Below are 266,289 nucleotides of genomic sequence, written 5' to 3'. Positions count from 1 at the left end.
TCTCTTGAACTGCTCTCTCTAGTATTCAGCAGCCGGGGATTTAAAATCCCTGCGTGCTGAATGAGCTGCCTCTGATTGGTCACAGCCTGACCAATCAGAGGCAGCTCTCACTCACACCCATTCGTGGAATTCATGAATGGGTGTGAGTGAGAGCTGCCCCTGATTGGTCCCTGCGTTGAGCCAATCAGAGGCAGCATTCACTCATCCATTCATGAATTCATGAATGGGTGTGAGTGAGAGCTGCCTCTGATTGGTCAGGCTGTGACCAATCAGAGGCAGCTCATTCAGCAGGCGGGGATTTTAAATCCCCGGCTGCTGAATACTAGAGAGAGCAGTTCAGGAGAACTGCCGCCGGCCGCGGCTGAACTCCGTCTGCCGGGACCAGGTGAGTATATATATTTTTTTATTTTTACACATTTCTGGATGAATTGCAGGGAAGGGCTTATATATTTAAGCCCTTCCCGACAATTCATCCCGCGATCGCCCGCAGCGCATTGCTTTCAATGGAACCTGCTGTATTGCCGGCTCCATTGAATTCAATGGGCAAACATCGTTCTTCTCTGCCACAGCTGTTACAGCTGTGGCAGAGAAGAATGATTTGTCTACTATATGTTCTCAATGGGGTCGGCGCTGCTTCCGCCGGCCCCATTGAGCGCATATAGAGAAGAGAACAGGAATCGCAGATAGGTGCGATCTGCGATTTCTGTTCTATAATTTATCGGACAAGCGCATAAAAAGTGCTCATGTGTCCGATACCATTGCAAAGCAATGGTTTTATAAAATCGGACGACGCATGCGCATGCGCAAATCGCGGCAAAAAACGCCCGTGTGACTAAGGCCTACGGAGTCATCAGACACAGCCCCTTTTAAAATACTTTTCCTATGGGGAACAGTTGATCAGTCCTGGTGCTTGCAAACATCTGAGGAAAGCGTTGTCCAGACAGGAAATGTAGTACTACAGGATGGGCATTCAGTTGGATGGCCATCCTATAAGACAGGGATAGCTCAAAGGCCAGCACAATGGCAAATCTTTGTTCTGCATCATATGGGGAGTCTTCAGCAGGGGAACCTGACTCTATCACATTCATATGCTCTAATAGGGCATATGAACAGTGGTTGCCCTCTCGCCACAAACCCATTAACCCCTTCCTGTTGCTGTCTTTTTTAAAAATGATTTTAATTTTTTCCTTTTCACTTTCAAAAAATCATACCTTTTTTCTTTTTCTAGTGATATAACCAGATAAGGGCTGCTTTTTTGTGCTTTTCAATGGTACTATTTAAGATACCATATAATGTATTAGAAAACTTCTAAGAATTTCTAAGTGGGGCAAAATGAAAAAAAAAATGTGAATCTGCCTTTTGAGGGTGTGTGTGGGGTGTTTTTACATAATTCACAGTGCCATCAAAATGCCATGGTATGTGTATTATGTGTGTCAGTATGACTGGGGCGATACCAAATATATATATATACACTAGTAATTATTAGGAAATTGTATAGTACCAGTGTTTCTGGTGGCACAATGACATGGCTCTGCTTCATGCTTGTCACACACATGGCTCTGCTACATGTACATCACATACATCTCTGCTACATACATTCTTCATACAACAGAGATCAAAAGCAGCACAGCTGAGTCCTGAACACACTGCACACCCCCTGGTCATGTGCCCCCGGAATCCTCCCACACAGGCGACTGATCACATGATGGTGACATCATAAGAGGTTCTGTAAGCACATGGCTGCTGTAGGTGTTCGTTAGTATTCCATCCCCTACAAACCCCAGTGGCCTCAGATGTTATGGAATGATAACGAACACCTAGCCAGACAGCAGCCGTGTGCTTACAGGACCTGTGATAGTAACATAATATGTTAGGCTGAATGAAGACAATGTCCAGCCTGTTTATCCTCCTAAGTTGTTGATCCAGAGGAAGGCAGAAAACCTCAAGGGGCAGAAGCCAATTAGCCTATTCAGGGAAATAAATTCCTTCCCGACTCCATAATGGCAGTCAGAATAATCCCTTTCCTACCTAAATGTAAGACCCGGATCAACAACCCCACTGGTCACCTAATGTCTATATCCTGTAATATCCCAGCACTCTAGAAAGCTGTCTAGTCCCCTCTTAACCCCTTGAGTGGCGGGTTTCCTACCACCCTGTCGTGCCCACCAGGGCAGGTTTTTTAAAATGGTCTAATCATTGAATTTCAACTAATTTTGCAGTTGCGTCTCAAGAGCCATAACTTTTTCATTTTTCCATTGACATGGCCATATAAGGGCTTGTTTTTTGCGGGACAAGTTGTGATTTTTTTAAACAGGGGGGAGGAAAAAAAGAAATGGGGAAAAAAGAAAAAAAGGGGCCATGTCATTAAGGGGTTAAATAATGTATTAACTTCCTTCTCTGGGTCATTACGACGCATGGATACCACATGCGTGATTGTATTTTTGATTTTTTACAAAGTAAAGGGAGACAAGTGTTTTTATAATTTTTTAAAATAATTTTTTAACCTTTTTTTTTTTTTTTTTTAATTTTTTTTTTTCCCTTTAGGGGACTTCCACAGGGACCCATCAGGACCCCTGATCACATTCCAGGGGTCCGATGGAGACAGCCCTTTACATGCTGCAGTGACAGCCCTTTACATGCTGCAGTCACATAGACTGCAGCATGTAAAGGGTTAACACAGCAGAGATCGGAGGTTTTCTCTGATCTCTGCTGTAAGAGCTGGTACCTAGCTGTCCTCTGACAGCCAAGCACCAAGCTCTCCCTGCCACAGAGACCATCGGCTTGCTTCTGACAAGCCGATGGTCTCTATGGCAACCTGTAAACAAAGCAGGAGGTTGCCGACATATCGGCAATATCTTCTGCTGGTTTCTCAAAGCCCTTGCACTGTTCTGTGTGGGTCTGTGCAGGCAGAGCACACTGCCACAGCTTGGGGCAGTGTGCTCTGCAGCTCCCATAGTGATACATAGCCCGGAAATCTTCCGGGCTATGTCACTATGAGCAGTGGAGCTCGTCCCGGAAAATTTCCGGGCGTGCCACTCAAGGGGTTAAACCCCTCAATGGATTTTACCATCAGCACGTCCTCAGGCAGAGAGTTCCACAGTCTCACTGCTCTTACAGTAAACAACCCTTCTCTGTGTTGGTGATGAAACCTGCTTTCTTCTAGACATAGAGGATGTCCTCTTGTTACCGTCACAGTCCTGTGTATAAACAAAACATGGGAGAGCTCCTTGTATCGTCCCCTCATGTATTTATACATAGTTATTTGATCGACCCTTAGCCGTCTTTTTTCCAGGGTAAATAATCCCAATTTTGTTATCCTCTCTGGGTATTCCAGTCCTCTCATTCTGTTTATTAATTTAGTCACCCTTCTTTGAACCCCCTCAAGCACTGCAACATCCTTCCTGAGCACCAGTGTGCAGAACTGTGCACAGTATTCCATGTGGGGCCTGACAAGTGCCTTATATAATGTAAGAATAATGTTCTCGTCCCTCACTCCTTACCTCTTTTAATGCACCCCAAGACTTTATTTGCTTTTGCAGCAGCTGACTGGCATTGGTTACTCCAGTTTAGTCTACAATCCACTAGTACCCCCAGGTTTCCATATCACTTTTCCCTAGCAGTACCCCATTTAGTGTATATTGGTGACATCTGTTTCTCCTGCCCATGTGCATAACCTTACATTTATCAACATTGAACTTCATTTGCCATTTGCCAATCAGAGTACGAACCATTTATTACAACCCCCTGCTTTCTACTTCTGAGCCAGTTCTTTACCCAGATACACACGTTTTCACCCTATTATGCGGCACGGTGTCAAATGCTTTAGAGAAGTCCAGATATACAAGATCAATAGACTCTCCCAGGTCTAGCTTACAACATACTTCATCGTAGAAGCTGATCAGATTGGTCTGACATGATCGACCCTTCATGAACCCGTGCTGGTGAGTAGTTATTCCATTGTTCTCCTTGAGGTATTCTAGGATGGAGTCTCTCAGAAACCGCTCGAATATTTTTCCATGCGATTAGGGGCGGAGCATGTAACTCACTCACGTACGCATTTATTAGGACATTATAGTAGCAGTGTTTCTGGTGGGACATCACACTCACAGTAGCTTGATTACCACAAAAGACAAACACAGCTTGGCTCCTTCCACAGCAGTGACATCACCGCAGGTCCTTCAGCCCACCAGATCTCTGTGGTGGAGGTAGGTCAGTGTGTTCTGTCAGGACTGCTGAGTTGTGTAGGAAATTATAATACCAGTGTTTCTGGTGGCGCAATGCGCCACACAGCTCTGCTACATAGTACATTAACACACAGCTCTACTACACCCCACACATCACTCACACAGCTTGGCTCCTCCCACAGCAGTGGCATCATCACAGGTCCTTTAGCCCACCAGATCTCTGTGGTGGTAGGTTGTTGTTTTCTGTCAGGACTGCTGAGTTGTGTCTTCTTAAATAATAATGGCTTACTTGTATTCTCAGTGTGTTATTTTTGTCCTCCCCTTCCAAGAGCCCTAACTGTGTTGTTCTTCTGTCGGTCAGACTCTGTGTTTTATATATGTTGTAGGACCTTTGATGGTGTCACCAGGGGGTGGAGCAATGACATCAGCAGGGGCGGAGCATGAGAAGCACTCACACACATACATTAAGACAAGTGGTCGTCAGTAGTTTGATATATATATTGCCTTAAGTTGTACTACTTAAAAAAATTACTGGTATCATTTTGGGATACATGTGGCTTTTTGATAGTTTTTTACTCAATTTTTGCCAAAAAAGTGCAATTTTGGCATTGCACATTTTTTCTAATGGAATTCCACTGTGCAGATTTAATATTGTTGTATTTTAACAAATTTATGGTGCTTGGTCCTTAATGGGTTAATTACAGCCACACTAAGCTCATATGTTTCAATGTCTAATTACCTATGTCCATAGGAAAGAGACCTTGGTGAATGATTTATTGGATTCATCATCTTCCCATATACCATTAATAGTTATAATGTAGCTATTCCAGAAGGTCAATAGTTTTGCATGAGGAGAAGTTTATTTTCTGAAATGATATTTGAGAAACAATCGGAGGACTTTAAAAAGATCCTGCTTTTCAATAAGGTGGTGTAGGATAGTTAAATGTAGGTATCTAAGGGCAGGTAGGTTTAATGTGATCTTCAATACCCAGTGGGATTTGAGGAAAAAAACTCCATGAAGAACATTGGGGCATTTTAATTGCAGAACCCACATGGGCTACAATTTTTTTTCAACAAACCCACCTGTGACAGCCAGGGTAAGAAGGAATCTTGAAGGGACTCTGTCATGAGGGTCGTGCTACCTGAATCACGGGCAACATGAACCCGGGAGAGATATGCCTACTGTCCACATGCATACTTTATTCAGAAATGTTTCAGTGTTCCAGAAATAAACATACACTGACGTTTGACTCGGAGCTGAGATCTGAGTTACAGAAGTGAGCTGCACCGACCTCTCCTTGGCTGCAGTATGTAGACTGACAGATCTCTTCCCATACACAAAAGGAGAGAGGGTTGTCAGTTTACATGCTGCAGGTGGGAAGAGGCTGACGCGGTCGCCTCCATGACTCAGATCTTAGTTTGAAGTCAAACTTCAGAGTATATTTTTTCTAAAATGCTACAGGAGTTTAATAATAAAACTTACACACTAGCCATATAGTACTTGTCCTAGGTTCATGCTATCCATTGTTTGAGTAACATGAACCTGATGACAGAATCCCTTTACGGATATTCTACAGTGTCTTATTGTTGATATTGTCTCTGATTGAAGTCCGTCCATTTTCCTTTTCTTCGCCATCCATCCCAGACCACAATCATGACTTCTACTGACAACTGCAGAGTTTACTGCCAGGACATCTTTGGCCCCTGACCTCTATAGCCATTTTGCAGCCTCCACATCAGCACAAATAACTCCAGACTTCTAAGCAGATGCTCTGTGACCACTAGGTCCCTTATATATCCTTATAGACTATTACCAGCTTGTGTCCTTTTATACCTCACATAACTATAACCCCTATACTTTTCAAAGCCAAGTGCCAGCCTGCACCCTCATAAACCCTTTATATTTCTGTGTTATAGGCCCATCTTCCAGTTACCTACCATGTTGTAGCCCCAGAGACTTATAGTGTCTTCTGCTTTTAAGGATACATAGAAGACAGGGTATAACATGATGGCTTAGATAGAGCAGCTCAGCTCTATTACAGTTTTAAATATTGCAGTCACCATACTAAAGTAAGAAACTAGCTTTTCACAGTGATAGTGATATCAGTGCCATCACCTCCATGAATCGCAAGTGATATCTCGGATCGTTGATGTCGAATTTAAGTTTCCTTCTCTAACCGGGTCCAGAGAATCATAACAGCTTCTTCCAGCCACAACCTGTCTCTACATACTGTTCCAATCCTACCAACTGCTCTCAATGCGCCTAAACATTAATAGTGCCCCACACACAAGGTAATAATGATCACATTCTGAAAAATAATAATGCCCCTCTGCACCATGACACTGTTAATGTGGCCCCTCTGAGATCCCACACTGTTATTGTTATAGCGGCTCCTCCACACCCCCACATTGATATAGTGGCCCTTTGTCATTCCCAAACTGTTATAGTGACCCCTCGGCGCTCCCACAATGTAATAGTGGCTCGTACATGTACCCACACTATTAAAGCCGTGCCAAAGTAATTCTGCCCCCACAAATGGTCATATTGGCTCTAAAGTAATTGTGCCTCCACCCACACTTACAGCTCAACTCCAGCCAGTATCTTTATTCCCAGTAACACTCCTTTCCCAACCTCCTGTTCTCTGTGGAGGATGCATCGGGAGAAGAGTTGGGTCATTCAGGCAGCAACAGTGTGAGAAAAGATACTAGTCAGAGTTGTGGCACAGGTGGGGGGAGCAGTGATGACAGCACAACAGCAGCAAGGGGAGCCTCTGGGCCCCCTGGCTTAGGGATAAGGTTGTAATTACTGACTGGTGCAACATTTGGATATTTGTTCTATACTGGCTGCTATATTGTAATAGTGTAGTAGGTATTACAATACAGCAATTATGGTTGAATTACTGGTGCATGTGCCTGTAATACAGGTGTGTGCTTCAGCTCCACTGACCTGAGCTCACAGCATCATAGGTCTATAACGCATAAATGTGCCCATAATACCTTTGTGTGAATCTGGAGCTTCGTATCACTGTATTTGTGATCGCATATGCCAGTGCTGTCATGCACTGGCTGTTACAGTACTAGTGGGGTGCATAAATACGCACGGAGCCGGGCTCCCTGACTCTCATCCATGCCAATGTCCTTTCCTGGAGATAGCCCCGAAGGTGGACACCTCCAGGCCACCAACTCTGACCCTACGCTGCCTAGTGGCAGGACTGGAAGAAACCGCCATACCTATGCAGATGACTACTCACTAGTACTGACAGGCTAGGCAGATGGAATAACCAACAGGAAAGAAAACCACAGGCAGAGCTGGATCGGGACAGGGTAACTTCCACTGGAGCATGATCGAGGTCAAACACACAGAGGACAGAACCAATAACTGGCAACTGCTATGCAGTAGCTGCCAGACTATACTCAAGAATCTCCGCCCCTTGGGTGGAGACCAATCAGGCCGGCTGACAGGAGCTCCCAGCCAGCCACTATAACTCACAGGGATAGAGCGTGCACGCCTCTTACAGCATGCACAAGTGCATGGCCGCGTGTGCCACATGCCGTGCACGCACACCGGAGCACGGTGCCGCCGCTAGCCGACCAAAACGAAGGCGCAACATCATCCCAGGATGCCGCAACGACCCACGCTACTGCCACCCAGGGTTCCGGACCAGCCTCATGGTAACACTGGCTTCTTGGTTTCTTCTTTTTTTCAACTTTCTTCTATTGTCTCTTGCATATAAATGCCAGAGAGATGCAATGTAATTGCATATGTGCAATATTTTAGTACGCACCCATAGAGAACAATAGGGCTCTATCGTGCTTAATACGCAGTAAAAGACAACATGCTGCATTCTTTTTTACACGTATATTATAAGCAATGTATATACACAAATGTAAATAGATCAATGATAATTAGAGATGAGCGAACGTACTCGTCCGAGCTTGATGCTTGTTCGAGTATTAGCGTGTTCGGGATGCTCGTTACTCGTAACGAGTACCACGCGATGTTCGAGTTACTTTCACTTTCATCTCTGAGACGTTAGCGCGCTTTTCTGGCCAATAGAAAGACAGGGAAGGCATTACAACTTCCCCCTGCGACGTTCAAGCCCTATACCACCCCCCTGCAGTGAGTGGCTGGCGAGATCAGGTGTCACCCGAGTATATAAATCGCCCCCTCCCGCGGCTCGCCACAGATGCGTTCTGACAGAGATCAGGGAAAGTGCTGTCTTGCTGGAGTTGCTATAGGGAGAGTGTTAGGAGTATTTTAGGCTTCAAGAACCCCAACGGTACTTCTTAGGGCCACATCTAACCGTGTGCAGTAGTGTGGAGGCTGCTTTTTGCAGTGTTGCACTTTTTTTTTTTTGTATATCGGCCGTGCAGAGCATTGCGCCCTGCAGTAATTATACATAGTCCAGGGCCAGTAGTGGTGGTGAGGCAGGGACAGAAGACATATTTATAGAATATAGGCAGTGGGCCTTTCCAAAAACATTTGGGAAAAAACATCTATTTGGGCTGCCTGTGACCGTCCTCTGTGTACTGGGTCTCTGCTGGGGGTAGTTGTCTTCCTAATTCATACGCAGCCAGCTAAGTGTTACAGCAGGCTTGCGCAAAATTATTTCCTGGCTCTGTGTTGGCTGTTACATCACCGCTGTATTGCAGTCCACAGTGCAACAGTCTGCAGTTATTTTACATACTCCAGGGCCAGTAGTGGTGAGGCAGGGACAGAAGACATATTTATAGAATATAGGCAGTGGGCCTTTCCAAAAACATTTGGGAAAAAACATCTATTTGGGCTGCCTGTGACCATCCTCAGTGTACTGGGTCTCTGCTGGGGGTAGTTGTCCTCCTAATTCATACGCAGCCAGCTAAGTGTTACAGCAGGCTTGCGCAAAATTATTTCCTGGCTCTGTGTTGGCTGTTACATCACCGCTGTATTGCAGTCCACAGTGCAACAGTTTGCAGTTATTTTACATACTCCAGGGCCAGAAGTGGTGACGCAGAGAGAGAAGACATATTTATAGAATATAGGCAGTGGGCCTTTCCAAAAACATTTGGGAAAAAACATCTATTTGGGCTGCCTGTGACCGTCCTCAGTGTACTGGGTCTGTACTGGGGGTAGTTGTCCTCCTAATTCATACGCAGCCAGCTAAGTGTTACAGCAGGCTTGTGCAAAATTATTTCCTGGCTCTGCTGTGCGTTCCGTAAGCGAAGTCAGCCTCCAACCACAGGCCAATAAGTGGCACATTTAATTACAGCGTTCTGTTTCTGCACTACTGGTAATACAGCATGCTGAGGGGTAGGGGTAGGCCTAGAGGACGTGGACGCGGGTGAGGATGCGGAGGCCCAAGTCAGGGTGTGGGCACAGGCCGAGCCAGTGCGGTGGCCAGGGGTAGAGGCAGGGCCAGACCGAATAATCCACCAACTGTTTCCCAAAGCGCCCCCTCGCGCCATGCCACCCTGCAGAGGCCAAGGTGCTCTACGGTGTGGCAGTTTTTCACAGAGACGCCTGACGACCGACGAACAGTGGTGTGCAACCTTTGTCGCGCCAAGATCAGCTGGGGAGCCACCACCACTAGCATGCGCAGGCATATGATAGCCAAGCACCCCACAAGGTGGGACGAAGGCCGCTCACCGCCTCCGGTTTGCACCACTGCCTCTCCCCCTGTGCCCACACCTGCCACTGAGATCCAACCCCCCTCTGAGGACACAGGCACTACCGTCTCCTGGCCTGCACCCACACCCTCACCTCCGCTGTCCTCGGCCCCATCCAGCAATGTCTCTCAGCGCAGCGTCCAGACGTCGCTAGCGCCACTGTTTGAGCGCAAGCGCAAATACGCCGCCACACACCCGCACGCTCAAGTGTTAAACGTGCACATTGCCAAATTGATCAGCCTGGAGATGCTGCCGTATAGGCTTGTGGAAACGGAGGCTTTCAAAAGCATGATGGCGGCGGCGGCCCCGCGCTACTCGGTTCCCAGTTGCCACTACTTTTCCCGATGTGCCGTCCCAGCCCTGCACGACCACGTCTCCCGCAACATTGTACGCGCCCTCACCAACGCGGTTACTGCCAAGGTCCACTTAACAACGGACACGTGGACAAGCACAGGCGGGCAGGGCCACTATATCTCCCTGACGGCAATTTGGGTGAATTTAGTGGAGGCTGGGACCGAGTCAGAGCCTGGGACCGATCCCGTCCTACCCACCCCCAGAATTGCGGGCCCCAGCTCGGTGCTGGTATCTGTGGCGGTGTATGCTTCCTCCACTAAACCACCCTCCTCCTCCAACGCAACCTCTGTCTCGCAATCAAGATGTGTCAGCAGCAGCACATCGCCAGCAGTCGCTGTCGCGCGGCGTGGCAGCACAGCGGTGGGCAAGCGTCAGCAGGCCGTGCTGAAACTACTCAGCTTAGGAGAGAAGAGGCACACGGCCCACGAACTGCTGCAGGGTCTGACAGAGCAGACCGACCGCTGGCTTTCGCCGCTGAGCCTCCAACCGGGCATGGTCGTGTGTGACAACGGCCGTAACCTGGTGGTGGCTCTGCAGCTCGGCAGCCTCACGCACGTGCCATGCCTGGCCCACGTCTTTAATTTGGTGGTTCAGCGCTTTCTGAAAAGCTACCCACACTTGTCATACCTGCACATTTCCGCAACTCCAAGACGGACGCTGCCACCCTGCGGACCCTGCAACATCGGTTTAATCTGCCAGTGCACCGACTGCTGTGCGACGTGCCCACACGGTGGAACTCTACGCTCCACATGTTGGCCAGACTCTATGAGCAGCGTAGAGCTATAGTGGAATACCAACTCCAACATGGGCGGCATAGTGGGAGTCAGCCTCCTCAATTCTTTACAGAAGAGTGGGCCTGGTTGGCAGCCATCTGCCAGGTCCTTGGAAACTTTGAGGAGTCTACCCAGATGGTGAGCGGGGATGCTGCAATCATTAGCGTCACCATTCCTCTGCTATGCCTTTTGAGAAGTTCCCTGCAAAACATAAAGGCAGACGCTTTGCACTCGGAAACGGAGGTGGGGGAAGACAGTATGTCGCTGGATAGTCAGAGCACCCTCATGTCTATATCTCAGCGCGTTGAGGAGGAGGAGGAGGAGGGGGGGAGCATGAGGAGGAGGGGGAAGAGACAGCTTGGCCCACTGCTGTGGGTACCCATGCTGCTTGCCTGTCATCCTTTCAGCGTGTATGGCCGGAGGAGGAGGAGGAGGAGGATCGTGAAAGTGATCTTCCTAGTGAGGACAGCCATGTGTTGCGTACAGGTACCCTGGCACACATGGCTGACTTCATGTTAGGATGCCTTTCTCGTGACCCTCGCGTTACACGCATTCTGACCACTACAGATTACTGGGTGTACACACTGCTCGACCCACGGTATAAGGAGAACCTTTCCACTCTCATACCCGAAGAGGAAAGGGGTTCGAGAGTGATGCTATACCACAGGACCCTGGCGGACAAACTGATGGTAACATTCCCATCCGACAGCGCTAGTGGCAGAAGGCGCAGTTCCGAGGGCCAGGTAGCAGGGGAGGCGCAGAGATCAGGCAGCATGTACAGCGCAGGCAGGGGAACATTCTCCAAGGCCTTTGCCAGCTTTATGGCTCCCCAGTAAGACTGTGTCACCGCTCCCCAGTCAAGGCTGAGTTGGCGGGAGCACTGTAAAAGGATGGTGAGGGAGTACGTAGCCGATCGCACGACCGTCCTCCGTGATGCCTCTGCCCCCTACAACTACTGGGTGTCGAAGCTGGACACGTGGCCTGAACTCGCGCTGTATGCCCTGGAGGTGCTTGCTTGTCCTGCGGCTAGCGTCTTGTCAGAGAGGGTGTTTAGTGTGGCTGGGGGAATCATCACGGATAAGCGTACCTGCCTGTCAACCGACAGTGCCGACAGGCTTACACTCATCAAGATGAACAAAGCCTGGATTTCCCCAGACTTCTCTTCTCCACCAGCGGACAGCAGCGATACCTAAGCAATACGTAGGCTGCACCTGCGGATGGAAGCATCGTTCTCTATCACCATCAAAACCGGGGACCTTTTTGCTTCATCAATCTGTGTATAATATTCATCCTCCTCCTCCTGCTCCTCCTCCTGAAACCTCACGTAATCACGCCGAACGGGCAATTTTTCTTAGGCCCACAAGGCTCAGTCATATAATTTTTCTAAACAATTTTTATACGTTTCAATGCTCATTAAAGCGTTGAAACTTTCACCTCCACCAATTTTTATTTTAACTGGGCTGCCTCCAGGCCTAGTTACCAATTAAGCCACATTAACCAAAGCGATTAATGGGTTTCACCTGCCCTCTTGGTTGGGCATGGGCAATTTTTCAGAGGTACATTAGTACTGTTGGTACACCAATTTTTTGGGGCCCTCGGCTACAGTGTAATCCAATTAATTTTTTGCCCACCTGCATTACAGCTGACGTTACATCAGCTGTGCTGGGCACTGCAATGGGATATATTTATGTACCTCCGGTGGCTTCCTGGCACCCACCCATGCTGTCGGTCCACACAGAGTTGTAACTACATGTGTCAACTTCTAAAGAACCCCAGTCTGACTGGGGCATGCATTGTGGGCCGAAGCCCACCTGCATTAAACATGACATTACCTCAGCTGTGATGGGCAATGCAATGGGATATATTTATGTACCGCCGGTGGGTTCCAGGGAGCCACCCATGCTGTCGGTCCACACGGAGTTGTAACTACATGTGTCCACTTCTAAAGAACCCCAGTCTGACTGGGGCATGCAGTGTGGGCCAAAGCCCACCTGCATTAAAGATGACATTACCTCAGCTGTGAGGGGCAATGCAATGGGATATATTTATGTACCGCCGGTGGGTTCCAGGGAGCCACCCATGCTGTCGGTCCACAGGGACTTCACAATAGGGAGTTGTACCTGCCTGTGTCTATGAATTAAAAAGCTCGGTAAGGTTGGGGCATGCAGTGTGGGCCGAAGCCCACCTGCATTTAATCTGACGTTAGCTCTGCTGTCCAGGGCACTGCAATGCGATACATTTATGTACAGCCGGTGGGTTCCAGGGAGCCACCCATGCTGTGGGTGCACACGGAATTCCCATTGCGGAGTTGGGGATTCCCAGTTGTTCCTGCCTGTGAATATTTATAAAAAACCGCGGTCTGACTGGGGCATGCAGACACCTTGACAGAATGAATAGTGTGTGGCACATAGGTTCCCCATTGCTATGCCTATGTGTGCAGCTCCTGATGGCGGTGGCACAGGATTGTATTTCTCATTGCTTCTGTACAGCATTGTGGGCTATCGCCCCGCCCCTTTTGAAGAGGGTCGCTGCCTAGCCGTGCCAACCCTCTGCAGTGTGTGCCTGCAGTTCCTCTTCATGGCAGACGCACTTATAAATAGACATGAGGGTGGTGTGGCATGAGGGCAGCTGAAGGCTGCGCAGGGACAATTTGGTGTGCGCTGTGGACACTGGGTCCTGCGGGGGGGGGGGGGGGTTGGGCAGCATGTAACCCAGGAGAAGTGGCAGCGGAGTGTCATGCCGGCAGTGATTGTGCTTTGTTGGAGGTAGTGTGGTGCTTAGCTAAGGTATGCATTGCTAATGAGGGCTTTTCAGAAGTAAAAATTGTTGGGAGGGGGGGCCACTCTTGCCGCTATTGTGGCTTAATAGTGGGACCTGGGAACTTGAGATGCAGCCCAACATGTAGCCCCTCACCTGCTCTATCCATTGCTGTGTCGTTCCCATCACTTTCTTGAATTGCCCAGATTTTCACAAATGGAAACCTTAGCGAGCATCGGCGATATACAAAAATGCTCGGGTCGCCCATTGACTTCAATAGGGTTCGTTACTCGAAACGAACCCTCGAGCATCGCGAAATTTTCGTCCCGAGTAATGAGCACCCGAGCATTTTGGTGCTCGCTCATCTCTAATGATAATCAATGTACTTTCATTGACTCCATTCACCATGTATTATGAGCGCATAATATGCAATTAAATTACACTCAGCCTAATGTAGTAAAAAGAAATTCCAGGGCCTATTTTTTTCCTTTAAATGAGGAAAATTGGCTTATTTTTCTGCAGCATGTGCATGGATTTCTTCAAACCTCATTCAGATGAATGGAACAAATATGCAGGTGAATTTAGGCTAAATGTCATAAGCGAGATATTCATCACAACTTCATGCCATATCAATAGTGCCCTCTAGTGTACAGTGGTGTCCTTAGCAGAATTGGAGCAGCATATGGGGTGCAAATCCAAAGAAAATTCTCCAGAAATTCTTATCTTATTAATAGCATATCTCTTTATTTTCTTCCATAAAAGATAGACAATGTTTCGACTGCTGTCCAGGTCTCTGTCAAGTCACCAACACATACAGACACTGAACATCTTAAATAATAATCAAGAACATTACTCCTCACCAATAGCAAACCTTCAATAAAAACACGCCCTCTCACCGCCCAATCCCGTTACAGCATTGGAGATGTTTCCGGTTCGGTTGGTCTTCAGCAGGTTCGGATTCAGCGGATGAACTTTTGGGAAGTGCTTCAGTTAATGATCCTGTTTTTTTAGAGCAGTGCCTCCCGAGAGGTATAGGGAAGAAGTATCCACACGCAGAAGGAGGGACAGAAAGAAGCAACAAAGAGATCGTGGAAGAGGAAGTCAGGGAGTGATGACACAAGCAGGAGTGAGACAAACGAGACTGTAGAATCTCTGGTGATTAACATCTCCTCCCAGGTACTTACTGAGGCCCAAATTAATGTTCTTGCTAAGGGTTTGTCCTTCAGTCCCATTCCGGAAACGGATTGGTTTGAATTAGATGTGGATTGTCGGGCTTTCTTCAGGAAGCTGAGATTAAAGATGCACTTTTTCCAGACAAGGTGATGGGGGGATGCTGGTGTTGCACAGTCCAGCCCCCGTGATGGTTTTTCATCGGCGGGTGTTGGGCTGCCCAACACTAGCAAATTTCAACCTCCTGATTCAGATCATGCCATCAATACTTTTGCAAAAATGGTAACAAATGATCTGGTCCATCTTAGATCACAATGATACAGGTTTAAAAGTAAGAGCAATTTGAGCAAAAGTGAGTTAAAAATTGTGAGAGATTTGGGTAAAGATAAGAATTCGAGCATTAGTATGGTGGATAAAGGGGGAGCCATCGTTATTATGGACACAGTATACTACCATGAAGAGATTCTCTTACAGTTATCCAACTCTGAGGTATACGAGGTACTACTACAGAATCCTACCCCACAGTATTTGAGTGAGCTTAGAGAGGTATTGGAGGAAGCACTCCACAAGGGAAATATTGATAAACATTTGCATGATTTTCTGTTGCTCACGGCTCCGATTATACCGATCTTGTACAACCTGCCCAAGGTACACAAAAATTTGAGATCTCCCCCAGGACGTCCCATCATTTCTGGGAAGGGCTCACTGTACAACAACATATCTAGATTCTTGGATAGGGTGCTAAGGCATTTTGCCGTACAAGCGAGATCCTACATTCGGGATACGTCTGAGTTTCTGAGTAAGGTGCGTGAGTTGAACATAACTGAAGATGTGATTCTGGGATCTCTGGATGTTACCTCGCTGTACACCATTATTGACCATCAAAATGGATTGGAGGCGGAGGGGGGCGTGGCCTGACGGAGCCGTTGGTAGTCATGTTCTGAGGAGCTCCGTAATCAAGCCCAGAGAAAAAGCGATTAAAGCCTGCCCAGGGTACAAAAGAATCTGTTCTACAGAAAGCTAAACTCACCCCCAGCTGATGGCGTCCCGCAGGAGGACCGGGAAGACCGGACCGAAGCGCCTGACCGATTTCTACCCGGCGCGCGGCTCAGAGGAAGGGAAAATGGCGGAGCCAGCTCCTGACAGCGCCGGAGGAGAAGAGAGAAACAGAGCGGAGGGACCGCAAGACAAAGCGGTAAGCAGAAGCAGCTTGCTGCCAGCCCCATTGCATCCAGCTCCTTCACACAGCCCCACACAAGCTGACACTGCCGATTCAGCCACCTCAGAGGAGAGAGAGAGCTCGGAGCTTCAGAGAGATGCAGAGGGGGGGGAGGAGGGGGGAGAGCAGGTGTCATCTTCTCCTCCTGAAGCGTCTAAAATAAGTAAAGAAAAGAGAGCCATTAGCTCCCCCAGCAAGAGTCCAGAAAAAAGACGTCCCAGGAAAGACCCACCACACAAATGTCTAAATACCTAAACAGCAGACAATCAGGAGAGGGAGGATGCCATAGACCCACTACTTAATATAGAGTGCTCTGATCAAATGGCATCACAGAGCTTCATAAAAGATTTGGTGATTGCCTTAAAGAGTTCAATCAAAAGTGACCTTGCAGACATCAACAATAAAATAGATAGAAATCTCAACGTACTGGAAGAGAGAGTTGACCATTTAGAGAGTAAAACAGGAGAAATAACCAACTCGCATAATGAGCTCATCGACGCTCATTACAAGCTAGAAGAGGAAGTAATGCACTTAAAAAACAAAATGGCCGACCTCGAAGATCGAAGTCGGCGTAACAACATAAAAATTAGAGGCATAACAGAAACGGTGAAACCTGAGGAATTAAACGGTTTCGTGCAAGAACTAATTAAAACTATCCTCCCTGAATCCAAAAAAGAAGAACGCATTCTTGATAGAATACACAGGCTCCCGAAGCCAAAAAACATTCCGGAAAATTTGCCAAGGGATGTTATCGCGAGAGTGCACTTCTTCCATATAAAAGAAAACTTAATGAGGGCAACGAGAAGCATAAAAGACCTGCCCTCCCCCTATAACAACATAAAAATCTTTGCGGATTTCTCCCAGATCACAATGTTGGCCAGGAAAAAATTCACAGGCATAACAAGAGTGCTGAGAGAGAATAACCTGACATACAGATGGGGGTTCCCCACCAAAATACACATCAATAGAGATGGAAAGGTCTACACAGCCTTAACCTATGAAGAAGGTCTGCACCTCTTGAAAGACTGGAACCTCCCGGAGCCCCAAGATCGCCAAGAACGGCAACAACCACATTTAGCCAGAGAGTGGTCACAAAAAGAGAACAGACCAAACAAAAGCAAATCATCATATCGCTGAAATATCGAAACAATGAAGACTAAAACCTACCTTAACCCTGGGCACCATAAGCAAGTTTAAGCTTGGGCACAGGCAGAACTTTACACCCCCAAACAAGACCTCCCTAGGGTCTCAGAACCCAATGAAGGATAGGTCCTTATATGTTAAATTCTACAAGCAAGTTAAGTTTCACTTTACTCGCAAAGTTTTCTTACCCCCTGACTTAATTTTCCTGCAAGACTTTCACACGTTTCCAGAAGGAATTTCCGTACAGACCCCTTATGTCGTCTATCCACAACTACGTAACAATCGTATCCCAGGAACTCCTGGGCCTTTCCAAGAGTCCCAACTCCAATTTACAGCATCAAATCAAATCTCAGGATGGGAATAAAAATAATATCTCTAAATTCAAGAGGACTTAATTCACCCTGCAAGAGGTCCTGCCTATGGAGAGAGGCCACCACATCTCAAGCGGACATTCTCTGTGTTCAGGAAACACACCTAAAGGCTTCAAATCACCCAAAGGTGGCCCACCCCAAGTTTTCCAGATGCTTTTTGGCCAATGCATCCAAGAAAAAAGCTGGAGTCATGATTGCCATCAAGGACTCGGTGGAGTTTCAACTACTCGAAGAATTCGGAGACCCGGAAGGAAGATATTTAATTCTAATTTGTAAAATTGAAGGATTCCTCGTCACCCTGGCCAACATCTATGCTCCAAATTCACAACAAATTAGATTCTTGAACAGAGTGACGAGGAAAATTAGGAAGGTCCAGAAGGGCTCTTTGTTGCTATGTGGTGACTTTAATGCAATTAATGATAAATATCTTGACACTAGTCACCCGCGTAGAAATAGAGGTACATGTTTAACGTCCTGGATTCAAGATAATGAGTTGTTCGACGCCTTCAGAGTGCTGAATGTCAACTCCAAAGAGTTCACGTTTCACTCTTTCAGACACAGCTCATCATCAAGAATCGATATGTTTCTAGTAGATTTCCACACCCTAAATAAAACCCTAGAAGCTAAAATAGGAGTAACAACCTGGTCCGACCACGCTCCGATTTCAATCAAATTGAAACTGGGCCCCATAGTTAACGTGTCTAACACATGGAGAAACAACACCTTCTTAATGAGGATCCCAAAATTTCAACACAAAATTAAGGAAGCTATAGAAGAATACTTCCTCCACAACGACAGCCCCGATGTATGTCGCTTCACATTGTGGAACGCACATAAATCTGTAATTAGAGGAGTTATGATCCAGCAGGGGTCCGTTTATAAAAAAGAAAAAAATCTTCTCTTAAAAAAAGCTATGGAAGATCTAAAAAACCTAGAAAGCATGGCCAGGGCGAATTCCTCCCCTATTAACAGCAAACTCATAAGAGAAGCTAGAATTAGAGTTCGCAATATTCTGATAGATGAACACGAAAAGAACATAAAAATACTGAAAACCACTTACTATACGGAGGCCAATAAAAATACGAAATGGATGGCTAACAAAATCAAACAAAAAAGGATCAAAACTAGAATCCCCTTCGTGATAAATCAGGAGTCCAAAAATAAGATACTCCACCCCAAGGACATAGCAGAGGAGTTTAGAGGATTTTATGAGGAATTATACAACCTCAACCAGAACCCGAAAGTACATCCGCCCTCAGAAAAATCTATAGAGTCATTCCTTTCAGCCTTACAACTGCCAAAATTAAATGAAGATCAACTCAAAAAATTAAATGCCAACATCACCCAACAAGAAATACGCCAGGTCATAGACAAAACCAAAAAAGATAAGGCCCCTGGCCCTGACGGGTTCTCAAATGAATATTTCAAAATATACAAAGAGCTACTAATCCCCCACATGGCAGACATATATAATAAAGCAATGCAAACAGGCTCCCTCCCAGCGGAAATGTTACAGGCCACTATAGTAACTATCCCTAAACCTGGTAAAGACCCAACAACTCCCGCTAACTTTCGGCCCATATCACTACTTAACAATGACACCAAGATTTATGCAAAAATCCTATCCCTAAGAATGCTAGAGGTTACGCCTGTTCTAATTCATAGTGACCAGGCGGGGTTTGTCAGGGGAAGGCAGGCGTCGGACGCCACACGCTGTTTGATCGACATAGTGGGCGAGGCGGAGGGCTTGCGATTGCCTTCTCTGCTCCTAACTCTGGACGCGGAGAAGGCTTTCGACAGGCTGCATTGGGGGTATGCCTTCTCGACTCTGAGCAAATTTGGGTTTAAAGGAAACATTTTATCAGCCATTCAAGCACTGTATAAGTCCCCATCAGCGAGAGTTCTTGCCAATGGAGTCCTGTCGGATCAATTCTCGATAACGAATGGGACCAGGCAGGGTTGCCCCCTGTCGCCCACGTTGTTCATACTGACAATCGAACCGCTTGCGGAGACTATTAGAATGAACAACAAAATAAGAGGGATACCGCTGGCGGGCAGAGACCAAAAAATAGGTCTGTTCGCCGATGATATCGTGCTGATGCTTTCCTCCCCGCTGAGCTCACTTAGAGAGGCGTACAACACATTGGAGCTCTTTGGAACAATATCGTATTATAAAGTTAACCCATCTAAGTATAAAATCCTCCCTATCAACATACACCCTCAGCTAAAAAAAATAATTAAGGATGAATTTCCATTCGAGTGGGACCCAGGGGGTATCCAGTATCTAGGAACAACAATCAATCTTCCCATTATAGACACCTTAGACAACAATATAGCACAACTCATACAGAAAATCCACCAAGAACTGAGCAACTATAGCAAAATAGAGTTGACCTGGATGGGTAGAATAGGGGTCTACAAAATGATGATACTTCCCAAAATACTATATACTTTTAGGACAATTCCACTAAGATGCAATCCCAAACTACTAAAAGATTTACAAAAACAACTATTGTCCTTTATTTGGGGAAACAAAAAATCTAGAGTAGCAGCAACCATACTATACACCCCTAAAAGGAAAGGAGGTTTGGGAGTCCCCAACATTGCGGCATACTATGAAGCAAACATCATTCTACAAACAAGGCCTTGGGGAACTTCCCAAGTAGGAACCAGTTGGTTATCCATAGAACAAAATAGCCTGGGAGGGGGTACTTTAAGAGACCTACTATTAATTACATCTCTTGGTTGGAAAACTAACCCAATAAAAAATCCAATAATAAAAAACACATTGGAAGTGTGGAAACACTTACTTCAAATCACGAAGGACTTCCTCCCCAAAACACATATCCCTCTCCCGCTGAACAGTGTGGAATCAATACAAAAACCTGGAGGGGAAAAGGGATCAAAATGATCTCAGATCTAGCGGAAGGGAAAGACATAAAACCCTTCCACCAACTACAAAGGGAGTACTGCCTCCAAGGCGGAGATTTCCTACTCTATTCACAAATCAAAAGCAGATGGCCCGCCTTGGTACTCGAGGGGACCTCCCTGCCAAAGATCTTGAGTAACCTTATCTTTAACCCATCCCCACATAAGGTCCCTCTAAGAGATATTTATGAAATATTCTGCGGAGAGTCTAATTCCCAACCAAACCAGAAGAAAAGAGCACACACCCTAAATTGGGAAAAAGAAATAGGAAAAAAATATTCAATAGAACAATGGATCCACTCATATAAGTGGGCAAACAAAGCCACCGTATGCGCTACATTAATAGAAGTACATTATAAGCTTACAACCCGCTGGTACAGATCCCCAGTAAGATTATCAGACTTCTTCCCTACCTCTTCAGACCAATGCTGGAGAAATTGCGGACAAAGGGGTTCCTTACTGCATGTATTTTGGGGCTGCCCAAAAATCAATGAGGTGTGGAGAGAAATCCTACAACTAATAAAAACATTGACGGGGATCAGGATTGCCCCGGAGCCGGACCTAAGCTTACTATTGCTAGGAATAGAGAATATACCCATAAAGTCAAGAATCCTCATTGTCCATTGCTTAATGGCCTATAAGCTCCTAATAGTAAGAAATTGGAAATCCCATAATGTACCCTCCCTAGCCAACTTTACACAACTAATGTCAGAACACATGACTATGGAAAAAATCCATGCTATAAGAGGAAACAAAATCTCTAACTTCACAGAGACATGGGACACTTGGATAAAATATTTTCATCCACAACAACCCCTACTTAACTTACACCCATGAACTCCCTCAACCTACTGAAAATCAGGTACAGGCCAAATTACCTCCCTAAGAATACACAGGAATTATAAATACAACAAAATTAAGAAACGTGTGGAAAGAAACAATGCATAAAGAAGATAAGCGTGGAAACTCTCCCCCCCCTTCCGCCCCCCCCCTACCGCCCCCCCACTCCCCTCCCCCTTCCTCCCTCCCTCCCCCCCCCACTCTCCCCTCCTATTTTCCCAATTATTTTATTACCAATGTTATGTATAAGATTTATAATAGTTTTTGTTTTATAAAGAAGATGGGCATAGCTATATACGAGAATTGTAACATTTCTCCTAAAGCATCATTGCTGTACAAGTGTAAACAACTGTAAGATCACAACTGTTTTGCCTTACATTCTATAATAAAAATAATTGAACATTAAAATGGATTGGAGGCCATGAGGTACCATCTAGTACGCTCTGATTTAACTAACAGTTGTCTGGAATTTGTTATGAAGTTGGTATCTTTGGTGCTACATCATAATGTCTTCCTATATGACAACAAGTTGTGCCTCCAAAAACAGGGGATGGTGATGGGGTCTAATATAGCCCCTACTAACACCAACCTGTTTATGAGCTTTATTGAAGAGACTCATCTGTATACCTCCCCATCCTCTACCAAGGTCCAGGTATGGTAGAGGTATATAGATGACATTTTCTTTATCTGGAAGGCCACAGGGGATGAATTGAGATCATTTCATAATGAATTGAATTGTTTGTTACCTGCATTAAAATTCACATTGACTAGTAAGTCAATTCAATTTTTGGATGTACTGGTTATTAAAGACGGTAGGAGTTTGAAGACGGATCTATATACAAAAGTGACAGATCGAAATCATATACTCCATTACGATAGTCATCGTCCACCTGGCATGATGCGATCGTTACCCTGGAGCCAGCTGCTCAGGGTGTGACACATTGTGGATGATGACATCGTTGACTAACGTTTAACCCTGATGTGCGAGAAGTTTTACAAAAGGGGATACCCTAGAGAAGTTGTCAACCGATATAGGGCTAAAACCTGTGAAACTAACCGCGATGATCTGCTTTATGGTAAAAAGGCATGATGTCAAAACATCGAGGATGCCATTTGTATCTACTTATGGGCTTCTGAGCCATAGGATTAACAACATCATTGGCAGACATTGGCAATTATTGTCCAGTTGCCACCCTGAGATAAGGGAATTTTTACAACTACCAATAATGGCATATCGACGTGCTCGAAATTTGAAAGATCAGTTGGTGCACAACATGTCACAGCAGAGTAGTCAGTCCAAACAACAAGCATTGACAACTGTGAGAAAAGGGAATTACCCGTGCTTGAATTGTATTTGCTGCAGTAACTTGATCAAAGGAGACAGCTTTACACATCCTCGCATGGGCAAACGGTATTTTGTTAACCCTTTCCAATCCACTGTCTGACTTCTTCCTACATTCTGATTGAAGCTTCTACAGCTCTAATGTGAGAAGAAGTCCGAGAGGGTAATCTTACCATCTATTGCCACCCACTCCGCTGTCGGAGCCTCTCTGTCACACACACACTGGCTTTAGCCAGCAGATGGCACTGTTGTATAACAGCAAAAAGAGAAAGCCTTTTAGGAAACCCTGAATCCAAAATTAGATTGGAAAGGGTTCAAGATTGCTACACATGCCTTTCTACATTTGTGGTAGATGTGGTAAAAATTTTGTTTGCCAAGAGCTTTGTCAGTTTTATTAATCTTGCGCTTTTATTTGTTTTTGTTATAGCCCTGGAGCCCAAGGAGTATGTTGGTGGCATGATGCACTGATTCAAGTAATTTATGGATGATGACATACACAGTTTGATCAATATGGAACAAAGCTGCTTGATGTACATGTGTTATTCTTTATTAGTGAAATGGGTCATGTGGTATACTTCAACATATATGAAGAGCATAGCAGATGTTGTTTTACATGATACCTTACAATAAAAACTAAGTTATGCATACCTATGGAGTTGTTTATCTGTGGTGGATCTACAGGGAGTATGATTGTCACCATATTGGGAGGCGACATATGCTAAGTATTGATGTAGTTGACATAATATAATCTAGGCGCGATGATTTGGATGACAGCTTGCGCCGGCGATGGAGATAGTGCATGTACGGGAATTCGGCTCTCGCGGGAGTACGCGTGGAGCAGTATACATGGTTCTGGAGGCTGCTCTCTGATGACACGAGAAGACTGGGCGCACACACAATGACCTATTTAGACTTTACATAGGTAATCAGTGCTCACAGCTGCCAAACATGTTTAATGCCGTAACGGAATTGGACGGTGAGAGGGCGTATTTTTATTGAAGGTTTGCTATTGGTGAAGGGTAATGTTCAGGCTTATTATTTAAGATGTTCAGTGTCTGTATGTGTTGGTGATTTGATAAAGACCCCGGACAGCGGTCGAAACGTTGTCTTTCTTTTATGGAAGAAAATAAAGAGATATGCTTTTAATAAGATAAATATCTCTGGAGAATTCCCTTTGGATTTGCACCCCATATGCTGCCCTAATTCTTCTAAAGACTTAGATGGTGAATATCTGGATGGTGGGTCCACATCCTGTGGTGAGTGGTGGTGAGTTCCCCCCCAGCTACATTGGCTGGGTTATTTGGAGTTCTGCTGTCTTTGCTTGTCTTCTTTGGATATGCAGTCTACGGTGGTGGAACTGCAAAATCTTCAAAGGATGCAGAATTCTCTGTGATCCGATTTCAGAATGGAAGTGTATGTGTGAGTGCAAAATTATGGCTTCACTTCATTTAGGGCTTCTTCAGAAGAGCGTATGCACAAATACGCTCACCTCAGCACAATGTATTTGCGCAATGAACAAGGATGATTTGCATGCATATCAGCACATAGCACTGTACTGTTTAGCCAAATATGGTCCAGATGTGTTCTATTTCTCACAGAATTTTGAAGCCTTTTTGTTCATTTGTGCATGTGTGTACACAGGGTCTCAGAAATTTATGGAAGGTGCGCAAAAGACAAAGAAGGCCCTATTTCTAATGTGAATGAACCCACTGATATCAATGGGTTGTTTTCTGCGTATTATGCGCATATATTTGATACAAGCAAAAAGGCACGCAACTACATCCATATGAAGAGGCCCTTATAGATGACGCCAAAAGGTTAAAAATATTAAAGGTGAGCATTTATTGGTGGCTGTGGACAACACGGTCTGTTTTAATTTTGAACAGTTTCAATTACTTTTCAGTACTTAGGCCGCTGTCACACGAAGGCGCATTTGTGCTGCTTATTTAATTATGCAAAGGGCATTGCGTTTTGTGCGCACCTCTGCTTGTTTTACCGTGTTTTTTTTAATCCAAGCTACAGGCAGTACAACAGGGTACTAGAGCGTCCATGCCTGCAGTATTACATATTGCATCAAGGCTAGAGGCGGTACAAGTGGGTACTAGAGCCTCCATACCCACCTTTATGACATCTTGTGTCCAAGCTAGAGGCGGTACAACAGGGTGCTAGTGCCTCCATGCCTGCCCATATCACATCTTGTATCCAAGCTAGAGGCGGTACAACAGGGTACTAGAGCCTCCATGCCTGCCTGTATCACATCTTGTATCCAAGCTAGAGGCAGTACAGCAGGGTACTAGAGCCTCCATGCCCGCCTGCATCACATCTTGTATCCAAGCTAGAGGCGTTACAACAGGGTAGTAGAGCCTCCATGCCCCCCGTATTGCATCTTGCATGCAAGCTAGAGGCAGTACAACAGTGTGCTAAAGTCTCTATGCCCACCCATATCACATCTTGTATCCCAGCTAGAAGCAGTACAACATGGTACTAGAGCCTCCATGCCTGCCAGTATCACATCTTGTATCCAAGCTAGAGGCGGTAAAACAGGGTATTAGAGCCTCCATGCCTGCCTGTATCACATCTTGTATCCAAGCTATTGGCAGTACAAAAGGGTACTAGAGAGCCGATGCCCGCCCATATCACATCTTCTATCCAGGCTAGGGGTGGTAGAACAGGTTACTAGAGCCTCCATGCCCTCTTGTATCACACCTTGTATTAAAATTAGAGGCAGTACCACAGGGTACAAGAGCCTCCATGCCCGACCGTATCTCATCTTGCATCTAAGCTAGAGGCAGTACAACAGGGTAAAGAGATTTCATGCTCGCCCATATTAGATCTTGTATCCAAGTTAAGGGCGGTACAACAAGGTACTACAGTCTCCATGCCCACCCATATCACGTCTTGTATCCAAGCTAGAGGTGGTACAGCAGGGTACTAGAGCCTCCATGCCTGCCTGTATCACATATTGCATCCAAGCCAGAGGCAGTACAACAGGGTACTAAGCCTCCTTGTCTGCCATATTAAATCTTGTATCCAAGCTAGAGGCGGTACAACAGCGTAGTAGAGCCTCCATGCCCCCCGTATCACATCTTGTATGCAAGCTAGAGGCAGTGCAATATGGTACTAGAGCTTCCATGCCCGCCAGTATCACATCTTGTATCCGAGTTAGAGGCAGTACAACAGGGTACTAGAGCCTCCATTCCTGGCTGTATCACATCTTATATCCAAGCACAAGGCAGTACAACAGGAGAGAGTCTATGCGAGACGGCCAGTAAAGGGAGGGGGAGGGAGTTTAGCAGTGGGGAGCACTGCTAAGCAATCACATGTGCCTCTAGTGAGACATTTCATGTCATTTTACATTACTCTGTCGGACAAGCAATTTCGGGTTTGCAGCATCAGTGCACTGCAAGGCGCCGCAGTCAGTCATGGAAAATCGTGGAAAATAGCTGCGACTTGATCACGGCTCTTCTTCGTTCGTGCGATTTTAAGCTCTGAATGCTGCGATGGCACTCGATGAGCCATTGTCATTCATTGAATGGCTGTTAATGATTGAGCGCTAGCTCTGATTGGCTGAGCCAGTGGCACTCATGATCCAATCACAGCACTCGCTTGCTAGAGGCAGGGGTATTCAAAGCCCCGCCACCAGGAATAGAATGCTGTCAGCGGGGAAGACATGGCAGCCTGCCGCAGCGCCACAGACCAGCGCAAGGCACAGGGATGCTGTCGGCTGTGTGAGTATTGCTATTTTTTTTTAATCTAGTGTAGCTAGGGCTTATTTTCGGGAGAAAATCAGGGTAGAGCTTCCTATCGGGGAAACACAGTAGTAACATAGTATGTAAGGCTAAAAAAAGACTTATGTACATTGAGTTCAGCCTATTGCCCCCGAATGTTGATCCAGTGGAAGGCAAAAAGAAAACACTGAGGTAGAAGCGAATTTCCCCCATTTAAGGGGGAAAATTCCTTCCGGATTCCAATCTCGCAATCGGAATAATCCCCGATTCACCGACCCTTATGAAGTTATTAATGATAATAACATTTAATATTGTAGCACTTAAGAAAATCGTCCAGGCCCCTCTTGAACTCCTTTATCGTATTTGCCATCATCACATTGTCAGGCAGAGAGTTCCATAGTCTCACTGCTCTTACAGTAAAGAACCCCCTTCTGTGTTGGTATAGAAACCTTCTTTTCTCTAGATGTAGAGGGCGCCCCCTTGTTATAGTCATAGCCCTGGGTATAAATAAATGATGGGAAAGATTTCTGTATTGTCCCCTGATATATTTATACATAGTTATTAGGTCGCCCCTCAGCCTTTTTTTTTTTTTTCTAAACGAAATGACTCCAATTTTGAAACCTCTCTGGGTATTGTAGTCCGCCAATTTTATTCATCACTTTAGTTGCCCGCCTTTGTACCTGCTCAAGCTCCAATATGTCCTTCTTGAGGACCAGTGCCCATTAAATTGCCTAAATTACAGAGGATAAAACTGTGACGTCAAACCAGAGTTCTATATTATGTTAACCTGTTAGTGACCAAGGCTGTTTGCGCCCCAGTAATGGAGCTTAATTTTGGAGATCTGACATGTCACTTTAATATGGAATAACTCTATAAAGGTTTGGCATATCCAAGTGATTTTGACATTGTTTTTTGCCACATGTTGTACTTCATTTAGATAGAATCATAGAATGGTAGAGTTGGAAGGGACCTCCAGGGTCATCGGTTCCAACCCCCTGCGCCATGCAGGATTTACTAAATCATCCCAGGCAGATATTTGTTCAGTCTTTGTGTGAACACTTCCATTGAAGGAGAACTCACCACCTCCTGTGGCAACCTGTTTCACTCATTGATCACCCTCACCGTCAGAAAGTTTTTTCTAATATCTTGTTTGTGTCTCCTCCCGTTTAGTTTCATCCTATTGTTTCTAGTCTTTCCTTGTGCAAATGAGAATAGGGCTGATCCCTCTACAGTGTGACAACCCTTCAGATATTTGTAGACCGTTATTAAGTCTCCTCTCAGCCTTCTTTTTCCAGATCCTTTAACCGTTCCTCATAGAACATGATTTGCAGACCATCCTGGTAACTCTTCTCTGAACTTGCTCCAGTTTGTCTATGCCTTTTTAAAGTGGGGTACCCAGAAATGGACACAGTATTCCAGATGAGGTCTGACTAAGGAAGAGTAGAGGGGGATAATGACCTCACGTGATCTAGACCCTGCTTCTCTTAATAGATCCCAGAATTGTGTTTGCCTTTTTGGCTGCTGCATCACATTGTTGACTCATGTTCAGTCTATGATCTATTAGTATACCCAAGTCTTTTTCACATGTGCTGCTGCTTAGCTCAATTCCTCCTATTCTGTATGTGCTTTTTTCATTTTTCTTGCCCAGATGTAGGACTTCTCCTTGTTAAATACCATTCTGTTACTCGTTGCCTACTGTGAAAGCTTTTCTAAAACTTTTTGAATACTCTCTCTCTTCCCTAATGTTAGCAGTTAGAGATGAGCGAGCACGCATGGTAAGGTCTGTTACTCGAGATGAGCGAGGGAGGGCGGTGGGGGTGAGCGGCAAGCGGTGGGGGGTAGCCGAGGGGAGAGAGAGAGATCGCTCTCACTTCCCCCCCCCCCCCCCCCCCCCGCCACCTCCCGCCTCCCGCTGCCCCCCGGAGAAGAAGGCAGTTACTTGAGATGAGCGAGGCTCACTCGAGTAACTGACCTTACCGAGAGTGCTCGCTTATCTCTATTAGCTCTCCCTCCTAGCTTTGTGTCATCAGCAAATTTGATCAATTTCCCATCAATTCCCTCCTGCAGATAATTTATAAACAGTTGAACAACACTGGGCCTAGGACAGAGCCTTCTGGTACCCCACTTGATACATTCTTCCACTTGGATGTGCAGCCATTTATGACCACTCTTTGAGTACGATCCCTCAGCCAGTTCTGAATCCACCTAACAGTTGCCTTGTCAATCCCATATTTGGTCATCTATAGGCTAATAGAATTTGTGTGTATTTATTAAAAACGCCAAAATTGGGAAAACATTTTTTTCACATTTTCAACAGTAATATCTCAAATATGTGCAAACATGCTGTACAAATTTCTGCTAAGATATATATTTCCATCTGTTTACTTTATTCTGTTGAGCGCAGGAACCAATCAGAGGCACCTGCTGAATACTACTCAGAGAAGTGCAGGAGAAGAGCCTGCTGTACGCGGCTGAGCCCCGACAGCTGCAGAGAGGTGAGTATAGATTTTTTTTACACATTTTGGATTGATTTTTATGCACGGGCTTATATTTGAATCCCTTCCTCGAAAATCACTGCAGCGCTTATCGGCAGCCCATTGCTTTCAATAGAGCCAGTTATATTGTTGGCTCCACTGAATTCAATGAGAGAACATCACGCTCCTCTGCCACAGCTGTGACAGCTGTAGCAGAGGATCACGATCTTCACTATATGTGAGGAAAACCCTCGATGCTAAAGCTTACATGCGTTCTGTGAACCGGTGTCCTATAATTTTCACGCCAGGCGTCTTTCCGCATGTAAAATTCACACATGTAACCTCCGCTATTGAAAAACATTAGTTCTATCTAGTGCGAATTTTTTGATGTGCAGAAAAACGGACATTAAAAATGCCTGTGTGACTTAACCCTCAGACCTCATGTCCACGGGGAAAATCAGGCCCGCCGCAGATTCTTCTTGGAGAATCCGTAGCGGGTCCCTCCTGCCCCACGGACATGAGGCCAAAAAATAAGAATAAACTCACCTCTCCGGACGCTGCGGTTCTTCCTTCCTTCCCGGCTTTCTTCGGCCCGGCGGATGTGCTCGGCACGCCGGCAACGTGCCGCACGCATGCGCCGGGCACATCCGCCGGGCCTAAGAAAGAAGATCCGGCCGGGAAGGAAGGGAGACCTGCAGTGTCCAGGACAAGTGAGTTTTAATTATGGTACTGGTGTTCCGCGGATCCGGACGGCTTCCATAGGCTTCAACAAAAGCCTGCGGGAACCATCCCCACGGGAGACCTGCACTAAAATAGAGCATGTCCGGATTTTTTCCCGCACGCGGACCCGCGCCTGAAGGGAAAAATGACATCCGCAGGTATTTAACTACCTGCGGGTGTCCAATGCATCCCTATGGGGCGCGGATCCGCATGCGGGAAAAACGCTGCGGATTTTAACCCCGTGGACATGAGGCCTCAGGGTGCGCAAATACATGTGCAATACACAAGGAAATGTGTGAAACACTGAGCAATTGTGCCACAAAAAGAACACATCTAGAACTCAATAGACTAATTCCTAATTAGCCATTTCTAGTGATGCATCTTTGTTTGCCGCACAACTGAACATGCCTTGAGGGGGAAAAAAGTACAGTAAAAGGCGCCGATGCGCATGTAAAGAAGCATCGCTCATTCTGTAAAAATGCAGCACTCAGGCATGACCAAATACAGGTACGCTCGTATGATGCCGGCCGTAGGGTCAGCTCAGGGTTTCCGCCTCTCTTCCTTGTTTTTGGAGGAGACAAACTGAAATAACACTGAAAAAAAATGCATCAATTTTTTTCTCCTTTGATTTTAATGGGGTTTCAAAAAAATGGGAAAGCAAACAGAAAGCCTCCCGCTCGCTTCCATTCCATCAGGTTTCTGTTCTTTTGAACAGAAAAATAGCGCAGTCTGCGGCGAATCTGCGATGTGTGGACATAACCGTACTTGCGGAATAAGTTGGCGCTATACAAATAAAGATTATTATAAAGATTATTATTACTTAGATTGTTCCAGAAACTATTTTTATTGAAAACCAGACTGCTTTAGTAAATCCTTGTGTTCCCCATAAAGTAACAATTCTGGAGCTTCTGTTCCTAGAGCTCCGCCCACTTGCTGCCTGCAAAGTGCAACATTGTAGCAATAATCTGCTGCAAGTCACAACACAGACAGCTGAACATTCTCAGCCACCTCCAATCCCAAACCTCCTTCACATGTATTAGGCCGCTCTCACACATGCCTTCAGATAAACGCCGCTCAAAACTGCGGCATTTTACTGCAAATTTAATCCGCTTTTTTGAATGCATGGTACAGTCTTTGACAGCTTTTTTTAACGCTCCCCATTATTGTGATGGGTAATGGGGTGCATTAAAAAACACGAAAGCTCTGGAAAATAAAATAGACAGTGCTTGAAAATCAGGGTGTTAGAAACACCGTGATTGAGCGCAAGTTTGCGAGCCCCCATTGAAATCAATGGGAGCGTTGTACCACAATCAGCACAATGCTCGGGACGCTGCGCTAATCACTGTAAAAAGCAGCTGGTTTAAGAGCAGCCTAAGGGCTATTTCAACAAGCATTTTCTGCATGCGTATCTGCCGCTTGGGGGCACGTAGCAAGTACGCATTCAATTACATACTTGTTGCGTGCCAACAACCCCTATGCACTATCTTGGCGTGTATGTGTGCATAATACACGCCAAGTGCATGACGCATTCTTTTCTGTGTGTGCATTTCCCACTCTGTGTATATGGGTCTTGGGGGTGGGCAGCTAATACTACTGAGACTGCTGTGAGAGGGTCACTGTTACTAATGGGGTCTATATAAGGACACTATTAGTAGTAGTGGCCCCTATCTCAGCCCAGTAGTAATAATATTAGTACTGAGTGCCACTATTACTACTGAAGGCCACAGTGGGGGACACTATGACAACAGAGGCCACTGTGGGGGACACTATTACAATAGAGACCCCTGTGGAGGATATTATTACTAATGAGGCCACTGTGTGGGGTCACTCTGGGGGTCAATATTACTACTGAAGTCTCTGTGGGGGGTCACTATTACTACTAGCACCACTGTGGGGGGCATGATTACTACTAGGGCCAGTGTGTGGGTCACTATTACTACTGGGGCCACTGTGGGGGTCACTATTACCACTGAGGTCACTGTGGGGGGTCACTATTACTACCAAGGCTACTGTAAGGGACACTATTACTACTGAGGCCACTGTGGGGTTCAGTATTATTACTTATTACTGGGGCTGATGTAGGTAACACTATTACTACTGGGGCTGATATTAGGGACACTATTACTACTGAGGCTACTGTGAAGGATACTCTTACTATTCAGGCCACTGTGGGACTCAATATTACTACTGGAACAACTGTGCGGGTCACTATTACTACTGAGACCACTGTGGGGTTTATTATTACTGCAGGAGTCACTGTGGGGGTCTCTTTTACTACTAGGGCCACTGTGGTGTTCACTATTACTACTAAGGCTACTTTGAGGAACACTATTACTATTGGGGCCACTGTGGGAGGGTCAGAATTGTTACAGAAGGGAAGCAATGTACGATGGCTCGGCACTAGAGATGAGCGAGCATACTCGCTAAGGGCAAATACTCGAGCGAGTATTGTCCTTAGCGAGTACCTGCCGACTTGTGAGAAAAGATTTGGGTGCCGGCGGGGTTGAGCTGTGTGTTGCGGGAATCTTTTCCAATGAGCGGGCAGGTACTCGCTAAGGACAATACTCACTCGAGTATTTGTCCTTAGCGAGTATGCTCGCTCATCTCCACTCGGCACCATGGAAGGCTTTGTGGGTGAGGGTGAGGAGTTTAAATTTCATTCTACAGTGGATGGGCAGCCAATACAATTACTAGCAAAGTGCAGAGGCATCTGAGAAATGGAAGGATAAAAAAGGAGCCTAGCTGCCATGTTTTATATGGATCGGAGAGAGGAGAGTCTGGTGTGGGAAAGTAGCAGTAGTCGAGTGAGGAGTGGATGAGGGCGACAACGAGTGTCTTTAGCGTGTCTGTGGTGAGAAACGTCTGGATTTTAGCAATTCTTCTGAAGTGCAGGTAGCATGTTCGGGCTAGAGACTGAATGTGGGGGGTAAAGGAGAGGTCAGAATTCAGTGTGACCCAAGATAGTGGGCATGCTGTCTCAGGGTTAGGGTGGTGCTAGATACTGAGATAAAGATGTTGGGGGGAGGGCGGCTGATTGAAAGCGGAAAGATGAGGAGGTCAGTTTTTAAGTGGTTAAGTTTGAGAAAGAGGGAGAACATAATGCTAGAGACAGCAGACAGTCAGTGAGATTTTGGAGGAATGGTGCTGAGATGTCCGAGGAAGAGATGTATAGCTGGGTGTCATCAGCGTAGAGATAGTATTGGAGGCAGAATTTGCAGATGGTTTGTCCAATTGGGGCTTTGTAGATAGAGAAGAGAAGGAGGCCAAGGATCGATCACTGAGGGACCCTGACAGCGAGAGGAATTGGAGAGGAGATAGAGTCAGCAAAGGAGATGCTGAAAGAGCGGTCAGAGCGGTAGGAGGAGAACCAAGAGAGAGCAGTGTCCTTTAGACCAATAGAGCGGAGCATAGTGAGAAAGGGGTCATGGTCAACAGCATCAAATGCAGCGGAGAGGTCAAGGAGAATTAGTAGGGAGTAGTCGCTCTCGAGTTTGCCATCATTGGGTCATTTGATATTTTTTGAGGGTGGTTTTGGTTGAATGTAGGGGACAGAAACCAGATTGGAGGGGGTTGAGAAGAGAGTTGTTAGAGAGAAAGTGTGTGAGACTGGAGTAGACCAGGTGTTCTAGTAATTTGGAGATGAAGTGGAGGTTTGAGATGGGTCGGCAGTCCTCTGTCATTGGTTTTAACATAGAAAGTGAATGGGTGATGGTATAAGAAAGATATGTGGGCAGACTTGTAAATACATGTATGTTAGAAACCTGCATTGTTTTGTATTATATAAATTTATTAAAAAATAAAAAGTGCGCCGTCAATCATTGTATAATCAAAAGTTATATAACTTTCTACTTTGTGCTTTAATTGTCATCATTTTCATGAGCTGTTATGAGTTTGCTCTCAATTTATCATATTATCTCTGTCTGCATACAGAGACTTAAAGAACTCTTCCCAGCTAAGGTATCTGTTGCATTTCTACAGCATATGCCATAAAGACCTGATAGATGGATTAACTACTTAAGATTAAAATAGACAAATTGCTGGGTCCCGATAGCATACACTTCCGGGTTTTAAGGGAATTAAGTAATGTGATACACAGACCCTTCTTTCTCATATTTGAGATCTCTAAATGACAGCGACTGTTCAAGTGGATTGGTGCATCGCCAATGTGGTGCCAATATTCAAAAATGGATGAAAAAGTATACCTGGAAACTACAGGCTGGTAAATCTAACTTGTATTGTAAGTTTCTAAGAGATACTATCCTGGAGTACCTGAAGGAAAATGGCTGTATAACACCAAAGCAGCATGGGTTTGTGAGAGACAGAACCTGTCAAACCAACCTGACCAGCTTCTATTAGGAGGTAAGTTGTAGACTTGACTGGGGAGCATCAGTGGATCTTGTGTATGTGGACTTTTCCAAAGCTCTTGATACTGTGACACATAAAAGGTTGGTATATAAAATGAGAATCCTCCTCGATGTCTCTGCATCATTTGACACTGTTGACCACAATCTCCTCCTCAGTATGCTTCCCTCCAATGGACTAAAGGACACTGCTCTCTCCTGGTTCTCCTCCTACCTAGTCAACCGCTCCTTCAGTATCTGCTTTGCTGGCTCTACCTCCCCTATCTCTTCCCCTTGCTGTTGGGGTCTCCCAGGGCTCGGTCATTGGGCCCCCTACCCTTCTCCATCTACACAGCCCCATTGGACAGACCATTAGGAGATTTGCCTTTCATTACCATCTCTACGTTATACACTATTTCCGTGACACCACAGAAACATTCCTCCAGAACGCCACTGACTGTCTGTCTGCTGTCTCTAACACTATGTCCTCTCTCTACCTAAAACTGAACCTCTCAAAAACTGACCTTTCCTGTTTCCGCCCTCTACTAACCAAGCTCCTCCTGACATCTCCCTCTCAGTGTGTGGCACCACCTTAACTCCCAGACAGCACGCCTGCTGCCTTAGAGTTATATTCAGCTCCGATCTCTCCTTTACACCCTATGTCCAATTTCTCTCCCGAATGTGTCAGCTGCACCTCAAGAACATCATAAGAATATGCCCTTTTCTCACCATGGACATGCTAAAAATTCTCACTGTTGCCCTCATCCCCTCTCGACTCAATTATTGCAACTTGCTGCTGATAGGCCTCCCCTGCGCCAGACTCTCCCCCTTCCAATCCAACCTGAATGCGGCAGCTGCCCATCAAATACAGGATACAATTTAAACTCACTACCATCATCCACAAAGCTCTTCACAGCACTGCGCTGCCCTAATTCGCTTCCTTCATCTCAATTCACCACCCAGCCCGTGCCCTCCGCTCCACTAACAAAATCAGACTAAGTGCCCCTGTAATTCGAACCTCTCATTCCCGCCTCCAAGACTTTACCAGAGCAGCACCTGACCTCTGGAACGTGCTATCAAAAGCTATCCGGGCAATCACTGACACAATAAATTTCAGGCGTACTCTAAAAACGCTCCTCTTTAGGGAGGCATTCCATATTCCCTAAACCAAACCCCTCTGTACTGATAACATGCTCCCTGTCCTAGCGACTGCAATTCTTGCTAGCCGTAATCAACCGGCACCTACAGTCATACCGATTAAGCTACTATATGGCCTGACCATTGTCTATGTGTATAGCCTCCCTCACTCTCCACCTCGCCATACTGTGCACATCTCCAGCCCCTTTACCTTCTGTATCACCCCATTATTTGTAGTATGTAAGCTTGTTGGAGCAGGACCCTCACCACTACTGTCTCCATCAATTGATTACTTCATGTAATCGTGGTCTTGTTTTTACTTTTCCTGTCTTGTAAGCGCTGCAGAACATGTTGGTGCTATATAAATAAAGATTATTATTATCAATGCTTGGTCTGGGCGAGAATGTGTGTAAGTGGGTATGTAACTGGCTGAGTGATAGAAAGCAGAGGGTGGGTATAAATGGTATGTACCCGTTACTAGTTGGGTACCACAGGGGTTGGTTTGGGGCCCTATTCTTTTTAGTATATTCATAAATGACTTGGTAGATGGATTGTGCAGTAAAATAGCAATATTTGCAGATGACACAAAACAATGTAAAGAAATAAACACTAGAAAGGATGCAAGGAGATTGCAAGAGGATCTGGATAAGTTGGGGGTTTGGGCTGAACAGTGTCAAATGATCTTTAACTCTAATAAATGTAAAGTCATGCACATGGGCAGAGGAAATACATGTCACCATTACACACTAAATGGGAAAACACTTGGTAACACGGACATGGAAAAAGACTTGGGGATTTTTTATTACTTTTGGACTTGGGGATTTTAGTTAACTGTAAGCTTAACTGAAGCAACCAGCGTCAGGCAGCTGCTGCCAAGGCAAATGGGATAATGGAGTGCATTAAAAGAAGTCATGGAGCACATGATGAGAACAATGTTCTTCCTTTTTACAAGTCACTGGTCAGACCACACATGGAATATTGTGTGCAGTTTTGGGCACTGATACTTAAGAAGGACATATCAGAGCTTGAGCGGGTAAAAAGGTGGGCAACTAAAGTGATAAATGGAATGGGCAGACTACAATACCCAGAGAGGTTATCAAAATTGGGATTATTTAGTTTAGAAAAAAGGTGGCTGAGGGGTGACCTAATGTATACATTTATCAGAGGACGATACAGAGATCTCTCGCATCATCTATTTATACCCAAGACTGTGACTGTAACAAGGGGGAGCCCCCTACGTCTAGAGGAGAGAAGGTTACTACACCCACATAAAAGGAGGTTCTTTACTGTAAGAGCAGTGGGACTATGGAACTCTTTGATGAGGATGTGGTGTTGACGAATCCGATAAAATAGTACAAGAGGGGCCTGAATGCCTTTCTTGAGTGATATAATATTATATGTTACAAGCATTAATAACTCCAGAAGGGTTGGTGACCTAGGGATTTTTCCAATTGCCAGATTTGGAGTAAGAAAGGAATTTTTTTCACCTAAATGGCCTCTACCTCATTGGGTTTTTTTGCCTTCCTCTAGATCAGTGGTGGCGAACCTATGACATGTGTGCCAGAAGCGGCACGCAAAGCCCTCCCTGCTGGCACGCGTCGCCACTGGCCGCTCACCACATCAGTGAATACCGGCAGGGGCCACGGCTCCCCTGCCGGTATTCACTCACTGCACTCCTAGCAGCTCTGATCCAGGTGCACACTGTGATGTCAGTGTACAGCCGGGATCCTCCTCCCCCAACGTCTCCTCTTAGGTTCTGCAAGAGCAGGGGGAGGAGGTGTCCGGCAGCACACTTACATCACGGTGTGTGCTGGGATCATTGCAGAACAGCAACACTGGGCAAAGGAGGAGCGGAGCTTCCACAAGGAGGAGGGGGTAAGTATGTGGTTCTCAGGGGGGGTCACTATGATAGTGGGGGCCACTCTTGAGTATCAGTATTAGTGGTGGCCACCGTGGCGTGTCACTATCATTCTGGGGGCTGCTGTGGGGTGTCACTATCATGCTGGGGGCTGCTGTGGGGGGAGGCACTATTACTGCTGAGGCCACTAGGGGTGGGGTCACTATTACCGCAGCTGTCGCTGTGTGTGTGGGGTCACTAGTACTGCTAAGGCCGCTAGGGTTGGGGTCACTATTACCGCTGAGGGGTCAGTATTATCACTGGGGCCGCTGGTGGGGGTCACTATTACCCTTGGTGGGGGTGATTTTTACCACTGGGGGGGTCACTGTTATCGCTGAGGGCTGCTGCCGGGGGCAATATTACCACTGGGGCCGCTGTGGGATGTCACTATTACTACTGGGGCCACTCTGTGGGATGTCTCTATTACCACTAGGACAGCTCTGTGGGATGTCAATACTACGCTGGGCCTCTCTGTGGGATGTCACTATTACCACTGGAGCTGCTCTGTGGGATGTCACTATTGCACTGGGGCCGCTCTGTGGGATGTCACTATTACACTGGGGCTGCTGTAGGATGTCACTATTACCGCTGGGGCCGCTGTGGGATGTCACTATTACCACTGGGGCCGCTGTGGGATGTCACTATTACCACTGGGGCCACTCTGTGGGATGTCACTATTAGTCTGAGGTCGGTGTGGGGGATGCCACTATTACCACTGGAGCCACTCTGTGGGATGTCACTATTAGTCTGAGGTCGGTGTGGAGGATGCCACTATTACCACTGGGGCCGCTGTGGGATGTCACTATTACCACTGGGGCCGCTGTGGGATGTCACTATTACCACTGGGGCCACTCTGTGGGATGTCACTATTAGTCTGAGGTCGGTGTGGGGGATGCCACTATTACCACTGGGGCCGCTGTGGGATGTCACTATTACCACTGGGCCACTCTGTGGGATGTCACTATTACTCTGAGGTCGGTGTGGAGGATGCCACTATTACCACTGGGGCCGCTGTGGGATGTCACTATTACCACTGGGCCACTCTGTGGGATGTCACTATTACTCTGAGGTCGGTGTGGAGGATGCCACTATTACCACTGGGGCCGCTGTGGGATGTCACTATTACCACTGGGGCCGCTGTGGGATGTCACTATTACCACTGGGGCCACTCTGTGGGATGTCACTATTACACTGGGGCCACTCTGTGGGATGTCACTATTACACTGGGGCCGCTCTGTGGGATGTCACTATTACTACTGGGGCCGCTCTGTGGGATGTCACTATTACTACTGGGGCCGCTCTGTGGGATGTCACTATTACGACTGGTGCCGCTCTGTGGGATGTCACTATTACCACTTGTGCCACTCTGTAGGATATCACTATTACTCTGAGGTCGGTGTGGGGGATGCCACTATTACCACTGGGGCCGCTGTGGGATGTCACTATTACCACTGAAGATGCTCTGTGGGATGTCACTATTACACTGGGGCCACTCTGTGGGATGCCACTATTACCACTGGGGCCGCTGTGGGATATCACTATTACCACTGAAGATGCTCTGTGGGATGTCACTATTACACTGGGGCCACTCTGTGGGATGTCACTATTACACTGGGGCCGCTCTGTGGGATGTCACTATTACCACTGGGGTATGTTTACATATGGCGGAAATGGGCAGGGCTTTTTCAAAATAGACAGCGTGCAGATTTTGACTGCTTTTTGGATGCCGAAAAGGTGCAGAATTTTCCACAGAAGTTTCTGCTGAGGACATTCTGCAGCATTTCCGCATCCAAAAAGCAGTCAAAATCTGCATGCTGTCTACTTTGAAGCAGCCCTATCCTTTTTAGAACAATGGGGGTAAAACCATACGCCGTGATAAGCGCCACCCCCTGACACGTTGGCACTTTGCGATAAATAAGTGGGATTTGAGTAGCAGTTTGGGCACTCAGTCTCTAAAAGGTTCGCCATCACTGCTCTAGATCAACATGGGGGGGGGCAATAGGCTGAAATGGTTGGACATATGTCTTTTTTCAGCCTTACATACTATATACCCTGTTTCCCTGAAAATAAGACATAGCATGATTTTCCAGAATTTTTGAGGATGCAAAATGATTTTTCAGGCTTTTTGAGGATGCTTGAAATATAAGCCCTACTCCAAAATTAAGCCCTGCTAACAGGTAATCAAAGAAATCAATTTAAATAGTGTCCAGGCAGCTATACATGTAAAAAAGTTAAACCTTTTTGAACAAAAATTAATATACGATACTGTCTTATTTTCGGGGAAACACAGTGATTATGCAGATCACAACTCTGGGGCACCTACCTATAAGACAAATGAGGGTCCAATTACCCTTATTTGTCATTTTCAGCTGATTGTGTGCAGCCCCTTCAATTAAAGACTATGGTTGTTACAGAGTAAGCAAACTAGTTGTGCTGTGGAAATGCCACAAATGCCCAGGATGAGATTATCCCTGTGTAGACCTAATTCTTCTCCTAGCTGATTCCTTCAAAGCAATATACGATTCTTTAAAACAATGATTGTAAATAGGAAAGCAAGCTAGAAAACCACGCAGAGACAGCTGTGTTTGGGTGTTTGTCTAAAGACATGAAAAGTATATTTCTTCCATCTAGTTATTTGACCTGAGGTCAGTGACATACTAAGCAAGGTAGTCATGTATAAGGCCGCCTGCAGATGGTCAGGTCGGATCCAGCTGCGAGAATCCTTGCAGCGGGACCCGACCCGAGCCCCTGCAGAGAGCAGCCCTCGGACTCACCTCTCCCGTGGCCCCGGCACTGAAATAGGGCACAGAAATAGGGCATGCCGCGGTCTGTTTGCCGCGTGAGATTTCGCACAGCCAAACCGCGGCCATCTGCATAGGATTGCGTTTGTTAGCGCAATCCTATGGCAGCTTCCAGAGGCGGAAATCCCGCTGCGGAATTTCCGCCCGTCTGCAGGCGGCCTTAATGAGATTAGGAACTTGTTACATCAGAGACTCTATCTATCTATCTCAGATATATCTATCTATCTATCTATAATCTATATCCTATCCATCTATCTATCTCAGATATATCTATCTAGATCAATTATTCCTTCCTATTAGTAAGTGAGGACTTCACTCCACGAGATCCTGGGATATCACCTTGCTGTAACTCCTGTAGATAAAAGGCGTATTATTACCAAGAAACGGACAATTCCTTGCATCCCGGTTTCTTCTAGATAAATGAGGATTTGGACACAGAAAGCCATTCATACTTACATCCAGGAAGATGGACATGCCTTTAGTCATGTGCAGGAATGAGCTGATCTCTTCTGAAGAGTCAGTCCTGTAAGGAGAACCCATCTCCAGAGCATCCATCCTGGAATCAGTGCAGACTCGCCCCGCTCAGGTCCTGGATAGCAGGTGAACTACTTGTCTACTGAGGGGTGTGAGTCAGAGAATGGGCTCAGCTCCTAACAATCTGCTGTGTGCTCATCACCCCTCTAAGTGTGCTCATCCCCCTGATCAGTAATACTGTACAGACCCCTACTCTTCCCACTGCTGCTACTGTAATCCCTTATTATCGTGCAGTATTGTCTATATCAGGCTGCCACTACTTGTATCCAGTATGTAAAATATGGACATCAGTCAGTAATAAAGAAAGCTCTAAAATTGTAACAATTGTTTCATTTATTTGGAAAGCAAGCAAACAAATCCAGAGAGCTAAAAATTATGTATAGAGTGTGTGCGCCACCTAGTGGTCAGAAATTGGTGATTTCCAATGACTGTTTCTGAAATGCAGAATGTGAATCAGTGTTAAGGCCCATTTACACGGCCCGATGATCGCTCAAAGATCACTCAAACGACAGATTGAGTGACAGCTTTGAGCAATCATTTTGCATGAACTTTTAAGTAGCTACTAGAGATGAGCGGATCTACTCATTTCGAGTATTTACTCGAACAAGCACCGCGATTTGAGAGTACTTCAGTAATCGGGTGAAAAGATTCGGGGGGCACCGGGGGGCGGAGGGAGGCGTGGCGGCTCGGGGGGTAGCAGCGGGGAACAGGGGGGAGCCCTCTCTCTCTCCCTCTCCCCCCCCCCCCACTCCCTGCTGCAACCCCCCACTCACCCACGGTGCCCCCCGAATCTTTTCGCCCGAGTACGGAAGTACTCGAAAATCGCGGTGCTCGGGCGAAAAAGGGGCGTGGCCGAGTAGGTTCGCTCATCTCTAGTAGCTACTCAACCACTTAAGAGCAATTAAGTGTGAAAATGAAGCCTTAGCTGAATGTAGTTAACAGCTGGAGGGCTCTTATCTGCATTCAGATCATTTGTTCCCCAGTAGGAAACAATGTTATCAGCACTACCCTCAAAGAACTGCTGATAAGGCCTCTTTCCCATGTGCACATATTAGCGGGCCGCTTTTACGGCCGGAGGATATTCACTATGATCTGATACATTGGATTCCAATGCATCAGATCACATGGGCGTTTTTGTGAGACGTAAAAATGCCCAGCCAAGCCAATATAGCGCCGAGCATTCTTATGTCAGACCCAAAACATAGTCCTGGAACTATGTTTTGGGCCATAATACGTTGGCTGCTGCATGGGCTCCGATGAGAGCTCATGGAAGCGGCCGCAGGCTCACCTCTCTTCCTCCCCGCTCATTCTGTGCAATCGGGGGGGAAACGTGGGTGGAGCTAAGTGCCGGTCCGCCCCACCTACTCCAATGGATGCTATTGACAAGGGGTGGGGTGGGGTGGAGCTAAGCATCCGCCCTCTCCCCCACCTGTCCTGCCCCCTGCCATTGCACAGAACGAGCAGGAAGGAAGAGAGGTGAGCCTGGGATGGGGAGGGAGGGGAAATGGAAGATGGCCTGGTGAGGTCAGCGCATTTGCGCCATCCTCAGCAGGCCATATGAACGGGCGCATAAACGTTTGATTTGTGCACCCGTTCACCAGATTTTTTACTAACAACGTAGCATACATCGGCCAGCTATGAAAACAGCAGGCCGATATGCGCTTGTATAAAAGAAGCCCAAGGGTGACTACCCACTACAGTTTTTTTTCACTGCGAAATTCGCAGCGTTTTTTTTTTCTGCAGGGGTCTATGGGACTTGTAATGTTAAAATCGTGATCGCGATTTTAACATTACAAGTCCCACAGACCCCTGCAGAAAAAAAAATGCTGCAAATTTTGCAGTGAAAAAAAAAAAAACTGTAGTGGGTAGTCACCCTTGGGCTTCTTTCCACTAGCCTTTTTTTATTGCTGCGTCTTTTTAACGCGATTGTCAATGGGACTTTCTAATGTTAAAAACGCAATGCAATGCACCAAAAACACAAGTTGCATTACGTTGAGTTGTGTTTTTAACATTAGAAAGTCCCATTGACAATCACGTGAAAAAAAACGCAGCGATAAAAAAAGGCTAGTGGAAAGGCACCCTAAGGCTTAATTTTTAGGTTGGACTGAATTTAATGATCAGCTAGCAGTGCACAATGGGCGCATATTTAGATGCAACGATGATCGCCTTTTATCGAGATTTTTTTTTTCTAAGCGATCATCGCTCCTTGTAAATGGGCCTTTAGTCCCTGTTGTGGGAATGTATTTACCAATATGTATAATGAATGGGAGTCTTGCCATAAAATTGTTATTAAATGTATAGTGCAGAACTTGATCCATAATCAGTATTGTCAGACATAGAATAGATAGAGCTCTACAGCAAAGATCAAAATGGGCTGTTATTAAAGTGCTGGATTTTGGCCATCAGGACAGAGGGGTCTGGAGTCTGTTTTTCCCTCCATTCTCTTTTGATGACTCTTAAAGGGAACCTGTCATCAACTATAAGCATCATAAAGTAAGTTATGGTGCTTACAATTTAGGTGATGTGATGTCCCGGGAGCCTCTTGCCCTACTCATCTGGCCCTACATTCCTAAGGTGTCCCCCGGGGAAGTCAGCATGCACATAGCCACCTTGACTCTTTTCAAAAAGCTTTGCATGTATGTGCATTCCCATTCATCTCTATGAGCGTTTGCTGCCATCGCTGCATTCAATGTGATGTCACTGCAGGTGGAAGAAGCATTCCCGCAGTCACAGAAGAGGGGGACCCTAGTTGTCCAGATTGGTGGTGGTCTCAGCCGTTAGACCCCTACAATCAGTCTTTTATCACCTATCCTAAAAGTCTTATCTTATCTTGGCACAACCCCTTTAATCTAACTAGATTCTAAACTTTAATGGTGTAATCTGGGCAGAAAAAAACTCTTCACTATGAGATATGTGTTTAAGCTAAACAATTTACGGATATAGTCGCTGTATTGTGGATTTTCTGTTAGATCTTTATCTCACTCGCCCCTGGCCAAAAGTCCTATAGCTCCTCATTTTTCACAGCGTGTCACTCCAGTATTCCCTCTTCCCTATTGGGACATGGCTTCATATTTCACTGAACCCCGACCCTCCATCTGGGTCTCATCAGAGGTCACTTTCGTATTAATGCATTCCAGATATGCGGCCATCTGATCGAGAACCACAATGACCAAGTGTTGTTATGTTCTGGAGAAATTATGGCAAGACCAAGCTCAATGCAAAAAACCAAAGTGTTCAGACATAAAAGGAAAAGAGGAAGCAGATGATCGGAAGAGAAGCCTGAAGATGTCATGGACAAAGGTGGTCCATCTCAGGGGCAAAGTTGGTGTAACCCCCGGAGCAAGGCTGACATCAGCACCTACTAACCCCGTCCTGCAGAGGCAACAGGAAGATTGATCTCTGAAGAATGTAAATAAAGAAGGAAACACAAAATAATGATGTCAGGCACTGCAATGACTGTAAGAGCATTTATTCAATATTGGTTGATTGCCATGACTGCCCCTTCTCTCAGATGTGATTATCTGATGGGAATGGGTAGGGGGGGAAAGTGGAGGAGATTGGGGAGAGGGTTATGGGGTTGAGGAGAGGAGGGGGATTATGGAAAGGAAAGATTTATAGGGTGGGGAAGGGGAGGGGGGATTGGGGTAAGCAGAGTTTTCATCCGTAATCATCAGATGTCTTGGGGATGCAGCAGAAAAACATCTTTCTGCAGGCTCTAAATAAAGAAGAAAACAAGAATGAGATTTTCATAAGAGAAGGTAAGCCATGAGAAAACATTAATGATGGGATATTGGCTTTATACTGGAGGATGGAGGGTCTAGTGGGTGCAGAAGCGCAGGGTCATATATTACAACTCCTGGTAATACAATAAATTATCCTTCCCTGCAAGGACTAAATGTACTTATCATTGGTCATTATATGTTCATATACCTGCACAACATGTAACTCACAGTATACAGTAATATAGTAGTATACACTGAGCACAATACAGGTGGCCAATGGGGACTTGGGTGCTAGTGAAGTGCTGCTACTGATGGCATTGATGGGTTCCCTGTATTTGATACATGTGAGAGATGTCAGGGGACACAAGCTGTGTATTCTGTGCATTGCTCTCTGTACAGATGACGGGTAACAGTGCTTAATGGCTAGTAATCGTTGGATCACCATCACCTCTAATCTGTACATAGGGGAAATGTAGGGCAGGAAATAAGGCTTTGCTGACACCAGTGGTAGAGGTTCTATTCGGAGCCTCCGGTGCAGATCATGCATGGAATGTTGGACAGAAAAGTCCTCCATGCAGAACCTTTATGTCCAGTAAAATGCTGGATGGGATAACAGAACCAAACAGACTCATTATAGCCAATGGGGTCTGTTTAGCGCCGTACAGCTCCGTTGTAAGATGGAACATTTTGGCCAGAAGATTCGGTCTTACTGCTCTCATAACACAGAAGAAAAGCAGAATCCACAACACAAATGTGAACATAGCCGAAGCCTGTTGTCCATGAACCCCAGAGGAAAAACTGTAGAACATAAAGAATGAATGGATGCGTCTTGTATTCACCTGCAGAATCTTCTCCATCTTCCTCTGTTATTGCTGGTTTGGCTGCTGGCGAAAATATATATGATGAGAAACCCAATGTCCGAAAACCAAACTAAAGCATTATATTGTGTGGCGTCCATGACGGACCGTGAACTAATGATGTCATGTGCTGTAAAGATTACATATATAATATAGTTATAAATATCTGTAATGTAGTGGAATATAAGGTGTATTTATACAATAAGCACATTCTAGATGACCCTGTACTTACACAGGGATGGAGTCACATTCTTCTATGACGGAGGCAGTTGGTAGGCCGGTGGGTTGTTCTTCCACCTCATCCTCGTCTTCCTCTCTATTGAACAACGCATAACATATAGATAAATTTAGTTTGGGCAGCTAATGGAAGCAGAGAATAATATAACTGGAAGTGTAAAAAGCTAAATCTATAGGTGGCATGGTTAACCCCTTAAGGACCGGCCTGTTTTGTGCTTAAAAGATGCAGTAATTCATTTTAGACTTTTTTTTATTTGCAAGTTCATCATAAATATTACATTTTGCCACCAGTGGATCCATATAGGAACTTATGTATTTTGTCTAAATTAATTTATTTTAATGACACCATTTCGGGGTACATGGGGTTTATTGAGGAACCGTCATTCTTTTTTTTAGGAGAATAATGAAGCAAAAAAAATCATCAATAACAGGTATATCAGAGAACATTATCTGTATCAGTGCGAATATATTCCTACTTTTATAGACTTACGGTATCGGCTCCAGCTTTGGATGGTATTTCTTGTAGCCAAATTTTTTGCGTCTGGAAGAGAAACAAAAAAGAACCGGTTATAATGGAAGACACAGGCACCTACCAAATACATCCTCTATATACTGTGCTGGTCCCAGATAACCAGGGGGTGAACTTCTGGGGTCTATAAGTATTCCCATAACTTATAGGGGACTATTGTCCTTTATGAGGACATATTAGTGCTTACCCCAGGAATACTCCAATATAACTCTGTAGGGAAGACCCTGAGATGTAACACTAGAGATAGGGTCATTATGCTATCAGATACTTACCGGTAAAAGACGTAATGGAGCTTAATGGAATTTCTCCATCTGTGTAAGAGATGAAACAGAAAAAATATAAATATGACATCGACAGATTATTCAATGGTCAGGAAAAGGAGAATTTATATAAAAAGATCTAGAACGGACCATAAAAAAGGAATTTTTTGCAACAACCAATCAGATTGCAGCTAAGATTTTCTGGTGGTTGAATAAAGGATTACTTTGTATTATTTGCCCGTCATGGACAGAACTTGCTATCAGCTACTCTCCACTTCTAGGAGAGCAATATCGATGTGATAATAGGGGCTGCTGCGGGTCGGTGATATTTGTATTATATTTCCTTCTTTTATTATTGTGTTATATACGGCCCCTTGTCCCTGAGGTCTGATTTTCTGAGGATTGTGGTGGTCATGTCTGGGAGGATTAGCACCATATATTGGGGTAACAGTCAGTATTGCAGGTGTCCTACAGTGAGATACTTACACCCGCTCCATGAATCTCTCCACTTCTGCCTGCGTCATGCGACCATCAGATGCTTTAACATGCAGAGGTGCAGGAGTCACTGGTTCCTCCGGGATCCTGTAAGACAGTAAAGAAGATGGTGACAATCTAGGACACCGTCTCTCAACTATAAGATGTAGGAACATCAGTGCAGACCATAAATGTGTCCCGTGTTCCAACCCGACACATCATCTATTAACTATCTGTAATGTAGTGTGATATATTGTATCTGCATATAATAAGCACATTATAGATGATTCTGTACTTACACAATGATGTCATCAGATCCGCACTTAATGGTGTTATTGATGAGTTCGGTATGTTGGTCACCTCCGTCCTCATCTTCATCTCTGTTGAACAACATATCATATATAGAATCTTAGTTCTAGCAGATAATGGGACCAGAGGATAATATGATAACTGGAAGTATAAAATGGGAAATCTATAGGTGGTCGGGTTAACACCTTAAGGCCTGGTCTGTTGTGGGCTTCAAGGATGCAGCGAGTCTTGATATTTCTGCATCTCCACGTTCTAATAGCTATAACTTTGTGATTTTGCCACCAGCAGCACTATATGAGGGTTTATTTTTGTGGGATAATTGAATTACTTTTACGGGCACCATTTTGAGGTACAGGGGGGATTTACCAATGAACTGTCCTTTTTTGGGAAGAGAATTAACAAACAAAAAGCAGCAATTTCCAAAGACAGTAGAGAAATAGGGTCATTCTGCTGGAAGATAACTACCTATAATAAACCACCGGGAACCAATCAATGGTCTGGCGCCACCTGTGTAAGAAGGGAAAGAAGAAAGAATTATAAATATGACATTTAAAGGCAGAAATACGATAATTATATACAAAAAACTAGAACAGACAAAACCAAGAATTTTCTCCAATAACCAATCAGATTGTAGATGACATATTCTAGTGATTATATGAAGGATTATTTTGTATTATTTGTCTATCATGGCCAGCAGTTGCTTCTCTCCACATCTAGGAGAGCAATGCGGATGAGTAACCTGATAATAACGGCTGCTGGGGTGTCGGTGATACCCACTATTTTCCCACTTTTAGCATTGCAATATTTTTGGCCCCTTGTCTCTGAGGTCTAGCTTTCTGATGAGTATGGGTGTCATGCTACCAGATAGCCCCAGATATTGGGGTAACAGTCACTATCACGTTGGTCCTGCAGTCAGATACTTACATGCCTTCCAAGAAGTCTTTTAGATCTTGCTGTGGCATCTCATTATACAGATCCAGTTGGACGCCCTCCACATCCTCCTCCTGGGTCCTAGGAGAGAGTAAAGAAGATGGTGACAATCTACGACATCATCTCTCTACTATAAGATGCATATTTCAGGAACACATTGTATATTAGGAGGGATATGTGCAATCTTGAAGATGTTCTGTGGTGACGTCATCATTCGAGATATTCCATAAGGAGCTTTTAATCTTAGATTTAATGTGTATTTTCTAAATGTGGGTTGGAGTGCCTGTGTATACCTTCTTTTATCTTTATTTTGGTAGTTTTTTAGTAATGATTGTAGGATGGCCCCGTAACTATCAGGTATTTTCCCTTCGTCAACCTTTTTTTTTTTAATCATCTTAGATAATTCCACAAGGGGACTTGAAGATCATCCGATCGCTTCCATAATACACTGCACTACCCATGTATTATTATCTCTGTGTAGCTGTACGGTGAGCCCCTAGAATCAATTTCACTAGAGGGCCCGAGGTGCTCCAGTCCGAAATACCTTCTTATGTTAGTTTTGTATGACTAATAACATTTATTATGTTTGTCACATTTAAGTGCGCCGGGATCATCCTTATGGACCTGTTTTTGGCTCCATTATCCTGGTTTTTGTAATAGGTTGGTTGCACCTTATTACATTTTGTTTTTGTGATATCCTTCCATTAATCTAAACATCATCCAGGGGTCATATTAAAGGTTACTTAGATCTCATCTGGATATTCGTACTCAAATTTCTCCACCTGGTAGAGGTTCTATTCGGAGCCTCCGGTGCAGATCATGCATGGAATGTTGGACAGAAAAGTCCTCCATGCAGAACCTTTATGTCCGGTAAAATGCTGGACGGGATAACAGAACCGAACAGACTCATTATAGCCAATGGGGTCTGTTTAGTGCCGTACAGCTCCGTTGTAAGATGGAACTTTTTGGCCAGAAGATTCGGTCTTACTGTTCTTATAACACAGAAGAAAAGCAGAATCCACAACACAAATGTGAACATAGCCGAAGCCTGTCGTCCATGAACCCCAGAGGAAAAACTGTAGAACATAAAGAATGATTGGATGCGTCTTGTATTTACCTGCAGAATCTTCTCCATCTTCCCCTGTTATTGCTGGTTTGGCTGCTGGCGAAAAATATACATGATGAGAAACCCAATGTCCGAAAACCAAACTAAAGCATTATATTGTGTGGCGTCCATGACGGACCGTGAACTAATGATGTCATGTGCTGTACTGATTACATATATAATACAGTTATAAATATCTGTAATGTAGTGGAATATAAGGTGTATTTATACAATAAGCACATTCTAGATGACCCTGTACTTACACAGGGATGGAGTCACATTCTTCTATGACGGAGGCAGTTGAAAGGTCGGTGGGTTGTTGTTCCACCTCATCCTCGTCTTCCTCTCTATTGAACAACGCATAACATATAGATAAATTTAGTTTGGGCAGCTAATAGAAGCAGAGAATAATATAACTGTAAGTGTAAAAAGCTAAATCTATAGGTGGCATGGTTAACCCCTTAAGGACCTGTTTTGTGCTTAAAAGATGCAGTAATTCATTTTAGACTTTTTTTTTATTTGCAAGTTCACCATAAATATTACATTTTGCCACCAGCGGATCCATATAGGAACTTATGTATTTTGTCTAAATTAATTTATTTTAATGACACCATTTCGGGGTACATGGGGTTTATTAAGGAACCTTCATTCTTTTTTTAGGAGAATAATGAAGCAAAAAAAATCATCAATAACAGGTATATCAGAAAAGATTATCAGTATCAGTGCGAATATATTCCTACTTTTATAGACTTACGGTATCGGCTCCAGCCTTGGATGGTATTTCTTGTAGCGAAATTTTTTGCGTCTGGAAGAGAAACAAAAAAGAACCAGTTATAATGGAAGACACAGGCACCTACCAAATACATCCTCTATATACTGTGCTGGTCCCAGATAACCAGGGGGTGAACTTCTGGGGTCTATAAGTATTCCCATAACTTATAGGGGACTATTGTCCTTTATGAGGACATATTAGTGCTTACCCCAGGAATACTCCGATATAACCCTGTAGGGAAGACCCTGAGATGTAACACTAGAGATAGGGACATTATGCTAGCAGATACTTACCGGTAAAAGACGTAATGGAGCTTAATAGAATTTCTCCATCTGTGTAAGAAATGAAAGAGAAAAAATATAAATATGACATCAACAGATTATTCAATGGTCAGGAAAAGGAGAATTTATATAAAAAGATCTAGAACGGACCATAAAAAAGGAATTTTTTGCAACAACCAATCAGATTGCAGCTAAGATTTTCTGGTGGTTGAATAAAGGATTACTTTGTATTATTTGCCCGTCATGGACAGAACTTGCTATCAGCTACTCTCCACTTCTAGGAGAGCAATATCGATGTGATAATAGGGGCTGCTGCGGGTCGGTGATATTTGTATTATATTTCCTTCTTTTATTATTGTGTTATATACGGCCCCTTGTCCCTGAGGTCTGATTTTCTGAGGATTGTGGTGGTCATGTCTGGGAGGATTAGCACCATATATTGGGGTAACAGTCAGTATTGCAGGTGTCCTACAGTGAGATACTTACACCCGCTCCATGAATCTCTCCTCTTCTGCCTGCGTCATGCGACCATCAGATGCTTTAACATGCAGAGGTGCAGGAGTCACTGGTTCCTCCGGGATCCTGTAAGACAGTAAAGAAGATGGTGACAATCTAGGACATCGTCTCTCAACTATAAGATGTAGGAACATCAGTGCAGACCATGAATGTGTCCCGTGTTCCAACCCGACACATCATCTATTAACTATCTGTAATGTAGTGTGATATATTGTATCTGTATATAATAAGCACATTATAGATGATTCTGTACTTACACAATGATGTCATCAGATCCGCACTTAATGGTGTTATTGATGAGTTCGGTATGTTGGTTACCTCCGTCCTCATCTTCATCTCTGTTGAACAACATATCATATATAGAATCTTAGTTCTAGCAGATAATGGGACCAGAGGATTATATGATAACTGGAAGTATAAAATGGGAAATCTATAGGTGGTCGGGTTAACACCTTAAGGCCTGGTCTGTTGTGGGCTTCAAGGATGCAGCGAGTCTTGATATTTCTGCATCTCCACGTTCTAATAGCTATAACTTTGTGATTTTGCCACCAGCAGCACTATATGAGGGTTTATTTTTGTGGGATAATTGAATTACTTTTACGGGCACCATTTTGAGGTACAGGGGGGATTTACCAATGAACTGTCCTTTTTTGGGAAGAGAATTAACAAACAAAAAGCAGCAATTTCCAAAGACAGTAGAGAAATAGGGTCATTCTGCTGGAAGATAACTACCTATAATAAACCACCGGGAACCAATCAATGGTCTGGCGCCACCTGTGTAAGAAGGGAAAGAAGAAAGAATTATAAATATGACATTTAAAGGCAGAAATACGATAATTATATACAAAAAACTAGAACAGACAAAACCAAGAATTTTCTCCAATAACCAATCAGATTGTAGATGACATATTCTAGTGATTATATGAAGGATTATTTTGTATTATTTGTCTATCATGGCCAGCAGTTGCTTCTCTCCACATCTAGGAGAGCAATGCGGATGAGTAACCTGATAATAACGGCTGCTGGGGTGTCGGTGATACCCACTATTTTCCCACTTTTAGCATTGCAATATTTTTGGCCCCTTGTCTCTGAGGTCTAGCTTTCTGATGAGTATGGGTGTCATGCTACCAGATAGCCCCAGATATTGGGGTAACAGTCACTATCACGTTGGTCCTGCAGTCAGATACTTACATGCCTTCCAAGAAGTCTTTTAGATCTTGCTGTGGCATCTCATTATACAGATCCAGTTGGACGCCCTCCACATCCTCCTCCTGGGTCCTAGGAGAGAGTAAAGAAGATGGTGACAATCTTCAACATCATCTCTCTACTATAAGATGCATATTTCAGGAACACATTGTATATTAGGAGGGATATAGATAATCTTGAAGGTGTTCTGTGGTGACGTCATCATTCAGGATATTCCATAAGGAGCTTTTAATCTTAGATTTTTAATGTGTATTTTCTAAATGTGGGTTGGAGTGCCTGTGTATACCTTCTTTTATCTTTATTTTGGTAGTTTTTTAGTAATGATTGTAGGATGGCCCCGTAACTATCAGGTATTTTCCCTTTGTCAACCTTTTCTTTTTAATCATCTTAGATAATTCCACAAGGGGACTTGAAGATCATCCGATCGCTTCCATAATACACTGCACTACCCATGTATTATTATCTCTGTGTAGCTGTACGGTGAGCCCCTAGAATCAATTTCACTAGAGGGCCCGAGGTGCTCCAGTCCGAAATACCTTCTTATGTTAGTTTTGTATGACTAATAACATTTATTATGTTTGTCACATTTAAGTGCGTCGGGATCATCCTTATGGACCTGTTTTTGGCTCCATTATCCTGGTTTTTGTAATAGGTTGGTTGCACCTTATTACATTTTGTTTTTGTGATATCCTTCCATTAATCTAAACATCATCCAGGGGTCATATTAAAGGTTACTTAGATCTCATCTGGATATTCGTACTCAAATTTCTCCACCTGGTAGAGGTTCTATTCGGAGCCTCTGGTGCAGATCATGCATGGAATGTTGGACAGAAAAGTCCTCCATGCAGAACCTTTATGTCCAGTAAAATGCTGGACGGGATAACAGAACCGAACAGACTCATTATAGCCAATGGGATCTGTTTAGCGCTGTACAGCTCCGTTGTAAGATGGAACATTTTGGCCAGAAGATTCGGTCTTACTGTTCTTATAACACAGAAGAAAAGCAGAATCCACAACACAAATGTGAACATAGCCGAAGCCTGTCGTCCATGAACCCCAGAGGAAAAACTGTAGAACATAAAGAATGATTGGATGCGTCTTGTATTCACCTGCTGAATCTTCTCCATCTTCCTCTGTTATTGCTGGTTTGGCTGCTGGCGAAAAATATACATGATGAGAAACCCAATGTCCGAAAACCAAACTAAAGCATTATATTGTGTGGCGTCCATGACGGACCGTGAACTAATGATGTCATGTGCTGTACTGATTACATATATAATACAGTTATAAATATCTGTAATGTAGTGGAATATAAGGTGTATTTATACAATAAGCACATTCTAGATGACCCTGTACTTACACAGGGATGGAGTCACATTCTTCTATGACGGAGGCAGTTGAAAGGTCGGTGGGTTGTTGTTCCACCTCATCCTCGTCTTCCTCTCTATTGAACAACGCATAACATATAGATAAATTTAGTTTGGGCAGCTAATAGAAGCAGAGAATAATATAACTGTAAGTGTAAAAAGCTAAATCTATAGGTGGCATGGTTAACCCCTTAAGGACCTGTTTTGTGCTTAAAAGATGCAGTAATTCATTTTAGACTTTTTTTTTATTTGCAAGTTCACCATAAATATTACATTTTGCCACCAGCGGATCCATATAGGAACTTATGTATTTTGTCTAAATTAATTTATTTTAATGACACCATTTCGGGGTACATGGGGTTTATTAAGGAACCTTCATTCTTTTTTTAGGAGAATAATGAAGCAAAAAAAATCATCAATAACAGGTATATCAGAAAAGATTATCTGTATCAGTGCGAATATATTCCTACTTTTATAGACTTACGGTATCGGCTCCAGCCTTGGATGGTATTTCTTGTAGCGAAATTTTTTGCGTCTGGAAGAGAAACAAAAAAGAACCAGTTATAATGGAAGACACAGGCACCTACCAAATACATCCTCTATATACTGTGCTGGTCCCAGATAACCAGGGGGTGAACTTCTGGGGTCTATAAGTATTCCCATAACTTATAGGGGACTATTGTCCTTTATGAGGACATATTAGTGCTTACCCCAGGAATACTCCGATATAACCCTGTAGGGAAGACCCTGAGATGTAACACTAGAGATAGGGACATTATGCTAGCAGATACTTACCGGTAAAAGACGTAATGGAGCTTAATAGAATTTCTCCATCTGTGTAAGAAATGAAAGAGAAAAAATATAAATATGACATCAACAGATTATTCAATGGTCAGGAAAAGGAGAATTTATATAAAAAGATCTAGAACGGACCATAAAAAAAAAATTTTTTGCAACAACCAATCAGATTGCAGCTAAGATTTTCTGGTGGTTGAATAAAGGATTACTTTGTATTATTTGCCCGTCATGGACAGAACTTGCTATCAGCTACTCTCCACTTCTAGGAGAGCAATATCGATGTGATAATAGGGGCTGCTGCGGGTCGGTGATATTTGTATTATATTTCCTTCTTTTATTATTGTGTTATATACGGCCCCTTGTCCCTGAGGTCTGATTTTCTGAGGATTGTGGTGGTCATGTCTGGGAGGATTAGCACCATATATTGGGGTAACAGTCAGTATTGCAGGTGTCCTACAGTGAGATACTTACACCCGCTCCATGAATCTCTCCTCTTCTGCCTGCGTCATGCGACCATCAGATGCTTTAACATGCAGAGGTGCAGGAGTCACTGGTTCCTCCGGGATCCTGTAAGACAGTAAAGAAGATGGTGACAATCTAGGACATCGTCTCTCAACTATAAGATGTAGGAACATCAGTGCAGACCATAAATGTGTCCCGTGTTCCAACCCGACACATCATCTATTAACTATCTGTAATGTAGTGTGATATATTGTATCTGTATATAATAAGCACATTATAGATGATTCTGTACTTACACAATGATGTCATCAGATCCGCACTTAATGGTGTTATTGATGAGTTCGGTATGTTGGTTACCTCCGTCCTCATCTTCATCTCTGTTGAACAACATATCATATATAGAATCTTAGTTCTAGCAGATAATGGGACCAGAGGATTATATGATAACTGGAAGTATAAAATGGGAAATCTATAGGTGGTCGGGTTAACACCTTAAGGCCTGGTCTGTTGTGGGCTTCAAGGATGCAGCGAGTCTTGATATTTCTGCATCTCCACGTTCTAATAGCTATAACTTTGTGATTTTGCCACCAGCAGCACTATATGAGGGTTTATTTTTGTGGGATAATTGAATTACTTTTACGGGCACCATTTTGAGGTACATGGGGGATTTACCAATGAACTGTCCTTTTTTGGGAAGAGAATTAACAAACAAAAAGCAGCAATTTCCAAAGACAGTAGAGAAATAGGGTCATTCTGCTGGAAGATAACTACCTATAATAAACCACTGGGAACCAATCAATGGTCTGGCGCCACCTGTGTAAGAAGGGAAAGAAGAAAGAATTATAAATATGACATTTAAAGGCAGAAATACGATAATTATATACAAAAAACTAGAACAGACAAAACCAAGAATTTTCTCCAATAACCAATCAGATTGTAGATGACATATTCTAGTGATTATATGAAGGATTATTTTGTATTATTTGTCTATCATGTCCAGCAGTTGCTTCTCTCCACATCTAGGAGAGCAATGCGGATGAGTAACCTGATAATAACGGCTGCTGGGGTGTCGGTGATACCCACTATTTTCCCACTTTTAGCATTGCGGTATTTATGGCCCCTTGTCTCTGAGGTCTAGCTTTCTGATGAGTATGGGTGTCATGCTACCAGATAGCCCCAGATATTGGGGTAACAGTCACTATCACGTTGGTCCTGCAGTCAGATACTTACATGCCTTCCAAGAAGTCTTTTAGATCTTGCTGTGGCATCTCATTATACAGATCCAGTTGGACGCCCTCCACATCCTCCTCCTGGGTCCTAGGAGAGAGTAAAGAAGATGGTGACAATCTTCAACATCATCTCTCTACTATAAGATGCATATTTCAGGAACACATTGTATATTAGGAGGGATATAGATAATCTTGAAGGTGTTCTGTGGTGACGTCATCATTCAGGATATTCCATAAGGAGCTTTTAATCTTAGATTTTTAATGTGTATTTTCTAAATGTGGGTTGGAGTGCCTGTGTATACCTTCTTTTATCTTTATTTTGGTAGTTTTTTAGTAATGATTGTAGGATGGCCCCGTAATCATCAGGTATTTTCCCTTTGTCAACCTTTTTTTTTTAATCATCTTAGATAATTCCACAAGGGGACTTGAAGATCATCCGATCGCTTCCATAATACACTGCACTACCCATGTATTATTATCTCTGTGTAGCTGTACGGTGAGCCCCTAGAATCAATTTCACTAGAGGGCCCGAGGTGCTCCAGTCCGAAATACCTTCTTATGTTAGTTTTGTATGACTAATAACATTTATTATGTTTGTCACATTTAAGTGCGTCGGGATCATCCTTATGGACCTGTTTTTGGCTCCATTATCCTGGTTTTTGTAATAGGTTGGTTGCACCTTATTACATTTTGTTTTTGTGATATCCTTCCATTAATCTAAACATCATCCAGGGGTCATATTAAAGGTTACTTAGATCTCATCTGGATATTCGTACTCAAATTTCTCCACCTGGTAGAGGTTCTATTCGGAGCCTCTGGTGCAGATCATGCATGGAATGTTGGACAGAAAAGTCCTCCATGCAGAACCTTTATGTCCAGTAAAATGCTGGACGGGATAACAGAACCGAACAGACTCATTATAGCCAATGGGATCTGTTTAGCGCTGTACAGCTCCGTTGTAAGATGGAACATTTTGGCCAGAAGATTCGGTCTTACTGTACTTATAACACAGAAGAAAAGCAGAATCCACAACACAAATGTGAACATAGCCGAAGCCTGTCGTCCATGAACCCCCGAGGAAAAACTGTAGAACATAAAGAATGAATGGATGCGTCTTGTATTCACCTGCTGAATCTTCTCCATCTTTCTCTGTGTTTGCTGGTTTTTCTGCTGGCGAAAAATATACATGATGAGAAACCCAATGTCCGAAAACCAAACTAAAGCATTATATTGTGTGGCGTCCATGACGGACCGTGAACTAATGATGTCATGTGCTGTAAAGATTACATATATAATACAGTTATAAATATCTGTAATGTAGTGGAATATAAGGTGTATTTATACAATAAGCACATTCTAGATGACCCTGTACTTACACAGTGATGGAGTCACATTCTTCTATGACGGAGGCAGTTGGTAGGCCGGTGGGTTGTTGTTCCACCTCATCCTCGTCTTCCTCTCTATTGAACAACGCATAACATATAGATAAATTTAGTTTGGGCAGCTAATGGAAGCAGAGAATAATATAACTGTAAGTGTAAAAAGCTAAATCTATAGGTGGCATGGTTAACCCCTTAAGGACCGGCCTGTTTTGTGCTTAAAAGATGCAGTAATTCATTTTAGACTTTTTTTTTATTTGCAAGTTCACCATAAATATTACATTTTGCCACCAGCGGATCCATATAGGAACTTATGTATTTTGTCTAAATTAATTTATTTTAATGACACCATTTCGGGGTACATGGGGTTTATTGAGGAACCTTCATTCTTTTTTTAGGAGAATAATGAAGCAAAAAAAATCATCAATAACAGGTATATCAGAAAAGATTATCTGTATCAGTGCGAATATATTCCTACTTTTATAGACTTACGGTATCGGCTCCAGCTTTGGATGGTATTTCTTGTAGCCAAATTTTTTGCGTCTGGAAGAGAAACAAAAAAGAACCAGTTATAATGGAAGACACAGGCACCTACCAAATACATCCTCTATATACTGTGCTGGTCCCAGATAACCAGGGGGTGAACTTCTGGGGACTATAAGTATTCCCATAACTTATAGGGGATGATTGTCCTTTATGAGGACATATTAGTGCTCACCCCAGGAATACTCCAATATAACTCTGTAGGGAAGACCCTGAGATGTAACACTAGAGATAGGGTCATTATGCTAGCAGATACTTACCGGTAAAAGACGTAATGGAGCTTAATAGAATTTCTCCATCTGTGTAAGAAATGAAAGAGAAAAAATATAAATATGACATCAACAGATTATTCAATGGTCAGGAAAAGGAGAATTTATATAAAAAGATCTAGAACGGACCATAAAAAAGGAATTTTTTGCAACAACCAATCAGATTGCAGCTAAGATTTTCTGGTGGTTGAATAAAGGATTACTTTGTATTATTTGCCCATCATGGACAGAACTTGCTATCAGCTACTCTCCACTTCTAGGAGAGCAATATCGATGTGATAATAGGGGCTGCTGCGGGTCGGTGATATTTGTATTATATTTCCTTCTTTTATTATTGTGTTATATACGGCCCCTTGTCCCTGAGGTCTGATTTTCTGAGGATTGTGGTGGTCATGTCTGGGAGGATTAGCACCATATATTGGGGTAACAGTCAGTATTGCAGGTGTCCTACAGTGAGATACTTACACCCGCTCCATGAATCTCTCCTCTTCTGCCTGCGTCATGCGACCATCAGATGCTTTAACATGCAGAGGTGCAGGAGTCACTGGTTCCTCCGGGATCCTGTAAGACAGTAAAGAAGATGGTGACAATCTAGGACATCGTCTCTCAACTATAAGATGTAGGAACATCAGTGCAGACCATGAATGTGTCCCGTGTTCCAACCCGACACATCATCTATTAACTATCTGTAATGTAGTGTGATATATTGTATCTGCATATAATAAGCACATTATAGATGATTCTGTACTTACACAATGATGTCATCAGATCCGCACTTAATGGTGTTATTGATGAGTTCGGTATGTTGGTCACCTCCGTCCTCATCTTCATCTCTGTTGAACAACATATCATATATAGAATCTTAGTTCTGGCAGATAATGGGACCAGAGGATAATATGATAACTGGAAGTATAAAATGGGAAATCTATAGGTGGTCGGGTTAACACCTTAAGGCCTGGTCTGTTGTGGGCTTCAAGGATGCAGCGAGTTTTGATATTTCTGCATCTCCACGTTCTAATAGCTATAACTTTGTGATTTTGCCACCAGCAGCACTATATGAGGGTTTATTTTTGTGGAATAATTGAATTACTTTTACGGGCACCATTTTGAGGTACATGGGGGATTTACCAATGAACTGTCCTTTTTTGGGAAGAGAATTAACAAACAAAAAGCAGCAATTTCCAAAGACAGTAGAGAAATAGGGTCATTCTGCTGGAAGATAACTACCTATAATAAACCACCGGGAACCAATCAATGGTCTGGCGCCACCTGTGTAAGAAGGGATAGAAGAAAGAATTGTAAATATGACATTTAAAGGCAGAAATATAATATTTATATACAAAAATCTAAGACAACACTAGGTATTTTCTCCAATAACCAATCAGATTGTAGATGACATATTCTAGTGATTATATGAAGGATTATTTTGTATTATTTGTCTATCATGGCCAGCAGTTGCTTCTCTCCACATCTAGGAGAGCAATGCGGATGAGTAACCTGATAATAACGGCTGCTGGGGTGTCGGTGATACCCACTATTTTCCCACTTTTAGCATTGCGGTATTTATGGCCCCTTGTCTCTGAGGTCTAGCTTTCTGATGAGTATGGGTGTCATGCTACCAGATAGCCCCAGATATTGGGGTAACAGTCACTATCACATTGGTCCTGCAGTCAGATACTTACATGCCTTCCAAGAAGTTTTTTAGCTCTTGCTGCGGCATTTCATCCTGAAGATCCACTGAGACACCCTCCACATCCTCCTCCTGGGTCCTAGGAGAGAGTAAAGAAGATGGTGACAATCTACGACATCATCTCTCTACTATAAGATGCATATTTCAGGAACACATTGTATATTAGGAGGGATATGTGCAATCTTGAAGATGTTCTGTGGTGACGTCATCATTCGAGATATTCCATAAGGAGCTTTTAATCTTAGATTTAATGTGTATTTTCTAAATGTGGGTTGGAGTGCCTGTATATACCTTCTTTTATCTTTATTTTGGTAGTTTTTTAGTAATGATTGTAGGATGGCCCCGTAACTATCAGGTATTTTCCCTTCGTCAACCTTTTTTTTTTAATCATCTTAGATAATTCCACAAGGGGACTTGAAGATCATCCGATCGCTTCCATAATACACTGCACTACCCATGTATTATTATCTCTGTGTAGCTGTACGGTGAGCCCCTAGAATCAATTTCACTAGAGGGCCTGAGGTGCTCCAGTCCGAAATACCTTCTTATGTTAGTTTTGTATGACTAATAACATTTATTATGTTTGTCACATTTAAGTGCGCCGGGATCATCCTTATGGACCTGTTTTTGGCTCCATTATCCTGGTTTTTGTAATAGGTTGGTTGCACCTTATTACATTTTGTTTTTGTGATATCCTTCCATTAATCTAAACATCATCCAGGGGTCATATTAAAGGTTACTTACATCTCATCTGGATATTCGTACTCAAATTTCTCCATAATCTCTCGCTCGCTAATGCGTGCCAACTCTCTTGCCATACTATTAAAGAGTAAACAGGTTAGTGAGAATCTAGATGTTTGGCTCAGCCATTATTATATATAGGACTCTACATTATACATAATACCATTATATAATAATACATTATGGGCTCTTATCATTTGTGTGCTGCCCCTCCCAGATATTGAGGACCTTTACAGTCCCCAAACCCCCCCACATGGTAGGTACAGATAGCACAAGCATTAATGTACTTGAGTTAATGCATTAACCCAACGCTCCGACTCAGCAAAGAAAATTACAGCAATGCATTATGGGATTTAAAAAGAATTGATCGGGTGTGATATCCGGCTTCCACCACAATAGCAGATGAAGTCAGATGTTCGTCCTGCGGTCCAACTATAGATTACAGTCAACGAAACTGTAATCAAGGAACAGAAAACATTTGTTTCATTGGTTCCAGCAATACGAGATCAAGTTTATCTGTTCTATAAGGCCCCCCTCTAACAGGCGCTTCATACCAAAATTAGCGCCGTGCTGTAAGCGCAACACAATACTCCCATTGTTTTCAATGAGACCGCTCACACAGCCGCTCAAACGGTGCATGTTTTATTTTTGGGTGTTTCAGCATTTTTAAATGCTGTGCGTCGCCCATTGAAATGAATGCACAGCATTTTTAGCAGCGCTAAACTCCCTAGCTACACTATGTGAGAAAACAAGCAATACTCACCTAGCAGGTGCCGTCCGGGTCCCGGCCGCTGCTAATTGAATGGCTGTGATTAGTTCATTGAGCGCTGGCTCTGATTGCTATGATGAAGCATTGCAAGACTTCTGTCCTGTAATGCCTTACCACTTGTAATAGCGATCATAGGCAATGGCAAGCTGGATGATGGTCAAAAGAATAGCTAATACCTCCGCTGATACCAAACCCAGACCTTACACCTGGCAGACCGGCCACCGACCACTCTACCACCACCAACAGGGTGAGAAACAGCAGAACACATTCTAGTATTGGATGCATATCAGTGAGTATCATACAGTTTATAAGGAACTCGGTGCTGCCAGATGACATGGTGACACTTGCTACATCAGCCCAACAACCTTGTACCACCACCTCATCACATCACATTATACATTTACAATACAGATTTACTGCAGAAGTAAAGAAGTGATCAGAACTGAAGAAGAGGAGACAGGATAGAAGATAGTGAAAGACACAACAGGAGCTCCACATACAGCGGACTTACCTCCAACGGCAACTACAACCCTCAACGGAATGTTGGCGCTGCAGCTCCTTATATAACCTGTGACATGTCATAATCTGATGATGTGAGGGGAGGAGCCAGCAGCTGCAACATTCCGTGACATCACACGCTGCAGCCGTTAGAGACCAGATGAGGATGAGCAGCCAATCACATTTCATATAGATAAAATGGCCTGTAAATTTTCCCACCAGACCCCAAAACTTTGTACAAGGGTCAATAATGTCATTATTTCTATAGGGTGTAATTGTGTCATCATTTCTAGTGATTCTAACACTAATAGATCCGCGACAATCACTCATATATGCCGATAACACAGAAGCCACATACAGCAGAACACGGGATTGTATGTGTATTAGAGGGGGGTAATAGATAATATAAGGAGGGGGGCTGGTAATGGATATATGACCAGTATAAATAATACTATTATATAAACCTTCCGTCATTTATGGAGATGCTGCTATTTCCTGGATGACGTGGGGGTAAATATAAGATATCCCACAGAAAGCCGTATTCAGCAGAGAAGCCTGGAAGCGTCATTGTATCAGGAACGTCCTGATTTCTTTGGTATGACAATCTGTGCCCTCCCAGCTCCTCCCATTATATGACATCATTTCACCTAATACAGTGTGATATAATTTAGGCTATAATCTCCTCCAGTATAAATGGCTGACGGGCAAGAGTTTTATAAAACCTCAGTGGGATCCAGATTGGACTGTTTATAATGATAAAGATCTCCTGCAGCAGCTGCGCCATTTTCACAAGCGCAATCTTTCAGTGCTGATGAGTTCTGAACCCTCCAGGGAACCATCACCCCCAAAAACCTTGTAGGAGAACATTCATGGGGGGTATACCGAGGTCAGGAAAAGACAAAAGAGATTTGGGATCAGGAACAATACTGAAGATTACCGCTAACCGATTTACCCACCATGAAACCACATGGATATTACCTTATTAAGCCTTGTTGACAGGACCATTGCTGGAAATTTAAAGGGTTTTCTGAGACTAAGATGTTAATGACCCATCCACAGGGCAGTAGTAAATAGAATTGTGCAGGGCAGCAAAGTTTGGTGCTAATAAAAAATGACATCCAATGTAGTATTACATGTAGTCTTTGACATGACATAGTTGAAGCATCGCTATTTTATGACTATGGAGTAATAAAGGATGCATCCTGTTGGATGTAATTTTTTATTAGAACCAAACTTTGCAGTCCTGCACAATTCTATTTACTATTGACTGGAGTTTGGGCTTGGATCCTGCCCATAGCAGGGCGCGCAAATTGAATCGCTTCCCTGGAAACAGTGTGAGGTTGGTGTGGAGTGCTGCTGTTAACGAAGCAATTCCATCCACAGGACAGGTCCTTATTATCAGATCAGGGGGGTCTGCGCTCTGGACCCCACCAATCAGCTGTTTGAAGTGACTGCAGCACCGTGCAGTGAGCACGACGGACACTTCAGTAGATTTTTACATCCAGGGTGGCTCGGCTTTATTCTATAGGGCCGTGTAAAAACACGCTCGCCCTGTAGATTGAAGCCCCGGGGTCTCTGCATGTGACAGCTCCCTGCTAACGGCTGTCGGAGGTAGCCAATAGCCCGGAGCTGTCATCGGGGATCACAATGGATAACCACGATCACATAAAAGTAAATAAAAAGTGAAATATAGTTAAAGTTCCATGAGGGGCGGGGAAAGTACTCACCTCCATCCTCCGTGGACCTGTTGCCAACTTCTGCACATGAATGCCAGACATAAAATGTCGGGTGCATTCACAGAAGGCCAGGGAGCATGGGAAATTTAAAATCTAGCAAGAGTAGCCGAGAGCAGGGAGATGTCACCGGGTGATCATGTAAAGTGAAAAAAAATTTGAAAAAAAGGTCATTTCATCTTCCCTCACGGATCGTATCCATGAGGGGAGATGAAATTATGAACCTAAGGCCCCAGTTTTATCCAGGGACCTTACCCCGACTTCTGTGAATGTAGTCATCGGCTAAATGGCAGATCTGTGCAAAAAGGTGAGGATTGCCAGGGAAATTTAAAATCTCCCTGCTCCTGGCTATCAAATATAGCCAAGAGCCTGGAGATTTCACGTGGGGCCGTGGTCCCTGGTCACGTGATCGCCATTATCCAATGGATAACAGCGATCATGTAAAGTAAAAAAAAAAAGTTAAAGTTTCATCTCCCCCAATGGATCGCTTCTGTGGGGGAGATGAAATAATGTACCTAATGCCCCCGGATTTATACCCCGACGGGATCTTTATCTGCGGACCTTTCCCCGGCTTCTGCACATGTGCGGAGAAGCTGGGGAGGGCCCAGGAGATTTAAAATCTCCTTGCTCCTGGCTACTAAAAGTAGCTGAGAGCCTGGAGTAGTGATCGGAGGCCTCAATGAGTGGTTCCCAGTAGCGATCTACCTTAGGCTGATCTTACACGACCAGATAGAGATTACAGATTCCATATGCATCTGATCCGCGGTAATATGCAGATCAATCGAATGCATTGGATTACACAATTCCGCTCACATTAGCGGGTCAGAATTACATAATCCATTATCAGAAAACAGAATGCAGCACGTTCTATTTTACCATGGATATCTGCAACATAGAGCCCATTGTGCTCTATGGTCGTAGATACAGTATACCCACAGCCCATGCGCAATTACATTGTATATGGGCTGCGAGTACTCATGTCATCGGTAAGTGACAGCGAGGGAAATATACACAAACAGAAAAGAGGTGTACTGTACATGGCAGCGTCTGTGAGTGCGCAGTTATAAGCAATACATTATGCGGCTGTACGCAGGGCCACGGCTGGGCTCACAGCTGGGATCCGCTGCGGGCCTCCGCAAGCGGACTCCACATATGGCCATGTGAGCCCAGCGTTATTCAGTTCGCTACCTGTAATACATAATTTACAAGAAGCCCCGGGAACGCTCTCCTTCCTGCAGTTCCAGGAGCAGCTTGTTGAACGCCTTCTGTGTGAGACCGCCGCACCTCATCAAGCTTACGAAGCCTCACAGAGCGCCACTTTTTACACCCCTCCCTGCCGCTGAGGTCAAGAAATACCCCAAAAAAAGTGTCAAGATTGCAGCAAGCATGGGGGGAAGAGAGAAACTAGTTTTATTGCCCCACATGCCCATCCTAAGGAGGCCTCCGTAATTACCTGTTTTCAGACAAAACACAAAGTTTAGTTCAAAATGTATTTTTATTAGAGTCTTTAGGCCTCTTGTCCACTAGGAAATTCGGACCCGTGCAGATTCTCCATGCAGAATCCCGCAGCGGGTCCCTCCTTTCCCGCGGACATGAGGCCTGAAAATTCATTTCTCTCACCTGTCCGGACGCAGCGGATCTTTCCTCCGACGTGGCCGGATCTTCTTTCTTCAGCCGGAAGGATGTGCTCGGCGCGCCGTAAGCCCCCCAAGGGGATTTCAAAATAGGGTCACTTGTGGGGGTTCTCTATTGTTTTAGTACCTTGATGGTTCTACAAGTGAACAATCAGGCCTGGAATTTTTTCAGTTGTGCCCTGAAAGCCAACGGGTGTTCCCTCCATTACAGGCCTAGCCATGTCTCCAGTAAGTAGATTGGGGCTACAATGGGTATGTTTCTGAACACGGGACAAACAGGGGTATCTATTTTGGGGTGCAAGCCTTATTTAATTTGTGTGCTATCGAAAAAAACTGCCAAAAAAATGAAAATCATAATTTTTATTTTTGTTTTACTTAGATTCATTAAAAAAATGTGGGGTCAGAGTTCTCAGTACACTTCTAGATGAATTTGTTAAGGGGTCTAGTTTTGAAAATGGATTTTTTATTTTTTTTTACCTGCCCTTTCACTTCCTTTCCCATAGTGTTCTAGTTTAAAGCTTTCCTGATGAGTGTAGCAAGGTGTCTGCCAAATACATGGTCTCCTGTCTTTGTAAGGTGCAACCCGTCTCTAGCAAGGAGTCCATTGTATAGGGAATTCACTCCATGGTCTAGGAATCCAAATCTTTGCTGATGGCACCATCGACATAGCCCGTTGTTCACCTCTAGAATCCTGTTCCATCTTCTTATTCCATGGCCATCCACTGGGAGGATGGATGAGAAGACCACCTGTGCTCTTAGTTCCTTCACCTTCTTTCTGAGGTCTTCAAAGTCTCTGCAGATAGTTACAAGGTCCTTTTATGCAGTGTAATTTGTCCCTACATGTATTAGTAGGAATGGGTGGTGTTCTGTAGGACTGAAGAGTCTTGACAGCCTATCAGACACATCTTTGATTTGTGCACCTGGAAGACAGCACACCTCTCATGGGGTGTCAGGTCTGCAGACAGCGGCCTCTGTTCCTCTCAGTATGGAATCTCCCACAACCACCACTCTGCTTTTCTTCTTCAAAACACTTCTTTTTCTCCATCCAAGAGGATTTGGAGTGCTTACTAGGCTGTTATTTGTGGGCAAAGTCATATCTTGATGTACCTCTATGTTAACTCCTGATTCTTTGAGTCACATGACTCTATTCCTCTGCTTCTACCGGTAGACTAAAAATATTTTTTCCTTCAACATTCTGAAGTTACTTCTACTCAGTTAATAAAATCCTAATCTTGCTTAGGCTACATTCACACAAGCGTGAATCTTGCGCACGTTTTTTGAATTAAGTCATAAACATGACCGATATATTCCGTCACAGCTATGCTGTGAGGTAAAAAACGAAAATTGCTGCATGTCCTATTTTCTCGCTTAACTTTGAATGCATCGCCCATTGTTTTCAATAGGACAGTCAAACAAATCTCATGCTGTGCAATGTTCCCATTGAAAACAATGGGAAACACTTGCCGATCCTCCGAAGCGCATTAAACAGACGCCGGAGGATCAGAACTTCAGACAAATAATGCAGGGTGATTTTGCATGAAAAGCCCCTTGCATTTTGCGGATAAGACACGTTGACAAGCGTGATATCAGGCCAGGTTTCTCGGCCCAATATAGCACTCGTCCATGTCACTGTAGCCTCAATAAGTTTCAATGTAGCTATTCTCCCCTGAAGACTTTGCACCTTTTCCTCTAATAGAGCCACAAACTTACAATTCTTGAAAGTGAAGTTTGGCTTTTCCTCTGGCAGGTCTGTAAACATATAGCATACATTGCAAATCACCATATGCCTACTCTCCTCCTACATGTTGCACATAGTCAGTTGATGTCCACTTACAAACCTCTTTAAAATCAAGCATACTCTTAATGAAACCTAAGATGTTACTGACGATGTCCTCCGAGCAGCTAAACCTAGCAATCACCCCACTCACAGCGACTCTTCCCACATTGCACCGGAATATGCAAATGATCTTCATGGCACTCCAAGCACTGGTCTAAAAATTACACTAGAACTCATAACAGCCCATTTGGGACTTGAACCCGCAATCCCCAGCTCCAGAGGCCTAGTCCAGTTAGTACTGAAAGCAGTATAGAAGGGATTTGAAGGATGCATGTTTGAGTATTAAAGATAATAATGTACTGTCCCAGGAAAATAATTAGTGGCAAATTACAAAGCTAAGAACTAGTTGTGTCACTTACTTAATAAAAGCCCCTTTAGAAGCTGACTGAGTCCTGTAGATTATGTCTTGTGGGCTCCTGCCTGATGGAGGCATAAAGGCCTCAGGACGTGCGGTCTGCAGCACCGCCAGATAATTGAAAATGGTGTCCACAGTGCAGTAGAGCCATCTCTGGTTCCACTGTGGAGCTTCTACCAGGGACTGAAGACTCAAATGAGGACAACAGACTTTGGTATAGTTGCCCACAAGACCGTAAATGCAGGCACCTTTTTTGCTGGCACTGACAAATTGCAGTCTGCAGAGAGAGCGAGTTTCCAGAACCCAACCGCTAGGAGAGCTCAGAGATGTGACGAGACCACAATGGGACCCAATTGCCATGTACTGCTATACAGCTCCGGCAGCCGCTCAGGTTGCTCTGAGGCACATTGGAACACGAACATAGGTGAGCAAAATGTTGGTGCACCCTGGGTCTCTGCAACATAGCTGATAATATACAGGCGGCGCATACAGCTTCCTCAGAGCGCATCTGCTTGCTTGCTTCAGCTAGCAAGCCATGCCTAGGACACTGACATTGTGCATGTAGATCAATGGCCTATGAGAAAAAACTAATTGTACGTCCTGCACTGCTAGACTTCTCTCGTGTTGGGCCTCTAAACAGATTATACAAATGTGCACTAATTAAAATCGGTCTTGGCCAATTGGGAAGAACTGCGCGTCCTTAATGGAGTAGGCCAAAGGAGGACAAATAAGACACCATGAACTGTGTTACAGGGCATCTTGGTATACACAGTCCGCTATGATCCACACTTAGCACTTGACATAGCCATCGAAGTAGCGTACATCATACCTCCTCAGAAACGCTTGTGAAGTTGGAAGCAGCTTGCAGGGGTTCAGTTATGTGCCAACTTTTAAGTGAATTTTGTGTAATTTTATAAAACACCGTAAATAACTGTATGAAAAGTACATATCGACCGGTAAGTGTAATTGGGCTGTAATGGCAGGCATTGGTCTAGGGATGAATCCACATGGTGAATTTGGAAGGCTTCAGTTAGTCTTTGTGACAGAATGTATGAAATATCAGGGTGTAATGGGATTTACATATAGAAAACCAGCACTAACATCTATAGAAGAAAACAAGACAGCAGGAGGCTACTGCGAAGTAATCATGGGGTGTGGATGATTGGATGAAAGGGATTCAGTCATCAATCACGGCTCTGCTCTGCCAAGGGGACAATGGCGCCTGGTACCAATCTAATCAAAGATTAATGAAGAAAACAAGCACATTTACCAACTCATTTAGGACAAGGAGATGCATATAAGGTAAGGAGCAGCGGAGATGTCAGTCATTACCTGAAGAGTCAATGCACACCTGAAGCTAGAAATTGTGGACGCTTTCCTCATTCCATTAGTAGAAAATAGTTTTGGTGATGATGAAGTCAGCTTTCAGGATGATAATGTATCTTACCACAGAGCAACGAGACTTAGGCCTTTCTTGAAGAAATGCCTTATTAGCTGAACAATTCCTGGCAAGGAATTTATTTCCAATGGGATCTTTAAGAAAAAAATTGCACGCCGCTGCGAACTTGATACGGAATTCCGTAGCAACAAGTTCCTCTGCGTTGCGGTGAAAATATTCTGCTCCTATGAAAGGCCCTGCAGGCATCTACAGTCTATGGATGCTGTTGGTCAACCAATGCACTAGCATTAGACAGAATTCTGTGAAACTGAACTAAGGGTACATTGACATGGGGCAGCAATAGTGGGAGGGAGCTGCACAATTACAGGAAAACAGTTAATATGTTTTCAAGCCACAGTTTTACCTAGCGGGCTTTCCTATATTAAAATGCGGTCATATGCGAGTGCATATCCCTGTTACATAACACTTCTAAACTTAAGGCATTTTTAGATGGAAAAGATAATATTTCAGTCGACTGAAAGATTTAGGCCTCATGTCCACGGGCTTAAAATCCGCAGCGTTTCTCCCGCACGCGGATCCACGCCCCATAGGGATGCATTGAACACCCGCAGGTAGTTAAATACCTGTGGATGTAATTTTTCCCGTCAGGCGCAGAACCGCGTGCGGGAAAAAAAGTGGACATGCTCCATTTTAGTGCGGGTCTCCCGCAGGCTTCTATTGAAGCCTATGGAAGCCGTCCGGATCCGCAGGAGACCCATACCAGAATTAAACTCACCTGCTCCGGACGATGCGGTTCTCCCCTTCTTCGCGGCCGGATCTCCTTTCTTCGGCCCGGTGAATGTGCCCGACGCAGGCATGCGGCACGCCAAGCACATATGCCGGCCCGAAGAAAGAAAATCCGGCCGCGAAGGAAGGAAGATCCGCATCGTCCGGAGCAGGCGAGTTTAGTCTTTTTAGGCCTCATGTCCCCGGGGAAGGAGGGACCCGCTACGGATTCTACATGAAGAATCCGTGGCGGGCCTGATTTTCCCCGTGGACATGAGGCCTTAGCCATCCATTTACATAAAGAGTTAATGGCCACTAATGTCCATTAACACATTTGCATGTAAAAGCACTTCCAGGAGCTGTTTGCAGAGGCCAGTCTGTGTTTAAAAACAATCCCAGCTGTGCAAACAGCTGCCAACACATTCCTTTGTTCTCTCCTGGCTGCCTGCAGATTACATTGTTCTCTCACAGCTAGAGTAAACTTGCAGTAGGGAGGACAGCATGTGGTCTATTTAAAGAGAACTGTGTTTGGTTTATCTCTCAGTGGTTAAAGGATGGATTTTAAGTTAACTTTAAAATCATCATCCAAAGAAAAGTGTATGATGCCTGTGTTTTAATGTAACGATTATCACTCATCTTTAGTCATTTGAAAGAATTTTGACCAATAAATCACTGCATGTAAAAGGACCTTTAGCAAATTAGGCCTAAGGGTATGAAAGGCTTCCCTATGAAATCTTTGGCAGTTTCTAAGCAAAGTTCACTGAATGCAGATTTTTCAGCTGATTGCGCCCCACTCTGTTTTATCCCCTCCGCATGTAGAAGACATATGTTGAAATCTCTTTGCTGCTACTGTAATGCTCGGTGGATTTCCACATGCAAATTAATCATGGAACCTGCAGAATATTGGGCCCGTATAATATGAGAGCGCAGGCAGCCGGAGCAAACTTCTTGTGGATTTCAAAATGCACAATATTAGTCAGTGCCCCGAGAATTTGTACATTTGCATTGTATGTTGCAAACGTCTTTTCAGCTTTAATCCTTTACAGATCGAGAAAAATGTAGTTTCCCTTATAGAATATTTACTACCGAGTGCAAATCACATAAGTAGAAGAAAGTCTTGGCACTGTAAGATCACATTTAAAAAAAAGTTACCGGACCAAAGCTGATCACCTGTTGACAGACACCATTTCTGCACCCGCAACTTTTATCAATCATTCCACAGAAGTCACCGTGTTTATTACACCACATTCATATAGTGACTACTATAAAGTGTATAAATAAGCTCATTACATGTTGATCCGTTTTGCTGAGTCCACTGATCATCCGTAATTACATTGAAGAAGTGTCATATAGTACATATTACAGTTCCAGGAAGAGTCGGCGCCGTTATTTATTGTTCATAACCTTTACTGTCTTTTGTCCATAGCGATAGTAGCTATACCCTGAGGCCACAGTTGTGAGAGCAGTGATACACCTGGAAAGAAACACACATTGATATTAGATACGAAAACTCAGTCATAAAAGCATCTCATGGCTCTCTATACCATCAGTCCAGCTGAGTAGATGGGGAAGGAGGCGCACCCAAAATGCTAGCTTTTCCTTACATTATGACTCCAGACTTAGTGCTACTGTCTAGCTCCAAACTACATGTATCACCCCGATTACAATCAAAGTACTAACGATCACTTGTCCGTGAGTGAGTGAGTTACATGCTCTGCCTCTGATCACATGACTGTGACATCATCGCAGGTCCTAAAGCATAAAACATGCAGAGGCTGACAACAGCACAAGCCCCGGCATTTTTTATAAAGTGGGCGGGGTTATTGGGAGGGGGCATTGCCAGAAATTGGCGTAAATTATATCAGAAATGTATTCCATGTTGAACCTGTCATACATTTCTGTGTAGGCCCACAAAGCAGGCCAGATACATTCGATGCATGAAGAGGTGCGCGCCTCTTCGTGTATTCAGCGCACCGTGCACTCGGGAAGATTGTACTAAACTCAGCGCAGGGAACGCTGGGCTTAGTGAATTTCCCCCAGTACTTTTGATCCGTACCAACACAAGTATTCTCCTCCATATTGTAGATACAAATAGGGATCTGTAATAAGGATTCTGTACAGGAGACACATACTGAATCCGTATGGACCCTCATAATGTTGACTGGTAGGGATCCCATGCATTAGACCCCAACCAATCAAATATTGGTGGCCTATCAAGCAGTACAAATCCTCTGTATTCATATCCTAAAAACCCCTTTAAGCAATGTGACCATCTCTAAATAACTCACCATAACGCTTGAAGATAGACACTATCCACATAGTTAAATACAGGAGCCGCCAAGGATGCTGCCACCAGTATTAATTGGACCGCGGTGTTCATCTGGAAAAAAAAAAATATATATTGGGCATTAAAAAAACAAAATTCATCATTTTTTCACGCCGCATATTATATATAGGTCACTAATCCAATTGATGAACACTGCAGACATGAGATGGTTATCATTGGGCTGTCAGCTATTCCTTCCGATCCACCATATACATGCATGTCCGTAACTGACGTGTTCAGCCAACATCCATCTAATGTGTATGGGCGCCTATAACCTTCGCCAGCCTTCTAAAGTTACTGACCACCTGGCTGATAACTGCAAGAATAGCAGAGGATGTCTGGCCAGCGCTGTTTGCGTAGCTCCGACTGATATATTTGGAAGCTACAGAAGCAGCACAGCGCTGTGCTGAAGCACTCGGCTATTTGTGACAATAGTTAGAAACAGGGAGTCGGGTTTTCACATCTCAATACTGAAAAGCTGTTTAAATGGGTATTCCCATTTCGGCAACATAAAAAATACAACTCTTGAAACAAGCCCATAAATCAGTTACATGGATGGAAAAATAAATAAAAAAAAAAATAAAAATAGATTTTTCGAAGGCAGCAAGGTGAGAAAAAAGAAATGGGATAAAAAGGCCAAGGGGTTAGGGATATCTCATGTTAACAGACATTATGTCACAGATATAGCAAAGAGGTTAATGGATATATACTTGCCTTACTGATAAACGTTGGCTCTAACCGAGCGGTTACATAGCAAGGGTTAAAATATCTGCCAAGATTTCTCTAAAGGAGAAGAGGAGTCATTGAATTATATATATATATTTTTAAATAACTTTTAAACCTACAACAGACTAAACTCGCCCCGACATCCAGGGAGGAGTAAAAGCTTCCTGCACCTGGTTCTATTATGGAACTCAATGTGTGATCAGTAGACAACAAGCTCCCTCTAGTGGTGGCAACAGCAAGGAAGACTTTGATCATTTGGAGCTCTGACCACTAAAAGATGCCTTAAGAAATTACCTTTATAGCCAGTAACACTTTCACTGCCAAGGGGTATTTTGGACATTTTGTACCTCTAATAGGCAAGTAAATTTTCACACTTTTGGAAATATAATGCAGATAGGCACTGCAAGAATGAGCAAGTAAAAAATGGCAGATGGTGCTGGAAGATGTGTTAAACTAAACATAATGCCGCAAAAACTAATTGAAACACTTATAAATACACATATCCATAATCTACAAGCGGGCCACTCGTCCATAGTTGTATATAAGGTTCTCTTGTTTGTGGCTTTTTTGCCTTTTCCCCCCCCCCCATAGTTTTATACCAAAATGTATGCGGTAGATGTGGATTACCCCTTTAAAGGGAACTGGTCCTCCACTGTAAGCACCATAAATTAAGTTACACGGAGTCCAGAGAGCCTATTTTTATATTGCTCCAAGCGTTTGAAATGGTGCAGAATGCCGTGGATCTTCCACTTGGGAGACGATTGCGGATGCCACAATTCGAACCCTGTGCAGCTGGCCTGACTCTTCAGAAGGCTGTTATCCCGCAATCCATAGAGATGAATGGGAGTGCATGCGCCTTCGGACAACAGTCAATCTGATGCATGCGTGCGTGTCGATTTCTCTGAGGAGCCCTGCAATAACGGTGGACCGGTTGAGTAAGGCCGCCTGCACACGGGCAGAAATCCCGCGGCGGAATTTTCCGCGGGATTTCCGCCGCTGAAAGCCTGCATAGGAGTGCATTACAATACGCACTCCTATGCAGACGGCCGCGGTTTGGCCGCGCGAAATGTCGCACGGCAAACAAACCGCGGCATGTCCTATTTCTGTGCGGGGCTCGCAGAGCCCCACACAGAAATGTCACTCACCCGGCCGCCGACTCCGCTCTGCACATGAAAGAGCCGGGGCCGCCAAGCGCGGGTGAGTACGCACTCGTCCCTGCAGGCGCTGGGGTCGGGTCCTGCGGCGAGATTTCTCGCCACCGGATCCGACCCGCCCATCTGCAGGCGGCCTATGAGGGGAGACTCCCCCTCACCTAAACTACAAGCACCATAACTGATTTAATGGTGTTTATAGCTGATGTCCGGCTCCTTTTAAGGTAGGTACGCACAAATCACATGTACTTACTGGAGGTGGGAGGGTTTTATAGCGGACATAAAAAACAGCAGCAATCAAGGCGACGTCCCTCAAAATGATCATGACGGTCAGAGGAACTGTGGACGATAAAACGGGATGTTAAGTGCGGCATGGATACAGCATAAGCTTTATTTTATAAACTGTTTTTTTGTTGTTTTCTTTATAAGTTTTTAAATAAAACTAGAACTGAATGATATTTTTTTCTAATCCGTTTTTATTTTGCGTACACGGTTACGGGGCGGCCGTCTCCCCTGAGCTGTTGCTCTGCTCTAACGACAAACGTTCAGAGAGTCGCAGCAGATTCCTCAGCATATCACATTGCAAGAAAAGCAGATGATCTTTAAGTGATCTTTATTATCCAATTAGCAGTGCCAACATAGTCACATGACTGGATGTCTTTAACCCCCTAAGACCCACCTGACGTACATATAAGGCAGGCGGTATATTGCGTGGTTTCGAAAGCAGAGCCTGCTCTATACCCAATGGGTGTCAGCACTCTCTGACAGCTGACACCCACCTGCAACTACAGTGATCAGAACAAACCTTTTAGATGCCATTGTCAAGTTTGACAGCATGTCAGTTTAGAGCCTAGCGAAGACTCCCATGTCTCCCGTGTATTGTGTCTAAAAATACAATACTGAAATACGGTGGTGCCTTGGGTTAAGAGTTTAATTCATTCTGTGATGGAGCTCTTAACCCAAAACACTCGGAAGTCAAGTCAATATTCCCCATTGAAATGAATGGAAAAGCCATTAATCTGTTCCGGATCGCAAAGCTCTCCCACTGATTTCAATGGGGATGGCGTTGCCCCATTGAAAGAAATAGGACGCCGTCACCCCCGCAGTGATTTTCAGGGGAAGGACTTTAAATATAAGCCTTTCCTTGAAAATTATCCCTAGCTGTAGTAAAAAAAATAAAAAAACAGGCTCAGGCCTGTCTAGCCGCCGCTTGTTCTCCCTGCACTGCTCTGAAGCTTTTCAGCAGGCGGGGATTAAAAATGCAGGTAGAACAAGTGATGGCTAGGCACGCCTGAGCCCCGGCAGCGGTGGATAGGTAAGTATATATTTTTTTACTACAGCTAGGGATAGATTTTCAATCACTGCAGGGGTTGCCGGCAGGCCATTATTTTCAATGGGGCCACTCTTAGCAGCGGCAGCCCCATCGAGAGCAAGGTTCTTAACCCAAGTTTTTGCTCTTAAATCACAGCAAAAATTAAGGAGAGAGCCTGCTCTCAAGTCAAAAAGCTTGTAAGCTGAGGCACTCGCAAGCCAAGGCATCACTGTATTGCAGTATATTATAGAAGCAGTTGAACTACTGCCAGTTAATGTCTCCACAGATATAAAGCCCTCACATAGCCCATTGATGGAAAAATTAAAAAAATAAAAAGTTACGGGTCTCAGTGACAGAAGCTATTTTTAAAAAAATAAATAATACACAAAAAAACTGTTTACATTTTGTACGACCACATTTGTACAAACCCACGGATTAAAGGTTAATATGCCATTTTGGCTGCACCATCAACATCATAAAAATCAAAACTCAGAACAAGTGTGTTTTTTTTTCCATTTCATTCCACTTAAATTTTTTTTTTAAGTTGTTCAATACATTATACGGTACATTAATAGTACTACCAAAAAATACAGCTTGCCCCACAAAAAAAAACAAAACAAAAAAAAAAAAACCAAACAAGCCCTTAAACATCTGCGTCAACAGTAACAAAAAATAAAAAGTTGCAGTTCTTGAAAAGTAGAGTTGCTGCGTTATGATACATTTAGAGCAATGTACCCTGAGGCCACCCTTCATCTCCTGCGTATGCCCAGCATGCCGACCCTGGCTTGTAGTGGTAAGAGCATACGGTCCCCACCGCACTTCTAACAACTTACGAATTGCCATAAAGTGTGGAAAGTAATTGCGATGGCTGAAGCGATTGCAAATCGTATAGACGCAGTGACATCATGGGGCGGCGCCTTCTTACCTGGGATGAGATTTGCATACGTTAAGCAGACATACAGGACACTGATAAGGATCTTGTCTGCTAGTGGATCCAGAGCGCTGCCTAATGCCGACTTCTGATTGGCCCAGTTCCTGGCGATATATCCATCCAACTGTAAAGGGAAAGCTTGCATTAGAAAGTCAGTGACCGACTCGCCACAATGGCGGCACATCTGCATAAAATAATCATCCTGAGCTTCTGAGTGTGCGGCTATGGGAAGATGAAGGTGGATCGGTGCCAGACAGTTATCTTGTGTACGGCCAGCTTTATGGATGAGGGAAGTTTACATCCCCTTCCCTTCCACAATCCCTCCCAACCCATGTTCTATCAATCTGCAAGGGTCCCAGCTGTCAACCCCCCCCCCAAGAGCCAGTCTGTGGGGCAATCCCTTTAACACCGTAGCACCCCAGGGTGCATATGGAGGGGGATCGGGAGACGAGCCTGCTCCATACATGGCCGGTGTAAGCTGTCTTTGACAGCTGACCCCCATGATCACTGTCCATGGCAATTGTGGCCGTTAAGCCTTTTAAAGGTCCATTTTGACAACAGCATTTAAATGCCAAAATCAGAGTTGGGGATCCCGAACGTCTCCATCCGCGATGAGATAGCGAGGTGCTGTCTGGGTGCATGGCAGCCAAGGGCTTTCCAAAGACCCTCAGGGTCGCCATGTATTTCGGCCTGTAACAATGGCGCCACCTGTCACTAGATGGCGAACAACAAAACAGTTGGAGCTGTAATTCTGTACTACAAAAAAAGCGGAAACAAACGGGCATCTTGTACAATGGGCACCAATGAGGCGTCCGTTCCACAATAGAAGTGACTGGTTCCCATTACTTCCTTCAGTGATTCCGTCACAGCGCCATTTTCAGTGCGTTACATATGTGAACGCCCCTCATGTAGAGCAACGGACGTCTATCTTATATACCAATTACCCGAATGCGCTGAACACTCACCACATCCGTTATCCCAGCGAGAATGAAAACGCCAAGTGCGAGGTTGAAGTCTTCTCCGACAATCAGGTAGCCGAGGACAGGGGAGAGGCTGATCCTGGTCATGGACAGGAAGTTTGGGATCGTCCAAGGGTTTTCATACTGTAAGACAAAACGGAGAAGATTTCCATGTTTAGTAACGAGCGGCTACGTGCACAGCGGAACAGGTGCTAAGGGTTTTGGTGTGGATCCGCGCCAAAGTCTGCATGCAATGTACATTAGTATCAGCAGTGACAGAAAAAGAAAGGGTTAACAGGCAGCACTCACTCAGGGTCCACGAGGGCAGGGCTGGAGATTAAATGCAACGCCATGGAATAAGGAAACCGGATCTTGATTCCACAGGAGAAGTACACAGCAAAAGGTAGAGTCCGCGGCGGGATATAGCGATGCAATAACAGCTTGTACTTTATTCCTCCATACAGATAGCTGCAGCTATGGAGTACAAGCTTGTATTGCATCGATACTTGCTGCCGTGGGCTCTACTTTTTGCAGTATCAGCAGTGACAGTAGTAGTTGTATACTAGGGCTTTCTGTTGTAGCAGCAATGACCGTAGTGCTTGCAGTAGTGACCGTAAGGGTGGCAGCAGTCTCAGCAGTGACCCTAAGGGTGGCAGCAGTCTCAGCAGTGACCCTAAGGGTGGCAGCAGTCTCAGCAGTAACCCTAAGGGTGGCAATAAGGACAGCAGTAGTCCCAGCAGTGACAGTAGGGGTGGCAGTAGTGACAGTAGTAGCTACAGTACTCAGCAGTGACAGTAGTGGTTGCAGTAGTACCAGCAGTAACAGTTGGGGTTGCAGTCGTCTCAGCAGTGACAGTAGTGGTTACAGTCGTCTCAGCAGTGACGGTAGTGGTTGCAATAGTGACAGTAGTAGTTGCAGTAGACTCAGCAGTGACAGTAGTAGTGACAATAGTAGCAGCAGTGACAGTAGGTGTTGCAGTAGTGACAGTAGTAGATACAGTAGTCTCAGCAGTGACAGTAGGTGTTGCAGCACTATCAGCAGTGACAGTAGGAGTTTAAGTAGTGACAATATTAGCAGCAGTGACAATAGGGGTGGCAGTAGTTACAGTAATAGTGACAATGGTAGCAGCAGTGATAAGTAGGGTTGCAGCAGTGACAGTAGTAGCTACAGTAGTATCCGCAGTGACAGTAGGAGTTCCAGTAGTGACAATGGTAGCAGCAGTGACAGTAGGGGTTGCAGTAGTACCAGCAGTGACAGTAGGGGTGGCAGCAGTGACAGTAGGGGTTGTAGTAGTGACAGTAGGAGTTCCAGTAGTGACAATGGTAGCAGCAGTGACAGTAGGGGTTGCAGTAGTACCAGCAGTGACAGTAGGGGTGGCAGCAGTGACAGCAGGGGTGGCAGCAGTGACAATAGTAGCTACAGTAATCTCAGCAGTAGCTACAGTAGTTTCAACGGTGACGGTAGTGGTTCCAGTAGTACTATCACTAAAAGTAGGGGTGGCAGTAAGGGTGGCAGCAGTGACAGTAGTACCAGCAGTATTAGCAGCGACGGTATGGGTTGCAGTAATGACAGTAGTAGCTACAGTAGTATTAGCAGTGACAAGTAGGGGTGGCAGCAGTGATAGTAGTTGTGACAATAGTAGCAGCAGTGACAGTAGGGGTTGCAGTAGTAGCAGCAGTGGCAGTAGGGTAGCAGCAGTAGTATCCGCAGTGCCAGTAGGAGTTCCAGTAGTGACAATGGTAGCAGCAGTGACAGTAGGGGTTGCAGTAGTACCAGCATTGACAGTAGGAGTGACAGTAGGGGTTGCAGTAGTGACAATAGTAGCAGCAGTGGCAGTAAGGGGTTGCAGTAGTGACAGTAGTAGCTACAGTAATGTCAGCAGTGACAGTAGTGGTTACAGTAGTCCCAGCAGTGACAGTAGGGGGTTGCAGTAGTGACAGTAGTAGCTACAGTAATCTCAGCAGTGGCAGCAGTAGCTACAGTAGTCTCAGCAGTGACGGTAGTGGTTGCAGTATTACCATCAATGAAAGTAAGGGTGGCAGCAGTGACAGTAGTAGCTACAGTAGTACCAGCAGTATAAGCAGTGACAGTAGGTGTTGCAGTAGCGACAGTAGTAGTTACAGGAGTATTAGCTGTGACAAGTAGGGGTTCCAGTAGTGACAGTAGTAGTGACAACAGTAGCAGCAGTGACAGCAGGGGATGCAGTAGTGACAGTAGTACCAGCAGTGTCAGTAGGAGTTGCAGTCGTCTCAGCAGTGACAGTAGGGGTTGCAGTAGTGACAGCAGTAGCTACAGTAGTATTAGCAGTGACTATAGGGGTTGCAGCAGTGATAGTAGTTGTGACAATAGTAGCAGTAGTGACAGCAGGGGATGCAGTAGTGACAGTAGTAGCTACAGTAGTATTAGCAGTGACAGTAGTAGTGACAATAGTAGCAGGAGTGACAGCAGGGGATGCAGTAGTGACAGTAGCAGCCACAGTAGCATCACCAGTGACAGTAGGAGTTGCAATAGTGACAGCAGTAGCTACAGTAGCTGTGGCAGTGACAGTAAGAGTTACAGTAGTCTCAGCAGTGACAATAGGGGTTTCAGTAGTCCCAGCAGTGACAGTAGGGGTTGAGGTAATGACCGTAGGGGTTGCAATAGTGACAGCAGTGACCGTAGGGGTTGCAGTAGTGACAGCAGTGACCGTAGGGGTTGCAGTAGTGACAGCAGTGACCGTAGGGGTTGCAGTAGTGACAGCAGTGACAGTAGGGGTTGCAGTAGTGACAGCAGTGACAGTAGGGGTTGCAGTAGTTATAGCAGTGACAGTAGGGGTTGCAGTAGTGATAGCAGTGACAGTAGGGGTTGCAGTAGTTATAGCAGTGACAGTAGGGGTTGCAGTAGTTATAGCAGTGACAGTAGGGGTTGCAGTAGTTATAGCAGTGACAGTAGGGGTTGCAGTAGTTATAGCAGTGACAGTAGGGGTTGCAGTAGTTATAGCAGTGACAGTAGGGGTTGCAGTAGTTATAGCAGTGACAGTAGGGGTTGCAGTAGTTATAGCAGTGACCGTAGGGGTTGCAGTAGTTATAGCAGTGACCGTAGGGGTTTCAGTAGTCCCAGCAGTGACAGTAGGGGTTGAGGTAATGACCGTAGGGGTTGCAGTAGTGACAGCAGTGACCGTAGGGGTTGCAGTAGTGACAGCAGTGACCGTAGGGGTTGCAGTAGTGACAGCAGTGACCGTAGGGGTTGCAGTAGTGACAGCAGTGACAGTAGGGGTTGCAGTAGTTATAGCAGTGACCGTAGGGGTTTCAGTAGTCCCAGCAGTGACAGTAGGGGTTGAGGTAATGACCGTAGGGGTTGCAGTAGTGACAGCAGTGACCGTAGGGGTTGCAGTAGTGACAGCAGTGACCGTAGGGGTTGCAGTAGTGACAGCAGTGACCGTAGGGGTTGCAGTAGTGACAGCAGTGACAGTAGGGGTTGCAGTAGTTATAGCAGTGACAGTAGGGGTTGCAGTAGTGATAGCAGTGACAGTAGGGGTTGCAGTAGTTATAGCAGTGACAGTAGGGGTTGCAGTAGTTATAGCAGTGACAGTAGGGGTTGCAGTAGTTATAGCAGTGACAGTAGGGGTTGCAGTAGTTATAGCAGTGACAGTAGGGGTTGCAGTAGTTATAGCAGTGACAGTAGGGGTTGCAGTAGTTATAGCAGTGACAGTAGGGGTTGCAGTAGTTATAGCAGTGACCGTAGGGGTTGCAGTAGTTATAGCAGTGACCGTAGGGGTTTCAGTAGTCCCAGCAGTGACAGTAGGGGTTGAGGTAATGACCGTAGGGGTTGCAGTAGTGACAGCAGTGACCGTAGGGGTTGCAGTAGTGACAGCAGTGACCGTAGGGGTTGCAGTAGTGACAGCAGTGACCGTAGGGGTTGCAGTAGTGACAGCAGTGACAGTAGGGGTTGCAGTAGTGACAGCAGTGACAGTAGGGGTTGCAGTAGTGATAGCAGTGACAGTAGGGGTTGCAGTAGTGATAGCAGTGACAGTAGGGGTTGCAGTAGTTATAGCAGTGACAGTAGGGGTTGCAGTAGCGACAGTACTGGTTGCAGTAGTCTCAGCAGTGACAGTAGGGGTTGCAGCAGTGACAGCAGTAGCTACAGTAGAAGCAGCAGTGACAGTAGGAGTTACAGTAGTGACAGTAGGAGTTACAGTAGTCTCAGTAGTGACAGCGGTGGTGCCCCGCTTTCCCCAGCACAGTAATCACCAGCTCCGGCTGCGCTCTCCGGTTGTCTCCGTCCTCCTCTCCTCCGCCGCCGCTCCCGGCCTTGTGTCGCCCCGTCTGGCACACCACCCGGGCGGGGACCCGCAGCGGGGCCGGCAGTAGGTGCAAGCAACGGAGCCGCTGGGCGGGCAGCAGCGTGCAGGAGGCCGGGCGGCCTCTCTCCGGCACATGGCGGCGGCGGGCCCAGCTGTCCTGCAGCACCTCGCGGCCCCTCAGCAGGCGGCGGGCCGGACAGCCGAGCGCACACAGCGGGGAGCGGCCCAGCAGTAGCGCCAGCACCGACATAGCGCTGGTCCTAGCGGCTCCCCATACAGCGGCCCTCGCTGCGCGACACGCGGCACACGCTTTACGGCCTTAACCCCTATGGGGTTGTTGAGCCTCCCCTGTGCTATCCGGTTGTCATGGAGTCATAAAAGGGGGAGGAGCCATAAGACAATGGAAGCAGCCCTCACTAGAGGAACCTGCAGGGCTACATAGACCTGTCCTCAGATGGGTGGCAGCCGACATGACCCGGGGCCGTCAGTGCCAGCGGGTGAAAGGTCACCACGGTATATGTCCAGCACACCCAGCTGACCTTGGCGGACATCCCATTCCCAAACCATAGAAGGGTAAAGGATTGTCAGAGGGGCATCAAAAATGGTGTCCGTTCGTCGCCTCCAGCGGTGACCTGCTGACATTCCCACACTGCAGCCAATCCCTGGCCTCAGCCGTGTAGAGCGAAGACTTAAAGGGGTTGTCTGCCATCTTTTTCACTAATGACTCCACCCGGGATAGGTCATCAGTAGCTGATGGATGAGGGGTCCGCCGCTAGAGACCCCTGTCCATCCGCTGATCGGCCAACTGACCAGTGCGGGAGTGATGCCGGTGCGCCCGTGTCTCACTCAGATCAATGGCAGCGCCGCTCCTCTGCTTCCTGTTCTGGTTGTCACACCCAGGAGCAGCGCCATTCTTTAATTAGGAGTGAAGCCGGCGCCAGGGCTTCCTCCTCTGTCCAGCCCACTGTACTGGACAGCAGGCCGGACGGAGACCCCCGTCCATCAACTACTGATGACCCATCCAAGGGGTAGTCAATACTGGAAAAGAGGGCCGACAACCCGTTTAACTGTTTTGTGCCCAAGGATATATATATATTTGTCCCCCAGGTGCGCAGGTATAGTGCCGGAAGAGCTTTAAGGCTGGGTTCTCACACGCCGGATTCCCGGCGGAAATCTCGCAGTTTAGCCGCAGCAAAAAACTGCGAGATTTCCGCTGGGAGAAGCGCTGCTTCAAAACCAGCGGCACTTAGCTGCGTGTTTTGAAGCGGCCTGGCAGCTCACTCTTCCGCTTCGGCCGGCGCTCCCATAGAGGAGAGCGCGGCCACAGCGGAACAAGAAAAAAAATGAACATGCTGCGGCCGGCTAATCCGCACCACAGCGCCGGCTTGGCCGCGACGAATTTGCCATGCCGTGTGGATGAGATTTCTGTCCACATGGCTGGCCGATCCCGGGATTAGCAGCCGCATTGCCGCAGCGAAATTTCGGACGGAATTTCTGCGGCAAATCCGCCCTGTCTGAACCCAGCCTAACAGCTGACATCTAGCCACAACAGCCATGAACGGCGTTCACACTGATCGTGGCTGTTAACATGTTCATGTCCCAATTGGTGTTCAAAGGTTCAGAACGCCCCCCGTGATGAGATCATGCTCAGTTGTCATGGCCTTCTGACAGTCCCGGGGCTGCCATGTGCCTCTGACTATTAAAGGAGTTTTCCGAGCAAATACCATTGATGACCAATCTTCAGGATAGGTTCATCAATAGTTGATCCCCGGCAATCAGCTGATCATCATGCCCACTGTTAGTGCAGGGGGGTCAGACATCATCCTAGAGGTTGGAGCAGGAAGTGTCTGGCGGCTTCACTCCCATTAGAATCAGTGGGAGTAAAGCCACCATGAAACTTCCTGCTCCGCCCCGTTGACAATGTCGGGCTACACTCCCCTAACGCTGCATGATTAGCTAATTCCCAGTGATCAACTTTTGATGATTTATCCTGAAGATAGTATTTGCCCAGAAAAGTCCCCAGGGAACCCCCTTCTTCTCTGCCGGGCTGAAGGAATACCCAGGAAACGTGGAAATAAGGGCTTCCCCTGCAGGGGAGATGGAGGAATTCCCCGTACTGGGGAGAGAAGGATTCCCCTGCAGTAGAGCAATTCCTCCATCTCACCTGCAGGGGAACCCCTCTCTCCCCACAACGAGGGAATTCCTCTTTCTCCCCTGCAGGAAAACCCCAGCAGCCGCCTGACATGAAGGGAGTCCCCTCATCCCTGTGATGAAAGGAACCCCCAGTGGGACATTTAAAAAGTGCTGTTCAGAGGTCCTTCAGGCTGCTGCCGCAATCTCTCTTGTCCCAGCACATTTTTCCCATTGCTCATCAGTGTTTTTTCAACGCTGATACAGCTCAGGACTTCAGCGCGTTAAAGTTGTCCATTCGCGCTATATTTTTGCGCGGCTAATTTCTGCGTGCCTTTGCCGCCCATGTGAACAAGCCCTTACTATCGAGTTACTCTGTCAGACACAGAGATGGCTGTGAGATTAACACGCAAGGAGGACCGAGCTTGTGCCGATCTCCGGGAAGCGCAGGAGTCCTGGCAGTGGATCTCAACAGTCGACACCCTAACAGATCACCCATCCGCCATGGCACAGTTGGCAAATAGGTTCTGTGATGGACCTGCCAAAAAGTGGACATACCAAAACTGCCATAGGTGAAGCAATAGCAATGGCAGTCTTGGCAAATCTCTGCAAGAGCGCCCACATCAGAGCACCGACACATGTCACTGGAGAGCGGGGCAAGTCGAACCACGGGGCAGGTACTGGCTACACCCAAGATCCAGTTGCTGAGTTGCAGTATCAAATCAATGAGGATGATCCTGATCACCTTGTATGGAGGTCGCAGCAACTGCAGGAGGACCCACATTTCACAGAGACGGTAGCAAACACCTACGTGAACAAGGAAAACCTTTTCTACGCATCCGACACAAACCCACACTGAGCAGATCCCTCCAAGATGGTTGGCGCACAGAAAGTTGTAGCGCAGTGTGTGGGGTACGAAGATAGTGGGGCCATTTTTCATCAATGGTAACTTTACTGCTGCCAAATATCTGCAATTATTACATGACAAGGTGCAACAAAGATGGCACCTTCCCGGTGTTCTGCCAGCAGGATGGCGCCCCCCATTACCCACATTATGGATGTGATGTCTGAGTTTTTGGATCAGCAGCTACCAAGGAAGTGGAGTGAGTGTGGTACCCCAGTGGAGCGGCCCCAGCATTTGCTGGATCTCACCCCTCTGGACGTCTACCTGTGGGGTGATGCCAGGTCCAGGGTTTACGCAGTGATAATGGTGTGGCGCACGTGTAACAGCGGATCCTGGACGCCTATGCCACCATTTCTGCTGCAGTGTTGTTCTCACCGTGAATGGAGGAAGAGGAGAGCCTTGGCAATTCAAAATAACGGGAAGCACATTCTGCAGGGGATCATCGTGATCAATATCACAGAACAAGTGTTATAACCTTGGCAGGAATAAAGGTACACGACAGATTTAGATTCCTCATTGAATTCTCTATCAGGTACTTATGTCACATGTACCCCCCCTTTTGAAAATATCAACTTGGTTCCAAGCTCGCGGCTTTCAAAATGACCACCACCCCTCTCAGATTTGCCCCTTTCCCTTGAGCTACATGCCACACACAGGCTGGCATTCCCACCCACTGGTTTCTATTTCTTCAGGTGTCTCCAGCCTTTTGGCCCACCCTGGAGACATGAATGTGTCTCAGGGTGAGCAGCGGTAATGTAGGCAGACAGCAAGGAGGTCCCTGAATGGACCCGACTGGCCGTGCATGGCTTCTTCTAATACAATCACAAAGTGTCCCACCTTTGTGCAAGCTTTGTGTAATATCCTCCATCATGGACAGCCACAACCCTCTTCTTCTCTTCAATATATTTTTACCTGAACAGGGGATTGGGAGAGAAGTGCCATCTACTGTGGGTAAGCGGTACTGCAACTGATATGTGTGTGTACACTATCCTATCAAAAATATAGTCAGCAGAATGGATCGTGTCTTATTAGCAGGTCACGTGTCCTGAACCATGCCACATAAGATGCAGACCTTGGAGGTGTTAGACATAGTTTGTGGCAAAAACTGCACGCCATTAGATATACGGGTTATGCCACTGGACATAAGCCATCCATCACAAAGCACAATGCATCGCCAGTCTGTAATAGTGCAAGGAGCGTTGTCATTGGTCGGTTGAGCAATTGAAGAACGTTCTATGGAGTGATGAATCCCACTACTCCATCTTCAAATCAGAAGGCTGTACCCGAGTGTGGAGGAGCCCGGGGAACATCTTCTGCCTGAGTGTGTTGTGCCAACAGTTAAGTATGGCGGAGGTTCCCCTATGGCATGGGAATGTTTTACGTGGCACGGTCTTGGTCCATTGGCTGTAGTGACAAGAGCCATGACAATGGAGGTGTACTTGACATCCTAGCCAATAATGTGCTGCTGACAATGTGGTAATACTCTGGGAATGTGGAGCAATACTCCCTAAAGGACAACGTGCCTTGTCACACATCCAACAATGTTTTACAATGGTTTGATGATATGGATGTTCCATGATTAGACTGGCTTGTACAGAGTCCCGACCTGAACCCTATGTCACATCTCAAACGAACTGGAATGTTGGAACAGGAAATATGAACAGTGTCCATCTTCTTTAAGAGAACTCACCAGCAATTTGCAGGATGAATGGAGGGAAATACCAGCAGGAGTGTATAAAAAATGGCCAGCCTTTATATTAGAGGCCAAGCTCCTATTCACATCAATGGAAACTTTGCCTGTAATACCAACCCTGACCCTTGCAGTGGGAATGGAGCTGTCTGATTCATGCAAAAATCGGTCGCGTGTACAATCACACTGGCCCAGCAAACAGCTGATTGGTGAGGGTCCCCGGTGGCAGACCCCTGCTGATCTACTACTATTGAAGGCCAATCCTAAAGATGAGCTATCAATAGTTTAGAGCTAGACAACTCCTTTAAACATGCCCAGTGATATCTTGATTGATGTCTCAAGGCTGCTGAAGATGTCTTGCATTTCAAGTATTATTTGCCTGCACCACATTAAGGGATCCACAGCATGCACAGTCACTGTCTTTTGGGCGGTAATGTCAGAAATGAGGTCACTGTGCATGCACCGGATTCCTTAGTGCGGCACGAGGCGCAGAATACTTGACATGCAGGACATCTTCAGCAGCCCAAGTCGATAACGACTCTGGTAAGTGTGCCTAGAAGAAGGGAGAGGTGAAGACCCCATCAGACGCTTCAGCTGCCCCTCATACTGTGTATGAAGAGTGTCAACACGGAGATTTCTGGATTGGAACATCTATTAAAGGTAATAAAAGTAGTGTTATCATCACCAGGTCCCACAATACAGCTACCCTGTTTCACCAAAAATAAGACAGCGTCTTATTCTAATTTTAGCCCCAAAAGATGTGTGGGGGCTTATTTACAGGGGATGTCTTATTTTGAATCGGCTGAGCAGCGGTGAGCGATGGCCGCGGCTCAGTTAATTAAAAAATCCCTTCCCCACACATCGATGGCTGTGAATGGCTGAGCACGGGCCAATCGCAACCATTGCTTCCTGGAGGCGGGATTTATAAATCCAGTCACCTGAAAGGGATGTTGTATGAGCTCCAAGGACTATGGGAACCCAGCGGACCTCCAGAGCAACGGGAGGGACCTGCACGAGTCTTTTTTTTTTTTTAATGTTGTGTAGCTAGGGCTTATTTTTGGAGTAGGGCTTATATTTCAACCCTCCCCGAAAAATCGGGGTAGGGCTTATTTTCAGGGAAAGATGGTAGTTACACTACCAAAATGATGCCATGGATTTCTTTTAATATTGAGAACAATTGTGAAATAAACGCACCCTTTGTTCTTTAATACAACAATATACAGCCCCAACGCCCTCTACAAAGTGAAATATACACAAAATACCGGGTAATACATTTTTTCACGAAATCCTTTTACGGCAAAATCTGCACCATATAGACTCCGGCGTAGGTTCTCATCCAGATGAATGGGACACTCTATGATGTGGATTCCGGGGTGGATTAGATGCAGAATCGGCATAGCTACAACCTCGAATCTGCGGTGCAATTGGCCGGGTCAACAAGGCGCGCACAGTATGCAGACAATAGAACCCATTGATTTCAATGGGTTCATCCACAGGTGCGCATTTTGCGTGCGCAAACGAAAATGTGGCAACTCTATTTTCCTGTACATTTGCGCAGCAAAAGAACACATTTTGAACTCATTAACTAATTGGTCATTTTAATGGCCGAGAGCTTCAGTGCGTGCGTTTTCTTTGCACACACAAAAGCACAGCATGACGTACAAAAACGCGATGCAAATACGCATACAGCCACGTGACTCGGGCCTCAGGATTGTTTGCCATGAACGTCTCATTGGTAAGTTCATCATGTATACTGTATTTTCCATTCAGTTTCAAATACTTAAAGCAACGCTCCGGCACCAGAGGGGGTGGCGGGGGAGGGGTTTTTAAAAGTTGTTGTTCTCTCTGATCCATCGGTTCAGTGTCCTGATTTGGGGTGTTCAAGATAGCCCATGCAATCTTCAGATTACCTCTTTCTTCCCCACAGTGTGTTGGTCTACTACTTGTTCCCTAAGTGGTCAGAGCTGCTCATGTGATCAGTGCCGCCCAATCAGAGATCAGTGCACAGTGTGCATTAAATAGAAAATTACTGCAACCATCTTGGACAGCTGAAAACAGGGCCCCGAAATGATTAGATAAGAGGGGCGGCAGAGGAGAACAGCGGCAGGTAATAAACCCGCTGCTCCTCCAGTCCCGAGACAGAACTGGAGGGTCACTTTAATAGACGTTACTGCAGAGGCTTTGTACATAGAGATGAGCGAGTATACTCGCTAAGGCACATTACTCGAGTGAGTTGTGCCTTAGCCGAGTATCTCCCCGCTCGTCTCTAAAGATTCGGGGGCCGGCGGGGGCGGGGAGCGACGGGGGAGAGTGGGGAGGAACGGAGGGGAGATCTCTCTCTCCCTCTCTCCCCCCCCGCAACCCACCTGTCACCCGCGCTGGTTCCCGAATTTTTAGAGACGAGCGGCGAGATACTTGGCTAAGGCACTACTCGCTTGAGTAATGTGCCTTAGTGAGTATACTAGCTCATCTCTAATTGTACACCATGTGCTTTTAATACTGAACATCACTATACAAATACAAGAGAATTTAGAAACATTACATTAGAGCGGATTCTGATTACGTAGCGACCACGGAGCCCTCCTGAGACGTCCTACGTGGTCTGCAGCTGGTAGACTCTAGGTCCTTTCTTTAGAAGATACCCCTGGTCATTCAGGGACCCCACAAAACTTTCAAAGTCAGCAACCTGAGAGGAAACAAAGAAGAGAAACTGAGTGATAAACACCAATGTTGGCGACGTCCCTGCGACCCCCAGGAGCTCCGCCTCTCAACATATATCACTGTGATTCTCCGCTCGCGGACGTCAATTCATAGCATGCTGCGAATTGCCGTGACTCTCCGCGGTCAGCCTATCTATCTGACAACGGAGATCTATCTGCCGGCTCCTGCTCCCGGACGGCGGAGATCCCCCGCGGGATACCGCAACGCCCGTGGCCAGGCAGCCTAAGGAGTACAAAACATGTTCATTTGTCTACATAAATCCAGATTCACCACCAACTACAGTAGCTTCCTTTGTTCATTACCAAAATATTGACGATTTGAGTGTTGTATTGAAATTAACGAGCTGACGTGTAGATACATATTTAAAGATACTGAACATTTTATATAGATTTAAATCAAAATGTTTTTTAAGATGTTGGTCCTTTAACCCCTTAATGAGGCGGCCCCTTTTTCTTTTTCCATTTCCGTTTTTTCCTCCACCCTTCAAAAAAAATCGTAACTCCTTTATTTATCCATCGGCGTCGCTGTATGAGGGCTTGTTTTTTGCGGGACGAGTTGTATTTTTCAATGGTGCTATTTAAAGTACCATATAATGTACCGAAAAACTTTTAAAAAATTCTAAGTGGAGTAAAATGAAAAAAAAAACGCCATTTCGCCATCTTTTAGTGCATCTTGTTTCTACGGCGCACAAACGGCAACAAAAACGACATATTCTACGGGTCGGTACGATTGCTACGATACCAGACTTGTATAGTTTTTTTCCTACTATACTCCTCTTTTTTTTTCAAAGACATTTAATTTTTTTCAATTATTTTCTGCGGTCATTTTGTGCGCACAATAACTTCTTTATTTTTCCGTCGACGTAGTTCAGCGATGGCTCATTTTTTGCGGGATGTCCTGTAGTTTCCGATAGTATCAATTTGGAATACATACGACTTTTTGATCGCTTTTTATTGCGCTTTTTCTGGGAGACAGGGTGACTGAAAAAGTGCATTTCTGTCGTTCTTTATTTATTTTTTTGGACGACGTTCACCGTGCAGGAAAAATAATGCACTACTTTGATAGATCGGACTTTTACGGACGCGGCGATATCAAATACATATTTTTATTTTATGATTTAGATTTTTTAATAATAGATATGGCAAAAGGGGGGTGATTTAAACTTTTATAAATTATTTTTTTTTTACTTTACATTGAAGTCTCCCTGGGGGACTTTAACATGCGATACTTTGATCGCTCCTGCAGTATGACGTAATGCTATAGCATTACGTCATACTGCAATTTAACAGACAGTCTATCAAACCACCCGACGGGGCTGGCTTGATAGGCAGTCTGGTAAGGCAGCCCTGGGCCCTTTCATTAGGCCCCCGGCTGCCATGACACCTGCACGGCTCCCCCGATCTCACCGCGGGGGCGCTGTGCAGGACCAAATGCCGCTGTCAGAATTAATCAACCGATAGCGGCTATTGCCCGCGGGTGTCAGCTATTATAAACAGCTGACACCCGCACTGTATGAAGAGAGGTTGCCACGCAACCTCTCTTCATACATGCCCCGCCGCTCCATGACATACCGCTACGTCATGGAGCGGGAAGGGGTTAAAGGGCCACTTTGGCGAAAACCACATTTTCCCCCTCACCTGATTGGAGGTCTCTGCTGCATATTGCAGCCACTTACATGCCTGCCTGATGCTTATCAGGCACCATCTTGAGATTTTTTTTTACTTTCACTTTCAATCAATCCCATGATGCATCAGCACAGCAGTAGGTGAGGCTATAATATATTTGTCTGCTTGGGGGACAGTTTAGTTATCATTACCTTCTGCAGACCATAAGTATACAGTCAGTAGGATGAGCTGTGATCTCCTCTATTATGACTGTGCGACAGAAGCTGTGTGATCATCACCAGTAACTGCGACAGGAGGGTCTGAGTCCCCCTCTAGGCAATTTCGGTGGTAAATCCATGCCATAGCATCACACAGACTGAGAAACTGACTACAAAATGATTCCATAAACCCCAAGTAGCTCTGAGCTGGTCAGAATTGAGATCACATGACCATTTGAGAAGAAAGCGGCTAGAGGATTCAGACAGAAAAAAATAACTAACCAAGAAAACCATAGCTCTTGTGTATACGGGGGAAAGCTACATAATGAATGAATTTAAAAAAAAGTCACTGTACTGTCCCTTTAAATACTAGGGGATACTGATCGGGAAGGGCAGGCCTGTCTAGTTATGTAGCGAGACATCCTCTTGTCTTGTTAGATATCAACTCAACAGAAGTAGAGATCTTAAGGACTTTTCATTTCCGGTAATGAGCAGGTTTGGAGGACAAGCTCATGTGTCGCCCTACCTGCATCTGCATCTCCCTTGCAATCTGCCGGAGTTGTTGATACTCGAATAGGTTATTGTAGGTTCTCTCTGCAATTCTGTTAAGGGCGGAAACAAACTTCTTGGCTTGTGATCGATTGCTCATTCCAGAGCCGTGCTGAGACCTGTTGAAGTCCAATTTCCCAAACTCATCTGAGTATGTTCCAAGTAAACTACAGGGGACAAAAACAATGGTTGTCAGAGCCCCAAAGCAACCCAATTCTACAATCTCCAAATCTCTATAGTTAAAGGGGTTGTACCGAGATTGCAATCACTGCTGAGACCCCTCCACTGATCTCCAAAACAGGGCCCCTGTGTCCCGTTCTGCCTGTCATTGTGGGGGCTGGTTTTCTGCTTACTTCCGTTTACAGTGATGCCAGGCATGTGCGGTCAGCACTCCATTCATTTCAATAGGACTGACGGAAATACCTGAGCGGGTCCAGCTTGTAGATAGTGACTGGTCTGCTGGTGTGCTTGTACGACCAGAATTCTGTTCAAGTTCCTCCTCACTGGTGGTGGTGGGGATTACTGCACCCCTCCTCCAAGTGGGGGGGTGCAGTAATCCCGCAGTGAGGAGGATGGGGGACACGGGACTCCCAATCTTGAGATTGGCAAGGGTCTCAGAAGTGAGACCCCAGAGATCAGAAAGTTATTCCCTATTCTATGGATAAGAGATAACTTGTAATCTTGGTACAATCCTATTAAAGAAAAGGACAATAGAAATGTAGGAGGCGATTACGCTTTTTTTTGTTTTTTTTTTAGACAAGTCGAGTTTTCAACCCAATGTAATGGCTGCCAATCAACACGCCTGACAATCGGCGCTTGTTCAATCTTCTTTGACACGGGCCGAATCAGCTTTTGGGGACGAACGATGATTACTACAATAATTCATCCCCGTAAGCCGTCTGTACGTCTCCTGGTTCACACGGATCAGCAATCAGCTGATGACATGGGCTGATTGTTGGTCCCTTTACCCGGTCCGACTGTCGTGTGAACAGCTGTCAGAGGAACGTGTAGTAAAAGGACATTTGCTCTCTGAGGTCAACTATAAAACTGCACAGCAATACTAGTGCTGATTCTGAAATCCCCCAAGGGAAGGAGACATCTGCCCAGCTTTCCTCCATGTGAGCCAGCAAGCTCCGTCTCATCTCCCCAGCTTCTCCATGAACACAGTGGGCCACATTTACTATTGAAAAAAATTAGGTTTTTTTGGCACAAATTGCACCACAAAACGATCTTACATAGTTTGCAATACGTTTATTGAGTGTTTTTGGGGTTTACACTCATGGATGAAAAATCATGGCATGCTTCATTTTCCTGCTGTGTTCGCACGGACAGCTTCCATTGAAGTAAATGGAAGCCGACTGACCCGTTGCCGTCCACAAGGCCGTGGATTCCACTGGAAAAGCAGGAGTTAAAAAAAAAAAATTTGTAAAGAATCTGTAGTGCGCATGTCCGACGGCAAGCCATGCGGACCATCCACAGTACAGATAAAGATCAAGAAAGCAGGTATGCACGGATGCCACTGCTGCCAATGCCTGATTCCAGTCAGACACTGGACAGTCTAAGGCCCAATGCACACGGGTGTATTTTCACTGCGGGATCCAGAGTGAGCGTTCGCATCTGGATTCCGTAGCAAATACTGCCCATAGACATGCTTTGCAAAATGCTTTTCCATGCCCACGAGCGGAAGTCAACTACGAGGAGAGATAACAGCATGTCTTATTCTAGTGCGAGCCTCACACGGACAGCTTCCATTGCAGTCAATGGAAGCCGTCCGTCCTACGACAGGTCACTGCAGATCCGCATCATTACTGGCTCGTCATTCTCTGCACTGCACATGCGGTGGCACATCCGCAGAGAAGAGAGAAGCCAACATGACAGGTATGCGGTGTCACTGCCGGGGCACAGGGTCTGATTCCTCTGCGAGATCTCGCAATCGGAATCCGACCCGGCTGTGTGCATTCGGCCTAAAGATACGCCAGATGCATCACTGTGATAAATCTGGAACATTTAAAGACTGGCGAAGTTTGCACTGTCTAATTAGACAAAATCTGTAAATCTGCTGTGTCCCGTGTTTCGTACTAAGGAGTGCGTAACACATGAAACAAATAACTGAAACTTTAAATATACAATGACAATTCTCTCCAGGCTTTCGGAAGCATTGTCTTTATATAAATGCGTGTATTTAGGGCTGAAAATCATCACAATGGGGTTTAAATGAAAAACTTTGGTTTTCAGCGCTTATCTCTTCTCTCTTGAACTTCTTATCCGCAAATGTAGGACCACAGCAATAATATACTTTGATGCAACTTACTGCATGCAAATGACAGAAGGAGGCCATACTTACTGGTATACCGATATGAAATACAAGGGCAGCTGTAGAGAGCGCATCCTAGGTTGGAAGACTCCTTTTACACAGAGCAATAAACTGTTCGCACGAGTGAAGGTCAGAGTTCGCTCGTGCAACCCATTTGTACCGGCAGATACATCGTTCGCAATGGTGTTCACAAATTGTTGACATTCACTGCGCCAGTAAATGTGAACGACTAAATGATCGCTGTTCACACAGCGACGAGCGAACGATTATTTGTATGCCTGCATAAAAATGAGTAAAGAACAAGAAGCGAACTAATTATCATTCGTCATTCAATCGGAATCCTAAAGCTCCAGCCGGAATCTGAACAATAGTCGTCCCGTGTTAATGCATGTAGCGACTGAACGACTGTCTGCTTACTATGAATTGAGGCATTTGGGGGAACACGCTCTCTGGCCGGCTCTACCTCTATTCCGGCAGCACTGTGAGCGATGCCAACGATACTCGCTCTTAACAGCACAGGAGCAAGCATCATTATCTGCCCGACAGCTCGCCCTGTGTAAATGGACCATGAGCCACCGTGGTGCACTACACATATCAGTGGGACTGGCACCCTTTGTATGCCTTATCTATGTGTAATACTAAGCAGCCGCTCCCCCCAATATGTGGTAGGTGTGCGAATTGCTATTCATCACTATCATGCACCTGCGCGATGCTCCTCCATATAGGAATTAGTCTGTCCGCATACTGTGAGACATGGTGTCCATACCTGCCCTTGTATGGGAACCCTATTGCATAAATGATTTTCATTTAAAAAAACAAATCTTGTAATTTGTATAGCGTCAAATTATTTTGCAGCACTTTCAGGTAGTTTATTTATAACCCCCCACCAAGCTGGGTTCTCATTTTACCAACTACAGATGGATGCAAAGCTGGGCCAACCTTGAGCCGGCTACCTGAACCATGCAGGAATTGAACCCGCAAACCTTCAGCTCGTGAGTGAGAGCTTAGAATGCATTTCTGCTGCCTTAACACTCTGCGCCAAACAAGGCTCTAATATATGCCTTTAAGTTTTTAAAAAGTGCCCACCAAAGGTGCCCGTAGATTTTACAATCCAACCAATCGCTTTTAATATTGTGCCGCCTAGACATAATCTTGCTTCGTAGGTAGTTAGGAAAGTGTCCATTATAATCTAGGTTAGTCTATAATACTCAATGGTGACCATATGATTGCCTGGACACCGTGCTTTCCTAGCACCACCACCTCTTTACTCTATCAATTGATGGGGGGGCACATCCTAGAGACAGGCCACCACCTGTGATGAGACAACATGTTTAACAACTTATGTAAATGAGAATATTTATCGTCTGTACGGAAAATGTCCCAAATTTGCAACGTTTTAACTAATATGCTCACGTAAAGGCCTTATGCACATGGGCGGAATTTTTGTTGGAGAATCCTGGGCTAGCGTCCGCCTCCGGGTTCACAGCAATAACCCTCCATAGCATGCTATGGAAAAACGATTCTTCATGCACACGAGCGAAAACCAATTCCGGTTTCCACTTGCGGATGAAAAATCACAGAAGGCTTCATTTTCCTGCAGTTCCCGCACAAACAGCTTCCATTGAAGTCAGTGAAAGCCATCCGTTGACACTGCGAATGGGCAGCGGATTCCTGCACAAGTCCGACAACGAGCCGCATGGACCATCCACAATAAGGAGAAGCCGAAAGAAGATAGGTCCCGTACGGCCGCCGCCGAAGAAGATGACAGGTACGCCGTTGCCGGAATCCAGACCTCCCGTGTACATGAGGCCCTTGGAGTATTTCTTTAAAAGGTCTGTGCGTCCCTTTCCCTTGCGTGGCATGACACCAGGAGGGGTAAACTGCATATAAACACCTGGTTTCCACATGGATGTAACCAAAGAATGCAATTTTGATAGCACTAGAGTTGCACCATTTCAGTGGGCAGTAGGTGCAACTTTTCTGCCGTGTGACTTGCCGTATTAAAGAAACAAATAATTGGGTGAGGAAGCGGACGCACAGCCAAGTCGTACCAAATTTACATATGCCATGTGACGATGCGCCACTGGGAATAAACGGACCGAAGTCCCAGTTGCTTGGATTCCTTAGCACACTGCCTCCATTACACCCATGTAGAAGGTTCTGAGCAACGACAACGACGGAAAAAAAAGTTTGCATTTAACTGAACTGATGAAATCTGTAAATCACCGATGCAGAAGTTGGCGTTTTGGGACTTGATTACCTGTACTTCATTATCTGGACGACGTCCTCAGCGTCTCCTCTGGTGGCCTCCTCCCTCAGCTCTAGTTTTGCCCGGGCCTGGGTACAACACAGGACTGTTTTAACTTTCAAAATACATCATATAATAGTAGTTAGTTTAAAAGGATTGACTTTTTGAGACATTTAACCCCTTCCTACTGCAGCCCTTTTTGTTTTTCTCATTTCTATTTTCCATCCCACTTTCAAAAAAAATTTTTTTTTACTTTTATGGCAACTTAGCTACATGAGGGCTTGTTTTTTTCAGGAATTGTATTTTTTAATGCTACAATTTATTCGGCCATATCATATATTGAAAAACTTTTCTAAGTAGGGTGAAATGGGAAAAAAAACTGAGAGATTTTTTTTTTGGGGGGGGGGTTGCTTTTGCAGGCATTCAAGGTGCAGTAAAAATGATGTGCTATCTTTATTCTGTGGGTCAGTAAATGTACAGCCATACTAAATTTATATAGCTTATTAAGTTATGACTACTTGAAAAAATAAAACACTTTTGTTAAAAGATTGCTTTCTGTTGCCATTTTTTGAGCCCCATGACTTTATTTTCCCGTCGATGGGATTGTGTGAGGGCTCGTTTTTTGTGGGCTGATCCATTTTGGAGAAAATACGACCTCTTGTTCCCTTTTTATTCTTTTTTTTTTTTCCAGAAAAAAAAGGGTGACAAAAAATTCTGGCATTGTGTGGGATTAATAAAGCGATATTTTAAAAGATAGGATTTTTACAGAAGCAGCAATTTTTCACTTCTTTGTGATGCTAGGACTAAAGAAAAGGCTCTTTTTTGAGCCGCTAGGAAATTTTATTCTTTTCCCCATCAAAAAAATCTTTATTTTGCCAATTTTTTACAGGTTTTTAGTCCCCTTAGGGGTCTTAAACTTGATAGTTGCATCGCTTATACGGTATAATACAATATCATAGTATTGCATATACTGGCTTTTTTTCCCAGCATTCTATTAAGATGTGCCACAGGCATGTCTTCGTAGGCAATAATCCATGCCAGCCCCAGGGGCCTTCAAAAGTCACCCTGACATGGCACCCGGATCTCACCACACAAGGAAGTGTCCGGGACACCCGAGTTCCAATAGAGACAATTAAAGGGGATGTACCAGAATTGGTGGGGGTATACCTTGCTAATTGGTGGGGGTTTGACCATTGACTTACGTGTTCTGCTCTGCCTGTCACTTTGGGGGAGGGTCACTTCTCCCCCGTAGTGACATCATTGTGAATGGAGTGCTGGCTGCGCATGCACGGTCAGTGCTCCATTCATTTCTATAGGGCTGACAGAAATAGCGGAGCAGGTGCCACTCAGCTATCTCCAGAGTCTCACTGAAAGAGAGTGGAGCACTAGTGCGCTTGCGCTCCATCCAGTCTCCTCCTTACAGTGTGAAGTTGGGGGCAGTAACCTTGCAGTGAGGTAGAAAGGTAACATGGGAACCCCATTTTTGAGATTAGCGGGGGTCTCAGCAGTGAGACCCCCACCGATCAACAAGTTATCCCTTATCCTGTGGATGGGGAATAACTTGCTGTTGTGGTACAACCCTTTTAAATGCCACCATCAGAATTGATAGCAGAATTTAGAGGGTTAACAGTTGCGATTGGCGATATTGGCAAGATGTCAGCTGTCAAAGTTGACAGACACTCACCATGTATGGAGTGGGCTCTGCTCCTGAGCCCACTCCATACACTGACACCCGGCGTGTACGGTGCACATCAGGAAGGGGTTAAAGAGATGACTTGTCCGTTTTAGTAAATAATTATATTATCAATTCTTTCCTTAGAACTCGTACAATAAGTTGTTTTGGAAGTCTTTGGATTGTCCAATATTTCTGATTTTCTATGCGAACCGTGCCTCTGATATTTGATATTATTACCTATATGTGCTGCGGCCTTATAGAATATACACACTGCTGCAGATCACATTAAAAGTAACGGTGTATGTCAGTGTTCCCCAACTCCAGTCCTCAGGGACCGCCAACAGGTCATGTTTTCAGGATTTCCTCAGTGTTGCACAGGTGATGTCATTATTGTCGGTGCCTCAGACATTGCCACAGGGGTTCCTACTATAGAAGATCCTGAAAACATGACCTGTTGGTGGTCCCTGAGGACTGGAGTTGGGGACCCCTGGCGTATGTGGTTCATGTCTGGGTTCATGGAGCACATTGTTTGCTTGCTGCATACAGACGTTCAGTACCTCCGTTAAACGTATTAAGGACTCCAGTTGTCTGGTGGTTATGGGAGTGCCGTCCGCACCCTGGTTCTGTCTCCGGAGCTCCAGGTAGAAGTTCTGGAGGACCTGAGCCGCATCCTGGGACAGTTTGGGCTGCACATACTGTCTGGCATAACCAATATATTTTCGTAACAGCTGGTGTGGAATGGCATCAATATGTTCCCCGGGCCGGACCTGGCAGAAACCAAACCAGCTCTTTATTCTCTTACACTATATTTAGGACTTATAAACATGGGGTGAAAATGTCCAAATTACTGGATATGATATAACAGTAGTAATTAGCAGTACCTTTAATCTCTCCTTTAAAGGCCTGTCAGAAGTGACCTCGAGGACAGAGATGTTGGAGTCCTGTGTCCCCGCACGGGTTACATTGGCGCTGCTCGTGACCTGCTTTGACCCAGCCCTCATGGCCATGACATGTTCTGACAGTAAATGGTCGTGGTCTTCGTTAGGGGTATCAAGCAGGATGAACACCAAGTCAAAGCGTGACAGTAAAGCACTTCCCATTCTGTAAGGTGAAACAACAACATATTAATTGTGGTTTGCACATACAGTGTGATCACTTTACGGTTCATTAGACATTTTCTACAAGAATATTATACAGTTTGGTCTTTCTGCGCCATAGAGGCATAGAGCACACTCCGGTGCCTGATCAGGAACAGGAATCCTTCTGCCTTTAGAGGAAGTTAACCCCTTAGTGACAAAGCTTTTTTTAGTTTTTTCCTCCCCCCTTTAAAAAAATCGTAACGCCTTTATTTATCCATTGACATAGCTGTATGAGGGCTCATTGTTTGCAGGATGTCCTGTAGTTTGTGTTGGTACCATTCTGGAATACATATGACTTTTTGATTGCTTTTTATTGCATTTTTTCTTGGGGACAGGGTAATGAAAAAGGCGCATTTCTGGCGCTCTTTTTTTTGGGGGGGGGGGACGTTAGACGTGCGAGGTAAATAATGCATTATTTTGATAAATAAGACTTTTACGGATGCAGCGATACCAAATATGTATGTTTTTTTTATTATTTAGATTCTTTTATTAGAAATATGGCAAAAAGCATGGGGGGGGGTTAAACTTTTATTACTTTTTTTTAAATAATTAGTAAAACTTTATTGATCTTATTTTTACTTTTTTTACTTCTTTTAGTCCCCAGCGGGGGACAACAACTTGTGATGCTTTGATCACTCCTGCAGTATGATGTATTACCATAGCATTACATCATACTACGATCGAGCGGACAGTCTATCAAGCCACTCCAGGGGCACAGCTAGATAGGCATTCTGCCATGACAGCCCTGGGGCCTTTCAGAAGGCCCCCAACTGTCATGACACCCGCACGGCTCGCTGCGATCTCATCGGGGGTATTAAATGCCACTATCAGAATTGTCAGCGGAATTTAAAAGATTAACAGCTTTGATGGGCTCCGCGGCTTACCAGAGCTGTTGCTGGGCGGCTGTAGGATACAGCCAGCACCCACGTTGTATGGAGGGAGATCGTCAGCTGCAGCACGTAAAAACATGATAGGCCAGTCACTAAGGGGTTAAAGGGATTTTCCAGGAAATTATTATTGATGACCTACCTTCAGCATAAGTCATCAATAGTTGATTGGCTGGGGTCCACCGTATGGGAACCTGGCCAATTAGCTTATTAGGTGCCCACTGTCAGCGCCAAATTACACAGGGGTCAGAGCAGAATCTGCAGGTCAAATCTCATTAAAATCAATGGAAGCTGTGCCTACACTGAGAGTGGAGCAGTAGATTCTGCTCTGACCCATGTATTTTGGTGCTGACAATGGGTGCCCAGTCAGCTGATCAGCCGGGGTCCCGAGTGGCAGACCTCAGTCAATCAACCATCCTGAAGACAGGTCATCAATAATATTTTCCTGGAAAACCCTTTATCCCACCAAAACTATTTACCACCTATCCACAACATAGGTTATAAATATATGATTGCTGCCAGGACCCTCGGGGATCACGGGAACTTTTCTGCCCTAGTTCCCTGAATGAATGGAGCAGCACTGCAAATTCGTGACCACCACTCCATTCACCTGGGGAACCAGGAGGTGTGCAGTTCTTGTGATCCATGGAAGTCCCTGTAGTCAGACTACAAGCGATCATACATTCTCAAATGTAATCAAAATTATTTAACCCCCTTTGCAAATTAGATTTATTTGCCAAATTTACAAATTTTTCAGCAGTTTGCAAAAAAACTAAGATTTCTCAGGAGGGTCTCTCAGAAGCTGGTGTCTGGCTATCCATCAACGTTTGCAGAAGAGCATTATAGCAAAAGCTAACTAATGGTTAGGCGACAGCGATCTAGGTGCTCTATTTTTTATACTCAGCTACTTCCTGCGGTGCCTGCTGCTGAAGTCCATGCACCAGAGTCTATGGGGGTTCCAAGTCTATGGGAGAACTCGTGCATAGGACTCTGAAAAGAGTCAGATTTTAATCCAGTGTGAAGACTTCAGCGGTGGCCAATGTGGGAACCAGAAAGCAGGCGAGTATAAAAAATACATTCCCCGGCTCCCCGTCACCTCCACTAACAGTACCAGAAATTCCCTTTAATTTGTTCTTGTGTGATTCTTTTTTTGTGTGAAAGTTTGTAGATTTGGCAAATAACTGCAAATTGCAATGGAGGTGGAATAAATTTGATGGCAACTGTATTCGCTACCCTGCGGATAGATGAAAAATTATTTAATAGGCATAAAAAAGTGCATATAAAGTGTATAATACAGGTATTATCTGCTTTGCCAGATCCCCGGAAGGTACTTCCAATGAGTCTCTGAAGCAGCAAACCTTTGCCAAGTCAAGAGTGGGCAATATGCTGTGAAGCAATGGCCTTCTCTCAGGACAAGCAGGGCAGCCCTACAAGTGGGCAGTGTACAACTTAAAACTAAAGTATTATGCGATGGTTTACATCCAGCAAACCAATCATCATTGTAGAACCAGAGAAGTTTGTTTTAGTTCATCTATGCGACGACCATAATCTTACGCCCCCATTCATCGGTAGACCTGTAGATGTCACTCTTACCGTGCGTTGCTTGCAGACAATAACTAGGGAACACGGTTATATTGTACTTACGGCTTTATGGAAAAATCATACACGTCCATCTAGATTTATAGGCTTGCATGGTTTCATTTGCCTCCCTGGTACCCCTGAACATAATCAGTGTGGGGAGGTTTCTCAGGAGTAGAGCTGTAAAACTAAGGGTACTCAAACAAGTGATTTTCAGCTATAGTCATCCCAGCTAGAAGTGGAAAACGATGTACGGAGGGAGAAATCGCTTATTCGCGTTGTCTCGGTGTGTTTTGTCAAGCATGTATGACAAATTACAGCGATGTTTCCCCCTAACCCAACAAAATACCCCATTGACTTACTTGAGGTTCTCTGAAACAGTCTTGCCCTTGTTGTAGTGTCCTCCCACTGGGTTGGCAGCAGCAATGATAGAGGTCCGGGCTGGTAAACTGCAGACAATGCCAGCTTTGGCAAGGCTAATGCTCTGCTGTTCCATGGCTTCCAGTAAAGCCTGGTGCTGGTTACCCATCTTATCAAACTCATCTATTCCACACACACCTGATGGGAAAAAGCATAGAAATGACTACAGAACAGACGTTTGCAGCATATAAAGACTTGGAGATATGATTCTTTTGACAAAACTTTAACCCCTTAAGAACCAGGCCTATTTTAGTGTTCAGGACTGCATTCAGAGAGCCAATACTTCTTAAAGGATTGGTTATCAATAATTGCTAGCTGGAGATTCACCATTTGGAACCCCGACGATGGGCACTCGAGTGGGCACCGCTGTCGCTTAATTCATGCCAGGCACAGTGCCATACATTGTATAACAGTTGCGCCTGGTTTTGCGGTTCAGTCCCATTCACTCGAATGCAACTGAACTGATCTCAGGTCAAGTGACTAATGAACACGATAAAACAGGTGTTACAAGACCTCACAGTGCTCATTTAGGTGCCACAACCTCTTCAATTAGCTGATCGACGGGGATCCCAAGCAGCAGACTCTCACTAATCAATTATTGACAACCTATCCTGAGGTTATCAATAGCGAAGTCCCACAAAACTACTTTAATTTTTCTAGGGACGTAGCTGTATGGGGTACATAACTTACTGATTAACTCCAACTTTTTCTGAAGGGAGGAGGCAATTCCACCATTCTTTTGCCGTTTTAAATTTACGCCCGTGATCGTGCAGCATTGATAACCTGTTACTTTTATTCTATGTCTCCATACTATTACAGCGATGCCAAATATGCTTTTCTACTTTTTATATTCATTTTTTTCTGTACAATAGCATATTTTGTGGGGGAGGAACATTTTAACTTTTATCTTTTTTTTGTGACAATTTGTAAAAAAGCAGTCCTGCCGCAGTTTGAGCTTTTTCCCCAGTATGTTCACCACACTTGTCGTTACAATTAAATGTTTGTTTAAACACATTTCTAAAATAAAAACACATTTTATGTAAATTCCCATTAAATATGAACAGCTCTCTTTTTTTAATAAACGTTATTTTATTACTTGTTGTGCCGCACCAGGAGACTTCACAACACTGCGATTTGCTGATTGCGTCACTTATATAACGATTTGGTACACTCAGCTGACAGGCAATCCATCAGGGTGTGTCGGGGTCAAAGTGATCTCTGATTCTCTGCATTGAAGCTTGGTTGTAAATCATCACTGGGCTTTCATGGTAATTATGTAGTCACAACTGTGCTTGTGCGATGACCGTGATCACATGCACATCAGTTTACTAAAGGCATTCTATGACATACATGTACATCATTTTTTCGGAAGGGTTTAATGTTCTCTGAATTATCCATATAATTAATAGAGAACCATATAACATCCACGTGACTCACAAACTCCTGATCTCCCTGAGAACAGAAGCCAGTAGAACCACTGAAAACATGCCAACATATTTACCGCTGCGCTTCTGCACGCTAGTTGATTACGCTTTCCTATACTGTAGAGAAAATGTTACTAGCTAGAGATGAGCGAGCGTACTCGCTAAGGGCAAATACTCGAGCAAGTATTGCCTTTTGCGAGTACCTGCCCACTCGTCTCAAAAGATTCGGGTGCCAGTGGGGGTGAGCGGCGAGTTGCGGAAGTGAGAGGGGAGGGGGGGGAGAGAGAGAGATCTCCCCCCCGTTCCTTCCCGCATCTTTTGAGACGAGCGGGCAGGTACTCGCAAAAGACAATACTCGCTCGAGTATTTGCCCTTAGCGTGTATGCTAGCTCATCTCTATTACTAGCCAAACGTACACTGGGCCATAAAAGTCTATAGGTGTCCCCAGCATAGACAGCGGGAGATTATCCTGGCATATACATTAGCTGTACATACCAGGCGTGTTGTGAACTCAGCCCAAGATTTACTTTTATCAGAAATAGAAGGTATACCTATTAATCTGCATTAAATATTAGAGGAAGCGTCATACCTTGATCTCCCAAAACAAGTGCTCCGGCCTCCAAACCAAAATCTCCTGTAGCACTGTCTCTGGATAAGGTCACAGTCAGCCCAGATGTTGTAGTGGTGTTTCCACATACATAAATGCCACGAGGTGCGACATTGCACACAGCCTGCAGGTACAAGTGTTTAAAATCTCATTAAAAATCCTAAAATCGATATTATTTGCCGTCTGCTTAAAAATCAGGAGAATAAATGCCATTTATACCTGTAACATTTGGCTTTTTCCTAGTCCGGGATCTCCAACTACAAGTATATGAGGATCTCCACGAATCGGAATTCTGTTTTTGTCATCCACGTATTTTTGGCAACCTCCAAAAAGGGCAAGTAGAAGACCAGCTTTAACCACCTACAAAAGAGAGATTGTTTTAATCGTGGAAGACCTTCTGGCCATCGATAGTAGATTGAAAACTATCAATAATTTGTCTAGTTACTATCTTTAAGAGCTGTTAATAACTTGGCTACTGAATGGACATGTTATGCTTATGAAGAAGGGAGATAAGCTTGTGTTAGATACATATGGCACCGTTTTTCTTGAAGAAAACAGACAATTGGAAAAGAAACCTGTCCAATCCACTTGTGACATCAGAATCTGCCAACAAAAATGCACAGAGCATGTTTACTGCCCTAAAAGAATTAAGAAATGGAGTTAGTATGTGTATGGGGTAACTAGCTGATGAGTGAGGGGCCAACCACTGGGACCCCTACCAATCTCGACAATGGGGGACATGAAGGTCCCTGAATGGCCAGAGCAACGGTCACACGGGCGCACTAACATTCTATTCATTTTAAGTGAACTGTTGGAGATAACTGAAAAGAAACGCTCGGCCATCTCAGCATGCTTGACCGCCACTACATTCACGTGGGGATATTCAGGACCCCTGTCCTAGAGATGGGTGGGAGCTAGTCATCCCTTATCCAGTGGGTATGGAACTTCTTTTGGTGGGACAACACCTTTAAGCTCATTGCCGTAAGGCTGTTCAGGACCTCTAATTACCAAACAGGGCATTTAAATTCTGCTGTTAAACCCAATGTTCATGAGTGGGTTTGAGTTGGGGAAGATCCGCAAATCAAGCTGCCCATAGGGATACATAGATGTCCGCAAATGAAATAAAGCATGCAGATTTGATTTACGGACTTTTTGGTCCAGAAAAAAATAAATACATTTTTTAAAAATGGCAGTATGCTCTATTTCAGTGCGGATCCCGCACAGACGGCTTCCATTGAAGTCAATGGAAGCTGTCCGATCTGCGGACCGTCTACAATTGAATTGAGGATGGGCAACGGATTCCGAGGGAAAGCAGGAGTTTAAAAAAAACAAAAAAACTCCACTGTGCATATGTGCAGGCATGGCGCTTCTGCACACATGCGCAGTGAAGAAAATTAAGACCTGGACGGGAAGGTAGAAGACCCGCAGTGTCCTAGGCAGCGGGCAGGGTCGATTCCCCTGTGGGTTACCACATGTGGAATCCAATCCGCCCGTGGACATGAGGCCTTAGAATGGAAAGATGCATTTAAAGAGTTAACAGCCAGATGCCAGCTATCAAAGATCCAGCTCTATACAAACCCTGTGCAACAAGACTGTACCTATATCTCCTGGGGCATGAAAGGGTTAAAGAAGAAACAATGCATTTCATGGATCAGAATTCTGCATTGTCTTCTTCAGTAGGGCTAAACATACAAAAATAGGCTCCCACAGTTACATTTCATAAAGCGGCTATTGGTTGACAGTGGGTGTCAGCGGCTGGATCTCCTTCTGGTCCTGTTTTATGTAAGTCAAATCTACCTTACCTATAAAAATCATTAATGTGGTATCTATCGATTTAGCTCTTATTTATATATTTGATTTCCTTTTTCTATGCTCAGACAATGCGGCACGCTTACTAATAGCAAAGCCGGAATAGAATACTAGTACAATCCCAAACGGCCGCCTCGTCTCTAAGGCCTAACTTCTGAGATGCGCAGGTTTGGAGCCCGACTGCTTCAGGTTCTTCAGAAGCCAAAGTAATCCAAGGGTAGGAACCACATCACACACTTGTTTTCAGTGCAAGCACTGAAGAAATGTTATTTCATTTCACAAGTGTTTAATACAACAAGACTTCACAATTAGCAACATGTTGGACCTATAATCCTAGCCTGGTTGCCTGTTATTTTTCGGTTCTTTTGTGAGCACTTTCCTTCTCCACCTGATCATTTTATTCTCTTCTCTAGATCTTCTCTTTCCATGTAGCCCGAGGAAGGACTACAGGTGCGAAACGTTGTTACCTGTGAAGTCTTGTTACATGAAACCCTTGGGAAATTAAATAATATTTCTTCAGTGTTCTCATTAAATAGAAGTCTGTGGTTTTGTTCCTTCTCTTCGATTTCTAGAAAAGAATCCTAAAGTCATTTATTTCAATGCGATGATACCAGCTCTCTCCTGGGATAAACTATTTCTTGACTTGCTTTGTGTACAGGGCATAATACTGACAGGTACTCTTTAAAGTACATTTGGATCCATTTTTTTATTGAACCACAGGTGTCATGACCTACAAAACATTTTTGCAATTGGTTTTTATTTTTAAAAAATGTTGTAGTTTGGCTTTTGTATCCTGGATACAGTAAAATACATAGCAAGCTGCAGAATGCCAACTACTGTCAATTCCGTCAGACCGGCTCTCTGACAGCTCAACGCCCCCGGTCTTCTCCTCAACGCTCATCTAAGCTGTATTATCAGCAAATCAAAGCTGATCAGCTTTCATTTTATGACAGTTCAGCTGAGATTTTGCAAAGATTGCAACATTTGTAATAAAAATCAATTACAAAAATGTTTTTTTCTTAGTCCATAATATAGGCAATAACATGCGATCCAAAAGGTGTGCATAGGGTTTAAAGATATCGGTTTAAATCGGCTTACCTCATGTCCATATATTGTAGGACAAAGCGAGCTGAAATAAAGAAATGGAGAGGATAATAAGACAAATGAGACAGACGTAACTAATGACTTCTATTGGCCAATATGACGTACAGTGTAGTAGAACAATACATTTACAACATGCCGGTGCTGGAGGATACCTATTATGGAGTAATGAGAGGTTTCCTCAGTCGCCTGAACTGCTTTCAAAACATAAAAATGTGTATATACCAAATATGTTAAAGTCATCTCAACAGACACAACCCCATTTAACCCCCTAGCAGTCGCATTAAAATTGCCACCCCACCCCCACCCCTCCCACCAAGTCAACTGCAGATTTTGAATTGGTCTTGAGTAGAGTTGAGTATTAGCGTACTCAATGGTGAATTACTCGAACGAGCATGAGGGAGTGTTCGACCCCACCCCAGTTTTTGGCTCCTCCCCGCTGTGACGTGCCTGTTTTGGCCCCTTCCCGCTGCGACGCAGCGCGCATCAATGGCAAATTTTTTGGAGAGAGGGAGAGGGAAAGAGAGGGGGGGGGAGAGGCCTCAAGTCTCAGATTGTAGTCAATGGGGTTCGTTACTCGAGTAGAGCTCTCGAATTTTACGAAAAGCTCGACTCGAATAACGAGGACCCGAGCATTTGGGTGCTCGCTCATCTCTAGTTTTGAGCTAAAATATTTGGTGCATAACTTAGTCGCCTTACGTTTTTTAACCCCTATAACTACTCTTAGCCTTTCGAACCATTGATTCAGCTTTCCTTCTGTGTTGCAATGGTCATAACCCTTTTATATTTTTGCCAATATAGCTGTATTTTGCGGGACGAGTTCTAGTTTTTATAGGATCCCATTTCTGGTACATATAATGCATCGAATAACTTTTATTAATTTTTTTTTTTCGGTGCGGCGGTGGTAAAAAAGAAATGTAACCATTGTATTTGGAATGTATTGTTATGGCATTCACATGGTATAAATATTATGTTAAATCCTCATGTCCACGGGCGGATCAGATACCGCATGCAGGAGCCCGCAGCGAAATCTGACCATGCCCGCGGCCGAGGACAGAGCGGTTACCTGTCCAGGTCTTCTGCGTGCTGTCTGGGTCTTCTATTTCTGGGTCTGCGGAAGCGCTCACGGCTCACCGGCGCAGTACATTCTTTTTTTTGGAGCCGCTTTCCTGTGGAACCCACAGCTTCAATGGAAGCACTCCGTGCGGGATGCACACTAAAATGGAACAAGTTGCGATTTTTTTTTTCCGGACCAAAACGGTCCGCGAATCAAATCTGAATGCTTTATTTCTTTTGCGGATGCCTATGTATCCCTACGGGCGGCTTGATTTGCAGATCTTCTGTGAGGGTGACCCGTGCGGATTCCGCAAATCAGATCCACCCATGGATATTAGGCCTAACTTTATTTTACTTTTTCCGCTTGTTCCTGGGAGTCCTACTTTTCTGTTTTTTACAATTTACAAAATGTTGTCTCAGTATCACCAATGTATAAACATAACAGCTCAAATGATACAAATAATAATCAAAGTGCGAATACAGATAGCTTCTCTTCTTCACAATTGCTTGGGGTGGTTTCAAATCTGCGCTTGGCGTTCCGCTTTCCTGCTGCGTTCGGGGAGCAGGAGAAGGGAATTTCCATGGCTGAACGGCTTCATTTAAGGATGGAATTGAACAGCACCGAACGGTCCCCATTAACTATAATGGGTCTGTTCGGTCTCCGCTTAGCTGCCCGGCTTCTTCTCCTGGTATTTTGAGCCGGATCCGTAGCGGAACCTCCGAGCAGAAGTTTCAACGCAGATGTGAAAGTACAGCGCAATCTAAGAGCGAGATGCACTATGTGTAATGTTCACACCAGATAAGTCTCCTGAATGAACCCTGCATCTTATCGGGAAGGAATGGTGAAGTTCAGTTTCATATTAGGGCAATCTAGTTGACACTGCAGTGTGAGCCATCAATAAGTGGGGTTGTCCTTTTCAGGGCGGTACCTCTGCTTGTTAGTAGTGAGTGATAGTTTGATAACAGGGATAAATCCTATTTTGTGGTTCCGCCACATGCTGAACTTGCATACTATGCTAATGATCTTCAGAATCGTGAGTAATAACGTTCCATGGGATGATTGAATGATTTAATAGAAGTCATTTTGAACTGGAGAAACTATCTATATTCTCGCTTTGATCATTATTTGTTTCATTTGAGCTGCTATAATGTTTATACATCGGTGATACTGAGATATAAATATATATATGACTAATTAAATTTTAATTGACTGGATTAAAGGTTAAGTTCTATGAAGGTAGTTGGTTGTGCTACTGTGAGTGAGTATGATTAGCCTAACACCAAATTTACATAGGTTTTATCACATTCTACTACCTTTGCACAATAAACAGCTGTATGAGGGTCTTAATTTTTTTTTGGAATGTAGTTTTCATTGGTAACATTTTGAGGAGTATAAGACTTTTTAAATTACTTTTTACTTCAGTTTTGGGAACCAAGAAGAAAAGAAACAGCTATTTTTAACTTTCAAAAAAAAAACAAAAAAAACTGAATTCACCATACTGGATAATGTAATTATTTTATAGTATGGAATGTTACAGATGTGGTAATACTAATCCCATGTAGTCTTTTTTTGTTATTGATTTTTTATTTAAAGCACTGTGTAAGGGAACAAAAAAAAAAAAAAACACAAAAAAGTTCCTCCCTTAAAAACACTTAAAGGCCTTAGTCAGACGGGCGTTTTTAGCCGCAATTTGCGCATGCGCATGCGTCCGGCGATTTTATAAAACCATTGCTTTGCAATGGTATCCGACACATGAGCGCTTTTTATGCGCTCGTCCGATAAATTATAGAACAGAAATCGCAGATCGCACCTATGTGCGATCTGCGATTCCTATTCTCTTCTCTATATGCGCTCAATGGGGCCGGCGGCAGCAGCGCCGACCCCATTGAGAACATATAGAAGAGAAATCATTCTTCTCTGCCACAGCTCTAACAGCTGTGGCAGAGAAGAACGATGTTTGCCCATTGAATTCAATGGAGCCGGCAATACAACCGTCTCCATTGAAAGCAATGGGCTGCCGGCGAGCGCTGGATGAATTCTTGGGAAGGGCTTAAATATATAAGCCCTTCCCTGCAATTCATCCTAAAATGTGTTAAAATAAAAAAAAAATTGTATACTCACCTTTCCGCTGCAGCCGGAGTCCAGCCGCGGCCGCTGTCAGTTCTCCTGAACTGCTTCTCAGCACTATTCAGCCGGCGGGGCTTTAAAATCCCCGCCTGCTGAATGATCTGCCTCTGATTGGTCACAGCCTGACCAATCAGAGGCAGGTTTCACTCACACACCCATTCATGAATTCATGAATGGGTGAGTGACTGCTGCCTCTCATTGGCTCAGCGGGAGCTGCCCCTGATTGGTCCCGCTGAGCCAATGAGAGGCAGCAGTCACTCACCCATTCATGAATTCATGAATGGGTGTGTGAGTGAAACCTGCCTCTGATTGGTCAGGCTGTGACCAATCAGAGGCAACTTATTCAGCAGGCGGGGATTTTAAAGCCCCGCCGGCTGAATAGTGCCGAGAAGCAGTTCAGGAGAACTGACAGCGGCCGCGGCAGAACTCCGGCTGCAGCGGAAAGGTGAGTATACAATTTTTTTTAATTTTAACACATTTTAGGAATAATTGCAGGGAAGGGCTTATATATTTAAGCCCTTCCCGACAATTCATCCCGGGCTCGCCCGCAGCGCATTGCTTTCAATGGAGCTGGCTGTATTGCCGGCTCCATTGAATGCAATGCGCTGGACAGCTCCGGCCCGTTTCTAATGAAACGCGGCTAGAAGCAGATTTTCGGGCATTTTTTCGGCCGATTTTTCGGCGCTGGTCACGCGATTTGCGCATGCGCATCCGTCATGCGATGCGCAAATCGCGCGAAAAAACGCCCGTGTGACTAAGGCCAAATTCTGCAGTCAACACTGACTGAAGGATTCTGTGGGGTTAAATAGTATAGCGGTGAAATTAGATAAGCAAGTGCTTATGTTCACATGTCTCATCCAAAACTGCAATGTCCTTTTCCTTTTGAACGAATAGTGCTCAGGGTAATCAGTAGGGGGTTAAAATGTGGACCCTCTAGTAATCCGATGGCTATTGGAAGCGAGACCCAGAGTGATCAAGGCCAGTCAGGCGTGTCCCTTGCAGTGGCAACTGCAGGACAAATCGTGTATTACGTGATAACAATTCAAATGAATGGCCCTATATGGAATACAAGGACTGCTTGAGTCTGCCACATCGGAAGCTGCTTGTGCCGAGTGGCTTTCCGTTCTCCTTACACTGAAGTACAACATAGTCTCTAGTTCGCTTTCACTGGAACGTATAAGGCCCCAATCCAATCGAATGAACTTTGCATAAACTTTGCAGACTAAATGCACATGTCTAAGTCTGGACTAAATGGAAATCATCAGTAAATAGCAATATCTGTCCGGATGGATGATGAAGCCGTAACAGAGCTGAATGTTGCTTATCAAAGCAAGCATCTACTTATTAATTTTAATGAGCACAGAAACCATTAACATCAGTCAGAAGAAGGCTGCAGAAAGATACTTACTTGACTATTAATTTTAAGAGATTCTCCTGAGACTGGATCTCCCGAACAGCGTAGAGGTCTTTTAAGGAGAAGTCCATAGAAGCTCCATGGCTGACGCTCTCATCCGTGTCTTTACCTTTCTGGCCTTTGCTGTTGCTGACAGAATTTGCCTCGATGTATAACAGGAACAGACATTTATTATTTTTATTCTTAAATCCTCCTGTATAGGACATAAGAAAAAGATAAAGAATGGATTGCAGTCATTTTATGGGGTTATTATGCATTTTATATAGTGGGGTTTTGTAACACACAGGGCTCATCAAATGAATTAAAACCGGATTGTAATGAAGTTTAGAAAGCAGCAGCAAATACAGCGGATTCTATGCCTACCAAGGGGTTTACCTTGCACTCTTGCCAAAATTACAGCGGCAGAATATTACACGGGCTCGCCAGCAAACCTGTACTGGGAGCCGAGGCCAGGAGTGCTCAGCTACGGACATCCAGTAAACTGCTCTGTCAGCTGCTAGACTCACATGATGGAAAGCATCTAAAAATCTACATTGAGGGATTGTATTTCATCAAGATTAGGAACTTTAAAAAGTATTCCTAAGATTGTCTTTTTATGCCTGTCCATATAGGTTATAAAAGTGATCGATGATATGTCAAGCGAGAAATAATACCTTTGCATGGGTATAGGCACATCTTTTCTCCCATATATCATTAGTTAATACACTCTTCCTTTCCCCCTGATGTGTGTATGGTGTGTGAATGAGGGTCCCCCCCCCCCTTCTTTTTCTTTTCTTTTTTTTTCTTCCTTCATTCCCCTCTCGAAACAATCTAATTCTGGTAGCTGTACTAAGAGGTGTGATTCACAGGAAAGCTTAAGAAAGCTCGAAAGTGTGCTCCCTGCAGACCAAGTCCCCAGTGACCTTGCGCCACTGCCTGCTGCTATGGGTGCTGCAGGAGGAGGGCAGCTAGTCACCAGGCAGCGCTTATCCAATCCTGGGATGGTGTGGACGCGGAGATGTCATGCCAGTGACTCCCTAGAACAGGAATCGAAGGTTGTCAGGTGCACTATCGGTCCCAAGAGAGCAATATGCTTAGGCAAAGAGGAACTAACAGGATTTGAGGAAGTTCTGTAGCAGAGGAGGGCAGAAGCCAAAGGAAAGAGCATTCAGGTGCTAAGTCAGAAGATTAGAGGAGGGCAGAAAGCCTGCTGCCAGGTAACGAAAGCCCCTATTGGTGTAAGAAGGGGAAGCAGCCCGCCTCCACTGGAAGTAAGCCACAGTAGGGGTCTAAATGTGTAGGCATGGGAGCCATAAGTGCCACAGGCACTACAGCTAAAAGCTGTCCCCAGCCCTGAGAAGCCCAGGAGGAAGAGCCTCCCACGGTCGGAAAACTGTCCGCCGCCAGAAGCGCCTCCCTGAGAAAGAGCTTTGCTGCCTTTGGACAGGTCCCCTGCCAGCATTCAGGCCATGGTGGGAAGAGAAACCGTGCCCTCCCCTTCAGTGATGGAGAAACGAAGCGGCCATTATATCCACCCACACGCACGCAGTGGATAAATTACCCACCACCCCTAGAGAGGGCACCAAGTGGAGTCCTGCTAGGGCCAGAGGAAGAAAAAGGAAGGGATGTTCCCCAACCACTGGAGGTATGCGCTGGGGAAAATGGGGGTAGGGGGAACGCTGCTGGTGAAAGCAGTGGAGGGAGGCCCTGGAACCGGAAGGATAGGCGGAAGGAGAGAGGGTGGGAGGAGGATACTTACCCCGTTGGAGACAATACCTTTTTCCTAAAAAGAGTTCAGCCTCAAGCATCTAGCAGTGTACCCCCAGTGCTTGCCTGCCTTTAATGAAGAAGGGAATAATCCAATTTGGGGACTACTATGGCTGGTAGGTTAGGATCAAACTATTGCTGACTGTCCCTCTTTGTCTTCTAAAGGCCAGCTTTGAAGAGAAAGGCTAAATCCAGTCTGTTTGCTCTCTTTTCTGGGGTAAACAGGTAGAGTCCAGTGACAGCCCTGAAGTGCCCTAGTCAGGAAAACCGAAGACCAATGAAGCAAGAGATCTGCCTCCTACGGACACTAAGCTAAAACTGGCTAGCTTGGAGCCTGAAGGAGGGGTATAGCCAGTAAGAGAAGCTAACACTTTCTTTGCTTAGTATCTGCCTCCTACTGCTTAGTGGCAGTAGTTATACCCATGGCCCTAGGCTGTGTCCCTCAATGCAAGGAACGAGAAACATTGACTTACAGGATAGCTACCTACTGGTGGCACTAGAAGGAAACTTTCCTTCTTTCTGGAGAAGTAATTTGCATACTTTTTCCCAGGCCTTTAATACTCCCTATGCCAGCTGGATCACCACAAGGAGAGCTAATACCTTCCAAGGACGAAGATCTGATAACTATATGAATTAAAAAGGTATTCCAGGCAAAAACTATTGATGAGCTATCCTCAGGATAAGTCACCAATGGCATATCGGTCCGGAACACCGCTGATCAGTTGATGAGAAGGAGCTGCGGACATCCAGAAGTCTTAAAGGGGTTGTCCCGCGGCAGCAAGTGGGTCTATACACTTCTGTATGGCCATATTAATGCACTTTGTAATGTACATTGTGCATTAATTATGAGCCATACAGAAGTTATAAGAAGTTTTTCACTTACCTGCTCCGTTGCTAGCGTCCTCGTTTCCATGGAGGCCGTCTAATTTTCGGCGTCTAATGGCCAAATTAGACGCGCTTGCGCAGTCCGGGTCTTCTTCTTTCCTCAATGGGGCCGCTCGTGCTGGATGCCGGCTCCTTGTAGCTCCGCCCCGTCACGTGCCGATTCCAGCCAATCAGGAGGCTGGAATCGGCAATGGACCGCACAGAAGCCCTGCGGTCCACCGAGAGAGAAGATCCCGGCGGCCATCTTCAGCAGGTAAGTAAGAAGTCACCGGAGCGGGGGGATTCAGGTAAGCGCTGTCCGGTGTTCTTTTTTAACCCCTGCATCGGGGTTGTCTCGCGCCGAACGGGGGGGGGGGAGATGGGGGGGTTGAAAAAAAAAAACCCGTTTCGGCGCGGGACAACCCCTTTAAAATACCGTCCGCACAGCGGTAGTCAAGTACGGTAGTGAACCTTAAATTCCTTCTCATCAGCTGGTTGGAAGGTTACCCAGGCGGTGGACCTCCATTGATCTACTATTGGTGACCTAGCCTTAAGATAGGGTCACCAATAGTTTTCTCTCAGAAAACCCCTTTAACTTTTAAAGGTTCCCAAAAACATGTCATAAAAGCACAACTATTTTAGTATGTGGGCATGTGTAATAAAGGCAGCACGTACCATCTTTAATATTAGATACTTTAACTATCCCAGTTATGGTCACCATATCACCGGGGACACAGCTGTCCACTAAGTCCTGGCTCAGTTCACACTCTACAGTTCTTGGGATCCTACCAGCTTCTCGCTGATCATCTGACATTAACTCTTGGACTCTGTAAGAGAAAAGAGAGATAAGAGGAAATACTTTATATTCAAGTAAGAGACAGTACACTATTTTTTCCTGTTAGTAGTTGTGCCAGGAAAAAAAAGCGGTGCATGCCACGCTATTTTTTTTATGTCAGAGTGATCTACAATGGAGGCTCCTGACAGAGCTTCTGACGCAGGTGTGAACATCATCTTGGCTAAAAAAATAAATCATATATATATATATATTTAATAATCAGAAGTCAATCCCAATTAATTAATTAATTAATTAATAACTATTAGGTTATATTAGAGTAACAAATACAGGGTCTTCTGATTAGGATCCCTTCTACCAGTAAAGCTGAGAGCCTCATTAACTGCAGCTCTCCAATTTGCAAAACCATAAGCAAAAAATTAGAAAAAATGGACACCAATCAATTTCAATGGGTACTTGTTAAGGCCCATTTACACGGCCCGATGATCGCTCAAAGATTGCTCAAACGGCAGTTTAAGTGACAGCTTTGAGCGATCATTTTGCATAAACTATTAAGTAGCTACTCAGCTACTTAAGAGCAATTAGGTGTGCAAATGAAGCCTTAGCTGAAAGCAGTTAGTATCCTGAGGGCTCTTATCTGCATTCAGATCTTTTGTTCTCTGATGGGAAACAATGCTATCAGCACTACCCATGGAGAACTGCTAATAAGGCTGAATGACGATTTTTAGCTTGGACTGAATTCAACGATCAGCTAACAGTGCACGAAAAGTGCACGATAGCCGCCATGATTATCACTCAAACGATCGCTTTTTAGCGATTTTTGAGCAATGACTGCTCCGTGTAAACGGGCCTTAAAGGTTAGCTTCGCTACAATCCCTGTATTAACGTTTTCCATGCAAATACCAGCTAAAAATAGGCAACTATTGCCATTCACTTGACTTAGGCCGCTTGCACACGATTGGGTCGGATTCCACATGCGGGATCCCGCAGCGGAATCCGACCCTGTGCCCAGTCAGTGACCTCCGCGTACCCGTCTGGATGCTTTTATTCTGTGCCATGGATGTGCCAGCTGCCGCACATGCACAGCTCAGATAATGCCGTGCCGTCGTTAGGCGATGACGCGGATCCCGTGATGGGTTGGATGGCTTCCATTAACTTTAATGGAAGCCATCTGCACGGAATCCGCCTCAAAACAAAGCATGCTGCAATTTTTCCCCCGCGAGCGGAAAATTGCTATTGATTACCGCTTGCGGGGAGGGAAATAAACACTTTTCCATAACATGTTAGAGATAGCTTTGCTGTGGAAACAGGAGGAGGACGCCCGCTCTGGATTCCACAATGCAAATCCAGCTGTGTGCAGACAGCCTTAGGGGTCCTGCTCACGTGCGGATATTTGCTGTGAAATCCACAGTCGGTGTCCGCACCGCGAATCCGCAGCAAATACTGCCCGTTACGTCCTATAGACACTCGCTACATCCTACCCATGAGCGGAAATCAATTGCGAAAAAAAAATAATAAAAAAAAAAATCGCAGCATGCTCCATCTTCATGCAGATTCTGCGCGGACGGCATGTTCGCAATGAAAACAATCTGTACTGCGCATGCGAGACGGCAATCTGCCAGGTCCATCCGCAGTACAGAAAAGACAGCTGGATGACAGGTATGCGCAGACGCCACTGCTGCCAGAGCCGGATTCCGCAAGTGGACTTTGGCTCTGCCGTGTGCAGGAGGACTAAGGCTAATCTGTATTACCAAACACAGCCCAAACAGCAGGTAAGTGTGGCGCTTGCCACCCTTTCAGAGTTTATCAGATACATGATCATGAAAGGAAGGAACGCGTTAGGGAAATCTAATACACGGTGTTATGCATAGTTAAAGGCCTGAAGGGGCAGACTCAAAGTTTTAAAGAACACCAAAGACAGTCATGCAATGGCCCTTCAGAGCCTCACTGGGTATAAACTGTGCAGTGTTAATTAAAAGGTATGGGTATGCGAAGAAGAGCAGATGAAATTAGGTTACACCTGACGAGGTGAATGTCATTTCCAAAAATGCTTTATCTTGCATACTGGTTCTTCTTGCAGACCTCCGGCTGGTGTAAGGAGTCTTACAGGCAATGCCGCTTGGGGAAAAGTATGCAAATTACTTCTCTAAAACGAAGACAACTGTCTAGTGACACCAACAAATAGCTACCCTGTGAGGGTGGCTCTATATAGGGCAACTATCATCTGAATAGTCTCTGAAGTGTACAAACAACTGTTTTTGAGTGCCTTTACACACAGAGATCATAGCTCACTTGCTCAATTTTGCAATGACAGAACAAACTTTTGGGGGCACAGGCTGAAATATTGACTAGTTAGTGGGTATTAGGTTCTTTGGCGGGTGTGTATTTGAAATTTCGACCCCTCCCCAATGCATGCTCATTAGTTGCTGAATCCACTGAATGTATATAAATATGTGCGAGCGGTCTTCCAGTGAACTCTCTCTAGTTTGACTGGACAGTAAGTGATGCAGCGAGTAGACCAAAGCCAACCAGAGGCTGTAGCAGGGGGTGTTCAGTTGAGAATCACTCGCACGTATCATGCACACAAAAAAATATGCAGAAAATCACATTGAATTTGTGTTCACATGCACAGTGAAATGGTTGTCTGCATAAGTCATGAGCATTTACGCAAGCCAATTGATTTCAATGGGTTCTTGTGGGGCACACCATGATAGGTCATGATGCGTATTTTGTCACGCGATCGCACATGTGAACTATTGACATTAATGGGTGCTATTCAATGCGTATTACGCGCACAAAATTTGCATGCATAATACAATGCGCAAATACGCTTATGTGAATGAGCTCTAAAGGTGCGCTCACATGTGGCTGATTTGTTGCAGATTCTGTGACAGATTTTGGTGCAGATTTCGCCCTTTAAACTGCATAGATGAAATCTGCTGCAAATCAGCGACGTGTGAACACACCTGAAATCGGTGTCCGACCACCTCATGTGGTCTTGAAACAGGTTTCTGAATTTTTGCCCTTCATGAGTACAGAGTAGGATATACAATACAGTCATACTTCTGCTTTTGTTGCCTTCTTCTTTTACCGGTTTCCAGTTTTTCCGATTCTTCAAAGCAGAATTCTGCCTCTTCTATCGTCGCCTGTGTCTAGTTTCGCCGCCGGCTCACATGACCTCGCTGTCCGATCACAGCCATTCATTGACCGGCTCAGCCAATTAGAGCTGGCGAGCCAGTCAATAAATGGCTGTGATTGGGCATCAAGCCAGTGCCGTGAACCAATAACAGCAATCTATTGCTGGAGGTGGGGTTCTCAAACCTTGCTTACAGCAATAGATGATCTGTCAGTGCAGGGGAAGCCTGGAGCAGCACCAGGCCGGGACGCAGACGGCACCTGCAAGGTGAGCCTTGCTTTTTTTTTTTTCTATGTAGTGTAGCTAGGGCTGATTTTCGGGGTAGGGCTTATATTTCAAGCCCTTCCCACCAAAATCGGTGTGCGGTTAACGCTGCCAAATACGCGGCACCAAGTTGTGTTGCACTTTCAGCAGTGACGAAACCGCTGCCCATTCATTTCAATGGGCGATGCAGGGCCGAAAACGCTTGTGTGAACAGCCCTATTGAAATGAATGGTAGCGTTGTACAGCGTTTAGCGCTGCTTTTTCAGCGTAGCGCTAAACACGGTACAAAAATGTGGTTTGGTGTGTTCTTTGGAATGTCTAGAATGAATTAATTGAATTTATATTGATTCCTACAGAAATAATTGCCTTGAGTTTCACTGGTTTCAAGTTTAGTGGATTGCTTTCGGACGGATTACCAACTAAGGCTGCATTCACACGAACGTATATCGGCTCCGTTTTCACGCCGAGCCGATATACGTTGTCCTCATCTGCAGGGGGAGGGGGGGATGGAAGAGCCAGGAGCAGGAACTGAGCTCCCGCCCCCTCTCTGCCTCCTCTCCGCCCCTCTGCACTATTTGCAATGAAAGTAGGTGGGACAGGGCGGGGCTAAGTTCTGAGAATTAGCCCCCCCGTCCCGCCTCTCCCCATTGCAAACAGTGCAGAGGGGCGGAGAGGAGGCAGAGAGGGGGCGGGAGCTCAGTTCCTGCTCCCGACTCTTCCATCCGCCCCCTGCAGATGAGGACAACGTATATCGGCTCGGCGTGAAAACCGAGCCAATATACGTTCGTGGGAATGCAGCCTAAACTAGAGGTTTGACTGTATTTGGAACAGACCACACTTACCATTTGATTACATTGATTTCCTTCAACCACAAGTGGTTTTAGCTTTATTGTATTGGGAGTCTGTATAAACATATGTTCTTACATCAAGCAGCAACAAGGAATATATTAAAATATACCTAGTGTTTCCCCGATAGTAAGACACCCCCGATTGTAAGACGTATCGGGGGTTTCAGGGGGGTCGGCCAATGTAAGCCGTACCCCGAAAGTAAGACATATGTCTTACTTTTGGGGAAACACGGGGGTATTGCCGCCTCCCTCTCATCTAGCTGCGCGCCGCCTCCTGCCCACGTCCGCACCGTCCCCCTCTCCATACGTCGCCGCGTCTGCCACCTCCCTCTGATCTTAATGAGCGCCGCCTCCTGCCCACTTCCGCGCCGCCCCCCCTCCATACGTCACCGCGTCTGCCGCCTTTGGCCGCCTGCAGACGAGCGGGTCGGATCCGGCAGCGAGAAGTCTCGCCGCGCGATCCGACCCGAGCGCCTGCAGGGACGAGCGCGTACTCACCCGCGCCTGGTGGCCCCGGCTCTTTCATGTGCCGGCTGCCGCGCAGCCGGCACATGCGCAGACCGGAGCCGGCGGCCGGGTGAGTGCGTGCCCCGCAGAAAATTAGGACATGCCGCGGTTTGTTTGCCGCGCGAGATTTCGCGCGGCCAAACCGCGGCCGTCTGCATAGGAGTGCGTATTGTAATGCACTCCTATGCAAACTTTCAGCGGCGGAAATCCCGCGGCGGGAAATCCCGCGGCGGGATTTCCGCTCGTGTGCCCCCCTCTCCATACGTCACCGCGCCGTCCCCTGCACTTGTCACTGCCGCCTCCTGCTTAAAATACGGTAAAGTAAGACATACCCCGAAAGTAAGACATAGTGGGGCTTTTGGGGATAAAAAGAAAGTAAGACACTGTCTTACTTTCGGGGAAACACGGTAGTAAGTCTATAGCAATAAAACGTCACAATAGCGATATGCTAAAATACATATCCGGTGTTGAATTTAAACTAAGTATAACGCTCTCAACCATGAATAGAGAATAACACCTGGAGGAATCAAATAGTCGCAGTAGAATAAAAACCGTGAACTCTTCATTTCCATTCTGAAATTATAATCTAATCAGGATTTCATTTATATGGAGATATCGCTGAATCTGCCTTTTGGATCGAAGAGCCCACTAGAAATCTACTGTGAACAAGAATGAGCAGGCATCCTAGGAGGGGGGCAGTAATGCATATGGGCGATGACTAACTCTTGCATTGTTCTTGTGCTTTCATAACCAACACTTTGATCTATGGAGGCTTTTGTCAAGAGCAGAGAAGTAGGGAAATGGAAAACACACACAAAGCAGATGAAGGACACTTTTTTGCAGGGTCTTGCAGTGAAATGTTATAAAAAGCCCTCACTACTTACTTGACCGTCTGCCAGTCCACGGTCACCGTTAGGGGAGAACCTCGGATTGGTGTAAATGAACGTCCTCGGCATTCTGGGACCGGGCACTGAAAAACAAAATTGTAGATATGAGTAGGATAACTATAGCATTGCAGGAACTGATAAAATTAAAAGCTATTCAAAACCTGATCAAACAAGGATATACATGCTGAGAAAAATGGCGGTAAATATAATGGACTGCAGAAAAGTTCTTCATTTCAAGGAAAGGTTGTAGCTTGGTCCATTAAAGACTGGGAATTTTAACATAAAGTGGTTGTCCATCTTGGAAAATCCCTTTTTCTTACAAGGTCCCCAGATGTCAGCGCAATTAAATATACTGTGGTTGTCAAATTGTATGTGGTTGGTACGAGCTCGGAGAATCAATACATGAGATGTGTTCACCAATATGATCCTATCCAAGTTTACTGTTTAACCGTTTAATATATTATTCTGAGGAGAAAACACCCCACAAAGGGCCAATCGGAAAAATAACAAGCTTTGTGATAACCTACAACCAATTGCAACTTATCTTCGTATCTATTAGTATTTAACCTATTAGCATATAACCAATTACCATTAACCCATGCACATGCTGTTTGTTCTCAGTAAATATTTCAGATCAAGGCTCCCATGTTATCTGGCATTTGTTTATGCTAGGCCTTCATACAGTGTTATGGCTAATCTAAAGGCTGCTGAAAACTGTTGTTTTCATGTGTGACCAAGATCCAATATTTCTTGTTTACGTTAAAACATCTTTCTGCTCTCATTAGATAAGGAGCAAAGATAAAACTGCTTTCTTAATGTGAGGCTGTTGTCTTGTGTCTGATATGGATATTCTCTACAGAGCATTCCAACTGTTTCTCGATGAGTTTCTATCTATCTGAACTAAACTTCTTTAAAGGCATAAATAATAATAAAGTAGCTTATACTAACACTGGGATCCACAACAGTAATCTGTGGGGAAGCCTGGCAAAAAGTATTTAAAGGGGTTACCCAGGACCAATATACAAATGACCCAGCCTCAGGACAAGTCATCAATATGACATCAGCGAGGGCTGACTCTCAGCAGCACCAATCAGCTGTTTGAAGAAGCCTTTTCACTGCATACCAGCCACAGTGCCGTATATTTTATAGCAGAGGTGTCGGTTATTGCAGCTCAATTCCATTCACTGGAATAGCACACGGGCCATGCAAGTAATGAATCGGATGTCACAGGCCCAGAAAGAGGACACAGCGCTTACTTCTTCAAACAACTGATAGGCAAAATGCTGGTTGTCGGCCCAACCAATATCGTATTGATGACTGATCTTAAGGATAGTTACCTTTTTTTTAAATGTACCGAATAGGCAATTATAAGCATTTTTGTAATATGTTTAATTGGTGTATTGTGTACATTTTTACTAGAAAACCTCCTTTTCAGCTCTGTAGCTGAATACAGTGGTCCTTTCCTCAATGTGCGTGCACTGTCATCTGTAGTGCAGGCACAGCAAGTTCCATACCACACTATATAAATAACTAGCTGATATACCCGGCTTCGCCCGAGTTAATTTGGTACTGGTGTTTATCTGGTGTTCACACGAAAAATCTTATGAAGTCATGGTTACTTTAGAGATACCGAGGAAAAAAATACGCTCACCATTTTGCATGGTTCTTGGCGTTACCCAGGAAACACCACATGGAGGTAACCATGCGACGTTTCCTTTATATAAAACAACATCAGGAAGTGAGAGAATTAGATTAGAGAGCACTTAGAATTGAATAATCGAGTTGGGACCCATTACTTTTCCTATTTATGACATAATCAATGCTCGTGCCAAATTTCAAGTTTCTATGACATCAGGAAGTAAGAGAATTAGATTACGTACGTTAAATTTGGACGCTAATTCTTTTACGTTTAAAATTGAATAATCGAGTTGGGACCAATTAGCTTTTCCTATTTATGACACAATCAATGCTCATGCCAAATTTCAAGTTTTTATGACATTGGAAAGAGAGAGAATTTGATTAGTTACGTAAAATTTGGACGCTAATTCGTTTGCGCTTAGAATTGAATAATCGAGTTGGGACCCATTAGCTTTTCCTATTTATGACATAATCAATGCTTGTGCCAAATTTCAAGTTTCTATGACATCGGGAAGTGAGAGAATTAGATTACGTACATAAAATTTGGACGCTAGTTCTTTTGCGCTAGAATTGAATAATCCAGTTGGGACCCCTTTACTTTTCCTATTTTGGACATAATCTATGCTTGTGCCAAATTTCAAGTTTCTACCACATCGGGAAGTTGTAGAATTAGTGGCGAGTCAATCAGTGAATCAGTCAGTGAGTCAGTCAGTAAATCAGTCAGTCAGTGAGGGCTTTCGTCTTTATTAGAGATGAGCGAGCGTACTCGGAAAAGCACTACTCGCTCGAGTAATTTGCTTTATCCGAGTATCGCTGTGCTCGTCCCTGAAGATTCGGGTGCCAGCACGGAGCGGGGAGCTGCAGGGGAGAGCGGGGAGGAACGGAGGGGAGATCTCTCTCTCCCTCTCTCCCGCCCGCTCTCCCCTGCTCCCCGCTGCGACTCACCTGTCAGCCGCAGCGGCACCCGAATCTTCAGGGACGAGCACAGCGATACTCGGATAAAGCAAATTACTCGAGCGAGTAGTGCTTTTCCGAGTACGCTCGCTCATCTCTAGTCTTTATACATATAGATGGCTCATCTGCTATGTCTCCCCTGGGGCTCTGAAGAAGATCGCTGTCCATCTTCTATACACAGCAATGCTTTGGAGGACTATCAGTGTTCACTGAAATCTCCCTTTCTATTACTTTGCATTTTCCTACAAACACAATAGGATGTGTGGGGAGCATAAACTGTCTTCATTTACATACAATTATTTTAATATTAAAGGGGTTGTCCCGCGCCGAAACAGGGTTTTTTTTTTTTAAACCCCCCCCCCCCCGTTCGGCGCGAGACAACCCCGATGCAGGGGTTAAAAAAACAACCCCCACAGCGCTTACCTGAATCCCAGCGGTCCGGCGTCTTCATACTCACCTGCTGAAGATGGCCGCCGGGATCCTCTGTCTCCATGGACCGCAGGGCTTCTGTGCGGTCCATTGCCGATTCCAGCCTCCTGATTGGCTGGAATCGGCACGTGACGGGGCGGAGCTACACGGAGCTACACGGAGCCCCATAGAGAAGAGGAGAAGACCCGGACTGCGCAAGCGCGGCTAATTTGGCCATCGGAGGGCGAAAATTAGTCGGCACCATGGAGACGAGGACGCCAGCAACGGAGCAGGTAAGTATAAAACTTTTTATAACTTCTGTATGGCTCATAATTAATGCACAATGTACATTACAAAGTGCATTAATATGGCCATGCATAAGTGTATAGACCCACTTGCTGCCTCGGGACAACCCCTTTAATGCCGCTACTTTGCCAATTTTTAAAGCCATAAATGAGTGATGGAATAACCTGACACAGCGCCACCTACTGGAATGTTAACTACCCTATGAGTCAATATCTGCCTTTTTAACAGGCCTTGCAATATAACTAGGAATGTAAGCCAAACCAATATATCCATATACACACAGCTGTTTCGGGGTTATTGCCCCTCATTAGTATACAGTAGGATTCTGCCTGGCTAGGTGAAAGGCCATCAACATGAGTCCTGGGAGGGTAATGCTACTGTACACTGATAAGGGGCAGTAACCACAAAATAGCTGTATGCCTATGAATATTCTGACGTGGCTTGTATCCCTAGTCATACTGCAAGGCCTTTTAAAAAGACCAGATATTGACTCAAAGTAGCTACTATTCCAATAGGTGGCGCTGTGGAGGATTATTCCATCACTCATTTGCATGGCTTTTTCCCTGGAAGCATTGCATGGCTTATTTAATAGAGACCCTACACTCTTGCAGTCTTCTCTCCGCAAGGAGAAACATTACCCGCAGGACCCAACTTCCAAAGAGAATAGTTTGTCCTCTCCACTTAAACATAAGAAAGTGGTGCGCAAATATAGAGGGGCATTTACCATGTTAAATGTGCCAGTTTTCTTGCATTAAATGGTCGCAAATTTTGATGCAAGCCATATTTGCCACTATTTTCATGTTTTTGATGCGTTTGGCTGGCATACATTAATATGTATGGCCAGTCTAAGGCTTCGTTAAGTGTTCGGGTTAAATATGGGCTGTTCAGTCATTCTAATTCACTTATGCAGAGAATGTGAATGATTTTTCGTTTGAACGAGCCAACGATGTATCTGTCTGTATAAACAGGCTGCCCGAGCGGATTCGGATATTGTTCACTCATTCAAATGATAAATCGTTAGGTGTAACCGGACCCCATCTCTTCTCTGTAAGCACAGGGGTGATGATTGTGCAGAAGCCCATGGGACGGCAGTCATCTCATGAGAAGGTACCTTCATTTATTGATCTCCATACTGAGTTGTACTGGGCAATATTTGCTGCAGCTATGGTCTTAAAACATCTAGGCTCCTCCATAATAAAAACAGCATTACCTTAGTTGGAATAGTGTACTTTCCATCTGGCAGGGGGACGCTCTGTACATCTCCACACATGTTGCATACAAAAGCCATTTTGGTACACACTGGTTTGATGTTACTGACTCGCACGACTGTGCCACACAATGCAACATACTTTCCATACAGGTTGGCTCGAAGGTTTTTTAAAGCAGTCAATGGATCATAGTTATATACCCTGCGGGAAAAAAGTATATTCATAAGCGTAATTCCAACTTTAAAATCACAAAAAAAGGAAAATATAAGTACACAAAAAGAAAATGAAAAAAAAAATAAAAATAAAAAAAATCACAGAAAGCGACCATATACTTACTGATCTACTGATACAAGAGGGCAGGTAGAAACACCCCATCCCAAACATACAGACCGCCAAACTGCTATCTGGAGGAGCAATTACACAGGTACAAAGTACTGATGAACAACCACGGACAAACCCTCCTTATATTGAGTGGGAGGCTGCTTACTACTATTCTTGCATAAAAAAGCATATACAGAGTGCGAGGCCACATGGTACGTGTAGTGCACCATGCAAGCTCACCACCTTTTAATGACACCATAGTTCAATCCAGCAGGCTGCCCTGCACCCCATAGGTGAACCACACTGGCACTGGCACCCTAGGCTCCTGCAGCGTTCAGAGCCACTGTATGTTATTGATAAATATGAGGTATCGGTTAATATTTTGTCCAATATACATGAGCTCACAACCCGCGTTAAGGGTCCTCGCTTACTTGTGAGTCCCTACACTAACATCAATAAAATCACAGAAAAGAAAAATATATACAGACAAAAAACAAAACACAGAAAGCGGCCATATAGTTACTGATATACTGATAGTAGAGGGCAGATAGAAAGCCCACATCCCTCAACATGCAGACAGCCAGACTGCTATATGGAGGAGAATTACACAGGTGCAAGGTACTGATGAACAACTACTCACACATCTTCCTTATATGGAGGGGGTAGCTGCTTAGTGCTATACCTACACAAAAAAGCATATACAGGGTGTCAGGCCACATAGTACGTGTAGTGCACCATGCAGGCTCACAACCTAATAATGATGCCATATTTTAATACTGCCCTCTTGTATAAGTATATGTGTAAGCATATAGCCACTTTCTGTGATTTTTTTCTTTTTATTAATTCCAACTTTACATACATACTGGTACACTATCCTACTAAAAGTAATTGGATACCTGAAGAAGAATCAAAAGTAGTATTTATTTCCATATGTTAATACTTAATGGGGCTTTTGCCATAATTGGATACTCTCCATAGTATACTTTCTACTAATGTCTGATACACTTTAGCTGGTATTTCTCTCCATTCATCCTGCAAATGCCTGGTGAGTTCTCTCAAAGAAGATGCATTGACTTGTCTACAATGGTACAAGAAGCATCGTCATTGGACAGTTGAGCAATGGAAGAACGTTCTATGAAGTGACAAATCATGCTACCCTTCGAATCGGATGGGTGGAGGAGCTTGTGGACACCTTTTGCCCGAGTATGCTGTGCCAACACTTAGGTATGATGGAGGTTCCGTTATGGTCTAAGGATACTTTATGTGGCAGGGTCTTGCTCTGTTGGTTGTAATGGCAAGAACCAAGGTGGACTTTGTCATTATAGACAATAAGGTGCTGCTGACAAAGTGACAATACTCTGGGAATGGTCAGCAATACTTCCAACATGACAACATGCCTTGTCACAAATATAGCATTATTTTACATTGGTTTGAGTATATGGATGTTCCACGACTGGTCTGCACAGAGTCCTGACCTACTGAACAATTTTTTTGTTGAACTGGAATGTCAGGTCAGAAAATATGAACAGCGTCTATCTTCTTTGAGAGAACTGGCCAGATGTTTGCAGGACAAATGGAGGAAATACCAGCTGAAGTGTATCAGACAGTAGCAGAATGTAAGCAACGAGGAGTATTAAATGTCATTTGGACCAAAGCAGGCCCCACTACGTATAAATATATGGAAATAAATACTACTTTTAATTCCTGCTCAGGTGTCCCATTACTTTTGGTAGAATAGTGTATATTATTGTATGATAAGTACCTGGCATGTATGTGAGGCACATTGACAATGGGAACCTCCTCTAATGGAAGGCCTTCCTGATTCTGCAACTCAGCTGCGTGGCTCTCAAGGTCCTTGGTTAGAACCTGAAAATATAGGCGAATAGATTAGACAGACAGATAGATTTGATTTTAGTATCTGTATATTTCTGTAACCTAGCTGTATACCTGGTGGATCGCCAGCCCCATGCAATCCAGTATCTTCTCCGGCATGTCTTTTAGCTCCGTGGTGAGTGACACAGAGGACATAACTTCGTTGTCTTGTAGAAGTTGCTTATAGTCAACAAGTATGCTGCCTTTTCTTTCAATTTCATCCTGTGTCAGAATAGGTAAGCTCTTAGAAAGCAGCGATGCTTGTGTGGATTACAAATATATGCAATATTTGATTACATATAAACTAGAAACAACGCCAAGACATGTAGATATTGGACATACTGATTTAGCAATTAATAGCATACCTGGCACATGGTGATAACTCGATTTGAAGGTTTGTAGCACGTTGTAGTTATCATAACCGTTTTTACATAGGTGGAAATTATAAGATATGAGAAACCCAGAGCAGAAGTAACACGCTGGCCTGCTGACCCCCTAACATCAATTTAGAGACCATAAAACGTTCACATCCCTTGTCACTGGACTAATTAAGTATTTACTGTTCTGCTCTTTCTGGTATTCTTCTAAGTGCTAATTAATCAAATCCTGCCTGTGCCTTCTTGTCCTGTTCTGGAATTCTTTTTAAGTGCAAATTAATCACACCAGTTACCCATGATGATCACACAACTCCTGTCACACGGTTATAATAGAGGAAATCACCGTAGATCTTATTTAGGTGAATACAGAATGAAAAGGCAGTGTTTTCCCTGCATCAGAAATAGTACAGTCTCTAGCTGATCATGTGATGCTGTGATGATGCATCACGGGATTGATAGCACTGAAGAGTGAAATTTTAACATCAAGATGGGGCCTGATAAGCATCAGACAGAAGGCTGCAGTGCATCGAAGTGCCACTTCATGAGCAATAAAGGCTTAGGCCACTCTCACACATTCGTTCAGTTAGATGCTGCTTGGAACTGCGGCATTTTACTAAGATTTCGAGCATCGTGTTTAAACACATCACAGCGCTTGACAGCGATTTTTAATGCACCCCATCATTGTGAAATTCTGTCATCTTTCAGTGAGCCTTGTTTCTGCGGCCCACAAACTGCAACAAAAATGGTATGATGACTTTTTTCAATGTGTCAGTATGATTACTACGATACTAAACTTGAGTAGTTTTTTTTGCTGTACTACTTTTATTTTTTTTTCAAAGACATTTAATTTTTTTTAAATTATTTTCTGCTGCGCGCAATAACTTTTTTATTTTTCCGTCCATATAGTTGTGCGAGGGCTCATTTCTTGTGGGACGTCCTGTAGTTTGCGTTAGTACTATTTTGGAATACATATGACTTTTTGATCACTTTTTATTGCATTTTTTCTTGGAGACAGAATGACCAAAAAAGTGCATTTCTGGCATTCTTAATTTTCTTTTTCAGACAACGTTCACCGTGCAGAGTAAATAATGCATTACTCTGATAGATCGAACTTTCATGGATGCAGCGATACTAAACATGCATTTTTGTTTTATGATTTTGATTCTTTCATTTAGTCTAACCAATGACCTGTAAAAATACAGTTCATTAATTACACCTTACTGGTGGATGATTTGTAGTGTTTCCGCCACATGGAAACACCCTATATGTTGTATAAACCTACCCTTATAGTGTTCAGTCAGCGTGATCGCAAAATAGTTGCACAATCACTTTTGTTTTTTTTTATTAAGCAAGGTTAATGGTGATTCTTCTAGATTAATTGTAAGGCATATTTCCAAAAAATACAATACAACGGCAATTGGATTACATGATTCCCCATAATTGAAAAAAACAGATATCATATTTAAATTCAGCGCACTAAAGTTACTATGAGCCGCCTATCTGCTTATCTGTTAAAAAATTGTGTTGCACAGTGTAATCGTTCAGATTCCCACAATCTGCCCATTCACATCAACATGTCTGTGTAATGCGAGACAGAACAGGACAGGCCCGCGGGGCAAGACACTCAGTGGAGAGAGCAGTCCAGATTATTCGTGAGGAGCTGCTTGGCACACCCACCCACCATTATTGACAGTTTTATCAGCATGCAGAGTAAAAGGCCTATTTAGACAATGATTCGCTCAATATTCGCTCAAAAGCCATCTTTTGAGCGATAATCGTTGTGTCTAACTGCACTGACATTGTGCAGTTTTCGTTATCCCATCGCTGATCGTTGTCTTTCAGTGTGCTAAAAGACAACGATGAGCCTTATCAGGGATTCACAGCGTGATACAGCTGATACTATTGTTTCAGCTCTATCCCGCTCCCTCATGACAGGCTGGGTATGAAAAACAGAGCGGTCCAGCTGTGTTCTCCATACCCCGCTCGGAGCACCCCGCTGTATAACAGCCAGGCGCACCGTGCAGAAAACATCTGGATGCAGAAGACAAGCGGGGACATTCCACTTGGCTTCTGCATCCTCCGCTCGCAGCGCTCGGCTGTATAACAGCCGGACGCTAGTGGTGGGGAACAGCTCGATGCAGAAGACAAGCGATAATCGTCGTGTCTGAATGGGCCTTAAGAAATAGGTAAGAGTCCAGTACTTCAGGTAGTCACACTATTTAATACATGTTTATTAGAAAATCAGGCCAGATATGGCTGTAAAGGTCAGTGGCAGCGAAACAGAGAATGGGTCCGTCTTCTGCCCAGTCCTATGTGCGGATGTAAGAGGGAAGCACTTACATATATGGGAGCTCTACAGCAGTTATCATCTACAGTATGTCAGAACATGACTTACCTTATCATACAGTTCTATGTGTTTTGTGAAGAACTTTTCAAAGGCTCGTACCTTCAGCACAAACGGGGAATTGTCACTGTAAACTGATATACAACAGAAATGTTAACAATGTAGACTAGATACAACTAGGTTTACAATAGCAGGTACAGTATATTCATCTAAGAGTGTGAAAAATATACACGTGCAATACACAGAGAATAGAACTCATTGCTTTCAATTGGTTCATTCACATTTCCATATTTTAAGCACGCATTTCGGTCGCGCAAAAAAAAACAAAAACGCAGCATGCTCTACTTTTATGTACATATGCATGCCAAAGGTCCCCATAGCAGTCAATGGGGCTTGTGCAAATGCCGTGCAATACGCAATGAGATACGTAATACGCTGCACAATGCCACTCGAAAGAGAATGCATCTGGAACTAATTAGCTATTTGAAGTGATGTGTCTTTTTTGCCGTGCGCAAATAAACATGCTCTGCGGGCGGAAAGAGTACAGTAAGATGTACCAATATACACTCAAAAAATCATGGTTTGTTCCGCACAACTGCATTGCTGAGGTACACAGAAACACGCCTGCATTCATGGAAAGGAGTCTTAAGGGTGCGTTAACATGCAGCTGATTTGCTGCAGATTTTGTCCCAGATATCCCAGCCAGAAAATCGCAGCTATACTGCATCAGTGTTCTGTGCGATATCGCAGCGTTTTAGTGCGGCGATACCGTGATTTTGTGGCGCCACAAAGTCGAAAGTGGTGCTACAAAGTCATGTAAACTTGTAGCACCAAGTGCAAGGATTTTCAGGGCAGGGCTTGAAATATAAGCCCTACCCCAAAAATAAGCCCTAGCTGCAGAAATAAAAAACACATACATCACCTCTTCTCCCTGTCATGGTTCTTCAGCAGCTCTTCTGCCCGGGGATTGGAAAATCCCCGCCTCCAGGAAACGCTGCCATTGGTTAGCTGAGCTCTGTGACGCTCAGCCAATCTTTGCCAGCACTCGGTGAACCAACCAGAGGCAGTGCCAGGGACCGGGGAGAAGATGCAGCAGAGCCGGACAGTGCCGGAAAGGTGATGTATGTGGTTTTTTTTCAGCAGCTAGGGCTTACATTAGGGCTTTCACAGTAGGATTTCCTACTGTCCAGGTTGCATCGCTCCTTAAGGAATGTAGACGATTCTGAACAATAATCATTGCCGTGTAAAAATAAATAAAATCTTGTTATTTGTATAGCCACAGCTTATTCTTCAGCGCTTTCAGGTAATTTTTATTTATTACCCCCCACCAAGCTGGGTACTCATTTTACCAACCTCGGAAAGATGGAAGGCTAACTCAACCTTGAGCTCGCTACCTGAACCAGGCGGGGACTGAACTCGCAACCTTCGGGTCATGAATTTCTGCTGCCTTAATACTCTGCGCCGCACAAGGTTCTTAAAAGGACCATTAGTCTGAATTTAGAGATTTGATTTCCTTTAAAAACACTTGTGCAAGCATAGATAATACTGAAAACGAACTACTGACAAGGAAGAAACTGTAATCCGGAAGCTGAGTGAAGGCCAGCCTGTGATGTATATAATGTATTCTCAGCATGGCCACATCTCTTTCATTATGGAAACATTAAACAGACAATTCTCCCAACCATTTCTCCTAATCAGCCGGTGTGTATTCCGCCGCACACAGCACACTTTGGCCTCAATACACAGAAGTGGCTGATAATGCAGCGGCATACGCAGTGGTTAATGGAATCTGCTCCTGCCACAGTGACATGGTTAAGTAGGAGATGTATTGGATACGATACAGGGAGAAATGGTGTCACTGCCCTGACTCCTGACACCAGTAATCATCAACAGACATGATGGATGAAAACTGCTTGGCTCCACCGAGTATTTGATGAAACACAGAGAAGAATAGACAGAGGATGACTGATGTGCAGGAAATGAAATGGGATCTAGATGGTGTAATAGATTTCTCCATCTCCCGCTGCTGGACGATGTACCTTCCGAGAAGTAAAGCTTCCAACCTTTGTATGGAACGTACTTATCCAGTGTACTTTGGGTTAATCGAGGCCTGGCAGAGACGCTGGGATGACCTGAAAAAGAATTGCGATATTATATTATATGATGATTGGTTACTAGTTATAGAGTTTTTATTACTTCAAGTAAAAACAAAAAAACAAAAAAGTTTTGAACATTACAAACCAAGAACATGCGAAAGGTACAAATGTGCTAGAAATGTGGGAAAGATTCTATAAAGTAAGAGGGTCCCAAACGGAGAAGCATTGCAATGGGGTCTGGCTGTGTGTACACTATAGGTAAGATATGGACTATTAGAGTGGAGCTGGCGGGGTATCCATGCTATTACAGTGATGACCAGTAGGGTATCATCCAGGTACAAAATGAGATGCAAAATACCATTAAGGCCAGATGTCCACGGCGGGTTTGATGCGCGACAGATGCGCAAATCAAGCTGCCCCTAGGGAAGCATGGGCGTCCGCAAATTAATTAAAGCATGCAGATTTGTTTTGTGGACCTTTTGTACTGCGCATGTCCGACAGCGAGCCGCGTGGACTATCTACAGTACAGATGTCCCAGCAGAAGAGAGGTCCACGCAGCCGCCGCCATCTGCCCGCACAGGTATGCAGGGTCCTCGGCTGCAGGCATCCAACCCGCCCATGGATATGAAGCCTAAGTATCACTTGCAAAGAAAAGGAAAGCACAAATGGAAGATGGTTGGTGTGCCGTAACAGAACCAAATGAAACTTGAGAACATCAAAATGTACTGAAAAGATAGGGAGCAGGCGAAGAGTACTCAGCAGAAGGTGCAGTCAAGGACAATCACGGGGCCTACACAAGGCAAAAGAGTGCACTATGTTAAGTGTAAGGGGGTGGTTAGAAAGCTGGGTTTGTGAAGCAACGAGCCCAAAATACTCCCCGTGTTGATATTTCTAGTGTTATTTATGTTATTAGAAATGCGGGTTGTTGTGGCGAGATTCTTTGTATAATGCTGACCCCTGGCGGTCTTGTGTTGTTGTTGATTTCTTTCCTGGTTTCTATGCAGAGTAAATGACCTGCTCTGCCGTTGGCTGCGATGGGTCACGGAGGACGTGACATCATCAGAGATCCTTTAGCTCAGTAGGACTTAGCTTCTACTCTAGGAGGAGAAGACGCCACGATGAGCTGGAAGAGAATTGTAGCCGCCAGATGGGTGCTGTCTCAGGCCTTCAGTTGGTTGGTATCTGGCGTGAAGAGAGAAGCCAAGAAGCATGCGGCAGAGGGCATCCGAGTATTGTGAAGTTCAGTGGGTTCTGGTGTCTGTGAGACCCACCGCTGTCATTGGTGACTTAGCGGCGGACCTCAACACAGAGGTATTACAACAAGGACTTTGCAGAGACACTTGTGAGTTGTTCATTGACTGGCATCATTATTAGCTTCGGTCTGATAAGCAACAGCAGCCTTAAGCGAGAGAGAGAGATTGTCATTCCTTGATATCGAGGGTGACGCACGGAACGGTTATTAACGGACTGTTTATGATACTGTTCATTCTGTTTAAAGACTTGCAACTCCGAGAACTTGGAAGCGGTTTGTTAATTGTTGCCTTTTGGTTCGTTGAATAAACCGCTAAAGCATTATGGCCGGTCCTGCCTCTACTGTATGCCACAAGGCTCTGCCCTTCCTGCTGCCGCATGTGACCGGGCCTATTCCATCATTATGGGCCAGTGTCTAAGGGCTCATCCAGAAGAGCGTGTTTATGTGCGTACAATTGTGCCCACATAACCACACGTTTATTAGAGCCTATTGGTTTGGTATAATGTGTTCACATATCCATGTTTTACAGGCGTGCAAACGCGCACACCTGCAAAAGATAGGACATGCGTGCACATAGGTCTGTGCTGCACATCAATATTTCCCGTGGGGAGTCCCCTCATCACTGAACACTGTGACATTGAAAGCAAAGGGCTGCCGACAACCCCTGCAGTGATTTTCGGGGGAAGGGCTTTAAATATAAGTTCTTCTCTGAAAATCACCCCTAGCTTGTGTAAAAAATATATATGCTCACCTCTCCGCCGCTGTCGGGGTTCAGGCGCATCTAGCCAGAATGGCTGAGCGCTGCCTGTGATTGGCTGAGCGCTCAACCAATTAGACACAGCCCTTTCAGCAGGCGGAGATTTTAAATCCCCACCTGCCTAAGGAGTTTCAGAGCAGTGCAGTGGGAGCAAGTGGCTAGACGCGCCTCAGCCCCAACAGCGGCAGAGAGGTGAGTATATAGATTTTTTATTTCTTTTTACACATGCTAGGGATGATTTTCAGGTAAGGACTTATATTTAAAGCCCTTCCCCGAAACTCACAGCAGGGGTTGCCGGCAGCCCACTGCTGTTAATGGGCACGGAGCGTCGTTCACAAGTGTTTTGGCGCGTCCATGGATGTACGGACTTGTGTGCTTGTGTAAACGAGGCCTAAGACCTATGTGGTGATCCTAAATCCTGACCCCTGGAAAGAGAGGAGCCTATCTCCAATATGGAGGTACCTGCCAACACTCAGAAAAAGGGCACACGTTGGAAAAAAGCCTCTATCCTCAAACCACATGGAGGGCCTGGACACTTTCCAGGGGCCACTCTTTTCATGCAGAAAGCCTGAAAGGAGGACCAGTAAAACCATGTGTTGGTAAGGCAAGAGTAAGAGCAATATGTTTTTTCTAGCGATGTATTTAAGCCGGGTATCTACATCAATCCTCCAGCGTTAGGGTGCTTTTATATGGGACATCAGTCAAGCACTTGAGCACCCGATAGCCATCGCAATGATCATGGCTCCTGTGCTTTCACAAGAGTGTTAATCTTTGAGTGAATGGAGACGAAACATGTTGGAGATCTCTTCCAGCCAACCGTCTCTATTTACAGTGAATATGCGGTCATTTATAGATGAACGACTGCCTGTTTATACTGAATGAGAAGTTGCTCCTATCGTATTTCCACGAAAATAAGACCTACCCCCAATAATAAGCCCTACCAGGATTTTCAGGGGGCATTAAATATATGCAACCCCCTGAAAATAAGCCTTAGCTACACGAGGTGAAAAAAACCCATAATACTCACCTCGAAGCCGGCGTCTGCGTCCACCGCGATGATCTCCCAGGCGCTGCGGCATGTTGCTGTGTAATCCTCCCTTATGTCAGAGGATTCTCTCTCTGGTAAACAGGACTTTGAATTCTTCCGGTTTAAGCAAATGAGCGCTGTGATTGGATCGAGTGCCTGCCAATGAGAGCCGGCGCTTGATCATTCACAGCCATGCAGTGAATGACATCACTGAATGGGTGTGATTGGTTCATCGAGCGCCGGCTGTGATTGGCTGGCGCTTGATCCAATCACAGCACTCACTTGCTGAAGTCGGGGGATTTTCAGAGCCCTGTTTACCAGAGAGAGATGACAGGGGGAGGATTACACAGCAGGCTGCTGCAGCGCCTAGGAGATCATCACTGGGGACACAGATGACGGCTGCGGGGGGGGGGAACTATACATCCCCTCTACTTTCCCCCAAAAATAGGACACTGTGCCTCTTTTGGCTCAAAATGTAATATAAGACGGTGTCTTATTATCGGGGAAATACGGTAGTAGTTTCAGTCAATTGAAATTAAGTGATTAATGAGCGATTTCTCACTCAGTACCCTGTCGGATTCCGCTTTGGTTGGCTGTCAGGAACTACAACTCCCACCACTTCTTTGGTAGATAGCAGCCTGGAAATTTCTCAGGGCAAGGAGCAACGCCAGCAGATATGGGACATCATTCCTGCTGCCGCATCACAACACCACGAACTGAAGAGTAACGTCTGTGAAGCGTAGAGGGTATCGGTCTACTCAAATTTTCAAGCTGGTTTCTTGAGCTGTAGTGGCAAAGAACGCTTTAAAAACAATTGGCCATCGGTCAGCGGCGGACTGATTATGAAGTTCGATCTCCCAGTTTTTACAGAGCGGTGGAAGATGTGGAGTTTGTCGAGAAATTAGTATTTTATACATAGATGAGATCACTCAAAAGAAGAGGCACATATGTTCAAAGGCGGTCAGGATAGGATATAGGTTTGCCTGCCGTTTAGTAGGGAAGAAAAAAATGACGTCATTTAGTGTATTCGAATAAAGCGCGAACATTAGGGGTTTATTCCCAGAGGACAGACTATAGGGGTTATAAAGCTGTATTTGAGTGGACTTATGTAAAACATACGGGGTGAAAATTTGTACTGCCTGTAATAGGGAGTACCAGATATATGGAATCCATAAGGGAGCTACTGGCTGCAGAAGAATGTATTGTAGGTGACAAATGTCAGGTACTACCGTGTTTCCCTGAAAAAAAGACAGTGTCATATTAATTTTTGTTCAAAAAGGTTTAACTTTTTTACATGTATAGCTGCCTGGACACTATTTAAATTGACTTTTTTTAAGTAACAATTAGCAGGGCTTAATTTTGGAGTAGGGCTTATATTTCAAGCATCCTCAAAAAGCCTGAAAAATCATTTTGCATCCTCAAAAATTCTGGAAAATCATGCTATGCCTTATTTTCAGGAAAACAGGGTAAATGACAAGGGGAAAATATCATCTGAGGAGATTCCCATCCAGGGAGGTGTGCTCAAAACCTGCGATAGTCACCCAGAGCTTAGTTTAGACTATTATGCAAAAGATCCAGAAGGTAAGAAAGAGCTGTGGGTAAAATATTATAGTTGAAAATCAGGCAGCTAAACCTCACCCGTATATTTCGGTTGGGCGAGTGCCTTCCTGCAAATTCTAGAATGGCCTGATGTGCAAATAAGAACCAAAGCAGTGCTGGATTTGTGCCCAAAATGAGGATGAGAATATTAACACTTATTTAATGGATGCGTAAAAAGATTGCAATCCATATAAATATTCTATGATGATTTATTAAATCCTGCCCTGAGCAGGGGGTTGGACCCGATGACCCTGGAGCACCCTTCCAACTCTACCATTCTATGAAAACTCCTGAGACTTAAAGGGGTTGTCTCGCGAAAGCAAGTGGGGTTAAGCACTTCTGTATGGCCATATTAATGCACTTTGTAATGTACATTGTGCATTAAATATGAGCCATACAGAAGTTATTCACTTACCTTCCCTGCGCTGGCGTCCCCGTCTCCATGGCTCCGTCTAATTTCAGCGTCTAATCTCCTGATTAGACGCGCTTGCGCAGAAGGGTCTTCTCCCATCTCTTCGCTCCGGCACGAGCCGGCATTCTGGCTCCGCCCCCTTGTACACGTCATCGTGTAGCTCCGCCCCCGTCACATGTGCCGATTCCAGCCAATCAGGAGGCTGGAATCGGCACATGTGACGGGGGCGGAGCTACGCGATGACACGTACAAGGGGGCGGAGCCAGAATGCCGGCTCGTGCCGGAGCGAAGAGATGGGAGAAGACCCTTCTGCGCAAGCGCGTCTAATCAGGAGATTAGACGCTGAAATTAGACGGAGCCATGGAGACGGGGACGCCAGCGCAGGGAAGGTAAGTGAATAACTTCTGTATAGCTCATATTTAATGCACGATGTATATTACAAAGTGCATTAATATGGCCATACAGAAGTGCTTAACCCCACTTGCTTTCGCGAGACAACCCCTTTAAGAGGGGTTGTGATTGTTCTCAGTAAGAGAAACCAGGTAATCTTGTAGATATGATACCTTTTCATGGCTAACAAAAATACATGATGTTATAACGAGCTTTCAGGAATATCTCAACCCCTTCGTCAGGCTAATGAATGAAACTACTTTGGATGGCACATGATTATAAAGATGCAGAGGGGAGGGGGAACACCCCTCTAGATTTAAATAAATGTTCACACACAGAACTTTTGCGGTCACGGACATGGCATAGAGCAGATAAGAGTTATCATGCTGAAGGGCAACTTCAAGTCACAGCATCATAGAAGAATTTGGGAGTATAAGTTTATGGCCATGTTTGACACCCTCAAGAATGATATGAACCTCAGCCCAGGATTCTTGCATAAGTGGGGAATATGAAAGGTCTGAAGGAGGTTAAGACGGGTGTCCCCCTCCCAATCATTTTTTGTTTTTCTCATAAAACTTCAGAAATTGATTGTAAGAATGTTTCCATCCAATTGGTGGTGCTACTAAGGTAGTATTTGCATCTTCTTCTATGTGCATTAGTGATAAGAGACATCATAAAACTGTCACATTCCTCAGCTCAGTGGACTGATTTAGTATTTATCTCTCTGCTCAGACTGTCTTGTGCTTTTTTAACTCTCAAATTTCTGTGTGTGAACATTTATTTAGATCAAGAGGGGTGTCCCCCCTCCCCTCTGCATCTGTATGTTATAATCATGTGCCATCCAAAGTAGTTTCATTCATTAGCCTGACTAAGAGGGGAATATTCCGAAAGCTTGGTGTAACATCATGTATATTTGTTAGCCAATAAAAGGTATCATATCTACAAGATTACTGGGTTTCTCTTGCTGGGAACAATCACACTCTACTCTACTGGCTAACATGCTACCAAACCTGTTTTTCATATTAAGGGGTTGTCACACTTCTAGCCAACAGCTCCGTACATTGTGCAGTAGCGCAGGTTGGTTACTACAGACTGAGTCCAATTGAAGTGAATGGGACTCAACCTACAGTACCAGCCTATGCAATGTACGGAGCGGTCTACTTCCTGCAGCTAAATAGCTACAAGTGGGACAACCCCTTTAAGTAATGATGACCTCTCCTTAGGTTTTCCCTCTAGGAACCCCGGCCATTAGCTGTTTGAAGGGGTCGCAGCCTTTTTACGTTCATTTGTCACATGGCCTTTCTGCAGCTCAGTCCCAAGTATGTCCTGACCTGTCCTGTAAATAGATAATAAGTGCTCTTCATGGGACAACCCTTTTAATGGTGGACACTGACTTTAAGTTAAACTGAACAGAAAGTTTCATGACTCACTGGCTACTTGTATACAGTTACTGTAGGCTTCCCTGTTATTTCTGTGATGTGTTTAATTTTAAATTACAACTCAAAGCTTTGCAATTTTCTTGTTTCCACGAGGTCAGAAGACTCACCTGATGGGGTGCTACCAGGATTTTTGTTCCAATTTCCACTGTAGCCCCTTCCGCTGCCCCTCTGTTTCCAGGGGCGGCCTCTCCATCCTCCTGCGTGATTTGCTCCTCTGCCACCTCTCCATCCTCGTGATCCACCTCTCCAGTTCTGACTCATTCCATAATACTTTGTTGGACTCACACAGAACAATGATATTCTTGGAAAAATAGAAATAAAAAGAATAAAACAATGTTCATTCATTTCCAGTGACATTACACAACTAAAACACAGATGATCCTTGCTGATCGTCTGTTCACTGGGCCTTTGTGCTGACACAGCGAGCTGATTTCTGCAGGAAGCAGACAGCTCTGCTCCCACTGTGGTGGTCAAGCTTGGTATTACAGGCCAGGTTTTCATTCATTTCAATGGGAACCTTGCTTGTAATACTAATCCTGGTCACTATAGTGAGAACAGAGCAGTCTGCTACCTGCAGAAATCAGCTCAGTGCGTGAGCAGCACCATCCCAACAAACAGGTGATCGGCAACCCCTTTAAGTGCATGGATCATTCATATATGGCATTGGCTGCTGAGGTTTGTAAGCATTACATCACAGCGGAGACCCACAGCTGGGATAGGTGAGTATCCGCTCCCCATTATGTTTAACCCTTTGCAATCCAATTTTGGATTCAGGGTTTCCTAGGGACCTCTCCCTCTCTGCCACAAACTACCGTTGACGTGAGCAGCGGGGAGGGATCAAAACTGACACGTCGCAGCGGAGAGGGACCAAAACTGGGGAGGGGGTCGAACACAGCAGGAAGCTTACTCGAGTAGCGAGCACCATCAAGTATGCTATTTTTTCCCCCCTTCAAACAGTTTTTTATTGTCTAACGCATCTTTCACACGGGCGACAGAAGGTCAGAAAATATAAGCCCTACCCTGAAAATAAGCCCTAGCTGCATGTCTTCTCTGCAGCTTCGGCACTTGTTTGAAGTATTCCAGCAGAGCTCCCTGGTCAGCAGTCTGAAAAACCCCGCCTCAGGAAGCGCTGCCTCTTATTGGTTCTCGAACGCCAGGGTTCAGCCAATCAGAGCCAACACTTAATGAACCAATCACAGCCATTCATTGGTTGGTTCATTGAGCACAGACTCTGATTGGCTGAGCCGCGACGCTCGAGAACCAATCCGCCTGACAACAATGCATTGCAAGTCCTCCCTGTGTAAAATTGCGCATTTATTTATCGCAAGAGTCCGTAGGAGTTTCTAATGTTAAAATCGCATCTCATCGCACGAAAATCGCAAGCTTTTTGGTGCAATGCGATAAATAAGGAGGCTCCATAGGAAAACATGGAGGGGGGAAAAAAACGTACATCGCAGAAAAATAGAGAATGCTCCGATTTTTTTTCTCTCGCAATATCGCAGATGGGAAGGAAACCACCGGAAAGCATGGATTTCACAAACATGCATTTTGTAGCGCTGGCGCATCATGCAATTTTTTTAGCCCGTTTGAAGGCAGACTAAAGCTACATTCGCACGAGCGTGAATCTCGCATGAGTTCTGTGCATTGCAAACGCACAAAACTCGTGCAAATATGACCGCCATTCTTTTGCATGCAGTCATACACCTGAGCAGGCTTTTCCTTCATAGCGATGGTAAAAAAAAACGTAAGAAATCGTGTTCATTTTCTACAGACATAAATATCACAATTGGCGCATTCATTTATAGTTTGGGTTAAGCAGCGCCCGTTCCGTCCCTGTCGGTCACTTGGGGCGGTATTCGCACAGAATAGAACCCATTGATTTCAATGGGTTCATTCACATTTCCGTATTTGGTGTACGCATTTCGGTCGCACATAAAAAAATTGAATGTGTTCTATTTTATTGCGTATTTTTCCACCAAAGGCGCCCGTAGAAGTCGATAGGGGCGCGGAAAATACGCAAGGAGAGAAAAAACATCGGGAACTAATTAGCGATTTTAATCTCTGCGGTTGTTTGCCGCGTGCGAATATACATCCCTGCGGGGACAAAACGTGCGGTAGAATACGCCGATGTGTGCGTAAAAACGTATCGCTCCGCAAAAACACGGCGCTCCGGCTCGCAGAAATACGCTTGCGCTCATCTGAAGCTGGTGAAATACAACAAACGTGAGCGCGCCGACTATGTATCTGCCCGTATAAACGCGTTAACAATGGCGTCATCCGCTCGTTCAGACGATAACGCGGCTCGTCTACGGGGGCCATTACTGGGGATTGTGTTGTTTTTATTTTAGCAGGAAGTTCTGTGCAAGACGATAATCTGCTGAGAAGTAGGGAATGTCTGCAGCCACCTACAGATCACACGGACACTCTCACCTACCGTTCTAGTTTGGCGCCGACCACACGTCACTTCCGGGAGCTGTCTCGGTCTCCATGGTAACGCGGCCTTCCCTAAACGCGTTTTTCAGTTCGGCTAAGTTACTAATACGGTCTTGTGTTTGTTTAGAAGCGATTTCTGGGGTCCGTTTTCAGTTTTGAATGTGTTTAGCGATCGATGTCGTCGGCTGTCCTCAGGCCGTGCGCTCGATGTGTTCTGTCATCGATGCGTCACGCCTGGAGACCCCGGAAGTATTGTGTGAGTCACACGTGGGTTGTGCAGGCTGCCGGTGCAGTGAGCAGGATGGCGGCTCCGGTGCAGCTCATCGGGGAGGGAGATTACGTGGTGCTGAAGAGGGAGGACGTGTTCAAAGCTGTCCAGGTGCAGAGGAGGAAGTGAGTGATGCAGACAACATTGGTGGCCCGTTATAGTAGATGACATGCAGAAGCGTCTAACTTTACTTAGTATAATCATGCAAATAGTAGGGTCCTCATTAAAGTGACCATTACCTAACAAGTCACATGACCTGTCACGAGTCGCGCAACTTTACTTTTGTCCTTTTAAAGCACAGTCGTACTGCCGGATTTCTTGATTTAATGACGTGTGGTCACAAAAAGTACAGTAAAATATGTCTACACGCGTGCAAAAAAAGGTATTGCTAATTCCGCAAACATGTTACGCTCATGCACTCGCAATTACACACGCTTGTGTGAAGCTGGGTTAGATAAACTGGAGGAAAGCGAGTGACAAGCGGGAATATCGGAACACCTAAGTGTAAGCATAGTCGCCTTTAACCCCTTAGGCCTCATGTCCACGGGCATGCAAGGATTGCCAGTGCAGAATCCCGCAGCGGTTTCCAGCAGTGCCCGCAGCTATGAGGCCAAAGAAGAAATTTCTTCACCTGTCCGGACGCAGCGCGGGTCTCCTCCATTGCGGCCGGATCTTCTTTCTCCTGCTCAGCAGATGCGTCCTTTCTTCTAGAATTGTATTCTAACGCAGCAAATACGGCAGCTTTCTGTTATTCTTTATTATAAAACCCAATAAAAATCATTGAAAAGAAAAATATAATATCTTTAAAAAGAAAAAGCTTAAAATCCATCGTTCAACTGTAGAGATAAAGTATCTCTCAACCAACCGCATGCTGTGTTCTCAGCGGGAGTTGGCAGATTGCATTGTATTCCGCTGGCAGCTCCGATTAGAACAATGCAGCTGTGTGCAGAGCTCAGCCTACATGCTGTGCTCTGCAAACAGCTCTTGGAGGCCCTTTTACATGCAAAAGAAGATGATAAAGTATTAATTGATATTAGTGTGAATACACTGGAGAAAAAAACTATTAAATAGATTTGTTTTCTCGTCATCAGCTCCTACAATTTTTCCTATATTTATTAAAGGGCCAACACTTTCAGTATTAATCTTTTTATCTTGTGTATCTTGCCTACAATACCTTGTCAGGCCATTGCACAGTACAGAGTTTTCTGCTTCTGAATCTATACACCGTGACAGTGGCCTAGGAAACAGCTGATTGGCGGACCCCCGCGAACAGTTACTGGTGACCTCTCTTGAGGATAGATCCTCATTTTTTTCATATGTCTTTTAAAGGAAACCTGTCCCCATTTTCATGCTGCCTAGGCCACCACCGGCAACATGAACCCACGACAAGTGCGTGCAGCGAGCACGTGCATGTCTGCAGCGTTTTAGAATAAACGAGAACCCTTGTACCGTGGGTGCTGGAAGTCTTCCAAACGTCTCACTTTTAAAAAAAAAAAATTATGTTGTGGCCTTGTGCAAATGACGAAAAAAGTGTTTTCTCATCATTTTGCACTCTATACTTTCATAAAGTGAGAACAGATTTTAGAAAGCTGTAATGTTGTGTGTTTTTTTTTTTTGTTTTTTTTTAAGAAAAATGTAACATTTTGCTTTGACACCTTGTACTTAGTTGAAGCACTTTTGGCAGTAATTACAGCCTCCGGCATTGAATGGCTGTGATTGGTTCAGCGATCGCTGCATTGATTGGCTGAACCATAGCGCTCGTCAACCAATGAGAGCAATCGCTTGCTGGAGGCGGGATTAATGAATCCTCTAACTAGGAAGCGGTGGCTGAAGAGTGCAAAGAAGTGTGCCAGAGCTTTGGGAGGAGAACTGCGGAGGAGCAGACAGCGCCTGTTACGTGATGTATTGTTTTTGTTTTTTTTTTAATGCAGCCAGGGCTTATTTTAGGGACCAGCAGTAGGAGTTCCTACTGTAAAAGTTGCATCACACCGCAAAAAAACCGCATGCCACACTTTTTTTCTCGCAAAGTAGCAGCCTACAAAATATCGCTAAAGGGACAGAACCCATTGGAAACAATGGGCTTCACATACATGCGATTTGTAGCTCTGTCGTATCACGAGAAAATTGTGCGATTTTGACACCCGTGTTAAAGCAGCCTAACACTTAGAATTGAGACCGGAAAGTTCACTGTTGGTTTCATGAGATCAGAGAATCTTTTCAGTCTGATGGTCCTTTTAGGTGCATTGTGGCAAACTTCAGACCGGCTTTCATGTGTCTTCTACTGAGGAGAGGCTTCTTTCTGGCAACTCTGCCATAAAGCTCAGATTGGTGGAGTGCTGCAGTGATGGTTGACCTTCTGAAAGTTTCTGCACACAGGATCTTTGGAGTTCAGAGTAATCATTGAGTTGTTGGTCGCCTCTCTTAAGGCCCATTTACACGCAGAGACAATCTTTCAAACGATTGAAAGGTTGGCAGTTTTAGCAATAGTTTTGCATAAAGTGTTAATGAACACTAATGTCCATTAGCACTTTATTAGCTTCATTTGCGTGTAAAAGGGCCTCCCGAAACTGTTTGCAGAGCCCAGCATGTGGTTTGAGCTCTGCACACAGCTTTATTGTTTTCGCACGGGCTGTCGGCAGAATACAATGTAATCTCTGACTCCCGTGCTGAACACACCGTGTGGTTGGTGTTATCTTCTCTCCGGCTGAACAATGGATTTTAAGCTTGCCTTGCAGGGTTTACATGCAATGATTATTGCTCATATGCCATCGTTTGAAGAAAATTTGAGCGATAATTGTTGCGTGTAAATGGGCCTTTACCAAGACCTTTCTTTCCCGATTAGATTGGTGGGTCGGCAGCTCTAAGAAGAGTCCTGGTTGTTCCAAAAATCTTCCATGTAAGAATGATGGAAACCACTGTGCTCTTGGGAACTTTCAGTGCAGCAGAAATATTTTGTAGCCTTCTCCAGATCTGTGCCTCCACACAATCCTGTCTCTGAAATCTACAGGTAGTTCTATCCTCCTCATGGCTCAGTTTTGGCTCCAATATGCATTGTGAGCTGTGTGTTATATAAACAGGGGTGTATCTTTCAAATTATGTCCAATCAACAGAATTTACAATAGGTGGCTTCAATAAAGGTGTAGAAACATCTTAAAAATGATGGAAAAAAATAGGAGGCCCCCCAGAGGTAAATTTCAAGCACCATACCAAAGCCTCTTAATACTTATGTCAATGCAAAATATTAATTAATTAATTTTTTTTTAAATATACCAAGATTTCTAACATGCTGTTTTCACATTATGTTGTCATTATGGGGTACTGAGTGCAGAATGATAGGGGAAAACATTTTTTTCTAATTTGCACAAAACATTAAAAAGTGAAAGAGTCTGAAGACTTTCCGGGAGCCTCACCTGGAGAGTTCTTGTGCGGATGATTCTTTACCACCCGTCCTGCCTTCAGTTCTTAAAGGGGTTGTCCCGCGCCGAAACGGGTTTTGGTTCCCCCCCCCCGTTCGGCGCGAGACAACCCCGATGCAGGGACTTAAAAAAAAAACAGCACAGCGCTTACCTGAATCCCCGCGCTCCGGTGACTTCTTACTTACCGGTTGAAGATGGCCGCCGGGATCCTCTCCCTCCGTGGACCACAGCTCTTCTGTGCGGTCCATTGCCGATTCCAGCCTCCTGATAGGCTGGAATCGGCACGTGACGGGGCGGAGCTACACGGAGCCCCATTGAGAAGAGAAGAAGACCCGGACTGCGCAAGCGCGTCTAATTTGGCCATTAGACGGCGAAAATTAGACGGCAACCATGGAGACGAGGACGACAGCAACGGAGCAGGTAAGTGAATAACTTTTTATAACTTCTGTATGGCTCATAATTAATGCACAATGTACATTACAAAGTGCATTAATATGGCCATACAGAAGTGTATAGACCCACTTGCTGCCGCGGGACCACCCCTTTAACTTTGTCTGGGAGAAATAAAGTTTTGGATAAAATAAAGAATATTGATCTTTTCATCAGCAATCATAAGTTGCTTCCAGATAGTTGTGGCTGGACCTCTGTAATCTGTCCAGAAGTTATCTAGCCTTTGACCATGCCCTCGAAACTTGGCCAGCTCGGATCAGGTGCCTGTTGCCCTCCACTGCAGTAGATGGTGGTAGCCTGCCAGATGAACCCACCCGACAACCAGATTTTACTGAGTGGCCCCGTATTAAGAGTGTTTACAGTCTTTAATGGGCAACATATCAGAACTTAGGTGGCATTAATTAGTTTTGAGGTACATTGGTATCTTAGTTCGTGGTGACTGGTCCAGACCTGGTCTTGTATGAAAGGGGGATGCAAGGAGATGGTGTGTAGGAATGTTACACCATAACTGATTTTTCTTGTTTGCTGTTGATCCAGACTTTGAATTGTAATTAGAAGGTTAATTGAGCTAAAAATGAAGAGTTCTGTTATTTGAGCACGCCATGTGGACGGTCATTCATCTCATTGTGTAGAACCTCTGCCTGGAGGTAGAACTATTCTGGAAGCTGATGTCACTGCCTGATCCGCCTGGAGAATAGGCATTTTTTTTAGAAACCTCCTCCAGATGACATCTGCTCGATTAGGATGGCATATGTCCCTGCAATAAGTGATACCGCCAAACACTATTATTAGCTCGTGTTCTGCTTAGAATGGCGCAATCTGATTCATTGATGTCACCAAGATTCCAGTAATCTTCAGTTCTCTGCTGCCTTCATGGAGAACGCACAACGGGTTTTCTATTCTCTTATGTTATCTGACTTTAAAAATTCATGACCCATCTTTAGCATAGGCCATAAATATTAGATCGGTGGGATCCGGCAACTGGACCGGTTGGGTGTTTCAGGGGGTCATGGCACACTGGCAAGTCCTTACTGTAATAGTAGCTGTGCCTAGTATTACAGCTCAGTCCTATTCACTTCTATGGTGCTTTTAGACGGTACTATTATCGTTCAAAGGAGCCAAAGTGAATGATCGTTCAGTCTAAAGCCAGTCAACGACGTTCGATAATAGTTCACTTTTCATTCGTCGTTCATTCTATGCAGGCATAAAATCATCGTTGGCTTGTTTGGTTTAAACGGCGCTCGGTCAGTCGTTCTAAGTCACTTATACAGCAAATGTATAAGACAGAACGATTCTCGTTTGACTGAGCCAACAACATCCAAGAGCTAGCGGTGACATCACTTGCTCCCTCGTCTTAAAGGACCCTAAGCCATAGTGCTGGAATACCAGACTGCTAAAAGTTTTGCACTACGCTTTGTAAGCAGCCTCCTTAAACAGTTGGGAATCAGACCCCCACCAATCTATTGCTGATAATGTATCTTAACCACTTAATGAGCAGAATATGCTGCGGAGGCTTGGTCCAGGTAAAGCATACACTATTAAGGCTCGTTTACACGCAAAGACCGTCTTTTAAATGATTGAAAGATTGACAGTTCTAGCATTATTTTGCATAAATTATCAATGGGCACTAATGTCTATTAGTTGTGTATTACCTTCATTTGCATGTAAATGAGCCTCCAGCAGCAGTTTGCAAATCCCAGCATGTAAGATGGACTTTGCAGTCAGCTGCATTGCCTTCAAAGGGGCTGCTGCGGACTGTCAGCTGAACACAATAATCAGCTGCTCCCGTGGAGAACACAGCATGCGCTCCCCGCTATCTTACTCTGGATGAATGATAGATTTTAAGCTCACCTAAAAAAATCATCAGGGAATGGCCCAGCACAAATATGCAGTGAATACATAGAAAACCTGCGTGTTCAGTGCGTAGTTGTGCACCAAATACTCGGGCCAATCTGTGTTTTTGTTTTTGTGGGTTTTTTTGTGTGCACAAATACGCAGGAGTTGAAAAATATGTGGGTGTAAGCCATTTTTGGTTGTGTAAATGCAAAGTTTATTTACGCAACCGAAACGTGCTTACGCCAGTGTGAACGAACCCTGGTTCAGAGGTGGTAGTAAAGCTATAATACATGTTCTATATAATGTTTTGTTTTCCCCACAGAAAAGTAATCTTTGAGAAGCAATGGATATACCTGGATAACGCCATTGGTAAAAACTACGGCACGATGTTCGAGATCACTGGTGGAGGCAATCTTCAGATGAAGAGTAACATAGTAGCGTCGGCAGGTAGGACTTGATCCTCGGTGTCCCTAGTTGGTTCAGGCGGTCTCTTTAGATGTATCAGGCCGGGAAATGCGTCAGTTTTACCTATCCAGTGCTATGGCTTTCACCAAAGAGGGGCAACTCTTTAGGCTGGGTTCACACACACCGGAATCCCGGCGGAAATCTCGCGGTTTTGCCGCAGCGAAAAACCACAAGATTTCCGCCGGGAGAAGAGCTGCCTCAAAAACCGTGGCATTTAGCCGCGGGTTTTGAAGTGGCTTGGCCGCTCGCTCTTCCACTGCGGCCGGCGCTCCCATAAAGGAGAGCGCGGCCGCAGCAGAAGAAGAAAAAAATGAACATTCTGTGGCCGGCGAATCCGCTCCGCAGTGCCAGCTTTGCCGCAGCGGATTCGCCGTCCCATGTGGACGAGATTTCTGAGAAATCTCGTCCACATGGCTGGCTAATCCCGGGACTTAGCGGCCGCAGACGGATCTGCTGCGGCGAAATTCCGGACGGAATTTCTACGGCAAATCTGCCCAGTGTGAACCCAGCCTTAGGCATCTGACCTATTGACTTGCCTATTGCTTACCACTTTAGGGACGTAACCGTAGAGTAGTCGGATGTGCCATTTAATGAAGGAGTCAGTTACTCCATAAACTGCTCTCCAATGTTTGTTGTCACCAGTAGACTGGATGGATTGACTAGAGGGGAGGAGGAAGCAGGAAGATCTCCCTTGTCCTCTACTTCACTGTCCTGTCTGGCTGCAGCAGTCGAATAAAATAGGAAACAGGCAGCAGATTTTGGGTGCAGAAAAAGCTTTATGCCTCCATAGGAATGCTAGATGGCTACCACATAATCACACAAGATGGCGACATTTCGACCACATTATCAGGTCTTTGTCAAGCTGCAGCAGTAGCCTCCCCCCTTGGCAGTAGCCGTGTGTTTGATGAGCATGCAGAAGATACTACAGACTGACAAACGGGGACGACAACTTTATGTCTTGTTTACTTTTATCATTTATTTGCCTGTTTAGTGTTTCTTTAAATATTCTCAAATGAGCGTCTTCCCCACGGAGCTTATTGGAAATTTGCCGCAATCTTTGTGGCTCAGGTGAGGGGCTTTAAAGGGGATGTACCAAAATCTAAAGTTATCCCGTCCACATGCGATTTCCATCGCTATCATTGGAGTGAATGTAGTGGTGGCACACATGCACATTCACTACTCAACACTCCGACGACCTTTTATTGGGATCATTGGGGCCCCAGCCGTCATACCCCCTCCGATTATAAAGTTATCCCCTCTCTTGTGGATAGTGGATTACTTTAGATGTTGAACTCTTTAAAGACGTATGCCATTCTCTAATATATATGTATAGCTGTTTGCCCATTTACGATAACTTGATTGCCAGCATTGTATTAGTTATCACCTGTGCCGTTTGGATTTGTCCCATTTTTTTATATTTTTTTTATCCCCTCCGCACATCCATAGAATCTGAAGCCCTTCTTTGTCAAAAAAAGATGGCCGAACTGCTTCTCTGAGTACCCTATAGACACTGTACATAGTATACACCTATATTCGTAACCTGCTATATGCTGCTCTGGCCAGCACTGCTCATGGGGGCAGCACTGGTCAATCATTGCAGGTGTAGTGATGCATACTGTGCCCATCAGGTAGTCAGAGAAGCTCGTGTGGCTATCTTTACTTCTCCAGGCCTGGAGGATCACTTGACGTATTTGGTGCCAGAAGCTACAATATACATAAATTATACATGCCCCTTGCATTTTCCTGGTTTAAAAAAGAATTTTCCTTTCTGCTTCAGAGCCCAAGGAAGCCGGTGCTGACAACCGTAATATAGTTGATGACGGCAAATCCCAAAAGCTAACTCGGGAGGACATCGAGGCTTTGAAGGAAAAGGGCATTAAAGGCCAGGTCAGTGCATGTTTGCGAGTTGTGACTTTATGTAGAATGGAGCTAATCTCCCTTCAGTTGTGTTATGTACAATTATAAGAGTGTGCACTATCCCATCAAAAGGGATTGGACACCTGAGCAAGAATCAAAAGTAGTACTTATCTACATATATTAATAGGTAGTGGGGCTTCTTTGGCTTTAATGACATTGGATACTCCCTGTGGCATACTTTCTGCTATCGTCCAATAAACTTGAGCTGCTATTTCCCTCCATTCATCCTGCAAACGTCTGGCAAGCCCTCTCAAAGAAGATGGATGCTGTTCATATTTCCTGACCCAACATTCCAGTTTAACTGAAAAATGTTCAGTAGGGTTCAGCCGGTCCAAGCATGGAACATCCATATCCTCAAACCAACATATAACAGCGTTGGATTTGTGACAAGGTGGGTTGTCTTGTTGGAAGTATTGCTGACCATTCCCAAAGTATTACTACATTGTCAGCAGCACATTATTGTCTAGATTGTCAAGGTACACCGCCGTGTCCACAGTTCTGGCCACGACAACTAACTGACCAAGTCCGTGCCACGTAACACATCCCCAGACCATAACAGATCCTCTGCCACACTGAAAGGGTTATCGACCCTCATTTTGTATTTTCTAGTAGTTAATGGACAGGGGTCCATCACTCGGGGACCGGCTAATTGTCCGGCCTGCTGATAGCGGTCAGCATAGGAAGTGTGGATGCCAGCTTCACTCCCATTGAAATCGATGGGAGAGCCGCACTGCTTCTACCCTAGTCAGGGCGTCACAACACATTCGGGCAGAAGGCATTCCCCTGGCATCCTCAACACGCGGGTACCTCTATCTGATTGGAAGATAGAGTAGCATGCATCCACAGCATACAGTTCTCATTGCAAACCTCCAAGAGTCGGCATCTTATGTGGCATGGTTTAGGACCGGTGACCGGCTAATAAGACATGATCCCCTACTGATAGTGCTCTAAATACTCCTGATATAATCTAGGTAGGAGTTGTAACAACTGTATACAAAGTTCATCCACCTCTACTAATAGCTGTCCAGAAGTGTGTTAGTTGGCTGCATCAGGTGGTATAGTCATCCCCTGCTTTGTACCCCATGGCATGAATGTGCTGGTGCCATCTGCTCTGTAGGTAAGCCTGCAGAGATCGGAGACCGCTCATCTGACAGCAGTTTCATTATGGATCAGGCGCCTTATCTCCCATCAGACTTTTATCGTTCCGCTACATTAGCTGTAGTACCACTGACATCAAAAATAGTGTTTTGGTGTGTGAACGTGTGCTTTAACCCCTTTCTTTCCCCATTTTAGTTTTTTCCTCTCTCCTTTTAACTCAAAATGTTTTTATTAAGTTTTCCATAAGTAGGGTAAGGTGTAGATGCATGTTATACCGTGATAGAGGTACAATAGGATACTAGATCTCTAGCAATCATGTTCAAGGCTTATGGTATATAGGGCTGGTTCAGAGAATTCCATTTTAGTTTATAACAAATGTTTGTGACATCTTGTTGCATCTTAGTAAAAAAAAATGCGGGGGGGGGGGGGGAGTTTGAGGGAAGAGAAGAAATGGGGGAAAAAAGGGGGTGGGATTGGGAAGGGAGGAAGAGAAGTATGAGGTCTCGTAACTAGACCTCTATATGAGGTTGGGACATCGACACAAAAGTAGTATTGACTATTGCTGAACAAACTATCGATTATTGTAAAATATCGGTGGAAAACTATCGATATTTCGATTATATCGACTTTTTAAAGTGCTGTAGAAAAATCAAACAGGTCTAGGGTTAATAAAGCAACAATCAACCAAAAAAATTAGTTTCTTTTTAAAACTTTAAAAGTGTTTTATATAAATGTTAAATAATAGTTGATAACTATTAATAACATGGAAATATATTAAAGCTAGAAATGAAAATAAAAAATGACAGATGAAACATAGAATTAAAATTAGGAGTATGAAAAGAAGTTTGTTATCATTGGCCCCAATAATCGTTATCTAATGAGCCGACAAACACACTGAAACCAGGTCCTGCCAGCTACAAGGAAGCCAGGAGATGGAGGCTGGAGCTGACGGGATGTGAGCATGATCTCTGTGTGTTTGTGGGGTACGTGCCCTGCATTTTTTTCAAGTTGCCACTGAGGGACTAGCAGTCTCCATGGCAACTTGTAAACAATGCAGGGCCTGGTAACGCGAACGCAGTGCCCCGAACGCAATTGTAATTGCATTAGATGGGTCTCCTATCTTTTCTATAGGCACTGCGTTCGCGTTAGATGCTGAATGCACGACATGTCGCGTCTCCTTTTCTGGACGCGACCTTTGTGCGTTCAGCGCAGCCCTCCATCTGCATGTGGAAATTCTTTCATTTAGAAAGCATTGCCCACAGCCATCGCGCTAGACGCAAGCGTTCAGAGCCTGATCTAACACGATGAACAAACGCATGTGGAGGAGGGGCCGAAGACCCCACTTATTTTGAGTCGTTTTGCCTGGAGCAAACGTTATTGATGACAAAGAGTCGCCTCACACTTTCCAAAAGTTTCTGGAACTTATAAGTTCATTAGTGCCGCGAGCAAAACGACATCCTGACCAACACAAAGGAAAGAAAATCTGGTCACCGGACCACAAAACACGTTTCTTCTTTACAAAAATCGACATTATATCGCCTTAAACTATCGATGTTACCGATATATCGGACATAACAATATCGATGAAAAGTATCACCAGAGCATTAGCGATATATCGATTATATCGGTTTTCGATCTCCCAACCTTACCTCTATAACAAATGAAAAGTGAACATCAAACTCCTTTCCCCTTTTAAAAAATCATAACTTGCAGGATGAGTCGTGTTTTTAGTGGTACTATTTAATGTGCCATATAATGTACTGAAAAACATTTTAAAAATTCCTAAGTGGAGTGAAATGGGGGGAAAAAACAAAATTCCACCATTTTTGAGTGCGTCTTGTTTCTATGGCGCACAAACTGCATCAAAAATGACGATAACTTTATTCTATGGGTCAGTATGATGACTATGCAAACTTATATAGTTTTTTTGTTTGTTTGTTTGTTTTTATGTAAAGATACCTAATTTTTAAAAATTATTTTCTGCCGCCGTCTTCTGACCGCAATAGCTTCTTTTATTTTTAAGTCGACGTAGTTGTGCGAGTGCTCGTTTTGTGTATGACGTCCTGTAGTTTCCGTTGATACTATTAATGCATATTTTTATACATACGACTTTTTGATCACTTTTTATTGCAGTTTTTTCTTGGAGGCAGGGCGTGAGCAAAAACAAGCACAATTCTAGCGTTCTTTATTTATTTTTTCAGACAACATTCACCTTGCGGGGTAAATGAAGCTTTACTTTGATAGACAGACTTTTTAAAGACACAGCGATACCAAATATCTGTATTTTTGTTTTATTATTTAGATTATTTCATTCTAAATATGGCAAAAGGTTTTTTTTTTTTACTTTTATTACCCTTTTTTTTTAACAATTAGTAAAACGTTTTTAAGGAGGACAGGAACTTGCAATACTTTTATCGCTCCAGTAGTATGATGTAATGCTATAGCATTACATCATACTGCGTTCTGAGCGGCATTCTGCTATGACATCCCTGGGGCCATTCAGAAGGTCCCCGGCTGCCATGACACCCACACGGCTCCCTGGTATCTCATCGTGGGGTTTTGGGGGTTTTTTTTGGGTTTTTTTGGTGGAGGGAGGCGTATTACTGGAAGGGAGTCTGTCAGCAGTTTTGCCAGTGTGGGGTGTCTTCATACCTGTTTAAAGGGGTTGTCTCGCACCGAAACGGGGTTTTGTTTTTTTTTTTTGCATAGGCCTCCCGTTCGGCGCAGGACAAACCCAAGGGATGTGTTAAAAAAAATATATATATATATATTACTTACCCGAATCCCCGCTCTGCGACTTCTTTCTTCTTCCTACTTCTTCCTTCTCCAAGATGGCCGCCGGGATCTTCACCCACGATGCACCGCGGGTCTTCTCCCATGATGCACCGTGGGCTCTGTGCGGTCGATTGCCGATTCCAGCCTCCTGATTGGCTGGAATTGGGACACGTGATGGGGCGGAGCTACGCAATGACGTGTAGAAGGGGGCGGAGCCAGAACGCTGCTCGTGCCCGGGCCGAGCAGAAGGGAGAAGACCCTTCTGCACAAGCGCGTCTAAAAAAGCAAGAAGACAGCGAAATTAGACGGAGCCATGGAGACGGGGACGCCAGCAACGGAGCAGGTAAGTGAATAACTTCTGTATGGCTCATATTTAATGCACGATGTATATTACAAAGTGCATTAATATGGCCATACAGAAGTACTTAAAGGGGTTGTCCCGCGAAACAAAGTTGGGGTATACACTTCTGTATGGCCATATTAATGCACTTTGTAATGTACATTGTGCATTAATTATGAGCCATACAGAAGTTATTCACTTACCTGTTCCATTGCTAGCGTCCTCGTCTCCATGGTGCCGTCTAATTTCAGCGTCTAATCGCCCGATTAGACGCGCTTGCGCAGTCCGGTCTTCTCCGTGTTGAATGGGGCCGCTCGTGCTGGAGAGCTGCTCCTCGTAGCTCCGCCCCGTCACGTGTGCCGATTCCAGCCAATCAGGAGGCTGGAATCGGCAACGGACCGCACAGAAGACCTGCGGTCCACCGAGGGTGAACATCCCGGCGGCCATCTTCGCAAGGTAAGTAAGAAGTCACCGGAGCGCGGGGATTCGGGTAAGTACTACCCGTTTTTTTTTTTCAACACATATTGAAAAATTGGGCTATTGAAAAAAAAAAAAAACGTTTCGGCGCGGGACAACCCCTTTAACCCCACTTGCTTTTGCGAGACAACCCCTTTAAGTACTTTTACTATCAGTACACTAAAAGAATGCAGCTTTAACCCCTTAAGGACCAAGTGTGGTAAATGTACAGCGCTTGGTTCTGGGCTTTAATCCCCACTGACAGCAGAAATACAGCGCGGGATAAAAACCTCTGTTCCTGCAATTAAGCAGGAGCAGATGGGGTTCTTGGCTGTTAATCACAGCTGAGAATCCAGAGGAGGAGGGGGAAGCGTTTTTTAGCCGCTCCTGCCTTCTCCTTTCTTGGGTACATAGCGCTCAATGAGAAGTGAAAGTGTTTCTTCTGTTATGTGACCTGGCGATCATGTGACTGCCGGGTGCCTCCTAATGTCACTACAGAGGATGTTGCCTCCTGTAACCTGGGCTCCTATGGATACCCCAGCTACAGTAGGAAAGTAAAATTTAAAAAAAAGACCATGTGAATGACCCCCAGAGGTCTTATATGACGTAATGGGGGGTCATAGATAGTAAAACAAATAGTTTCTATTTTATTCTGTAATTTTTAAAAAAATATTCTAAGATCTACATAAAAAACAAAATGATCCAAAGGCGACGCCAACCAAAGCAATCGCCATATGTGCTCTGTAATCGTAAACCATACGTATTATATAGCAAAACGTCCGAAACGAGAAACCCGTTACCATATTTTATTTTAGTGTAAATTTGCTTATTTAAAAAAAAAAAACTATAAATATTTAAACTTTTTTTATTTTTTAGCTTTTTACCCCATATAAAAAGGGGGCAAAAGTCCTTGAAAAAAGATATAAAATAATGTCCCTATATATCGCGGAGGGGGGGGGGGGGACGCAGTAGAAATAATTTTTGTATCTGAGGGGAAAATAGGGCAGTAAAACCACCACATGGGTAAAATCCCTAACAAGTGTCTGGTCCTTTTAGGAACAAAACAGCCTGGTGCTTAAGGAGTTAATCACTGGTTGCACCCTTAACGTAACTGCCATGGGAGCATGGCTTCTCTTTTAACCCCTTGAGTGGCACGGCCGGAAATTTTCCGGGTCAAGCTCCACTGCTCATAGCGACATAGCCCGGAAATCTTCCGGGCTATGTATCACTATGGGAGCTGCAGAGCACAATGCCACAAGCTGTGACAGTGTGCTCTGCCTGCACAGACCCACAGAGAACAAAGCAAGGGCTTTGAAAAACCAGCAGAAGATATTGCGGATGTGCCAGCAATCTCCTGCTTTGTTTACAGGTTGCCATAGAGACCATCGGCTTGTCAGAAGCCAGCCAATGGTCTCTGTGGCAGGGAGAGCTTGGTGCTTGGCTGTCAGAGGACAGCTAGGTACCAGCTCTTACAGCAGAGATCAGAGAAAACCTCAGATCTCTGCTGTGTTAACCCTTTACATGCTGCAGTCTATGTGACTGCAGCATGTAGAGGGCTGTCACTGCAGCATGTAAAGGGCTGTCACCATCGGACCCCCGGAATGTGATCAGGGGGTCCTGATGGGTCCCTGTGGAAGTCCCCTAAAGGGACAAAAAAAAAAAATACATTTATAAAAAAAAAAAGGAAAAAAATTATAAAAACACTTGTCTCCCTTTACTTTGTAAAAAATCAAAAATACAATCACACATGTGGTATCCATGTGCGTCGTAATGACCCAGAGAAGGAAGTTAATACATTATTTAACCCCTTAATGACATGGCCCCTTTTTTTCTTTTTTCCCCATTTCTTTTTTTCCTCCCCCCTGTTTAAAAAATCACAACTTGTCCCGCAAAAAACAAGCCCTTATATGGCCATGTCAATGGAAAAATGAAAGTTATGGCTCTTGAGACGCAACTGCAAAATTAGTTGAAATTCAATGATTAGACCATTGCCCCGGGGCCTACCGCTGTTGCCCCGGGGCCTACCGCTGTTTGCCCCGGGGCCTACCGCTGTTTGCCCCGGGGCCTACCGCTGTTTACCCCAGGGCCTACCGCTGTTTGCCCCGGGGCCTACCGCTGTTTGCCCCGGGGCCTACCGCTGTTTGCCCCGGGGCCTACCGCTGTTTGCCCCGGGGCCTACCGCTGTTTGCCCCGGGGCCTACCGCTGTTTGCCCCGGGGCCTACCGCTGTTTGCCCCGGGGCCTACCGCTGTTTGCCCCGGGGCCTACCGCTGTTTGCCCCGGGGCCTACCGCTGTTTGCCCCGGGGCCTACCGCTGTTTGCCCCGGGGCCTACCGCTGTTTGCCCCGGGGCCTACCGCTGTTTGCCCCGGGGCCTACCGCTGTTTGCCCCGGGGCCTACCGCTGTTTGCCCCGGGGCCTACCGCTGTTTGCCGGTGACTGGTCGGCCGCGTTCAATCCCGGGTTCCGGTCGGCGGCTGCGGGGCGTCTGGTTGTCAGAGAGACACAGCTGGTAGCGTCTCGGGAGCGCGCACGTCGGGCTACAGCAAGCGACGGGAAAAGAGCCGGTGGCCATCTTGGGGAAACTTTTTATAAGTTGCTGAAACGCTGGAACTGTAAGTACAAACCAGCTAGAAAAGTCATTTACAGGGGGGCTTAGTAATGTTTTTCAAGTTTTTCAGTACACTATATGGTACAGTAAATGGCACCATTGAAAAATACAACTCATCCTGCAAAAAACAAGCCCTCATACAGCTATATTGATGGATAAGTAAAGGAGTTATGATTTTTTAAAAGGGGGGAGAAAAAAAAAATAGAAAAAAGCAGAAAAGAGTGGTCACTAGGGGGTTAATGAACGGCATTAAAACAAGGGGTTAAAGGAAGTTTTACTATAAAAATAATTTTTTTCAATTAGCTTATTCTTGTAAGGAAATTCCTAATGATCAACTCCCAGTCTGTTGGTTACATAACCACAGTCAATCGGATCTTCCAGAATTCGTTATAACTGTTACTCATCATGGTGCCTATAAAAATGGAAGCCATGACAGCAGTGTTAGGAGCCTCGCAGGCGTACAAGCACACACAGTTGTCTCGTTGCACTATCCTAAGTTGTATCCATGGGTTTATTGCTCATGCATAATAAATAGAGATGAGCGAGTATACTCGCTAAGGCATATTGCTCGAGCGAGTAGTGTCTTAGCCGAGTATCTCCCCGCTCGTCTCTAGAGATTTGGGGGCTGGAGTGGGTGACAGGTGAGTTGGAGCGGGAGGGGGGAGAGGGAGAGAGAGATCTCCCCTCCGTTCCTCCCCGCCGCTCCCTGCCAGCACCCGAATCTTTAGAGACTAGCGGGGAGATACTTGGCTAAGGCACTACTCGCTCGAGTAATGTGCCTTAGCGAGTATACTCGCTCATCTCTAATAATAAACGGTTTGTATATAAGGCTTTGAATCTCCCCAAACGGCTTTATGACCCATTTTCTACTGGACCCCCCACCGTGTTATGAGATCTCGCTATTCTTTGACTTTTTTTTTTAATTTGGTGTAAGCTTTCAGGCATGAGGCATTCTGATTATCGCTATCCTCGTTAAAGACAAAAGGTTAATTGACCTGATGGCTTCCAGCAGTCGCTCGCTGACATAAAAGAAGTGTAACTACAGCGACGCGGATGGACTCTTCCATTGCGTACTGTCTGAATCCTAATGTAATTACTTGGCAGTGAATGTGTGTCGGTGCCAGCAAGCATTCCTGAGAAATAATGATTTCCAATAAAAAAATGGCGTCATTGTAAATAATGAAGGACCTTAGGGAACATACATTGTTAAAGCATCATTCCATAAATCTGCCGGGTACAGATCTGCCGAACAAAGGCTGAGTAACAGCCCCTCTGTGCGTTTGGTAGTGTTATTGTTGCTGTTGTTCAGCGCTGGGCGCACTCGTGTTCTGTAGCGGTTGTGTAGGTATCCGCGCTGATCAGTAACCTTTTTTTCCGTAGGAGATTGTCCAGCAGCTCATAGAGAACAGTACAACGTTTCGTGACAAGACGGAGTTTGCACAAGAAAAGTATATAAAGAAAAAGAAGAAAAAGTAAGTGATTTGCGCACCCATTTCTATTCGTGATGGCAGCGGCACATTAAAGGGGATGCTGCAAAATGACTAAGCGTGTAGCCTTTAGAACATCATTTGACCCTTTCAATCCAGTGTCGGCTCTCGTGCGACATTAAGATTTCCCTGGATATCTTCGATGTTGGATGAGGGCCGACACATGTTTCTAACCTTATGCAGGACAGCGCTCTGATGTCGGAGGCTGTTCTGCATATGTTACAGTATGCTCAACAGCACTCCACTGGCAGAGGCTGTTCTGCATATGTATGTTACAGTATACAGAACAGCCTCCGACATCGCGGCGCTGTCCTGCGTGCGTAGGCAGAACGGCCTCCGACATCGCGGCGCTGTCCTGCGTGCGTAGGCAGAACGGCCTCCGACATCGCGGCGCTGTCCTGCGTGCGTAGGCAGAACGGCCTCCGACATCGCGGCGCTGTCCTGCGTGCGTAGGCAGAACGGCCTCCGACATCGCGGCGCTGTCCTGCGTGCGTAGGCAGAACGGCCTCCGACATCGCGGCGCTGTCCTGCGTGCGTAGGCAGAACGGCCTCCGACATCGCGGCGCTGTCCTGCGTGCGTAGGCAGAACGGCCTCCGACATCGCGGCGCTGTCCTGCGTGCAGTAGCATAAATGGGCAGCAGGGATTAACAGAAAAAAGTAATGACAGCCCCTTTGACATCCTTTAGTATCCTTTATTTAAAAAAAACTAGTGAAGAATGTTTTAGTTCCCTTTTTATATGGAAGGATTATTGTTCAGTGTTCGCTGCCAATGACTGAACAGACAATAATTTGTTCACTTACCATTTGCTGTTCAGTTTCTGCAGGCATAAAAATCAAACAGCGATCGGCCGATGTAAACAGGCAGTCCTTCATCTATGAAAGACTGCCTGTTTACTGTGAATGCAAGCGGGCGGTCGGAAGAGTTCTCCCCCAGCCGCCCGCCTCCATTCACTGAATGATTATTGCTTCTGAGCACCTGACAATCGTCCTGTGTAAAAGGACCCTTAGGGGTCCGGGCCACTTGGGTTTTTTTTAAATGCTGCGATATCACTACATTTTTTTTTTTTTTAGCGCGATTGTCAATGGGACGTTCTAATGTTAAAGATGCATCACAAGTCGGTGCTTTGCGATTTTTTTTTTGGGGGGGGGGGGGGGGGGTTGTGCGATGCGTTTTTAACATTAGAAAGTCCCTTTGACATTCGTGTTTAAAAAAAAATGCAGCGATATCAATATCGTTAAAACGCAAGTGGGCAGGAGCCCTTAGGCCTCATTCACATGAGCGTTTTTACGAGGCTATTTAGTTACGTAAATACGTCGGCCGAATTTATACACTGCCGGAAAAGATAGGTCTTGCCCTATCTTATGGCCGATATACACTGGCAGCTTCCATAGACTTCTATGGGAGCTGCTAAAATACAGAGAGGGAGGGAGTTTGGCTGCGTGCAACGCTGGGAAAAGCTTACAGGTGCCTCTATTAAGGCATTAGAAGTCATTCCCAAGATTTATGCCGACTGAGGGATTTCCGGGCTGCAGCATATTTTTTTACTAATATGCTGCACCCGGGCGTGTGAATGGACATGAAACACTAATTTTGGCTGCGACTCACAGCTTTTTCTCTTTTTACGCGGCTTTTGGCCACAATGAGGCCGGCATGAAAACTCAATGCTCGAGGGGAAAGAGCCCTGGCCGTGTGATATTTTTTTTTCCCTTTAGACTCCTGAGAAACTCTACTGGTAAATAAACCCAGAAACTTCCGGCATAATTAATATTGATTTGCTCACAGTAATAAGCAGAGGATGGATTTCCAGTAGTAGTATTGTATTTACTTCCCTATAAGGTACTCATGACTTTAGTAAAACTTTCACTATTGATGGCCTATCCTCAGGATATATTAATGGTTGATCGGTGAGGGTCCACCACTAATGATCACTACTGATCAGCTGATCCCATGGTTGCTATTAGTGTGGATAATACTGAAAGCAAATACTGCTGTCAGTATTGCAGTGGCCTGGTTTGGTACTACAAGCACAGCTCCCATTGAATTCCGTACTGACAGCAGCCCCAGAGATCCTAAGCGATGGACCCACAGGATTTAACTGTTGATGACCTATCTTCAGAATAGGTCATCAATATTAAAAGTCCCAGTTAACCCCTTTAAGCTGTCCAAAGACAGAAATGTATTGACAAGAATCGTCAATTTGGTTTACTGCCCATCTTGTGTTGGGATGGAAGAATGTGGACTCAACTGGATGAACTTTACATGGTTAACATTCCCATTCCTGGCAGCCAGTGGTCCTCTATGGTTTGCTGATGTGATGTGCAGGTTAAAAACGTAATCGGGAGTGATGGCTATCAGCCACGCTATAGTTTGGCTGACATTTGTGTACTTGGCCACATAATTCATAGTTTTTCCTTTTTTCTTATATCTCTAGCCTTTCATATATATTTTTTTTATGTGTCAGTTTTCTGTTTCTTTCTGATTTTCCTTGCAAGATCAGTTTCACGCTCCGGTCTACCGCTACTATATTGCACTCCGCTGCTGTGTGATACTATTGACCGCTGCTCTGCCAGCCAGATGAGAGATAGGTATATTCGTCTCCTTTCTGACCGCTGTCGTCTCTGGTTCAGCAGCGGTGTTAGCGGAGCGCTGACCTCTGACTTCCTTGCTGACACCAGAATTGCTTGCGTCATGCAGATGTCTAGGATATTAGACCGCTCTATTAAGCAAGGATTCACATACAAGCCTTGTACAGTGTTGCAGTTCCTTGCACAATGGATAGAAGTAGTCCCAGAGGTGGAACCCTCCTATCACAATCTGTCCCAAGATGGAAAGACGTCTTAATGGACATGAAATGCTAACTAATATGTTGAGTATTGTTGCCTTTTTTTCTTCTAATTCAGCAATGAAGGCGATTGTTACAAAATGTTAAGATAGTCAAACATCTAATTGGTGTCGTTGCTTGGAACAAGGAATCTTCCAGTATAAAACACATTAACCTTTTATAATATGGCCTAGTTTGCAATTTAGAGGGGTTGTCCAGTTGTAAGCTATTGACGGACCATCCACAGGATAGGTCATCAATAGTAGATTAACAGGAATCCATCCTCGGGCTCCACGGCCAATCAGCTGTTCTCTAGGCCAGTGCACTTGGGCACTAAGCAGATTTCTGTAGGAAGCAGACAGCTCTGTTCCCACTGCAGTGGTCAGGCTTGGCATTGCAGGCATTGAAATAAATGGGAACTTGGCCTGCCATACCAAGCCTGGCCATTGTAGTGGGAACAGAGTGGTCTGCTTCTTGGAGATATTAGTGTGGTGCACTGGGGCTTAATGCGACAGGCTAACAGGGGCTGTAGTTCTCATGTCACGTGGCAGGGTGCCTTCACTAACCTGGGGGTCCCGGGCTCCACACCATACCCTTTTGTCGAGGGAGCTGCTTCAGTTATACGGAGCGCAGGATGGACTTCCGACACTGAGATTTCGTGAAACAGCTTTAACTTTACTCCAATTGCTTATGTACATTCCAGGTTACGAGTCAATCAAAGTATAGCATGCGGTATTACAAACAAGCAGGAATATCTTTACTAACAGTTAGATTCAATTCTCGGTATACACAGTCCAGTTTAGATTAACCTCTGCTTTGGGGCTCCATTCACATTGCATTACAATTTTCACTTGTTACTCACAATTCCGTTCCGTCACGCGGTACCTGGAAGGACGCATGCGGGGACAATTTCATCAGCGTGCTAGCTGACCAATACTGCTCTCCACCAAAAGTTAGAAACAGCATACGCAGGGAGGTCCTTGTACAACTTATCCTCTCTGTCTTTAGCTCCAGCTCTGTCTCGCTTCCTCAGAGCTCATCACACAATAATCCCCTTCACAGCGTGGACTGGCACAAAAATGGCAGAGTGGGTTAAGATCCCAGGAGCTCTCTCTCTGCCCTTTGTTCTTGGCTGACATGTTACTCTACCCTTATTCCCCCTCCAAGAGACAACTCATTCCCTTTGCTGTCGGGTCCCTCCCACCTTCTTGGGGGATGTGGAGCTCTGCAGCATCTGCTGAGCGGCTGCTTGATAACCAAAATCACATCTCATCTGTACAATTAAACCCTTGTATCTCTGCATAGCCTGAGATATGCAAGGTTCTGCAAATATAAGGCAGCACAGTACAAAATACAAACAATATATATTATTATGGGACACTACATTAGCTTGGTGTACAAGCACACTGGTCCAGCGAATGGATGATCAGTGGCGTTCGTGTGCTACGGAACCACATCGATCTACTATTGATGACCTAACATAAAGTTAGGTCATCAATAGTTTTACAATTGAGCAAGCCCTTTAACCCGTAAGCGCCACAGGACGTACACTTACTTCCTGGGGGTTCCAGGTTTGTATGGAGTTGGATCAGGGGCCGATCTCACTCCATACGTGGCAGGTGCCTTTGATAGCTGACACCCGCCCACAACAGCCACAATCACCCTTCAACCTGACAGCAGCATTTAAATGCCCCGATCAGTATTCCGAGATCCCTAATGCCCCCCCCACCCCCACCCATACACGATTAGTCTGCAAGGTGCCATTAGGTTGCCATGGCAACCAAGGTGTAGGGAGAATTTATGTGTTTATCAAAGAGAAGACACTCCCAGATTTCGTGTAGAAGTCTGGACCCAGGAGAAATACAAATCACACCAGCCTGTGCGGTATCAGATGATTTCTAATTTATTCTAAGGTGTATTTGGTTTACACCTTTTAAGATGTAACTATAACATACAATGAAACCGTTATGAATTCAGTGAAAAGGAATGCAAGGGGGAGTCTGGGAGACTCTTATCTGCGGACTGTCTACCAGGCACTGGTATAGAAAAAGTTTCGTTTAACCCCTTCACTACTTATACTAGCATCATGCTATATTTTTCTAGTCTACAATCTAATAGAAGAACAATTAACTGATACATTGATCTACAATTTTCTTAACACAAGGGTCTTCTGAAAAAGACCGCCAGGGTTACCATGGGTGATTACGTATCATGCTATGCCTGTGGCTTCTCTTCATAGACTGCCTGTCAGGACGTGGTATAATGCAATACTATGGTATTTCATTATATTCTTTGAACAATCAAATAATTGCAATTTCAAGTTCTCTATGCGGAGTAAAAAGATGTAAATGTGAGTCTAAAGTTTAATTAATTAGAAAAAATAAAAGGTATTAAGGGTTTGAAAAGAATATATATTTATAATAAAAAATCAAAACTAAGAAAAAATACAAGGTTATTTGGTATCGCTGCATGCTGTCAATGGAAAAATAAAGATATTATCGCTGTCAGAGGGTGGTGCCAGAAAATAAAATCTGGGGGGAAAAATAATTCTTTAAAAGTAGTACTGCAGTATTTTTTGTGTGTGACTAGATGCAGTTTTTACTGGTACCATTTTGGAGTACATATGACTTTTTTTTTATCACTTTTTTTTATTGTGTTTTTTGGAAGGCGGCATGAACGAACAAACAAAAAAAAACCTTAGCTTTATTCATTTATATTTAAAAGCATAAGCAACCTGGAAGCCACAATCGGGTCTCCAGTTGCTGTGGCCACCCATCAGCCCTTCACAGTGTCATGGCGCAGGACCAGTGATGTGACCCCTCTCCTTCTGTTAACTCCTTGCAATCCCCTCATTGCTGGGGATCAGTGTTCTGGACGATGCCCATTGTTGAGCGGGATGCCAGTTGTCAGTCACAGCTGGCGCAAGCTCTGCTATTGAGCCTGCGCCATCCATATGCTGTAATAGTACAACATTCTATTGGAACCCCTTCCCACCCATGATGTACGTGTAGGTCACGAGGCAGTAACTGGTTAACGGTACATGCACAGGGGAAGGGGCTGCTACAGTTTTCCATGTTGAATATCTGCAGCATTTACAGTAGCAGCAAATTTGGTGAACAAATGTCATCCATGCGCTGTGGGGAAAAAATCAGAGTGGAATAGACCTGCAGTGCAGATTATTTAATCATGGCGGATTACATAGTAAATTCTACAGCCCAATCCTAAATCTACTTATTCTGGTAGGCATCCCAGCTATTGCCATCTTCTGGCTGGTTAGACCCAAGTAGTAGAAGTTTAAAGGGGTTGTCCTACGTCTACCTGTTTTGCTGCAGGAAGCAGACAGTACCGTATATTTTGCAGTGGCTTGGGTTGGTACTGCAGGCCCCGTCCTATTGATGTAAATGGGACCAAGTCTGCAGTATCATCCCCGGCCACTGCACAATGTACAGAGCTGTCTGATTCCCGCAGCAAAACAGAAGCGGGAACAGCCATAAACTCATGTAATGTAATGTTATTTCCGTAAATTTCTTCATGTACGTTTTCAGTGACATGGCCTACAAATTCTTTTCTTATGCAGGTACGAAGCGAATATTACAATTTTAAAGCCTTCCACCCGTATTCTTGCCGTGATGTACTATGCCCGGGAACCTGGAAAGATCTGGTGAGTGGGGCAGTTTATTATTACTATATTGTATTAGACTTTCTGTGACTATTTAACCTCTTCCGACATTTACCATACATACCCAACAGATGATGGGGGTCCATATATGGAGCAGGCTTGGGAACTGAGCCCACTACATATGTGATTGGTATCTTCTGTCTTTAACTATTTAGATGGCGCTATCAGTACTGACTGGGGCAATTAAATGACTTGTCAGAGTGAAAGGCTTCCTCTGTCTACTGAACAGTGTCGTTATGCCCCTTTTTGGAGACTGTATAACTTTGCAGTGATTGTGTTCTAAGACTTTGCTTTCCTTGTACACTTGTCTTCTTTCTTTTGCCTCCTCAGTCAGCTCCGCTATGATACATTGGCCCAGATGCTTACACTGGGAAACATTCATGCAGGCAGTAAAGTGCTGGTCATGGAGACCTGCGCTGGTTTAGTCCTGGGATCAGTAATGGAGCGCATGGGAGGTAAGATTATACGGTTTTATAAGGGCTGGAAGTTTCTTTCTTCTACTTCCCACACCCATCTGCTTGATAATGAATTAAGCTTCAGCTTTGAGTCATTGGCACAAATTTACTATTGAAAATACTTCAGTTTGGTGGTACAAATTGTGTTAGAAATTTGCGCCCCATTTATGATTTTAGGATGTTGAATGATTTTAGATACTTTCAGACAGGTTTGCTGACTTGTCTGGGGAAATGGGTGTGGCCTAAGTTGCACCAAATAAATTGTGCTAAACTGCGTCAAATTGTCTCAATTTTTGGCTCTGACAACTAATAGGTGGTTTACACTCAGATTAGACAGTCTTAAAATTTGACAGATTTACCATCCAGCTGTGATAAATCTAGTGCATTTTAAGACTTTCTCTGAAGTTTGCACTTTCTAACTTTTAGACAGTAAATGGGCCTCACTGTGCGCAAATCATTTAGCATCCTAAAATTATAAGAATTGTACACAAATATATTGTATACTATGTGGTTGAGCACAAAAGGGCGTATTTTAACTAATAAATATATATATAATATACACACACACTGAGATCCTTTAAAAGTGCGATTTAAAGTTGAAACCCGTAAGTCTAACAAAAGTTTCTGTAATTTTCAGAAAAGGTTCCCAGTGAAAGAGAGATTACAAAAAGGTTCTCAGCCCCCACCTGTTATCATTCTAGCTATAAAGATGCGTCTGCACGTCACTGATTTGCTCTGTGTATCAAAATCACTTTGCACACCAATAATACCGTGTGTTCCCCCGAAAACAAGACCTACCTGTCTGTGATTGGCTGGTGCTCGAACCAATCACACTGCTTATTTGCTGGAGGCGGGGGAATTTAAAGCCCCATTTACCAGAGAGATAACAGCTGGGAGGATTACAGAGCAGCTTTAGTATACAACCTCCCCATCCACCTGAAAATAAGACAGATTGCTTCTTTTGGTGCAAAATTTAATATAAGACAATGTCTTATTTTCAGGGAGACACCTTATGAACAATAAATAAGGAAAATCACAAAGTTTATTGGACATACACACCAAAGCGATTACTGCATTAGGAACGCCTACTTAATAGCAGACTGGTTCACCTTTTTGGGAGATTGTGGCTGTCAGATGTTGGGGAACAGATTCGAGAACGTGTGAACATCCTCCGTACTCAACCCTTGCCCGTTGTAGCAGCTCCATCAGTTGGTGCACATTTTGCAGATAAGCGGAAGTGGATCTCTCAGCCCTTTCCAGCATATCCCAGACATGATCAATGGGGTTACAGACCGGTAAGTTAGGGGGCCAAAGCAGTGTGGAGAATTCATCATGTTTCTCCAACCACTCCTAGTCATCGGAGACCAATGAACCGCATCGTTGTCTGGATGAATGATAACACACTAGCCGGGGAAGACTTCCTGAAGATATGGGTGCAGGTGGTCCGCTTAGATGTCCCTATAGTGTTCACCATTCAAGGGTTGTGGTATGATGACCAACAATCCTAGGTCATTCCAGGAAAAACACTCCCTAGACCATGACACTGCCACCACCGGCCTGTTGAACCCAACGGTGCTCCCATGGGATACGTCTCCATTCTATTTACCCCCAAACCATCCATATTGTTCAGCAGGAAACTGGATCTGTACCCATGTTTAGTACCCATCTTACGGAGGCAATATCTAGTCCTCCCAGGAGTTAGATTACCACTGACCTCTATGCTTATCTAACTCCAGTTCCAATAAACCGTAATGAGGTCCAGGTGTTGCTTCCATAATATTTCTGAAATCTGCCTTTTAGGGGTTTTCCTGTTCATCTCCTATATAAAGAAGAAAAATTCTAATTCTCTGCATATACTGAAGCTATAGATGTTCATTATCGTCTGTAATGAGTATAAAGCATTTCAGTCTCTGTAATTTAGCTAATGCTCCCAACCCCATATGGCTCTTGGTGTGTTTATATCTACATGCGTGACTGCGGTTTAAGAAAATTAAGCCTTTCAGTCGTTCACTATCTCTCTGGTTACTGGAAGCGCCCAAATCATGCAACATTAATAATGCCCCGCAGTCAATGAAAGGGATTCCCTCTTGACGTATTTTCGGAACAGATGTAATTATGTATTTCTGTACAGCCGGGAGCCAAACTTAATAGAACTGCGAAGGTGTGGGAGACAAAGGCAAATGGATGATATTTAATTAGCCGGTCACCATTAGCAGCAAACTCCTATACAAACACTCTGCATCCTCCAGCTACAGCCACAGACACGCTATAGTGTAGGTAGCAGTTTCCAACATGTGATCCAGCAATCATCTAACAGAGAAACGCTTACATATACCTGGCCCATGAAAGGTCTCTAGCCAAACCGTAGCACTCCCCTTGCCTGTTGTATACTGTTAAAATATAGAAAATGTGGCATATTTGAATACAAGAGCAATACAGCACTTGATGCATCTTTCTGCCTTAACCCTTTCCAATCCAATTTCTATTCTCATTTTCCTAGGGGGCTTACTCTTTTTTTCTGCTGTTATATAATGGCGCTATCTGCTGGCTAAAGCCAGTACTGCATGAGGTGACACGTTGGATAGGCTCCGACAGCAGAGAGGCTGGCAATATACAGTAAGAGAACCCCGACGGGCGTCTTCCAACATCGGAGCTGTACAGCCTTAAATCATAATGTCTTCAGACGTCAGACAGTGGATTGGAAAGGGTTAAGCCCAAGGCATTAGTTCAGGGCATTCAGTACCATCCTCATGACTCTGCTGCATTTATAGAAAATTTGCACACAAAGCAGATGGATTTTCTTAAAGCAAGCAGTCAATTGTACGGTAGGCTCTGTTGGAGGTATATAGCGGAGTCTTTAGTCAGCACTATCTCTCCTGTGCTTTTATACAGGAGCGATCGCCTCTATTCACAGAATGACTGACGGGGCTGGAGATCGTCTGGCTCACCCAGGAGCGGCTGCCTGTTTAAATGACCCAGTAGACGCTTGGCTTTAAGTTTTGCTAAAAACCAAGTGACTCTGACACGGGAGCAATTTGTCGCTCGGTGCCTTGTCAGCAGTCGTTTGGTCTATATTTGTCCTGTGTACAAATTTTTGGTTTTAAGCAATAATTCGAGTGATCGTTGTCCCATGTAACGGTACCCTTACAGTGACATACACCATCCATTGTCAACAATGTTGTCCCACTGTATAGAAAAAGTGCAGTCTTCTGCACTCTTCTTTACAGCATTAGTAACTTACACTGGCCCTACAAGAGCTCAAAAGGGTATTCTTTTGGCCTCCATCAAGTATATGCTGGCCTATAGATATATGTGGCATTGAGAGCACTTTCTGGCCTATACAGCAAGCCTAGAGCTCGAATGCAGTGTGCAGAGTCTAGGAATATTAAAGGGGTTTTCCATGCAAATACTATTGATGCTATATTCAGGCTAGGTCATCAATAGTTAATAAGCTTGGGTTCGCTGCTTGTGATCCTGGCCAGTAAAGTGATGAGGTGCCGCTGTCAGTGCTATAATACGCGATTTGAAGCTGTTCTTCTGCTCCCTGCGTTGTGGTTAGCACTTGTGATTGCAGGCTGGGGTCTCATTAAAATCTGTGGGAGCTGCACACCTGTGTGTAGCTGCGCTGACAGTGGGCGCCTGATCAGCAAGGGTTATGAGAAGTGGACTCCGGCCAATCAACTGTCGATGACCTATCCTGAGCAGATGTCATCAACCGTATTTGCACAAAAAATCCCTTTAAACCAGTGATCTGGTGAAAATAAAGTTCAAATCTGTGTACCTAGCAGTGGGCAAAAACTTAAGCCATGAACTAAGTATAATATGTCTGTTCTGGCCAGAGAATGCTCCATTTAACCATTCCAATCAGTCTTGTAGCACTAAAAGTCTGGGGGGGAAAGAAATGTGTCCACCATGATTGGACATCCCCACTTCACGAGGTTGTTTCCTACCTTTGATTGGGACAGGAGCACAGCGAGGTTAAATAATCCCTCCCTCCCCCATAGCCTCCCCAGTGTTTTTCTGTCCCTCCAGAGGGAAGATCACGGAGAGGATTGCTTTGTGTTGCATTTACCAGATGTCTTTGATGACAGATCAGTCAGGTTTTCTGACTCCCTCTGCCCACTCCTCTGCCACATCCTTGCAATTCAGAAGTAGAGTATGGGGATAAGTTCAGAAGCTGCTTCTGTGTCCCGCTGTCGCATGTAGTCTGATCGCCTACGATGCTCGCGTGCATCAGCATTGACAGGAAATGGCGTAGATTCATGCACTGGCGGGCCCGGATGTGAAATCATATCACTGGAAGCAAGAAATGGTTCCTGGTTGTACCAAATGGAACATCCAAATGTGGGACGCTCCGATTCAGGGGAATGTTCTTCTACTACTTTTTCTGCAAGAAGGCGCCAGGCCTGTAAAAACCTGTTATGTTTTTTTTCTGTTAAGCTGGCCCTAATTCTCTCTATTTCCCCTTCTTTAGTAAGAGAGCCAAACTGTTTCCATCATAAAGCCAGAACAAAAGAAAAAGCTTAAAATGCAATATTTGTAACTTTCACTTGAAGGAGTCCTGCAAGTAAATGTTATGTCCTCCATGCTTGGACCAGATTCTAAGAGAGGAATGAGCAACCCTTAGAGAGGATATTAGATCTATTGTAAAAGAAGACATTCAAATCTCTATGAATGAACCGTCTTTTTCCAGGCTTCTGTTAATAGTGAACTTCCCAGAAAGAAATCTAGAATGATTCATTCCTCCTCTTCTTTTGAATTTGAGGTTTTGAATGACTCAGAGGAAGAGTTGGAGGAGGGTGAAGATTCCGACCCTAATCGGGATGACAAAAAATATTATTTTGATTCCGAAGATACTGATACTTTGTTAAAAGCGGTACGCAGTACCATGGATATTGAGAAGATTGAGAAGCCTATATCTATCCAAGATTAGATGTTTGGGGGCTTTAAAGCCAGAAAAAAGCCTTTTTCTGTCAATTCTAACCTTAGAGAACGAATTCTAGGGGAATGGAAGGTTGCAGAGGAACATCTCTGTTTCTAGAGAGTTTAAAAACTGTCTTCTGTTTGACCCTGAGGATCCTACTTTATGGGAAGATATTCCAAAAGTAGACCTCAAGTTGCAAAAGTTATTAAACGTACTACCCTTCTCTTTTGGGATTTGTCTCGGCTTCTCGGCCCTAGGGGTCATTAAACTGATCAGCTCCCAAAAAAAGCAAGGGAAGCAGCTGCTAGCTGTGTTCAAACTAATATTGCCGCTTCCTCAGTGGCAAGATCAATGGTTCTTTGGATGAAACAATTGGAAAAACTTGAGATTCAGAACATCTCATGAAGAAGTTATAGATTCTAACTAGAGATGAGCGAACCTACTCGGCCACACCCCTTTTTCGCCCGAGCACCGCGATTTTCGAGTACTTCCGTACTCGGGTGAAAAGATTCGAGGGGCACTGTGGGTGAGTGGGGGGTTGCAGCGGGGAGTGGGGGGGGAGAGAGAGAGGACTCCCCCCTGTTCCCTGCTGCTACCCCCCGCTCCGCCACGCCTCCCCCGGCGCCCCCCGAATCTTTTCACCCGAGTACGGAAGTACTCGAAAATCGCGGTGCTCGAGCGAGTAATTACTCGAAACGAGTATATTCGCTCATCTCTAATTCTAACCCTTTATTAAATATGGCTAGTGATCTGCTAAGCCTTATGGTTAAAATTATGGTTGGGTGACACCATTTCTAAAAACAAATTGTGTGCCATGGGGTTTCATGATAAACACATCTTTGGACTAGAGCTAGATAAAACACTTAAAAAGGCTGTAGATAAGAAAAAGGGATTCTCTGAAAACAAACCACCAAAAAAAAAACAATTTTTTTCGTAGACATTGTACTTCCTTTAAGGAGTATAAATGGAAGGATAAAACAGGGTTTTGGAGCTACCCCAAAAGTGGTGCAGCGTTTGAGGCAGAGGGCCTGTTTTTTTTTCATGAATTTTAAACCAGGAACTTCATTCCAATCAATGACAGCCAATCTTGTGAGAGGAAGATTGTTGCGTTTTGTGGACCAATGGTAAAAAATAACTCCGGATCCATGGATGATGCAAATAATAGGTTACAAAATAAACTGCTCCCCTCACCCCCAGGAGATTTCAGATTTTGCAACTAAAGTCAGTTTCTCTTCAGATCTCTTGTACAGAGGCATTCTAGACCTCATTTCGCTAGGTGTGGTAGTTCTAGTGCCTTCGGATCAAAAAGGAAAGGGTTTTTACTCGAACCTCTTTCTTGTAAAGAAGTTTTCGGGACCTCTAAGAACTATAATAAATCCCAAACAATTAAACCAGTACAGCGAGTTTAGGATGGAATCTCTGAAGCCCATCATTCCTCAGAACTCGCTGATGTGCACTGTTGACCTGAAAAATGCCTATTTTCACATGTTGATATACCCTTGGTATCAAAGAGTCCTGAGTTTTGCAATCAAGAAAGACAAATCAATCCTACATTTTCAACTTCAGTGTCTTCCCTTCGGCATCTCCTCGGCCTTCAAATTAAAATAGAGATGGTAGCATTCCTCAGAGGTCAGTATATATATATTTTTCCATGTCTCCATGATCTTTTTTCTGGACGCTAGTTTGGTTATAATTTTGAACAATCCTCTGTTGAGAACACACACTGTATTTCAGAGGCTTGGCTGGATCATACATTTTCAAAAGTTAAATGTGAATCCCGCAAGACAATTTTTTTTTCTGGCATTTCTTCTAGATTTGCCATTTCAAAAAAACCTTGCCGGAAGAAAAAAGTCAAGAATAGTGTCAATGTTGTCATTTTAAAGAAAACTGACAACTAGGATAACACTGGGAATGAGTCTGTGGAAAACATTAACTTCATGCATTGTATCAGTTCAGTGGCTCAGGCCCATTTAAGATCCTTACAGCAGGTAATTCTGTCTGCTTGGGACAGGAAACAAACCTCATGAAACAAAAGAATAGGGAGAGCAATGGATGTAAAGAATTCTGTTTGTTGGTGGACGCGGATATCCAATCTATCTCAAGTTGTGGACTGGGTTTAAGAACTTCTTAAGCTCCGTTTTCACACAATGACTATCACTTAAAATTTGTCCAAATGATGGATTTTGAGCGATAGCGCCCATCTTGCATTTTTAATCCACTGTTCATCGCTGACTTAAAGTCAGCAGAAAATCCATCGTCCGCCATAGCAGGGACCACATGCTGAGTTCTCCGCAGGGAGCGCTGATAAAATTGAATTCGACGTGCAGCCCGCTGCAGAACAAAGGAGGTGTGTTTAGAGAACAGACCACCTGTTCTCTAAATACATGCAAATGAAGTTAATAAGCCACTAATGGCAATTGGTGCCCATTAGTAGCTATGCAAAATGATCGCTCAAAACTTTCACTCAAACTGTCTTTTGCATGAATTTTGAGCAATCCTCTTTGCGTGTAAATGGGTCTTTAGTGATAACTACAGATGTAAGCAAGGCTGGGAAGCGGTTTTTCAGGACCAAGTCCTGCAAGGAGCTTAGTAAAAAATGTCTTCAAACTATCAAAAGTTAAGAGCTTTTGGGAAACCCTGTTTCGATTAGAACATCACATTCAAGGCAATCATATGAAATTCTTTCCCTTCACTCAAGAGATCAACCTCTAGGGCTAGATGTTTTCTGTCAATACTGGGACATGGAACTGGTTTGTGCTGTTTCTAGTCATTCCACAGGTTCTTGGGAAAATGTACAGAAGCTGAGCGACTGCCATCCTGATAGTGCCCTATTAGAAGAAAAGATACTAGTTTCTGCTGCTGCACCTGCTGCCTCTGGATGATCCGTTTGTTCTTTCCTCCAGTGGTGGTTCTGCTGCACCAAGGTCCAATGCTTTACCTAAATGTGGAGAAACCGAGACTATCAACTTGGATTCTGAGAGGCAAAAAGGGATAAAGGCTTCTCTGACTGAGTTATAGCAACTCTTAAAAGTCGTAGGAAACTAGTTATAAATACTGGTAGAAGTTCTGCAATTGCAAAGTCTTTTGACTTCCTGGATCCAGACTGTAACGTCTTACCTGTGCTCGATAGGAGCTGCGGGTATAGTAGCTGTGGAAGTCAGTAGTCAGGATAGCCAGGAGTCATTATCTGGAAGTCTCAGTTTGCAGTACAAAGGGATAAGGCCGGTAGCGTAGTTGGATGGAAAGCCAGAGGTCAGCAACGGAAGGTCTCTGGTGATAATTTTCCCATATCTGGATTGTGGAGTTGATGTTAATTTAATTCACATCGAGGCAGTTAATCGCATGGGTTTAGATGTGAGATCTTTAGATTGTCCTATTCCTGTGTCCCCTATTGGCTCCACTCCACTGTCTTAGAAGTGTTTTGAAATGGTTTTTTTCTTGTGTTGAAAGGTTGGAGCCCCTTCCTGCACAGGTGGTGTTGGGTTTACCTTGGTTACAGATGCACAACCCAGTAGTGGATTGTGAAAAAGAAGACATTACAAAATGGAGTTTTTCCTGCAGTCTTAGACATATGTCTGTAAATGTGTCTTCGATTCAAGTGGATGAGTTACTTGAGGTTATCAGGGAGTTTGATGACTTTTTTTCTCAGGATGGGGCAAATAGGTTGCCGCCTCATAGAGAAGGCAGTTATCCCAGGCAGTAAGTTGCCGAAAAGTCGTATATACAACCTAACCACTCCTGAGAGACATTCTCTCAAGGTTTATATTCAGGACAGTCTGAAAAGCGGGCATATTCGTCCATCTAACTCTCCGCTAGCCGCAGTTTTTTTTTTTCTTTGTTTAAAAAAAAGGATGGTGGTTTGCGGCCTTGGCTCTATTTCAGGGAGCTCAATAAAATCACTAAGTGAAGCTCATACCCATTGCTACTTATCCCTGACATGTTCAGCCAATTAAATGATGCCAACTGGTCTTCAAAGTTACTTTAACGGAGTGCATATGATTTAATTTGGGTCAAAAAGGGTGATCAGTGGGCAAGGTTTGTGCGTTGCGAGACCCATGAATATGAGCCATGCTCTTTTGAATCGGGTTATACACGTGAGTGATGTTTTCCCACATTGCATTGCACCGCGATGGGATGCAGGAAACAATCGCAGCACGTCCTATCTTTGCAGGTGCCCTTGAATCGCATCGTCCATTGTTTCAAATGGGCTGGCGGCAACAATGCACCATGTGCTAGGTGCGATGCAAGGTCTCCCCATTAAAAACAATGGGAAACACTCTGCGATCCTCCGTGTCAGACGTAACATGCGCTTTGTGCACCAGAGGAAATCCTATTAAAACCCCTATGTTTTAAATGAGTTGGGCATAGGGAGTAGTGTCCACTGGGTAGCTTTGCTCTGGCTTCTCCCCGCCTTCCTTGGCATGATTGACAGGTCTCTCCCTATACAGAAATAAGGAGAGACCTGCCAGGTCAAGTTGTGCTCCTAAGAGGGTTAGCTGCCTGGCTACACTTTTTTCTTTTCTTTTCTCGTCTCCTTTAAATACATGAGTGCTTTGTAATGATGGAATCTGTCGGTATTTCTTGCTGCTCGTGTCCCGGCAGTATGAAACTGCTGACAGATTACCTTTGAAATGTGTTCCCATCACTTTGTTTTTTGAATAAAGTAGGCTCATTACTCTTATCCTGTGCCAGTTTTCTCTTGCCAGCCTTTTCAGATTAATGTTTATGAAATCTGGAACAGTGAGAGTAGGCAAATTACCATAGACTTTTTTGTATATTTTAGCCAATTAAAAAAAAAAAAACACATATAGGGAAAACCAAAATTTTAGGAGCCAGCGACACATTTCTAGGCACATTTGCTACCCCATTTCTGATATTTCTCCAGATTGATATAAGCTCACAGTGTTGAAATGAATGTTCAAAATCCCTATATAATACAGGGATTCGCTAGGAAACCCAAGCACTCAATCCGCCCGGGCTTCACCAGATCATGTCCAAAATCTCCAGATGTTTTCCCCCAACTTAACACTGGAACCATAAACCATATTGTTAACGTTTCTCCAACTTCTTTTGAAACAACTCTTGGACTGCAGTTGCGCAATATGGGTGCGGTTTCCCTTTTTTAGCAGCTCTTTAATACACAGAATAATGAATACCTATTTCTTCTTAAGGATTTTCTTGGCGATGTCCATGATTGATCCTTTCACATTCTGCATTGAGTCATCCGATATCTTTCAGCCTCCTGCGTTTTGATTCAAAAATGTACAGTTGTCTCGAATTAATCACCATACTTATTTAGAAATGTCATTGTTTAAATGAACTTTTTAACTATCATTCAGACAATAAACATGTGCTAATTCAACTGAGTACATGTTGGTGGCACCCTGAGTCCAACGCCTGCTTGGTTGCCGCATCTCGATATCATGGGTCCTGTCCACTTTGCTGAGAGGTGTGATGGTTCGATAGACATAATGTTCCGCCATGTCAAGCTTCATAGTGAACTGTATGAAAATTAAAATCTTACTGAGAATTGCTTGGGTTTACTAGTGAGACAATCGCCCTGTATTATATTGACATTACCATTATAGATGAAGTTTAGCTGAATAGGTTTATTATATATTGGAAGGATTTGAGACAAAAGCGAACCAGTTGCCTGGTAACAATGGATGTAATAAAGAAAGTGATTAAAGCGTAGGCTCAACTCCTACTTTACAGAACATATTGTGGAATAGCTGCCCCTAATGTTATCAAATCCCATTAAACAATGGAAACCTTTCTGTAATAGGACGTGGGAGTGCGTGGTTGTTGCCATGAAAACCAGCACTTCACAACTGCCCATTTTTGGTAGCCAGTAAGCCATTTATACTACATCCACATGGGACGGAAAATCTGCAGGAGGCTAAATTAGAAGCAATAAAGATGCAACCTTAACAAATCTCATCCACGTGCTGCAGAACATTTTCCATGTGGAAATTAATTGGCAGTCCATGCATAGCATGTCCATTACGGATTATCACCACAGACCTCATTTTATTTTGGAGAGCGCCAAGTTGATGTACGGGATGGAAAAGTGCCTCCTATTGAAAGGTAGCTATCCTATAAGTCATTGACTGACATTTCAACCAGGGCTGTGGAGTTGGTAGATGCAAGTAGGGGTTGGAAAAGTAACTCCACAGTGCCTCCTATTGAAAGGTAGCTATCGTATAAGTCATTGACTGACATTTCAACCAGGGCTGTGGAGTTGGTAAGCCAAGCCTCCAACTCCTCAATTTTCCAAGACTCCAACTCCTTTATATATGACTCAGGTTTTTAAGTGATACATTACAAATGGTAACATCAGGCTTTTCATCACCATTATGATAAACTAATCAAGCTATTTTGATAAAACATACAATCTTTTTAATCAAAATCAATTTCAGAACATAAAAAGTATTAAAAAATGCAACAAATTCTGCAACCAAATACACGAATATCAGCAAATTAGTGATGTGCAAAAGCACCCTCAAGGTCCTTTGCTCAACCATCTAGTACCCTGCTCTTCACTAGCGAGGTTCGAACACCCCAGCTGATCAGCTGATGGGCTTCTTTTCCTCATGGGAAAGACTCCGGTTCGGCTTATATCCTTCGTCATGTTGCAAAGCCTATTGAAAGGTTAGACTTATAGGGAACCCACCTTCCAATAGGTCTACAGGGGGGAAATCCATATGTAATACATGTGGATTGTACTACAGAATCGCTTGAAAATCAGCCAATTGTTTTTTTCCATTGCATATGCAACCGGTCATATAGCGACAAGCAGAAATGTTAACATTTCTGTAATGTATTCTTGAAGCAGGGTCAAGGTGGATGGATTTTATACAATTTTGGTCTCAATGTTATTTTTGTCTGCTTTTTCCCTGTAAGGATATGGATCTGTCATTCAGATGTATTCGGGTGGTGGACCTGTCAGAGCTGCAACGGACTGCTTTGGTTTTCCAAAATCCTTCTACGAAACACTGTATGAGTTTCCGCTCAATAAACTAGAGGCTTTAATCTCTGGAACCGGAAGTTACTCTTCTCGGGTCATTCCTGCTGAGGAAGAACCCGAAAAGATGGATGAGGAAAGCAGCAGGTCGGACAATGAAAAACAAAAAGCTACCCAAGATCTTGTGGGGGACTGTTTAACTGAATCTACAGAAAGTATGAAAACCAGTCTCGCGGAAAGTGAGGAAGGTGTGAAACGTTGCGAAGAGGTCTCCGAGAACCACAAAGGAGGTCAGAATGTTGACAAGAAACAAGTTGTAAGTATCAGATTCCACTAGGATTACAAGTATTCATGAGGATGCGGTCCACCAGTTTTCTAGGATGACTTTGTACATTGTTAACAAGCTAATGAGTGCTATAACGACTTGTGCATCACCAGTGTCTCCATATACATGCTCTACACTCCTAGACTGCGCTAAACTTTATGACAGTGTGACTAATTCTAGATTTGATTCATCTTAAGACACTTTTTTCCAACTTTACATCACCTTTGGTTGGCGTAGTTTATGGCGGTGGTTCGCCCCAAAGTTTTTGTATACATTGTTAGGTTTTAAGTCCTGTCCCTTTCCCACTATATAGCACCTCTTTTCCACTATGCTTAACCTTTTCAAGTGTTAAGGTAGCAGAAATGCAGTCCTAAGCTCTCGCTCACGATCTGAAGGTTGCTGGTTCAATCCCCACTTGGTTCAGGTATCTGGCTCAAGGTTAACTCAGCCTTCGCTCCTTCCGAGGTCGGTCAAATGAGTACCCAGCTTGGTTGGGGGTGATGCATAAATTACCTGAAAGCGCTGTGGAATAAGTTGGTGCTATACAAATAACAAGATTTATCTTTATTTATAACCAAGGGTCATTGATGCTCCTGTGTCCAGGTCACAGTTTTGCAGTTCTGGTCGTTACTGCTATTAATGATGATGATATCCTCGCGACTTCTTTTACTTTATTTCCCAAGGCACATGGGGCTATCGTTTACTTGATTAGTTCAATAAATTCCAAGTTTTTTTTAACCCCTTCTCTCTGCAGCCATGTATAATTTCTTTTTTTTTTCCGCTTTCCTTTCTTTTATTGTTGCAGCAACATAGCTTTGTGTTTTGTAGGACGAGTTGTATTTTTCAGTGGTAACATTTTAATGTATTAGAAATCTTTTTTTTTTTATTCTAAGTAGACCACAATGGAAAAAAAACACAATTGCTCAATTTTTTTTATTGTAGGGATTGCTTTTACGGGACAGTAAAAATGGCATATGATCTTTAATCTGTGGGTCAGTATTATTAAGCAAAACCATGTCTCAAAGAAAATCCAACAGCACAACCACTCATCCACATCAAGTGAGCTCAAGAGGTGCACGCCTGTTAGAAGGATCCCGACTCCAAGGGACCCAGCAGTAATCCAAAGCAACACTCGGGGAACTTGAAGTAGATGAAATCACATCATATGATGTGTCTTTATTAGGTCCACTAACACACAACGCTTCAACTTAATTTAAGGTCTTTATTAGAGATGAGCGAGCGTACTCGGAAAAGCACTACTCGCTCGAGTAATTTGCTTTATCCGAGTATCGCTGTGCTCGTTCCTGAAGATTCGGGTGCCGCTGCGGCTGACAGGTGAGTCGCAGCGGGGAGCGGGCGGGAGAGAGGGAGAGAAAGATCTCCCCTCCGTTCCTCCCCGCTCTCCCCTGCAGCTCCCCGCTCCGTGCCGGCACCCGAATCTTCAGGGACGAGCACAGCGATACTCGGATAAAGCAAATTACTCGAGCGAGTAGTGCTTTTCCGAGTACGCTCGCTCATCTCTAGTCTTTATCAAGCTTATCAATAGATTAAGCAAAACCAATTTATATATATATATATATATATATATATATATATATATATAATCTTTTTTTTTTTTTTTTTTATGTACTACCTAAAAAGAAAGAAAATGCCTTAAAAACTGCTTCTAGTCACCAACTTTTGACCCCCATGACTTTTATTTTTTATTAATGCCCCTGTGTGAGGGCTCATTTTTTGCAAGATGACCTGTAGTTTTTATTGGTACCATTTTGGGAACCATAGGACTCTTTGCATTTTATTCAGTTTGTTCATCGAGAAGGGGTTAACAAAAAGAAAAGCACAATTCTGGCTTATTAATAATAAGATATTTTAAGAATTTGGATTTTTATGCAGCAATATCAGTACACCAATTTTAAGTTTTTTTTGTTTTTCTAAACACGACATTAGAGAAGATGGGAATTTGTAAACGGTTTAATTTTTTATTTTTTTTTGCAATAATTAAGAATATCTTTTATTTTACATCTTTTTATATTACATATATAGTTTTGGTTTTTTTTTATTTAGTTCCCCATTGGAGGGTTCAACTTGAGCAAATTCAGTATGACGCAATCCTATAGTATTACATTTTACTGTATATTAACAGGCATCCTATTAGGATGTACAACTGGCACAACTAAACAGGCAAACAATTATGGCAGCCCTGGGGGCCTTCAGAATACCCCAGGCTGCTATGACACTCGGACAGCACCCCACTATCTTATCGTGGGGGAACCTTTTGGGGTATTTTAATTCTTATTAGATGGGACATTTTAAATGCCGCTATCAGAAATGACAGAGGCAGTTAAAGGGTTGACGGCCACGATCGAAATTATCTCCAATCATGGATGTTGTGAACAGGCGTCTGATGTCAGACAGACAATACCTGCCATGTATAGAGTAGCTTCAGCTTCCGCGTCCTCTCCATACACGGCATATACTGCCAACGTCAACTGCATCGGGGCATAGACTGTATGTATAAACCTGTAAGGCATTCGAAAAGGGATTAAAAAAAGTTTCTAAAACTCCATAATATATGTGGTGTACTCCATGCACGCCAGTTTTGGGCACAAATTAAGCTACAGTTTTGCAGCATTTAGCCTGGGTGAATGGGGAGCGACAGGCAAACGTACAGGAAGGTCTGACCTGCAGCAGCACTTTTGAGGTAAACGTGATTTTACAGGTTGCATTTAAACGTCACATGAACATTTATTTTCAAGCAACTTTCATTTCATTGGGAAAAAGTCTCAGTATTTCTTAAGATAATAAGATTCCATCAAACAGCAATTAAAAAAAAAACTACTGATGAATCTGATGAGAACAAATTGTGATGAACCCAATGTACTCAGATTGTGAGAGAATGGCTGCATGTAACCTTGCCTGAGGCTGCTCCCAGCAGATGAGGATGACTGCATTTCAGCATTTTCATTGATGCAATCCCCTATTTAATTCCTTTTAAGTAATTACCTGGATATTTTGTTCTGCGCTCAACAAAGACTGATGCACCGAAAAGATTACATTTCTCTGAAAGTCGCTCTCTTGTAGTTTTCATTCTGAAATGCTTTTTGTTCCTTTTTATTCCATCTCTCTAACCATAAAAAGGCATTGTGTAAGATGAAATCTAGTGAATCCTTTGAATCAATATAAGGATGAAAGAGGTAGTAACGTGCATACAACGGGAGATGCTGACTGGGGTGGTGGTTTCAGAATTTTCCAGGTTGTATTGCTTATTTCACCTTGGTTTAGTAGTTTGGAAGTTGTTGGAAAGGTACAATAATTGGGCTGTTCTAGTTATGCTGCAGGAAGCAGTAGGTTCCATGCATTACACAGTGGCCCGGTTTTGTATTGCAAGCTGAGTCCCATTCACTTCAATAGGACTCAGCCTGCAGTACCAACCTGGGCCACTGCAGAATGGATGGAACTATTTGCTTCCTGCAGCAGAACAGGTAGAAGTTGGACAAGCCCTTTAAGCTTTTTGAAATAGAGAGTTTAGCATAAATGTCATAGTAATTCAGTCTAATTAATAATATAGATGATTGGCAATGGCAAGAGAAAAACCTACCTGGCCCGATCAGATTTAGCTGCTAGATCAATCACAAAACCTGATTGGGAATTGAGCTTGCGGAGGTTCTCACTAGTCTTAATGTCAATCTACTTCTTTCTGCTACATCAAACAATTGTATGTTAGGCTGAATGAAGACAAATGTCCATCTAGCTCAGCCCGTGTCAACCCCCTTCCACACCCCACCCCTTGTTGGTCCAGAGAAAGGCAAAAAAAAAGAGCCAATTTAGCTCATTTGGAGGAAAAAATTCCTTCCCAACACCATAATGACAGTCAGAATAATCCTGGATCAATGTTTAAGTCCCTACTTGACTCCAAGACCCGGATCAACAACCCCGCTGGTTATTTAATGTCTATATCCTGTAATATCTTAGCGCTCTAAAAAGACATCTAGTCCCCTCTTAAACTCTCTTATTTTGACATTTGTCATAACCACGTTCTCAGGCAGAGAGTTCCACAGTCTCACTGCTCTTACAGTAAAGAACCCCTTTCTGTGTTGGTAATGTAGGTGAAGTCAGAAACCCTTCCCCATATTACTTGCGTCCGATTCCACAGGGATGCAGGGAGATGCTTTATGCATTGAGGGACAAACCATTGCAAATACACACTGGGGGTCATAAAGACATTATTGAAGTCCCTAACAACATTTCTTTTAAGGGACCTTTCACTGGGACCAGACTTCAGATGCAACACACACCCAAATCTCCAGCTGCAGGATTGCACGCCAAAATGCTGAGGTCTAACTGCAGAATTTGATGCAGATTTTCAGTCCGGTTTTAACTCCTTTTTTAGTTCCCCAGGTAACTTGCACATTTTGGGTGTAGAATTTATCTCAGCTTGTGGTGCCTTTTGCATCCTAATTCCAGCCTCTGTGAAAGGTCCTTTTCAAGGGTGTTTTTCCAACTGGACAGTGTCCTTTAATTATGCAGCTGGGCCAGCAAGTGAATCTCAGGGTGATCACCTATTCCCACTGCAGTGGAGATGTAGTACTGCATGGCACCCAGTCAAATCATAGGGCAACCATGTAATACAGTACATGACCACGCCATATTCTGTGGAGCTGGGACTTCTCTTTTACATTCGGTCCCTTATGTTATAGGTCATATGCACAAGGCGTTTTCATGACTTAAGAAAATAAGGACGTTTGTGCTCCCCCCCCCCCCCCCCTTCCTCCACCAAGCCATAAAATCAACTAGAAATGATAGCGAGTGGTTAATGGGAACATCACTGGTGGTCTCCATGAATAAATGAGTCAACTACGTGGTGTTAGTTGTTGACTGAACTCCAGGGTCCCTTCGCTGCAAATTTTACCTTAAGCACTCGCCTCCCCTCAGCTACTCCTCATCCTAACCCTATTGTGGACAGACGTTGTCTACTGAGAGCAATCCCTCTTAAAGGGGTTGTGCCAAGATATAAAGTTATTCCCTCTCCACAGAATAGAGGTAACTTTATGATTGTGGGGGTCCGACTGCTGAATGGAGCAGAGGTTGCCCCTGTACACCACTGCTCTATTACTTCAGTGACCGCGTTGGGGATTGTTGAAGGGCTTGAACTCTGCAATCTCTGGTGGTGCCATCCCATTCAGTCAGGGACTGACCAGACCCCTATTCTTGGGATTGGTGGCAGCAGTAAAACCCTAACGATCATAAAGCTATCCCCTCTCCTGTGCATAAGGGATAACTAGGCACAACCCCTTTAACGCTACGGGACGTACAGTTACATCCTGGAGCTTCAGGGCATGTATGAAGGGAGATCGCAGAGTGATCTCGCTCTAAACAAAGCAGGTGTCGGCTGTTTCTTACAGCCAGCACCCACCCGCATCAACTCTGATTAGCCGTTCCACCTATCGGAGCTGTTAACCCTTTAAATTCCACGGTTAATTCTGACAGCTGCATTTAAATGCCTTGACCGATGTTTCGGTGTCCTGCACTACCCCCTGCAATAAGATCGCGGGTGACATGGCAGCCGGGGGGCCTTCTGAAATGCTCCACTGCTGTCATTGCAGAGTGCCTATCAAGCCAGACAATGGCGTGGCTTGATAGATTGCCTGTCAGATCATGGTATAATGTAATGTTGTTGCATTACATCATACTGCAGGAGCGATCAAAGGATCGCAAGTCCTTGTCCCCTCAGGGGACTTTAAAAAAAAAGCCTAAGTTTAAAAAAGTTTTAGTAATTATTTTACTAATTTACTAAAAATAAAAAGTAATAAAAATGTAAAAGCAAACCCTTGTGCCATATTTATAATAAAATAATCTAAATAATAAAACAAAAATACATATTTGGTATCACTGCGTCCATAAAAGTCCAATCTATCAAAGCAACGCATTATTTACCCCGTACAGTGAACGTCATCGGAAAGAAAAATGAGCAACGTTAGAATTTTTTGGTCACCCTCTCTCCAAGAAAAATTTTTATAAAAAGTGATCAAACAGTCGTATGTATTCCAAAAGGGTACCAACGGAAACTGCAGGAAGTCCCGCAAAAAATGAATCCTCGCACAATTGTGTTGACAGAAAAATAATAAAGCTATGGCTGTCAGAAGATGGTGGCAAAAAATAATTTAAAAAAATTAAATATCTTTGTAAAAAAAAAAGTAATAGTCCAGCAAAACTATATAAGTTTTGTATCATAGTAATCGTACTGACCCATAGAATAAAGTTATCATGTCATTTTTGCTGCAGTGTGTACGCCGTAGAAGCAAAAGGCACCTGAAGATGGCAAAATTTAGTTGTTGTTTTTTCCATTTCACTCCACTTTTTTTTTTTTAGGTTTTTCAGTACATTATATGGCACATTAAATAGTACTATTGAAAAATACTACTCGTCCTGCGAAAAACAAGCCCTCAGACTTCTACGTCAATGGATATATAAGAGAGTTATGATTTTTTAAAAGGGGGGAGGAAAAACCGAAAATGGGAAAAAGGGGCCCAGTCCTTAAGAGGTTAAAGCTGTGAATTTGGTCTGTTTTTCATCAGGCATTTGTGTGGATATGAATTTCACATCACTGTTTTTGTAATCTGTTCCTGATAGAATGTGTCCCAGAATGGAAATAAAACTGAACTTGTGGATCTGAACATGTAATTGGCTTGGTTGTCTTTGCAGGAGTACTGACAGCTTCCTTTGTATCTCCAGGCAATGGAAAAGAAACAGAAACAAGATGAGAGAAGAAAAAGGGAGGCGGAAGCGGCAAAGTTATTGCAAGATAGAAATGCTGATGGGTAAGTACTTTATTTCCAGTCATCCTAATGTTAGAACCTGGCACACTGTGCAGGAATAGGGAGGTAAAGGCACGATCAGATGGCATTGGCACCTAACCCCCCCCCCCCCCCACACACACACACACACACATATACATACTGACTACCTCGTAAGTCTATGCTTACTTGCCCGCCATAGCTGGAGAATCTGCATTTATCTCCGGAGATCTGAGCATACTATTGCTGCACCAAGATCATTTATATCAACACGTTGGACTTCTCCACAAAGGCTGACTACAGAACCTTTAGACTTCTCAAGAAGAAAACGATTGCCTTTTTAACTCACTCTGTACAAATGGAATGCCCCAGCTAAGCCGTCAAGGCGACCAGTCAAGGCTGTGTCTGTCTTTGTGTGGATTGCGAACTAGCCAGTCATGGTGCCAACTAAAGACTCAAAAAAAAAAAAAACTTCCAGCACTCTCAATGGGACAAGTGAACAGTCCCCATCCTTCACTCTTAATGGTTGCTGTCAGGCTATCAAAAACAAGTCCACCTTCGTCGTCCACTTAACACATTTTGAGTACCGAGAACCAGACCTAGGAAGAGCCACTCCAGGTGAAGGAAGGTGAATATGGAAAAAAACAAATTGGGGCTGGAGTCAATGGGGCTGCGGCTGCAGTGCTATTCAGTGACAGGTCCAATTTAAAGCAATTACAAAGTGTTCGAGTGTTCCGAAAATATTGGTATACTTTCGTCTGACTTTGACCTGCCGATGACCAGTGACCCAAGTGGGCAAGAATGGAGGGCTAAGGCCTTAGTCAGGCGGGCGTTTTTAGCCGCAATTTGCGCATGCGTCCGGCGATTTTATAAAACCATTGCTTTGCAATGGTATCGGACACATGAGCGCTTTTTATGCGCTCGTCCGATAAATTATAGAACAGAAATCGCAGATCGCACCTATCTGCGATCTGCGATTCCCGTTCTTTTCTCTATATGCGCTCAATGGGGCCGGCGGCAGCAGCACCGACCCCATTGAGAACATATAGAAGACAAATCATTCTTCTCTGCCACAGCTGTGACAGCTGTGACAGAGAAGAACGATGTTTGCCCATTGAATTCAGTGGAGCCGGCAATACAGCCGCTCCATTGAAAGCAATGGGCTGCCGGCGTGCGCGGGGTGAATTGTCGGGAAGGGCTTAAATATATAAGCCCTTCCCTGCAATTCATCCTAAAATGTGTTAAAATAAAAAAATAAATTGTATACTCCCCTTTCCGCTGCAGCCGGAGTCCAGCCGCGGCCGCTGTCAGTTCTCCTGAACTGCTTCTCGGCACTATTCAGCCGGCGGGGCTTTAAAATCCCCGCCTGCTGAATGATCTGCCTCTGATTGGTCACAGCCCTGACCAATCAGAGGCAGGTTTCACTCACACACCCATTCATGAATTCATGAATGGGTGAGTGACTGCTGCCTCTCAGCGCTGAGCCAATCAGGGGGCAGGTCTGACTCACACCCCCTTCACACCCACTGCAGGACGGCCGCGCGGAGCTCCAGCTGCCGGGAGAAGGTGAGTATATTTATATTTTTTATTTTTACACATTTTAGGATGAATTGCAGGGAAGGGCTTATATATTTAAGCCCTTCCCGACAATTCATCCCGGGCTTGCCCGCAGCGCATTGCTTTAAATGGAGTCGGCTCTATTGCCGTCTCCATTGAATGCAATGCGCTGGACAGCTCCGGCCCGTTTCTAATGAAACGCGGCTAGGAGCAGATTTTCGGGCGACTTGCGCGCACCGGTCACGCGATTTGCCGATGCGCATCCGTCATGCGATCCACAAATCGTGTGAAAAAACGCCCGTGTGACTAAGGCCTAAGACGTTTGAAGGACATTCTCTTAATTTACTGATGCTCACATAGAGACCCTCTGGTGCTTGATGTACAGCCTCAGTGTAATGTAAATTTATATAATACCTTCCCCAGGGCAATGGACACATCATGTGCGGTACATGTTTTGGCCTTTTTACATGCTTGCATTAGTTATCTGGGCTACCTTGTTATGTATTTTGCCACACAAAAAACCTCTTAAAAGTTTTTAGGGTTTTTTTTTTTAAGGCTAAATAAAATATATGGAGGAAACCCTTTCTGTATTGAAAAGTCATGTGTGTTGCATGTGTTCACGGATGGCCTCAATGGTCATAAGGGCTGTATTCAAGGCCCCATAATATGTATGTTTTGGCCACTACTGAGCTAGGGCTTCATTTATTATTCATTCTGGGGTTTAATTATATTTCATGATGCTGAAAGCCTCGAGCTCTTAAATGAATTCATACTGTAAGGGCAAAACGAAACACAAAGGTTTGCACACAGCACATACAGGCTCTTTTTAAAATTGTAACTGTGAAATTTTGGGGGGAGTTGATGTGATATCTGGCGAGTTTCTCCCTTTTTTAATTTTATTTTGTGTATTTTGGTATTTTTAAAAACCACTCTTTTTAATAATTTACCGCATTTTTCAGATGCTCTTTTTAGCAAGAAAAAAATCTTGCTAAAACGTTTGCATCTTCTGTTCTGATCGCAGAAGGGTCTGGCATTGCCAGACCCCTCTGACTGCTTCCAGAATGTCAATTTACAGTACAAAAGTGTTGTAACTGATTATTAAGACCAGCAACTCCACCAGGAAAAACGTTGCCTTCCCTGCGTAGCTCCGGTCTAGGTGCCACTGACATCCAGAGCATGGAGCTACTGCTCGGTTTCAAGTGATAGCGGCTTGATAAAGACCAATGCTGGTCGAAACGTTGTTTATATATCTATCAATAGAACAATAAAGGCTCTTTTTTAACCAAAGCCATCTGCACCATTTATGCTGCCACAACATACATTATCTTAGGTGCCACTGACTATCGCAGGCTCTGACCTTTAACACTTCTCCTCACTGGTGTCTGCGCTGCGTATACAAGAAGTTAAGTAATACAGACGCCAGGAAGAAGTGTCAAAGGCTGCGATAATCGGCTTCACCCAGACTGGGGGGAAGGTAAAGTACTTCCTGGTGGTGTTGCTATCAAACTGGAGGTACTGGGGCCAATATTACTACAGGGACCATTGGGGGCTTCTATTTTTACTGATGTACACTGTTACTACTGGGTGCACTCAGATGGGATACAATTACTGTAGGGCCACTGTTGGGGGCATGATTATTATTGGGGCCACTATGGCTATCTATATCCACTTGAAACAAAACCCTTCAATTCTTTAGCCCACCAGGGAAAGTTTAAATTTTTAGCCTGATTTCTGTTTCTAAATCTGGGTGTATTTTAGTTTGAAAAATAAGCTAATAATTTGCGGTTTGTGATGTTTGACCCTTTGTTTTTTTTCCATCAACTATTCTAGGTTAATTGTAGCCTCCCGGTTCCACCCTACACCTTTGCTTCTTACTTTGCTAGAATTTGTTGCTCCGTCAAGGCCCTTTGTTGTCTACTGCCAATATAAAGAGGTATGTGTCACCGCTCTGTGTTCAAAGCATCTCTTTTGTGAATCTGTATTCTATACATATATATATATTTTTAATTCTGTGGATGTATTATTAAACAGCCTTGAAAATGTATTCGTTTTCAGAATACGGTGAAATACATTTTTAGTCACTTATACTTTTCTGAATCTGGTATTTATGAAAGCTGTGGGCCAGAAGTTTAAAGGGAAATTACATATAAAAAAATATGGGCAGTCGTTCAAAGATGAGCAACTGCCTGTTTATACTGAGTAAGAAGTCCTTCACTAATTGTTCCATTTCATTGAGCTGATACAGAACAACTAGCAACTACTGAGTGACTTTTCACACAGTACCCTGTAATGTACCGTGTTTACATAGGCCAATGGTCGTTCAAATATTGGCTGAAAGTACCCTAACATGTGCCTTTTCACTATTGCTCCCTAGTCGGGTCAATCCACTGTCTCAGTGGAGACCGAAACTTAGGAGTGATAGTGGAGATGCAAGTCACTGTCGCTCCCTGGTCACCATCACTCTCTGGTTTCTACTTCCTGAAGACTGTATTAGACTATGACATTTCTGCCAATGACCTCCCATTCATTGCAGTTGCAATAAAACATAAACCCTGCTTAAGAGTCTATGCAATCAATATTGGAAGATTGTGTGTCGCCATGATAGGAAAAGTTTTGTGTTTTTGGGGGGGTTTCTTTTTTTTTTTTTTCTTTGGCCATTCAGCTTCCAAAAATCTAAAAAAAAAAAAGTTGTTTCTATTCTGCAGATTTCAATTAATGAAGCTAGAAAATCAGATAAGTGAGACAGTCCCCATAAAGGCCACTTTAAAATGAGCCTATTTTGGCTGCTCCCTATGATGCTTTGAATTTGGGTCAGGCAACTCGTCCATAATATGGTTGCAAAATTTGCCTGAAAGTGATCTAACAAGGCACGTTTGTGAACCCATACACTGATGATTAGCCTCTGTAGCATATTTAATTCAGTTGCCCATTCAATCGCGATAGATCCAGGGTCATTTTATGGATCACTCTCCCCGTACAGATCTATTGCTTGCTGCTTCCTTGAGTTCACTTATGCTTATGTTCGTGTCCGATTTGACGGTATCAAGCCAACGAGTTCTTGGGCAGCCTTTCTTATTCCTTACACTGACCATTTCCCGACGTGAGTGCCTTCTCAAGTGAATTGCTACGCATGACATGGTTGACGTAGGATAGTTTCTGTTGGTGATCTTGGCTTTTAGTGAGGTCTTTGAATGATGCAGTGTACAGTACTGTATTTCCCAACCCAATGCATTGAGACCCTAACAAGGCTAATTGAAACAAGAGCTGTGAGAGAGAAACCGTCTGCAGCACAGAACAGCTTCTCCTTAAACAGTGCCAGGAGACAGATGAGCGGAGGCAGGAGACTAATAAAAGCAGCGCTAGGGGACAGATCCCTGGGGCACAGACAAAGTGTGTTTTTGAAAATCGCTAAAACATAAAGCTGCCTTTAATAATAAACTGTTATATGGAACCAGCTGTGCCTGCACTAGAAGGAAGAGTGCAGTCGCAGCTGGAGCTTCCTGTTCAGCTATACAGTTAACTGAAGACCGTTTAAGTTTCTGTATAAACTAATGATATGTACTACTTCAAAAAACTAGTGTTGCCATAAATACAGAGAATTAGCTGTTTGATTTACCATGGAGACAAATTTAATAATAAAACCTGTGTTTGACATCTCTTTGTAAAATTATTTTTGTTGGCTTTTTCCTTTTTCCTCTTTTGCAGCCTTTACTTGAATGTTATACAAAACTTAGAGAAAGGGGTGGTGTCATTAACCTCAAGCTCTCGGAGACCTGGCTGAGGAACTATCAGGTAATTTATGTTTTCCAGTAGGCTAGCAATCCCTTACATCAGTCCCTCTCCTGTAGAAGGGCTGAGAGGTTTGCTGAAGTGTGAGTTAATACAAATCATAGCAATGTCTTCATTTAAGGACCTTAAGTGCCCGAAATTGGGTTATGCCTCCATAATTTATTGCATATTGATCTAATCTCCTTCACGTTGCCTCACCTAACGTGATGCCCACCCCAACTGTTTGTATCTCCATTTCTGACTTACATCTGATTTAGTTAAATGTTACCGCTTTCTGACTCTTCCACTGATCTATTTTAGGTCTTGCCAGACAGAAGCCACCCGAAATTGGTGATGAGTAGTGGAGGAGGTTACATACTTCACGGCATCACCGTAACCAGAGACACCACGAAGACCAACACCAGTTGTTCAGAAAGAACCGAAGAACCAGCACCAAAAAAGCAAAAAGTTGCAGAAGACAAAAGTTAAATGTTCTTATTTTTAAAGTCAAGAGACCAACTCTCATACAGCAGCATGCGTCAGAAGACTTTTTTTTTTCCTCACTTCATTTTATATATTTGGTTGCTCATGTTTTTGTTGTTTTTTTTTAGTGGCCAAATACATTTTGTTTCATACTAGAATTTATATTGATTCTCTTTTACACCTAGGAAATTTAGAAAGAAATATTTATTTATTTGAAAGAAAACCCTTTGAAATGTAAACTGTATTTCCAGCCCAGTATCTCTCCAGCGTCTCCAAGCCTCAGGACTAGAAAATGCAGATGCAACCAACTTTTTTTTATAGGATTTTCAGATATAAGCTTATTGCAATTTCTGTAACTCTTGTTTCATGGTAGACCTAGTATTGACATGAGGGCATTTGATCCTTTTTTATTTTACATGAGTTAATACAAAGCAGCTATGTAAATTACATACCATGCATATTTTTGTATCTCCATTATTCAAGAGCATGACACACTAGGTTTTGGCTACAGTTCCTTGATATCCTCCGAAACAACCCCTTCTTAAAATAAAAGCTCTATGAATTTCAACTGATCGCTGCAGGTCTGGCTTTTCTAATCTCCAATGATTGGCTCTCCACTGCTGTTCATTTTCCCTACAGCAGCCTCTGCAGATTAAATTTGGAATTACATGATGTCTATTTAAATGAGTGGATGATAATGAAATATAGTCACATTGAGTCCTTTAGAGAAAACTAGTCTGCAGTAGCTGTGTGCTCTAGCTTATAGGGACTAGTTCTGCTCAGACGACCCCCAAATCCTATGTGATGCAGATGGAACGACATCTTTTAACAAATTTGTTACCTTGAAGGAATGAAAATCACTGTTGTCAGTTAAAATTAATGATTAGGATCAACAGCCATTGATCCACTGTACCAAACAGTGGTGTGGCTTAGAGGCACCCCTTAACCCCACCAATTGGGATGTGGGCTTCTCTGCGGGTGTCCAGGCTGTTACTCTGGAAATGGTACCAGTAATGGGGCAGCTGACACTGCTATAGTCCAAGGCAAAGGGTACTTGAGGGTGTGAACAGCAGCGAAGTCAGACAATCCAGGTCGGGACAGGCAGCAGAACTTAAGAACAAGGAACAAGACAGAAGTCGGGACACAGAATAGGTTCAGTACACTAAAACAGACCAGAGGGCGGGTTAGCCAACAGACAAAAGTGTGGTCAGTATAACCAGCCTGGGTTAAGAGCAGCTAAAGGAACGTAGTCAGGAGCTGGAGAATGAGAATACACTTGAATAACACCTTAAAAGAGTTCAAGAGGGGCATGGATGTCTTTCTTGAGCAATACAATAGTATATATTATAATCATTTATAACTTTAAAAGGGTCGGTCATCCAGGGACTATTCTGATTGCCAGATTGGAGTCAGGAAGGAATTTTTTGTTCCCTTAAATGGAGAAAATTGGCTTCTACCTCATTAGAATTTTTTTGCCCTCCTCTGGATCAACACTTGGAGTTAATAGGCTGAACTGGATGGACATAGATCTTTTTTTGGCCTTCGTTACTATGATACCTTCAGCAGCACGAAAAGACCACAAACTCGGGCACCCTTCATAGGCTCAGGATGTCTGATATTGCCAAGGGTGTCACATAATTGGCAGGAGAAGACTTTGCAAAGTGTGTGCTGGCCCTTTAAGAGCAGGAGTATGTACACCCTTTGGGCTGCTATCAGAGAATAGGTAGACGCCAGAGCAGGATCTGTGCTGCAACCACCAGGAGAGGTGATCTGTGGTCCATGGACTGTAATTTAAATGTTCTGAATCCCCTAGAAATAAAGCCAGTTGGATAAAGTAGTGTATGGTGCTAACATTGTAAAAAGTTATACGGTAGAGTTTACCAACAGCAGTCAAAATTAACAAACACATGCAGAATGAGTGCAGTTTTGTTTTTTTCAGAATCAATGTTAAGTGCTCCAGTAAATTTTGTAACTGTCGTATAGGTAATTATTTATAGACCTTCAAATGAATTTAGTTCAATTATGGGCGTAAGTAACATTGGCCATCACCGGCTTCATTCATCCATCCTAGCTGGATATAGAGCTATGCATTATATAGAATAAATATGAACCGCAATTACATCAAAGTCCACGTCGGAAGATGTAAGCACCATTGATCCTTTTATACATCTTCATCAGCATATGCATTTGGAAATTAGGGACTTTCATCATTTCATAAATTCAGCAAGAGCAATAAAGCAGAGTGAAAGTAATTATTGTTATTTTCCTGGAGGCAGCACCGCAACAGCTAATGCACTAGGATGTTTTTATTTATTTCTTACAGATCCATTTCCATTTTTTTTTATTTTATAGCCAAGAAATGTTATCTGTCCTGAAATGTAAAACTAACATAAAACAGAGAGAACCTGACATTCACATGACAGTTGGGGTTTTAGCTTATTTGAAGAAATAATCCTAGACTGGTAGAGTTGGAAGGGACCTCCAGGGTCATCGTGTTCAATCCCCCTGCTCAATGCAGGATTCACTAAATCATCCCAGACAGATATTTGTGGAGCCTCTGTTTGAACACTTCCAATGAAGGAGAACTCACCACCTCCCGTGGTAACCTGTTCCGCTCATTGATCACTCTCACTGTCAGAAAGTTTTTTTCTAATATCTAATGTGTCTCCTCCCTTTCAGTTTCATCCCATTGCTTCTAGTCTTTCCTTGTACAAATGAGAATAGGGCTGATCCCTCTGCACTGTGACAGCCCTTCAGATATTTGTAGACAGCTATTAAGTCTCCTCTCAGTCTTCTTTTTTGCAAACTAAACATTCCCAGATCCTTTAACCGTTCCTCATAGGACATGATCTGCAGAGCGCTCACCATCTTGGTAACTCTTCTCTGAGCTTGCTCCAGTTTGTCTGTCTTTTTAAAGTGGGGTGCCCTGAACTGGACACAGTATTCCAGATAAGGTCTGACTAAGGAAGAGTAGAGGGGGAAAATTACCTCATGTGATCTAGACTCTATTCTTCTCTTAATACATCCCAGAATTGTGTTTGCCTCTTTTGCTGCGGCATCACACTGTTGATTCATGTTCAGTCTGTGATCTATTCGTATAACCAGGTCTTTTTTTTACATATGCTGCTGCTTATTAACGTCACATTTGAAGTACTAATTAACATAAAATCCATCTACCTAGGCTGTATTTACATGGGCAAATGCAATAACTGTCAGAGAAATTCAGACTGATATTGCACTTGTAACCTAAAATTTTAAGCAATTGCAATGCTTTTTGCGAGGAAAAGGCCTCATACGGCTTGACTTGTGATTTTTCACGCACATGAAAAAAATTGCAAGTTGGTCCAAAATTGCATTTATTTGAGAGTGCAATGGAATGCATTTTTTTTTGGCTCCCATAGGAAATAATGGACGATACTGGAACAGAATCATTCAAAAATGGGACATGCTGTGCTTTTTCTCTCACTATCACTGGGAGAAAAAAAATTGATTGTGCATCTTACACCATTGAAAATAATCTATTATTTTTTCTTGCATTTTCTGTGCATCTTGCACGGAGTTACAGCAGAAAATCTGCAGCATTTATTTTTCTCTACATGTGAACAGGATTTGCTTTAATCCCATTACGTTAATAGTGTTTCTGCATGTGAACACACCCTTAAAGGGGTATTCCTCAGACTTGTCATTCGATCCAGGTGCGATGACCTCACTGCAGTCTTGTGGTAGCATTGTTGGGGGAAGGGGTGTTCATAACGGTACCCTCTTGTAATGTGTCTAGGAATAATATTGTACCCATAAAGCTTAACAACAAGAAGACGAAGAAATGTTTTACACCTACCCCACCGAATTACCTAAAGGAAGGCGTTAATAATAAAGTTGTAGATTAGAAATTAAATCATAGGGTGATAGAATTTCAATTGCCAGAGACGAGAAGAGGGGTTTTTGCTCTCGAGCACACTCGCTCAGCTGTTTCTATATCTTCTATAGACTCGAATGGATAGTGACTATGAATTTGCTACCACTTCTCTACCAGGAAAGGAGAACTAGTTACCCTGTCTTCTGTTGCTCTGCAACCAATCAGCCATTGCGCCTTATTCATATCTGGAGTGTGAAAACCCATTTAATAAGTGTCTCGACTGAATTTACTTTCAATTCTTCTTTGAGTTAAAAATATTTTTATCCCACAGCGGTAACAGTGACATCCCACAGCGGCCCCAACGTTAAGAGTGACAGCCCACGGAGCGGCCCCAGCAGTAACAGTGACTGCTCACAGCAGCCCCAGCGGTTACGGTGTCATCTCACAGCGACCCCAGCAGTAACAGTCCACAGAGCTGCCCCAGCGGAAGTAGTGGCAGCCTATAGAGCGGCCCCAGAAGTAACGGTGACATCTCGCAGTGGCCCCAGCAATAATAGTGACATCCCACAGCAGCCCCCAGTAGTAATGGTGACATCCCACAGCAGCCCCCAGTAGTAATAGTGACATCCCAAAGTGGCCCCAGTAGTAATAGTGACATCCCACAGTGGCCCCAGTAGTAATAGTGACATCCCACAGTGGCCCCAGTAATAATAGTGACATCGCACAATGGCTCCCAATAGTAATAGTGACATCCCACAGTGCCCCAATAGTAATAGTGATATCGCACAGTGGCCCCCAGTAGTAATCGTGACATTCCACAGTGACTTCAGTAATACTGCTATTACTACTGGGGCCGATATAGGGGACACTATTACTAATAGCATCCCCTATATCAGCCCTAGTAGTAATAGCCCCCCCCCCCCCCCCCCCCCACGAGACCCACATACTTATCCCCTCCTCCTCGTGGAAGTTCCGCTCCTCCTCTGCTCAGCGTTGCTGCTTGACGATAATCCCGGAACACACTGTGACGTCAGTGTGCTGTCGGACGCTTCCTCCCCTCCTCCCGTGGAACAAAGTAGGAAATATCGGAGGAGGAGGATCTCGGCTGCACACTGACATCAAAGTGTGGCTGGAATCAGCGTCGCTAACAGCACAGTGAGTGAATACCGACGGGAGTTGCGGCTCCTGCTGGTATTCACTAACGTGCTGAGCATCCTGTGGCGACACATGCCAGCAGGGAGGGCTCTGCGTGCCGCGGGTTTGCCACGACTGCCCTAGAAGTAACACTTCTAAGGATGGAGTCTCTTTTTGGCATTGGATGACGAATAGAGCTCTTAGCCAGCAGGGTGGATCACTAGTTAGCAGTGGAGTCCTGGGCTGTAATGTCATGGACACCATCTGCATGGCGCTTGTAAGTTCTCTTTATGTTTGTGTGGGTTTACTGCATGTTCTTTGTTTTCCTTCCAATCTATGAAAATATATTGTTTGTGACAGATTAAAGGAGATGTCCCGAGGCAGCAAGTGGGTCTATACACTTCTGTATGGCCATAATAATGCACTTTGTAATATACATTGTGCATTAATTATGAGCCATACAGAAGTTATAAAAAGTTTTTTACTTACCTGCTCCGTTGCTGGCGTCCTCGTCTCCATGGTGCCGACTAATTTTCGCCCTCCGATGGCCAAATTAGCCGCGCTTGCGCAGTCCGGGTCTTCAGCAGTCTTCTATGGAGCCGCTCGTGCCAGAGAGCGGCTCCGTGTAGCTCCGCCCCGTCACGTGCCGATTCCAGCCAATCAGGAGGCTGGAATCGGCAGTGGACCGCACAGAAGAGCTGCGGTCCACGAAGACAGAGGATCCCGGCGGCCATCTTCAGCAGGTGAGTATGAAGACGCCGGACCGCCGGGATTCAGGTAAGCGCTGTGCGGGTGGTTTTTTTAACCCCTGCATCGGGGTTGTCTCGCGCCGAACGGGGGGGGGGTTTAAAAAAAAAAAAACCCGTTTCGGCGCGGGACATCTCCTTTAATCACGGTTTACAAAAAACAATATAGAATATGTAGGTGTTAATGCAAGTCACATTTTGTTAGTAAAGGATGATTTAAAAGAACTGCTATTGGTTGCATCAGTTGTCATGGAAAAAAGTTTCTTTGTCCTTGCAGAACAGATTCATCGGGCTTATCACCCGCAGTATAGCTGCTGCTAGCTCAATACTACATCTTCCAGCAAAAATAAAGCTATAATAAGCTGCTTCGCTTTACAGCACATCAGGACTTTCATGTGAAAAATACAGTATCTTTTCATTGGCAATGCTGCAAATCTCTGAAAATAATGAGAGCCTTACTAAACATCTGCCTGGTATACGCTACAGCACCCAGACTGCACTTGGTTTTACGAAGCTGAACTTGCAGTAGATCAACATAGAACTTAGTAATTTTAAAAACTTTTTAAAAACTGCACAGGCTGCTGTACCAACATATAAGAAGACATGCCTCTGAAACTCCTGATCCACTGAAGGGAGCCAGTTATTTGCTGCTGCAGCCACATGACCCTGCCCCCAAATTTGAGGACAAGTGGTGGAGGTAAGTATGCCTCTTACATGATGGTACAGCATGGAAAAGCATTTTTGGGGTATGTTCACATGTAGCAGATTATATAGTAACAGAGTTTGTTAGGCTGAAAGACGACAATGTCCATCCAGTTCAGCCTGTTTCCAACCTCCCCCCCCCCCCCTTGTTGATCCAGAGGAAGGCAAAAAAAAAGGCCATTTGGTGGAAAAAAAATTCCTACCGACTCCATAGTGGCAGTCAAAATAATCCTGGATCAACGTTTGAAAGTTCCTACCTGACGCCGAGACCCGGATCAACATCCCCGCTGGTTATTTAATGTTTATATCCTGTGAAGTCATAGTGCTCTAAAAAGACATCTAGTCCCATCTTAAACTCTGTCGATTTTGCCATTACCACTTCCTCAAGTAGAGAGTTCCGCAGGCTCACTGCTCTTACAGTAAAGAACCCCCTTCTATGTTGGTGATGAAATCTGCTTTCTTCTAGACATAGAGGATGCCCTCATGTTACTGTCGCAGTCCTTGGTATAAACAGATCATGGGAAAGATCCTTGTTTTGTCCCCTAAATAATTTATACATAGTTATTTGATCGACCCTTAGCCGTCTTTTTTTTCTAGGTTAAAATCATAATTTGGATAGCCTCTCTAGGTATTCCAGTTCCTTCATTCTATATATTAATTTAGTTGCCCTTCTTTGGACCCCCTCAAGCATTGCAACATCTTTCCTGAGCACCAGTGTCCAACACTGTACACAGTATTCCATGTGAGGTCTGACAAGTGCCTTATATAGTGGAAGAATAATGCTCTCGTCCCTCGCCCCTATACCATTTTTAATTCACCCCACGACTTTATTTGCCTTTGCAGCAGCTGACTGGCATTTCTCCTGTTAAGTCTACAGCCAACTAGTACCCTTTAGGTCTTTTTCCATATCGCTTTTCCCTAGCTGTACCCCATTTAGTGTATATTGGTGATATTCGTTTCTCCTGCCCATGTGCATAACCTTACATTTATCAATACTGAACTTCATTTGCCATTTTTCTGCCCAAGCCCACAGCCTATCAAGGTCCATTTGCAGCCATAAATTGTCCTCCGTTGTATTATCTTGTATAATTTTGTGTCATCTGCAAATATTGATATTTTACTGTGCAGTCCATCTATCAGGTCATTGAGAAATATATTGAACAGAATGGGGCCTGATACTGAACCCTGTGGCACCCCGCTAGCAAAGGTGGCCCATTAAGAGTACAAACCCTCTGTGGTTTTCTTCTGGGCTTGCAATCTGTCGACTTTAATCTTTTTTTACCGGCTCTGCACTTCCCCCTGCGTTAGGCAGGTGATATTCTGCGGGCTGTTTGGTTTATCCCCTTGCATCTCGCGTGACATTTCTTTTTCCTTTGTGAATACACTTCAGAAAAAACTATTTAATAGATTCGCCTCCACCCAACTCCCCCCCCCCCCATCTTCACCATCATCACCATCTTCTATGGTTTCTCCTGCATTATTTGTTAAAGGGCCAGTGCTTTCAGTGCAATTTCTTTTACCATTTATATAATTGAAAAATAGTTTAGGGTTATTTTTGCTCTCTTTGGCGATCAGTCTCTCTGCCTCCTCCTTGGCAGATCTTTTCCTTACATAATTTGCTTTTTACCCTGTATGGTTTAAGTGCCTCCTCTCTGCCTTCTTGTTTTAATAATTTAAACGCTTTTCTTTTTTTCACGAATTGCCCCCTTAGGTAGCAGAGGACTCTTTCGGGCCATTTTAGGTACCAAAATCTGAGTTTGTGTAGCAATTTTAGGCACTGGGTTTGAGCCTCGGTCTGGAGAGTAATCAAGGAAAAGCCAGGAGTCAGCAACGGGAAGTCTCAGTTTGCAGTACAGATGGATGAGGTGGTTAGCGTAGTTGGAAGGGAAGCCAGATGTCAGTATCAGGAGGTCTTGCAGAAAAAGGGCAGGAACAGGCAAGTGGAGCTTGATCAAACAGTGTTGTGGAGCAAAATAATCATACACTGAGGGAGTAGTAGTGCCAGGCTTTTATAGGAAGTGAAATCAAGAACAGAGATGGGGTCAGGACCAGGAGGCCGGAACCACGTAACTAGGATCAGGGAACAAGGCTGAAAGTCATGCAAGAAAACTGTCCACAGGCTGGATAGCTCAGTAGTGAGAGCCACCAGCTGGGGCACAGGAGGTCCCTAGCTCGATTCCTGACAGTTTAACTGCACTCTACACCTCTTATAACTTTATCACTTTCTATTGTGTCCTATCAGAGGCACTACCCTTGGGCATTCCCGCCCCTGCCCCTGTGTACTGGTAGGACAGATGAAAATTTAAAGAAAAATCCTAAATGTTTGTCTGTAAGCGCTGTTCTCTCCCTATATAGGAGTGCCCAAACATACCTGCCTCCATGTTTTTTTACTGTCCTGAGACAGGCAGGACAGATGGCTGGATTCTCTGGCTAAGATTCCTTTGTTCTTTCATTCTTTTTACTCTACTCTCAAGGATCGAGGGATTGTTGATGGAGCTTTTTTTGTTTCCCCTCTTGCCACGATAATTGCTCTTTTATTGAGCAGTTTTTACTGGCTCATCGATGCCAAGGCTCCTGTTGGTCTCAGGCAAGATGGCAGTTTCCATCTTAACTTGCTGAAACCCAATCGTAACGCATTAGTTACTTCCTGTCATCGGTCTGAATCCTCTACGTGATTATAATGTGATTTTTTTCTTTTCAGACTACTTATATGATAAGCATGGGAGGCAATTATATAGGCATGGCATTATTATGGTAATGCAGATTATTGTGGTAATGGAGTTCATTATGATAATGCAGCACTAGTAATTGGCATACAAAAACAAATATGATTCATAATTGTCTAATTGTCTTTAGAATTTCGAGAGCTGGATCTGTGAAGAGGGGGTCAAGTGGATGCAGAACAACCTCTAAAACCATCTTGAATGCAGAAATTGTGAGACGCTGTTTTTGAAAAGACATAGACGTCAACCTCTTCTGAAGATCTTCAGGTCTTGGATGAGGTTTACTACTCTGCATCGTCATCTGAAAATGAAGAAGAAAATCTCAGGACACTGCATTTTTCATTAAATAAAGCCTGTTCGGGCCATTCAACAACAATGTTGATAAGGGGGAAGCCTCAGAACCCACTTCTAGGATACTATGGGCCTTCAAAGTGGGCAAGGCCTTGTGTAATTCCATGATTGCTGAATTGAGACATCCAGAGAAAGGACCAGTGTTATCCAGAAGGTTTTGTAGTCTCTTCCTGATTAAAGAAGACCAGTGTTACTTCGTAGAAATTAACCCTAAAAGTAGATATGGCCATAGCAAAGATCTCAAAACGTACAGTAGCACCTATGGGAGACAGATCTAACCTACAGGATCATAAGGATAGAAGAGCTGATTGCTCATTAAATCAAGAATATACTACTGCAGCAGCCCAGTTGTCTATCGACAACCTCTAATGAGGTAGCTCATCACCTTAAGGGAGTCTACTCCAACTACAGGAAGATGTTGACTCTAGAGTACTCAGGGATGATTTTAAGAAATCTTGAAAAAAAATTTCGGCAACAGAATATTTATGCAATGCTTCAGCTCAACAATTGTAATTTTTTCTTAGATCCATGTCATCTGCTACAGCTGCTAAGTATGCCAAATGGTTTCGGCCAAGAAATGCAGACAATACTTCTAACTACCATCTGTGCAGGCTACTATATGAGCCAAGCAAGCTTTTTGACACTTGCTTTGACAATATTATGGAGGGCCTCTTTGACAAGAAAGGGAAGTCTCCCCCATATTCATCTAGGGGCCAAGGTAAAGGAGCACATAGTGGAAGATTCCCCAGAAGGTCACAGCAGTTGCAGTTATATTATCACTGAGGACAGAGAATAGGCCCAGGTCATCCACATGGTCAGGGTAAAGACAAAAAGCCTGGCTTTTACATAGTAACATACTATGTTAGGCTGAATGAAGACAATGTCCATCTAGTTCGGCATGTTTCAACCCCACCCCCCACCCCCGCCCCACCCACCTTGTTGGCCCCGAGAAAGACAAAAAAAGAAACAAAGAGCCAATTTAGCTCATTTGGAGGAAAAAGAAAACCTTTCTAACTCCATAATGGTAGCGAGAGTAATCCTTGGATTAACATTTGAGATCAACAACCTCGCTGGTCCCCTAATGTCTATATCCTATAATATCATGAGCGCTCTATACATACATCTAGAAAATAAATGTGAGGACAGCGCTCCTCCCACTAGACAAATAGCTCTATAATAATGCAGAAAGCGACTTACCCGGTGTGTGTGGGACGGTACCCAAACCTGGGCCCCCCACACAACACCTCCAGGTCCCGGTGTGTGTTGTATAAATCCAACTGTGAATATCGCGTCCTAGTTTCACCAACCCCTGTAGATACAGGGGGGGAGCTCGCCACTTTTTTCATTTTTTCATATTCTTCACTACTATAAATACATCTAGTCTCCTCTTAAACTCCTCTATGGATTTTGCCATTACCACATCCTTAGGCAAAGAGTTCCACAGTCTCACTGCTCTTACAGTAAAGAACCCCCTTCTGTGTTGGTGATGAAACCTGCTTTCTTCTCGACGTAGAGGATGCTCTCCTGTTACCAACGTAGTCCAGGGTATAAACAGATCATGGGAGAGATCCTTGCATTGTCTCCTAATGTATTTATACATAATTATTTGATCGCCCCTTAGCCGTCTTTTTTTTTCCAGGATAAATAATCACAATCCCCTCATTCAGTTTATTAATTTAGTTGCCCTTCTTTGAACCCCCTCAAGCACTGCAACATCTTTTCTGAGCACCAGTGTCCAGAATTGTACGCAGTATTCCATGTGAGGCCTGACTAGTGCTTTATATAGTGGTAGAATAATGTTCTCATCCCTCGCCCCTATACCTCTTTTAATGCACCCCAAGACTTTATTTGCTTTTGCAGCTTCTGACTGGCATTGGTTGCTCCAGTTAAATCTACTGTCCACTAGTACCCCCAGGTCTTTTTCCATATCGCTTTTCCCTAGCAGTACCCCATTTACTGTATATTGGTGACATCCGTTTCTCCTGCCCATGTGCATAACCTAACATTTATCAATGTTTAACTTCATTTGCCATTTTTCCACCCAAGCCCCCAGTTTATCTAGGTCCATTTGCCGCCAGCGACAGACCAACTACATTTTAGTTATAATCTATTCCAGTAGGAGTCATTTTACCAATTTTTATTTCACATGGGCAGCACTGATACAGGATCCTTGGGTTCTAAACATGATAAAAAATGGCTATTCTATAGAAGTCATACCAATTTAAAAAAACAACTTTGTGTAGACAGAACTGTTTCCAGAGAAAAAAATAGGAAATTCTAGAGCAGTCTCTAAGTGAATTCCCCTGCCAGAAAGGGGAAGGAGTGTTTTTTCACCCATATTTCTCATTCAAAAGCCCTCAGGGGATTGGAGGGTATAATAGATTTTACGTTTTTAAACTGTCTCATTCAAAAATTCTCCATAGAAACAATAAGATTGGTTCCCTCCTTACAACGACATAGGGATTTCATGTCTGTCTCCATGGGGAGAAAAACTCAACATTTTCAGTTTATACCTCTCTCATTCAGGATTTCTTCTGCTCCCTTTATATTAAAAAAATTAAAATGTCAACAGTGGCAGTCAGAGTCCAGGGAGTCCCCATCGTTCCATACCTAGACGATTGGCTGCTAAAAGTCAGCTCAGAAGAAGTGCTCCAGTTTCATTTACAAACTACCATCACCTTTCTGCAAAATCTATAGTGGGTAATAAATTGGGCAAAGTCAGAACGTCTTTTGGTCTCATTGTGGATTAGGTGACCATGAAGGTATTCCTCACTGGAGAGGAAAGCCAAAAGTCTTGCAGCAGTGAGATTCCTGGGAATTCACAGAAAGCTTTCCATCAGATCCTTAAGAAGGCTGTGGGGCATATAGCTGCCACTGCAGTTGCCTTTCCCTGGGCATTCGTTCATCTATGCCCACTACAGAATTTAAAATTACCATCTGTCCTACCAGTGTCGTGGATTTATTTGGGATCCACGGCGTAATCAATAGGAATGTTTGCACCCTTCCAGAATCAAATTCAGAGATTGTGTGCACAATGGAAGAGATCACACAAAGACAGACTGTCAGCGTAGAACGTCTTCCTGGACTCTGTTTATTAGTAGGCTTATAGCATCTTATATAGCATTACTAGTTACTTGCCCTTTATGGGCATGCCAGAAGCAATACGTGATTGGAAATCAAAGCATGGGATTGGGTAGTCCAATTATGGTCTTTTTCCATCCGGTCCTGCGTGAGCTTCTGTCGTCATGGACGTCTGACATCCCGTGGTTTCAGATGAAAAACGGCAACATCTTAGGTGTTCGATGGAGGGGGCAGGAGCGGGAATGAGCAATGTGTAGTCAAATGATGCCTGAGGGTTATGTGCGGGTAAAAAATGTGCCATGAGGTTATGAGCGTGTGTTTCTATCAAGCTGCATATTCTGATAAGTTAGCAGAACAGGATGTGGCCGGCACATTCCATTCTGCTGGCTCAGATAGTGAAATAGACATTTCACCTTGGATATATATATATATAATATCCTCCCCACCAGCACACATGAGCAGGAATACCCCATAGTTGTGCTGCTGTTAGGACTGAAGGAAAACATTAATAATATAATTCACACTTCATGTTGATAGGGTTCTCTTTTTCTGACCCTTAATTCGACTCTAAAGAAGGCATTTAGCCATGAACAGGAATGTGAAAAACAGCTCTCCATTTTGCATATGGTATATTATACGAGTATATGTTGATTTATGATATTTTCTGCCAACATATTTGTAGATTTCAGTCATGACACTTTTTCTTAGCTCTGTGCAGCTTTATGAGAATCTTCTCCATCAGATATACGGTGAGCTCTGGTATAAGACTATTTCATTTGATATTTGATGCTTTTGACAATCTCCTGGAATTTCCAATATTTTTAATGCAAGAGAATGCACCAAGAAAATACTAGCTGAAATGAACCAACAGAAAGCAAATGGAAAGCTTTCAGTTTGCTTCTGTTCTGTTAGTTCAAAAAACGGAAACCTATTTGTTCAGTTAAAAAATGGAAACGGAACAGAATGGAAGCAAAGCAAAAGCCTTCCATTTATGCTCTGTTTTTTGCAAATCAATGGGTGAAAAACCGGAAACATTTATTTCCATTTCAATTCCGTTTCTCTGCTCCAAAAACAGAACAGTGAGATAGAATTATGACTGAAAGTCATAACGCAGGTGTGAGCCCACCCCAAGCTGTCATCCGGACTGCTCCGCCACATGTACCACTGTTTAGTGCAGTGGTTCCCAAAGTGGTCTATATGGACCCCCAGGGGTCAATTTTGGGGGGTGCACGAGATGTTAGTGGGGATGGGGGGGCACGTGAGCGGACTCTATTTAGACAGGTCATCATCCACGTTTAGGTGTTCTGTAAATGACATAATACACCTCACACAGATTGTGTACAGAATACTTATTATAGACATAGGAATTACTTACTTCTTTAATATCTCAGAAAATTGTTTATGAGCAGTTGATACAAATGGGCTCTGGGGATGGACAAAACAGAACCGCGCAGTAGCTGATTTACCTATAAAGTTTCTACTGCGCATCTTTTCATGTGATCCACTAGAGTCCAAGACGTTTTGCGTGAACTACACCCACCTGCTTCGTGGTGTGCTATGTGCATGTGCAGGTTTTTACAAGTTTTCATACCGGCAGTGCACAGACCTGTTGCTTATTCTGCATTATGGACTATCGCAAGAAAGTTTTTCCTTGTGGAAAGAGGTTTTAGCATGGTCACCAATCTTTGTACAAAAAAAAGAAATTGATTGCAAATCACTGGATGTGGAGATTTAAGACTAAACCTCTCTCATTTGAAGCCAAATATTGACCAATTGCTATCAGAGCATCCGGCTCCTCCCTCCCATTAACAGCATTATTTCTGTATTCATTTTATGTAAGAATTTTTCTAGGTTCTGATTTGTTTTGTCCCAAATCCTAATATTTACTTGCATTTTGTATCTTTTCAATAAAGATCTGAATAAAATTTGTTCATGTTTTTCTTTTTTTTAGAATTGTCCACTCTAGAAAAACCCCTATCTAAGGGCTCGGCCAGACGAGCATGTTTTACACGCTGCCACAGCAGCATGTAAACCACGCTTTTATAGCACCCAACACTTTTCTAAGGAGGCGCTCACACGGACCCTTTTTAGAAGCGCAGAACCTGCATTTCTAAAAAGGAAAACTGACAGAGAGTGCCAGCAGGAAAAGATCCTGCATTTCAGGACAGTGGTTTAACACGTTGCTTAGCAGAGTGTAAAGCACGCTTGTCTGTTCGAGCCCTCAGTGAGCAGCACTGTGTCAGCTGTGAAAAACCCATTTGACTTTAATAAGTTAATGAAAATTCAATATTAGGCTGCCTGCATGCGAACGGATTTCCATTGCGGAATTCAGTGTGGGCAACCACCTCCAGATTCCGCAGCAAATACTTCCCATAGCATGCTATTGAAAAATGTTTTTTCCTGCACACGAGTGGAAATCAATCACGATTTTTCGCTTGCGGAGGAAAACTCTCAGCATGTTCTGTTTTTAAACGGATTCCACGTGGACGGCTTCCATTGAAGTCAATGGAAGCCGTCCAACCTACGGCCCTTCTGCAATTAAGATTGCGGAAAGGTTGCAGATTCCACGTCATTGCCTAGCGATGATGCGGGAAAAGCGCAGGTCTAGAAAAAAATCTGCATTGCCCAAGTCCGACAGCGAGCCGTGTGGAGACATGACGGCTACGTCCGGATGCTGGCTGGGCACAGGGTCAGATTCCACGGAGGGCTCCCGCATGCGGAATCTGACCTGGTCGTGTTCACCTGGCCTCAGGCAAGTAGGGGGGTCTACGGAAAACAAAAAAAACGGCAAGTGGTCTACGGGGCAAAAAAGTTTGGGAACCTCTGGTTTAGTGGAAGTAAATTTGAAAACTTCAGTATTATCTACAGTGAATGATCACTGCATTAAGAACACCTATTCAATTATAGATTGGTCAATCTTTTTGGGCGATCACAGCTTTCCGATGTCAGGAAACAGAATGCTTCATAATATGCCATTGGAAACAAATCCTACTAAGCAGGACCTCCCATTAAGTATATGTGGTATACGTCACTTAAAATATCTTACATCTACACTTAACGGGGTAGTCTGGGTTCTTTTCAACTGATAACCTATCCTCTGGATAGGCCATCAGTAGTTGATGAATGGGTTACGCCGCTCAAGACCCCCATCCACCAGCTAATGTCCCAGCTAGTTTTCTAGTGCAGTGGGTCAGATGTCATCAACAGACAGTAGAAGAAGTGGGAATGCTGGCTGCACTCCCATTTAAATCAATGGGAGCACCACCCTGTTATTCCACTTTCTCCTCCCGTTACTAGCATCCTGTCCTGGGCAGGAAGTAGAATTGGCAGTAAGGCGATCCTTTTCACTTAAATGGTAGTGAAGCTGGTGTCTTTTCCCTCTTGTCCATCAATTTACAGTTTGCTTGTCCAGAGGATAGGTCATCAGCTGAAAAGAATCCAGACTAGCCCTTTAATAATAATCTGGACTCATTTTATGCAACCTGAGACTTCTGAGATTACTACTGGGCACAGCATAATTCTTGACTGCTACCAGCAATGATTTTTACCCATTCTGTGATGCCATGATAATTCCCTTCCCCTTATATTAGGGGTCTTGTTAGCTCCACTCTCCTTCCCCTTTTTCCTTTATGTTTTTGTGTCTTGTCTGTGCTGTCTTTTTTATGACTTAACACAGTCTCATCTTTTGAGACTCTTGGTATATAGTTGCAATCAAAATTATTCTTATGAGGGATTCTCTTTAGGGGGTTGAAGAATTCTGAGACTGCAGAAGACATTAAAGGGATTCTCCAGATGACTTTTAACTATAAATGCCAATGTGTTAAACTAATAAAAGCAGTGGTGCTCACGAGGCCTCACCCCCAGCGATCCAGTGCTGCAGCTCCTGTGGTCCTCCTGGTCTTTGTTTAGGAAATGCGACCACCTGACTGCTTCAGCCAATCAGAGGTTGCAATGGTCATGTGTCATTTTCCTGGTATCACCACTCAGATGCTGGGAACCATGATATCAGGAGAATGGCATGTGACTGATGCAGCCTCTCATTGGCTACGTTGGTCAGTTGGTAGTCAGTTCAGAACAAAGATCCGGGAGGACTATGGGAGCTGCAGTGCTGGATCGTCGAGAAAAAGATGGATAAGCACTGCTGCTTTTATTATTTTAACACAGTTGCATCCATAGTTAAGAAATAGTCCTGCACTTGGACAACCCCCTTAACCCTTTCCAATCCAATTTTGGATTCAGGGTTTCCTAAAAGGCTTTCTCTTTTTGCTGTCATATAACAGTGCCATCTGCTGGCTAAAGCCAGTGTGTGTGTGCACCAGCAAGGCTCCAATAGCGGAGTGGTTGGCAACAGACAGTAAAAATACCCTGTCAGATGTCTTCTGACATTGGAGCTGTACAAGCTTCAATCAGAATGTAGGAAGACGTCAGACAGTGGATTGGAAAGGGTTAAAAGTGGCATTTTGTGTTAGATTTGGGAGAAAACATTTGTTATATGAGTTTTGTTGAGCTTTCTAAATTGTTCTTGTCGGATTGTTTTTTGCAAAAAGCTGAAAGTTTGTAAATTTGACAAATAAACCTGATTTGAATGAGGCTTACAGAATAACATAGTATGTTAGGCAAAGAGGAAAAAAACATCCATCCAGTTCACCCTATTACCCCCATGTTGATCCAGAGGAAGGCAAAAAACCTTAATGAAGTAGAAGCCAATTTTCTTCATTTTAGGGGGAAAATTCCTTCCCAACTCCAAATTGTCAATCAGAATAATCCCCGGATCACCGACCCTTCTGAAGTAATCAGTGACTATAGCATGTAATATTTTAACACGCAAGAAAGGCGTCCATACCCCACTTGTACTCTTTTATTGTATTTGCCATCACCACGTCCTCAGTCAGAGAGTTCCATAGTCTCACTGCTCTTACAGTAAAGAACCCCCTTCTATATCGGTGTAAAAACCGTCTTTTCTCTATATGTAGAAGCCCAATCAATGCAAGGTAAAGTGCATGGTAATTGCGGAAATTTATATGATTTCCCCATTGTTGTATTATTGGGTCAGCTAGTCCACTGTAGCACGCCAGACATGCCATACAACGCTTGCCTCTGGCCTGACGCTATGTGATCTTCATTTGGATACCTATCCATGGTCCAACCAGTCTTGGTACACTCTTGATGCTGTGGAACAGCCAACAAATACAACTGTTTCAGAAATACTGGCATCGCCTCTCCGAACACCAACAATCTGGTCAAAGTCACTCAAGTCACCACGTTTACTTATGACTGTCAAGTGTTGACTTCTGCTGTGCAGAGGAGAGGTGAGAGCAGATCATGAGGAAGCCATCATGTGGTACCACGTATGATCATAAGATGTTACCTAATAGTTCCTAATGGAATGATCATTGTTTATCAAGATATCTTGTGAAATAATGAGAATTGCAGAACAAGATTCTGTTTGCTTTTATTATTTCAAATCTCAAGACAAAGATGTATTAAAGTACAATTACACAAAAACAATTCCACAAGCATAGTAAAATGTCTCTTATATATGTATGAATATATGTCATTTATCTTTGTATCAACAGCAAAAGTCAGAACAGACATTGTTAACAGTGTAAAATACTATTTGTGAACAATGAACTACATTTTGCTTGTCTTGACTAAATAAATTTTATTCTCTGTTGAAGAGGCAGTGACAAGGAATGTAGGAATGTCTTCAGCTTGATATAGTATCGCTTTCAGCATCAGGTATCGGTGCTCATTTTATATCAGCCTTGTCGATTATTGCTAAGTTTTTCGGCAATCTTCTGCAACTCCAGATCCATAATAGCCAGGTTCTCCAATTGTTTCTCCTACAGAGGAAATACAGAACATTACAAACAAGATAGATCTAATAGAATGCAGCGATAGATTGTATCAAGTGTTATATTGTACACTGTCAAAACTATAGTTGTATAGCAAAATCGGTAAATAAAGCATGGTTTCTGCGCAGCGGATCACAAAGTCTCTATAGTTCCATTATACAGATCCATTGTTTTGCCCGATGATCCCTCCTTGTCTGTTGTAATATGATATATGTTAAAACATACCACCCATGTCTGTAGGCCTCTCACCAGTCAAGCCAGAGGCTTACTTCACACTGATGAGGGGCAATCATCCTGAATAGATATCTGTGCATGGCTATCTTTTCCTTCTGGAGACGATTCTGGCTTTGGTTATTGTTACAAGGCTTGTTAAAAGTCTGACATTAATTTGCAGGGATGCTGCTTTCCTGTAGGTGGCACTCTATAGGTATTGTTCCATCTTCCCATTTGCATATTTCCCAGAGGAGCATGGATGGCCTTATAAGGCTCTTAAGACCTTCTAGGTGCTCTCCCTAAGGAGAAACGATACCCTTCCTGACTTACAAATTTTTACTCATGGTTTACGATAGACAACCCTTCTATATAAAATCAGAGGCACACAAGGATACAGTATGGGTCATATTGCCATTCCAAACTACACAAATCAGTAATAGGGACAATCGTATAGCTCCTTAGGGGTGACAGAAACACATAGAGTGATAAATTGTGTTACAAGTCAGCATTTCCTACACTTGGGAGAAGCACGGTGACAACCAGTTTGATATTGGAGCAGTGGTTGTCACTTTCAATACTAACCGTCACTTCTCATTACATCTACACTGCATGCTCTGAATTGCGTTGTGATTTTGACAGAACAATATATTAATGCTGCAGGCTGACTTCTCTGTTTCCTCTTACTAGCTGATCAATTCAGTCACTTGATGGATTCCTTCTCTAAATGTGTCTTTAATGGTAACAGGCAGATACAAAATGTCAATGAAATTGTAAGACAAAGAAACAGTAAATGTAACAAATGTGGAGCATATCTTAAAGTATATCTGACACTGAACCAATGAGCACATGAGAGATGTTCCTAGAGCAGTGAGCCACAATATTCATTAGAATGGGGAAACCCTGAGGTGAAATGACCCAAGAACCTCTAAGTCTACATGTTAAATAGTTGTTGGTCAACGCTCATTCATCTAACAGCTATCCTGCCTAACAACCCATTCATATACATGCTTGGCTCAACCTAATGTGCATGTGTTGTGAATGTAGGGAATAGTGATGAGCCAATTTTTTAAAAGTTCGGTTCAGCTAGTTTGCTGAGTTTGGGCAAAACTTTTCTTTTAGTCCGAACTCCTTCAAACTAACCAGAACTTCACCAATACCTATAAAACTGTCTAAAAGCTATAAAAGCCCAGTGTAACACTCTTACGTCACCTAGGAATGTCTCAGCACTTTTAAGCTGTTTTAAGGCAAAGTTAATAAAGAAGATGAAAAGCTTGAGGTTTAGGTTTGCACCGAATTAGCAAAATTCGACCCAAAACAGGGTTATACTGTTTCAGTTCACTCAACATTAGTAGGGAGTTAAGATAGTTGCTCTCAGACACTTCTGGCAGTAGCTTATCTCCCAGGGGGAAAAGGATTGAACAGTTGAAATCAAACAGCTCAATCTTTATCTTTCTCAAATTCTGCAATTCAAAGACAGCCTGGAATCCCCCATACTCTTTGGATGACTGTTCAGTCCTATTGAAATCGGCAGATTTGGCCAATCAAATCCTAATGTGTATGGCCACCGTTACTCTTATACCAGGCATTTGGGGATTTCCATGTCGGGATAAACGGGGTCGGAGCTGTGCTTGTTGATACAGAAGCAGCTCTCATTGATTTCCATTCCTGTTTTTCTTAACCTGTACAGTCATTTTAATATTGCTCACATTATTCATGATTAATAATGCAACATTTTATAATTAAAGACAAATGTTACTCTCGTTTTTTGTTAATTTTTAATTTTGGTATCCAACTGAGTCACAGAAGAATGGAAGGTGCCATATATTGCCTCATTCCAGTCTCCGAGCTAATCAGCCATTTGATGGGACGTAAATTATTTTTTAATAACCATATCTATGAACAGATGGCTCCAGCTGAAGGCCAGACTGCCACTGAGCTGAGAACAGCAAATGACTTGGTGCCTATTCTCTTCCCTAGCTGAGCTGACTAGTCCACTGAAAATGTAAGTTATCAAAAAAGGACGTGCAACATTTACCTACAATCTACTGGTGATAATAAATGACATTATCACTGTTTTGTATCCAGATTTTTCATTTGCGTTTATGTTGCTTTTCAATGCAGTGTTACTTTATTATGTTCTTTATTTTGAAACTGTTGTGCTAATTCTGCTTTTTCAGCCACGATTTACTTAGTTTGTCCAAGCAGTTGCTGGAGATACAACACCTAACAACCACAGCTGGAGATACAACACCTAACAACCACAGCATTTTCAAGCAGCACATCTATAGCAACGAGTCAAGTCAGGTCTTCAGGTCAAACAGAACTGCCAAGGAAGCTCTGTAAGACATTAAAGAGGTTGCCCAGTTATAAACTATTACATAGTAACATAGCATTCTAGGCTAAATAAAGACCATTGTCCATCTAGTTCAGCCTGTTTCCACCTCCAATGTTGATCCAGAGGAAGGCAAAAAAACCCCAATAAGGCAAAAGCCAATTTACCCCACCCTGAGGGAAAAATTCCTTCCCTACTCTATAATGGCAGTCAGAATAATCCTTGGATCAACACCCTTCAGAGAAGGTTCCTTCCTGACTCCAAGTCCGGCAGGCGCTAGATCTCCTGATCAGCAACCCTTCCAACTATTTAATTTCTATATCCTGTAATATTGTAGTGCACTAAAAAGACATCTAGTACTTTCTTAAACTCTTCCATTGATTTTACCATCACCACCTCCTCAGGCAGAGATTCATAGTCTTACAGTAAAGAACCCCCTTCTGTGTTGGTGATGAAACCTTCTTTCTTCTACCATATTGGTAGCCTATCCTCAGAACGCATAATCAATAGTGGATTTGCAGGGATCACTCACTCGGGATCAGCTATTTACTGATTCGGCATGCTCGTTCACTGAACCGATTTCTGAAGGAAACAGACAGATTTGTTCTTATAGCAGTGGCCAGGCTTGCTATTGCAGGCTAGGTTACCATTAAAATGAATTGAAACTAGGCCTGCAATACCAAGCCTGGCCACTGCAGTAAGAATGGAGCCATCTGCTTCCTGCAGAAATCAGCTCAGTGCACAAGTGGGCAGGCTTGGTGAACAGCTGATTGGCGGAGGTTCTGGGCAACAAACTCCAATCGATCTACTATTGATGACCTGTCCTGAGGATAGGCCATCAATAGTTTACAACTGGACAACCCCTTTAAAGGCATTGACCGCTTTATATTTATTCATACAGATTGACTGCCAACTACTGTTTATGAGCCACTTAGCTAATATATTGCTACCTGCATTTAAGCGCCGCCATGAGAAAAAGAAGAAGCTAGCTCCTAGGGGCCAAGGCCAAGGAAATACTTGCCGTGCACAGATCCTGATCCAACCTTGACATAAGTCCTGTACTTGAGATGCAGATGGTAAGCTAAAAATTCCATACTTTATTCTATGCGATTAAAAAGCCACCAACATATGTTGCAGACCACGTAAATGTTTTGGACAGAAACTCATTCTTAATTGTAGTTGATTAACCCTTTCCAATCCACTGTCTGACATCTAAAGACATTCTGATTGAAGTCTGTAGAGCTCCGATGTCGGAAGACGTCCGACAGGGTATTCTTACTGTATATTACTGGCCGCTCTGTTGTCGGGGGCCTCTCCAGCATGTCCAATATCACAGTACTGGCTCTAGCCAGCAGGTGGCGCTATTGTATAATGGCAGAAAGAGAAAAGCCCCTAGGAAACCCTGAATCCAAAATTGGTTTGCTAAGGGTTAAGAAAAGTTTTCCGTCTGAAACGCATGAGTGGTATGCAATATGTGTTGGTGGCTTTTTAATCGCATGGAATAAAGTTTGGAATTTTTATCTACCATCTGCATGTGGGATCATTCTCAGCACTACCCCCTTGTTAGAATAGCCTCTTCTACTGCCCACACAGTGTTCCCATCCTAAACATGGATACTGATGGGGAGTCTCGGGATCAGACCCATGTATCAGCGGCCTCCATTGAAAAACACAGTACACGGCACTGTGCTAGCACTAGTTTCCCATACTATGCACTATGTTATTCAATGGAGGCCGCTGATGCATGGCTCTAATCACATGCCCCTTCATCAGCAGCCATGTTTAGAATGGGAACACCATGCGGACAGTGCAGAAGATTATACTAACTAGTTTTACCTTTTTCATGCACATGGCAAAACTAATTACACAGACTCTGTACGATGGCAAAAAAGAGACCGTAGAGTTCCGTATTAGGAATCCGCAGGCATGTGTTGTCACGTGAAATAAGTCTGCAAGGAAAAACATCGGTGTATAGTAGGGTAGTAGGAACAGAATGTCCCGAGTTGATGGTGGCCTAATTATGGTTATGCAAATGGAAAGACAGAACAATGTCTCTACAGCACCAGCAAGTAGAAAGTAACATTCCTGCAAGTCAATGTCTGACCTCTTCACAAGCCTTGTAACAATGACCAGGAATATAAGCCAAAACAAGAGTCTTCTCCAGAAGGAAAAGATAACCATGTACAGACAGAGAATATCAGGGGTTTTTGCACCTCATCCATGTGCAGTAGGTTGCAGGCCCAGCTGGATGGGAGGTCTATGATGTGGGTAAAGTTTCTCCTTAAGGAGAACATCTAGTAGGTGTGAGGAGACTTATGAGGCCATTCATAATTTTTTGGAAAATGTATGCAAATAGGAAGATGGAAGACGGTTATATAAACATGGATCCATAATAAGGCTCTATGCATGGGTTCTTATTGCCACATTTATCACATTTTTGCAAAAAAATATTTAGATAGAGAACTTTAAAGTAGTACATTATTTACCTCCTCTTCTGTTAAAGGCCTTTGGTGCAGTCTGCTCCGTTCATTATAATGGCGCTTTTTTATTTCTTCCGAATCATAGAAATCTGGAAACTCAACAGATTTTTTCTTGTAATTAAGTAGCTGAGCCAGTTCATCCATTCTGTCGTATTGCCTTTTTTCTTCAGATTTGGGGATCTTGAGGGGATTTTTTTTCCCCCCATATTCATGATTTAAGTCATCCGGAAATTGCTTTTTACCCCATAATTCAAAATCATCATACTCTGGAAACAGATTTTTGTTTTGCAATTCTCTTTTTCTCTCTTCTTCGCTGTTCTCATTGTTCTCATTATATTTGTTTTTCCACCTGAAGGGATCATTACGACTGGTATATTTGGTGAATGACCTTGTTTCTTCGGAATGACGTCTCTTGTGCTTGTCATTGCTGGGGTATATAGAGTCATCTGTATTTTTTTCATTATAATGCCTTATGTTTTGCTCATAAGGCAAGTCTGGATAATATCTTTTCATCTCATCCACCATTTCATCACCTATATAGCGTCTCTTGTCTTCTTGCTTCTTTTCTTGCCTATATGATCCATCCTCTTCACTGTCCCCTAATTGATGTTTCAGTTTCCTGTAGAGCTCTTGTCTTGCTAGTCTATCATCCTTATGACGTTTCTCAATATCTTCCTCGCTCTCTTCACTGCCTTCACCGTTTTCTCCATAATTTGGTTGTGCATTTTTCTGACTTGGCCATCTCTTAATTTCTAAATGATGTCTCTTGTCTTCATAATAATGTCCCATTAAGTCTCTTTCATTGCTTTCCTCATTGCTATCATGATTGTCTTTCTCTTCCTCACTTTCTTGGTGGTGGCGCCTCTTCTCTCTTGACTCCTCAGAACTTTCTTTCTCATGGTATGGTCTTCTCTCATAATTATTCTTCAGGTGATTCTCAAAAAAATCTTGACCATAGTTTGACTTTTGTCCCCTGTAGTGAAATGTATCATCATCAGAAGGAAGATGATTCCTCTGTTCTTCTTGGTGACTTCGCTTGTCATCATAATCAAGGAATCTTTGGGCAAAGTCATTATGCTTTGGATTATAACTTCTTTTTCTTTCTTCTTCCTTTTCATCTGATTCTTCAGAGATTTCATCAGAGCGAGCTGCATGGTATTTGCCTGAGTGGAAAAATGGTTCTTTTGGAATTGGGCTTATAGGGTATCTCTTCAAGATTTCCTCTAAGTGTCTTGGTTCCTCGTCTTCCTCTGAGAATTCTTCAACACTTTTAGCTGTTTGGTGAACTTTTTTGTCAAAAATATCATGCTTTGCCTCGGGTGAACCATCATGATTGTATCTACCCTTTTTTTCAATTTCTTCTTTCTCACTTTGGTTTCTGTGATCCCCTCTTTCCTCGTCATCTCTATCATCTTCATCATCATTATCACCAAAATCCCTTTCTTTGGAGTGTCCAGTGCTCTCTTCTTTATCTATTACGTGTTTTTTTTCTTCTTCCCTTTCTTCTTTGCTTCTATCTTCTGCATGTTGCCGTTTCTCTTCATTTTCTTCTTTTGGTAAAACTTGACTGTGTTTAACTTCTTCATTGCCTTCATATGGGTGTTTATCCATACTGTCAAAATCCTTAATGCTTTTTGTTTCATACTGCTTCTGTTCATCTTTTTCATCTAAACTGTGTTGACTGCCTAAAAGAGAAGTTTTAAAATAATTCAATCAATAAGTTTTCAATCCCTCTGTAATACATCCTACCAATATCCTGGAACTCTACTATAGGAATCAGTACATTTATCTATATGATCAGTCGTGAACGCTTCTATATGCTAAGTGCCATGTCCCACCATAAACAACTAAAGGAATCTCTCACTCTGTCTCTCTCTCTAATTTTTTGCACTACATATTTCGTCCCTGTTTTTAAATTTTGATCCCATTTTCTTTTAGTTTTTATGTTAAACAGTCAGATTTTAGAACAAATAATGAAGATTCCCTGTTTGTCAAGGTTATTCCTCTTTGGACACTAAAGGCCCCAATACATATTAGCAAAAAGTCATCCCGATCCTCCGATTTCAGCGGGACTGGATGGCTCTTGTATGTTCTATGGCAGCTTCTTGACTTTCTGCTGGCACATAATGTAGGGAAAAGAAGAATCGGGTATGTTGACTTACAACACCCAGTCCTTTTGTTGTTCCTGGAGATAAGCCACAGCCAGACCTGTGCCCATGGAAAACACCCAAACCAAGCATTCTTGTGTATGGTGAAGTCGGGAGAAATAGCTGTTGGCAGAACGAATGTTTTGCTGACAGCTATTGGAATTGAATGGGAACCTTTAGGGCAGTGTCAACTCAAGTACTCAGAATCATTAAAATGTCAAAAATTTAGCTTAATTAATCTATAATCAATCCGTAGCTGATAAATATGAATGGAGATTACATTTGCAAATGAAGACAGTTGTCATCTCTAATAAGGTAACATTAAAAAGTCAGCAAATAATAAATCTAAGGAAGAACATGCATTTAAATCAATTCTAATGTTAGCAGTAATGAAAAGAAAACCTAAATTGGAATTGTTCACAGAGATAATCATGATATTAATCATTGGCTTCATTACAAACCCACACATGGATACAAAAAAAGTACAAAGTTGACTCAAACAAATAATATTTTTGCTAACGAGACATAAAAAAATGTCAGTTTTTTTTGTGTGTTTGTTTTGAGAGTTCTCTCTACAGTGACTTACAGATGGGTAGGCTATGATGAGTTGCAAAGCATTATGGGAAGTTAATAAACTCACTTCATAAACAGTATGTAATAGAACAGTGACTCATCTACCTACTTTTGTGATAATAACACGCTCTGAAAAATATCGGTGTATGTATCAATCCACTAGACAGAAGGGCTATTAAGTGTAATGAGAACCCATACTTCTATCCCTGCCTGGCCAAATATATGCACATTTGGCTACCAAATATATAATATATATTACTTCCTACTTCTCTCTGCTGGAATCTATGCTCATTGACTACAAATACTATAGCACTTTGGGTTTATAAGAAAGGATATAATTGAGGACGCCTACTCTTCATATACATTACATTTTATAAGTAATATCAACTTGTGCAAACAGATCACATAAACAAATAATAAGTAACTAGCACAAGTTTAAAAAAATCCATAAACCTGGAATAACCAATTTCATCAATTTAGTGGCTTTATGGTGTCAGAGCAGGGCCGTCTAAAAGATGCTTTACAGGGACAGTCTGATTAATTATTTAAAGAGAACCCGTCCCTATATTCATGTTTGCTCTTTCCGATCTTAGGAGTCCAGTAGGCGGTCCTAAGCAGCGATTGATAGCTACTTCTGTTTGTAAACTCATACTGGATTGGTTTGATTGACACGTGTCTCTCTATACACAAACAGGGACAGATCTGTTCATATAGGCAGCCAGCCAATGACTCCAAGCCTGATTCAGAGTGGATTTTCAAAGTATGTTTTTTTTTCTGAAGCGCTACACGGTTTTACAATAAAACATACATGCTTGCAATGAACATGCTTGTCCCAAGCTCATGCTGCCTGCGGTTCGGACAATGTAAACCTGGAGACAGGTTCTTCTTCAAAAAATATTACATTTGGTGATACTCAAAATTACCAACATCGGACCCCTGTCTATAATATGCATATGCAGAAGAGAACTCCAATAACGGACCTGTCTCCTGCATACTGTAATACACATATGCAGAAGAGCGGTACATGATGGAGCTCTCTTCTGCATAGTGTTAGAAACATGTGTCAGACCTTGCCGGACATAGGAGCTATGCTGGGAAATCTTAATGTTGGATGATGTCCGATACTGGACTGGAAAGGATTAAAAGGATAAGGGGTATCTGATCAATGGGGGTCCAAATGTTGGGAACCTAAACGATTGTGACAACCGCTGTTCTCTCCCCCCCCCCCCCCGTTTAACCCGTTAGTGATCAAGCTTTTTTGTTTTTTTCTATTTTCCCTTTTCTTCTCCCCTTTTAAAAAATTGTAACTCCTTTATCTATCCATTGATCTAACTGTATGAGGGCTTGTTTTTTTTGTGGGGTGAGTTGGATTTTTCAATGGTACTATTTAACGTACCATGTAATGTACTGAAAAACTTTATTAAAATTCTAAGTAGAGAAAAATGGCAAAAAACCAAATACCGCCATCTTTCAGTGAGTTTTGTTTCTACGACGCATAAACCGCAACAAAAATAGCTTTATTCTATGGGTCAGTATGATTACTACGATACCAAACTTATACAGTTTTTTTTTGCTGTACTACTTGTATTTTTTTTTAAGATACTTAATTTTTTAAAATTTTCTGTCTTTATCTTCTGCACACAATAACTTATTATTTTGTAGCATTACCGTAGCATTACAGCATACTACAATTTCACAAGCAGTGTATCAGGCCACCCCACAGGGATGGCTTGATAGGCAGGCCCAGCTGCCATAACACCCACACAGCTCCCTGTGATCTCATCGCAGGGGGAGCGTACGGGACCCCCGAACATCAGAATTGACAGCGGCATTTAAAGGGTTAACAGCTGCAATGTGGCTTGTTGGGGCTGTTGCCAGCGGGCGTCAGCTGTAAGAAACAGCTGACACCCGCGATGTATGAAGGGAGTTTGCAGCACAATCCCCTTCCATACATGTCCTGCAGCTGCAGGATGTAAAAACACTATGGGGTTATCACTAAGGGGTTAAAGGGAGCAGCAGTCATGCATGTCTTGCTGCTGCTCCATTCGTCTATATTGGACTGCCAATGATAGTCAAGCACTAAAGTAATTGGCTATCTCTGGCAGTCCCATAGAGAAGAATGGAGTGACAGCAGAGACGTATGAGCACTGCTCCATTTAAACCGGGTGACACGGAACTCATGTTCTCGTGTTTAGAGGGGTCCCAGCAGTCAGACCCCTATGAATCAGATACATCGCAATTGAAGCATCCCTATTTGGAGGTTTTTGTAGAGAGACATCTACTGAGCTTAATTGAGCCAAACCTGGTAACAATACTATCCGGGACATGCAGAACTGATCCATGTGAAAAAAATATCAAAGACAAACAGAAGACATTGCTACAGCTGTTGTTGAGAGATCTATGAAGAATCTGCAAGGGGCAAGCAGTACATGGGCTGTTGCAAGACAGTTAAACATGGCCCAGTAAACAATGCTAAATATCCTGTTTTGTAGGGTTTGTAGATTTGCAGCTAACTTTTCTTTCACATGGATCACATCCGCATGTCCTGGATAGTATTATCACCATGTTTGGTTCAGTTATGCACAGTAAATTTCTCTTGACATCTCTGAATAGGGATACTTTGATTACTGTCACCTTGTATATATCTCCTACCCGGTAAATAAGGGATATGTTTTAAACTTGGCACAATCCCTTTAACCCTTTGCAATCCAATTTTGGATTCAGGGTTTCCTAGGGGGCTTTCTCTTCTTGCCATTATACAATGACGCCATCTGCACGCCTGGACGATATACGCGACCATCTGAGGCATTGGATACTAATGCATTTGTTCACATGGGCGAATATGCGGTGCCAAAAACGTTGCACTGTATAAAATAGAACATATGCGACCGAAATCCGCGTCTGCTATTATACGCTGGGTAAAAAGATAGTTCTTGCTATATCTTTCGACCAATATACGCCATTGGCCCTCATAGACTCCTATGGGAGCTGGAAAAAAAAGGAAGGGGGAGGCAGTTTAACAGCGTCTAACTTCGATGTATTCTTTCGCTAAAACATCACACACAGTCATGTGAATGGACCAGAAAATGCTAATTATGTCAGCATAATGCCAAATCTATCATAGGGAAAGCTATATGCTGTACTTGCTGCAAAATTTGAATGTTGCAAATAACGTACATGATTTAGGCTTTTTACACGTGTGCAAAATAGGTCTTAGAAAATCCGCCCTTTAGTATATCACACTTGCTTACATGCAACTATCAAGCATATGCAATACATTTTATACCAAAACATACAATATGCATCAAATTTGCTTGAATTTTTTTATGCGCGGGAAAAAAAAAATCACAAGTTGTTCCAATAGTTAAAATGTTAAATAAACACATTGCGCTTGCATTTAAATCGCATGTCATGTGAATGCGATAACATTTTTTACAAGCTCCTATTCTCGCAGTAGAATTTCCCCAAAATAGGAAATGCTGTGATGTTTCAATCTTGCACTATTGATGTGAGTGAAAATCACTTGTGTGTATAAAACCATTGAAAATAATGGGTTCGTTTCCCATGCGAAGTCCTTCCCTGCAAGTAAGGACAATGGATCATTACCTCTAGCAGCACCACCTATTGGATGGCAGCATTCTTTCAAATCAATGCTTCACCCTTTATACAGGTCTTATGGAACAGTGATTGGGAATTGAAAATCAAGCCAGAATCCATATGCAGACAGCTGTTTCAGGGCATTTGCCCCTCATCAGTGTGCAGTAGGATCCTGGTTCAGCTAGTGAGAGTCCTATGATGTGGGATGGGAGGGGTATCATCTCGCCTTAGGAAGAGCACCTAGAAGGTGAGTGTATATGGGTCAAGCATTGATCTGAAGGAAGGCTGCCATCCAATAGGTGATGCTGCAGAGGTATTGTTCCATCTTCCTTATTTGCATATTTCCCAGAGGAGCACGCATGGCGTTATAAATCTCCTCACTCACCTTCTTGGTGCTCTCCCTAAGGAGAGATGATACCCCTCCTGACCCAAGTCCTTTCCTAGCGCAAGCAGATGGAATTTGCATGGGAAAATTGCTATGTAAATACATCCTTAAGGCTGGCTTCACATGAACGTAAGCGCAATTGCGCACAGGGCATGTTCATTGGTGCATGGCAAACAAATGCACAGATTGAAATGGCTAATTAGTTCCAGATGTGTTCTTGTTCCAGTGGAACTACGCAGTGTTCACGCATCGTCTTGCGCATGCATATGCACACTCCCCATTGACTTCCATGGGGACCTTTAATGCGCAATTACAGCTTGGACAGTAATAACCCGGCTCTTGCTCTGCGTCACAACAGCTAATTAGTTCAGACTGAATAAAGTGGAATACTTCAGTGCAGACAGATCTGTGAACGCTTTTGTCTGATTCTGGAGGCGGCGGTGTAACCTGGATACAGAATGAAATTTTGCTATCTTTACTCTGAGCTATATTTCACGGAACTTCATACAAAGTCAGAAAATCTTCTGTTCGGCAACGTGAAATGTTCCACACTTGTCTAACTCCGGAAATGTCTATAACATTATGTTATATCCCATATGGTGTATCATTTTTTTTTTTCCCCACTGACTTGTAATCCAGAAGCAGTTAATCCCGCAGAACGCACGATCACAATAAAATGATGTTTTTCAAATGTCATTGGGACATGTCACAAGTTTGGAGCGCTGAGATCCCCACCGATTGCTGTAACGAGCCAGCTGAAGCGCTGTCACTGCTTGATAGCTAAAGACAGGCGCAATTGAAAGTCTATGGGCCCATTTCAGCTAGTGCTAGTGAGAAGTGACAGCATGAACTTTAACCCCTTGACGCCACTGGACGTGGACAATCGAAATTGGCAAATTAAGTTAATTAGTTCAATATGCACTATTTTCCTGCGTAAATATGCGGCATATTTTTTATGCTGATGTGAACATACCCATTGATTTCAATGGCTTCGGTCATGTGCGTTTTTTTGTACGCGCATTTTGGCCATGCAAAAAAAAAAAAAAACAGCAGGTACTACTTTCATGTGTATTGTGCATGGAAATAAAGCATTAGACTCATTAAACTTAATTATCCATTGAAATGAATAGGAGTATGCTTGCGTTTTTTTGCACACGCAAAAAATACAGCAAAATATGCACATGTGCACAAAAAAACGTAACACCCCAATGCACACGTACGTATGCTTATGAATGAGCCTTTAAAGAAAATGGGATTAAAGCAAATCCCATTTTTTTAAAACGCTGCAGATTTTCTACTCTAAGGCCTCCTTCCCACGAACGGATTTACGCCGCGTAAATTCGCGGCAAAAATCCGCTGCGTTGCACCCTTCTATTGAACCTAATAGCACAATGCTCACGATGCGTAATTCCACCGCGGAATTACGCACCGCGATTTCTCCCGTCCTCACCCGCAGCATGCTCTATTTTCTGCGGGTGAGGACGGGCTGTACGCACTGACGGCTTCCATTGCAGTCAATGGAAGCCGTCCGTTCACGCTATCTCCCGCTGTAACCAGCGGGAGAGAGCGTGAAAAAACGCTTTCCCGCCCACCGCCGCGCGTCATATGACGCCATATGCACGTGACACGGCCGGTGACGCGGCGGCGGTGGGCGGTGACGGACGGTGACGCGGCGGCGGTGGGCGGGGAAGCGATTTCACGCTATCTCCCGCAGGTAAGTATAGGGCTCTGGGGGGCGCCGTGACGGGCTTCACAGCATAATATTACGCGGCGGAGCCCGTCACGCTCGTGGGAAGGAGGCCTAACTGTATTGTAACTCAAAGGCTTTATTCACACAAGCATTTTTACGCGGCTACTTGACCGCGTTTTCACACCGGCAGAAAATCGCGACCATCTGAGGCATTGGATTCCAATGCATTCGTTCACATGGGTGATTTTGCGCAGTGAACAATCATCCGGCGAGGAAAAATAGCACATGGGCTACCGCACTGGGAAAAGCTTACAGGTGCCTCTATTTAGGCATTTGAAGTCATTCTGAGGATTTATGCCGAGCGAGGGATTTCTGGGCTGCACATATTTTTTTCACTAATATTTCGAACCCAGCTGCATGAATAGACAAAAAAACGCTAATTTAGCTCAGGACTTCATCGCGTCCTTTCTTCATTTGCGCAATTCAACGGCGTTTGCAGGCGACCGTTAAAACGCCTACACTTGCGTGAAGGAGCTCTATACTGCAGCATTTCTGCATGTATAGCGCAATCACTACCAATGAACTATGGGTTATTAGGTAGTGCAAAAATGGCTGACTCCATCTTGGGACCAGAACCAGTGCAACAGAAGGAGGAAGGAGAAGATCGGGTGCAGGTAATATACTCCTCTGCCCTCCGATTCCGGGAATTATTTCCAGAAACCGGAGGGTTGCTTTAACCCTTTCCAATCCACTGTCTGACGTCTGAAGACATGATTAAAAGGGGTTGTCTCGCGGCAAACATCAACATTTTACATTAGCCCATTCCCCCTGTCACCCTGCTGGCATAAAATAGCAATTTAAAGCGGTTTTTAAACCGCTTGCTACTCACGAAATATGGAGTTATAAAAATCTTCTCCCTAAGATGGCCGCCGGTCCTTTCCCAGGGATGCACTGCGGTTTTCTCCCATGGTGCACCGCGGGTCTTCTCCCATGGTGCACCATGGGCTCTGTGCGTTCCATTGCCGATTCCAGCCTCCTGATTGGCTGGAATTGGCACACGTGACGGGGCGGAGCTACGATGACGACGCGGTGACCAGCTCTCCAGCACGAGCGGCCCCATTCACCAGCCAGAAGCACGGACTGCGCAAGCGCCTCTAAAAACGCCAGAAGACATCAGAATTAGACGGATCCATGGAGACGGGGACGCCAGCAACGGAGCAGGTAAGTGAATAACTTCTGTATGGCTCATATTTAATGCACGATGTATATTACAAAGTGCATTAATATGGCCATACAGAAGTGTATAACCCCACTTGCTGCCGCGAGACAACCCCATTAAGGCTGTACAGCTCTGATGTTAGAAGACGTCCGTTGGGGTTCTCTTACTGTATATTGCCAGCCTCTCTGCTGTCAGAGCCTATCCAACGTGTCACCTCGTATAGTACTTGCTTTAGCCAGCATATAGCGCCGTTGTATAACGGCAGAAAAAGAGTAAGCCCCCTAGGAAAACCAGGATACAAATTGGATTGGAAAGGGTATCTCAAGCTGTATGTGGGCTACAACCTGAAATCTAAGCCAACTATCAGCCAAATATTACTACTATGTAATGGTTACTAATCACGGTCATCACTCTGTCTGGCTTCCTTCTGTGAAGTTTCGCCTTGGGTTAATATTGGCTGGCTGAGTAGATTGTTTTTTCCCTTGGATTACAGCCATCCTATTAAATTTTAACATTATGTGCTCTTTGGTTTTGAGGCAAGTAACACATTACAGTAAGGAGTTAATATACAATAGCTGCAATAGAGAAAACCAACATTTCAGTCTCTAATGACATATGGCGAATACAAGCCCTTGGGATTGCTAGTAGTGAGAGCGTTGGAAGTATTCTGTTCCAGCAATGCTGCTTATTCCGTGGAGATCTGTTTGGCTTTTTATACAAAGTTATCTATTTGCCAAATTTTGTATGCTGACAAAAGCCAGAGCTGAAATTAAAGGGGTTCTGACATGAAAAAAAAAAAATTGTACTCACCTTGCCTGGCCTGGCCCGATCGCCAGGCATGTCCCCTCCAGCCGGCATCTTCTTCTGTGCCTTTAAAGCAGAGCAGGAGCGGTCAAAAAGACCGCTTCCTGCTCTGGTCCGTCCGTCAGGCACTTCCGAGGTCAACGGACGGACCGCACAGTGCTTGCTGTGGGCGGCTCGTCCGTCCTGCTGAACTCCGGAGTGCTGAGCATGCGCAGTGGAGACGCGGGCCGTCCTGACTCCTGTCAGAGGGCACCTCTCCACTGCGCATGCGCGCGATCCCGGAGCGGCGCGGCTGCTGGAGGAAGAAGACTGCCTGCCGGGAGGCATACTAGCACTTTCTGTTTAGGTTAAGCAGCGCTGCTGATTAGAGCCACCTGATTGGCTCTTCGGCACCACGTGACTGCACAGCGTGCACCAATCAGGTGGCTCTAGTCAGGCTGCTTAACCTAAGCAGAAAGTGCTAATATGCTGCCGGGAGATGACCCCCCGATGTCAACAACAACAGAAGAACAGGTAAGTATAAGATTTTTATGCTTTAGCAGCCATTAACCCATGGGTTCCCTGGGTCCATTAGGCAGACCAGGGAACAATGGCTGCTAAAGCATAAAAACATTATTCATGTCAGAACCCCTTTAAAGGCATAAAATACAGAGATCAGTGCTAAATTGATCCAGAATTAAAGGGACCCTCCAGTCAGGAACTCAAAATGGATGTGTAAATCAGAACCGACGGGGGATTATTAGTCGCTATATATTTTTTCTAAGATCTTTCTCCTTTGCTGCTTTTTAGCTCCTCTCTATTAGTACAAAGTGGTGATCTGGGAAAATAGTTTTGCTACAGTGCCTAATCTGAAGTGGTCTGGGACACACCCCCTGTCTAGTCATTGATTCAGGCCACAGTGGATGCAGCCTGAACCAGTAATGACACAGGGGGGGTGTTCCAGACTACTTCAAATTAGGTAGTGTCCTAAACTATTGTCACAAATCACCACTCTGTCCTAATAGAGCTGAGCTCAAAAAAAGTAGCAAAGAAGAGGAAAAATCAATAGCAGCTAATAATCTCCTGTAGGTACTGACTTACATATCAATTTTGAGCTTTTGCATGGAGGGTCCCTTTAAGGTTAATACAGATAAGGCTTTCTGTCATGTAACACAACTGAAAAAAAAAATCCTTTACCAAATACACATAAATCAGAAAACGTAGATCAATATTTTAAGGGAATATCCAGGACTTAGATCAGTAGGGGTCCGACTTTTGGAAAAATGGCGATTAATGTTGGATGGGGCTATGGCTGTTGGATGAATACTGCAGCGTCTTCATTGTATATCAAGCACAGCTCTGTACGTTCTATAGTGGTTGTGCCTGGTATTGTAGTTCAATCACATTCACTTGAATGGGAATGAGCTGCAGAGGGTCATGTGACCAATGAATGTGAGATCACTGGCCGAAAAAGAATCCATAGTTCTCACCTAAGTACCGCACCAAATGGCGAATCGACTAGGATGTCAGGAGTTGAATCCCCACAGATCTGATATTAAAGACGTACGCTAAAGATAGATTATGATATCTTGCTCCATGATAGTTCCTTTAATTTACATTTTACATAGATTTTAACTGAACTTAGTGGATTCTTGCTTTAACAAATACAATTAAGTGTTCTTGAATCTCTTCTTATCAGTTGCCGAAAGACAATTGTTTGGAATGGATCTACACATGGTAAAAAATTTTTAAAGATGATTGAGACTTAAAGATATCCCCTATAAGTGACCAACAGCCACAAGATTAAGGCCATTTTCTGAGTAATTTCAAATTTTAAGGTGCAGAAGTGTCCTAGAATTGCTCACATAGTGGGTGCCTGAAATCACTGGGTGTATTCACTTCTTCTTTCACCTGAACCTCCTGGCTTGGCAGCAACAAGAGAAACTTCATAGTTCCAATCTGCTGCTCAGGCCGTACTTTATTATTTTTATGTCCTATATGTTCACCTCTTTATGGTGAAAATGTGTGGCCATTAGGTTCTTCCTTCTGCGATCCTAGACTTGAGTCCTGGGGAATGCTTGAGCAGCAGCTGAGAGAGACACCAGGGCACAGATGGACCTCCCTAAGCCTCAGCATAATGGATCATTAGCCTCTGACCTTTGTAGGTCCTCCTGGTTCAGAGAATTAGGGAACATTTGGTGCTTGCAATAAACTGGATCCTTTTGAACTTTTTGTGAAATTCATCTCTTCTTTTCAGCACATGGGTGATAGAAAGGGGAATGAAAATGATTCCCCATCATATAACAACTACTCAAGGCTTCTAATTCTCCCAACATTGTGTCCTACTCCCACTTTCAACTCACAATAGAACAAGTAATGATGGTGTCACCTATAAAGCTCTAAATAATATTTTCAGAAACATCCCAAGAACTTGATATAAATGGTTTTACAGTAAGAAGAAATTATCCAGAGCTGGAACGCTTCATCTGTATGATTTGTAATGTACTCAAGATTACAATGTCTAATAACTGTATTCCGAAAGGAAATGTAGTTTAATTCACTATGTCATTTTCCTGGACACACTGTATACAAGCTAGCTGCCTCTTCAGTGTTCTGTAATATATCCACACCAGAGCTGATACTTACTTTTCTTTAGGATTTCTTTACATTCTGGGTCAATTGGTGGAGCGTTGGGTTTTGCCAAAGCATTTGAGAGCACTTCAACTATGCAGCGTGTTACCTAGATATAGAAAGTGAAAAGAGCATGTTACCAGATGTCTGTATGAGTGAAGAATGGATTAAATATGGCAAAACATCTTTAGTATATCTTTAGTACATTAATAGTAATATATTACATAGTACATTGTTAATATAACTTTGGTGAATATAACATGCTTAATAATAATTGACAAGTTCCACCAAATGATCTGCTGCAGAAATTGTTCATAGACATAATAATTGATTCAAAGAGTGGTAATACTGAGATAAGGAAATGTTGGATAGCAATTCTGGCTTTTCATTTAGTCCCCCAAAAAATCACAGAAAGGAGTACTGTGCATATAATAATAAATAACTTTTATTTAGCTCTGATAGAAAAAAAACTATTTGCATCTTAATTCATCCTAAACACTAGCTTGTAGATGATATAGTAGAGTAACTGCCCTGGAAAGGACAACCCCACGCAGAAACCTAATGTTACCTTACCCTAATTGAAAAGGAGGAGGGTATATAGCCAGGATCAGAAAATAAAAGATGTGTGATCCAATTGGTGGATATTAGAAAAAATAGCTTTTTCATTTTTCTATGGCCCAATGTCCACAGGTGGATTGTATTTATTAAATCCGCGCAGGTCATACGCAGCTCTAGCAGCGCAAAGAGAAGCATTGGGTATCCACACTTCATTTAAGTACTGCGGATTTCATTTTAAATGATTTGTGGATGCCACATGCGGATAATAAATCACAGCATGCTTCACTTTACTGCGGATCACGCACGGATCTGGCTCCATTCATCTCTATGGATGCTCAGGATCCGCAGTGCATCCGCAAATACATTTAAATGCATTTGCGGATCCTCTGCAGATTTGAAGGTTAGAAGCAATTAGGGAGGTTGGGAAAAGGCTAGGAGGTGGGTTTGCGGATTTTTTCCGCACGGACGATCCGCAGTGCATCCGCGTGAAAAAACTCTGCAATCCACGATCTCACACAAGGAAAAATAATAATTATAAGATGACCCGCAGTGCATCGGCTGTGGGAATCCATGTGAAATATCCGTGCGTGCCGTGGACCTGAGGCCTAAGATGACTAGAAATATTTAATAAAAATAAATGTATGATATTACTCAATATCAGATTAGTCCCGATGACACTGTTAGGGCTCATTCACACAAGCAGGAAATTCGCGCTGAAGTTAGCCGTGCTAAAAAACCGTGGCTAACTGTGTGAGAAATAGCGTCAATGAACGATTTCCTATTATCAATCCATGAGCTTAATTAGCAGTGAAATTGCCCATTCACACTATTAGGAACTGTGTGTTGCTTTAAAAAAGCACTGCTGCTCTGGTAGGAGAGAGAGAGGTGAAGTAAAGCCCCCGGCAGCCCCCTTCATTACTTCATCTCAGCAGGGCTGGAGGGATATCACCTGCTGATTTGAAGGGAAGCCCTGCAGAGTAGGACGTTCTCCCTGGCTTTTCTTCATTTCTCTCTCTCTTCCTGCTATATGGTGATTCCCGCGTAGCAGAATGAAAGAATGTGAGTGGCTATAGGGCTTTCCCGAGAGAGAGAGGGCAGGGCTAGAGGGAGGTTCCCTCTAGCCCCGCTCTCAGGGAAGCTTTACAGTCACTCTCCCTCTTTCTCCCTGCTACAGGGGAACCACCCCATAGTGTGGAGAGAGAGGTTCCCCTGCAGGGGAGAATAAGGAAATCCTCAGCAGTACGATGCTGGGCTTTGCCTGCAGGGAAGAATAAGGAAATTCCCAGCAGCAGGGGATTTCCTTCTTGCCCACTGCAGGTGAACCCCGGCATCGCACTGCTTAGGATTTCCTTCTTTTCTCCTGCAGGGAAACCCAGGATAGTGCTGCTGGGGAATTAATCTGCCTTTGCCAGCTTCCTCGCATAGTCTCTCATAGAAGTCTATGGAAGTTTCTGCACTTTGCTCACAAAAGATAGGTCAGATCCTATCTTTTCGCGCAGCTGAGAATTTCCGTCACGCAAGTCCTATTATTTTAAGATGTGATTTTTTCTACATGCTTAAAACTCTCCTGACTAGACATTTTCATAGCAAACCATTGGTTCTATTAGCCGCAATTTTTTGCGCTGGTAATACGTGCATTTCACGCTCCTGTAAGGGAGGCCTTATACCCAGATAACGAAGTCCATCCTTTTTTCCACACATTTCACCCCTAGATTCAAGGGGCTCATCAGGGCCCATAAACCAATGTCTCATGTCATGTTTGTCTATTTAAAGAATTATAGCCGTCTTTTCTCAAATGCACATTTTCCAACTACATATACAAGACCTGACTCAAGCACTTACATAGCATTGTTTAGCACTTCCAAAGTTTACAGAAAAACTGCAAAGTTTGAAATGTGCAGCTTATGCTCAGTATTTCAACAACGAAATCTGCAACAAACATCATTTGGGGCAGTTTTTGCCACTGGAGGTTTTTTGCTGCAGAAAATCCCCAGCAGACTCACATTGTAAGGGCTTATTCACACAAGTGTATATCAGCCGCCGTTTTCTCGGCCGGCCAATATACGCTACCCCAATGCATCAGATTACACAAGCATATTTCTGCAGCGCAAAAGCAACCAATCGGGCAGAAAAGATAGTCCTGGAACTATCTTTCTGGCCGGACTTCAGCCACTGCCATAAACTCCTATGGGAGTCAAAGATAGTGGCCGGAGAAGGGAGGTGGGAGGGAGTTTGGCAGCGTGACTACTAAACTCCTTCCCCCTTCTTTTCTCCTCTCCGCTGTTTGCAATGGGAGGGTTGGGACGGGGGAGGAGCTAAGCTTTTTCCCGTCCCACCGCCTCTCATTGCAAACAGTGTCAAAGTGCAGAGAGGAGAAAAAAAGGGGCAGGGAATTTATCAGTCACGCTGCTAAACTCCCTTCCACCTCCCTTCTCAAGCGGCTATCATTGACTCCCATAGGAGCTTATGGCAGCAGCCATAGTCCGGCCAGGATGATCATTCCAGGACTATCTTTCCTGCCCGGTGTAAAGACGGCCGGCCGTGAAAACGCCGGCCGATATATGCTCGTGTGAAGAATAAGCCCTAAGGCTGTACCTTTAAAGTGTGTAAGTGGCATATTCTATTTCCAATGGCTGGAGAACTGCACTTCAGGATAGACATAATGTGCCCGTGCTGCAAAGAAGTGTGTGTTTTTCAAATTAATTGTTAAAGGGGTTTTCCAGGCAGTGTCGGCTGTGAGTGCCGGGATACACCAAAGTCGGAGTAGAAGCCTGACCTTTGTGTAGTGGACGATGCTTGTAATTGCAGGCTGGGGTCCCATTGATTTCAATGAGAGCTATGACTGCAATTACAAGCACGGACCACTACACACAGTTTGGAGTGGTGGTTTCTATTCTGGCCCCGGTGTATCCCTGCACTGACGTCCGGCGTTGCCTGGAAAACCCCTTAAGGGGCTATGGCCAACACACGAGTTTCTAATATCGATGACTGCAACCTGCTGATTGCATTTTGATTTGAAGTCTGAGTTTTCTTATCCTGTTTTCCTTGGTAGCTTATATATTTCATATACGTCTTTCAACCATTTATGCTCTTAATTAAAGCAGCATTTTCTGTGCTGATTTAGAAACAGGAACATCTGCTGTCTGGTTAGGAATCCAATTTAGTCCTCTGCAGCTTGTAATTTTCATTTTAACCTGAAAATTGATTAACGCTTATATAAACACGGAGAAGGTGTTCCCTACTGTGCGGTAAGCAGGACGTTCATGGAAATAGCACAGCCCATACAAAGGTAAACTTGTTGTTACCAGTGCAATAATCTTTAACGGTGCTTTCACATGGGCAGAATTATTCGGCATAAATGTTGCAGAATTTGAGATTGCAGAATTCCTAAATCCACACATCAAAATGGAGATTTTGATGCAGAATCACCCATAAAGATTATTGCACGATTTTTAACAAATGTACTTTCAATATGTGGTTCTCTTTCAATATCTGGTCTATCTTGGATAGCAGTGGATCCCACAGCACCACATACATTTTTGGATTCCGGGATTAGTGCTGTCACATGCCTGTCTGCTTTCATGTAGAGTATGGGAGCATTAAGATTTAAACACACTGTAAAGCTATGTATTTATATTAGTACTTTGTATTACCTCATGAATGCATAGAGTGGTGATGGTGGCCCAGCTATGGGAGGCAAAACTGACAGTCAAGGAGCTAGATTGCTCCAGTTGGGTTAAACCATTCATGTATGAGAGATGAGAAAACCAGAGCAGAGGTAACACAGTGGCATGTTGACCCCCTAACATCAATTTAGAGACTTTAAAATTTCATATTTCTTATCACTGGACTGATTATTTACTGTTATGCTCATCCCTCCATAGTATTTATCTAAGTGCTATTAATCCAAACATGTCTGTGCCCTCTTATCCTGCCTCTGGTATTTATCTAGTGCAAATTAAGTACACCATGTTTATGTCCTCCCATGTGATGATGTGTATATATTAAATACATCTTTACATTTATTTCATTATGCCCAAGGATGAACATTGAGAGGTTCGAAAGCTCGCTATAACATCATGTATTTTTGTTGGCCATTAAAAGGTATCATATATACAAAATCACTTGGTTTCTCTTACTGAGAAGAATCACACTATGTAAATTCCTGAAATGCCCCTTTACATTTGTATAATGGTGTATAATGTAGAAATACTTTATAATTTACAAATACTTTACTAATACTACTGTGGGAATAGTATGTTATGTAGTAAACTTTTTTTCTTTTAGATTATAGTTGGAATATTTGAGAACTTTTGTTTCCACTACGAACCGCCTCTATAAATCATGTCAAGGAGCCACTAGACAGAATCTAAAAATGTGCCAAATCTATCACAGTAGTAAATGCCAAATTTTGGTGCATTTTACACGGTCTAGGCACAATCATATAAGTAAAAGCCTATATTACACGGTTGCCCATTCATTTGAATTGACTCCGTGTAATACTACGTTTCCAGCATTTTGTTGCATTTTTTTTCTGAAAACTGTGTCTAAAACATGAACTTCTATAGAGTATATGGACTCACACTTCAATATTTTGGCTTTCAACGTAATGAGGTTGATAAGCGCTGATTATTCATTATAATAATTATTTTGTAACCATGGCATCTGCCAGAATTTATGGCTTACTTCGCATAATTATTTCCCTATTATTTTCGCAGTAACGCAGAAAAGATGTTTGATTGGAGGAACTATTGATTTGTTCCTGGGAAACAAGAATAATACTTATTTCTGAACTTTTCCCCCAAAATATAATGCATATTTAATTTCATCACACCAACTATAATCTATGCTTAGAAGCTGTGTTAAAAAGATACATCATGGAGCATAAAGATTAAAGGGGTTATCCCAAAATCTAAAGTTATCCCCCATCCACAGGATAAAGGATAACTACATGATTTCTGGGGGTTTCACCACTGAGACTTCCACCAATCCTGAGAATGGAGGCTCCATGCCCTCCTCTTCTCATCACTGCTGGGATGCTTCTCCGACCGGCATCAGACTGAATGGAGTGCTGGCCGAGCATGCACGGACTTTACTTGATTCATTTCAATGGGGCTGATGGAAATTGCCAAGCTCTTGTACTCATCTGTCTCCGGCAATGCACATGCATCACTGCCACTCCATTCAATCAGCTCCTCATTGTGAATAAGGAATAACTTTAGATTTTGGGATACCCCTTTTAAAGCTATATTTCCATCTCAGACCTTTATGGCATATCCATAGAATATGCCATAAAAAATCTGATAGGTGTGGGTCCTACCTCTGGGACCCACACCTATCTTCTGCATTGGCCCCCACTGCCTCCGGCAAACCTGAATGTGGCAGCTGGGGGTGTTTTGGAGGGTGGAAATAGTCAAGTTCGGCTGAGCTACAATGTTTTCATATCTCTCATAGAAGTCAATGGTAGAAACACAAACAGCATGGACAGCATAGATAGCTCAGGATCTGCTGAAGCAGTATAGCTATGCTGTTTATGAAACTCCCATTGACTTCTATGGGAGTAACAGAAATAATGTTGCTAAACTAAGCTCAACAATTTCCCTCTTGGCCATGTTTGCATTCGAGACTGAAAACTCATCCTGGCCTGCTCTGCTCACATAGTTATGAATTACTACAATGTATTAATCTAAGTCTCTGTTCATATCTCCCGGATCCCTTCTATCACCTACTTGGTTGACTTAAAATGAGGCCGGTAGAGCAACCATCATGTTTCAATTTTCTTGGCAAGACTAACGATATGCGCTGTGCTGTCAAACGATATGGGCACCTCGAGAGCTCATCAGTCATGGCTATAAGCCCGTGTTGTGTTCAAAGACCTAAATGGCATGCGTTTAAATTCAGCAATCTCCGTGCCCAATCACCAATCAATCGCTTTTGACAGTTGCATAATTGGATGTATTCATGGCCAGATGTTCTCATGTATCAGAATGGAAGACATTCGCCTTGCCAAAGAGCCCGTGGCAAGCACACTTCAGCAATGACATTGCTTTCATCATTGGCTCACTAGATTTTCGAGAACGTGGACCAGAACTTAGCTTGATATCTTCACCATAGGGGTTCTTCATACTTTGCGATTTTGTTGACTTTCCAGTATGGTCAGAGAGATAATAATAACCTTTAATTAACATGCAGCCATTTTTAAATGTGAAGAGCGCATTGTCAGCAGTTAAATTGTTAATTACAATACAATTCCCCAGAGCTGATCTTCCGTTCCTATTGGATTCAGTCTTACGATAAAGAACTCACTTTTAAACTTGCTGCTTTGTAATGTAATTCGCATAGTTATTACTGCCAATGGCTGAGAAACAATAGATCTGGGTCATATTATAGAGCATTATAGCTGTAGTAACAAGCCTTTCTATCTCCTTATAATGACTCATCCAGCCCCAGTGACTTGTAACCCGCAGGAAGATACAATACAATTATCTGGCAGTAACTGGGAACATATTTCATCAACATTTTAATTAACTTCAGCCTTGGATGCGTAAAGTGAAGATTGGCACATACAGTAAGATTGTAGAATTGTATATTATTATTTTTTGTTATTTTTACCTCTAAATGATCTCCAAAAATATAACAAAACAGAAAGTGAAGCCTAAAGGGTTAAAAAATTGTCACACTGGGCAGATTTTCCGTGCGGAAAGTCTGCAGCAAAATGTGCTTTAACAAATCTGCAGCTTCTGTGGCGGATTTGTCGCGGATTAGTTGCAGATTATCTCTGTATTTTCCGCATGGATTTTGTGGGAATTTACTGCAGAATTCGGCCTCTGTATTGACGTCTATGGCAGAAATGCACAGTAAATTCGCCCAAAATCCGGTGCTATGCTTTGCAGGTCAATTTCCACATATATTTTGAATGGATTTTTTCTGCAGCGTGTGAACGATATTTTTAAAACCTTATTCACTTTGCTGCTACTGTAACTGTTGTAGATTTTCCGAAAATCCACATGGAAAATCTGCGGCAAATCCGCCCCATGTAGACATATGATAAAGGTATGTCCACACAGCAGAGATTTGCAGCAGAGTTTCCATTTGGTCCACATTTTGAGGTGTTTTTTGATGCAGAATATGGAGCAGAATGCACCGCGCTATTTAAAGAGGTGGATTCCGCACTGAAAATCTGCTCCCATTATTGACATGCTGCGAATTTAAATACCGTACCACATGTCCAAATTCGTATCATCGTTTTTGCTTCATTAAAGTGGTTGTACCAAGATATACAGTTATCTACTATCTACAGGATATATCTACTATCCACTATGATCCCAAGAACAGGAGTCTGATTGGTCCCTGAATAAATGGAGCATTAGCGAGATTACCAAATTCAAGAGTTTCTGTAATCTCCAGCGCTGTCACTGATGGGAACGGAGCAGCGATGCACCTGCACAACCTGTCCACTCCATTCACTCAGTAACTGATGGATACCCTTTGAATAGGGGATAACTTTATAACTTGGCACATCCCTTTAATTAGATGGGAGTCAATAGAAGAGAAATAATGTGTTTTTTTTTATTGTTACCGTATTTTTTTCTCCTCTTTTAAAAACTTCACTGAGGGCGGCCATATTGGAAACCAACACTATTGTCTATATAGATGCTGCAGTAGGGTGTTTGCTTTATGGCAGCTGCATGTGGCTTAATTGTCAATAGACTAATTGGAGAAACTGGAGTAAAGGTCCTCCCGTAGAGAGCATAGAAGTATAATTGGACACCTGAGCAATAATCAAACGTAGTATTTATTTACATATGTTAATACTTTGTGGGACCTATTTTGGCCCTAACGACATCGGATACTCACCATGACATACTTTCTGCTAATGTCTAAAACACTTCAGCTGTTATTTCCCTCCCATCATCCTACAAACATCTGGTGAGTTCCCTCAAAAAAGATGCATTGGCCCATCTAGGTACCTGGGTGTGGAGGAGCCCTGGGGACGCCTTTTGCCTGAGTGTGTTATGCCAACATTTAAGTACGGTGGAGGTTCTGTTATGGTCTGCAGATGCGTTACGTGGCATGGTCTCAGTCTGTTGATTGTAGTGGCAAGAACCATGAACATGGAGGTGTACCTTGTCATTGTAGACAATAATGAGCTCCCGACGATGTGGTAATACTCTGGGAATGGTCAGCAATACTTCCAACAAGACAACGTGCCTTGTCACAAATCCAACGCCACTTTACGTTGGTTTGAGGATTTGGATGTTCCACGATTGGACTGGCTGCACAGTCATGACCTGAACCTTACTGAACATCTTTGGGATGAATCGGAACATTCGATCAGAAAATATGAACAGCGTTCATCTTCTTTGAGAGAAAGCGCAAGATGTTTGCACAATGAGTAGAGGGAAATACTAGCTGAAGTATATCAGATGTTAATAGAAAGTATGTCATGGAGAGTATCCGATGTCATTAGGGCCAAAGGGGGCCCCACTAAGTATTAACATATGGAAACGACTACTACTTTTTATTCTTGTCAGGTGTCCAATTACTTTTGGTGGGATACTGTAGTAACAAAACCAAAACTGACTCATTCATATGGGTGCTATTAAAGGGGTACACCTGGACATTAAAAATATAGCTAACGTGCTTGTAACCAGTACCAGTTATAATTCAGTCTTGAGAAGACTGATCTTATTCCCATTCAGATGAATGGAGCTAAACTGCGATGTCAGACATAGCCCATGGACAGACGTGGTTCTGTTTCTTTAAAAACATCAGATCCTTTTTTCTAGTCCTGGATAAACCTTTTAAATTTTTTTTCCTATTTGATGCCTTCTCTTGAAGGGGTACTCCAGTCTATTTTAACTGAAAGCTATTCCCTGGATAGGTCATCAGGAGTTGATGGATGGGGGTCCGTTGCTTGGGAACCCTGTCCATCAGCCAATCGTCCAGTCCACCGGATGTCATCATTAATGGTCAGAGGAAGCATGGTGTGCAGTGGACCCAAGTGTTGGACCCCCATCCATCAACTACTGATGACCTTTCCACAGAATAGACCAGAATACGCCTTTAATTTTCAATAGCATTTGTATTATTTGTACACAATCTATATTCTACCTACATGATGGACTATAATTTTATGGGGTTTTTTTCTTTCAAGTTAAAATAATGAAGTGTCCAACTTTTGTAGCAGATTTACGTAACTCATGGGTACGATGGAAATCACATTATTCCATCCTGTGTTTGCCCTATTTATCAGAGTGGATTGCAGCTCATTACTCTGACGAGCTCAGGTCATGGTGTCACCTTCTAATATCTTGTCCTTGTTTATTTCTAGTGAGAATCTTCTCATCTCAGGTCAATGATGGATCATTGGAGAGTAAATTGTGTGCGGTTCAAATCATCACACGTAATAGTAGGTCAGAGCAGATAAGGATTAGGTGGAAACTCGGATGAACAGAAAGATATTAACTTCTCACAACTAACTATGAAAGCAACACAAGTGTTCATAGAGGGGTGTAATAATACGAGGAATGTAATCAGCAAAACCACTGTTGGATATTGACACTTCTATGGCGGACAGGCTTTTGTAAAATAAAAGAATGAATATACAATTTACTATCAAAAAATGGTAGCAACTTTTGTATAGGAGCTGCAACGTTCTGCATTATGCTGGGATGTCACTATGTACATTATCCCTGTACTTTGAGCTCACTATGTGCATTATTCCATTCCTGTGACAGCAGTGTTGGCATGATTGATTGATCTGCAACTTAATTGTGTAGATTATCCCTGTATTATGTCATAATTGTGAGCAAGAGCCATGGGTCCATTAGTGTAACTACAATTGGAGCAGCTGCTATGAGGCTTGCCTACACTCGGAGATAAATGTAGTCGCACTTAGTCATGACTATCAATGGTAAAAGAGTCTGGAGAGCATCACAAGGGTATAGCGCAGAAGTGGAAAACATCAGCCTTAGGTTGCCTTCAAGACCAATTATAATTGTATAGAGGGGCTCGTTCACAGGAGCGTATTTGCGTGCATAATAGGTAGTGAATAGAACCCATTGATTTCAATGGGTTCGTTCACATAACCGTTCTTTTTCACGTAATGCACAATTGCATGAAAAAATGCATAGCATTACCTATGTTGGTGCATATTATGCACTGCAATCGGCCATTGGATTGGCTACATATTTGCGCACCATTTCTGCGTTCCTTTTTTGCGTGCACGAATACTCGGAGGCCAGGGGCTAATAGCAAACCTCCCCTATTGGCCTCTGATCAGGTAACATCCCTACAGGTATTACACTCATCTCACCTGCCACTCCGGTCTGGTGGCAGCCGCTATTCAGTCTGTGACCGCTGATCTCTCAGACATCACTAGTAACAGACTTTGCATTACATGTTAGCAGAATTCCTTTAAAGAGGTTATCCAAGCATTGTATGCCGGGATATACCCAGGTCAGAGGGGAAGCCGCTGCTCTGAGCCCAGTGTAGCATCCGGCACTCGTAATTGCAAGCTCAGCTCTCATTGAAATTAATGGGAGCTTAGCCTGTAATTACAAGCGCAGCGGGCGCTGGTTTAATGCATGGCTAGTGGGCAAAATACATGAAGCGGCAGGACAAATTCGGCCCGTGGGCATTGTGTTTGACATATGGGGTGTAGAGAGTCCTATATGGGCCATGCAAAACATTCTGTTAAAAAGCTATGTGAATGAGTGAAAAGCCTGTTGGTTATAACCCCCACCGAAGTAAAACATAACCTTTATTATATAAGTGAAATAAAACACGTACGGAAATATTAAAATGACAAGACAACTGCAGCTCCTACAGACTAAAGTATTCATGGATCATCATAGAACATGCCGCGATGATATAGAAATTGGTAGGTCGTCAAGCTGACTGTTATCATGCTAGAATATGTAGGGATTGAACGCCGGCTGCAATACGCACATGTATATATATGGAGCAGCAGGAAAGTCCTGAGCTAAAATGTAACCACAAGTCTCTCTGACATGTTTTGCCTAACTAGGCATCATCAGGTAAAAGAACAGGGTTATGATTAAAACAGTGCCAGATGACAGATCTTAAAGGGGTTGTCCCGCGCCGAAACGGGTTGTTTTTTTTTTCAATCCCCCCCCCGTTCGGCGCGAGACAACCCCGATGCAGGGGTTAAAAAAGAACACCGCACAGCGCTTACCTGAATCCCCGCGCTCCGGTGACTTCTTACTTACCGGTTGAAGATGGCCGCCGGGATCTTCTACCTCCGTGGACCGCAGCTCTTCTGTGCGGTCCATTGCCGATTCCAGCCTCCTGATTGGCTGGAATCGGCACGTGACGGGGCGGAGCTACACGGAGCCCCATTGAGAAGAGAAGAAGACCCGGACTGCGCAAGCGCGTCTAATTTGGCCATTAGACGGCGAAAATTAGACGGCAACCATGGAGACGAGGACGCCAGCAACGGAGCAGGTAAGTGAATAACTTTTGATAACTTCTGTATGGCTCATAATTAATGCACAATGTACATTACAAAGTGCATTAATATGGCCATACAGAAGTGTATAGACCCACTTGCTTTCGCGGGACAACCCCTTTAAGTCACAAATAACCAGGACAAATGATCCAACCTCCAATGGGATCGCATACATAGTGACATCCAATAAGGAGATATTATCTGTGCTTGCCATTTGTAATGGACAGCACAGTCCACCATTTGTAGTCATTCCCTGATGCTCAATTCAAGAGCACCACCAGAGCATGCTCAGTGAGCATTGGCTGTGTCAGGGACCAGTATAGGACAGCGGACATGCACAGTAAAGCATTGGATGCATCAGGTACCAATATAGGACAGCTGACATACTCCGTGGGTTGTGACAGGGACCAGTATTGTATGTAGGACATACTTAGTGAGCATTGGGTGTGACAGGGACCAGTATAGTATATAGGGTATACTTAGTGAGCATTGGATGTGTTAGGGACCAGTATGGTATACAGGATATACTTAGTGAGCAGAGACAAGTATAGGATCGAAGACATGCTCAGTAGAGCATTCATTGTGTCAGGGACTAGTATAGGATACAGGATATGTTCAGTAGAGTGTTGGGTGTGTCAGGGATTAGTATAGGTTAATGGACATGCTCAGTGAGCATTGGGTTTATCATGGACCAATATAGGATAAAGGACATGCTCACTGAGCATTAGGTGTGTCAGGAACCAGTATAGAACAGCAGACATGCTCACTGAGCATTAGGTGTGTCAGGAACCAGTATAAGATAGAGGACATGTTCAGTAGAGCATTGGGTGTGTCAGGGAACAGTATAGAACAGCAGACATGCTCAGTGGGCATTGGGTGTGTCAGAGACTAGTATAAGAGAGCAGACATGCTCAGTGAGCATTGGTTGTGTCAGGACTAGTATAGGATAGAGGACATGCTCAGTAGAGCATTGGGTGTGTCATGGAATAGTATACAGCAGCGGACATGCTCAGTGCGCATTGGGTTTATCAGGTACCAGTATAGGACAGAGCATGCTAAGTGGGCATTGGGTGTGTCGGGACCAATATAGGACAGCGGACCTGCTCAGTGAGCATTGGGTTTATCAGGGACGAGTATAGGCTAGAGGAAATGCTCAGTAGAGCATTGGGTGTGTCATGGACCAGTACAGGAGACTGGACATGCTCAGTGAGTATTGTGTGTGTCAGGGACCAGTATTGGACAGAGGACATGCTCAGTGAGCATTGAGTTTATCAAGTACCAGTATAGGGCAGAGGACATGCAAAGTGGGCATTGGGTGTGTCAACACTAGTATAGGATAGAGGACATGCTCAGTAGAGCATTGGGTTTATCAGGTACCAGTATAGAACAGAGCATGCTAAGTGGGCATCGGGTGTGTCGGGACCAATATAGGACAGCGGACATGCTCAGTGAGCATTGGGTTTAACAAAGACCAGTATAGGCTAGAGGAAATGCTCAGTAGAGCTTTGGGTGTGTCAGGGACCAGTATACAAGGGTGGACATGCTCAGTGGGCATTGAGTGTATCAGGGACTAGTATAGGATAGAGAACAGGCTCAGTAGAGCGCTGTGTGTCAGGGATTAGTATATGTTAATAGATATGTTCAGTGAGCATTGGGTTTATCATGGACCAGTATAGGACAGCTGACATGCTCAGTAAGCATTGGGTTTATCAGGGACGAGTATAGGATAGAGGACATGCTCAGTAGAGCATTGGGTGTGTCATGGAATAGTATACAGCAGCGGACATGCTCAGTGTGCATTGGGTTTATCAGGTACCAGTATAGGACAGAGCATGCCAAGTGGGCATTGGGTGTGTCAGGACCAATATAGGACAGCGGACATGCTCAGTGAGCATTGGGTTTATCAAAGACCAGTATAGGCTAGAGGAAATGGTCAGTAGAGCATTGGGTGTGTCAGGGACCAGTATACAAGGGTGGACATGCTCAGTGGGCATTGGGTGTCTCAGGGACTAGTATAGGATAGAGAACAGGCTCAGTAGAGCACTGTGTGTCAGGGATTAGTATATGTTAATGGATATGCTCAGTGAGCATTGGGTTTATCATGGACCAGTAGAGGACAGCTGACATGCTCAGTAAGCATTGGGTTTATCAGGGACGAGTATAGGATAGAGGAAATGCTTAGTAGAGCATTGGGTGTGTCATGGACCAGTACAGGAGACTGGACATGCTCAGTGAGTATTGTGTGTGTCAGGGACCAGTATAGGACAGAGGACATGCTCAGTGAGCATTGAGTCTATCAAGTACCAGTATAGGGCAGAGGACATGCAGAGTGGGCATTGGGTGTGTCAGGGACCAGTATAGGACAGTGGAAATGCTCAGTGAGCATTGCATGTGTAGGGACCAGCAAAGGATAGAGGACATGCTCAGTAGAGTGCTGCGTGTGTCAGGGAGTAGTATAAGTAATGGACATGCTCAGTGAGCATTGGGTTTATCATGGGCCAGTATAGGATAGAGCAAATGCTAAATAGAGCATTGGGTGTATCGAGACTAGGAGAGCGAACATGCTCAGTGGGCTTTGGGTGTGTCAAGGAATAGAATGGGATAGAGGACATGCTCAGTAGAGTGCTGGGTGTGTCAGGGACTATTATAGGTTAATGGACATGCATAGCATAGAGGACATGCTCAGGAGAGCATTGGGTGTGTCATGGACTAATATAGGACAGTGGTTGTGCTCAATGGGCATTGGGTGTGTCAATGAACAGTATAAGATAAAGGACATGATCAGTAGAGCATTGGGTGTGTCATGGACTGGTATAGGACAGTGAACATGCTCAGGAAGCATTGGGTTTATCAGGTACCAGTATAGGACAGAGAATATGCTCAGTGAGCATTTGGTGCATCAGGGACCAGTATAGAAGAGAGAACATGTTCAGTAGAGCATTGGGTGTGTCAGGGACCAGTATAGGACTGCGGACATGCTCAGTGGGCATTGGGTGTGCCAGGGACCAGAATAAGACAGTGGACATGCTCAGTGGGCATCGGGTGTGTCAGGGACCAGTATAGAACAAAGGAAATGCTCAGTAGAGCGCTGGGTGTGTGAAGGACCAGTATAGGACAGTGGAGCATACAAAGTAGAGTATGTTCCCAGCTTGAGACCCAAGTTTCACAAAACAGAGTCCCCAAAATTTAAGAACTCAATATTACCGCCATACATGTTCTTGATTTCCCTATTTACTACAGTGTCAGCTCTCGTTCTTACTGAGGTAAGTTTAGATATGTGTCGTGTTAATTAATGCACTGTCTGGTGGTATGTGACTTATAATCCACTGGGCTGGTAAATGTAGTGGATTTCATAACATAAGGGGAAAATGTGCAGTTACCACAGGGGTAAAAACCCACATGTGGGTTCATTCTTTGATCAGACCCTGTTATATGTGGTGATAAGTAACTTTATACTAGCATATCTTATAAGTTAGGAACTCTTCTGTAGGTGATACTGAAATATTCTGTAATAATATATTTTAAATGTGGGACGGTGAGGAGAATGGGCCAGTATTTACTCAAGATGTTACATACTTGACTGGACATGTTCCAATACACCTAATTATTTTTTTTGGTGGTGGGGATCTCTGTCAGTAGACAGAATTTTGTCACAGTCCTCCGATTTTGCTTTTCTATAAGCCTTTTTGAGGATATTGGTGGGATATCCTCCTCTCTTAATCTGACAAATAGCAAGTCACATTCCCTTTTAAAACATGTATCATCAGAACAATTTCTTCTGGTGCATAGATATTGTCTTGTAGGTACATCCCTATGTAGAGAAAATGGGTGCAGATGGTCCCAAAGGAAGAAGTTATTAGTTGCTGTAGATTCATGAGAAACAGATCTGTGCTAATTCTACCACTTGGGTCGAGTGCAAATGTCAAATCAAAAAAAAGGTGCAGTGGTTTCATGAACCTCAAATGTGAATTTTAGTTTGGATCTGCACCAAAATCTGTGGCAAAATCCACACCATTTGGTGCTGTTTTCGATGCAGATTCACTTGAGATTTCACCCTTTCAATTGAAGGAGTGAAGTCTCCTGCGAATCCACATCAAAATTGGTGTCAAAATTGTGTGGATTTTGATGCAGTTTTTGACGTAGAATTTTATCTGGATTTTGGTTATGGTTCTTCTACATTGAAAGTGTCCTAATAAATTAACTGATTGGGCAGTTGACCGTCCCATTTACCTAGCCATAGATGAACCTCTCACGGCATGCAATATAACTAAGATGGCAGGTAAGCCTTTGTGCAATACAGAACTAGTGAAAGGTTCAGTAGTTCTGCATTACACCAAGACTTATCTGCAATTTTCTGACAGATAACACACAGAAAGAATCATTTAGTCCAGGGCTGAGTGCACATGCAGTGCATCTGTCGCATCAGTTCATTTAAATGAAGAAAAAAATCTTGTTATTTGTATAGTGCTAACTTATTTCATAGCACTTTCAAGTAATTTATTTATTACCCTCCACCAACCTGGGTACTCATTTTACTACCTCGGAAGGATTAGTGAACCTTGAGCCGGCTACCTGAACCAACTGGGGATTGAACTCACAACCTTCAGTTCGTGAGTGAGAGCTTAGGACTGCATTTCTGCTGCCTTAGCATTGTGCACCACACAGGGCTCTTCTGTCATTTCTAACACTGATAAAAGCACTCAGTTACTGTAAGAAATGGACTAATGCGACAGTCACCATGCACAGTTACTTATCCCTGATATGAGAGAGCATTACTATATGGGGAAACTGGCTGAGTGCAAGGGCTGAGTAGCTTCAGTATCTGCTGCTGAGCCGACACCCTGTCCCTGTCTATTCTCCACCCCTCTTCCCCCATAAACCAGTCCGCACCTCGGCTTCTTGCTGCTTCCAGTTTGTTTTGCAGCAGTAGTGGTGGGAAAGAGGTTGGTGTGGGTGGTGAGTTGCCTTCCTGCTTTGCCTGCTCGCAGAGGGTGGACAGGAAGTAAAGGCACCATTTTGAGGATTGGCTCTAACGTCTAGCAACCAGGCAGAACTTACCAATGATTGTGCAGAGGCAGCCCTACATTAAAGCATACCTATCCTCATAATTTTTTTTATAAATGAGTAGTACATGTAAACACATGAATCATTGTACTATATGTGATAGTCTGTATTACCCTATACTCTGTCTGTATTCACTCAGTGCTTCAGTGAACTAACAACCAGGGTAGGTGGGAGAGAGAACTGGTGGAGACATTTCATTTGATCACAAAACCAATTTGGTTTAGGAATAGATCCAAGAACAGCACTTGGGGGCTCCTGATTCTCACCTTTTAACCTTAATAAATTGGAATCGGTCTTTGCTGCAGAAAGCACAGCCTGTTTCCCAGAAGTAGTCTTGCTTATGTGGCAGCTGATACAGACTGGTCAGGGTTACTTTAATGCTGTACCAAGAAGCAGAGACTTGGCTTCAGAAGAGAACCAAGGTCAGGGCAGGAGGAATTCTGGCATAATGATGAATGAGGCCAAGGGTCAGGCCAGCAAACAGAGTAAGTGTGGTCAATAAATAAGCCAAGGTCAGGAGTGGAGAAGATGGGAAAACTGAGTGAAACAGGCATAGATCAAAACCAGGAGGACTGTCAGGACAATATAGCACCTTTGTATACTAGAAAGACTAATTGCTCAAGCACACTCTAGTGGGAGGGCCTTAAATAAATGAAGACCTCTCAGGATTGGCCTGGGACAGGAAAGCTGGCCTGCCGTTTAAGAGGCAGGCCATGCATACATATGAACCCTATGGGTGGAAGTTACAGATGGCCTTTGACCCAGGAAAATGTGATGTCTGCCGCTGATATCATGAGAAGGGTGACAGTACCACCAACAACCAGAAGGAAGAGGTGAAGGAAGAGGTGAAGGAAGTTGTTGGCCATGGCCCCGGAAGGCAACAATAAAGCACAGCAGAAACTAGTAGAGGGAAGGAAAATGACACATTTCTGGCTACACAAATTCATCTACAGCTTGTAAGGGGAATGAGAAATGTTAACACTAGAGTAGATAAAGTATATTTGAGGAGACATTTATTTTAGCAGACCTACTGTAGCAAGCTTGACGTGTGCATATGGCAGCATAGTCTAGTAGGAAACAAAGATGAGATTAACATAATGAAGGTTGGACATGAGGATGTGCCATGGGACACAAATGCTAATTTAGATTGCTTGTATATACAGCGTATAGCAGGGGCAGACACAGACAACTGAGAGCCCCTGTGCTAAAGTAGCCTGTGTGCCCCATCTGCAAATATATCAGTAACATACATCTTCTCATATTGACCCGATAAGAGCCAAGTGCTGGGTCCTGGGCTTTGATCCCGTGCCACCATAAATATACGGTGCGGGATTAAAGCTCCTGCTCTTGAAATTTAGCAGGAGCAGGTTGGGTGCTCGACTGTCAGAGGCAGCTGAGGATCTAGAAGAGAAGACAGAAGTGGTTTATAACTGCTTTTGCTATCTCTTTTACACGTAGTCAAGAGAGGAAGTGGCATTTCCTCTATTGGACCCTGCGATCACATCATCGCCGATGAACCCTAGCATGGCAGAGCTGCTGGGTCTTAGCAGACCCCAGCCCGGCTCTGCTAGTGACTGCTGTCACTATAGGTGGATGTTTCCGCTGTAACTAAGACTCCTCTGGATGCTATTCCAATGGCTGCCCCAATTACAGTGAAAAACTCTGAAATTAAAAAATTGACATTATGAATGTCCTAGAGGTCTCATATGATGTCAAATACAAAAATAAAACTCACCATCCACACCAACCTAAACTGTCATCATATCTGCCCTGTAATCCGCAACTAAATAAAATTATATATCGAGACGTCTGAAACACAATGAAAACCATTGGCTGCCGGTACCCCTGCACTATTTTTCAGCGAAGAGCTTGACATATAAGCAGTTCCCTGAAAAACAAACGTTTTAGTGTAAAAAAACTAAAATAAAAAATAAACTTACCCTCTGCCCCTGCTGTGTCCCACGCAGGGATGAAGAACACATTTGCCGCATGCAGGAGATGTTTCCTTCATCCCCACTAGTAAAAAGAATTCCCTGCTGCTACATCTGCCACATCTGTGACAGATGCAGCAGAGGAATTCTTCAATTCTCTACTGCAGCTGTCACACATATGTGGTAGAGGATTCTGCCGCTGGCACCCCGTCAATTGCTTTCAGGGAAGGGCTTTAAATATAAGCCCTTCCCTGAAAATCCAGTAAAAGTGCTGTAAAAAACAAAACAAATAGATACTAACCTTGCTTCAGCTGCCAGGGCTCAGCCGCGGACAGGTAAGTTTATTTTTTATTTATATATTTTTTTACACAAAAATGTTTGTTTTTTTAGAGAAGGGCTTATATGTAAAGCCCTTCCCTAAAAAAGAATGCAGGGGTGCCGGCAGACCATTGTTTTCAATGGAGCTGCCGTCAGCAGCTGCGGCTCCATTGAAAACAATGCGTGCATTCACTATGGTGCACGCATGTCCTATCTTTGCAGGCATGCACCTGCAAAGTACGGACATGTGCATACACCATAGGGAATGCATTGGGGCTAACAGACGCGTGTTTTTGTGCATGTATATGCACGCACAAAATACACGCTCGTCGGAAGCCACCCTAAAACCAACACATGTGTAAAATCGTTAAAGTGTCCAGCCCTTTAGGAACGAAACATCCTGATCATTAAGGGGTTTAAATAAATTTTGACTGAAAAAACTGGCTGTTATTACGTATCTTAGTATCTGTGGTATTTTTATCCATGCACTAAGGTTATATATTTAGAAGTTCTATCAAAGTTGGAAAATAGCAATGCAGGTAAAAAAAAAACAAGTGCAGTAACGTACCATTTCTTCCTGACGCATTCCATTATCGAGTGGAGCAGCATGAACTGTATTGGGGGAAAAATAAGAATATATTACTATACAGTATCTTCTACATCCTAGCACATCTACATGTAAGGGTGACTACTAGGGATGAGCGAGCGTACTCGGAAAAGCACTACTCGATCGAGTAATTTGCTTTATCCGAGTATCGCTGTGCTCGTCCCTGAAGATTCGGCTGCCGGCACGGAGCGGGGAGCTGCAAGGGAGAGCGGGGAGGAACGGAGGTAAGATCTTTCTCTCCCTCTCTCCCGCCCGCTCTCCCCTGCTCTCCGCTGCGACTCACCTGTCAGCCGCAGCGGCACCCGAATCTTCAGGGACGAGCACAGCGATACTCGGATAAAGGAAATTACTCGAGCGAGTAGTGCTTTTCCGAGTACGCTCGCTCATCTCTAGTGACTACCCACTAGCGGGTTTTTTTCTGCTGCAAATTTGCTCCTATTTTTTCTTCCAATTGTCAATGGGACTTTCTAATGTTTAAAACGCAAAGTTGTGTTGCGATTTTAACATTAGGAAGTCCCATTGACAATTGGATGAAAAAATAGGAGCAAATTTGCAGCAGAAAAAAAAAGCTAGTGGGTAGTCACCCTAAGGCTACATTCACATCTGCATTGAAGACCAACACAGATTTGGCATGCTCCTATTTGGCTGCGCTATTTTTTCCAGAAACATTTTGGGCTGCATGCCGACAGCCGGACGGACCCCATTCTAATCATTAGGGTCCGTCTGTGGCTGTTCAGGTCCGGCATGTACCAAATCCAATAGTATTTTCATTGTTCGTATCCTACAACAGAGCTAAGCAACAGAAAGAATACCAGACGACCAAATCAGATGTGAATGTGGTCTATATCTTCATATACGTTACACCTATGGGGCTGTTATTAACTAGAATCAATATAGAAAGAATACAGACAATTGTCAATCTATTTGTCCTTAAAGTTTCAGAAAATATACCAGGCCTAACGAAGCAATGCATTAATTAGTTGGTATAACAAAATAACTACCTCCAATTATAGTACGCGTGACATTAAAAAAGGGTTGTCCGCTTTCATAAATAACTTTTTGTTAGAAGGTTGTCCCAATAAGAAAGCTGATTACAGGGTTTTCTGCTGCTGGGAGCCACAGTGATCAGCTGCAATCTGTGTGGGAACCCATTATCAAGTGTTCAATTTCCCTGCAGCACCTCCACTGGTGAAATAAAGCATTACACAGATCTCAATGAAATCTATGGACTGTCTGTGTAATTCAGTGACATCTTGGTCCTCTATGTCAGGATACTCTTTATAGCTGCTCTTTACTCTAACTAATCCACTCAATGACAATAATAATAATGCACTCAGATAGATATGTCGGATTGATGCAAAACTCAGCATGCAATTTTGTTTCAGGCTGATATGTAAATGATAACAGCTGTGGTCTGATTAGACACTGGGTTTTAACACCAGGGGTCATCAAAGTGCTTCCCATATTTCCCGATAAAAAGGCTCCCGGAGGCTATTTTTGTGTAGTGGACCTTCCGTTGAGAGATTGTTGACTGCTAGACATGCCTCTACGACGCACTTAAAGACATTTTGAGAGGAGATGCATTATTGGAATGAGAATAGCAGGATGGTTGTTTCAACAAATTACCGGCCATCTAGGCCAAGCTGTTAGAATGTGTTGGGTGCAGTGATTATGTGAAGGCAAACACAGCGAACAGACACTGGAGGGCTCAGAAAAACCACCATTACAGAAGATGATTTAATCCACCAGCAATCATGAGGGGCTCCTATAGCTTCATTGTCCACCATTTAGACACAGGTGGCACCTTCATTACAGAACCCTGTCTCTGTCCGGACCATTTACAGGCGCTCAGCAGAAGGAAGTTTGGTGTCATAGTGCCCATTACGTGTTCTGTCATTAATACCCCAACTCCGTTGCTTTTGTTTGCAGTGGTTTCATGAACGAGAAACCAGGGGAAAAAAAGTTTGGCACCGTGATCACCAGTAGAGCAAAATGTGATTGTTCTCAGCAAGAGAAACCAAGTAATCTTGCAGATATGATACCTTTTAATGCTAAGAAAAAAATATGATGTTTTCGAAAGCTTGCTATCTTACTTAAAAGTCTTCCTCTGCCTGAGGAAGAACCCTGAGTAGGTTCTAAAGCTTGCTATAACATCATGTATTTCATGTTTACTGAGAACGAGAAATCTGGACTGCTACACAGTTGTCTTGTTCATGTATGGAGGCCTCGTGGTGAGCGTTTCAATCCTGCCTTTGATGTGAAGCGGCACACTGCACCACTGCGTGTTTGATAGTCTGGGGGGGCCATCACATATGACAGTCAGTCATCCCTAGTAGTGGTACGGGGAACAATGACAGTTCAGTGATATGTTCAGGACATCCTGCAGCCACATGTGTTCCTCTCATGGTGGCTTCCAAGAGGTATTTTCTAGCAGGATAATGCTACACAGGGATGTCACAGGAATGTCCTCACAACATTGCCACACTTCCTTAGCTTACCTCGTTGGCAGAATTATTATTGATTGAGAATTTATGGGACCAGCTGGAACATCAACCTCAGCAGCCTACAAGTGTGCAGGATCTAGAGGCCCAACATCTGTGAGCAAATGTGCCCCAGGATAACATTAGGAGCCTGTTTAGCTCCATGCCCAACCGTATCCCAGCATGTATTCAGGCTTGCAGCGGCCCAACAGGGTACAAAGCCTCCATGCCCACTCATGTCATATCTTGTATCCAGGCAAGTGGTGACCCAATAGGGTACTAGAGCCTCCATGCCCCCCATATCATATCTTGCATCCACGCTAGAGGCGGTACAACATGGTACTAAAGCCTCCATGCCCGCCCGTATCACATCTTGTATCCAAGCAAGAGGCGGTACAACAGGGTACTAGAGCCTCCATGCCCGCCTGTATCACATCTTGTAACCAAGCAAGAGGTGGTACAGCAGGGTACTAGAGCCTCCATGCCTGTAGTATTACATATTGCATCCAGGCTAGAGGCGGTACAACTGGGTACTAGAGCCTCCATACCCACCTTTATGACAGCTTGCCTCCAAGCTAGAGGCAGTACAACAGAGTACTAGTGCCTCCATGCCTACCCATATCACATCTTGCATCCAAGCTAGAGGCAGTACAACAGGGTACTAGAGCCAGCCTCCATGCCTGCCCGGATCATATTTTGCATCCAAGTCAGAGGCGGTAAAACAGGGTACTAGAGCCTCCGTGCCCGCCTGTATCACATCTTGTATCCAAGCTTGAGCCGGTACATCCGGTTACTAGAGCCTCCATGCCTGCCCGTATCATATCTTGCATGAAAGCCAGAGGCAGTACAATAGGGTACTAGAGCCTCCATGCCTGCCATATTACATCTTGTATCCAAGCTAGAGGCGGTACAACAAGGTATTAGAGCCTCCATACCCACCCATATCACATCTTGTATTCAAGCTACAGGCAGTACAACTGGGTACAAGAGCCTCCATGCCTCTAGTATTACATATTGCATCCAGGCTAGAGGCGGTACAAGTGGGTACTAGAGCCTCCATACCCACCTTTATGACATCTTGCCTCTAAGCTAGAGGCGGTACAACAGGGTACTAGTGCCTCCATGCCTACCCATATCACATCTTGTATGCAAGCTAGAGGCAGTACAACAGGGTACTAAAGTCTCCATGCCTGCCCGGATCATATTTTGCATTCAAGTCAGAGGCGGTAAAACAGGGTACTAGAGCCTCCGTGCCTGCCTGTATCACATCTTGTATCCAAGCTAGAGCCGGTACATCAGGTTACTAGAGCCTCCATGCCTGCCCGTATCACATCTTGCATGAATGCCAGAGGCAGTACAATAGGGTACTAGAGCCTCCATGCCCGCCTGTATCACATCTTGTATCCAAGCTAGAAGCAGTACAACAGGGTACTAGAGCCTTTATGCCTGTCATATCACACCTTGTATCGAGGCTAGCAGTGGCCCAACTGGGTACTAGAGCCTACTCTGAATTTTACAGTTTTTCTCAATAAATTCCCATTTTGCTCTGATATTGCATACTTACGTATCACATTACTACATTCACAAATATAACATTTCATGTGATTCCGACAACTCCTTCTTGATGCATTATTACTTTTATCCATGTGTGTAGATGGGATTCTGAACAGGGCAACTTAGTTACTTAAGTGAGAATTCCCTAATAGGGTATTTGATGGAACATTTATGTAATCCTGATAAGACTTTTTTTTAATAAAACCCCTTCCTGACAGTCATACAGCTGCATTATTAGAATACGCCTCCCCTCCCCCGCTATGTTTTTACCAGCCTGTCAGTAATTATTCACAGCACATCAAGTAACATCTGTACACTTTGTCGTGACTAGTCATGTAATTCTAATGAGTTCGCTGGGAATATCAATGCCCAGTCCTTAGATCTGACCAACATTTCGTTATATAACCCAACAGCTGGGATCAGCACTGTTTGCAGACAAATCCTGATTTCATCTCCATTTTCTCTGCACTTCCTGGAATATTTAATGTAGTTCTCTAATTGTATTCTGCCTGTTGATTACATCCGAGAGACAGTTTTTTTAATTGGTCCAAATTTGCACTTAATCCACACCCTACATGTAACCTAAATGATACAACCCTATGCGAGTATATATGCTACCACAACATTACCACTGATATTACTGATCCTACAGCAACTAATGCAGCAGCACCTCCTCCTAGTACTAAAACTACAGATACACAATCTGGACGGAAAGCTAAATGTTGAATTCATATGAATACATTGTAAAGTATAGGATATTCATCTTAAAGGGAACTTGTACATCTGACTAAGATCTCTTGAATAAGGCTTCACACCTCCTTAAAGGGGTTACTTGGCTTTTTTTAGCCGATGACCTATCAGTAGTTGATCAATGGGGATCCATCGCTTAGGATCCCTGTCCATCAGCTGATCATCTGGCCTGCTGTCAGTGAAGAAAGGACAAATGTCATCATCTGTTGACAGGCAAGGGAAGTGAAAGTGTCTTCTTCACTCCAATTGAAATCAATGGGAGTGCTGTGCTTCTTTTACACTATTCTGCTCCTGCTACAGACAGGACAATTAACATATCATTACTTATGTGGATGCTCATGAGTAAATGAACACTATACAGGGGGATTCAAGAAGAACGGTGCAGAAGTAAAGATGATTTATTCATACATGAAGTGACACACAACAACCAGAATGAAATGAAAAGATAGAAGAACTCTTCAAGTTTTTATTGCACCTTACAGATGTTTGATGTGGGTGCCATTGGTGACACAGCAGATGTCAAGTCGGTAGTCTGGTTCTGCCCAGATGTATCCCAGTACATTCTGTATTATTGATTTCACAGCAGCAGAGATGCATTATGTTTGGTCATCTAGTATCACCAACGGCACCTACATCGAACATCTGTAAGATGCAATAAAAACTTGAAGAGTTTCTCTATCTTTTCATGTCGTATATGAATAAATCAGCTTTACTTTTGCACCTTTCATTTCGAATCACGCTATATATTCATCATGAATAGACAGATAAGCAGACAATGTACACTTTTGCAAGTTGTCTTGATAAAAATCCCATTTTTTGGGTGGTCGTTTCATACACAAATCTCTATGTCTCCATAGTTGCAGACTATAAAGAGCTCCTGTATGTAAAGTCTAATCCTGAAGCTATGTGTTACTCTCTTTCAATATAAAGGTAAGGAATAAAACATGACTGCAGGATCACACTACTATCTATAGTCTTTTAAAGGGAAGCTGCTCTGCAGTACCAAGTCAGGCCTCTATGCCGTGGTCAGTGCTTTCTGTTTCCTGTTCTGATCACAGTGACAGGGTCTGAGCAACGGGTCCCTGCTGATCATCTCTTGATGACCTCTAATCATCTATAGCAAGAATACATGGCAATACATGTTACACGACAACAAGTTGCATAAAAAGTCTGCGACTTCATGACTTTCTGTTTCAGAACTGCGATTTGGCTATTAAAAAATAGCCAAATCATAGGAAAGTCGCACTTGCATGTAGTCCTACATTGATGTCTATGGCGAAAATAGTCACGTGCAACCAAAATCTAACCAAGTTGGATTTTTAGTTACTTTAATGTTACAACGCAAGACCATTGATGATCATTAGATGAGACGTTGCATGTGACCCTTGCCACCATATAGCTATAGCCTAAAGGGGTTTTGTGGGGCAAAAAAGTTTTTCTGAGCAGTGTTTTGCTGCAGCTGTCACATGTACAGTTAATAGCGCATGACAGCTTCAGCAGGAAGGATAGCAACATTGTGAACCAGGGTGGCTGCGCTGGAGTGGGAAGCCATTTAACGGGTGAGTGAGGCTTACTTTTTTATTTTAAACCACTCCCTGCTCATAGGAATTTTTTTTTCAATTTCAGAAAACTCTTTTAACAATGGATATACACAGGTCTGATTAGGGGCTATAGAGACAAAACAGTAGAATTATTTTCATCACGACTATTTGTGCATTTTTTTCATACAAAGAAGCTTAAAAAAGATGAGGCGATCTGCCCTTAGTATTCAGCATTAGGCCGGCTTCACATGGGTGTAATTGCACGTGCAATACGCAGAGAATATGACCTGTTGATTTCAATTGGCTTGTTCACATTTCCGTATTTTGCACGTGTATTTTGGTCGCGCTCAAAAAAATAGAACATACTCTATTTTTCTAGACACCAAAGGCTCCCATAGAAGTCAATGGGGTGTGTGCAAATGTGCGTGGAGTGTGCAAGGAGATGCGTGAAACAATGCGCAATTCCGCTGGAAAAAGAACAAGCTACTAATAAACATGCCTTGTGACCGCAAAAAGTGCAGTAAAATACACCGATGCATGCGCAAAAAAAGCATAGTTTGTTTCCCAAAAACACAGCGCTCAAGCGCGTTCAAATAAGCTGCCATGAAGCTGAGATAGGGCGGTTTTTACATCTGCTCTCGAGGTTCTGCTGTTCCATTCGGCGAGCAGGAAAGGGGAATCCCCGCGACCGAATGGCTCTGTCTCAGGATGTCCCAAAATAGATGTGAAACCGGGCTTAGAATAAGCACATGATAAGATACAATAGCGGCAGCATGTCTACTTGTTTGCAGTTTCTGGGGACCAACAAGTTTTGCTACAGTAATTGCACAGTAATTGAAATGAACCGTCGCCTACTGTAATATCATTGTAATACTGTGGGCAGCAGCTGCCAATAAGCTCCAACTTCTATACTTCTACTGTATTCTATTACATCATTTCTAGATTTCTTCCCCCGTCTACACTGCGTGCCATCATATAACACACTCAGATGTCTACGTGTTATCAATTTATCTAGATTAAAAATAAATGAGTGTTTCCATCCACATCAAACACTTTCATAATAATGACTTCTTTTTTCCAACCAACATACACGATCAATGTGGGTAAAGATCTAATCGGAATGCATTAACATTGTCTGCTGCTTCCCGCTTTGGTGTAGGGAGCTAAGCCGCTCACAATCACACATAAAGGCCTGTTATATATTAACGCTTCAACATCAAATGTTCAATTGTGGATGCAGATTTATGTAGGTTTGTATGGATTTGAACATATGCAAATATCAATTTTCATGGACTCATGAGATAGCTGCCAGTTAACCTGTCACCCCCAACTTCTTCTTTGAAATAGACTTCTTTTAATGCAGCAGGTAAAGTCAGAGCCTGCCTAGCACATCTTGTTGATGTATCTTAGGCCTCCTTCACATGGATGATTTTCTGCAGCAAAGTTACGTGCATCAAAAAATCTGTCCAATAGAACCAATGAACGTTTTGTAGCGGCAGGTCTGGAGGAATTCTCCAGCAGCAGAGCTGGAGGAATTCCCCAGCAGCGGAGCTGGAGGGATTTTCCCACAGCGAGGAGAGAGGGATTTCCCTGGAGGAGAGAAGGAGGAATTCTCCCATAGCAGGGGAGAGGAATTGCCCTGCAGGGGAGCTGGAGGGAAATCCCTACTATGGGGATGAAGGGATTCCCCCTGCAGGGGGGAAGAAGGATTTCCCACTGAGATGAAGGGAAGCCCCGCAGGGTTTTCCTTCATCTCTCTGCTCCCAGAGCAGCAGCCCTTTTTAAGAGCAACATGCAGCTCCCAATCATGTGAATGGGTAATTTCACTGCTAATTAAGCTCGGGACTTAATAACGAGAAATTGTCCTTTCACGCGATTTTCTTGCGCGGGTAACTTTTGGTTGATTTTGTAGCCCATGTGAAGGAGCCCTTATGTCTAGGTAAAACAGAAAAACATCCAGGTCCTAGAGACACCAGATCGTAAAGGGCCTATCTGAGAATATAAAACGGATCTCACATGGCCTAAACTTCAAAAAGGAAAAACTTTCCTACTTACTTATTTTTGCAGTTGTGCCCTGGAACCCACTGACACTGTCCTGTTCTCCAAACACATCTGTGTTTCCAGTGATGGGTCGCCCATAGTTAGCTCACTGCAGTCTTTATATATCAGTAAGTGCACAGGCGTAAAGGGGAAAATTGTTTATACTAACCGCATGAAATTGCAAGGTTCTTAGTGCACACTCCTTTTGCCATTCTCAGGTGGTTCAGTGAGAGTATATAGCAGGTATCCAGTTTTTCCATTCTTTTTACCCAAAGAGTGGTTTCTTTGGAGTTAGGAACCCATCAAATAAGGTTGATCTGGATGCAGCAGATGAGCCCATATGTTTTGATCAATATGTGCGCCAAGAACCTTACATTTTTTATGTACTTAATATAAACAACAGCTGTGTAATTATATTCAGATAGTAAATGTGAATGAGTGCTGAGGCACATATTTCTGTTACTGTATTTGTTGCCGCCTTGACTTATGCATACCTTCACCTTTAATTTATTAGTTGAAAGTGTTGACTTTGTATTTTGCTGTATGTGCATCTGTGTACGATAAGATGCCTGAAGTTTTGTCATGCACTCCATTCAACCATCTGTCCTAGGTGCTTCAGTAAGAGTATATAGGCAGGTTTACCATTCATTTGGAGGCATTTTGCCCAAAGAGAGGAATCTGTACAGCTAGGAACCCATCCAATACGTTTCTCCTGGACATGGTGGATGGGCCTACATGTTTTGATCAAAATGTGCATTACGAACCTAGCATTGTTTATGTGGTTAGTATAAAGAACAATGGTGTTCAGATATAAAACATGTATGAGTACTGAAGCACATGTTTCTATTACTGTATTTGTTGCGACCATGGCTTACATGCACCTTTACATTTATTTGTTGAAAGTGCTATCATTAGGATAGATCATCAATATAAGATGGTAGGTGTCCAACTCCCAGCACCACCATCCATCAACTTAACAGGTTGTAGCACTGATGATCACTGCGGCCTCTTCACCATATACCACTCGCGGTGCTTTACATTTTGTAGTGGCGGTGTCTGGTATGGCAGCCCAGTCTCATTCACCTGAACAAGACTGACCAGTGCAACGTCACAGGCTGAGGAAGAGATTGCAGTTCTTGGGCGACTGCCACAGCCTCTTGAAAGTGCTAGGAGTTGGCCTCCATTATTTGGACATTGATAACCTAACCTACCCTAAGAATATTTTGTTCAGTCAACGGGCAAGTGAGGGCTGAATAATATATTTTAAAAACATTGTACGGATGGTTTAGGCATAAGATGCCCTTTCATTGCATATTACAGGTCTCTGATCCCTCTGGCTATGGATGTAGAATGCAGCTTCTTCTTTCATAAAGTGTCATAGATAGTTCTTATGGTGTATAGTGGAGTCCCACAGAGGTACTTTTTAAGTTCTGTCTTTTTGAACTTTAAAACATTTACTGTCCAGATGTATTTAGGCAATAGGACTATGGTCAATGCTACATAAAAGACTTTACCATATACAGTGCCATTATTGGCAATTGGCTATGTAGGTATAACAACCCCGGTGGCTTGTGACCATGCCAGAGCCGCAAGGCAATAAGTCATGAGGTTGGATAGCTCTGGACACATTTGTGCAGATTTTGACACTGTTTTAGATGTGGATCCACAGCTGATTTCAATATTTCAATTCATGGGATGAAATCTGTTGTAGATCCACTTCGAGAACTACACCAATGGCATGGATTTTGACTCATATTTTGTAATGGATTTTGGTGAGGATTTTCCACTACTGAAAATCCTTACCATCTTCAGAAAATCCTCACCATCTTCAGCTATGTGTGAACGCATTTTAATTGTACCTGAGACGAGTTTAGACGCTGGAAGGCTCTCTTGCAAAATTCCTATAGTTTTCGGGTGACACATTTAAACTTCATGACCACAAAACTTGCCAAAACTGGAGATACTTTTTTTGTTATGTTAATTGCACACACTCACTGTGCAAGCACATATATTAATTCAGACCCCATATTTGGACACTGTTCAAATTAACTCAGACCCTAGAAGGATCCCAAATTAACTGAGAGTGAAGAAAAAAGAAGAAAAATGATTCAGCTCCCCGCTGGATGTTCACACATGAAAACTGAATGTCCTTGCAAAGTGTTCCACAGGTGCACGGATGTAGCAGGCCGAGCCCAGTCCCGGAGTAAATATGAGAAATGTGAAAATTTGATCCAGCACCAGTACTCTTTTAAAAAAATCACTTCTTTATTGAAAACACATTAGAAATTCCCACGTGCACAGGGATTATAGCACAAGCTATGCTTTCTAATCCCTGTGCACATGGGAATTTTTAATGTGTTTTGAACAAAGGAGTGATTTTTTTTTTTTTTAAAGAATACTGGTGCTGAATCAAATTTTCAAATTTCTCACCCAAAATGAACTGTCAGGCCTCTAAAACTCAAAAAGACTCCAGACTTATTTCATACCATAGACCAGTCCCCCCAAAATAATTGATATCCAAGACTCAACCCCCTTAATAAATTCATCCAAGTCCAAAACGAAAAAAATCTCTGCGCTCTTTATGTCAGGGAGTGGTCACAACTAGTATTCCATAATGGATGCTTGAAAAAGGCCTGTTTATGGGCTGAAACGCGTTGTATTATTTGTCTTGGATCTAATAAATGTATATAATGGAATACTAGTGGTGTCCTCCACTCCCTGATATAAAGAGTGCAGAGATTTCTTTTTTTTTTGGATTTTGATTGTTGTTTATGCCCACTATTATAGTCGGAATATATCTCCCAGCGACTCTCCTGGAACCCCGGGATACGGACGGGCTCGGAGGAGCATTATTTATAAAGGTGAACCAGGACTTCAAGGTTCTTGTGGGGGAATATTTATAGGACCCCACTGGGCACCGGGTGAGTCTTATTATATTGTTTCTGGATATTCAGAAGTTAATAATATTGAATTGTGAGGCGCTGTCCAAACTATTTTTTCTATTAATCAATTCATATTCCAGACAGAATTCCAACTCAGGCCGTATCATCCACAAAATAATCAGAACCCAGACTTAGGGAACTTCGAATGTAATTTCTGTGTATGTCCCCAGATTCCATTCCGGGGTTATGTCCGAATGCACTAAAATGGGATTCAGATGGAACCCCTGGTCAGAACCACAGCCTTCCATTGCTCAAATGCAGACCATCAAGGTCTCCGCTTAAGCTGGACTTTGTTCACTTCCGGCATTTGTGTCATAAAGTATAATGTGACTGAAGACAAATGATGTACACAAACAAGATGTGAACAGACCCTTAGATATACTACTGTATGATTCACTCATCTGTGTGAATGGCAAGTTGTTTATTTACCCCCAAGGAGCAATAAAAAAAATCAGGCCAAGGCAGGATAGTCTTCCAGGAGGTTTTGGGGAGCCAGAAGTCAATTGTAGGTGCCAGAAGAACCAATGACTTGGCTCCAGGATCACTAGAGCAAAGAAGAGGGGTTAGACAAAAGATGTGAGCAGATTAATGAGAGAATGTGGCGATTGACTGGGTGGGTGGTAAAGGGAGGGAGGGGGCAAATAGTGGGTCAGCAAAACTGATATGCTGATCAGGGAGACCCAATACTCTGGTCACCTACTTGTGCAAATACAAAGAGGCCGCAGGATAGAGATCATACTTCACACTTGTTTTGTCCAGCTGAGATGTAAAGTGCAGCCTCTGCCCAGCAATCTCCCTCTGCTTAGTGATCTGCCGATCAATGAGTTTACCGGAGTATTGTGCCTCCGTGATCAGCATTAGAGTACACTGACCATCACTCCTACCCCACCAATAGAAGCAAGACCAGAGGGGGAATTGGAACTCCCCCCCCCCCCCACACACACACACACAACATCCACAAAGGAGCCACCCTAGGCATTTGACCTCTAGTGCCTAATGGCAAGTACAGCCCAACTGAGAACAGGTGTCCCATGTAACACTCTCCTCCCATGGGCTTATTGCACCCCTCACAGTGAGGAGACAGAATGGAGTGATGGTTGTGCAAGCTCCATTCATTTTCAATGGGACTACAGAGACAGCTGAGCGGTAAGTGCTGGGTATTTTTGTCAGCCCCATTGAAATGAATGGGATGCCAACCATGCATATTGGACCAGCGCTCCATTCAATCTGATGTCACTGAAGCAACCCTGCAGTGACAGACAGATGGGGATGCAGGTCCCCTGTTCTTGAGAATGGCAGGGGTCTCAGCGTTGATACCCCCACTGATCAGCATGTTCTTCCCTATCTTGTGGATAGGGTACAACATGTGATCCTGGTACAACCCCCTAAATATGATAACTTCCTTTCTAATCTTTGATGCCACTAAATTCCTATTTGTATTACTGTAATCAATTATTATCATCCATCACTTATATATATATATATATATATATATATATAATGTTTTGCTATAGCTTATTGATGTTGAAACTACATCCATAGATGGGCAGAGAGCTTGGACTAAAATCCCAGGGAGTTTTGTCCTCTTGGCTCAGTTTTCCCTTAACTCTCTTGTTATAGCCTTGAAATAGATATTTATTGGCACAACTTTGCATGCAATCAATACCCAGTACTAAAATGTAGAATTTTTGGAGGCTGTGACTTTTCTCTTTCCAGACATTGCATTTCTCAGTAATTTTAGAAATCTCAAAAAATAATCTTAGTGGCTACTTGGAGAGGGCTGGAACTATTTGATGGATGTCATATAGCAGAAAACTGCTTAGTGCGTCTCTATAAGTCCTGTGGGACCACTGCTGAAGGCAATGCTACTTGAAGTGTCCTCGTTCATGCATAGAGTAGTCATTGGACTTGTGTTCAGTTCACTCCAGGGTCTTTCAATGTGGATCACTACTAGACTCTCCTGCAGACAACAGTGCATGACTTCCTAGATGATCTGCCCCTATCACAGCAGGAGGCCATATCATCGTGTAGCGCATCCATGCCTTCCTATTTAAGTACACTATTTTTATTTCAATGAAGGACACCGGTATTGAGATGATCAGGCTTTTTGACTACACCCTGTAGATTATATAAATATAAAAACATGAATTAATAAAAAATTATCAGACGGTTGACCTGAAAATCGTTTTAATACTGTATCTGGATATAGTGAATATAAGTGACAGGAAGAAGTCTCCATTATTTACTGTCACAGATAAATAAGAAAAATACTGACTTTTTTTTAAAAGTCTGATCAGATTTGTGTAGTCCAAATGTCATTTCATAAAAAAAAAAAGATCTAATACACAACACTAAAACAGTCATTTCAGAATCAATGAGCGGCAAAGCAAACCTACCATAATATTAAATGGATTTGCGGTACTACTTATATTTTAGTTTCATTTGCCCTCATTCTTCCTACATTCTGTACTGTACAAAAGTTTTATGTAGGTGTGAAAAAAAGCCTGCAAAGTAAGAATACTTTCAAAAACAGAAGATTTATTGTACAGCAGGACAACAATCCCAAACATCCAGCCAATGTCATTAAGAACTATCCTGGAAGTGATGATACGGCCCCACAGAGCCCTGATCTCATCATCATCCAGTCTGTCTGGGATTACATGAAGAGACAGAAGGATTTGAGCAAGCTACATCCACAGAAGATCTGTGCTTAGGTCTCCAAGATGTTTGGAACATCCTCACTGCTGAGTTCCTTCAAAAACTGTGTGCAAGTGTACCTAGAAAAACTGATGCAGTTTTGAAGGCAAAGTGTGGTCACACCAAATATTGATTTGATTTACATTTCTATGTTGTTCATTCACTTTGTATTTTGTTAATTGACTAAAGTTAACAGCCTAAATCTTGTGCACAGTGCTGTATATAAGATGATACAAAATAATACCAAAATTATGATACGGTTCTTTCAAACAATATGGAAGGGAAATGTTGCAACAGATAGACAGGTAGACTGTAAATATTTGATAATTACAATATAAGTAGTATAAAACCAAAGCATGCCATAAGGTATTTAATATCTTCTTACTTTATCTATTTTTGCAATATGTACAATTGCAACAGAAATCTTTCCACTAATCTACCCTAGAGTATATTAAACTATGCAAGCTATCTAGTACCCACCATTGGCCACTAGATGTCATTTATGCTGTATATCTTGCACTGTAATCCATTTAGTTATTGCTACCTAGGCAAATACTGTACTAAAAACCTACAGATTAATGCGATAAAGATGAGTAAATAGTTTGTATAATGGTTAGCATTGATAATACATATATGCAATTACACATGTGTATATACTGTATAAAAATGTCTAAAACCTATGACTTCAGTACTTCTCATATACCATAGAGAGAGAGGGGAGCATGGAATGAGCTATAAGACATGGGAACCTGTGGCAGAACATATATTATCTATGTCTAGTAGAATTGCCAACTGTCTTCTCCTCTTGAATTATATAGTGATCATTCATTAGAAGCACCAGAAAATGGTATATTCTTGCATCTTCATGATGTATGACTACTGTAACACCATAGGACACCTCTAGTGTAACTTATTCCCATTATTTATAGCACAGTTAAGGGGTGAAGCACTTCTGGGCTCTATTAACCTCTATAGAGTTAAATCATTTTACAGTGTAAGACGTTAATACATTATAACTAAGCTGAAAAGCTCTGAATTTGAAGGTGAAAACTTTGTGATACAGTAAAATACATTATAATGTCCTGTGAATACAGTAGAGATTCTTTGCTTTAGGTCCTGCTGCCTGACATTGTCAACAGTGCACTGTCCATAGTGCTGAATTGTTGGGCTTTACTATATACCGCTGTCCATGGTGCTGAATTGCCAGGTTTTACTATATACAGATGTCCATGGTGCTGAATTGCTGGGCTTTACTATATAGTGCTGTCCATCGTGCTGAATTGCTTCGCTTTACTATATACTGATGTCCATTATGCATAGTTGTCGGGCTCGACTATATACTGCTGTCCATGGTGCTAAATTATCAGGCTTTACTAGGTGCTAATGTGCAGGGTGCTGAATGGCTTGGCTTTACTATGCGCTGCTGTCCATAGTGCTGAATTGTCAGGCTCGACTATATACTGCTGTCCATGGTGCTGAATTACCAGGCTTTACTAGGTGCTAATGTGCAGGGTGCTGAATTGTCAGTGACTTGTCGGGCTTTACTAGGAATTCTGTACATGGTACTGACCCTCTTCTACTGTCCAGGGAGCTAAAGTGCTGCTGCCTTATGTCCATCACACTTCCTTCCCCCGTTCAATTGTCACCCATCACTTACCTTCTAGGGTGCCTACTAGGAGGCTCAGCAGGACCAAGACGGGCGGCATCTCCTTGCTACAATCCCCCGCCCCTTCCTTGGGTGTTTCAGTTGTAGATAAGGGTGTTTTCCTCCTTGTAAGTGACTTCTAGTAGGTATGTTGGTAGCTAGCTAGTAAAAGTGCCTCCCTCCCTTCCAAGTGCTGGCTGTCTGAGCTCTTCAGTGCTGGATCCAGTGCTCTCAATAACAGCTGCTGCTGAGCTTGGCTCTATTTAAAGAGAAGGTGCAGGCGTGGGAGGCTGGGCTATTCGCCTGCATTTGAAACAGCCAAGCAAGCTATCCCCTATATCCTTCCAGGAATCTGCGTCACCACCACCATCCCCAAAGAGTCTAATATGCTGAAATGTTCGTCTGATGAATTATTGATAATTTTTCATGTTTTCTGCTGGAGATTATAAGGCTGTGAGGATTAAAAATAAAAAGCTATGGAATAATAGGATTCCACTGTGTCGTTAAAGGTCATTATTTTCCAATGGAGACATGTTTTAGATAGATTGATTTGATTGATTGATAAGCAGACTGATAGATGTAAGATAAATAGATATGATAGATAGATATGAGATAGATAGATGATAGATATGAGATAGATAGAAACAATTTGTTTAATATTGGACATATAATGTAATATTTTATAATATTTATATTATGTAACATTAAGGGGTTGTGCAGTGTAGAAAAACCCTTATTAGAATATTCTTAGGTAATAGAGGAGGTTTCCTCATTCAGGACATGCATAACAGCAGTATGTCTCTCCTTGGAGGACCGGGCACTTGCCTATATTAAAGGGAAAACCTATTAATTTCAATAGACATGATGTAAAACATCATTTGAAATTTAGTGCATACACTACAAGGTAATTAAGAGCTCACTGCCTGGTTCTCCTGCAGATTACAGCTAATCAATGGCAGCCAAAGCAGCAGGAACAATTTGATTACCTAATTTTCATGGATCCCCTCGCAGAAAAAGAGGCATAAAAAAGAAAGAATGCCTTTAGCTCTCAGCAAATAAACCGCAGCCCAAGTATATATATATGTGTGTGTGTGCGCGAAAAAATTGCTAGACCAACAAAGCTGCCACAGAGCAAGCAAAAGCCTGCTGGTTATGACCCCCACCGAATTAAACATAACCTTTATTATATAAGTGAAATAAAACACGAAAATATTAAAATGACAAGACAACTGCAGCTCCTATAGACTAAAGTATTCATGGATCATAGATCCTGCCACAATGGTATAGAAAGCGGGAGGTCACCAAGCTGACTGCTATCATGCTAGAATATGTAGGGATTGAACCCCGGCCACAATCCCCCAAAAGTATATATACGGAGCAGCAGGAAAGTCCTGAGCTAAGATGTAACCACTAGCCCCCCCAGCTCCGGACTTTACTGCTACTCTGTATATATATTTGCGCACCATTTCAATGAGCCTGTCTGCGTTTTTATGTGTGCGCAAAAATACAGGACGGCGCACGCAGATGCCGGGGGAAAGTAGTCAGCGGTCCTAGTCTGCACAGCCCCCGCTAGGCGCGAGCTGCAGGCTGGTTGAGTAGAATGCTTGTTAGTCTGCTGCACGGCCAACTAACTAATACCAGGAACACCCCACAAGACATCTGGTTCTGGAGATGCTCTGACTGTCTTCTAGTCATCACAATTCGACTCATATCAAAGTCGCTCCGGTTCTTACGCTTGCCCGTTTTTTCCGGCTTCCAACACATCAACTTCAAGAACTGGCTGTTCACTTACGCTTAACCCCTTCCCGACATGTTTGTGTATGGAGCGGGTTCAGGATCTAAACCCATTACAAATACGGCGGGTGTCAGCCATCTTTAACAGCTGCCACCTGCGATCAGTGGTCATGACCATTGCGACTGTTAACCCTTTAAATGCCTCAATTGGCATCCAGGGCTCCTAAATGCCCCTCCCATAGGGGATGATGTTTGGTTCTCATGGCAGCCTGGGATCTTCTAAATGATTGCCTAGTAAGATGTGCTTGTGACATGTCTTGATAGACTGTAGTATAATGCAATGCTATGGTACTGTATTATATTGTATGAGCGATCAAACAATTACAAGTTCATGTCCCCTGTAAAGGCTAAAAAAAAATGTAAAAATAAAAATAAAATCACTGCTTCCGAAAAAGTCCAGATTATTAAAATATCACATTATTAATACCCAAAATAGTATTAATAAAATTAACAGGTTACTGCGCAAAAAAAGCTCTAAAACAAGCTGATTGCAAAAAAAAGTTTAAAAGTTATATAGAACTTTAAATAGCATATATAAAGTTAAATAGTACAAAAAGAGTATTTAATTTTTTTAAACAATACTACATAAAAAAAAATATATATATATATATAAATTTGGTATAGCTATAATCATACTAACCCACAGAATAGGGGGTTAATCAGACGGACGTTTTGACGCACAAATTTTTGAACGCATAACTGATATGGTAAAAAATTAGCATTACCTAAACGGGCGTCATAGCGGAAAAAACGCTGCTAGCAGCGTTTATTCCCTCAAAAGGGCTCAGTCACACAGGTGTTTTGCTGCTCAAAAAGAGCGCTGCCTGCTATCCCCTGCTGCGGCTGTGACAGCTACAGCAGGGGATTCCTTGGATGTGAAACCCCTGGATGATCTCACATCCAGGGGTTTCATCTGTGGTCAATGGGGCCGGCGGCAGCAGCGCCGACCCAATTGAGAACATATACTGAAGATCGCGATCCTCTGCCACAGCTGTGACAGAGGAGAGCGATGTTCTCCCATTGAATTTTATGGAAGCGGCAATACAGCCGGCTCCATTGCAAGCAATGGGCTGCCGGCAAGCGTTGCAGTGATTTTCGGGGAAGGGCTTAAAATATAAGCCCTTCCCTGAAAATCAATCCAATAATGTGTAAAAAATATTTTAAAAAATCTATACTCACCTCTCTGCAGCTGCCGGGGCTCAGCCGAGTCCAGGCGGCTCTTCTCCTGCACTGCTCTGAGGAGTATTCAGCAGGTGGGGATTTAAAATCCCCGCCTACTGAAAGGGCTGCCTCTGATTAGTTGAGCACTGTGACCAATCAGAGGCAGTTCTCAGCTATTGAATGACAGCTGAGAGCTGCCTTTGATTGGTCCCTGAATTCATGAATTGGTGAGTGCTGCTCTGATTGGCTGAGCACAGGGACCAATCAGAGGCAGCTCTCAGCTGTCATTCAATAGCTGAGAGCTGCCTCTGATTGGTCACAGTGCTCAGCCAATCAGAGGCAGACCATTCAGTAGGCAAAGATTTTTAATCCCTGCTGGCTAAATACTCCTCAGAGCAGTGCAAAGTTTTTGACATGCAGAAAAGCGCACTGAGCCCTAAAGATGACATGCTATTTTTACTTAACCATGATCATCACAAAAGCAAACCTTCCCCAAAAATTGCACAATTGCATTTTTTCCATTTCTACCCACTTAGAGATTTTGAAAAATGTTCCAGGACATTATGGGGCAAAATAAACGGTACCCCTGAAAATATAGCTCCTCCAGCAAAAAACAAGCCCTCGCTACATAACTTGAAAAAAAAAAAAGTGATGTTTTTTTTTTTTTTTAAAGCAGGATGGAAAAAATGAAAATGAAAAAGGGCTGCAGCAGGAAGGGGTTAATATATCCCATGTTTTGGCAGATGTAATGTGATAATCACTGTTATTCACTTCACCTGTCAGTGGCTGATTGGAATGTATATAATATTGATATTTTAGTATAATGTCAGCATAAGGCTAATTTTACACGGACAAGTGCGATTTTGGGCTGTGAAGTTTGGCCTGATATCGCGCTCACCAACGTACGATGTTCCCATGGGTGTGAGGCGTTTGTGTGTTAAAACCGCCGTGTATCAGTTCAAGAAAGTAGTGATCCTCCTCCACGGACTTTAGCCACGGCGGAGGACTGCACCGCATTTCCCATTGTTTTCAATGGATAAACCTCGCATTGCACTCGCATGCACCTCGCTCACCTTGCCAGCCCCATTGAAAGCAATGGGTCAATGCTAAGCACACACGATTTTTTTCCAGCGCCGCAATGCGATGCGGGAAAAAAATTGCCCAAAAGAATGTGAGATTTGTGCAATGCACAAATCCCACGTGAGTTTCTCGGCTGTGTGAAAGCGGCCCTAGGGTTCAGTCATACATACCCATTTGTTCTGCGTATTACGTGTGCAAAGTTTGATGTCATTGGCTCTGTTCACGTAAGCGTATTTTGTACACACCTTTCGTTTGAGCAAAAAGGCGCCATGTTCTATTTTCGTGCGTATTGTGCACTAAAATAGCACATATTAAGCTTATGAAACGTAATTACCCATTGAAATCAATTGAAGCATGCGCGCACTAAAAATACGTAAAATATGCACACACACGTGCAAAAATGCAACGTCCATTGTGCAAATATGCTAAAGCACGTGTGAAGCCGTTTTGAGGCCTCATTTACACAAGCCTATGTGTATTTGTGCACATCTGTGTATTTTCTGAATGACTGATGCTTTTTTGCACCTGCATTGGCATGTTTTACTGTAAGTTTTGAATTAGCAAAGCATATTTATTTGCGTGCGGCAAACAATGAGTTCATTCACATGAGCGTATTTTGTACACACCTTTCGTTTGTGCAAAAAAAGGATAGCATGTTCTATTTTCGTGAGGATTGTGCACGTAAATAGAACATATTTAACTAATTAAACTGTAAATTGGCTCCCCAATTGAAAAAAGACGGACAAAGTGGAGTAAGTTCAGAGAAGAGTTACCAAGATGGTGAGCGGTCTGCAAATCATGTCCTATGAGGAACGGTTAAAGGATCTGGGAATGTTTAGCTTGTGAAAAAGAAGGCTGAGAGGAGACTTAATAGCTGCCTACAAATATCTGATGGGCTGTCACAATGCAGAGGGATCAGCCTATTCTCATTTGTACAAGGAAAGACTAGAAGCAATGGGATGAAACTGAAAGGGAGGAGACACGGATTAGATATTAGACAGTGAGGGTGATCAATGAGTGGAACAGGTTGCCATGGAAGGTGATGAGTTCTCCATCAATGGAA

At 43.8% G+C, this 266,289-nt stretch overlaps 5 protein-coding genes across 6 annotated transcripts; 2 read left to right on the top strand and 3 right to left on the bottom strand.

The window, feature by feature from the left end:
• Positions 1-70,187: 70,187 nt before the first annotated feature.
• CRLS1 (cardiolipin synthase 1) lies at positions 70,188-81,090 on the bottom strand. Its single transcript, XM_066595678.1, has 7 exons — positions 80,659-81,090; positions 76,436-76,573; positions 75,465-75,594; positions 73,481-73,566; positions 72,065-72,133; positions 71,313-71,404; positions 70,188-70,498 (listed from the first exon to the last, which is right to left on the bottom strand). Exons 1-7 carry the CDS (start codon positions 80,959-80,961, stop codon positions 70,411-70,413), a joined length of 906 nt encoding a protein of 301 aa, XP_066451775.1. The 5' UTR covers positions 80,962-81,090; the 3' UTR covers positions 70,188-70,410.
• LOC136619664 (dentin sialophosphoprotein-like) lies at positions 76,771-80,654 on the top strand. The gene is made up of 7 exons (XM_066594428.1): positions 76,771-76,832; positions 77,732-77,889; positions 78,514-78,702; positions 79,048-79,296; positions 79,750-79,938; positions 80,221-80,409; positions 80,647-80,654. Exons 1-7 carry the CDS (start codon positions 76,771-76,773, stop codon positions 80,652-80,654), a joined length of 1,044 nt encoding a protein of 347 aa, XP_066450525.1.
• A 6,811-nt stretch (positions 81,091-87,901) lies between the features above and the next one.
• Positions 87,902-140,226, bottom strand: MCM8 (minichromosome maintenance 8 homologous recombination repair factor). 2 transcript variants are annotated; one of them, XM_066595677.1, is made up of 20 exons: positions 140,207-140,220; positions 137,994-138,073; positions 137,880-137,957; positions 130,840-130,932; positions 128,852-128,934; positions 126,155-126,301; positions 125,970-126,073; positions 123,889-124,087; positions 119,370-119,455; positions 113,613-113,764; positions 110,322-110,520; positions 105,727-105,757; positions 103,039-103,179; positions 102,802-102,943; positions 100,731-100,926; positions 97,646-97,865; positions 97,322-97,531; positions 95,102-95,178; positions 90,505-90,694; positions 87,902-88,121 (listed from the first exon to the last, which is right to left on the bottom strand). In XM_066595677.1, the coding sequence occupies exons 2-20, from the start codon at positions 138,031-138,033 to the stop codon at positions 88,029-88,031; spliced, it is 2,481 nt and encodes an 826-aa protein (XP_066451774.1). In that variant the 5' UTR covers positions 138,034-138,073; positions 140,207-140,220; the 3' UTR covers positions 87,902-88,028. The 2 variants fall into 2 exon arrangements, with proteins under 2 accessions (XP_066451774.1, XP_066451773.1); XM_066595676.1 differs by having other exon boundaries at positions 137,880-138,073; positions 140,207-140,226.
• Positions 140,227-140,445: 219 nt separating this feature from the next.
• Positions 140,446-189,662, top strand: TRMT6 (tRNA methyltransferase 6 non-catalytic subunit). The gene is made up of 11 exons (XM_066595675.1): positions 140,446-140,598; positions 146,498-146,622; positions 148,418-148,527; positions 157,216-157,307; positions 163,723-163,806; positions 164,155-164,279; positions 176,107-176,483; positions 183,225-183,310; positions 186,674-186,776; positions 188,549-188,635; positions 188,933-189,662. Exons 1-11 carry the CDS (start codon positions 140,507-140,509, stop codon positions 189,098-189,100), a joined length of 1,449 nt encoding a protein of 482 aa, XP_066451772.1. The 5' UTR covers positions 140,446-140,506; the 3' UTR covers positions 189,101-189,662.
• A 17,461-nt stretch (positions 189,663-207,123) lies between these two features.
• CHGB (chromogranin B) lies at positions 207,124-261,410 on the bottom strand. The gene is made up of 5 exons (XM_066595674.1): positions 261,204-261,410; positions 245,504-245,547; positions 225,607-225,700; positions 212,573-214,251; positions 207,124-207,530 (listed from the first exon to the last, which is right to left on the bottom strand). The coding sequence occupies exons 1-5, from the start codon at positions 261,250-261,252 to the stop codon at positions 207,447-207,449; spliced, it is 1,950 nt and encodes a 649-aa protein (XP_066451771.1). The 5' UTR covers positions 261,253-261,410; the 3' UTR covers positions 207,124-207,446.
• Between the last annotated feature and the right edge of the window lie 4,879 nt (positions 261,411-266,289).

This window comes from Eleutherodactylus coqui, chromosome 3, assembly GCF_035609145.1.
Source record: "Eleutherodactylus coqui strain aEleCoq1 chromosome 3, aEleCoq1.hap1, whole genome shotgun sequence".
NCBI lineage: Eukaryota > Metazoa > Chordata > Amphibia > Anura > Eleutherodactylidae > Eleutherodactylus > Eleutherodactylus coqui.
The sequence above is the reverse complement of the archived record's forward strand: the minus strand, read 5'-3'. Positions and strand labels throughout refer to the sequence as shown.

What these genes read in the sequence shown, in the direction of transcription:
- CHGB (XM_066595674.1), bottom strand. Translation starts at nt 261,252, where the DNA reads ATGCCGCCCGTCTTGGTCCTGCTGAGCCTCCTAGTAGGCACCCTAGAA. An exon ending in GAATGCGTCAGGAAGAAATG is followed by an intron (nt 225,701 to 245,503) that starts GTACGTTACTGC and finishes TTCTATATCTAG; the next exon opens with GTAACACGCTGCATAGTTGA. An exon ending in TAAAGAAATCCTAAAGAAAA is followed by an intron (nt 214,252 to 225,606) that starts GTAAGTATCAGC and finishes CTTCTCTTTTAG; the next exon opens with GCAGTCAACACAGTTTAGAT.
- LOC136619664 (XM_066594428.1), top strand. Translation starts at nt 76,771, where the DNA reads ATGCAACGCCATGGAATAAGGAAACCGGATCTTGATTCCACAGGAGAA. An exon ending in GGAGAAGTACACAGCAAAAG is followed by an intron (nt 76,833 to 77,731) that starts GTAGAGTCCGCG and finishes TAGTGACAGTAG; the next exon opens with GAGTTCCAGTAGTGACAATG. An exon ending in CAGTAGTGATAGCAGTGACA is followed by an intron (nt 79,939 to 80,220) that starts GTAGGGGTTGCA and finishes GTAGGGGTTGAG; the next exon opens with GTAATGACCGTAGGGGTTGC.
- CRLS1 (XM_066595678.1), bottom strand. Translation starts at nt 80,961, where the DNA reads ATGTCGGTGCTGGCGCTACTGCTGGGCCGCTCCCCGCTGTGTGCGCTC. An exon ending in TCGCTGGGATAACGGATGTG is followed by an intron (nt 75,595 to 76,435) that starts GTGAGTGTTCAG and finishes TTCCCTTTACAG; the next exon opens with TTGGATGGATATATCGCCAG. An exon ending in ATAAAACCCTCCCACCTCCA is followed by an intron (nt 72,134 to 73,480) that starts GTAAGTACATGT and finishes CTTCTCCTTTAG; the next exon opens with AGAAATCTTGGCAGATATTT.
- MCM8 (XM_066595676.1), bottom strand. Translation starts at nt 138,033, where the DNA reads ATGAGTCAGAACTGGAGAGGTGGATCACGAGGATGGAGAGGTGGCAGA. An exon ending in AGTATCTAATATTAAAGATG is followed by an intron (nt 110,521 to 113,612) that starts GTACGTGCTGCC and finishes TGTCCTATACAG; the next exon opens with GAGGATTTAAGAATAAAAAT. An exon ending in CTTTAAAGGAGAGATTAAAG is followed by an intron (nt 97,532 to 97,645) that starts GTACTGCTAATT and finishes GGTTTCTGCCAG; the next exon opens with GTCCGGCCCGGGGAACATAT.
- TRMT6 (XM_066595675.1), top strand. Translation starts at nt 140,507, where the DNA reads ATGGCGGCTCCGGTGCAGCTCATCGGGGAGGGAGATTACGTGGTGCTG. An exon ending in AGTAATGGAGCGCATGGGAG is followed by an intron (nt 164,280 to 176,106) that starts GTAAGATTATAC and finishes TTTCCCTGTAAG; the next exon opens with GATATGGATCTGTCATTCAG. An exon ending in ATGTTGACAAGAAACAAGTT is followed by an intron (nt 176,484 to 183,224) that starts GTAAGTATCAGA and finishes TTGTATCTCCAG; the next exon opens with GCAATGGAAAAGAAACAGAA.